The sequence below is a fragment of the Rattus norvegicus genome, chromosome 4 (assembly GCF_036323735.1).
Source record: "Rattus norvegicus strain BN/NHsdMcwi chromosome 4, GRCr8, whole genome shotgun sequence".
Taxonomy (NCBI): domain Eukaryota; kingdom Metazoa; phylum Chordata; class Mammalia; order Rodentia; family Muridae; genus Rattus; species Rattus norvegicus.
The window spans coordinates 37604693-37893050 of NC_086022.1; the positions used below are offsets into that span (position 1 = coordinate 37604693).

The following is a 288358-nucleotide window of genomic DNA, read 5'->3' on the forward strand; positions in this document are numbered from 1 at the left end:
AAATGATATGTGCTTATTGTTTTAAGGTGTTAGGCTTCATGGAAACATGTTTTATAGACCGAATAAGCAGGTGCTACCCCTCTATGTACATGCACCCTTTATTACGCTATTTTGCAGCATGTAGTTAGATCCAGATCTGGGAAATGAGGCCTACTTTTTCAGAATGGACACTTGAAAGTAGCTGCACTTGAAAGTTACTTTCCCTATCACCGTAGCCAAATACCAGACAAAAAGAAGCATACAAGGTACAGGTTTTGTTTGCGCTCCCAGTTCAGAGGAATACAGTCCACCATGGTCGGCAAGTCATAGTGGTGTTCAGGGTGACACAAGTGTATGGCTGGGACCTCTCATGTTTGAGTGAACAGGATGCAGAGGAAGGAGAATGATGGTGCTCTGCTGACATTCCCTATGCCCCGCCCCCTTCTCTTTATCTCCTCCCTCTCCACTTTTAGTCTGGGACCCCAGCCTACAAGATGGTTTTGTTCACAATTCAGAGTGAGTCTTCCCTCCTCAGTTAACCTCTGAAAACATCCACACAGATATGCCTAGAGGTGTGTTTTATAGTTAGTTCTCAATCCAATCAAGTTGACCACATGGTTCACCATTAAGTCAACTTTGCCACCATGCACTTCATTCCATAATATTCCATTCAGTATGTAGGACATAGCATTTAGTTCATCTCCAAATGTTCTAACATTTCCAATATTGTTTGAAAGGCCAAGATCAAACTTCACTCTGAGACATGTATTTTCTTTAAACCATGAGCCCCAGTAAAATCAAAGCACAGAGTGGGGGGAAGCCAAAAACAAAAACAAAAAAACAAAACAACATTCATTTTCTAAAGGGGAGAATGTAGCAAGCAAAGATATGACCAAGACTGAAATCCAGCTGGTCAAACATAATTCACAGCTGCATGTCCAGCATACGGGTTTCTGATAGCATTTCCGAGATCCAATGGAGTGGGGTAGCCCTTCCTCTCCAGATCTACTCTCTTGGACCAGCTTCACCCCATGGCTTTTACCCTTCCTTGGTAGATATCCCATAGTACTGGAATCTCCAACACGGGGCTCTCCACTGCAAGATAGGCTTCATCTTCAAAGCTTCATGCAATGGATCCTCAGACCAGCCCTTCAGGGAATCTAACTCTGCACCACATTGCCTGACTTGAGTGACTTTCCAGAACCTTGGTTCAAGCCTCTATGCAAACTGCACGGTTTTATGGCTTCAAAACCAGCACTAAGTGGACTGCACTGCCAGCATCTGTCTCCCACTTATTACAGAGTCTGTTCCTCTTCTACCACAGCCATATTGGCATAACTGGGAAAATGCTCCCCTGGGTGGTTATTTTTTGGACAGTGGATCCTTGCATTCTCAACTCAAACTCTCTCCAAATGCATTTGGGACATAGAATAGCTAGTGTCTTTCCTTCCCAGAACCTTTCCTCCTGTCCCCACACAGAGAATAGGATGCTTCTCTTTAATGACACTAACTTATCTAACAAAGATTGCTTTCACCTCACCTACTCTGCATCTTTAAACTTGTGGTACTTTCCTCACCAAACCGCACATTGTGTGTGTATCCTCTTACTTTAGATCTAAGCAGTCAGTACACAGCAACTGTACCACATCCTCAGTGATACCCAGACAACTTAGTTCATCACTGTTTAATTCCTTCTCACTAAATGTTCAGGACATTGGCAGAATGTAGACTGATTCTTTGCTATGTACAATGTAGCATGAATGTTCAGCAGTCCAGTTTCCACTGGAGTCCTTCTTTGCTTCTGAAACCTCCTGGGCTGGCCTCCATGATCTGTCTTTCTCCTAGGCATTATGGTCTTCCACATCCCCATCAGAATGACTTACTAAGCTGTGCCTATCATACTCTAGGTTTTTCTCACCCACGGCTTCAAATTATTCCTTATTCCTTCTGCAGACCAGTTCCAAAGGTCAAGTGATTTCCATTAATGACCACACTTCTAAGGACCCATTTTCTGTTAGTCGATTTTCTCATCACTATGACCAGACACCTACAAAATGTAACTTAAGCTGGGAATTACTTGAGCTCAGAGGTGGGGAAGGTGTTCACTGCAATGGAAACATTGTGAGGTCGAGCTTCCTCACGGCTTCACAGGCGCATTTCCTTCTTTTATTCAGTCTAAGGCCAGCTGCATGGTGCTGCCATGTTCAAGGCGGATCTGGAAACACACTTTCCACAGGAAACAGACATGCCCAGGGCTGTAGTAGAAGAATCTAAATCCTGTCAAGTTAACAATGGAAATTTGCCATAACAAAACAGTCTCAGAGAAAATGTCATCATTTGAAAATCAAATGATAGTTCACCTCTATTGTGTGGGTCTAAAGGTAACCTAACATTAGACCAGTGAAATACAGAGATGTATAAGACTCCTGGAAACAGGGATCTCCTTGGGAAATGATGCTGAAAGAGCTGAATAATTGATCATGTTTTAAAGACCAGTGATACAAAGAAGAAGATAAAAGAAAAAGAGATTTTTCTACCCTTGAACTCTCCATTTCCTTCTTGTTTGTTTTGTTTTTGACACAGAATTGCGTTATGTAGCCCAGGTTGGCCTGAAACTCACAATTGTACAGCTCCATCCTCCTGCACTGCTATACCCAGCTTGAACATCCCATGGTGTTTTGTTTTGTTTTTTCCTTGCTTACCAAGAGGCTGGTAACCCACTGCCTCTGAAGTGGGCTATCCCATTCCGTAGGCATTTGGATCTCTCAAAAAGAGAAATATATATTCCCCCACCTGTAGGTTCCAGATTAGTTTGATGAGGATTTCTCTGCTGTAGAGTAGACAGTTTCTGAGCACCAAGAATTTAAACAATTAGATCATTTTTCTCCAAAAGATTCTATGATAGCCCGAGTAGGTTCCCTTTCACACTATAAGCTCTACTGAAGCCTTGGCATCTGATTGAAGCATAACTTTGATGGCAATCCCTTAGTCAGGATTGGTTATAGCCCTGCCGGCAATGGATGTTATTTCAAACCACTGTCTGGAAGCAAGATGGATAAAAGGTGGGTGCAGGGCTCCACACGGACCTGCCAAAAGGGGAGAAGGGTTCATTCTGGAAAGCCAACCCTCTTCTTAGGGTTTCTATTCCACTCTGTGAAGGAAAAGAACTGCACTCAAGGGACGGAAGTTAACAAAGGACACCACTCATATGCTGCGAGGAGCAGCCTGTCATTTTTCATATGGTCTGGAGTCAAGGGAGACGGGTAATCTTAGCTGACGTCCCTTTACCTGCTCCTCTGATTACAAACAACTGGTGTGGTCTCTCCTGCTTCCTTCCCAGGCCACCGCCCTGGAGGGAGACTGGGAAGCTTTGTAGGAAGAAGCTGTTCCTATTCCTATCCCTGACCTTGTCTCCTAATTGCTCCCTGGAAGCCAAGGCTAGAGTAGCTGGTCCCACAGGAACATAAAAAGGAGGTGAGCAGAGAGCCTTTATAAATGGTTACTGCTGCTGATTCACACTGGCAGGTGGTAGAATGTTAGATGCGCACTGTGTGCTCATCTGCTCTTTGGAAGTATTGGATTTGTTTTTCTCACAACAAGCATGTATTCCTTTCTCGATGGTTAGTGAAAAGACAAAGAAGCAATGTGACCTTTTGTAGGATAACTGACAGTCCTCCTACTTCTGCCTGCCCGGCTCCTTCCTATCCATCTGTCTAGCTTTTTTTTTTTTTTGGTTCTTTTTTTCAGAGCTGGGGACCGAACCCAGGGCCTTGCACTTCCTAGGTAAGCGCTCTACCACTGAGCTAAATCCCCAGCCCCCTGTCTAGCTTTTGACAGAGGGTTGATATGACTTAGACTTACATAGTTCCATCACAAGGGCAAGGAGAAATTGAGCAAATGACTAATGTGAAAATAAATGTTAACCACACTAGTAATCAGCATGATGTACGTTAAAACAGTCTGCTGCCTTCAGTGGGCGAAGAATAAAAGGATAAAAGTTCAGTGCCAAGGGAGGTGGCTTGCCTTGTGTGGTTTGTACCTTAAGCGTGTGTTGAAGGTTCATTCTCTGTCCCGTGGGAAGTAGCAGAAACTTTAGGATCTGGGTTCTTATAGGAGGGTGGTGGCCACTTGAACTCTGTTCTTGATGGGGAGGTCTAGTTCCCTGTCCCTCTCTGTTTCTGCTTTGGTTTGCCATAAGATGAATAGCTCTTCTATGTCCAGCCACCAAGATGTACTGCACTGCCACCAGCCCAGAGTGACAGGTCAAGAAACTCTGTTTCATCCAAAGTCAGTCTCTCTTCCTTTCCTTACAAGGTGTTTCTCTCAGGCCTTTTGTCACCATGTAAGCAGACTCACAGAGATGCCGTTATCTTCTGGGAGAAGAACAGACTTGTTTTGAACAACAGTATATGTGCAGCAGTTCATGACAGTAGTCACTAAGAGCACAAACCCACATGGCCACTTTTTCTTGTAAAGATATGCATGTGAGGAAAAAAGGTATGAAACGTTGCAAAAAAAAAAAATCAGTGGTGGATACGAGGGAGTGGATAATTCCTTACCATCTGCTTTTCTGTTGTGGAACTGTTGTTACCTGTTAGCCTTGTCATTTAGAAAACAAAGCATGATGATTTCTAAATACGAAAGGAGAGAGAAATGTAGGAAGAGGAAGAAAAAGACAGCAGCAGCAATGGATTATTTTTTATTAAATAAAAATCTCCAAATCAAAGTGCCTTGAGAGTGGACACATGCCTTTCGTCCAGCCCTTATGAGACAAAGGTAATAGGATCTTCGTGAGTTTGAGGCCAGCTTGAGATGTGTTCTGATATTAATGCTAGGAGTCTCCTGGTGTGTGGCCTGTGCTAACACGCCTTTTCCTCTGGTGAGATGGGTTTATTAAATGGGGTAGTCAGGAACTCCAGAAATCTGCCCCTCTCCTTTGTGCTTGCTTCTTTGACTGTCTCTTCTAGAAACTGTACCCCAATCTAGAAAACAATGAAGTGATCATGTCTGACTACGGCTGTGTTTATAGTAAACTTTCTAGCAGCTGCCCGGTGGGCACCTGTGGACTGGCCAGGGACACTTGATTCACTTGGAAGAGCATTGGCTGCGGTGCGTACAGTCGGTGCAGGGGGTGCAGTGGGTGAGCGTCGGCCATGTGCTGACACGGTGCACTCCTACTCTCAAGTCTATGACTCAGATATGCCCGAGGAACAGCTTACGCTCAGTGCGTTCGTATTCCTCTTGGCGAGTTTCTCCCCCTTATTCACCAAAGGAGACCTTTCCACTGTGTTGCTTGTGGTTTTTGTAAGCTGATAGGTCACGCCCTGTAGAACCATGTCCTTCCCCATCCCGGAACCCAGTAGCTGTGAAGCAGAAGGGAAATGGGGTCGATATTGGTGTCAGATATGGGTGAGGGCGCCATCACAAAATACTTTAGACGCTGTATTGACAGTTCTATAAGCTCGGCATTCGACATCAAGGTACCAGTGAGGGCTCTTTTTGGTTTGCAGAGGCAGAATTGTCCTCACCTGGCCTTTCCTGTGAGCCACTGAGCAAGCTTTCTAATGTTCATCTTGTTTGGACCAACTGTCTTCCATGCCATTTTCCCCTAACTACGTTCTAATGGTCAAATGTCCAAAATCTGTGTCATTAGGGATTAGAGCTTCAATGTAAATTGTTGAGCGGCACACAGATCAGTCCATGACAAATACCTGCTTCTGTCACAGAAATGGAAATTGGGCATGGTGTGGGCACGATTCTAATCTCAGCAGAGCAGAAGGATCGGGAGTTGAAGACCAGACTGGACAACGTAACAGTTGAATGCCAGCCTGTGTTCTGTGTGTCTGTATCAAAACAACAACAACAGCAACAACAACAATCAAAACCCAAAATACAAAACAAAAATTAGGGAAATGCAAATTAGATCTACCTTCCAACCGACAGGAGGGTCATAAAAGAATAAAAAAATGTCTGACACTTCCGAGTACAGGTGAGGACACAGACAAATTAGAGCCTACAATTACTGCTCCGGGCATCCATTTAGAAAATCAGTTTGGAAGCTCCCAAAGAGATTACAATTAACAATTGACCCAGGAATTCCATCCCTTGCTTACACACTGAAGGAAACTAAGTACACGTTTGCACAAATGCATTACCCACAGCAGCTCCTAAGTCAAAACAGTCCAATGACCACATAAATCACACATGTAATGTGCAGACAGCTGAGTGTTACTCAGTCAGATGAAAGGATGAGATGCTGATAAAACTGATGAGACGATACAGATGAGCCTTAAAAGCATGCTAAATGGAACAAGCTAGGTACAAGATAATCCCATTGATATGAAATGTTCTTACAGAGCAATCCTTGGGCAGAGGTAAGACTGATGGTTGCTAGGGTCTGATGAAGGGAGAGTATGGGTGCACAGTTTCTTCTAGAAGTAATAAAAATGTTCTGGGATTAGAGAATGACCTTAGTTGCATGACTATAAATATGTGAAAAAGCCATTGATTCATACACTTCACACGTGACACACTTCAAGAAAATATGTCTTAGTCAGTGTTCTGTTGCGGTAAAGAGACACCATGACCATGGCGACTCTTATAAAGGGAAGCATTTAATTGGGGCCTGGCTTACAGTTTCAGAGGTTTAAAGTCCAATTTCAGCATGGCAAGGAGCATGGAGGCCTATAGGAAGCCATGGTGCTGGAGAAATAACTAAGAGTTCTACACCCAGATTCACAGGCAGCAGGAAGAGAGAGAGGCGCTGGGATTGGTTTGAGCTCTTGAAACCTCACAGCCAGCCCACCTGTAGTGGCATACATTCCCCCAAAGAAGACCATACTGACCCCAATGAGGCCATACCTCCTAATCCAGCCGTTCTCAACCATCAAGGGTCATAATCCATTTGGAGATTGAAATACCCACAGGGGTTGTACATCATATATCCTACATATCAGGTATTTACATTATGACTCATAACAGTACCATTACAGTCATGAAGTACCAATGAAGATAATTTTATGGTTGGAGGTCATCACCACATGAGGAACAGCATAGGAGAGGTTGAGAACCACTGTCCTAATCCTTTCAAATAGCGCCGCTTGTCACTCACTGGTGACCAAGCACATTCACATCTATGAGCCTGTGTGGCCACTCTTATTCAAATGACCACAATATACATATAAAAATCCTGTGCCAAAGTTTAGTTAATATGAAATGGACTTGGTGTCTGGTCTTGAGTAGCCCTTTTGTGAACAATAGATGTAAAGTCAGAAGGAGTTAATGGAGTAAAATACACACACACACAGACACAGACACAGACACACACACACACACACACACACACACACACACACACACACACAACTGTTGATAGTTAATAGGCATTTACTCAACAGATGTGCAGTGAACTTCCTCCTCCGAGGTTGTCTACAATATGTCCTTTGAACCTTTCCTTGGTTTCAGAGGGTGGAGCAGTCAAACGTCCTACTGCCCAGCTGCCCATGACTGCTCAGGAGACACCTCCCTCCCATCTTACCTCTGATCCTGAGTGTCTGGTTCTCCCCAATCCTGCCTAGATCTAGGAAACAATGCCAGAAACGTAGGATGATTGAGGTTTCAACCCAAGTTCACCCTTTGTCTTTTCGAGATGCTTTTTCTTTAGTCACAGAGCTAGTTTCTTAGATCAGAAAAACAATGCTGTTTAAGCTCTGGGCGTCTCATCACAGGTTTACAATTGGAGAAGCTAGGGCTCCACTAGGGCTTGTGAGGGCAGGTAACAGATGGGTGGAAAACTGCAGGTAGCCAGAGCTTAGGCTAGTGTGTGGTGAGGATTTGCTCTCTCCTTTCCAACAAGAGCCAAAGTCACAGCTCACATAGGATAGCAGATCCTACTGGCAGGATAAAAATACACCCCAGTTTGACTATAGAGGCACAATTTGGCTATCTCACTTTAAGGGCAGGGAAAGGGGAAAGATTACAGAAGACTGGGGTTTCCCCGCTGGTAAAGAGGCTATTGGGAAGTCTCCATCCTATTTGCACACAGATAACAGTTGTCAGTTATCATCAGCTCTGGGGGTTCCAGGTACCCTGTGCCTTCTGTACTGGTCTGTTGCTGACTTTTGTTGTCCACCAACTGCTTTGAGAATTTGTAGAAATGCTTGACTGTTTCCTGTGGCAAAAATATACATAAGTGCATTTTTACAAATCCTTACACATGATCTCAGGACTCACCAACTGGTGAAACTAAGAGGTCCATAGATCTCTGAACCAGAATAGGCTTTATAACTCAGCTGGTGGAGGTCGAGACAAATTGCAGAGGACAACGGAACCAAGAGTGTTGACTGCTCAAGTGCCGATAACCTGGAGAACTCCTTCTGTTTGTACTAGGGATGGGAGACTGGCAAGGGTGCTGGGAATATAAAACTGATCTTTTGAGCATCACAGGTCAGGGGCAGATATATCACTAAGGAGACAGATCAAAATCAGTAAAGGAATCCCTTTATAGTGGCCAGAGAAGGGAACTCAAGAGTGTTGATACACAGTCCAGCGTCGTCAGAAGAGGTGTTACTAAAATGATTGTCATCTTCACCGTTTAGTAGAGGGTGAACACGTGAAGACTCCTCGCTTCAGAGGGCTTCTTTGTGAGAGTCCCTGTGAAGGTCACAGCCATATGTGGGGTAAGAAGGAAATCTCGTTGAACATGACTCAGTTGGTAGGTGTTGGTTCAAACTTCCAGAGTCTGACACCGGGAAGTTTATTTGAGGCATATTTAAGTCCAGTACCACTTTGGAAAAAAGTTTCCTTGGTAACTATCGCAATAAAAGCTTAAGGCATACGACGTTGAAACTCTTGTAAAGTACATGTGACCTCTTCCATAAGAATGAGTTCTACTGCTTAAGGGTCTTGGGGAGGGTCTGGTGTGGTCTCCGTCATCATCGAGGTCACCGAGCTACCAAGTACACGTGACAGCTCCCTTAAGGATGGGTTCTATTGACTGAGAAACAGTGCTCAAGATAAAGACCTAGGGAGGAAGAGTCTGGGTGATTCAGGCATCGCTTGGCCCTACAGATGGCACAGATCACCAGGTTATTTACAACACCCTCGCCCAGCTTTATGGGAAGAAAACAGGTTTATATCTCCTTTGTTGAGGAGACAACCCTGTGTGTTTAACATTTCCGGTTGCCCTAGCGCTTATCTGAGCACAGGACTTTGTGCCTTTTGTACACCTGAGCATTTCTGATCAGCTTTCCACTGTGGTGAGTATATTACTTTACTGTCCTAATTGTTGCAACACTTTACCTCACCAAAGCCATTCAATGAAGGGAAGGTTTATTTGGCTTATGGTTCTGGGGGAATACAGTCCAGCATGGTGGGGAAGGCACTGTGGTAAGAGCAGGCAAGAGACCCTGTTGGTCACATCGCATCCACAGTCAGAAAACACAGAGTGAACAGGAAATGGAGCTATGCTACAAAACCACAATCCCTTCTCCTAGTGACTTGTCCTCTCACATGGGACTCCATCTTCTCAATGTTCCACAACCTTCCCAAATAGTGCCAACCACCTGAGGACATAGTATTCAAACATATGAGCCTGTGAGGGATGTTTCACTTTCAAACTACAAGAGTCGGTCGTGAGGAAGATGCTCATCCTATTGCTATAGAGAAAAGGGCATTCTGATGGGCTTGGATGCTCTCTTGAAATCCTCTGTAAAGCATGAAGAAAGTTTAATTGAAAGCATGGGGAACTCCAAAATTTGACTGATTTGACTGTTCTCTCCAGAAGACTGAACAAAGAGTTCCGTGACTATGGTCAAGTGTTTAAGAACTCCAGAGCTAGCCTTTGGGTATGTTGAACATAGCAGGGCCTTGGGTCAGTAGTTTCCTAGCATTGGGTGGTTAGAAGACAAAACATAGGTGTTTATTTTTAATTAAGAGCAGAGACCCTATTTTCAAAGTTGAGTGCAAAGATCAGAGAGGCTTGGATGAGCATCCGGAGTTCAACGACACTCAGTCCTCAAGGTGACTCAGCGTCCTATTTTTTGAAAATTATTTTTATTTTTATTTTTAAAATTTGGTCTTTGAAGATGTTGCATCTGGTTACTCTTCCCCCTGTCCTCCCACACCTGCATGACCCCTTGCAAATCCCTTTTCTCATGTCATATTCATATTCATGTCTCTTTGTTTGTGCTGTGACCCACTTAACTCAGACCATCTGTGTGACCCTTAGTTTGAAGCTATCCATTGAGGCCTGGTGGACTCAACAGTTGAACACTGCTAATGACAATGACTCCCAGAATCTGTTAGTAGTCAATAGTTAAGCAGGGAAGGGTAGGTCCCCATACATTTTATACCCATGACTGAATGTTAACATATACAAGTTCAGATAAGGGCAGCTGCTCCTGGTGAAAGCTGTACGGTGCCCAGAAGAGACACTTTGTAGCCTTTTCTCCATCTTTCGGCTGTTACATTGTTTCTGACATCTTTTCTATGATGCTTCCTTTTTGACTGGGTTTACATACCAGTCATGAATTTCCCCCTGGGAAGATGCCATGAATCTAACTGTAGAGTGGCTGGTTATCCCCATAACAGTAGTGCCATCAGAGCATGAGTAGGTACATCTGGCCTAGCAGGCGGCCAAGGCCAGTGAAGTCTTTTCACTCCTAATAGTTTGGATAGCGCCTTCTAGCACTAAGAAAGCAAGCCAACAGGGAGGGGTTTTGAAGCTCACTTTTATGCTACTTGGTTTCTATCTTGTGATTCAGGCGTGTGGTGTCTTCAGGAATATCTCATTATCAGCTCGTTCTGGTGCCTGACCTTTCTATACCTCTGCTCTGTAAGCTCATGCTCTGTGCTTGCATGAAGCTTCTGTAGCTTTATAGTAACTATACATTGTTTCTGTTGATTTAACAGTGGGCAGATTTAGGATATAACCAGCCCAGAATGAAAAGGTCTGACTCTTCCTCCTGTGAACAGATGTTCCGCCAGGCTACTTTAGCTCATCCAATGAGACCAGGTGTCAGAGCATGACTCAATATCTGAAAATTTGTGTCTAAAAGGGGGGATGTAACTATGGACAATATCTTGAATATTTGTCTATAAAGGTACATTTCAATTTTTTTCCAATCTACCGTAAGAGCTCCATCCTTCAATACTTTTTTGTATTCTAAAACAGCACAAAAATCTCATCCATGCTTATTCTTATTAATGCATGTATATTTCCTTCTTGCCATAGATTTGATGCGCTTCACGGTTACAGTGTTTCCAAAGCCTTGAAGATCACAAGATTAGTGTAGCATTCATGGGATAGTACATCTGCTAGGAACTATTGCAGTTGGTCTGGGCCATGTGGCCATTTCTAGGTAAGGGGGTGGTTGGGGGTTGGCTACTCCTTGGATGAAGCATTCAATGTTTGACTACCAGATCACCCTCCCTTGCTGCGGTCTGAAAGGCTCAAATTTTATGTGCTCATGCTTTCTGAAGTTCAGCTAGCCCTGTCCTCACTGAAAACACACACACACACACACACACACACACACACACACACACACACACACACACACAGATGGACGCTAACCCTTGAGACGTTTGGCTGTGAGTAGCTCTGCTTCCTTGCATCAGGAGGCACATCTGATGTCCTCACCTGCATCATAGACTGGGTCTTCTGGTCCAGATTCTCACGGGATCTCTTGCTTCATGAGGACTAGTATATCGAGAGTTCAGAATCTAGTCTCTTCCCTCTAATCACAGTTACGAACTAACTAAGCACAGTTCACCCATTTTTTTACCTTTTTTATGGATTTTGACAAATTCAGGCAATCATGTAACCATCAACAAAATCCCAACAGAGTTTCATCTCCCTAAATTCTCTGCCTTTTGGAGCCCACCCACCCTCATCTACCTCAGCTTTTGGTAAACATAGACTGAATGTCTGTTCTTACAGGTCTGACTAGTCTGAATTTTATGCAAATGGAAATCATATAGCACCAAATCATATAGCACCAAAACTTTGTGATTAAAAAATACAAATAAACACAACTTTTACTGGGGAATAATTTTAAATTAATAGGAAAGTTGCAACATAACATAAAGTTTCCATATCTCCCTGGCTAGCTTCCCTCTTACTAACATCCCATGTAACTCTTGGATGATTGTTAATATTTTAATAACCTACACTCACACAGATAGACTGTCAACATTGGGAATCACTGGATTTCCTAATAATGCCATTTCTCTGCTCCAAGTTCCTTCGGGGCACTTGATGGCTTTGGCTCTTACAGTTTTCCTCTTTCCAGAGTGACCTTCTTCAAGACTTGGATACTATTGAAAGGTACGGGTCTGGAATTTTATACACTGCCTCTTGGTCTGGCTTTGTTTGGTACTGTTCTAATTTCTAAGCTGTTGTGAGCTTTGCGGGGAGGCATATACTGATATAAGGTGCTCTTCCCATAGCATCGGAGTAGGGGTCCATGCTTTTGGTGTGAGTTGGCCTCATGCACTATATATCAGTAGCTTGTTTGTGTTGATTGATAAATAATACTGCGCTTATGTCGAAGAGTTTTTGTTTTACTCTTTCAGCAGCTGAAAGACATCTGGCCTGTTTCCAGTTCTGGGAGATTATGAATAAAGCTGCTATACATTTACATAGAGGCTTCTGTGTGTGTGTGTGTGTGTGTGTGTGTGTGTGTTTTTTCCTCTCTCTTTCTCCAGGGTAAATTCCTAGTTGTGGGATTGGCAGGTTGCGTGGCATGCATATGCTTAACTTTCCATGAAACTGCCAAACTGTTTCCCCAAATAGCTGTTCCATTTTGCCTCCCCATCGACGATGTTAGAGGAGTCCAACTGCTCTGCATCTTCATTATTTTAATTGCGGTTCTGGTTAGTGAATGATTCATTGTTAAAAAAAAAAAGCAAAAATACAAAAACAAAAAGCAAAATTAAATTGGCAAGTATACATACCCCTTAGGTCTAACAAAGAGCGTCCTTCATGCCGCTTAGCCTCCTCAGAGAATCTTATTCAGTTACCACAAAAGTCAGTAGACACTAACTAGACTTTAAGATTTTATGTATGCATATGTGTGCATGCGTGCGTGCGTGCGTGCGTTCGTGCGTGTGGTGTGTTGTGTGTGGTGTGTGTGTGTGTGTGTGTGTGTGTGTGTGTGTGTGTGTGCGCGTGTGTAAGGGGAAGACAGTCTCATGTAGCCAGCTGGCCTTGAACTTGCTATGTAGCTGGAGATCAGCTTGAACTTATGACCTTCTGTCTCTACCTCCTGGTTTGGGATTAACATCAGGTACACCATTCCACTTTATGAGGTTCTAGAGATCAAACTCAAGGCTTTGTGCAGGCTGCACAAGAAGTGCTTTAGCTTTTCATTAGACCTTCTAGGCTCATCCCCTTTCCACCCCTTTGATATTTGGGAATGAGTTGATAAACAGGGAGGATGGAAAATGGAGCTTGGTGAGCCTACCAGAAGGTCCCTGAGAATCTTTCCCCTACTTTAATAAATGCCATTTCACAAAGTGAGGGGGCCTCAGGGATGTCTCTTTCCATAGTTTTAATGCTGGTAACTAAGAGTCCTAGAGCTGAAATCCTTACTCTGTAGTAACTCCACTGGACAGGGTATGTTATTTTCCTGTTTATGAATGAAAAAAACAAAACAAAAACAAAAACAAAAAAATCCTGAAGCCAGAGAGGGCTAAGACCTATAGCTGACAGAAGCTTGACTTGACTCAAGATGTCTGGCTTTAGAGTAAGTTCTTGCTTACTGTCCTAAACTAGTTTCATAAATCTCTCTTTGAAGGCTATATTTAATAGTGGGTGTCTGAAGAGAAAAATAAGAATGTGAGTGAATGAGGAAATATTAGTTCTTATGGGAACTTTGCCTTTCATTAAATTCTTTCTTAGAGCCTTGCTATCTATAGCAAAGTTGGATGTAGAAGAAGCCCTGGCTTGGAATCAGACCACATGGGTTCAAGACCTGGGATTTTGTCGATGGCTCCTTGGTCCCTAGTTTCCTTATCTGGATAGAAGTATGTCAGATGCAGAGGGCTCTATGATCCTCCCATGATGCCTTACAAGTATTGAAAGGTAAGGAGCCTCAACAAGTCACCATGGGCTTCCCGCTTCTCTTACTGCCCTGCTGCCATTCACTGTCCTCTGGGAAGGTGAATGTCTCCTTAAAGCCATTGCAGTGCAGAGGCCAGGGCAGATCTGTAGTCCATTCTTCCACTCAGCCTCCATTCTGTCTTCTAGTAACAGCACCCAAATTTACCTGGAGGAAGCTCATCAAATAGCCTGTTTTTCATCCATTGATCCTAGTGAAAGAAGACTGGTCATAGGACCAATCAATGCAGGATACATTCCAAAACTTTAACTACAGATTTCTGTGGTCATCTTGTCTCCTGTTAAGAAATGCCTGATGGATTGAAGAAATGGAGGGAAGCAGAACTGGGGGCAGGGGAGGTGGCAAATACGAACATTTAGACTCAACTGTGCCTCAAGTTTGTAGACCTGACAGTCACTTGAGAAGCAAGTCTACTGTCATATATTTAAAATATTAATCAATCGATTAATTAATTAAACAGGACCTCATTTAGTCTAGGCTGGTCTCAAACTGACCACATAGCCAAAGGTGACCTTGAATTCATCGTCCTCCTATCTCTTCCTACTCCTAAATGATAGTTTTACAAGTTTGAGGTTTAGGTCAGTCTAATTTGGATAGATTTTGGTCATGACTAGTCTCCAAACTTTGTTGTTCTTATCACACATGCCCCTTCCTGAAGGTTCTAGAATACTAGTTTCCTTTGATAAGAAAGTTAGCTTTGATAGTTTCATGAAAGGCAAGGTCTGAGGCGGTGTTGCTTGTCCCACGTCTACCAGAAACATTGATCATTTATTAGAAGCCTTTTCCCAGTGCAGGTTTCTTGGCAGCCATGGTCAGTCGTATGGACTAGCCTCCAAGTTGGCAACTATGTTCCAACACAACTGACACCACTACTAACATCACTGGACTGAGAATGCCAGTCCGAGGGCTTGGAAGCTGCCTCTGATGAAAGCAGGAAGCAGAGGATTACCTGGCTTTTGTGGAGGACACTAGTTGATCACAAAGCCAGGTGCGGCACTGATGTATTGGAAAAAAATCAATTAATGTTACCCATGAGCCCTTGCCAGAGACCGGCTCTGGGGTGGGGTCTTCGTGTAGCACCTCCTGAAAGGGGAGCTCAGTGCTGACTCCAGAAGTTGCAGGATGGAACAACAGGCAAGAGGGACCTGGTGGGTGTCACCTGGTAGGTGGGCAGCCTCACAAAGTGTTTTCAGCGCCCTCAGTCCTAGACGCACACCAGTTATAAGAATTGGCTAAAGCACAATGGATTTAATACCCAGGGGTGCTGGCTTCAAGGAGAATACATTTTCTTGGGCAAAAACTTCCAACAACAACAACAAAAACAAAGACGTGCTCGCTCTTTCTAAATCCGTACTTTCTAATTCTGAGAATGACGTATTGTTTTTTGTTTTTTGTTTTTTTTTCTTTTCACTCACCCAGAACTCAAAATCAACTTGACATTTCTAAAATTACATTTCGAGGAGAATGAATCTGTAAAGGGAACCGAGAGCCAGTGCCAGTTGGGGAAAGAAGGCGGGCACAGACAGAATCATGCCTGGTCCCTCCTTACAGTGTGTGTGTCCTTTATCTGTTAGCTGAGGAAAGGGAGGGGACCTCGGGGGTCATGCTGAAGCCATCGGAAACAGCAGGAAACCAAGGAGAGCCTGGGTCTGTCTGTGTGTGAAGGTCTGGTGTAACTGTGGCTCAGGCGGGCTGCCCGAGGGGAGGTGGAGATGAAGCAACCATGTTTGCAGAGGGTAAAGAAACATTGTCTCCTTCGTATCGGAGAGAACACTGATGGGCAGTTGGGGAGGCCCCAAGGTGGGTCCCAGAGGAAGCCTGGGCCAGGCCCGGGAACAGGGTACTTACAAGGGCACCAGGCAGCAGCTGCTGCTTACTTAGGAGAGGTGGTCAAGGGGCTTTGTGGGAGCAGGATCAAAACATGCCTCTCAAAAGGGATCAAGAGGCTGCCCGAGTGGATTGCGGACAGGAACGGAGATGGAGTCTCTTTCTTTTCTTTCCTTTTCACGAGAGATATAAAGAAAGTTCGGGGAGAAAATGCCTCCGTGAGCAACCCTTTCCTTTTCCTGTTGCAAAGCTTATTCAACCACTGTGATCCTCTTTCCCCGACTCGCTGATCAGTTTTAAAATGCAGCCACCCCTCCCCCCCCCACTGCTTACCCTATTCAAAACAGAAGGACTTCACCTCCCTCAACCTCTACCTCCTCCTCATTGCCTAGATGGAGCCAGTCAGGCCTTCCAGATTCAGCTCCTCACTGTGACTTCCGGGGTTCTCATGGCTACAAACAAATATGACCCAGGATGAAACTAGGATCCTTAGTCCTCATTCCTTGATGGGCAACTTGATCTGGCATCATTAATCCATTGCTCCCAAGGTGACTCTCACGTGGCAATGTCTCATGGTAGAGGCATGTGTCTAAAGCACATATCTGACCAGGCTAGGAAGGCATCATCCTGGCATGGCCAGAGAAGAGAGGTAGGGCAGGAGTCACACTCTCAGGGAGACAACTGAAGGTGCTTTTAGAGGCACCATACTGTATTGGTGGAGGAAGGCTCTGAGGAAGCGCTTGAGGACTGAATAGTGTTCTCGTGGTGTCTCATATAGCAAACGGGCCCCTGGGATGGTACATTAAGGTTAAGGGGATGGCAGGCACGCCTGTGTTTAGAGGAGTGTAAGGTTGGGCTCTGACTCTGTATCATGACAACCTCAGAGTGTATTAAGGTGGAGCTGAGAAATCTGCTAGAGACGATTCTAGTAATGACACCGCTGACAGCCCAAGATAGCAAAGCTGGGGAAAATACCAAAGCTAAGCCCCCAGCTGGCTCCCAGACGTTGCCTATATCAAGAAGACATCTGTAACAGCCTGTGTCTCCACCCCTCAGAGTGGCTTTAGAACTGCAGTCAGGTCCTTCCTGAGGTACTCCTGTGTTTCTGAAGCTAGCCCAGGAGGCCTTCTCTGAGATAGGCAACAGGAGCCCGGAAGAGACTACTTGCCTGGCTTACGCACAGAGAACTTTTTCTCTGGACCACTACTGGTTCCTCCCTTATCCAAGGCCCTTATGGTCGTGCATTGCCACGATCTACATGAACGTCAGGGCGTGTGCTTAGTAGCACTTAGTGGGTTACCTGTGACATAGTAGAGGAGATGCCAACTGTGGGGTCTGCGATACTGACGGGGTCTCTGAGCTGTTGATGTGCTCGCATGTGAATCTGTTATTACCACTGTTTCATGGCCCTTCAAAAGTCACAGGCAGCCCTTGTAGCTGGCTGCCTTATTTGGGGATGTATAGGTCTAGCCAATACCTGCAGAACTGCCCCTGGGTCTCTGGCCTCCTCTACTGCACCTTCCACGATGCTTTTCTTAGCACAGCTGGGTCTCCACACAGAATCCACGACTTGGATTTGGATATCAAATGTTGTTGTCTTATTAACGTTTAAATTTTTCTGTTTAAAAAGAAAAATGCTCCGTGAGGCTCCCGGAGTTTTCGCTTTTGAATTCAGCTATGGAGGAGATAAAAGGAGGAACTAGGATGCGCAAGGATGGCTGCCTCCAACGGAAAGGTCCACGCAGCAGAAAGCAGCCCAGCTCATCTGCCAGTGTGGCTTGCGGGGCCGCAGTCACGTGTGGCAGGAGACCGCCCCTTTGGTTGTCTGAATGGTTACCCAGAGCTGGGTGGGAGGTGTCACGGCAGGAGAAGGGCTCTTCCTGAAGCCTCTTCTGAGGGGGATGGGTCTTACAAAGTGCTTACAGAACTTTTAGCCTCCTGGTGTCCCCGAGGACGTGTTACGTAAGCCCGCATTCAGGTGTGTAATTTAGCCTTGGATTTTTACCATGGTTTAAGGACACAGCAGTGGTCCTGAAGGATGTCAGCAAGGGCGAGCCGTGACTTCCTGCTCCTTTGTACTTGCCCTCTACTGTTCAACGCACATGGGCAACACACAAACCAAACAGGAGTAAATAACTATAGCGATAGAAACAGGGCCTTGACCCTCTCGTTTTATTAAAATGGCATGTAAATATTAAAACAGCGTACTGAGCACGTTAGACTTCTGCAAGCCCTGGATGAGGTGTTGCGGAGTGGCCGGAGGGCTCCCCTGTTGAAGGTTGCAGACTCATGCATTGAGCAATTCGTGTTCTTTATCGGTTTTCCCAATAGCATCAGGATTTGATAGGGGGTCGAGGTCAGCAAAGAGGCTGAACCAGGCAGTCAGGTCCGAGGCAGCCTTGGCAGGCTCTGGGGAAAGAAGAAGAAATGTGAACAAACCCACCTTCTCAGAGACCACCTCTGCCATGCTGTGCTCAGCAGGTCCAGCGGCACCTCAGAAGGGACAAATCCCATGACCCTTGGTCTCTAACCGTTAGGGAACTTCATGTCCCTTGAAGGGCTGGTTAACACAAACTGTGGCCTGAGGCTTAGTTAACTAACTTCCATCTGCAGTGTACCTCCAGCCATGGCTACAGCTCACAGAGGCACTCAAAACCCCACACACTGTCTCCCTCAACTAGGAACCAGCATGGCTATTTCACAAATCAGACTGAAGGGCTGAGGAAGCACGGTGCCTTCCGGTGTCTGCTGGAGCGATCCCTTTAAGCCCCCTGGGTCAGGGGCAATCTAGTGTTTCTTTTTTCATCCTTCAAAGGCACAGGCCCACGGGAGGTCATACCCAGGCCCAGTCTCTCCACCCTTGCCTTGCCTTGCCTTCATGGGCTTGAGATGGCTCTGCTTGGCTTCCCTGGAGCTCTTCCTTCTACTTATCCTGCTCTGACTCCCCAGAAACCATGATTAGACAGCTAAAGTATCTTCCAGATGAGGAGAGAATTTTCAAAGGAGTGCCTCATGCCAGTGATTTATAAACAAGCTGGGACTCTTTCCTATAAATCATTCCACGTGAGGATCTACTTCACTGGCTTGATAAGCCGTGCCTTTGCCCCTTTCCAACAGGTGGAGACGTCAGAAGCATGAATAAATGTCTCTGTATTAGGGTACCCCTTCTTGCAAGGAGCAGTTAGGAATGTGCTCGCCATCTGGCTGAAAAGAGTCTCAAAACTGGCTAGATTGAAGGGATAGAATGGGTTGGAGTTACATAAATCGTCTTTGGTCCTTTCTCTAAAGGCCACTGAACTGTTAAGGTAGTGAAGGAAGTACGTCATGCTTTCGGTTCATCTCCATAATTCTCATCATAATGCCCAATGGGCGCATTACTTTATAATGACAGAGGCAATGTATGTATTATGTCATGAAATACGAGATACAACTAGTACACATAGCACATAGAAACAGCTAGTGATGCCAAGAGTAAGTATTCCGAACAGTTCTCTGAAGAGTAATCCAAAGAGGTTATTACTACGGGTAACCTTCACGTGCATAGTTCTTGAAACTCCTGGCTTATTTTGATTTGACATACTGAGACCAGAGAGAAACTCAAGTCATCATGTTGGAGGTCATATGAGGATACTGGATGAGAAAAGACTAATATAGATTAGTTTATCTCAGTTCTTGATAGAGAAGGTAACGGCATCTTAAAGATATCCCCATTGAAAATATGCTACACACTTCCCCTTCCCTCTAACCTCTTACAGAGGTTTGAGAGGGTCTTCAGGGAGTAATCACAGACTTGTAGTTAAGAGCTAAGCCAGCTGACTGCACTTTAAGGGGACCGACCCTCAGATCCTCCAGGTCTCCACTGGGAGTAAAACCAGGTGCGAATTATTTGCTCAGCACTTAAAAGAACATCATAGGAACACTTTCTGACGATAATAGGACAGACGTTTCCTCTCATGTCCTGTGGTCAAAAGGAGAGGGGGTGATGACCAAAGCAACAGAGATAAAGCCGAGAATACACACGAGATCTTCTGCCCAGCAGATGTGCACTTCAGGGGCCTGTTCCAAAACAACCAATCTCACGAGCTTAAAAGGAGCTCTTTAGACAACTAAGGAGCCCAGCTTAGTAGTCAATACCAAAGGATATTAGATCTAACAAGAACTGTTACCCCACCTCACTAGCTGCTGGTCACATACATGGTTTCTGCCCGTGGTAGCCTCCAGCAGAGGATGGTGTGACAAGACCTTTCTAACTTCCCCGGGCTGGGGAAGAAACTGACAGAACAGAAGCATCAGATCATATCTAATGGAAATATATGGGCAATTAAGGAAGACAATGGATTTTGAAAAGCAACCAATAGTTCTGTATCAAAGCATTACTTTTTTCCTTTTATGTTTCATACCTATTTTCTGGTGGAACATGGTGACTTCATGACTACACCCAAAACTGTCAGGAAATCAAGATCTATGGTTTCCTGTCACAAGGGGGGAAGCCTTAAAACTGAATGCCAATAACAGAGCGATAGAACTAGTAACCATGCATCTCTACCTAGAGGGTCCTATGCATCTCTTTTTGTACATTGGAAAGTTGAAATTAATAGCAGTCCACCCCAAAAGAGGAGCGTGAAGAGCCAGTGTTAATGTTAACTTTCTGCCTGACCTTACAATGTCACTTGGGTAAGCCAGCCTCCTGTCATACCGCTGTGCCCTCCCTGATGAGCATGGTTAGAGGCCTTTAGCTCTCTTGTCTTAGAGAAGCAAGCTCCTCCAATCCCCACATTTACTGTTTGTCCTGGCTAGTTTGGCATGGCTGGTCCTTAATCTCCCACATACATCTTTAAACCTCTGCTTTAGTTCTTTCTGTAGGAAGTCCTGTCGTCTGAACACAGGTGTGCAAGTGTTTCTTCAGAGCGCTGAGCAGCTAACCGTTTGCTCACTAAGCCCGTTGCTGGCCGTCGTGTTAAAATGTTGACCATCAGATGGCATCACTATGGGGGTCATTGTGCCTGAGACTGTCCTTTTAGTGTGACATTCTTGCTTACAGTCTGTTGTATGTCTCTGCAGAGAATAATTTAGTCTCCAGTAAAGCGCTAAAGAGAGACCATGTTTGAATTGCTGAGTTCAGATGGGTCTGTGAATAGTTTCTGGAAGAAAATGTCACACTGTATATACCATGAAAATTAAATAATTGAACACCTTTTGTTTAGCCTGCTATTCTAATGTCCGCCATTTTTAATAGTTTGACTTTTTGCTACATTTGGTGTCATGAACCCTTGAAGCTGTGGGTTATGTATCATTTCGTTCTTGTATCATTTAGGACACTGACTGGCACACAGAAAGGTTCAGACCTATGATTCTTGAATTAAGACAAACTATTAAAAATCCCCCTGTAAGGTGCAAGAAGAATACTGTTGGTGTGCCATCTTAAATGGCCACATTGTACTTGGCAGCCCATATGGTTTCTAATACTCACTGGCTAGATGACTTCATTTTAGATGGGCAGTACACAGACTCAATAATGAAGACTAATAAGTAATGAAACAGATGGCCTGCGACCTATTTCCTTAGTATAAAACAATGGAAAACAGAAAAGGATTTTAAATGGCATTGCTATTCACTGAAATGTTTCTTAAACATATACAGGGTAATTCATAACCCACCGGAAGCTCCAGATGTCAAGGGAGCCTTCTGAGACTCTGGAATTCAAACCTCACTGTATGTATTTCTGAGAAATCCTTGACCTGTTCGCTTACAGTGAGTGAATTTTATGGCATGTAAATTATACTTCAATAAAACAATTTTAGATGACCAGTATTTGGTGTGATCCAGGAATAACAAAAACTCCCGAGTTCCTAGAAAATTGGCTCTGAAACATTTTCCTTTTAGACCCAAATCACATAAAAGCGGTAAATGTAGAAAGCGAAGGCTGGGGTGTAAATGTGTGCCCAATGGTGTCAGTTACAGGAAAAGCTGAAATGAGTCCTTCCTTGTCCCATACCTGCCCACCAGCACTGTGTCTCCTTCCCTCCCATCCTGCAGCCTGTCTCCCAGAGCATGTCGGCTCTAAGCCAGTTAGAGATCCTGACTGACTGAAATGGAATCCTAGAGACCAGCGTTGGTTTAGGGAATGGTGTCTTGGATGGCTTGCTGGTTGGCTGGGTGGCCATGTTTGTTAGGCTGATGGGGCTGGAGTGAGGAAAGGGACACTTTCAGAGCCTCCTTCAGGATGCCATCCTCCTAGGCAGCCATGAGAAATTGTGCAGTTTTAGGCTCTTGGGTCTCACTGCTCTCTGACTGAGTTCATGGACATGCTACTTCCAGAGAGAGCCTGAATCAATTCGGGGTGGGGGTGGGGGTGGGGTGGAGGGGGTCTGTGCGAGGAGTGAGTCCAGAAGTTGGTGCTGCTATTGATAATAGGACTCTGTGCGATAGGCATTTCCAAGCAGGGCTCTCGAGAACACTGTATTAGAACATATATTCGGCTCACTGTGTTCTTCTGAGTACAGAGTGGTATGCGTTCCTCAAGGCCATCAGGAAGCACCCTAAAGTGGAGCTTCACCCCCTTTCCCGGAGCATACCACGAATCTGTACACCAAGTCCCATTTCAAAAGTGCCAGAGGTCAAAACTCCATTTCCTCGTTACCTGGAGATCTGTTTTTAATTACGTGTATGGCCGTGTGAAGGACGTGGATATGTGCAGGCCCTGTGTGCAGGATATGTGTAGATGCCACAGAGGTCAGAGGCATCAGGTCTCCCTTGGAACTGGAGTCACAGGTGGTTTTGAGCTAGGAACCAAGCTTGGGCCGTCAGCCAGAGCAATGCCACACTTAAGGGTGAACCCATCTCTTCAGCACCAAGAATTGTATTTTTCAAGCAGACCAAGTCAAGGGACAATGGTGCAAGATTTCTTCATAAAGAAAAAAAGGTATTTTCTTTTGGGGGGGTGCTGGGAATCACACTTGGGGTACTGTACATACTAGGCAAATGCTCTGTCATTGAACCAGAACCCCCAGTCTACGGCTGACATCCAGTTGAATGCTTCTGTAACTAGGGACTATTTGCTCTAGCTTCGCTCCAGTCAGAAGCTCCACAAGAACACTGGGAATCCACAGCGGGAAGCTTTCCCACTGCAGAGGACATATATGAGGGAGGAAGAACTTGACACCATCTCTTCTTTGGAAGCTTAGATGGTTGGATAGAAGTCCTCAGCAATCCCACAGACATAGGGACATCCTGACCCCTCCTCCCCATGCTATGCACAATTAACAGCCAGCATAGAGAGTCTCATTCACGTCTTACCATCCTTCTACCGGCTTGAACGTGGGCACGAGGGGGATAAAATGGCATTGATGTAATAGATACCAGCTATTGGACAAATCCCTAAGGTCAGTGGCAATCCCAGCCTCCTTCATATCTCTCTGGAAATTATTTAGGGGAAGGGTGCTATGAGGATAATTATGGGTGGAATGACAACCAGATTTCGAATGTCTTGCCTTCTGTCAGGAGAAACTGCTATTGAGAAAGGACTTGGTGTTGCTAATATTCCAGTAATTGCCATCAACTGTTCCCTAGCCAGTGGTAGTTGGCAGCAGCATTTTTTAACTCATAGGTGTGGCTAGAAAGACGTCTCCCTAATGTCAAGAGAAATTCTTTCACGAGAGGGGTAGTGAAGGGCGGAGGCAGGAGGGCACTCCAAGCTCAAGAACAAACTGCCAGCTCTGGGCTCCTCTGACATGTCAATGTGCTACCCATTTGCAGAAAACACACATAAAAGTTTGCTAGAGCGGCCCTGCTCCCTTTGTGTACACATGGGGAAATACCAATGAGCCAGAACTAATACTGCCCAGCAAGAGGAGCAAGCAGAGCCAAGGCACATGGGCCAGAGAAGGCTTTGCTGTGATTGTGTCTTACCACTTAAAGCAAAGGGCTCAGGCAGGGTTGCTATCTCAGCCTAGGGGTCTGGGGGCAGGGGCTGGCTATGAAAAACAAAGGAGGAACACCTCAACAATGGTGGCCATGACCCTCCAGGTCTACTGTACATCTGCAAGGTATGTGTACGATTCCTGTTTCACTGGGTTTCAGTACAAGTGAACTGGGACCTTGTGCACAGAACCAAGTGATAGGGAAGCTAGAGAGCAGGCTCTCAGTAAAGTTCTCAGGTTTTCTGTATCCCTCAGCACACCTCAGGAGTAAACCCTGAAGTGTCATCTGAAGGGTTCACATCACAGGCTTGTCACCCTTTAACCTGGTGTCATGTCTTTTGTCAGCTGCTCTCACACTCGCCTACCATGCAGTCATCCAGCTATCCACCCACCCTCCCACCCGCCCATCCTTGAAACAAGTACATTTTAAACACCCACTGAATTCTAGGCATTGAGCTATGGTCTGAAAATATGGCGAGCAACACAATTGTGGATCCTGTTTCTATGACAACCCAAGGGAGAGAGAGAGAGAGAGAGAGAGAGAGAGAGAGAGAGAGAGAGAGAGAGAGAGATGAAATCAGTTCTCCCATAAGGTGAGGTAAGAGGGTGATTTAAGTACAGGGTGTAATGCGCGTGTGGAGCAGAAACAGCTAATGCAGATTGGTGGGGTGTGGATGAACTGACATCAAGACTGAGACTTAGGAGAAGTCAGCCAAGTATGGCGCTACGCATGTGTAGGTGTGGACAGCATGCTCCATGTAGAAGGTGCCAAGGCCTTATTGGTGGAAAGATCTGGGTGCACTAAAGCTTAGTGTGGCTAGAGTCCAGTGCATGGATAGAGACTGTGATTCACCATGTAGTGGTGTGTGTCCCCAGCACTTGAGCAGCTGAGGCAGGAGGATGACTGAAAGCTTGAGTGGCTACCTACTGAGTTCCAGGAGAGCTTGGTTCATATTTCCACACCGCCATCTAAAGAAAAGGATACCGGCCCGTTGGCACAGTTACGTCACTGAGTCATGCAAAGTAAAGGTGTGGGAGTTGTGGGCAGCCATGAAACTAAGGCTAGGTACTAAAGGACCTCGTAAACCAAGCTGAGAATTTAGCCCGCACAGCAGTGGTGGAAAGTGTGAGAACTTGGCAAGGCACATGACCTTTTGAGGTTCCTGGATTTCCTCATCTACAGAGTGGGTAGAGGAGTCGGTTGTGAAGGATCCTTCTGTGTACCAGAGGCATTTGCATCCTGCAGCTCTTGCAAATGTTGCTCAGCAGGGCCCTGCTGCATCCAGGGAGCTAACAGCACAAGCAAAGTGTTCCCTCTGTGCGCATGCCATAAATACTCACGGCTCTCTTTCCCTTGACACTTTGCCATCGAGCACTGGAAATGGGAGCTACCTGGCACCACGCTAACCCAGGGGTGGAAAGAGATGAGGTCAGCCTTAGTTGAGATAACCTAAGCCTAAAACGCACCCAGATGACTAGAGCATCTGAGAACGGGGCAAAATGAAGAACGCCCTGCAGGAACACAAGTGTCTGTGATTCTGTGACTCTGTAACAAGAGTTCCAGCTTTTGTTTGCAGGATCTTGAGCTGAACGATCTCCTGGAGTACTTATTTTGAGCAGCTGGTAACCTTTCCTGTATTTAAATGAAGGGATCTGAAAGTTGGGAAGGACACATACTATGAGGCCTCAAGCCTTCTTTAGTGTCTTCTTGCCCGTGCTCTCTGGCTGGCTCCTCCTACTCGTATTTAGAAGCTCCAGGAAGGCTTAATTTTCTCCTCATTCCCGGGTACAGGAAGTGATAGCCACATATGCCCGTTAGTTTTTGTCAACTTAACACACTAGTCAATAGACTAGAGTCATCTAGGAAGAGGGCCCCTTATAGGTGAGGAATTGCCTCTGTAAGAGTGACTTGTGTGGATGCCTTTGGGGAAATTTTCTTGGTTAATGATTGATGTGGGAGGGACCAGCCCACGGTGGGTGGGCCACTCCAGGGCAGATGGTCCTGGCTTTTCGAAGAAAGCAAGTTGAGCCATAGAAAGCGAGCCTACTTACAGCTTTCCTTCATGGCTCTGCCTCCAGGTTCCTGCTTGAATTCTTGCCATGACTTTCCTCAATAATGGACTGTGAGGTGGACGTGTGAAGTGAAATAAACCCTTCCATCCACAACTTGCTTTTCATTATGGTCTTTATCCTAGCAACAGAAACCGAGCTAGGAGTTCTCAAACTCTGAGAAACCCCATTAATTCTTCTGAGTTTTAAAATGACTTGATCAGACCTGTAATTCTTGTTGTGAACTCCTACAGCTTTTACTAGGAAGGAAGGGAGGGGAGGGAGAGAGGAAGGGGAGGGAGGGAGGGGAGGGAGGTATGGAAGGGGATGGAAGGGGAGGGGAGGGGAGGGGAGGGAGGCAGCCAAATAATGAATGGTGTTTTCTTGTTCAAACATTACCTATAAAGACCCAATTTCAAACATTCTACTCCTTATGATCACTCAATTTTGTTAGACAAGGACCCTGTCTCTCTATACTGCCATTCATCCAGTTGTCTGCACTGATGTCCCCATTCCTGTGTGAAACTAGGAAACCACAGCCAGGCTGATCGCTATAAGCCCTGCTCCCCAAGCAGCAGATGCTCAAAGGGCCTGTGGGATGCTACTTTTGCCGTCAGACATTGTGCTGAAGGGTCACGGAAGTCCTGGTGGCAGGCATCGGCTCCTTAGTCACACTGTTCAGGTTCAAAGCTGCCTTTACCAAGAGTGTGACCTTAAGCCAACAAACTGCTTGCTTCTTTGGTTTTCTCGTCACTAAAGTGTAGATGATAACAGTGTGTGCCTGGGAAGCAGCAGATTAAATGGATTAAGGTGACACAGGAAGAGAGACCACAGTCCTTGGCACCCAGCATGTGCTGCCTTGAGCACTGGCTGATGAAATCGTACAGTCTGTGGCTGGCAGATTCACAGAATTACTAGATTTTACGCCCTAGCCTCTCAGAGATGGGAACCAACCCACAGATAAGATTCTGCTGGGATAATAAGACTAGACCAATACCTCACTTACTAAATATAAAGTAATACCTCAGAGAGCTGCAGAGAGATTCACCACCACCACAGGGTGAGGAAGAAGAGGGCAACTACAAAAGAAATGGGCTCAGCTCCTTCCTACACAGAGCCACTGAACCAATATGCCAACAAGCCTCACCTCCCTGTGTTTAGTTTCTTAATTATTTCAGTCATTGCTGAATTTAGGTTTTGACACGATCTGGTTAACCAGAGGAATCCATTTTAATACAATGTGGCCAAGGTTTAACAGTCATTATTAAACTCTTATCTACATACAGCTACTCATGCATATTAGATGGATTTTCTATTCACCCATGAATGCAGTGGCAAAAAAAATCTTAGGCTGACATTCATGCCTTCTTATTTTGGGGATGAAAGGAATCCTGACAGAAGCCTACAAAGTGCTCAGCCATTACCAACAGCCCCTCCTGTTACCCATCGTGAATCAGGGAAGCACTGAACTGCATGAAAGCTGCTCCCACCGAGATTCTGGAGCGGTAGTGGATGATGAGCGGGATGACTATGTTGCAACCACATAGACATTTTTTTCCCTTGCTATTTCAAACACTCCAGGCATTCTGTTGGTAGCCATTTACATGCAAAGGAAACTCCATAATCACTAAGTAACTTTAGCATTAGTCCTACTGGAAGCCCAAAAGAGAGGAGACTAACAACCAAAAACGGTGTTAAATAGCAAAGCAGATCAGGCTGTTTGGTAGCTCAACATGGCTGCTGGAAGGAGACTGGAGGTTTGCCCTGTGTATACAACGCCCCATGTAGCCTGCTTCTTTTGGCGTAGGTGACCCAGTCAATAACACGATCTGGCTTTGTGGCCTTGGAGCATCTCTCCACTTCTTCATTCTGCTCACTCTTGCTGAGACAGCTCTGAGAAGTGCTCTTCCTGCAGACGTTGTTCATACTGTGTATGTTCTTACCTTATAGGGTCAATACAGGCTGTCTCCCCTGTCCATTGGCTAATTCTCATCCTCAGCAAGGCCTGCTTGTCTCTCACCTTGATTAGTAACCCTGCCATCCCACAATATTGGCTTCCCTAGCTCCGTCCGCACTGCCCAGCACAGACCACTCCCTAGCCAGCCGACCATTGTTTATTTTCTCATTACTTACTGTGTACTATTTCTCATGTTTATTGTTCCCCACTTCCTCCCCATTAGGAAACAAGTTCCAGGAAGGCAGAGAGCTTTTGCTGGCTTTGTTCACAGACACATTTCCAGTGCTTGTCACAAGGGGGGGGGACCCCAGAAGATGCTTGCCAATGAGGGAGTATATTAGCCTTGTGAAAGCATTGGCATGGCGTTATCAAATGACATTGTTTGCCCGAGGAAGGCACAGCCTCGCTTCATGCAAGCTCTTTCCCGTTCCAGGTCACACCTCGAATTTCTTACTGTCAGAACACCTCCCTCTGCTGTCCCACACGTGGTTTGGTGCCGATCTCAGGCCGATCGTACAGAGCCCACAGTCACCGCCTTGTTACAGCTCTTGGGTTCTCTCTGACCAGAGGGCTCTTCACACATTATCTGTCCAGGAAGAGGCTATGGAACCCTGCTTTCTCACTCTGGCAGGAACTGTCAGCCTCTATAGCTCCCCGTAGCAGTAGGGCATGCCCAGTAGGGCTGGGGGCAGGGCTAGTAAGGATCATTCAGCTGGAGGGATGACAGAACCTCACAGAGGTGGGTTGAAGATCTGGCCTCTGGAGGCACCCACACCTATTAGGCCCTATCCTCTAAGAAGGTTGGGGTAAACATGAAGAGAGCTGGCAGGCTACTAGGCTTTACCCAGTGAAGGAGGTGAAGCCAGAGGTAGAACAGTGAACAGAAGCAGACTTCTAGAATTCTCTCTATCCCTCTAACCTCCAATCCCGTGACGGCTAACATGTGAGACGGCTGCAAAACAGGATTTACAAAGAAAGTAAAAGGGAAAGGTAATTCACTAAGTAAAAGGGGGGGGGGTTCATTTTGCCTTCCAGGTCCCATATGAATGATCTCATTTCCAAAGAGCTAAGGCTGTAATAGCTCATAATTACTTAATCATTCCCCCCTCTGCCAGTTGCTCTGCACTTTAAGTGCCAGGTAAACATGGTGTTTATTAAGGAGATAGCTTAAAGTTCTTAGAAAAACCAAAAGAGTTTGGACCTGTCTTAATAGTTGTCATGCCTATCTTGGTTTATATGCAGTGTGAGACGAAAGAAAAAAGAAATATTCACAAAAGGAGAAAATGATTTCCTTCTCCAGTTTAGAAACTCCAGGCTTCACCATTGGAGCTTGCTTTTGTACTCTGAATCACTGGGCAGGGAGCGGGGGTGGGGGGGTGGGGGGGCGAGTTGGGGGGAGGGGTAATGGAGCGGGGCACACAAGCAATGCTCAACCAGCATGTGGCCTGATGCTGAGACCTGGAGCACACTGAACCCTTCTGAGTGAAGAATACTTTGGTCAAGAACTGTTTGTTGTGAGACTGAGACGGGGACTTCCTTTGCATGCTGTAGTCAGAATAGGAACTGCTGAATTGGGGCATACATGAGGTAGGGACGGGTCAAGGTGTGGCTGGAGTGAGAGTGAGTACAATATATGCAGGGGACAAAGTTAAAGGGTCCGACGAAATGCCACTTAGTGCCTACAGCGAGGGCTTGTATGCAGGCATGCAGCCAGTATATCTCATGGATATGTACTGGCTAGTCACGGGTGGCCAGGCCACCGGGTTTTAACTGTTAGGGCATGATCCTCTCGTGCATGTCACAAAACTAACTTAAAGCAAACCGAGGGAGTGTGATCCAGAACCTCCCCTCACTCCCCTAAGAAAGTACTGAGAGAGGGAGAAAATTATTAGAGAGAATTGATCTTGAGTTTGACACTGTCTTAAAGTTGGGGTGTGATTTGGAGATTTTGGCTAAAAAGCACCTGGATGATGTAGTAGTAGTAGAAGTAGTAGTAATAGTAGTAGTAGTAGTAGTAGTGGTGGTGGTGGGAGTGGTAGTAGTAGTAGTAGTAGTAGTAGTAATGATAATAATAAATAACACTAATAATAAAATTAAAAGATACTGGTTATAAAGTAAAAATAGAGAATGTGCACCCAGACAAAAATACTTCTTATTAAGGGGTGGGGATGAATGAATAAGCAAAACAATCAAAGTGTTTCTAGTCCCTGTGGCACCTACCTTGGAGAGAGGCCTGGAGATCTTTCATGTTTTGGTCTAAAAGCTGTGAAGGAAGGAACGCAGAGCCTATCTGGGGCTTGGGGTCTGGCTCTCCCTGGGCCCCCATGGGGGCTGGTTCCTTCAGCCGGTCGTCTCCGAACACCGCAGCCCACTCCCTGCTGAACTCCCCTTCATCCAGGCTGGAAGTGCTGAAGATCTCGTTCAACAGCAGGAGGTCGTCCTTGTCCCCACTTTCAGGTTCTGGGGTCCCTGCCATGGGACCCAGGCAAGCTGGGGGAGGGAACACAGCACAAAGCGTATGACCTTCCCAGAGCTTGAGCCTCAGGAAGAGCTGTCATAGGAGCAGGACTGGGACAATCTGAATGACGGACGGCTAGATTTCAGAAACGGTAACCAGAAGAGTTTGCCCCGTGACACCCTTTATTAACAGATTTCAGAAATACATTCTAAATTCTATGTTCCCTTGTCCCCTTTCTTCCAAAGCAAATACAGCTTCAGAGCATTGCTAAAATTGCACTGAAATATTTTCCACAGAAAGTCTAGGGTTTGGGTTTTTCCTTAACATAAAAGCAGGTCTGACAAAAACATTCCCAGGTCTCAAACAAAGCCAGGATTGGAAGCTGTCGGAGATCTTAGTTTCTTGTTTGTAAGTCTTCCCAAATCTTCCCACACAAGCCCTCAATCCACACTGCCCGGGCTGGAGCAGGAAGCACACCATGTGGCAGCCTGCCTTGCCACCCAAGCTGGGGAGAAAGCTCACCACGCCCTGGCCCAGGGGAGCGTGTCAGGAGGTGCATCAACGCCCAAGACGGATGTTTGCAGTAGCAGCTGCAGGAAGCAAGGGAGAGCTGGATCTGGCTTGCCTATGAGGAGCGGCCAGAGAGTGGCAGGGAAGGAGCTGGTCCAATGAGAAGGGTTCACTTCATGGGCCTCAAACATTAGTAGTAGGAGGGATGGCCAGCTCGGAATGTCAGGATGCTAGGAATACTGTATCAAAGTCATGTGGCCAGCTGACTTTAAGGAGAGAACCATTCTCATATATCAACAGTGACCAGACACTGAATATTATTTATAAGGAGACCAGGGACGTGGCCCTCATAAATCCTGTGTAAGGCTCTTTCATTGACTTTTCCTGCCTGTTTTAAGAATGAAGGGCTGGGGAAAGTATCACATGTTGCTTTGTTTGTGGAATTTAATTGCCACGTGCAAACTGCAAGCCTTACTGTAAACCATGAGGCACGGAAACCATTATGGTTTCTATGTTTTTCTGAGCAACACAGAAATTCTGAAGGCCATGATAAACAAGATTTATTAGGAGTTCCTCAAATATATTCATGCATCTGGTAAGTCCTAGTTAAGGTTATCGCTGCTTAAGTAAAGCTTCTCTGTGTTCTTTTGCCAAGTCTATTTTCACCTACATGTTACATAAAAATCTAGAGATTAAGGGTGTTTTGTTTTGTTTGATTTGTTTGTTTTTTTTTTTTTTAACTCAGCAAACTGGCTATAAATCAGGGAGGGGAAACTTTAGTAGCTCCTATCACTAGATGTTTTAAAATAGTAGCAAAACATCACTTTAATCAGGCAACTGTCTAATTTAAGCACTTTTATTGTTTATATTATCAACGGCATTTTCAGCCAGACATAGCCTGTAGGTGTGCGAGGTGAAAAAGGCAGCAACTTGGTTCTGTGAATAGGGCTTCCCTGCTGGCTACAGGGGCCCCCAGACTGGGCGGGTAGGTGAGGCAGGCAGATGGTGTGATACAGGCTGCTTGCCTGCCTGCCGGCCTGCCTGCCACCATACAGGAAGGAGTGAAAGGATAGTACCTTCATGTATCTATCCCTCAACATGAATTTACATATGAATCCCCCCCTCTTTCCATCTCTCCCAGAAACACCTTCTTAAGCTGTAGTTACTTTTCAAATCTCTGTACTTCCTATTTTCTGGTGACACTGGTGTCCCCAAAACCTTTCTCCTGATTTCTTTCTGGCCTGGAGAAAAAAAATGTATGATTACTAGGCCAAACCCACTTAAGCGACACCTGTTCAGTCGGACCTTAAAGCTCATCTTTTAGTAATGCCTGTAAAAGCCAGGCTTGGGGAGGGGTCACGGTGGTGACTGGGATAGCTGTCCAGCAAAGATCACCATGAACAGCAGAACAACGGATCTCCGATCCCGAGTCCTCTACACATAAGCAGACGATAAAACTTCTCTTCCTTGTTTAGTGCCTAGGCTTCATGCTGCAGGATCTGATTTCCTGAAAGTTGTTTTTCTCTCGAGAAGCACTTTCTCTCTGTGATCCTGGTGACATGCCTGGAGGAGACCTTATCACCCTTCGCTCTGCATGTGGTTGAGCAGATCGAAGTTCATATATTCTCTCTCTCTCTCTCTCTCTCTCTCTCTCTCTCTCTCTCTCTCTCGCTCTCTCTCTCTCTCTCTCTCTCTTGCCATAGTAACTGACTCAGGGGAGGACACATGCTGAAGACTTTCCTGTATTTGCTATATGAAAACTGGATAGAAAAAGACCCGTCCTTTCTTTGGGAGTTTCAGATCCAAAGATATAAATCTGAGGCTGTTAGTGAAAATAAAGTCAATACAGAAAGGAAAACAACCGAAGTAGCCAGAAACGGAATTTAGACAGCACTCCTAGACAGCCCCCAAGTGAGTCTTGCTTGAGCCAGTGTACTGCTGTGTCCTCACTTACTTGGATGGGTGTATTTTAAGCAAAATTTTCAACCTAAAGTGTTTCAAATGGGCTCCATTCTTATGATTAAAGAATTCTAACACCAGATCCTAACCAAGGCAAGCACTTTAGTCAAAGAGAGAGAAAGCACTCTCTGGAGTGAGTGATACACTCAGACTTTGCTTCTACTGAAGTCTGGCCATTGAGTGTGGTCTATTATTTAGCATTCTGCTTATTTATTCATTCATTTGAAAATGTATTATTAAAAAGTTGCAAGTTAAAAACAAGTCATCACACCCTGGCTTTTTAATAGTTAAAGCAGGAGCAAGGAAACTGGTACTGACTTGAACCATAAAACACGGAAACCTCCCAATTATTACACCAATAATTAAGATGCCTGAAATTACTATGCATAACTTGTAAGAGAAACTTAATTACAAGCCGAAATGGACAGGTTCAGGTCCGTAACCAGACAAGTCTTGACTTGCGAAGTAGCGCTTGTCAGTGGGCTCTGGAGGGTGAGCTTTTGTCATTAGCTTTGAAAACAGAGCCACTCCAGTGGGACAAAGGAAACACTGAGAGATGGGAGAGTGCCCTCGGGAGAGCCCCTATCAGAGCCTGCACCCACGCAGACAAATAAAGGCGGCTCCTGAGTTGGGGGCCACAACTTTCTTTGGCTTAGAGTCTCCAAATGCCTGCCTTCGATCCAAGTTCTCCAATGCTTGACTACAAATTCTTATCTTATCCTTTGTGGTGTGCACACGGGTGAGGTACCTGAAGCTTCAGGAGGTGATCTACCCTGCACCTTCGACAAGGCCAACTGTGAGATCATCCCTTATTCAGAACTTTACAAGTGCTCCTCCTGACAGCTACTCGGTAAAGTGTAGAGTAGTGGCTTTCCCAGTGTCAGGCGTACAGGATCTCCACATGGTCTGCCAGAGCTGAGGTGGATGAGGCCGCCTAGCAGTACTGCCTCCTGGGAAGCACAGAATTTAGCTAAGGTGCTATGTTAGATGCTGCTTTCCCGCCTGGGAACGTGCTGTTCTTGTCTCCAGTGAAGAAACAAACAAACAAACAAACCACACACACACACACACACACACACACACACACACACACACACACACACATTGTTTTAAATGAAGAAGATCTTACAAACTATTTCCCTGAACTTCTTTTACAGATGAGGAAATATAGACGCAGGTTAGATAACCTGTCCAAGGTTAGATTTCTTAGTTACAGATAGTACTGAGCCCTTACACACAAACTCCTAGAAGAAGCTTTTGTGAAGGGGTGAGGTTTCCAAGGCCAGAGGGTTCCTCTAAGTACCATGCAGAGACAGGCAGAATGTCCAAGATGGCAAAAAGCACTCCATGTGCCTGCCTTACTCAACACTCAGAAATAAGAAGCCTGGGTCCTGGGAAAACAGTCCCTAGAAGAACTGGTCCTGAACGGGTGAGTTCTAGCTTGTAAATGCTCAAATGTAGAGGGAACTCGAGTTCAGGCAGAGCGTGGAAAACTGATGGGAGCCCATTCAGATAGTGCTTTTGAAATCATATTGCGTTTCATGACTTCAACATAAATTAGGAGCACAGGGGATGAAAATAACTACATAGACAGAAAATGAGAACACAGCACAACAAGCCGATAAATGTCACCTGATTTACCTTCATCTGTGTGAAACAGGAAGGCTCACATCTCTGGGTTTCTCCCTGTTCCCCACACCCCACAGAATGACTAATCTCAAAGGCCACAGGCCTGCAGTGCGGATGAAACCCCAAACACCAGCATTACCCTCTTAGCACCCCAAAGACAGCAGGAGATGACAGTCGGAAACCACCCGACAAAAACTTCTAAGCAGAAAAACATTTGTCAGGTCTGCTAACAAAGTGTTCATTGCTTTGAAAAAACTCCCTTCGGGTTTAAAAATAATAAATAAATAAATAAATAAAAGCCCCAATTGTCAGGGGCCAGGGTAGGCATGGGGTGGTGTAAGGATCTGTATGTGCTCCCTGGGAAAAAACAAAACAACAATTCAAGAATGCTAGACCCAAGTGGGCATACATAAAAATACCTGATTGCTAAAACCCCATTCTAACCGCTCTTGATAAAAATGTGGGGCTAGAAACAACTTTTGAAGAATCTATAGGAATAATCCCATAGCGAGCACTCTACCACATGATTCAGGGCATTTCTTATTTATTTGGTTTCTTTAAGCAGAGTTTCCTGTGGCCTGAGCTGGCTCAAACTGGTTATGCTGGCTTTGAACACCCGAACTTCAACTCTCTACCTCCCAAGTGCTGGGATGACAAGTGTTTGCTGACACACTTCCGCTTTCAGTATTTTCTTGTAAACCTGTATTATTGTTGGGCTAGGGAGGGGCGGGGCTGCTCAGTGGTAGAGCTCTTGTCTAACATGTGCAAAGAAAAAGTGTATCATTACTTCGTAGGGTGATCCAGGTCACCAGCAAATCCTAGTGTACTGAAGGAGGGGTTTACATGAGCAGATGAAGAAGTTAATACTTGGTCACTGGGTGTTCTGAGGTACAGCAAACAGATCTCTTGTTTGACTCTAAGGGTGACTGCAGGGGACAGTTCAGTGACTCAGGAGAAACTAGGTGCCGTATGATAGCACATGATCTCTTTGGGCTAAAGGTTCTCCTTTAGAGCCCTGCTGGCTGCTGGATGAACTGACATCATTATAACTGCCCAGAACACAGAAAGCTGCACAGTACCAGAGAAAGAGGACGAACATGTTTGTGAAATATGGATAATAGTTTTGCTTTGTTTTTTAATTGGCCTAGACCTTGTGGTTTTCATAAAGACTTGTTGATAAGAAGCAGATAAATTGAACTTATCAAAATTTCACTTGCTTTATACTACATTTTCCTGTAGTATACTATTTTGGCGGGGGCTTGAGGGTGTCCAGCTTGAGGAGCACAAAGATTTATATATGCTATAATTGGTGGTTGAAGGCCACATGTCACGTGTGGTCATACGGTAACTTCAGAGCCACTTTCAAGAACCTCTGAATGTCACTAATTTGTTATCAAAATATTTTTATACGGTGTGGCCAAATATTGGTTTTACTTCACTTTATCACTTAGCGGAAGAAAGCGAGCTATAGTTAACTACTCCTAGGTCCTATTAAATCAGCCATTCTTGGATTAAGTGCTTTTTATTTCTTCTTCCTAATGTTTTGGATTTTAAAATCAGCATTTTAATTCAGAATTTAGGCCATGAGGCAGTTTGCAAGGGCAATGCACTTCGCGGTGACGAGATCCGCGGGCAATTCCTTCTTCGGTCACAAGGTCTCCGAGTGCTGAGAGTGGCTTTATACGTGTGGCTATGGTTTTAGGGCTGACACCACCTCCCGGGATGAACACACAGACAGGCACACAGACAGCAGAGAGCATCATACAGGGTCACCACAGGGCTCTGCGGGACAATAGTGATGAAGGAACGGTGGGGGTGTGTGTGTATGTGAGGGCGCACTTGGTCAGGATGATCTGTGACTCCATTTTTCTGCCTGAGAACCAGCACACACACACACACACACACACACACACACACACACACACACACACACACACACACACACATATATATATTAGGGAAGAGCACATCCCAGCTCCCTCTTTAGAAGTAAAAAGCAATGGTGCATGAGAGCTGCTTTCAATAAGATGTGGATCTTCTTCCAATGGACCCTGGCATACAAGAAAGCTTAGCAAAGCAGGCAGGTGACTGCATGCAGTAGCATTTCTGATTTTAATTCTGTAAAGAAATGCGGGCTTTAGGCTAAGGTTGTAGTATTCTATCAAAAACTTAAAAAAAATCTTTGTATAATGCCAATTTATGTTTACCCCCTTATAAAGGGAGAAGGAAACAAGCATATGGACTCCTGTGGGGGTGTGTGGATATTTTGTTCTCAAAATGGGGTATGGGTTAAAGTATAGAAGAAACAGGGGTGAGTTTTTAAAATAAACTATTCTGTTATCTTATGTGCTAATGTAAAAATACTACCTATTCAGAAATCAAGTCCTCTTAAGCAATAAGATTAAGTACAGTTATAAACAAAGAAGATGCCTGGCTTAGGAGGAATATCAATCTATTAAAATCACATGGGTGTGGTTATTAATCCATTTACTAGATGGTAAGGCTGCCTGAAACTGGGTAGTCGATACTTAGGGCATGGTATACTGTTCTCATAACATTTTGGTAAGAATAAAGTATTTCAGTGCTCCAAAAATAATTTGTAAAGGATATTTTTATTCCATTAAAATGTTTTATTTTTAAAGCAGAGGTGAAAGGTCCTTACAAAAATGGGGGCCATGCATGGCCAATGCATTAACTGTTGACTCATTCGTCTCAGTACTTGGTATGGTTTCTGTTTCACTAATCACATGTCATTTTGATAAACTAGTACATAGCATGATGCCTTCTGTAAGACATTAATAAGGCGAGCAGACTTCTGCCTCTGGGTCTATAATCCCCAGCTCTGGGAAGTTCAGGGCAAAGTTGTGGTGACTTTCTATCACTGAGAGACTTCTTTTCTAATCCTCTGTGAATTTAGTCAACGCTTTGATGGTTTATCTGAATTTTTAACTTGACTGGATTGAGAACTACTTAGGAAATGATTAAGCATACCTCTGGGAGTATCTGTGTTTCAGAGAAAACTAGACCATGAGGGCTTTGCCCAAATCAATAGCTGAGCCACTGATGGACTCAAAATTTGAGTAGATAACTGGGATGCAGTGGAACTGTACATCACTGAGCTAGAGGAAGTATCTCGCTGGGAACATGTCTTTGAAGGAGTACCTTGGTGCTGGCTGTTTTTTGTTAATCGGCTTTCTGGCCTCTATGAGATAAAGAGCTTTCTCCCACCATGCCGTTCCTCCATGATGAGTCTGCCTTGCCACAAAGTTAAAAAGCAGCGAAGTCAGGAGACATTGGATTGCAAACATTAGCCAAGATAGACCTTTCGTTAAACTGTCTCTCTCAAGCTCTATCACTACAACAGTCTACCAGGTGAAGCTCAGACTGAGTTGACCCTAGTTAACAGAGGTCCACAGGGTGGCTTGAGTCAGTTTTTAGGCTGTAAGAAACCTGTATGAACAGGGCAGAATGCCAGTCTCCAGGTCAAGGGATACTCTTTTGTATGGCTCAGAATCTCAGGAGCATTTTAACTCTTGGTAAATCATTCAAAGGAAACCTTTGGATAAAAAGCAGAAGCTAGGGTTATGCTGAAACTATCCAGTTTCTTTAGATTACTTAGTATCAGGTGTCTCATCCAAATGCAGGGTCCTGAATTCTCTTTTAGGGGGCTATCTTTAGCTATCAGCTTAAGAGGTCTAGTTGGGTGGATCAAGGAAAATACAGCACAATATAAGATCGCGTGAACACTCCAAATCTTCCTTTCTCAACTCACTATCATTCCAAGAGTATCCTTGCATCATAAACTACAAAACACCCCTCTCAGGATATTCCTGAATGAGTTGCCTTCCTGACAGCTACCTGGCAAGGCTGTTGTGTTTGGTTCCAGTTTACATACAACAACAACTGAACCTTACAGGGTTTGTATATGAATCCAATGGCTTCAGGCCATTGATGGAAGGCTCAGTATTCAAAATCCACAGGTTTCTCATTTGAAAGGTTAGTTTTTCTGTTACAACATAAGACTTTTGTCATAACTGTCAGCCTTAAAGACACTGTCTAACTAAATATAGTAACATGCATACTAAATAATTGTCACAGGTAAGGTCATCTACAATGGCTGTCATCTCAATTTTTTTTTGTTTATGACTGCAAAGCTATTAAAAAAAGATAATTATTGGATTTTCTTTGCATGGAAAAAAGAGAGAAGTTAAAAATTTAATCAAATTATAAACTCCAAAGAACATGTAAATCTTACCTTCCTCAGGTTTCACGTCTAATAGTTCATCTATGGGTCCTTAAGAGAAGAGAAAGAAAATAAATTATGAGTTAATTCCATTACATTTGGTGCTGGAGTAAATTATTAAACTGAAAAGTCTGTCCTTAGCCTACCTGAGCATGCATCATCTGCAGAACTTTTGTCTACAGAAGACGGAACGCTTTTTCCCTCCTCCGCTATAATAGAACACATGCAAGTGGTTATGGCCAGCTCACAATGGTGCATGTTTATGTGCTGTCTGTGAGGTAAATGTACACTGTCAGAAAGAATAAACAATCTAAACTCACTCAGGCAAAGCAGTGGTCCTCAGTTTACCTTCTACTTCAGCTGCTGGCTCTCTATGAATTTAAATGTGGCCATGAATCCCTGTTATGCTCGGTAGATAACCCATACAATTCTGTATGTGAGTACACTGTCACTGTTTTCACACACACCAGAAGAGGGCATCGGACCCCATGACAGATGGTTTGTGAGATGGTTTGCTGGGATTTGAACTCAGGACCTCTGGAAGAGCAGTCAGTGCTCTTAACCGCTGAGCCATCTCTCCAGCCTAACCCATACAATTCTAATATAGGGCTCTATTTCCCATTCATGGAAAAATGAATGACTTAAATAACTGACTGTTACTTGGTATCACTGATACATTTTAACCTTATGGGCCTGGTTAAGATAAAAAGAAAGTCTACTCAATGAAGAATCAATTTGTTTAAGACTTTAATATTTCCAAATTCGGAGAAAAGCTGCCAAGACAGAGAAAAGGCCAGAGGACACTAAGGGGATGCCGGGTGGATGAGGAGATGAATCAACGGTGGACAGAAGACTTGGAAGCAGCAATAATATTTGATATGATGCTTCAATGGGAAATACATTTCATATTTATAATACCCATCAAATACAGAACACTAGAAGTGAACATTATACAAACTGTGAACTTTGAGTAATAAGGATGTATCTATTAAGGCTCATAGATCATATATACATATGTATATGTATATATATAATAGATCAGATATATATTTCACACATATATGTACATATATGTATATTCCATTCTGGTGTAAGATATAGACAGTGAAAAGTTGCATGTGTGGGGACAAGGGAACATGGGAAACCTCTGTGCCTTGAACTCACTGGTGCTGTGATTGAGCTGTGGCTTACAATAAAAAAACAGGCATAGGCATGTATGCATGCATGCACACATGATAAACCAGCCTCAAACTCAGTTTGTTCATAGGCTCACCAGACCCTCTACGGGTCTCAGAATAAAAGACAGATGCCACTTCATGATAATAGATTCACAATCTCAAAATATTACGCAAATATCACATCCAATGAAACTAGACGAGAAAATAAAAATTTGCGCTTTTTTCTGTATACTCACATAGTACACAAACTGTATACAAGGAGGCATGAGCCACACTTCCCTGTTCTTTGTTTGCTATTTTCTATTTTCTGCTGAAAGGCAGATTGAAAATAAATGAGGAAGGAGGAAAGATGGAGACCGTAGGCATGGCCAATGGTTATAGAAAGAGGAAGGGAAAGCCGGACGTGAAGAATGGAGAAGAAATGTGAAAGAAGAAAACGTGAAGAACAGAGCAGAAGAAAAGGTCCAGGACATGCTTCTTCCCTCTCCTTTCCTGAGACGGCATCCCGCAGCCTAGCTCAAGGCAGGGAAGATGGAAGAATGTCCCTACAAGGGCCTTTCTGATAGAGGGCTGGGTGGATTTTGTCATCTATATAATATCTGTAGCTACCCATTTAATGTAAACCACCTCCCCAACTATGAGGATTTTAACAGCTAGTGAAGGGGTCACATCCTTCCCTGATCACTGGTACTGGTTTTACCATAATTTCCCATTCTCTGTACCTTTATGGTAAGGAGTCAACAGAAAACTCTGGCAGCAAGGGAGGAGCCAGAGACAGTAGAGTGGCAGAGGGGCACAGAGTGGCACTTTCCATGTGCAGCCTCCTCCTAAGGTAGGGTTCAGTTTACCTCAGTGGCCTGAGGATTCACATGGTAGGGCAAAATCTGAGCTCTCTGAAAATGAGGAACCCACCAGGAAATCAGCAATGACCACACCCAGTGTGATGTCAAGACTGAACCAAGACTACTCCGGCTAGTTCAGAAGTGTTATCTCCTCGAAAGAAACAGCTATGTGCTTCCGGGTTCCACTTCCTGTGAGGGGGCTGAAGTCACTCACTATGGCATTTTCTGGCCATCTTGAAATATATGATGTACTGCTCAAGGGTTGACATCATCAATATCTTGGACTACAGGAAGCCAATGAATACAATCTTTTCTCAAGACAGAAAGACAGCCAGAAGGGAACGTGTGAAAATGAGCAAACAAGTTGGGTGCTGTCCATTGGGTGAAGCCATTTAAATGGAAATGGAAACTTACTCTGGCAAGTAGAGGATTCTTTGTGCTGGTTCTCTTCCTCCAATGAAATTAACCTTAAAATACAAGGAGAGTTGATTTTATACCATTCTGCAAATTTATGTTTATGGGATAACTATTTCTTCAGTGCAAAAAATCTATTGCTTTGCTTACATCGTCTCTCTCTCTCTCTCTCTCTCTCTCTCTCTCTCACACACACACACACACACACACACACACACACAGAAAGAGAGAGACAGACAGACAGACAGACACTGGGGGTGGGGTGGGAGGGAGGATGGTTGGAAATAGAGCAAGGGAGCAAGCAAGGGAGATGGAGAGAGGGGGGCTCGTTTGTATGCCATATTATTTCCTGAGGAAGAAATAACATTGCTTGTGCTCTGTAATATTCTATATCATTTTCACAAATGAGTATGGCTTTACCATAAAGCACACACTCTGTAGTCATCTTGATGTTAGAGATAACTGCCGAACACTCATATAGTCACCACTGGGAAAACCATAGAAAGGGAAGAGAATGGTTAATCCTGATTCCTGGGGTTAAGAAAACGGACACTGAACTACGCAGAAGACAGAAGGCAGTGTCACTCCCAGAGGTTCATCAGAACAGCTCTTCCTGTGACTTCGCAGGCAGACCTTCCCCACCCTGACACTCACTTGGTTCTTTCTAGTGCTGTGACTCATTTTTATCTGCTACTTCTGAACAGACTCCCTTCTAAAACGTCACTTTTCACTGTCATTTAAAATAGTGAGTGGCATACGTTTTGAACTTTCAAAGAAGCACCAAGACACTTGAGAAATCTGGAATTGGTGAAAGTCAACACATCAAGAAACTATGTAGATCCCTTCTGAGTGAAGGCTAATGCTTTATTTAGACCGCATGGACTGCATTAGCTTATATGGTAAGATTCTTTGGGGATTTACTCTGGGCATGACTTCTAGTGGGGTTCACTATAGTACCTTGTCCTTTCTGAGCCCCATTCTGGCCTCCACACAATGTGGACACGGGTAGATGAATGCTCAGATAGTGTGAGAAGGGGTACCACAGAGAGCCCCTCCATTGTGCTAGCAGAGAGCAGGCAGTGCCCCTTACCAGGTGGCGACTGTGTGGATCCTGAACATCCTACCGTCTGGTCTACAGTGAAAACTTGTCTGTGTTCTGCACCAGACCAAATTTCCAGGGCTTTCTTTAACACTAAAAGGAGGCTACTGCCAGGAGCAAAATATTTCTCTGGGACTAAACACACATCCAACACATCCGAAACGTTCTTACAACTACAATAAAAATGTCAGCCTGTCTAAGCATAAAGCTGTCCAAGTTTTGGAGGTATGCAGAGGAGGAATAGAATGGGGGAACGATGCTTCCCGGGTCAGGCAGTTCGGAGTGACCGCTGTTCATCTCCACAGACGTCGTCACACATCCAAAGCGCCTTCCTGTGTCACATTAGGGATCATGTGCCATCTATGCTGCAAATTCACCTTGGTGTTTCCAAATAAGAGAAACACAGAGGCAGGCGAGCCGCTTTCTTCACTCTGGGCTAATTTTTTTGTTTGTTTGTTTGTTTTTGTTTTGCTTCAGAGAAGAGAGAGAATAAGGGCAGAGCCGTGAAGGAAGAGAGTCACCCCACCACCACCACACACACACACTTTTAGACTACATGCAAGGTTAAGCAGTTTCATAAGTCATAGACTTCTGAAAGAGAAAAGGCGGGGGATTTCCCTGTCTAGGATATCTTGTGAGTGTTGATAACAACAAATGGAGGTCATAACCAGAAACCAGAGAGGACATGGAGCCCACAGCATGAGGGCGCCTGCGCTTTAGTGAGGACATGGGCGACCCCCTCCAGTCAATGGCCTCACCTGGGCTTGGCATGAGGACTGTGCTGCCCTCACCTGTTGGAAGGAAGTGCATATCAAGAGGAAGGAGCCTGGGGACTTACTGCCTCGGCTCCTGTGCCACAGCCTCCCGGTTTTCCCTCCGGGAGCTCTTCTTCTTTTCTTTCTCGACTAGCTTTTTCATAGGGTCTTGTAAGCTCTTGATCATAGGCCAGAGGTAGGAAAAAAGAAAGAAAAAGAAGAGACCGTTAAAGAGAAATCATCAGTAAAAATATATGCCTGCGGCCAGTGCCTACAACCGCCCTCAGAGTCAGAGCTCTGAGGAGGCTATCCCGGTAAGTACACAGGGAAAGGTTTCTGTGGTAAAGCAGCAGTGTTCTCAGGCAGATCCAAGGATTACAGCCCACAGGGGAGGGCTGATTTGCCACTGGATTCAAGGTCCTCCCTTTGTGATAAGCTATGCAGAAAAGGCCTTTTGGTTACGGCTAACTTCACTTTCCAACTTCAGCATGCAGCTAAGGTACACACGCTGTTCTTCCTGAGCCTCACTCCCTGACATTACAAGTGTCCACAGAAGTTGAGACAACTACATTTTATTTTTAATTTTAATTTTGTTTGCTATTTTTTTTTTTTTTTTTTTTGGAGCTGGGGACCGAACCCAGGGCCTTGCGCTTGCTAGGCAAGCGCTCTACCACTGAGCTAAATCCCCAACCCCTGTTTGCTATTTTTAAATTTAAAAACCATCTTTAAAAATAGCAAACAACAACAACACACACACATATATATATATGCATGTATGTATGTATTTATATATATATGCATGCATGTATGTATACAGATTAGCATCTTCACATATTCTGACAGTTTAACTCCTACGGAAGGACAGAGCCGGTGTCTCTAAGTCTGTGTAGATTAAAAATAGGCAAGAGTCTTTTTTTGGCACACCATTTGCTAGAGTTACTGTTTTAAAGGTTTATTAAATATTTAAGGAAAGTTTTTTTTTGTTGTTGTTATAAAGAAGCACCTCCTTACAAACTGCACACCAGTAGCAGAGACCTAGAAAGAGAGAGCAAATGTTTCCTTAACAATGAATAATGACTTATACAAAAAAGATTTCTATTTCGGGCCCCATTAAAATACAAACCTACGAGCACAAAAAGAATATCTCGAGATATTTAGCCTTCTCAGAACTACCAGAGTCCAGGTTCTCATCCTCTGGGCCTCCCTGCCTTTCTATCCTTGGCTCTTGTGTTCTTTTCTCCACAGTGACACACAGAGGGAGGCAGGCAGGCTTCAGGGCCAATGCGGATTGATTAGTGATGGCTGACTGGAGGCCTGGGTGAAGACGCTCGAAGGCTGTGTCCAGGCAAAGCAGAGCTGAGGCCGACTTTGGAGTCTGCAACCAGCACCAGATGGATACTGGTGTTACACCCCCCAACCACCAGCCTCGTTTGGATCCCCGTACTGAGTAATTTTCCGAAAATACCAATGTCATCACACCGCCCTTGTTCTCCAGACTTTATAATCGTTCCTTATTTCTTGCCACTCCCAATCTAAAACCCTCTCTGTTTGATTTTTGCGTCATCCCGAATGCCATGGTCCTCCGGTCTCTCTGCTGCTTCCCACTATCTGCAAAGCTGGACTTTTCTATTCAGCTGTAACCGCCTCCTCGGGGTCTCCCGTGTGCTTATTGTTCCTGTCCTATCTTTGTTCTTTCTAGTTGCTCGCCCTCAGAAATCCTGAGTCCTTTCAAAGCCCACATCAATTACTGCTACTTTCCACACAACTTCACCGGGCACTCCAGATTTAAGAACGTCCTTCTGACGCCGATTCGTGTTAACAGTCTGATCAGCATTTTATAGATACTTTGTACCAACACAATTCTTGTATTAAAAAAAAATAGTTGAAACTATAGAGTATTTTACGCATTGCAAACATTTAGTACTAAAATTAAAATATATGAATGTTCCTGCAACTCACCAATGTTCTAATGCAGGGTCATGGCTTTTAACTCTGTGTTAAACATGTATTTATTTTGTATGTGGGGGTTGCCAGGGCACATGTGTGTAGAGCAGAGGACAAGTTGCAGAAAAGAGTCCTCTCGTTTCACCGCATGGGTCCCAGAGATCAAACTCAGCTTGTGAAGCTTACCAGCGAGTGCCTTTACCTGCGAGCCATGCGGTCTCTTCACTGAGCCTGTGTCTCTTCACCACATAAAGCCTTTCCATGCAGCATTGCTGTGATTTTTAATGATTCCCTGTCTCTGAACGTGAAACTGGTACCTTCGTTCAACAAATATTTCTGGAGAATCTACCATGTGTAAGATGTTGTTTGGGATACTCTGATGTCAGTTAAAAGAAAAATTATCAGCAAGTGAGATGCCCGGGCAGATCATTTAAACAGGGAGACAAAAGGATCAGATCATTGCTTCAGTGAATGGGATGGCCTCTCGTGGAGATGACATTTCAACTGAGAGTAAATGACGAGAAGTAACCAGCCACACACAGCTCGACGAGAAGCTTGAATACAAAGGCCCAAAGGTAAGACTAGGTCAACCTGTGCAAAGAAGTCACTGGGGCTGTGCTATAGCTGGTAAGAATGGAAGTCTTAGGAGACCCCCATACTGTGGCCAGCAGTGTCTCCCAGGGAGAGCATTCGTTGTCGGCACTGGCCATTTTGCCTCCTTTGTGCTTTTTCTCTATGCATGACAACTACACACAGCACAGGATCATTGTGTGCTGCAGCCTGGACTGTGAAGGGGAAATGCTACAATGGACAGGGTTAGAGCAAATGAGACAGCGGATCCGGGTTGTGTTCTAGACAGTTTTGTTGTCTATACAAAACGAAAAAAAAAAGTCCAGGAAAAGTAGTGTGCGAGTGTGTGTATGTCACATGTGAGTGTGTGTGTGTGTGTGTTAGACTTGTGTAACTATAAGTGGGAGTTCATCAGATGTCAAGGACATTCTCTTTTCAATACATTTGCCAATCACAGCATCTCTGTCTCTCTGTCTCTCAGCAGCTGTATTCTCCACAGAATGGTTCAGCTCGGATCAGAGTGAAGGCTGGAGTATTTTCAGCCAATGCTCCCAGGACTCACTTTTAGATCCCGTGACACTTGTCCAGGCCTCCTGGTTCGCTCAATTATCTTCTCATTGTGTTTCCTTTTTTGTCAATCAACCTTGGGCAGGCCATGGACGGACATGTCTGCTTCAGTGGGCTGCGTCTAGCTGCCACAGCCCCTGTCTAAACCCCCAAGATGCCTTGACAGTTCCATGGTTATCATCCCTCCTGTCTCCAGCCAACCTCCCCTCCTGACCACACTGGAGCAGCTCTCAGACAATCCCTTTGTAATGTAAACCACTCATTGCCTCTTTTCAAGCCTTTCCCCTGTTGGGCCATTAGCAGGGACTCAATTGTTGGCTCCCTGTCACCACAGTCACACTTAAGACACTATTGTGCTTTCCCAACAGAATGGCTGCAGTTCCAATTGCGACTTTAATTTACTATTAATAATTCCGGTGACAATGCTCTTCTCCTACATTACTATTGTTCCTATGATAATTTGGCTTCTGAAGCTTGGTGAGTGCTAAAAATTCGTATTTGTTGGTTGAAAAATTAATGTAATGTTCAGCATTAACAATTACGTCGATGTAGCTAAGGAAAGTCTTGGGGGAAAACTATGAAAAGGCATATAACACCATAAGGAAAATTAATGTAAACACACCAGCTTATTTACTCACTTTGAGAATTTTGAATGAAGGGAAACAATGTATTCCCACACATATCAGCTTTACCTGAAATACAGTCCACACGCCACAGAATTCAAACATTCTAAAGTCGGAAGTCAAAGATTTATAATATGTCCCCAGAGTTATACACTCGCTAGAACAACTGATTTTTGAACACTGACAGTGGGCTTGTCTAACATTAAGACTTGTAGATCAAACAAAGCAAAATCGAAAAGGCTTGACAAAAGCAGAACCACACAAGAAGCTTGCTTCTGAGGAACGATGGCACTCACTGAAGAGAGACTCTAGAGGAAAGTTTGAAAGTTCATGTCCCAATCCCACCTAAAATTTAGATCACTGTGCGATGGTCCAAAGCATACCATTCTGTGGGATGGAGAACCATTTCTTGCCTCAACCAAGGTCAGTGGGGAGGGGGTACATGCGTGGGGTTGCTAAGGGTTAGGGACATTGGAAATGAATTTTTCAGATTATTTTGAAGTCCCACAACACAGGTAAAAAAACACTTGACCCTAATAGTCCCTGCAGAAGTGACAGCATTTTCTGAGTGACACGAATTCATGTTCTGGCAAAATGAACAAGTTAGGTCCAGGGGCAGCATGTGAAGAGACAGCCATCAGACAGAACCATTTTCAACTGCTGGCCTATGGAAGCCGCATCCATGTCCAGAAAAGAAACTTCCAAAGCATGTGCTTCTAAATCTCATCCCATCCAGGCCTTCCCTCAAACTGCTCGTGGACATCACTGCCTGTCAGAGTGCACAGCATCACTCCCCCGACTGAAAGCGTCTTTGTGGATGAAAGGGCATCTGCAGACTAAGTAACCTGTCCGCGGTCAGGCTGCAGCAACAGGCTAATAGTTTCCATCAAAGCACAAATGGGTTCAGGAAGCACACGCACAATATAGAAGATCAGCGTGACAAAGGAAATGTGCAGACCGGGCTTGCAAAAAAAAAAAAGTCTTAAAAGGGAAACAGCTTAATATAATAAAGGGAATTACTACTTCCTGTATGAGGAAAATAAAAGCAGCAGCAACATTCATCTGAAAGAAAGCAAAACTACTCAACAAAACAAATTCCTCAGACAAAGGGCCAGCAGCCAGTCCTAAGAACCCAGACTGAGGCCCACCTTACACAACTGGGTAACTTTTCCTGTGGTCCTTAATTAGACACTTCGATTTCTTTGCTACTTTCCATTAATTACACTGTACACAGAGGAAGGTGCCAAATAGTTGTCAGGAAAAGGAAACAAAAGCACTTAAAATAGTTTTTGCATGGCCAAAAGATGCAGCGTTCAGCTGGGTGTGTGTGTGTGTGTGTGTTTGTGTTTATATAATTAGTACCACATGAGAGGTAAAAAGCCGAGGACATGATGCGTACCAGCCATGCAATTCATGGACATTTGGAACATATGTCCTCCTCTTCCCCACCCCACACATCCCCCACCATGTACAAATGACACCATATTAATCTAGTACTAGAGATAATTTTGAACTGAAGTGCGGAACAACAGACCAAAGTAAAACTAGAGGAAAAGAATCACCTTCATAAGACAGATAATCTTATGCCTTAGCACAGGGACTTGCTCATGGGAAGGCCTCACAGTGTGCTGGGAAGGGGGGGGGGTCCTTGGATTTATATCAAGCAGTGCTCTGGCATGAACACGGTTCTTGTCATTCTCAGGCCTCAGTTTACCCACCAGAACATGGAGATAATGCCAGGTATGCACATATAGGGTGCTGCGTAAGGCTAAACTGTGAGGATCTATAGTACTAAACACTACAAACCACGTTCTTGTCAGGACCCTGAAGGGCCTAGAGTAATGTTTCTTAACCTGTGGGTCTCGACCTCTCTGGGGTCAATGGACCCTTTCAATGGGGGTCGTCAAATACCTTTGGAAAACACAAATATTTATAATTCATAATATTTATGAATTGCATAAATTCATGAATTAATTAATTCATAAGTTATGAAGTAGCACTGAAAATAATTTCATGGTTGGGGGTTACCACAGAATGAGAAACTGTACGGAAGGGTCTTAGTATTAGGAAGGTTATGAACCGCTGGTCTAAAGCGGGGCTGATGCCTTCCATTCTGTGTTCTACATTCCCAAGTTTATACTCTTAGGCTTCAAGTAGCCTCGGAAACATTGCTTGTTTCCTGATACGGAAGTAGAGATTGGGAGAAGCGCAGTAACTTGCTTCAGGCCATTCAGCCACAGACAAATAGAAGGTATATATATTTTGCATCTGTCTTTAAAACTGCACAATTTAAGAAAATGCCTTGAACAACCAAGTCAAGGACATTTACTCAACTTCCCCTCTAATGAGAAGTGTTGAGGACATGAAGGGAACTCCATTCGACTCTCTTAGAGGAGCCCCGTGTTCCAAGATATTGGAGGGGCCGTCACATAAATTACTGTTTTTACCTACAAGAGAGAACCTCAAAGTATTATTCTTGATTGGAAGCTAAGGCTGTTCTTTTCAAAGGTGGCATTTCTGCTCTCTCCTGCCCCCCTGCATCACAGCCAGGAGTGCCTGTGGGAAGCAACTCATAGCAGGGTGGTAAAAAGCCTGAACTTTCCTGTTCCCAGATCTAATGCACATGCAGAGCCTTGGGCAAATTACTAGCTGTCTCTGGGCTCGGGTTTCATTTGAAACGGGGGAATAAGATTGAACATACTCAAGTGTTCTGAAGATAATTCGAGGGTTGAATAAAATACAGACATTTTCTATATGTTAACGCTGAACCTGACTGTCATTGATTGTAGTCCTGCCCTTGCTACATTTAAGACTCACACATATAGGACAACTTTCCTAGACATTATTTCATAGCAAGTGTCTGGCACAGAAAAACTATACAGTGGGGGTATTTTTTTCTCTGTCCGGCAAGGAGAAGGTAGGGAAGAAGGAAGGGGGGCGGCAGGAGAGGACCCAGGCTGTTGTGAGGAGAGCTTGAGTGACCAGCTGCCAGGGAGAAATAATGCCAATCACCATAAGGCAGAGACAGCAACAGCAGACAAAACTCTGGCTCGTCTAGCTCAGATTTCAGTGGTGGTCCTGGTCAGCTCATCCATTCCCTCCTCCCCAGTGACTGAGATATACCTACAAATCTGTCCTGTCCAATGATCTGGCCTGGAACAGTTTGGGGAGAGGAGAGAAAGAAAAAGAAAAAAAAAGGAAGAAGAAGAAGGAAAAAAAAAAACAGAGAAAGAAGCTTTGCTAAATACCCAGAGAGCAAAATTTGAAAGTCTAAAAGGATATCCTGGATGCTCGCCATGAGTAATTGCCTTGTTGGGACTGTTAACTAAAATAGCATTGCAGAGATATTTACCCAATTTTCATAAAAACTATTATGGCATTATTTTCAAAGCGAGTAACTACAGAGCCATGTGGACTGTCGGTAAATGCTCAAATGATTAACTGAGAAATGGGAAGGTGGGTGGAAGGAGGCTGCTAGGCACTTGAATTTGAGAAAAACAAGATTCAGAAAAGGATGTTTTGGTCTCTTGAAAGCTAAGAGTATTTTGGTCTGCAGAAGGATGTTCCATGCATCAGTGCTGAGACCCACACCCCAGAGAGTTCCCGTGGCTGTTCCCGTGGTTATTTTTGAACATGCTTGGAGTTGAGTTTTTAAGTCCAGGTTCCTTAGAGGTAAATCTTGGCATGGGTCAAGAGTGAGTTGCAAAGCCAACTTGTATGGCTTAGAGCCAGCCTGGCTAAGGAGATGGCACACCCTCACGACTTTCTGGCTTTTCTGTCCCTGGTGGGAATTACTTGAGAGTGGACCAAGGCCTGTGAGGTTGAAGGACAGGTTTGGAAATGGAACTACCAGATGTCCAGTGGAAACCAGGGAGGGAATGGGCTATGTGAGCCCCAGGTTGAGGCCTGCTAAGATTTGCCATCTTTGCTAAGTCTTACCCTTGCCTGTGAGATAAAACCCAACTGTCTGGGATGAAAATGGTAAGAAAATAACGGACACCAGGCTGCTGGACCTGGCACTGCTCTTCCGATGCCCTGTCGTGGCTGCCTGTCTGTGGCTGCCTGTCCGTGGCTGCCTGTCCGATGCCCTGTCCATGGCTGACTTCTTAACTACACCTCCCCTATGGCCACTAGTGTTGCTGGACGCCTCAGCTGTGACTGCTACTCCCACCTCCCTCACAAGCACTGGACCCTCCCCACCAGCACCGTTATCACCAGGACTTCCTACCCCGTCATCTTTCCTATCAGTGTCAACACCAGCAACCCTGCTACCATTTTAATCACTAACACCCACACCAACCAGTAGCAGCAGCAGCAGCAGCAGCAGCAGCAGCAGCAGCAGCAGCAGCAGCAGCAGCAGCAGCAATTCCTCCCCTACTCTTTTAGTCAACAACACCCACAGCAACACCAACACGGTCTTCACATTCACAGCCTTTTCTTCCACCTCACTTGGACCAGCACCATCACCGGTACCATCAATTCCTCCACTACCACCTTATTTTCGCTGTCCTCGCTGCCACCATCGGCACGGCTGGGCATCAGCACAGCTGGTCTGGCTGCCTGTGCTTTTCTGTACCCTACTCTATCATACCATCCAAGAAGGTGAAGGGCGAAGTGGAAAAATCTGCTGCTCCTTCCAAAACCACCAAAATGAGGTGTGTCACCGGGTTGTCCTCTGCCCGCAACTGACCATCTACCTCTGTTAAACCCAAGCACTTCGATGACTTCCAAAAGAAAAATGCATCCCAGCAGCACTCGGGAGTGTGCAAGTGTGAGGAGAAAGAATTTCAAGTCCATTTGGACAGTCTTGGGAAACAATGGCTCAGAGAAAAGTTCAAAAACAAGTGTGGCATGATCATACACACCTATAACTCAGCACTTGGGAGGCCAATGGAGGTGGACTGTGAGTTTAAAGTCAGCACGGTTTTAAGATTCTGTCTCAAAGAAAATGAACAGCCATTTTGCAGTGATGGGGAGGGGGGCAGGCTGGCCTTCGACCAGTCTTCAGAAGTATGTGTCCCTGTTATAAAGGGCCCAGGCTCCACCCTCAGTTGTAAAGGGCCCAGTCCTTACCCTAATATCCCTATAAAAATGCCCAGCTCCACCCACTGCCAGAACTCTGGATAGAGACAGAGGGCAATTGATGCAAATGGAACTGTAGACGATCCAGGGAAAAGCCACTTGACTCCTCTGTGGCTGTTGCCTGCCCTGGATCCATGGGGGGGATGTATAAGTGATATCCTGGAAGGATGAAGCAAACAACCACATCTAAGGGCTGGCAACTTAAGACAGGCACTTCTCTCCTAAAAAGACGGAATTTCATTGAGTTTCTTTAAAACGCTTTAAGCTCTGAGCCCACATTGCTCCCCACCCCCCGAAAAGGGACAATGCTTTCCAGATCCCGCACGTAACGTTCTCCGCCTGTCCCCAGAACGTGATAATTCCTGCCATGTGAAAGACATTCCCAGGTTTGGAATAACTACACAATTAATACACCGATGATGGGCAATTCATACAAAACATGCAATGAATCAGTAAGGGCTCGTGTTTGAAAACAGAGCTGGGGGAAAACTCGCCTCTTTGCTGGCGACCACTTGGGATGCTTCTGTTTTAAGTTGGAGGCCTTAAAATAGTCCTTTAAACATTTTTGTAAGATTACATTTCAAAGCTAAATATTCCCATCACGTTGAATGCTAAATGTATCCTACCGAACCGATGCTACACCCTTCTTCCCAAGGAAGAATCCACACAATCCCATCAGGTCTGGACAAAAGCATGTCCACTGTCCCAGGAAGCATTCCCATTAAATAGCTAAAACCATCACTGGGATATTTTGAAAGATGTATGAGGGAGAGATTCATTCTTGTAATGAACTTACTTAACAAAAGAACTGTTTTGTATTTCTTAGGTAAAGCTTCATTGGAAGTTCTGGGGCATGAGGTGCAGCCTCATACTTCTGCTGTAAGAGAATCTTCCTATCAAACGGGACACGCCGAGCGCTTAACACATTAATTATCATCCTTCATCAAGCATAAAACTAATAGTCAGGAAATACAGCTGCAACGGCACAATTACCAACGCACTCAGAACACACCCTGAAGCAAAGAGAGCAAATGGCTCGCTTTTCATTAGCAGAGCTCGGCAATCCTCTCCTAAGACAATGTTTTCTTTCCAGTCAGAATCCCAAAAGGCATGTTAAGGGACCATTTGCTTACGTAAACCTGGAGGACAAATTAATCGTGAAAACACTTACTTAAATTTCAAAATAGCCATTATCAATAGAGAATGCCGTTCCAAAATTACAGGTTTGAAAATTTGTTGGATGAAATAAAAATTTGTTTAACTATAGGCCCTGTGCTTTAGTACAAGAGTTCTAGGTACTCAGACAGCATCATCATACTTAAACAGGGCACATCGGGAGCTAATGGGTCTCATCTTCATGTTTTGTGGCATACAATTTGATACACAAGTGCATCTATCTATAAAAACATAATGACCTGTGTATAACAGGATTCTATTATGTCCAATGGGAGTCCACATAATTACCTATCAGCTTGAATTTCTAATATGCCATCCCTGGAAACCGAGATGAGCATCATTCGGGAGGCTAATAAAAAAAAAAAACAGCCTATTTGATGGGTTTGTGGGCGCTTAATTTGACTGTAACACCATCATACTTTAACAGATGTATCTATCCTACAAGATTATATTACAAATAAGCTATGCATTATTATTTAAGCTATAACTTAACAGAGGGTGAAGGGATATAAAAGGTGATAGTGAGCTGTCTGTGTAAAATATATGTAATTATGTCCCAAATCACAATTGTTAAACTTTCACTAAATTCTTGCTTAGTAGTCCTCTAACATAAGCAGCACAACCTTTCCTGTAGGGTGAACAGCATGGCACACCTCTCGGAGTCATAGTTTCCTCAGCCCAGGAGGCCAGGGATACACTCATGTTCTTCCATGCCTGTGGCCCTTTAACGTCATTTATATGTAGTAAACTCAAACGTTGAGTCTTCTTAAATTATATCTGAGGAAGAGGACATTTCATTTGACTCCCCAATTTATGTTTCATAAGACCAGTAACCTCTGGTTAGCAGTAAAGTATTTTTCTAGCATGTACAAGGTCCTAGGTTCAATCCTTAATGAAATGAAAGACCAACCCTAACAACAGAACAGCCCCATAGAAGGGAAGGTTGACCTGCTCAGGCCAGGCTAAGAAGGGTAGGTAGCCTGAGCTGTAACGTTAACTGATCTTCCTTGGTTGAGAGGGATACTTCCTAAGATGCAGAAAACATCAGCAAATCACAGAGAAGAAATGCAGCTGCTTCCCACAGGAACACGGCCCCTGTGACGAGGGCTGCTTGCTAACTGTGCAGACATTTGGCTGACAGACACAGTAAGAACTGAAAAGCCTCTCCTAGTAAGTCTGTAGAGTTGACGAAGCAAAACACCGCACGGTCAGGGTGTGTTCACCGTGCAGTACGTCAGTGAACACCAACTGAGCAGGGTAGCGACTGTGAGGACCAAGCATGGGGCTAGGCCTCCTTCCTGGAGGCAGCATGGGTAAAGCTCAGGGCAAGTGGACACTCCTGGGTCCCCCTTGGACCTTTACTCAGGCAACATCTTTGAAGGTTTCTATCTCAATATTTTTGTAGATCTGTCAGTGACTCATAAACATTTAAAATCAGACATGCATTTTACAGCAGGTAGGGGGTACTGTTTTGATGTTTCACTAGCAATGTGGACTTAAAAATTAGAAGTGAGCAATTTCAAGGTTTACTTTTCCTAGTTCTTGCCTGATAGTTTTCTTTCAAAGACAACTCCCCAACAACAAGGTACCCACTGTTCTCTCCTGTCATTCTTAAAGTCCTTCTGGGATGACAATCACTTTCTTATCTTGATGTGCATTTATCTCTAGTGGCCATCAGGGCAGGCAAGTTCCAAATCAGCTTCAATACTGAGAATCAGATACTGCACACAAACCTCCTTTGAGTCAAGAATCCTTGAGTTTAATGTAGCTCTTTCAATTAGAAATTGTTACGATAGCCCTATGAAAAATTCCAGTCTTACATCGGAGGTACCTTCAGAATAAAGTGTACTTTTTCTTTCAGAAATAGGAAAGAAAAGAAACAAATATCAGATCTGCATATTCAGAATTAATAATTAAAAGTAGGGATGTAACTCAGTGGTGGACTGCCTAGCATATCTAAAGCCCTGAATTCCATCCCAGGTAATGGAAAAACAAAACGAAACTAAACCAAACAAAAAGTAATTAGTTATTTGTTCTTGAGAGATCTTGTCTTCAAGGATGTCAGATAAACATGAATTACCATGATATATAATGAAAGGCCTGGTCATAGACAGTTCTCTCTGACAGGGGTCTGGGAGTAGTGATAGTGCCATGGGTTTGGTTTATAATACAAACAAATCTTTTCACAAGATTTTCACAAGATTTCCTAGTGAGACTCTGGCTTTCATACCTTTAACGTTGTGAATTCATATGGTTGATAGCCTTTGAAGCTCTCATGGATGGCTGCCATGGTGTGAGAAGTTTTCTCCCAAAAGTGGAGCAGAGTGGTCTGTAAAGAAAGATGAAAAAGTCAATAATGTCCTGAATGACCCCGTCTGAACTGGGTCCCCAGAGAAGTGATCTACAGCTTTCCAGGTCATTTTCACTCCGTCTTGCTCTCATCTCTGGACCCCCATTTCTTCCCATATTTCATTAGACCTCAGTTATCCAACTAAACTCCCAATGCTAAGGTTACACCTACCACTTGGGACCCTCCCCTCACCGCCATCTTTGCCCCATTCAGTCCATTCTACAAAACACAGGGTTATTCATTCACCTCATTTTACAATGATTTGACTTCTCCAAAATTTCATTGGCAATAATTTTTTGAGGAGGGTAGTGGTGGTGACTCAGAGTCTCATGGATTTCCTGGGACTTGCTTTGTAGACCAGACTAGTCTTGAACTCAACAGAGATCCACCTCCATCTGATTCCTGAGGACTAGGATTAAAGGCCTGCACCACCATGGTCCCCTCACCGCCACTCTTAAAAGTATCTTTCTGTATAGAATGCCTTTTCTAATGAACCCACACACATATGGTCACTTGATTTTTGACAAAGGAGCCAAAACCATCCAATGGAAAAAAGATAGCATTTTCAGCAAATGGTGCTGGTTCAACTGGAGGGCAACATGTAGAAGAATGCAGATCGATCCATGCTTATCACCCTGTACAAAGCTTAAGTCCAAGTGGATCAAGGACCTCCACATCAAACCAGACACACTCAAACTAATAGAAGAAAAACTAGGGAAGCATCTGGAACACATGGGCACTGGAAATAATTTCCTGAACAAAACACCAATGGCTTATGCTCTAAGATCAAGAATAGACAAATGGGATCTCATAAAACTGCAAATCTTCTGTAAGGCAAAGGACACTGTGGTTAGGACAAAATGGCAACCAACAGATTGGGAAAAGATCTTTACCAATCCTACAGCAGATAGAGGCCTTATATCCAAAATATACAAAGAACTCAAGAAGTTAGACCGCAGGGAAACAAATAACCCTATTAAAAAATGGGGCTCAGAGCTAAACAAAGAATTCACAGCTGAGGAATGCCGAATGGCGGAGAAACACCTAAAGAAATGTTCAACATCTTTAGTCATAAGGGAAATGCAAATCAAAACAACCCTGAGATTTCACCTCACACCAGTGAGAATGGCTAAGATCAAAAACTCATGGGACAACAGATGCTGGCGAGGATGTGGAGAAAGAGGAACACTCCTCCATTGTTGGTGGGATTGCAAACTGGTACAACCATTCTGGAAATCAGTCTGGAGGATCCTCAGAAAATTGGACATTGAACGGCCTGAGGATCCAGCTATACCTCTCTTGGGCATATACCCAAAAGATGCCCCAACATATAAAAAAGACACGTGCTCCATTATGTTCATTGCAGCCTTATTTATAATAGCCAGAAGCTGGAAAGAACCCAGATGCCCTTCAACAGAGGAATGGATACAGAAAATGTGGTACATCTACACAATGGAATATTACTCAGCTATCAAAAACAACGACTTTATGAAATTCGTAGGCAAATGGCTGGAACTGGAAAATATCATCCTGAGTGAGCTGCTAACCCAAACACAGAAAGACATACATGGTATGCACTCACTGATAAGTGGCTATTAGCCCAAATGCTTGAATTACCCTAAATGCCTAGAACAAATGAAACTCAAGACAGATGATCAAAATGTGAATGGTTCACTCCTTCTTTAAAAGGGGAACAAGAATACCCTTGGCAGGGAAGAGAGAGGCAAAGATTAAAACAGAGACTGAAGGAACACCCATTCAGAGTCTGCCCCACATGTGGCCCATGCATATACAGCCATCCAATTAGACAAGATGGATGAAGCAAAGAAGTGCAGACCGACAGGAGCCGGATGTAGAGCGCTCCTGAGAGACACAGCCAGAATACAGCAAATACAGAGGCGAATACCAGCAGCAAACCACTGAACTGAGAATAGGACCCCCGTTGAAGGAATCAGAGAAAGAACTGGAAGAGCTTGAAGGGGCTCGAGACCCCATATGTACAACAATGCCAAGCAACCAGAGCTTCCAGGGACTAAGCCACTACCTAAAGACTATACATGGACTGACCCTGGACTCTGACCTCATAGGTAGCAATGAATATCCTAGTAAGAGCACCAGTGGAAGGGGAAGCCCTGGGTCCTGCTAAGACTGAACCCCCAGTGAACTAGACTGTTGGGGGGAGGGGGACAATGGGGGGAGGGTGGGGAGGGGAACACCGATAAGAAAGGGGAGGGGGGAGGGGGATGTTTGCCCGGAAACTGGGAAAGGGAATAACACTCGAAATGTATATAAGAAATCTCAAGTTAATAATAAAAATAAAAAATAAAAAAAAAGTTTATACCAAAAAAAAAAAAAAGAATGCCTTTTCTAGAGGTTTGGGAAATATAGTAAAAAGTTACTGCCTCTAGTTTTCTTCCTAAACTTTTGAATTCTTTGAGTACAAGGGGCTGGGCTATAGTAATCTGCCCATTCCCAACAACTCCCAGCATCTGGTATTTCACACCCAGTTGGTGTCAACAGCACTGAGGATAGACACAGAACTACCCTGAAGGATGTCAATATTAAGAGAGATAAAAGCCAAGTGTCCTGGATAAACGTCACATCCTGAGACATGTAGGGTATCATGCTAACAGGGTCTAGACCAGGATCTGCAAAGACATAGATGGAGAATAGCATTCAGGGCAGAAAGGAGCCACAAAATGCACACAGGAAAAGAGAAAACTCCACCCAGTATAGAGCACATAGTTGTGACTATAATGCTATTTAAACTATAGGGCCTAAAAGGCAGAACCGAGGATGCATTCAGAATCCAGGAGGCCCAGGTCATACTTTCCATCCAAACACAAACTTTCCCATTGTCTAAGCCTCTGGCAAGAAGTCTTTGTTCATGGAGACAAACATCACTTTGTTACCTGATATGTTGCTAGCATGTGAGATAAGAGGTTACATCTGCTTGCTCCAAGAAGATCCACCTTTTGACACACATCCATCTTCAATTTGTCAAAGTTCTTCTTCGCGAGGCGGACTTGTGTCTGTACCTACAAAAGTGAAGGCGAGTCTCTGACACACTGGAACCTCCATGACGTTAAAATTTGCAGGTGAGGAAAGGCTGGTGAAGGGTTGCTCTGTCTTACATAAGAAAGCATCATTAAGTGTTCCAGATGAATGAACAGATCTGACATCCATTCTTTCCTTCCAACAGACCTAGACAAGAACCACGATGATCATACTTTTCTAATAGAATTGCTATATAAATTATATGTTTTGCAGAATGAGATTAATAACTCTGTCTCCTCGGGGCAATTACAAGCTGGTCATGGTGAAGGTTGAAGACATACACATCCTGAAGAAGATGCTTTGTTCGAGAGTTTTCCAGTCTCTGGGACAGAGTTCCCACACAGTCCTCACTTGACTTTTCCTAACATTAACGTCTGGCGTAACCTTTGCTAAAATGGAGAAACTATCATTGACACAATCCTATTTACTGGTTTCTATATTTTCACTTTTTTTTTCTACTAACATAATTCTACGGTTTCAGGAGCCAATTGAGGCTTTATATCAAAGAATTTTTCCACGGCCTAAAAAACATTCCTACTGATAAATTTTCAATTTTTATGACTGAGTGATGAATACCAGTGAAACTCCATCCACCCGTGAACCACACTGTAATTCAGGGAAGGAGTGATGGCCAGGAAAGTTCTGCACATGTTAACTCTATAGCTTATGTTGCAAGAGAGCAGAGTTTTCAAATTTAGAGGGCTAGGATTATAGCTGAGTCAGCAAAGTGCTTGAGTAGCCTTTGGGAGGCCTGGCATTCTATTCCCAGCACTCCATAAGCTTGCACTCCATAAGTAGCACACTCCTGTAATTCCAGCAATCTGGAGATGAAGGCAAAAGGATAAGAAGGTTCAGATCACCTTTATATAACGATATTGAGGCCAGCCTCAGTTACATGAGATACCGCCTAAATATATATACATATACATATACCATACATATGTACACACATACATACATACATATGTACACACACACACACACACAAACACACACACACACACACACACACACACATCACACATACATTTTTAAAAAGTGAAGTCAAAATTTCCCCTTCTTCTAATCCAAGGTACCACTGTATTATATTTTAGATGGGGAAAGCCAGATGCTTAAAAAAAAAAAGAATAACATTTCATTGAGATTTTTTTATTTGATGTATGAAAATCTATACACAATGTGTTCTACTTGATAATTTCAAATATTACTTTAAAAACCTCCTGAGTCACAGAAACGAGGCAGATGAGTCCTACAAGTGAAGCTGAGCTATGAGGTAGGTGCCTTTTCATCACGACATACCAGGCAGCGTGGATCATGTCTCCTTTGTCCACCACTGTATCACCTGGCAGCCTGGTACAAGGCCGGCGTGTACTAAATACATGCTTGTGGATACAGTGCTTCCCATGCCATTTTAGAATGTCCATAATTAAAGCCTTTAAAATAGCTTTCTAAGTAGTGATTTGGGGGGCTGGTCAGATGTCTCAGTTGGTAAGGACAGATGCTACCAAGCCTGATAATATGAGTTCGATTCCTGGACCCCACACAGTAGAAGAAGAGAACCGACTCCCATAACTTCTCTCTAACCTTCACATATGGGTTGTGACATAGGTATGCAATAGGTCTACTTTAAAAAAAAAAGATAGTGATTTCTTTTCTCACCAAGGTAAATACATTATTTGATATAAATACAATTAATTTACTATTAATAACACTCACAGCTTACAAATTCATATGGAATTATACAATAAGAGAAATGATGAGTATAAATATAACAATTGATTTAATTTAATTACTGCATAGTAATAAGCTACTTTAGCTATTGTAATGACTTTTCTTGGTTGGTGATGACTGAAGCCTTCACCAGGGCATGGGCTGACTCAGGGTAGGGCTGGTTCTCTGACTTAAATCACCATGCTACTGTGATCCTTGAAGCACCTTCCACTACTGCCTGGAAAATCAAGAAGCTCAAAATTGGATTCTACATAGAAATACAAGCTTCACTATGGGATTGTAGATGAGTGGAAAACGATGAGGTTAAACATTTACCACATCGATAGAATTAATACCTATGAGAATAGAGGATGTATGAGTAGTGTGCAGGTTGACGTCATTATGCAGGTAAAGGCAGACTAGATAAAACGAGGCCTGTCATTGGACGAGAAGGGAGAGAGGCGGGAACAGAGGTTTTAGAAGGGAGGGAGAGGCAGAGGGAAGGGGAGTGAGGAGGAAGGAGCTAAGAGAACATGGCGGCAGATGTTAAGATTCTTCTCTGTACAGAGTTACAGGTTGTTATGACTTTTTAAGGCATGGGTGTGTACAGGATTTTGTGTTATCTAGATGGGCAAATTATACCTTATCAATTGGCTCAGAGGATATTGTGTGGTGTGTTCTTTCATGGGCGACTTAATTGAGTTCAAGAGAATGTATGGGGTAGGACACACCGGGCCCACCACAGAATTGGGATGTGCATGCCTGGTGCGCTAACAACACGTCCTGGGAACTAGATGGGTAGAGAGATGGCTACAGAGCTCAGAGTAGCCATCAGCAACGTGAGATGGGATGGAGCTGTGAGTGAGGACAGGGTACCACGCTGGAACGTCTGGAGGACTGCCCAGGTCAGAGGGAGCCAGGGAGGAGGGCATGAGTGATGTGCGCTCAAAGAGGTCCTGACGAGTGCATGCCCTTTTTCGTTTTTTACAGCAACGGTAGCATGTATAGCACACACAAAATTTTCTAAGGATTCTTCTCAATTCCCTATCTACGGGGCTGAGACCAGTGGACAGTAGCTGCTCCTCTCGGCCTGACCACACTGTGAGTACAAACACCCTGGAGACTGATAATATTCATTATTGCAGAATGAAGACTAAAAATTCCACCTCCTGGGAGCTCTGATAAGAAGTTTAAAGTGAGTGAAATATCAATAATGTTCTGCCATCCTCGGAGAAGAGAAAGGAGATGGAAAAGAGACCCTGGCTGCTGTGGGCGGGGAAAGAGGAGGAAACCCAGATGGACAGAATTTTAGCAGCTGAGATTTCTGTTGTAGATCACTAAGGGTGAGCATACTCACCTAGAAGGGTCTTTGCAACTAGGGCCTGAAAATTAACTGCCCTCAGCCACTCCCTTTGAAAGGGGAAGGAACATGTCTGGGGTATGAGCTTTTGTGCATTCACTCATTCAATACAAGTTTATAGAGCACCATGAGTCCAGTCCTATGTAATGTATGACACACATCACCTGCAAATTACCAATAACATACTAACATGTAGTCACTAAACGTTTACGAAAGAGTGCACGCTGTTCTGAGCATGCTAAGCTCTTAAGGAGCTGAGGGAAATTGGCAATTGCAGCGCAACAAGAGGATAGTAAGAGTACTGAGAGAGCACAGACAAGGGATGCCACTGGGGTGGGGGTCACTATAAAGTGATGGCATTATTACCACTGGGCAGTGGGGTCACTGTAGTCCCAAGGATTGTCCTTCCTACATCCTCTTATACTTTGCCCTGTGACTTTGTAGTCTTCCCTATCTCTGGAATCTGGCTTGACCCTGTGACTTGGTGTTGGCCAATGAGAAGCTAACAGATGTAAAAAGACTGGAAACTTTTTCAAAAGGGAATGCCAGCCTGTTTCCACCTCCCCACTGCTTCCTTTGTGATGGCCATGAGAACACACTCAGATTGGCCGGCCAGCCGGAGGGGTGTGAGCCCCGTGGCAGGGGAGACTTGAGGAGGAGAGCTCAGACATTGTTAGCAGAACCTGCCCTGCCCTGTAGCTGGCTGCCAACCATTGTGTAAGGAGCTGCCACACCAGAAACACCCTGTCAACAACAGACTGGTGAGCACTAAAAAGATGCTCATTGTCGGAAGCCTTTGAAGGCTATGATGGTTTTATTTCATGGCTTGATTATAACCACAGATTATTGAGGTAAACAGGAAACGGGCAATGAGGGCTTCTGGGAAGGCCCAATGCAATCGCAAATCTATGTATGTAAAAGGTATGTAAAAGACTGCCTCACTTATATGGAAATTCTAGATTTTTTTTCCTAACAAGATGCAAATCAGATTTTTTTCCCCTTGAGTACAAATTTTGGTTTTTGCCTTACAAGCTCACTGACTGATAGCTTCTCTAGGAAGTGAGAGCTTGTGTCCTTCCCTCATAACGCAAACCTTAGGAAGGCATACAGTTTGAGACACTCCTTAGATGGTTTTGTTAATATTCTGAAGGATAATTTTAGAAACGGAGAAGACGTCGATGGTGACCCAGTGAGTTCCGCGAGGCCATATGCTTGTGTGTCGATGACGGCGATTATTAAAACACTTAATGTGCCGCTGAGCTCCCAGATGCTGTGCCCTTTCTATGCCAAACATGGAGGTTACACTGTTGGGCATTTGCAGTCCAGAAAAGTTTGTTTAATAGTTTGTGTCCCATCTCTTGCTCTCCAAAATGCACTTTTAGCCCAGCCCAGGACAAAACTGGAAGGGACACAGCAGAGGACAGACCACCGTTGCAAGGGCAATTTCACATGCTTCCAGATGCACTTGAGTGAAAATGTTTTGATTATTATTCCTCTCCATCCCATATAAATTAGTTTCAATTACATAAACATCTTGAGGAGCCCCTGCGGTTTTCAAGGCTCTTTAAAACTATTTTACTCAAATAAATGCGCCCTTTGTTTATTTCTTCATTTTGTTTCCATTGCTCTACCTTTCTCTTCTTCTTTCCCAAACTTTAGGAAGTGGCCGTGCATATTAGACCCTCTTTAGTCTGGATCCTGTCTTCCTCAAAGGCCACAGAAATTCAATTTACCCGAGAAAGCAGCCACCTCTCCCCTGCCAAAACTACAAGTCATGGCTCTGTGCTCACTCCCCACATTGTGAAATTCTACCTCTTAGCCCCCAACTTGAACTACCCAGGTCAAAGGCAAAGGGATTCATCCTTAGTGCACTCTGGCCTTGCTAAGGGAAGGTCTTCATATTACTCCATAATCAAGTAATTGGAGAGTACTTTTGTTGTTTTCTAAGTGTTTTATTTCCTTTAAGAACAACAACAACAAAATTCTACTCTGAGTTTTAGATTTTTTTTTCAGGAGGTAACACTCTCTCTCTCTCTCTCTCTCTCTCTGTTTAGGCAGATAGTTATTTATATCAGCTGTTGGTAGTGGTAGGCACAAAGAGAAGTTGAGTGAGGATTTTGTTTTTTATCAGTGAATGTCTAACGACAGATTAGGGGAGGGGTTCAGAAGAAAGTCCAAACCGTCCTACAGCAATGACTTATCTAAGCATTTGACTTGGAGGAAGGCAAGGGTGATCAAGCTACACTAAAGAGACTGAGCAGGGCTATGAAAAGTACTGGAGCTGCCAGAGGAGAGTATGAAAGGCACTAAAAAAGAAGCAATAGGGAAGCTCCTCCAATCCATAGTGAGCTAGCATAGCTGGACTGCTGAGGACCTGTGGAAAGGTGCTGTGAGGTGAAGCAGAAGGTCAGATCCTATCCTGGAGGGCAGATTTTACTTTAGTTTTGACCTAGGCACAGTAGAAAAACCTTGGGTGCATTCAAGCAAGAGGGAGACAGGACTCTTACTTTCAGTTTGGAAAGATCTTTTGCTGCAGTGTGCAGACAGACGGGAGGAGAGAGATGGAGGTGGGTAAGGATAGACTGAAAATCAAAGGAATGGCGGCGGTGGTTTTAGACAAGTGTATTGATGCTGGATACAGGAAACAATGTGCTGACTCCGGAGACATTCAGGAGACAAGAGGCCTTGAGGAGAGGGCGTATGTGTGAAGAAACTGCAGCCTTCCCGTTCCACTCTGGGTCTACAGCTACCTTCTGTAGACGCCCTGTGGGCAAGCATCGGTGATATCCTAGAGTCTTCACTGCAACTTCCGCTACCCTTTCACATCTTCCCACAATGGCGTCCCAGGGCATCCTTGCAGGGATTCTGACCCTGCCAAACATTGCCTGGCCTTCGTGGATCTACAAGAGGCCTGCAGTCTGCCATCTTTTATGCCTTCAAAGCCAGTGCCTTATAAATAATGGTTCTAAGTTCTGCAGTCAACTTGGGATGCACCCCGTATCCCAGCTATTATCAGCATGTATGTGTGCGGGGTACACTCTCCTAGGCTTTACCAGAGATAAGACCCCTCCCCACTACTACTCCATTCTCAGTTCAGTCTTTTTCTTCTCATACAAATTAACACCTTTGCAGGTTCCGTCCTTTAACCAGGGGCTGGGGTAACTTGTCCTCAAAAGTCTTTCCCACCGTCCAGTACAGAAGGCCAGGTTTCTCTTTGGTAGTGCTGATCTCTCCAGCAGTTACAGCTGCCTTGAAGCCAGCAATCACTCTTCTTCCTGAGAAACTTTAAGTCTGACCACACATCTGCCAAACAAATTAATCCATTGTCTTAAATTCAGTTTCACTCAGATTCTCAACACAGGCAGAATGAATGCAAAATTCCTGCCCAAAATGCCATACAAAGGGTCCCCATTCCCTTCCCCTCTAAGGTCTGTGGTTCTGAAACATCCTTGTCTTTTAAGCTATTGAGCTCTGTTTACATAAGTTGCAAATTCTTTTCTATTCTAGTCATAAAACACTTCCGGGTCTAAGAAAGAACCATGTGGTCAGGTTAAACATAGCAAGGCCCCATTCTCAGTTGCAATTTCTGTCTTAGTTTATCTTTCCTGTTGCTGTTATAAAATACTGAAACAAAAGCCATTAAAGGGGGAAAAAGTTTATTTAACTTCTGGTTCAAGATTCAGTCTACGGCAGAGAGGTCGTGGCAACAGGTGCTCGATGCAGCCAGGAACAGCGCATCCCTCCTCAGGAAACGAGAGGAATGAATGCTGGCGCGCGCGCGCGCAGCTTGCTTTCCTCAGTTTACAAAATGGAGGCTCCCATGCTGAGGAAGGGTTCAACCCACACCTAAAGACTGCCTTCCCATGTCAATTAGCATCACTAAGACAACCCCTCTCAGGCACGCCCACTGGCTCAAATCTCTAGTGATTCTATACACTCTCCAGCTGATGGTTAACACTGACCGTCACAACCCAGTTAAATCCATCATAAGATACCATGATGATTGCAGCTGGAGGAACCAGATCCCTGAGGATGTTTGAGCTTAGAAAAAGAGAAAATTAGTCTCAATGAGTCTTTGAATGGCAAGAGTTCCAAAGGCAGGGAGTCTTGACCTTTGAGTTTTTGGTTATGTGTAGAGAATTGGTCTGCAGAGAAAAACAGAAAAGAAAAGGGAGGCAGCGAGGAGATGGCTGAGTAGGTGAGAATGCTTGCTTTGCAATCATGAAGACTTGAGTTTCAGTCCCCAATACCCCAACCATGGCTATATGTGCTTGTAACCCAGTATTAGTGTGTATGACAGGGCCAAAGCTTCAAGTGCAATGGCAGATGCTTAGTCTCCAGGTAACAAGGTATGCAAAATAGAGGAAGAGACTCCTGACTTCTTTGGCTTCTACCTGCATGGGCACGACACCCACACCTGCACACTCATATATGCTACACATAATAAAACACTCAATGCTGCACACACGTACACACACACACACACACACACACACACACACACACACACTATTTTAGAGACCAAAAGAAGATAGGGGAATTAGGGAGAAAATAAGGAAGAGTTTTCTGATCAGCTCCCTCCTTTGCCTTAAGGAATTGAAGATGGCTCTCTGTCCCCTGGACCCAGCCGGCACTAACCTAGGTTGATCATAGTTGCTTTCTGGAAATTCTTGTGAGAGGCTCCAACAAGCTTCATGATAAAGATACCATTCTATTTTTGATTATCACAATCTCTGAACTCTTTTGTAATGAGGAGGTAGTCACCGTTACTGTGACTTTAATTTGTGTTTCTCTGATGACTAATGATGCTGAACTTTTCATTTTTACTTGTCTTCTATAATTTTACTAATAAGTCTACTCAGAGTTTTTGCCCAATTTGAAAAATCAGGCTTGTCTGATTAGTAAGTAATAAGAGTTCCTCATATGTTCTGAATACGAATTATTATCAGATACAACTTTGGACATATTTTCAAGTCTGAAATTGCCTTCCATTTTCTTAACAGTGCCTTTTGAAAAGAGAAGGTTTCACTTTTGATAAAGTCCAATTTACTAAGTTTTCTTTGGTAGTTTGTGTTCTTCGTGCCTTAACAATTCCTTTCCCAACACAAGGCAAAAGAAATTTTTACTATTCTTTGTCTTCTGGAAATTCAATGTTTCTTTAAAAATAATATTATAATCACAGCCATTTCAAATTCATCTGTTATACATGGTATGAGACCAGTGTGCAGGTCTATTTTGTATGTGGACATAATAACTGCTACAGCATCTTTTGTTCTGGAAAAGAGGGCCAATCATCCACTGTACCTGGAATCTACATCAAAATCAGTAGGTTACACACATGCAAGCTCATGTCTGGGGTCGCTACTCCATTTGTTCTATATGTGGGTGTGAACACCCTATACCACACCGTGGTGATTACTATCGATTCTATCAGGTCTTACAGTTAAGATGTCTAAGACCTACTGTTTGTTCTTCTGGGCTGTGTGTGATGGGGACTGAACTGATGGCTTGATAGGCTAGCCAGATGCTCTACTGTTGAGGTATATGCCAGACCTGACTTTAGTCTTCTCACAATTCTTTTGGCTATCCCTGGGCCTTCTGTACAAACTTTGCGAATTTCTACAGTAAATCTTTTGAGCAGATCACAGCTTTGTGATCTCGGGTCAATCCTTGGAACCCACATTGTGGTAGAAGGAAAGAACAGACTTGATGAGGTTGACCTTGACATCATGAGGTTGACCATGACCTCCACACATGTGCTATGACATGCAGGCCCACACAAACATCATTCACCTATACACAATTACTCTTTAAGAAACTGTTGAAACCAGGGGTGGCAGCATATTCCTGCAATCTCAGGGGAGGCAGATGGATCTCTGTAAGTTTGAGGACAGCCTGGTCTACCCAATTAATTCCAGGCCAGCCAGGGTTCCATGATGAGGCCAGAAGATGGTACCGGATAACACAGAACTGGGGGTATAGATGGATGTTAGTCACTGTGTGAGTGCTAGGTACTGTACCCATGTCTTTAGGAACAGCAAGTCCCATTAACCACTAAACCATCTTTCCAGATATTTAATTCTCTTTTTTTTTGTTTAAATTGTTTACTTTATATTTTATTTATTTATTTATTTATTTTTTTATTAACTTGAGTATTTCTTATATACATTTCAAGTGTTATTCCCTTTCCCGGTTTCCGGGCAAAATTCCCCTCCCCCCTCCCCTTCCTTATGGGTGTTCCCCTCCCAACCCTCCCCCCATTGCCGCCCTCCCCCCATAGTCTAGTTCACTGGGGGTTCAGTCTTAGCAGGACCCAGGGCTTCCCCTTGCACTGGTGCTCTTACTAGGATATTCATTGCTACCTATGGGGTCAGAGTCCAGGGTCAGTCCATATATAGTCTTTAGGTAGTGGCTTAGTCCCTGGAAGCTCTGGTTGCTTGACATTGTTGTACTTTTGGGGTCTCGAGCCCCTTCAAGCTCTTCCAGTTCTTTCTCTGATTCCTTCAACGGGGGACCTATTCTCAGCTCAGTGGTTTGCTGCTGGCATTCGCCTCTGTATTTGCTGTATTCTGGCTGTGTCTCTCAGGAGCGATCTACATCCGGCTCCTGTCGGTCTGCACTTCTTTGCTTCATCCATCTTGTCCAATTGGGTGGCTGTATATGTATGGGCCACCTGTGGGGCAGGCTCTGAATGGGTGTTCCTTCAGTCTCTGTTTTAATCTTTGCCTCTCCCTTCCCAGCCAAGGGTATTCTTTTTCCTCATTTAAAGAAGGAGTGAAGCATTCACATTTTGAACATCCGTCTTGAGTTTCGTTTGTTCTAGGGATCTAGGGTAATTCAAGCATTTGGGCTAATAGCCACTTATCAATGAGTGCATACCATGTATGTCTTTCTGTGATTGGGTTAGCTCACTCAGGATGATATTTTCCAGTTCCAACCATTTGCCTACGAATTTCATAAACTCGTTGTTTTTGATAGCTGAGTAATATTCCATTGTGTAGATGTACCACATTTTCTGTATCCATTCCTCTGTTGAAGGGCATCTGGGTTCTTTCCATTTTCTGGCTATTATAAATAAGGCTGCGATGAACATAGTGGAGCACGTGTCTCTTTTATATGTTGAGGCATCTTTTGGGTATATGCCCAAGAGAGGTATAGCTGGATCCTCAGGCAGTTCAATGTCCAATTTTCTGAGGAACCTCCAGACTGATTTCCAGAATGGTTTTACCAGTCTGCAATCCCACCAACAATGGAGGAGTGTTCCTCTTTCTCCACATCCTCGCCAGCATCTGCTGTCACCTGAGTTTTTGATCTTAGCCAATCGCACTGGTGTGAGGTGAAATCTCAGGGTTGTTTTGATTTGCATTTCCCTTATGACTAAAGATGTTGAACATTTCTTTAGGTGTTTCTCAGCCATTCGGCATTCCTCAGCTGTGAATTCTTTGTTTAGCTCTGAACCCCATTTTTTAATAGGGTTATTTGTTTCCCTGCGGTCTAACTTCTTGAGTTCTTTGTATATTTTGGATATAAGGCCTCTATCTGTTGTAGGATTGGTAAAGATCTTTTCCCAATCTGTTGGTTGCCGTTTTGTCCTAACCACAGTGTCCTTTGCCTTACAGAAGCTTTGCAGTTTTATGAGATCCCATTTGTCGATTCTTGATCTTAGAGCATAAGCCATTGGTGTTTTGTTCAGGAAATTTTTTCCAGTGCCCATGTGTTCCAGATGCTTCCCTAGTTTTTCTTCTATTAGTTTGAGTGTGTCTGGTTTGATGTGGAGGTCCTTGATCCACTTGGACTTAAGCTTTGTACAGGGTGATAAGCATGGATCGATCTGCATTCTTCTACATGTTGCCCTCCAGTTGAACCAGCACCATTTGCTGAAAATGCTATCTTTTTTCCATTGGATGGTTTTGGCTCCTTTGTCAAAAATCAAGTGACCATAGGTGTGTGGGTTCATTTCTGGGTCTTCAATTCTATTCCATTGGTCTATCTGTCTGTCTCTGTACCAATACCATGCAGTTTTTATCACTATTGCTCTGTAATACTGCTTGAGTTCAGGGATAGTGATTCCCCCTGAAGTCCTTTTATTGTTGAGGATAGCTTTAGCTATCCTGTGTTTTTTGTTATTCCAGATGAATTTGCAAATTGTTCTGTCTAACTCTTTGAAGAATTGGATTGGTATTTTGATGGGGATTGCATTGAATCTGTAGATTGCTTTTGGTAAAATGGCCATTTTTACTATATTAATCCTGCCAATCCATGAGCATGGGAGATCTTTCCATCTTCTGAGGTCTTCTTCAATTTCTTTCCTCAGTGTCTTGAAGTTCTTATTGTACAGATCTTTTACTTGCTTGGTTAAAGTCACACCGAGGTACTTTATATTATTTGGGTCTATTATGAAGGGTGTCGTTTCCCTAATTTCTTTCTCGGCTTGTTTCTCTTTTGTATAGAGGAAGGCAACTGATTTATTTGAGTTAATTTTATACCCAGCCACTTTGCTGAAGTTGTTTATCAGCTTTAGTAGTTCTCTGGTGGAACTTTTGGGATCACTTAAATATACTATCATGTCATCTGCAAATAGTGATATTTTGACTTCTTCTTTTCCGATCTGTATCCCCTTGATCTCCTTTTGTTGTCTGATTGCTCTGGCTAGAACTTCAAGAACTATATTGAATAAGTAGGGAGAGAGTGGGCAGCCTTGTCTAGTCCCTGATTTTAGTGGGATTGCTTCGAGTTTCTCTCCATTTTTTAATTCTCTTTTTTGATGGTATTGCAACTTCTAAAACTTTCATGGACAATTATAACTAGAAACATAATTAATTTTTATGTTATCTTATTTCTTGTGATACTGTTAAATTCAACTACTAGTTTTAAACGTTTATTACCATTCCTTTCAACTGACTATAAATATCTCCACAGCATCCCCATCTGTATGATGCTGCTTGAAAGACAAAGTTCATCCTTCAAATTTATGACTATTATTTTTTTACTATTTTTGCAGGAGTCAGCATGTTCTGATTAGCGCCTGCAATGGCCCAGGCATGCGCACGAGGCGCTTCCGCATTTACTAACCCGGAAACCAGCCTAACACCGGAAACAGAGGAAAACTGAGCATGTGACCAACAAAATGACTGGTGCCAGCTGCACAGGACAGGCAGATAGGAACCGAGGGGACATGGGCGGAGGATATAAAGGCACTCCTTACTATAATAATAAACAAGTCTGCATCTGCTTTTCACCTGGCTCCTGGAGGCTGAGTCTTTGCTTCTGTGCCTTGTTACCCCAAGGATAGTTCTGGGGGCCAAGGGCTTTGGCAACACATTTTCATATTGATATGGTAATGTTGAGTGGAAGCTGACAAGAGCAAACAGAAATCTCAGTCACGAGATATATGAGGAAGCAGTCTTTGGTAGCTAAGCATGTTAATTTTAACGAACATCATTATCATACTGAGTATACATTTCTCTGTCCTTTCTTTGCTGAGGATTTTTGCCAGGAATGGACCTGGATTGTATCAAGTGCTTTTCCTGTCTCTGTTGTACCAACTATTTGATTTGCTGCTTTTGGACTCCTCTGAGAGCTGATTAAGTTGATTGATTTTTAAACTGACCTCACTCCTTAGAAACCACACTCAGTCAAGCTGTATATACTGCTTTTATTTTAGATGCTGTTGGGATTTGCTCATTGGTAGGGTTTTTTTTTTTTTAAATAGCTTTATTGAGAAATTATCCACATGCCATATATAGGTCACCATTTAAAGTGTAAAATTCAGTGACCTTCACTATATTCCCAGACTTGAAATAATCATCTCACAGTCAATTTCATTAAGCTGCCCCCCAGAAACCCCACACTCATTTCTTTTTCTTTCCTTTTAAAGACAAGATTTCTTTGTGTAGTGCAGGCTGCCCTCAAACTTCTAATCTTCCTGCCTCAGCCTCTTGGGCACTGGGACCTAAATATTTTAATAATTTATTATCCATATCTTTAAGATACATTTCTGTAGGTTGTTCTTCAAATGACCTTTTTCTGTTTTTTTGTTTTGTTTTGTTTTGTTTTGTTTTGTTTTAACGAAGGCAGGAAAATCAGAATTTGTAGGCTAGCCTGTGACACGGTGAGAATCTATCTCTAAAAAACAAAAACAAAAACAAAATAAAACCCAGAAAACAGTGTTTACCCCTTTGGCTTGCCATGTCTCCCATACAACCGGCTGGGGATGTGTTGGTGGTGAGTCTTTTAGCTGCAAATGAGATGTATGAGTAAACAGACACACAGGGCCTGACCCTGCCTATAAGGCTACCCTGCACACGTCTGCATGATCCCACCCTCTTCTTCCTGACAGGCCATGGCTTCCCTCCTGTTCCTAACAAAGCTGAGCAGGGGATCCATTTGACTGACGCTCCCCCCACCCCAAGGCTAGCTTTTGGTTTTCTATATTGTTTTTGGTTTATAATTTCATCTGTCTATGCTTTTTATCATTTCTTTCCTTCCGCTAGATGATTTTTTTATTTATATGTTTATTTTATTTAATTTTTTGAGAAGGAAGTTTAGGTTACAGGTCACGATCATCTGCATTTTCTTAAGTGAATCCTTAATGGTACAAGCTTCCCTCAAACATTACTTTACCTGTATCCCACTCGGCTTGAGACACTGATTTCCCTTCTTTTAACTCAATGCATTCTGGTTTCCCCTGTGATGTGTTCTTTGGAGCAATGGGCTGTTTGGGTGGCTATTGCTCTATTTCTACTCATTTGAGAGACAATACAGTTAAATGCAACTGATTTACAGCTCAGCTCTGTTGTAGTTTTAGATAACGTTCTTAGTGACTTCGATTTTTAGGAATTTATTTGGGAGGTAGATGCAAGGCTGAGTGATGGACTTCTTGTCTGCCGTGCATGGTTTAAAATGGTTCTTATGGATAGCACAGAGCTAAACCTACATCTTTACAAGGTCCAGTCTCCTCCCCAAGACATGACGGGAGAAAATTCACCCATGAATTCTAACAATACAGTTATGCAGAAAAGACGTGCACATAATATATACACACATACAGTCGTATGCATAGGCACTTAAAGAAAAAGTGGCCATGAATTTGGGAGCCGGATACATTGGGAGAAGTAGGAGAAGAGGGCAGGATGGGGGCCAAAGCCAGCAGTACTCATGTATAATGTTCTCCAAAGTTAACATTAAGCAAGAAAAGATGCAGTTTCCAGCACACTCTTCTTCATTTTATCCCATTTTATGGACAAGAGGGGCCTAGAGGCCATACGAAACAGTGAGAAGAACCAGTTAGCTTGATGCAGAGCCTGACTTCCTAAGTCACACACGGTTGCTGCAATACTGTCTCTACTCTATGCAGTCATCAGTTCTAGGCTTGGTTAAACATCACAGGATAACTTACTGTATCAAACTTGAGGTTGTAAAAATAGGACAGTATTTGCTTGTTATGCTATTTCTGGCATCCCTGAGCTCTCAAGGCTCACTGGCAGTGTTTCAGTCCTTGCAGGCACAGCTCACACACATCTGGTGACTAAATGTTCGACTACAGCTTGTGCACATGTGCTCCCTCCCACACTGAGCTTCCGTGTTTCTATAGGGCCCTTTCTTCTCTATGCAATTTAAACACTGTTTTTCCCCCTCAACGGCCATAAAAGTAAAACAGGGGCCTAGTAGTTCTTTCTGGTTTCTTGGCTTTCGTGTGAAAGTGAAATCATCTGACATGTATTTTCTGGCTCTGCGCACCGCAGGTCTAAGAAGAATGGCTAACAGGGAAGCCATGAACTGTTATACTCCTCTCTGCACGAGTAAGCAAGGCTCCTTGCCCCAGTTACCGATTCCACAGCCGTGACAGGAGGAGCATAAGGTGATCAAAAAATACGCTGTACTAGAAAACAGGGATGGCCACGACCAGAGTCAGAAAGATCAGGAGTCAGCTGGAGAGGTTCCCAGGAGCCAAAGAGGAGCTAATCCAAGCAAGCATTGGTGAAGCTAGTGCAGGTAAGGATAGAAGACACCTATATACTTGTCTATGAGATCATAGTGAGATTCATGAACCAATGTGAAGCTAGACAGTTTCACTGGTAATTTGTAGAGAATACCTAAACCGATTCATTACTTTGGATAAAAAGGAGAAAAACAAGAAAAAGAACTGTTGGTTCAGCCTTTGCTGTCAAAATGTCTACTCGGAGATGTGCTGAGATATGAGGGAAAACTAGGCATTCCGGAGTCATCCAAATGCTCACACAGGGCAGGAAGATGAAATGCATTGAGGTGACCGATTTCCAGCAGTGGGACTGACTTCCTAAGGTTCCACTTCACATTCATAACGGCCTTGTTACTTCAGTGCTTTTGAACTTCAGCCTAGATTAATCATTAGCTTTCCTAACTTCACATTTATTTATTTCTCTTCTTTCTTCTCTTCTTCCCAAGAAGTGTTACTGAACACTTACAAGCTCCTGGCGTCTGGATGTGTAAGGGATGAATCCAATCATCTGCAATGTTGAGTACATTCTACTGTGTGGACGGGTACTGTGACGAGAGTGGTGAAGCAAAGGCTGTACAAGAGAGAGGTGGAGGCAAAGTTTTGGGGCATGGTGGGTTTTAGTTTCTATTTTAGGACACGGCTGTAGAAAGGACACCCGGAAAGATAGTGCTGGAGAAGAAATCAAGAAGAAATGAGAATGAACCACATGGCTCTCAAGCGTGGAGATCATTCTAAGCAGAGAGAATCCCTGTGAAGGCTGAGGGGTGGAGTATGCTTGGTCTGTTTAGGAACGGTCATCCCCCGTAGTTCTGTGGATCTGCATCCCCAATCTCTCTATGTCCCATATTTATGTGTAGGTTTGTCTATAAACAGAAAACACCTTCTTCCAAATCAGTGGATGCGGTTTAAAAGGTTTATTATACAAATGATAGATATGGATGGTTGTAATATGTATTTACAGAGAATGTGTGTGTGTGTGTGTGTGTGTGTGTGTGTGTGTGTGTATGTATGTGTGTGCAGGTGCTCGCTCGCTCACAGGAGGCTCACCTGTCCACAGAGTATGTGTGAAAGAAAGAGGATAATGGTGGGTGCTGTTCCTGCTTCCATTTGTGATAAGGTCTTACCATTGTACACTCCAGATTAGCTGCTCTGCCAGCAGCTGGGGACAGTCCTGTCTCCAACTCAAGTCTTCCTACAGGCCCACTGGGATTATAGTCATGTGTTACTATGTCTGGTTTTACACAGGTTATAGGGATTTGAACCCAGGTCTTCACATTTCTCTAGCAGATTCCAGGGAAGTATTTTGAAGCATAAGACATTTTAGAGGCTGGCAATATGGCTCCATGGGTAATGGGGCTTCTCATAAGCCTAATGACCTAAACTCAATCCCCAAACCTGCACAGTGGAAGGAGAGTGCAAACTCCTGCAAGTTATTTGTGCCCTAACCTCTACAGGCACGCACACCCCACTCTGATAAATAGACAAAAAAATAGAGGTTTTCGAACAAGAACATTGAGAGATATATGTTTGATGGATACAGGGATGGGGAAGCTTGGGGGTGGGTAATCTGGTATTAGAGACTAAGTCTGGACACTGCATGGAGATAAATCTTGATGCCTGGGCCTGTTATGTCAAGATCTTAGTTAAAAATCAGACGTTGAAAAGTCAATGGGGAGCAGGCATGGAGGCGCAGGATGTTTTATCGTGAGAAACTGGACAGAGTGTGGTGGCCAAGCTGACTTTTGATTAACTGGGGCAGCTTGGTAAACAGGTAGATCTGAGAGAGAGAGAGAGAGAGAGAGAGAGAGAGCGCTGAAGTCAATAAAGAAGTGAAGAGAAGAGATGAGAACCTGCCCATGTTTTCATGCTGCAGCTGTGACGGTTATCGATACTTCAGACACGAGGAGGATTCGACTGTTACTGATTTCTGCCTAGCCTTGCACGACCTTTAACAACTCAGCAATAATGAATGTGCCACGACAAGGTCAGGGTCAAATTTATAGGACAATTAAGTAGAACCCTCTAGCCAAAATCTCCATACACATGAACAAAATTCCCAGTACACAAATGTTTTGTGTCCACCTGGGCAGATTGAGCTCACTCACATAGCTGTAACATATGTTATGTGACTTACACTCAGGCACATTTTCTAATATACATGGAAAAAAAGAAAAAAACCCACAAATGAAAACAAAAAACAAAAACCCACCCGATTTCTTCTCTACTCTGCTTTTTTTTTCATTTTTTTAAACTGGATATTTTATGTATTTACAATTCAAATGTTATCCTCTTTCCTGGTTCCCCCTTCTCCCATCCCTCCCCCTGCTTCTATGAGGATGCTCCCCCTTCCACCCACCTACTCCCACCTCAATACCCTGGCATTCCTCTACACTGGGGTACAGAGCCTTCATAGAACCAAGGGCTTCTCTTTCCATTGGTGCCCAACAAGGCCATCCTCTGCTACATATGCGGCTGGAGCCATGGGCCACTCATGTGTATTCTTTGGTTGGTAATTTAGTCCCTGGGTGCTCTGGGTGGTCTGATTGGTTGATATTGTTGTTCTTCCTATGGGGTTTCGACTCTGCTTTCTAAAGTACAGGGTTCTGGGGTGTTTTGATTACAAACCAAAGGTCAAATGGATTCCATCTTTACAACCATTTCATACTGTCCTTTCCTGACAGTAGAAAAGAGAATAAAAGGCAGAAAATGATTTGCCTAAAATAAGCCTAGTTGCAGCAGACAGAGGACTAACCCCATCAGAATCTGTCCTGGCACCTGTAAACACAAACTCCATGCTGGACCCAGGCTGAGAGAGACATCATGGTCTCTTTTCCATTTCACCTCAGTGCCATGTTGTGGGCTCTGTGTGTGCTAGGTTACTACTTGCCAGCCATGGTAGGGGCTAGATCTGCCTCTGTTTTCTTTTATTTCCTCTTCCTGGAATGCCCTCCCACTTCCTGTCCATGTGGCTCTGCTCCATTGAGAACCTTTCCCTGAAGTGCTCCTCAGTGAAACCAACAAGAGCCTTTCCTTGTCTACGGACACACAGAACCACCATGAAGGTCCCTCCTGTATGTATCCAGATTATGTCTGCATTATAAGCTTCAAGGGGGTGGAGGCTACACTCTCTCATTTTATAAAGGGAAGGTGATATACCTTGCACTTGGCAGGCATTCAAAACACCGATGAACAAAAGGGATGCCCTTGGAACCAGTGACTGGGTCTCCTCTCTACCCAAGCTTTGCCACTGCAGAGTCCTGCATGCCTGGTTTCCTCTGACACTGCCAGTCTTCACCATTACTGATCCACATATACAGGCTCCCAGCAGAATTGCAGAACACCCCTGTAACATGGCTTTGCTACTATTTCAGTCCGGAAGAAGGAAACTGGGCTCTAAATGGATTAGCCATGTGCCCAAGGGTACTCAACTAACAGAGGTGGGGTGGGGATGGAAAATCCAAATTGGTTTCACTACCTCACCGAAACCTCTTAATTTTGCCAAATGTCAGATCTCAAATGACAGTGGGGCTTTGGGCATGGCTTTCCTTGTCATTTTGTCAACTGACTATGTTAACATTCTAATGCCTTCAAAGTTTATGAATCTGCCTTCTTGTTCGAAACCCCAACGGTCACCCATGGCGCAATTACATCCTCAGATACAGGGTCAGAGCCAGAGGTCCAAGGAGCTGAACCATAAGCCGATGAATTATCCCAGTCCCATATCTCAGAGTGTGCAGCTCCATTTCTGAGTGATGAGGCTAGCCCTCACATCCTAATGCCCTTAATGTTTACTGGGCTGGTGATTCCTCCCCCCACCCCCGCCTTGTTTTCGGTTTTTAACTTAAGAAACCAATTCTGTCATCAGAAAACTTAACTGACAGGATCCACTTCCTCTTTCAAATCACTGGTGAAAGTATGACCTCGGGCCACACGACTGAAGGCGGAGTGCCAGCGTTACCAATTTCTCTCTAATCCAAGAAGAATACCAATCAGAAGATGGCAGAGGCCAATACTTCCTTTTATCTGGTTGTTCTGCTGCAATTTTTAACAGATTGTTTTTAAAATGAGTGTGAGTCACTGGGGTGTGTATGCACATCACATGCACAGGTAGATGTCAGAGGACAGGGCTGTACAGTTGATTCTCCTCTTCCTCCTTTTCGTGGGTTCCAGGAATGGAGCTCACACCTCCAGGCGTACATGGAAAACACTGCTGAGTCATGTCACAGGCCCCTTACTAGAGCTTTTTAAAATTATGTCATTATTTCCTTTTCTTCTAGTTCTATCATTTATTCAAATCTGTGTCCTGTGAAAAGTTAAATAATTTGCTCCTACTCCTTGGCTGCACTAAACGTGTCTGCGCTTTACACCATGATGTACTATGCTTGTTGATGGCCACTTACTGTTCGTAACTGCCACTTCTCACAGACAAGTCATCCAATATATGATGGTGTGCTGCTCTGCAGAACATGCTTCCTCCTGGGGGACCTTTATTTGCTATAGACTGTCTCCTCTTAGGAATAGGGGAGAGGGCTCCTCCATCCTGCTGGAAATTGTTACGGTCTAGTTTGTTGTAGGTCAGCAGCCATGAAACAGTTGGGTTACATCATTTGTACACACTCAATCCATAATGTCTTGATCATCAATCACTCCTCTGACAGCACAGGTCCGACAACACTGGCCTCTCTCTAGGATAAGAAATTTCTTCTGCGGCTGAGGTAGTTAACTGTTCTCTGAAACCCTATCTTTCTTCTGTATCTTCTTAGACTCTCTCAAAAATTAGTGTAGCCCCTAAAGTTTCTCCAACAGAATGGAGAGAGGTGGTAAGTCTATCATCATATCTAGGTGTGGTCTGTAAGAGTTGTGTTCTTTCCCTCACCTGAAAAATGGGTGGTGCATCCAGCCAAAAACGGAAGGTGGAGTGTCCAGGACTACAAAGCGGCTGCTTGCTTGGGTGCCTTGACTTTTTGATGGAAAGATGCTCTTCTAACGTAGACACTGTCCTTAGACTATTTTGGGTATAATAATCAAGTTTAGTCTATCCTAACAATGCACGGTTAGGGCTAAGAGACAAGCAAAAGACTTCAGATTCTAGACATAAGGTTAGACGTGGGTTAGAGTTTGGGTTAGAGTTCAATGAAAGGTAGCATAAAAAAATTGACAACTATCCAAAGATTTATTCTGTTCACCCCTGTGTGATCAACAATAACAATATTATCAAGAATAACAATAATAACGATGTTATCAACACTACTGGGTGATTTACAAAATATCAAAAATCACTGATGTGTTCAAGATCTTGCCTCGCTCATTTTAATGCCACTGAAAGTTAGAAATGTTGTACAACTATTGGAGAGAATGTGACGGGGATGGAACTGAAAACAATGAAGTATTAGAAAGTTCTCCAGTTGGCAGCTGGAGAGATGGCTCAGCGGTTGAGAGCACTGACTGCTCTTCCAGAGGTCCTGAGTTCAATTCCCAGCAACTACATGGTGGCTCATAACCATCTGTAATGAGATCTGATGCCCTCTTCTGGTGTGTCTAAGGACAGCTACAGTGCACTCATATGCATAAGATAAATAAATAATTCTTTAAAAATTATATAAAAAAGAAGGTTCTTTGGTGTATTTTTTGATCACAATCTTCCGACCAAGAAGTCTTAGATGTCTCCCTAGTGAACGTCTGCTGCTGACTGTGTTATTCTGCCTCCACAAACTAGCTTCCCAATGCTACGCAGATTCCTTGGAAAGCTGAGGTGTCTTTTCTACACTGTACAGAGACAAGGTCTTCTAATATTTAGGTCTCAAAGTTATACACACAAAATGGCAGAGAAATAAAAGTGGTGCTTAAGGAAACACCAAAGACACCACCAGACACAGGGTCTTTTTCTGAAAGCTTCCAAATAATCCTGCTCTTAAAACTCAATTTGTTCCACTGTTTCTTTGAAACCTTCAGTTATTTTTAAACTGATCTTACTGAGGTAAAACTTCTAAGTAAGAACCAACTATGATGTTTATAGTTCTATGAATTTTTAAATATCCACGCAGTGCGCACGCACACACACACACACACACACACACACACACACACCACACACACACACACACACACACACACACACACACACACACCGTTCCAGAGGAATCTTTTATGCTACACTCTGTCACTACTGCCTTGAAACTGTAAGAAGTAATCTGCTCTGCAGAGGAGAAGGCTTCTGTGGAATTACATTGATATAATTTAAATATCCAACGAAGAGGTATTAACCCCTGTGGCAATGTGCTGGGCTAGAAAGGGCAACTTGAGGGCTAAAAGGGCTGGGTTCTATGCCCAGATGAGGTTCCCTAGCTTCGCAGCCTTTGTCGAATTAGCTTTTCTGAATCTTCACTATCGACACGAGACAAGAGATAAAGCTATTTGAGAAGCTTCCTTACAAAGGCTTATTTGGTGCTGTTATGTAGGTTTAATCTCAAGGGCTTGTACTTACCACCTTAAAAGGCAGCCACGCCTGCCAGTACAGGTAGTTACGAAGGTCAAAAACATCTAAAAGCTATGCATAAGGCATGGGTCCTTGCTCCCGTGGAAATGTCATACTGATGAGAACATTAGCTACATGAGAGCAAACAGCACAAAGATGCACTGAGAAACCATCCTCAGATGGTAATAACCGTGAGATGTACAAACCTGTTTGTCACTATCGGCTATAGTATCACTAACAAACTCTTCACGAGTATTTATTAAGATATTCTTCTTACTAGTAAAATAAGAAGAGCTAGTTAATTTTCTAGCATTCCCTGCATTCAGAAACCCATAGGCTTTTAACCTCTACAACCAAGGTCAGAATCGCCATACATTCTGTTGGTATAAGTGGGACCTAAATTGGAAGGCGCTCAGGTGCACTTTGAATGTTTACGTTCCTAGAGAAATGCATGCCCCATCCTATTTCGGTAGAGCAATCGTGGGCTTTAGGTTACAGATGTATATATTTTCAGGCTCCAGGAAGACTAGGGAGAAGGCAAACATACGGCCGTCTGCTCCAGCTGAACCCTATATCAGTAAGACAGTGTCCTCAACAGAGAAAGGGCTCTACTATCGATTTCAAAATAACAGCTGAATTCACGCGACTAGTCATTTTGTCAAGAACTACAACAGAAACAGGTGGTGGAAACCGGGCTTGCTTTACCCACACTCCTCAGGGAAATAGATTACAGTTTAAAGTCACAAGACAGCTTTCTCACTTCCCAGGCCACTTATAAATAATCCCCCTAGAATACATTTAGTGCTGCAAGAATAATTTACACTTGGAATAATATCTAATGACCTATTGTTGATTGAAACCTTGTGTGCCTAGGAGTTCAGGCACATAGACGGGAGATGAAAAGAAGCCTGCTTACTTTTAACATGATTTTGGACTCGATATTTTTTTTTTAAGATACAAAAAGAAGAGCAAGAAAAGGGATATTTTAAAAATTCTGTTTCAGTTTCTTAAAAGAATTGAAGACTTGAGCAGATGGGCTCAGCAGCTAAGTGCACTTCTTCCTCTCAGAGAGGATCTGAGTTCGCCAAGCACCAATACCAGGTGGCTCGAAGTTACCAGTAACTCTGGCACCAGGGGCTCCAACATTCTCTTCTGGCCTCTGAGGAGACTGCACTCTTGCACACAAACCCACACACACCATACATTTAATTAAAGCACAGAACAGACTGAAATAGAACATTAAAGCAAACTGTCTGACTAAATCTATCCATCCCCCGTCTCTCTACCCACCCATCCCTTTATCCATCCATCCATCCATCCATCTACCCACCTACTCGTTCCCCAACTCACTGAGGTATTTCCAGTTCTAAGCATCAAACTGCTTGTACTGATGGGCACGTAAGCGAGACCATTCTGTTACAATGACACGTCACTGAGCTCTACATTTTATTATCTCTGCCAGTAACGTGTCTCCTACACACCATCACTCTTCTGCAGTCTTAAAACACCATACCTGGGGCTACCAAAGCAACCGTCCTCCAAACCCCTCCCCTGCAGCCACTTCCTTGCTCAGGAACTTTCATAATGACATAATGTCGATTGTTTGGCATCAAGGCAGAGCACAGAGCTGCTCCACTGTGCTATGTCACTTCCAAATGACACACAGACCTGTGACAATCCCCCATAGGTGTACTAATTTTAGTGGCAAGTGAGGGGTAGGTGTGGGAATAGAATAAAGAGAGATTCATATGGGCAACAGGATATGTGTATGTATCTAGAAACATTTGGGGACACAGAAATTTGTTGTCATTGTCTGAGACAGGGTCTCACTCTGGCTGGCCTGAAATTGTAGCCCCAAGCTAGTTTCTACCTCACTCTAACCCTCTTGCATGACTGCTAAAGTGTTGGGATTACAGATATGAAACACCACACCCAGATCAGTATTTTTTTTTAAGAACAATGAACACCAGAGTTTCTGTCAATCCAAAGACAATCCTGAGTTCCTTAGGCAGAGAAAGGGCCTTGGGAGAGGAAGATGCATGGTGTGCTATGCTTTCCCAGGGCATGGAAGGAGACGGAGTACTAGTAATTTGGTGGGAAGTTCTCCTGTATGTGCTTTCTCAGTGATACAGCCAGGAAGGCCGGAGGCCTAAGCAAAGCAGCCATTAGGACAGATGCAGAAGCCGGGCTTCTCAGTGAATCCGTGTTCATAACTCTGGGGGCAGATGATTAAGATAAAAACCAGAGTGAATGGGCCACAGTAGCTGGTGCTCCTTTCAGTCACAGCACTTGGTTCTTAAGCGTTGGCGTAGACGTGTGTCTCTCCCACTGAACACTGAACCCATTGAGGGCTGCCATCAGCCGTGTTCGACTGTATCCTCCACACTGCCCGGAACCCCGCACAATGGAAGGGCTTTGAGCAAAATGTCTCTGAATGGGTGGACGAAGGAAGGAATGAAAGGAAGCAAGAGATGAGAGCACAGCCTGATCAACTGAAGTCATTATACCAGACAGAGGCTTGTGACTTATTCACACCAACCCTATTTAACACATGATGGGAGATCGATCCACAGGGACTAAAGGGTTTGTTGAGGCCCAACAGCGAGTGTAGTGCTAGAGCTGGACCCAGAACCCGGGACAGTAGGGCCCTTCTCCTTCTCCCGCTGTGAGAAGCCAGAAGACAGACAAGTCCTTCTCACAGTCATCTGTCAGCTGGTTGTTGGGAATGCAAAATACATTTTCCCATGGATGCAATTTTTCCTCCTCCTCCTCCTCTTTCTCTCTTTTTATGATGGTTCCTTTCCCAGGCCAGGCCACAAAAGCTTATTTACCCCAAAGCTGAGCTCAACTATAAAACCAGCGGTAGCTCGGAGGCCTCCCTGAATCCCCCTGCTAGAGATTCAGTCCGAAGGGCAGGTGGGCAGCTGGCTCTGCAGGGGGGTGGGCGGATCTGCCTTGAGCAGACCAGGAGAGCAGGCGGGGCCGGGCAGGGGGGCTGGGCAGGGGGCCCGGGGCAGCAGCTGCAGGAGGCTCCAGCAGCCTCTGAATGCCTTGGTGGTTCTTAAGTGGATTGTTTCTAAGTTGGGAACTGTCTGTACTTAGAAAGCCGGATTTCAAGAGGTACGGGATCCTATTTCACTTGAAGGCCCACAGTAATGAGGGTTCTTTATTCGTAATGAAGTAGCCACTAATTGGAGGGACAGGCTCGGGAAGCCTGCTGGAATTCTGTACTCCTGGACCAGAATTGAGTAATATTATGCAGTAGCCAGGCAACCCTTTACTTTTGCACAAAATTCATAAAAAAAAAAACCTCTCCTGTGAATGCCTGTCTGACTTTACCGTGTTTATTATTAATAATGATAATAACAGGGTAGCTTATGCTCAGTATTAGGCTGAGGATGGGAATGGAATTCTCAGTTTCCTCAACTTTTTCTCCCCAGCAAGATTTGGAACATTTGGAAAATCCTTCCCTCAGAGTGGGCTGAGAGCCTTTGCATCTGCCCAGTGGAGAAATGGCTCCAGTTTCTTAGGGCTCATCCAAGGGATGAACTTTTCCTTCCTCCTCCTCCTCCTCTTCAGAGAGGCAGAAATATTCCATAGACACAAAAATGCTGTTTAAAGCGAACACAGGAGAAGAAATGTCAACAGAACTGACGAAGTTACCATAGGGAACCGATTACAATAGCCTTTCTGGATTTAATGAAATATGGTCAACTACACTGGAATGTTCTGGTGCCCCCTGGAGGATTCTGAAACCTAACAGGACTGGTTATTTAGTACCTTTCTTTGGATGTCTCTGAAAACCCTAAAGAGGCAGGCAATGTGTTTCTTCTCCCTGGTTCAAACAGACGTAAACCAGCTCAGCCATAGGCAAAGGGACAAAGAAGGCATGAACCCTAACATTCAAATGGCTTTAACCACCATACGTTTGTCGTTAGAAATGGAGGCTCTTGGATCAGGAGAAGAGCCTATTTTTTGTTTTGATTTTGGTGTGGTGCAACCCCACCCCCCGAGAAGAGCCTATTTTTGGCTCGTGAAGTTTATACGTCCAACGGTGCAAAGTTCACAGTTGCATGTGTGATCTCTCAATTTCTGGGCTGAGTGTTTAGTGAACAAGGAAGTTTGCTTCTGCGAGTCTTGCTTTGTCTAGTGCAGGAAAGTTAAACATTCTGGAAAGTTAAACATTTAGCTTCTAAATTTTTACTGCTCTGGGAATCCTCAGGGACATGACTCCAGTATGTCGATGACGAAATGGCCGTCAGCGTTGTTTACTCCATAGTCACAGAACAGCCCGCAGATGTGAGGAACCATTGTGTGACTCCAGTGTGCATTCAGGATTATAGCTGCCATCTGCCCTCCACCCTAACTTACCCTGCGAGATCATTACATGGGTGTATAATATGACTGACACCATCCACTCTTAGCACAGTCTGAAAGAGTGCGCCAAGACTCACCAAACTTGCAAAGAGCTATGTCAACACACCAGTAAACTATATCACAATGCTTACAGTATGACTACAGTGTTTATTTTATAATACTGCCGGACTCTGTATTAATGCACTATCTTCTAACAACTTTAATATCAATTGCTTTTATTCTTTTGTGTGTCTAATGCTTATTTCCTGAACTCAAATATTAAAAGGAATATTTTAAAATTCACCCCATGAGGTCATCAAACATGATTTCAGACTTCCAGAGGGGATGGAAGAATTCTTTGTGTCCCTGGATACCTTCCTCCTGGCTTTTAAAATGGGTACATTCAGTACATTGGTCATTTCCTTATCTAAACACAGAGTGAGAAGAGTGGGAATTCTGAATAATTTAAAAGTTGCAAAAACTCAAATAATTTCTTCTGAAGTCAGGGATAAGATAAGTGGAAACATTTTTATTCAGTGTAGTTCTTAAGAATTTAGCAAAATAAGGAAAGATAAATACACAAGATATACAAACAGGAAGTCACATTTTCCCTGTAGATGATATGACTTTATATTTAAATAACCCTAAAAGACTCAGTCAGAAAATTCTTTTAGCAGGATACCAAATTACCATTAAAAACATCAGTAGTTTTTCTACATAACAGTAATCAACACGATGAAAAAGAGAGGTGGTGAAAACGATCTTTTTCACAATGGCTTAAAAAATAAAGTTAAATAAAACATCTAGGAGTAAATCAAAACAAAATAGTTTGAAGCTGTCAAAGAGCAATTGAAGAAGACAGTAGAAGATCAAACGACTTTCATATTTATGCTACAACTAATTATGTAAAGTTAGCTACATTACTAAAAGGGATCTACAGATTTAATGTAATCCCTATCAAAAGTTCAATGACACTCTTTATAGGTATGAAAAGTCAATTATTAAAAAACAAACAAACAAACAAAAGCAGGGGCTGGAGATGGCTCAGTAGGTAAGAGCTCTGACTGCTCTTCCAGAGGTCCTAAGTTCAATTACCAGCAATCCCATGGTGGCTTACAACCATCTATAATAAGATCTGATACCCTATTCTAGTATGTTTGAAGAGAGCTACAGTGCACTTACATACATAAAATAGATAGTTTTTTTTTAAGCAAATTGAAAAAAAATCCTGACATTCATATTAGGACACAATACCCTACAAAAAATAAATCCATCAGTAGGAAACAATGCCAGAGTTTTAGGTTGATGTCTATATGCAGGTGAGGGCTGGCACAAGTTAGGTCAAGGTCATGATTGGACAGTAAAAAAATGAGGTGGGGACAAGGCTTTTGTAAGGTGGGAGAGGAAAAGGAGGGGAATCAAGATGGAGACGGAGAAGGACGACCCAGATCTGGGTGGTCTTGGATTGCTAAGGTAGTTGGGATGGATTTCTGGAGGCAAATTTATCTTATCTAGGTGGGCAGCTTATATCCTTATCAATTAGCTGTGAGTTTATTGTGTGGATGTATTGTGGATTGAGAATTTAACATACAAATCTGATTGTTGGGTTGCAGTTTGTTGAGTCTTGATTTTAACGGGTTGTCGGGAGTTTATACATAACTATTAGGGGGAGGATGTTGGGAATGCAAACAGAGCAGTGGCAGAGAGTTATGAGAGGGATGTGAGCGGAGTCCACCTTAAAGGGGCCATAAGATAGGTGGTCTCTGTATGAAACTGGCGAGCCAGTGACCAGCCTTGGGAACTAGATGGGTAGAGAGATTGCTGCCTGGGTCAGAAAGTACTTAGGGGCAGTGTGGAGCTGCTGAGATAAATTAGCACTAGCCTCAATGGCCTGCTGGAGCCAGAATTAGCAAGGGATGGGAGCCATTCCACCCTTTTTTATTTTTACGGCAACATGCCAGAGTTATTGTAATACCTCCTTTCAAATTATTCCACACAGCCACAGTAACAAAATTAGCAGGACACTGCCTCAAAACCAGACACATAAACTTTTATAGTTTGAACTTTTATAGTTTTATAGAGTCTCATAGGCTCATGTATTTGAACGCTTGGCCCCTAGCTATCTGGACAGTTGTAGAACCTGTCACACTGTGTCCTGGTTAAGAGATAAGAGATGCTGAGGCAAGACTAGAAGGTGGTGACCACTTCCGGCTCCAGGCTAAGTTCTCTGCTTCTTTATCAGACAAGCCCGACAAGCAGCACCTGAGGTCGGGCCACTCAGACTGAGAAACCCCTAGCAGCTTTGCATTCTCTGCCATGATGGAGTATACCCTACCCTATGACCTATGAACCAAAGTAAAACTCTCTTCAGTTTGCTTCCATCAATTATGGTTGCCATAGTGATGAAGAAAGGAAGGAATGCAGAGCATACCAAGACTGGTACTGTTACTGTGACCTTTGGAACCGGTTCAGAATGTGGAAAGTTTTGGAGATGCAGGTTAGGCAAGCTTTTGAGCACTGTGAGCAGAGATTAATGGGCCGTTTTGGTGGTGATGTTTCAAAAATGACTAGAGAAATAGACTCAAGACAGTGAGGTTTCAAACAAGAACAGCCAATGAGTACAACAGAAATAAAATCACCTGGCTACAGTCACCCGAATTTTCAACACGGGCCCTGAACAACAAACAGTGCTGGGGAAATGTGGATATCCCTATACAAAAGAATAAAACTAGGCCCCTGTCTCTAACTCTATACAATAATAAATACAAAAATCAAAGACCTACGGGAAAACCTGAAACTTCGAAACAAGAAACTTTCTGGACAAGAAAATGGAACACATTTCAAGATATAGGAAAAGCAAAGACTACCTAGACGACGCTAATAATTCAGAGAACAAAAAGCAAGAATTACAATGGTCAAGTGAAGAGACAGCCTGCAAGATGGGGAGAATCTCTGCTCACCATACATCTGTAGGGGCTTGATATTTAGAATCTATAACGAATTAATGATTAACTACCAACCCCTCTCAAATCAGTCAATCAACAGTGGGTGAATGAATTGTGGAGGAAAAGGAAGACATACTGGATGTTTCCTCCCAAATGTGGAATCTAGACTTAATAATAGCTATAAGGCATGTGTCATGGTGTGATTGAGAATGGTCCCCATGGGATCATATGTTTAAATGCTTGTTTACCCGTGGGTGGAACTGTTTGGGTAGGATTAGGAGGTGTGGCCTTACTTGATGAGGTGTGTCACCGGAGGTGGGGTTTAAGGATTCAAAAGTTCATGCTGTTCCCAGATGGTCCCCTCCCCTCCCCTCCTGTCTCCTCTCCTCTCTTCTCTGTTCCTTTTCCCCTTCCCTCCACTTCTCTCTCCCCCCTTTCCCTTCTCTCCTATCCTCTGTTCCCCTCCCTAACTCTCTCCTATCCCCTGTTTCTCTGTTCTGCAGTTGTTGTCTCATGTACTCATCTACTGCTCCAGCACCATGCCTGCCTGCCTGCTTGCTGCAATGCAACTGCCATGGTGGTCATGGACTCGAGTTCTCCAGCACCATGAGTCCCCAAATTAAATGTTCTCTTTTACAAGTCGCCTTGGTCATGACGACTCATCACAGCAATAGAAAAGTAACCAAGACAGCATGAAAGCAGAGTAAGGACTATTTGGGAGAGGAGGAAAACAAGGAAGGATAATGGGGGTGGGTATATAAGCAAAGCATGACATGGGCACACCATGGGATCCATTATTTCCTACATTACCTAAAAGTATTTCAGAAATTCAAATTCGTAGGTTCCTTTATTTCTAAATATTTCATTGTATATTTTCTAAAACTAAGAAATCCCTTTATACAAGCAATAATTAAACTGCACATATATTAAATCAGTAAATTAACAATGAGATTTTACCTAATCTGTACATTTTACTGTGACTTAAAAACTGGCTTGATAACATCTTTCATAGCAAAAGAAAAATCTGAGCTCACACACCATTACCATTTTTCAGACTGTAATCTAAAACATCTGGTTCTGTCTTTGCACAGACATTCTCCTTCCTTCGTATACCCTTCCCTTCCCCCCACTCCATGTAGAATGTGTGTGTGTGTGTGTGTGTGTGTGTGTGTGTGTGTGTGTGTGTGTCATACATGCATGTGTTTGCTCTGTCACACATGGAGATCAGAGTATATCCAGCAGGAATTGATTCTCTTCTTCCACTGTGGGGGTCCCAGAAATCAAACTCAGGTTGGCAGGCACTTTATATACGGGGCACACAATCATATACTTTAATCCAATGTACAGCTATAATTTATTAAACATTTATTTATGATTTTTGCCTAAATCAATTACCCTTATAATAGTTTGTAACTCCTGTCCCCCCCCCCCCCCATGGTGCTTTGACCAACAATGTCCCCTGTAGGCTCATAGACTTGAATGCCTGGTCACCCAGGGAGTGGTACTATTTGAAAGGACTAGGAGGTATGCCCTTGTTGGAGCAAGTATGTCATTGGCGGTGGGCTTTAAGGTTTCACAAGCTCAAGACAGGCCCAGTGGCGCTCTCTCTTCCTGCTGCCTGTGGATCTGAATGTAGACCTCTCAGCTCCTTCTCCAGCGCCATGTCTGCCTGAGTGGTGCCATGCCCCCACCATAATAATGGACTAAGTCTCTGAAATTTTAAGCAATGGCTTCTTTTGTAGGAGTTGCTGTGGAAAGGATTGCTTCACATCAGTAGAACATGGAACCAATGTCCCTAACTCCAGCATTCCTCTTAGCATTTTCTACAGACGCATTTTTGTCTTCTCTGTATCAGAGCAGTTTGTGGTTGCTCATGGCTTTACACTTACAATCATTATTTCGCATTATAATTAGTTCTTAAATTATCCTATAATTGGCTAGTAATGTCCTTCAGACTGGCTCTGTGCCACCCTGTTATTCCTTAAATATTTCCTGGGGTTCCCATATAACAAAGTGTTCCAGCCCTGCCCTGTGCTAACCTTAAACATGGCCATTTTGCCGAGATCCCTCATTCTTTTAGTGGAGGATTTGGTATGTAGAGCCAAAGCCCTCGGGTGTAGGTATGCTAGTTATTATCAGAGTCAAAGTATTTCATGGCCATCTCAGAGAACATCTGCGAAGATGCTCACACATACAAATCAACTACATACTCACACATGATATATGTGCATTATATATGTACATCTGTGTCTATTTAAATATATGCATATATGTAGATGGATATACACATATATGTAGAATCTATGTGCATAACTAATGGCTGGTATGTATACTTACCTCTTCCTTTTATTCCTCCCTTCTTTAAAAGTACATTCAAAAAGGTATAGAACAGGATCACTGACCTGTCCTTCTGTAGCAAACAGTTATTAACTAGAGTTAAAGGGGCCGAGGGAGTAGGCATGACATTGGTTTAAGGAGTCAATGCATCCATTGCAAGCCGTTGCCTCAAGGAGATATCTTAGAAACCAGCAAGACCATACTTTTATAAAATTCATCAGTAGATCACACCAAAAAATGCTTATTTCTTCAATTGTTAAAATATATTACTTGATTCAATGTGAAACCTGAGATTACCTGTATATTTAAACAGAAAAAGAAGAGAGAGTAAGCCAATGTGGAGAGAAGGAAAGATAAGTTCATTTGGGAGGTGTAGTTTTACAAAGCATTCGTGAAGGAGCCAAGGGCTCTATGAAGGAGCTATCTGTGTTTGCCTGTCCATAGCTACAGACAAGGTGGCTCAACAGCCTCCACCGTAACCATGATATTCTTTCTCCATGTTTCAGCCCTGTTTACACAGTTACATTTATATATTTTCTTAACACGTTTGCTTCTTAAAATGTTATCAGGTTTGATAACTTAAGAGATGAATGGGAGCATAGCAACGTGATCCAGAGCTAGCCTTGAAGGGACTCTTTTTTTTTTTTTTTTTTTTATAATTTTTTATTAACTTGAGTATTTCTTATATACATTTCGAGTGTTATTCCCTTTCCCGGTTTCCGGGCAAACATCCCCCTCCCCCCTCCCCTTCCTTATGGGTGTTCCCCTCCCAACCCTCCCCCCATTGCCGCCCTCCCCCCATAGACTAGTTCACTGTGGGTTCAGTCTTAGCAGGACCCAGGGCTTCCCCTTCCACTGGTGCTCTTACTAGGATATTCATTGCTACCTATGGGGTCAGAGTCCAGGGTCAGTCCATGTATAGTCTTTAGGTAGTGGCTTAGTCCCTGGAAGCTCTGGTTGCTTGGCATTGTTGTACTTTTGGGGTCTCGAGCCCCTTCAAGCTCTTCCAGTTCTTTCTCTGATTCCTTCAATAGGGGACCTATTCTCAGTTCAGTGGTTTGCTGCTGGCATTCGCCTCTATATTTGCTGTATTCTGGCTGTGTCTCTCAGGAGCGATCTACATCCGGCTCCTGTCGGTCTGCACTTCTTTGCTTCATCCATCTTGTCTAATTGGGTGGCTGTATATGTATGGGCCACATGTGGGGCAGGCTCTGAATGGGTGTTCCTTCAGTCTCTGTTTTAATCTTTGCCTCTCTCTTCCCTGCCAAGGGTATTCTTTTTCCTCATTTAAAGAAGGAGTGAAGCATTCACATTTTGATCATCCGTCTTGAGTTTCGTTTGTTCTAGGGATCTAGGGTAATTCAAGCATTTGGGCTAATAGCCACTTATCAATGAGTGCATACCATGTATGTCTTTCTGTGATTGGGTTAGCTCACTCAGGATGATATTTTCCAGTTCCAACCATTTGCCTACGAATTTCATAAACTCGTTGTTTTTGATAGCTGAGTAATATTCCATTGTGTAGATGTACCACATTTTCTGTATCCATTCCTCTGTTGAAGGGCATCTGGGTTCTTTCCAGCTTCTGGCTATTATAAATAAGGCTGCGATGAACATAGTGGAGCACGTGTCTCTTTTATATGTTGAGGCATCTTTTGGGTATATGCCCAAGAGAGGTATAGCTGGATCATCAGGCAGTTCAATGTCCAATTTTCTGAGGAACCTCCAGACTGATTTCCAGAATGGTTGTACCAGTCTGCAATCCCACCAACAATGGAGGAGTGTTCCTCTTTCTCCACATCCTCGCCAGCATCTGCTGTCACCTGAGTTTTTGATCTTAGCCAATCGCACTGGTGTGAGGTGAAATCTCAGGGTTGTTTTGATTTGCATTTCCCTTATGACTAAAGATGTTGAACATTTCTTTAGGTGTTTCTCAGCCATTCGGCATTCCTCAGCTGTGAATTCTTTGTTTAGCTCTGAACCCCATTTTTTAATAGGGTTATTTGTTTCCCTGCGGTCTAACTTCTTGAGTTCTTTGTATATTTTGGAAATAAGGCCTCTATCTGTTGTAGGATTGGTAAAGATCTTTTCCCAATCTGTTGCTTGCCGTTTTGTCCTAACCACAGTGTCCTTTGCCTTACAGAAGCTTTGCAGTTTTATGAGATCCCATTTGTCGATTCTTGATCTTAGAGCATAAGCCATTGGTGTTTTGTTCAGGAAATTTTTTCCAGTGCCCATGTGTTCCAGATGCTTCCCTAGTTTTTCTTCTATTAGTTTGAGTGTGTCTGGTTTGATGTGGAGGTCCTTGATCCACTTGGACTTAAGCTTTGTACAGGGTGATAAGGATGGATCGATCTGCATTCTTCTACATGTTGCCCTCCAGTTGAACCAGCACCATTTGCTGAAAATACTATCTTTTTTCCATTGGATGGTTTTGGCTCCTTTGTCAAAAATCAAGTGACCATAGGTGTGTGGGTTCATTTCTGGGTCTTCAATTCTATTCCATTGGTCTATCTGTCTGTCTCTGTACCAATACCATGCAGTTTTTATCACTATTGCTCTGTAATACTGCTTGAGTTCAGGGATAGTGATTCCCCCTGAAGTCCTTTTATTGTTGAGGATAGCTTTAGCTATCCTGGGTTTTTTGTTATTCCAGATGAATTTGCAAATTGTTCTGTCTAACTCTTTGAAGAATTGGATTGGTATTTTGATGGGGATTGCATTGAATCTGTAGATTGCTTTTGGTAAAATGGCCATTTTTACTATATTAATCCTGCCAATCCATGAGCATGGGAGATCTTTCCATCTTCTGAGGTCTTCTTCAATTTCTTTCCTCAGTGTCTTGAAGTTCTTATTGTACAGATCTTTTACTTGCTTGGTTAAAGTCACACCGAGGTACTTTATATTATTTGGGTCTATTATGAAGGGTGTCGTTTCCCTAATTTCTTTCTCGGCTTGTTTCTCTTTTGTATAGAGGAAGGCAACTGATTTATTTGAGTTAATTTTATACCCAGCCACTTTGCTGAAGTTGTTTATCAGCTTTAGTAGTTCTCTGGTGGAACTTTTGGGATCACTTAAATATACTATCATGTCATCTGCAAATAGTGATATTTTGACTTCTTCTTTTCCGATCTGTATCCCTTTGATCTCCTTTTGTTGTCTGATTGCTCTGGCTAGAACTTCAAGAACTATATTGAATAAGTAGGGAGAGAGTGGGCAGCCTTGTCTAGTCCCTGATTTTAGTGGGATTGCTTCAAGTTTCTCTCCATTTAGTTTAATGTTAGCAACTGGTTTGCTGTATATGGCTTTTACTATGTTTAGGTATGGGCCTTGAATTCCTATTCTTTCCAGGACTTTTATCATGAAGGGGTGTTGAATTTTGTCAAATGCTTTCTCAGCATCTAATGAAATGATCATGTGGTTCTGTTCTTTCAGTTTGTTTATATAATGGATCACGTTGATGGTTTTCCGTATATTAAACCATCCCTGCATGCCTGGGATGAAGCCTACTTGATCATGGTGGATGATTGTTTTGATGTGCTCTTGAATTCGGTTTGCCAGAATTTTATTGAGTATTTTTGCGTCGATATTCATAAGGGAAATTGGTTTGAAGTTCTCTTTCTTTGTTGTGTCTTTGTGTGGTTTAGGTATAAGAGTAATTGTGGCTTCGTAGAAGGAATTCGGTAGGGCTCCATCTGTTTCAATTTTGTGGAATAGTTTGGATAATATTGGTATGAGGTCTTCTATGAAGGTTTGATAGAATTCTGCACTAAACCCGTCTGGACCTGGGCTCTTTTTGGTTGGGAGACCTTTAATGACTGCTTCTATTTCCTTAGGAGTTATGGGGTTGTTTAACTGGTTTATCTGTTCCTGATTTAACTTCGATACCTGGTATCTGTCTAGGAAATTGTCCATTTCCTGAAGATTTTCAAATTTTGTTGAATATAGGTTTTTATAGTAAGATCTGATGATTTTTTGAATTTCCTCCGAATCTGTAGTTATGTCTCCCTTTTCATTTCTGATTTTGTTAATTTGGACACACTCTCTGTGTCCTCTCGTTAGTCTGGCTAAGGGTTTATCTATCTTGTTGATTTTCTCAAAGAACCAACTTTTGGTTCTGTTGATTCTTTCTATGGTCCTTTTTGTTTCTACTTGGTTGATTTCAGCTCTGAGTTTGATTATTTCCTGCCTTCTACTCCTCCTGGGTGTATTTGCTTCTTTTTGTTCTAGAGCTTTTAGGTGTGATGTCAAGCTGCTGACATATGCTCTTTCCTGTTTCTTTCTGCAGGCACTCAGCGCTATGAGTTTTCCTCTTAGCACAGCTTTCATTGTGTCCCATAAGTTTGAGTATGTTGTATCTTCATTTTCATTAAATTCTAAAAAGTTTTTAATTTCTTTCTTTATTTCTTCCTTGACCAGGTTATCATTGAGTAGAGCATTGTTCAATTTCCACGTATATGTGGGCATTCTTCCCTTATTGTTATTGAAGACCAGTTTTAGGCCGTGGTGGTCCGATAGCACGCATGGGATTATTTCTATCTTTCTGTACCTGTTGAGGCCCGTTTTTTGACCAATTATATGGTCAATTTTGGAGAAAGTACCATGAGGAGCTGAGAAGAAGGTATATCCTTTTGCTTTAGGATAGAATGTTCTATAAATATCCGTTAAGTACATTTGGCTCATGACTTCTCTTAGTCTGTCTACATCACTGTTTAATTTCTGTTTCCATGATCTGTCCATTGATGAGAGTGGGGTGTTGAAATCTCCCACTATTATTGTGTGAGGTGCAATGTGTGTTTTGAGCTTTAGTAAGGTTTCTTTTACGTATGTAGGTGCCCTTTTATTTGGGGCATAGATATTTAGGATTGAGAGTTCATCTTGGTTGATTTTTCCTTTGATGAATATGAAGTGTCCTTCCTTATCTTTTTTGATGACTTTTAGTTGGAAATTGATTTTATTTGATATTAGAATGGCTACTCCAGCTTGCTTCTTCTGACCATTTGCTTGGAAAGTTGTTTTCCAGCCTTTCACTCTGAGGTAATGTCTGTCTTTGTCTCTGAGGTGTGTTTCCTGTAGGCAGCAGAATGCAGGGTCCTCGTTGCGTATCCAGTTTGTTAATCTATGTCTTTTTATTGGGGAGTTGAGGCCATTGATATTGAGAGATATTAAGGAATAGTGATTATTGCTTCCCGTTATATTCATATTTGGATGTGAGGTTATGTTTGTGTGCTTTCATTCTCTTTGTTTTATTGCCAAGACGATTAGTTTCTTGCTTCTTCTAGGGTATAGCTTGCCTCCTTATGTTGGGCTTTACCATTTATTATCCTTTGTAGTGCTGGATTTGTAGAAAGATATTGTGTAAATTTGGTTTTGTCATGGAATATCTTGGTTTCTCCATCAATGTTAATTGAGAGTTTTGCTGGATACAGTAATCTGGGCTGGCATTTGTGTTCTCTTAGGGTCTGTATAACATCAGTCCAGGATCTTCTGGCCTTCATAGTTTCTGGCGAGAAGTCTGGTGTGATTCTGATAGGTCTCCCTTTATATGTTACTTGACCTTTTTCCCTTTCTGCTTTTAATATTCTTTCTTTATTTTGTGCGTTTGGTGTTTTGACAATTATGTGACGGGAGGTGTTTCTTTTCTGGTCCAATCTATTTGGAGTTCTGTAGGCTTCTTGTATGTCTATGGGTATCTCTTTTTTTAGGTTAGGGAAGTTTTCTTCTATGATTTTGTTGAAGATATTTACTGGTCCTTTGAGCTGGGAGTCTTCACTCTCTTCTATACCTATTATCCTTAGGTTTGATCTTCTCATTGAGTCCTGGATTTCCTGTATGTTTTGGACCAGTAGCTTTTTCCGCTTTACATTATCTTTGACAGTTGAGTCAATGATTTCTATGGAATCTTCTGCTCCTGAGATTCTCTCTTCCATCTCTTGTATTCTGTTGGTGAAGCTTGTATCTACAGCTCCTTGTCTCTTCTTTTGGTTTTCTATATCCAGGGTTGTTTCCATGTGTTCTTTCTTGATTGCTTCTATTTCCATTTTTAATTCCTTCAACTGTTTGATTGTGTTTTCCTGGAATTCTTTCAGGGATTTTTGCGATTCCTCTCTGTAGGCTTTTACTTGTTTATTAATGTTTTCCTGTGCTTCCCTAAGTGTGTTCAAGTCTTTCTTGAAGTCCTCCAGCATCATGATCAAATATGATTTTGAAACTAGATCTTGCTTTTCTGGTGTGTTTGGATATTCCATGTTTGTTTTGGTGGGAGAATTGGGCTCCGATGATGGCATGTAGTCTTGGTTTCTGTTGCTTGGGTTCCTGCGCTTGCCTCTCGCCATCAGATTATCTCTAGTGTTACTTTGTTTTGCTATTTCTGACAGTGGCTAGACTGTCCTATAAGCCTGTGTGTCAGGAGTGCTGTAGACCTCTTTTCCTGTCTTTCAGTCAGTTATGGGGACAGAGTGTTCTGCTTTCGGGCGTGTAGTTTTTCCTCTCTACAGGTCTTCAGCTGTTCCCGTGGGCCTGTGTCTTGAGTTCACCAGGCAGCTTTCTTGCAGCAGAAAATTTGGTCTTACCTGTGGTCCCGAGGCTCAGGTTTGCTCGTGGGGTGCTGTCCAGGGGCTCTCTGCAGCGGCAGCAACCAGGAAGACCTGTGCCGCCCCTTCCGGGAGCTTCAGTGCACCAGGGTTCCAGATGGTCTTTGGCTTTTTCCTCTGGCGTCCGAGATGTGTGTGCAGGGAGCAGTCTCTTCTGGTTTCCCAGGCCTGTCTGCCTCTCTGAAGGTTTAGCTCTCCCTCCCACGGGATTTGGGTGCAGAGAACTGTTTATCCGGTCTGTTTCCTTCAGGGTCCGGCGGTGTCTCAGGCGCAGGGGTCCTGCCGATCCTGGGCCCTCCCCCACGGGAGCCCAGAGGCCTTATACAGTTTCCTCTTGGGCCAGGGATGTGGGCAGGGGTGAGCAGTGTTGGTGGTCTCTTCCGCTCTGCAGCCTCGGGAGTGCCCACCTGACCAGGCGGTTGGGTCTCTCTCTCACCGGGTCTGGGAGCAGAGAGCTGCTGCGGGCCGGGATCCGCGGGTGTGGGACTTCCGGTAAACCCAGAACGTGCCCGGTTCTGGAGAAATTCTGCTTCCGTGTGTCCCAAGCTCACCAGGCAGCTTTCTTGCAGCAGAAAATTTGGTCTTACCTGTGGTCCCGAGGCTCAAGTTCGCTCGTGGGGTGCTGCCCCGGGACTCTTATTGGTGATTTCATACAAAAAGCAGTATTTTTCTAGGCCTTGTCTTGCTCTGGAATCCTGTACATACATACTGACATACATACATATATACATACATACATACATACATACATACTGACATACAGATTTACACACATAGTCACATACACACTTACAAATGTACACACTTAAATGCCTACCTTACATCTTGGTTCCCCAAATATGTATCTCAGGGGTGGGGATTATGATTAAGATTTATAGCTGATTTTAAAATACTTTACAGATTTATAACAGCTTTAAGGTATTTTGACTTTGTTTAGCTCATCTCTCAAGATCAAAAGCACTCAACATCAGTTCAGTAAAGATGGCTTATAAAACTAGCTCTAAACCAGCTTTCACTCTTTTCTACAAAGTTCATTTTACCCATGAAATAAAATTATCTGTGGGAAGAGGCTATCTCCTTTAAATCTTCCCCATCCCTGGCTTAATTTTGGAGTCTGATTTAAGACTTCCTCGAGCTATCAGCAGCTTTTAAAAATTGCTGCTTATTCAACAAGTTATTTTCTTAGAGAAAATATCTTTATAAATTGAGAATTTTTCTGAAATTCTTTGCACAAAAAAGTCCTCAGGCAGTATTATTCACAAATGATTCATGAATATGAGCAACAGAAAGATTTAGTATCACGGAGTTTCATAAAACGGAATGTTGAACAATCACCATTGGTTTGTAGATTAATTTATTTGGAACAGCAAATGTTTAAGACACATGGACACCCTTAATTTTGGGATTTGGTCATATTCTGTGCAGATTTCTCAATACTGGACATAGTCTGGGAGAAAAATGTTCTCAAAAGAGCGATTTTATGAAGGACCATTATTCAGTAATCTTAAAAAGACACAATTTTATTTTAAAAGTAGGAGAACTCAGATCCTTCACCAAAAGATGACCTATAATCACGGTGAGCAAGTGTACAAAAAAGAGGCCAGTGTCAGACATCGCGGGAGATGTATAACAAAACAAGGAGCACCACATACTGACTGGAAATAAAACACCAATTAACATCAAATGTCGGAGAGGATGCACAAGAATGCTTGCCACTGGTAAGAAAACAAAACAGTATGACCACTCTGGAAGACAGCGTCATGGTTTCTCACAGCACTGAAGTTCTAGAGCCCGGAGTGATGGTGGTGTGCCTTAGAGCTCTGTGTAAAGCCAGGGACCCAGGTTCTATCTCCAGCACCCATGTGACAGCACACAACCCTCGGTAACTCCAAATCCTGGGAGATCTGACATCATCATTTGGCCTCTGAGAACAGAGCATGACGTGGTGCACAGACACATGCAGACAGCACACCCAAATGTGCAAAATAATAAGAATTAAGTCCTTACCATATAATCTAGCAACTGTTATTTGATATTTACCCAGATAATTGAAAACATAAATCTGCAATCAATGTTTTATAGCGGTTTTCTTGTAACTGCCAAACCATGCAAGCTACCAAGATTTTCTTCAGTCGGTGAAGAGTTGTGGTGAGACCAGGCAATGGACTATTACTCATTGCTGTGTCAGCTTCTATACCATACAAAATATCTGAGATAATCAGCTTATAAAAAGAAAAGCTTTATTTCGTCTCATGGTTTCAGAGGTTTTAATCCAGATCAGTTGGTCTAATGGTTTGGGGTCTATAAAGGAGATAGAGTATAATGCCAGAGGTGTGCTGTATAGGGAAACTGCTCATGGCCAGAAAGTAAAAAGAGAAAAGAGAATAAAATAATTTTAAAACAATTATTAGTCTTTGAGAATTTCATACACGCACACTACACAGTTTGATCATATCTACCTTCTCCTGCCTTTATACCCCCTAGACTCCTCTCTCTTCCTCACTCAACAGTATGCCCTCTCTCTCATATATTTTTATAACTCACTGAGTCTAATTCAGGCTACCCGTATGAATAGGTGTGGGGCCATTCACTGCATCCAGGAGTATGCCAGGAGCCATAGCCCTGAGGAAAACTGACTGTTCCTCCCCAACAGCTACCAGTGGCCAACAGCTCCTCAGCTGTGGGTGCGGCCTCAGAGGACAGAGGAGTTTTAGGAAAGTGAAACTGCTGGATTCTACCATAATGACTTATTTATATCACCATACATTAGTCAAACCCTAGAGAATGTCAAACACAAATAATACTGTACCCTATTATAAACTGGAGACTTAGCTTGATGAAATGCGCCATTGAATAACTCAGAAACTGAAACACACACTGCCTTGGTCAGGGATGCTCATGCGAGAAGACTATGTGTGCCCAAGTGACAGGAACGCCTTAGGGAGGATGTGCAGAGGGGAATTAACTCTCTTACCTACCCCTCGGTTTTTCTATGAACTTAAAACTGCCTGAAAAAAAATTCTCCTTAATTTAATATGTACAAGATCTATTTACATATAAGAAGTAACTAAAAGGATATAAATCTACAGGGAGTTTAAAAAAACATATGATAAAGAAAAGGACATATTTCAAATTCATAAAAGATAACATGAAAGATACTACTTGCTTAGGCAAAATAAAAATAGAAACGTAAAGCAATGGTGTTTTCCTATTAAAGGGGAAAGCTTGAAGCCATTTAGCTCTATTTATTATGGAAACTCACAAAAATTAAATACATGCAAAAACAAGAGCAAAAGGGAAACACATAATGTATAGTCCCAAGAAGCCAAGTAATAATCTGGCCACGGGAGGTGTGTGTGTGTGTGTGTGTGTGTGTGTGTGTGTGTGTGTGTGTATGTGTGTGTGTGTATGTGTGTGTGTGTGAAACCAGAAACCATCTGGCTAATCTAGACTTGTCAAGTTTTAAGTGTTAATGGTACCTTGGAATTGGAGGGACCGTGGCATTAATAAGAGAAAGACTAGACGAAGGTCTATCGAGGAGGATCCCCAGGATCCTTCACTTCCCTCAAGCTGCAAGGCTGATTTTCTGGGCAGCACAGAGCTGTGAGTGCTATAGTTCAAATGTATTTACCAAAGCTCATCATGTATTGGAAATAATCACAGATGTAAAGGTATCAAGAAACGGAACCCTTGAGAGTTTTCCTGTGTAATATGGACTTAGCCCTGTGCATAATGACTGTTACTGTGGGACCAGGTTCCTTATCACAAGAGCAGACAGAGTGACAAGATCACATTCTCCTGTCCTCTCCTCTCTCCTCCCCTTCCCTCCTCTCCCCTCCCTTCTCCTCCTCTACTTTTCCCCCTCTCCCTCCCCCTTCCTTCCCTCTTCTCTTTCCCTTCCCTCCCCTCCCCTTTCTTCCCTCCCTCCCTCCCTCCCTCCCTCCCTCCCTCCCTCCCTCCTTCCCTCCCTTGCAGTTTGCTTACATCATCATCTCCCTCCATGATGTGCAGCCTTACCATAGGGCACAGCAACACAACTGAGCAGCCAAAGACAAAACCCTTCAAAACTATGAGCTAAACCTACTTTTCATCCTTCTTTTCTTCTTTCCTTTCTTTCTTAAAAGATGGTTCTGGAGATTGAACATGCTAGACAAGAACTCTATCATGGAGCTACAGCCCCAACTCAAACCCTTCTTCTTTTAAAGTTGATTATCTTAGGTATTTTGTTACAGATCTGGAGAAGTAAATAATATATTTTTTTTTATTTCTAGATTTAAAAATTCTGCTTCAAATTTTAAGTCATCTGAAATGATAGTACAACTTTATATTTGATAACTGCTGTATGGTTTTTTGTTTTGTTTTGTTTTGTTTTTTGTTTCTGGGCACAACATGATGCCATGTTGGAGAGCAGGCATGGTCACGAACCAATAAAACAATATAGTGGTAGCAGGGGGTGGGAGGTGTCTATGATAATGGAGCTACTGACACTTCCTAGTAAGTGAAGACAGGAGAATCATAAAATTCTTGCCTTGGGTTCTGGCTATTCCCCTCCTACCCTTCCTCAACTGCCAGTGAACCTGGGACATATGAGGGCTAACTAGAAAGAACATTCATTCTGTTGCTTCCTTGAGGTCATCACCCACTCTTGGGTACGACTACAGTGACATGACAGACTGCTTTGGGGTCACCCTTGCTTCTGTTGGCAATCACACTCATGCTCAAGGAAGCACAATCAACTCATTAGGTCACCAAGATGGACTTCAGTGGAATCATATTTTGGTGATCCTTGGTGCCCTATCAGAGGTAAATAGGCTTTCCCCCCTCATCCTCCTAGAAGAGTTCACACACTGGTCACATAGCCAGGTGACGTTGGATACTCATATGAGCAGATGAAAGGAGAGCCACAGAAAGACGTGACTGAAGTCTACTCTAAGGGCTCTAGCCAACTGACTGGCATCTAGTGAAAAGCCAGAAAACTGTGTCCACTTGGAAGACTGAAACAAATGCTCTGAGCTTGTGTATTATTTTATCAGGCTTTGGGAAAAATTCTTTTTTATAGTCTACTGAAATACCTTATTACTTTCTATTGTGTGAAATGATAGACAATATTAGTAGTTGAATGGAAATATGAAACCATGCTCCCTACTAGGTACTGGGGTGGGGGTGGGAGGGATAAACTTCTAACTCTCTAGTTTGTTGTTTGTTTGTTTGTTTTAGCAGAATAGATACTGAGGATTCTGTCTCAAGTTTAATCTCTCGAATAGAGGCCAATGTGATTTCTTCATTATATAAGAACATTACTTGGCCTTGCTCTTGTAAAAAAGTTTGTTAACTCACTACACGTTATTGAACATTTTATAGAAAAGCCCTTAAAGAGAACAACAGCTTCTGCCCCGACTTGGCAGTTTTCATGCTAGACAATAAACTACCAAGAGTTTCTGTTCAACTCAGGGAGGGTTCCCTTTAAACAACGTTCTACATCAGTTTAAATCCAGCTTGACAAAGTGTCCCACTTTCTAGAATTTTTCCTTACTGTTTACATTAATAAAGTTGCTAATTCTGACTTGATTTACCAACGTTTCTGCCTCAAAAATTTTACACTGCCATGAGTCTTTTTGGAGTCTACTAACCCATATTTCCAAAAGATATACAGGACACACAACAAGGGTAGAAATGGACACATAAACTGCACATCAAAAGGTTAACGGCACAAATGCCTCAAATGGGTCTTTGATAAAGGAGTGTCCGCTAAGACACACAGGCTACTGACTGATGACAGGTGCCCTGTCTGAGACTCACTGGGTAGAGCAGCTCAGTATTTCTGCAAAATAGACTGTGAGGCTGGAAGCGTGTGAGTGAGGGCCTTTGAGATGCGGACAAGGCCAAAACCACAGCAGCCTGAGCTTGAGCTTGCGGCTTCCGCAGGCACTTTGTAGAGATGCTGTGGTTGGACTTGGGTTTCATTTTGATCACGCCGGGCTATGAAGAAGGCCAACTTAGAGTAGGAAATCAAGGTAGAGACTTGTGGTCCAGGCAAGTCATCAGGCCTGCAAGGGCACTTACAGAAGAAGAAAAAAAAAAAAACACTGATCTAGAAAATCTTCAGAAGGTCAAAATCTGCAAATCTAGCGGTTTCTGAGATGAAGGAAGAATGAGAAAGCAAGGAACCAAGGTGCTTCTTAGAGTGTAGTTTAAATGAGAATACAGAGCTACCCTATGTCCACATAACACCCGCTCTCACACTGCAATTACTGGCTATGGGCAAGTCCCTCATATTTAACAATAGTGACACCTCCCAACAGAAGCCTGCTTGAAGGCTTTATAGAGGGCCTTATAGAACGCCCTATCACAAACACTCATAGTATACCATGGTGACACAAGTTACCTCTCCACATCCTCTTGTGAATTTTTTATCATGTGTCTATAACCCTATAGGTCCATGGAGCAGAGAGCATATCTATTTTGTTCAGCTTGGTGTCCCAAAGCTGAGGATACAGCACGGTCTCAAAACACTGAGTAAATGAATGTTAAGTTCTAATAGCGCCAGTGAGCTGAAGCAATGTTCTCTCCCAGACATTATCACAAGGGACCCAAAATCATTGGTAAAGAAGCCTGCTAAGAATGAGATAAGAACAGTGCCATGGAATGAGATGTGAGATATCTGGGGTGGGGAGGTTAAAGGAATGCTTCACTTTGCATTAATCTATGATTTGGCCACGGTAATAGCTAAGTGTATTAAGTGGGGTGCTCCTCAACGTTAGTAACCCATCCCTTGCCTAATATCATATGTGCTCAACCAGAGGTATTTAGCACATTTGGAGAATGAGTTACACAAAGTTCCTTCCAAAGCATTGACGGTTGAGCACAGAGAAAACACAAGGATCTTCTGGAAGAATGGAGATCTAAGAGTCAGACAAAATGCTGTGGAACACAGTATAAGCCTGGGAGCAGAGCCGCTGCACTAAAGAGGTCCTTGGAAGTACAGTGGTGTGAGGGTCCTCACTCCCAGCTGAGGGTCAATACTATAGCCGGGCTTGGAGAGTGAAAGCCCAAGGGAGTGTGTATTGTTGACATGAGCATGGCCGCGTCAGTGACACCAGTGGCCCAGGCTTGTGGCAATGGCAAGGCTTTTTCCTGGTCAGAGTACAGATATGGAGGAATGGTTGACTTTTAGCTAAAAACAGTACACGCAAAAAGTATCAAGCCGAGCTCCCTCATTCTGAATGACTGTGTGATCATGTTCCCAGCCTACTGAGGACCCCACACACTGAGATTAGATAATCTACTTCCTGCTTCACACAGTGTATAATAGGTGCCCCGGGTATCTGGGCTCCTCAGAGTACACACATGATCCCGTCTTTATAGTAATTACTGGGGTCTGTCTTTCTTAATCTCTCTTTGCTAATCTCTCTCAGTTTTCCAGAACCCAGCTGTGGAGACCTTGGCAGACAGGCAGGGAGATGCAGCTAAGCTATTGGTTCTGAACACACAAATATGTGTGTCTGTATGAACATATATACATGTTCTCTCACTCCCTCCCACTGTCTCTGTCTCTCTGTCTCTGTCTCTCTGTCTCTCTCTGTCTCTGCCTCTCTCTGTCTCTCTGTCTGTCTCTCTCTCTCACACACAGACACACACAGACACACACACACAGACACACACACACACACCCTTCCTCCAAGCTTGGCAATACAGCCAGGTTTCCTGCTTAAGCTAGTGAACACACTTGCTTTTCCTGTTATCTTCCCTAAAAATAAAGAGCCTTACTATTTAAGCCTTTTCTCTTCTATTTCCCAGCCTGTCTGGTATGAGCAATGGCACAATCACCTTTGAGTCATTCACAAGTTGAAAGGGGTATGAGACCTGGAGTCAGCCATTGCATCTGGGGCTTTACCAGTGACTCCCAAGCTCCCTAGTGTGAACTTGCATAAGCTAAGCTAACCTCTGAGGGTCTCTGCTTTTTGTCTACCACATTTTTCATGGCACTCAGGATTACACTCTAAAGAACAGAAGAATAACTAGGGACCTTTCATTTATCTCGCTTGAGAATTTTAATTTTTTTTTTTTTGGTTCTTTTTTTCGGAGCTGGGGACCGAACGCAGGGCCTTGCGCTTCCTAGGCAAGCGCTCTGCCACTGAGCTAAATCCCCAGCCCCGAGAATTTTAATTTTAATAGTTTATAACAACGGTTCAAAGTTTCCCAAGTTTTCTTCTCTAAGAATACTCTCTCTCTCTCCCTCTGTCTCTCTCTGTCTCTCCTCCTCCTCCCTCCTCCTCCTCTCTCTGTCTCTCTCTGTGTGTCTCTCCTCCTCCTCCCTCCTCCTCCTTCTCTCTCCGTCTTTCTGTCTATCTCTCTGTCTCTGTCTCTCTCTGTCTCTCTCTGTCTCTCTCTGTCTCTCTCTCTCTCTCTCTCTCTCTCTCTCTCTCTCTCTCTCTCTTGTTTCCCTTTTCCCTTCCTCTCTTATGTCTTTCCCAAACTAAACCAGATAACCAAAGAGGGCACTGTCTTGTATTCCGTTCTATAACTTTATCTCACACATCCATCATGAGAGGTTTATCCAAAAGATGATCCATGCAAGCAACCAGAAAAAGATCAAGGAATAAAAGCCTTGAGCTGCTGATGACACAGTCAATTTATTCTTGAAGTGGACATTCTCTGCAGAATATATAACTTTTTGCTCCAGAATCAAATCAAAATGGTCAAAGTCACAAAGACTGCCATAGATAAGGAAAATACGTATTCCCTTCATATGATGACAAGTCTTAAGATATCTCCTTATAAAATCCTGTTCCTTTCTTAGATCAGCAGTCCCTTCACTACTGCAGTAACATCTCCAGTCACTGCTCAGCAAAAGGTCAGTCTAACCCTCTGGGAATTTCATCTAGGAGAGTAAGGGCAAGTCAATTCTCACCACCACTTCACGGAAAAATTCCACCTTGAGTAGGAATAGTGAAAGATGTGCAGAAGAACAGAGCAGGCCTCGTTGACCTGGCTCAGTAGATACTGATAATGGGGAACATGCTTTTAAAGATGAGCATTCTCTAAAAGACCAGGCTTTCTCAACTACTGTACAAATAAGCCAGGTAAACATACTTGACAGAAGAAATGAAAAAGGACCAGGTTTCTGACTGAAATAGAGAATGGAAAAAAAATCGACACAGTGAAGTCATAAAGCATAATCCATTTAGTTCAAATTCCTCACAGAATGTACTAGACCTGGCCTTGGACCAAACACTCATATTACATTACTGAAGTATGTTCCAGATTAGGTAGATACCTTTGGCTTAATTAATGGCCTTTGAGACCTTTTAGCAGAAAAGCATCCAGAGGAAACACACGACACAGGATCAGGCATCAATGTCTGTATATAAAACTTCCAAACAAACCTATCTCAACTTACTTTAAAGACTATAGATGCAAGAGAATGACAGGATTTTTCTGGCTGCCCCAGGCTCTTTCCACATTGATGGTTAATTTCTTCAAGATTGCTATGGTTAAGCAGTGCTGCAACTATCTGATTACAGAATGGAGCAGTTCCACCGTAGCTGGGAGAGTGTGGGCAGCAGCTGATGGGAAAGGTGTCAAGGCTACAGAGTGGTGACTTTGTGAGGAGGACTTGTAGACTTATCCTTCAGAGGAGACATGATACGGCAAAATTATATTAAAGCGAGGGTTACTATGTGTGAGAAAGGAGGAGGGATTAACGATGGAAGGAGGTAGGGAAGAGTAAGAGAAAGGAGAGAATGGGGAATGGGTATGAAAAGGTGAATGGATCAAGAATAGAAAAAATGCCTGCTATGGGCCTTTCGTTGAATCCCCAGTGAGGGAGTCAATGTACCGTGAAAGAAAGCCAAGTAGGAGAGGACAACTCACTAGATGCCACTTATATAACAAACAACAACAACAAACTGTCTAAGGTTTTCCCTACTGGAGGCTACAATGGAGTTATTATGTATGCAGATGAAGAGGAGATCCTTGAGGAGTCCGAGAAATTCCCAAGCCCCTGTTAGTGAGAATTCTCTGAAAAGGGGGAAGTCCAGGGGTCAGCACCAAAAGTGTGCTTTGAGAGTTCATTAAGTGGTTTGTAGACCATGAGGATGAAGATCAGAGGACCGGACAATTGATCAAGAAGCTTTGGAGGAATTGCTGGCCAGTCAGCTTGAGAAAGAGAAGAGGGAGAAAGGAAATTCAGCCACCTCAGCTGACCAGTGAGATGCTGAAGACTATTTCTTTCTTCTCTAGCTGGGGACTCTGGGTGCACCTTGCTGAGCTGGAAGTAGGTGTGTATGTGTCTGGATGACTCACATCTGTCTGGAGTATCTTCCCAGGGAAAGCCTACATTCCAAGAGACTGAATGCCAAGGGCAAAGGTAAAAAGATGGCTGCCATGGGGAGGGGAACAACCATAAAGAAGGGGAGGGGGAGGGATAGGGGGGATGTTTGCCCGGAAACCGGGAAAGGGAATAACATTCGAAATGTAAATAAGAAATACTCAAGTTAATAAAAAAAAAAAAAAAAAGATGGCTGCCTACGTGGTAATTCAGTTTCCTGGCAATAGTGTACAGTAAGAGATGATTGCTTCAGCTTTACCAGTCTTCCTTTCCAGTCACTCAATTTCCCCTGGCCTCCCTCCCTGATGAGTCTTCACAATCTGCCCTCTGCTATTCAGATGAAAAGATGAACTCTACCGCTTTCCTTCTTGACATGTTTTAAAAGGAGGCACATAAAAACAGGCAGATATACTGTTAAGATGTGTCTTGATCCAAAAGAGTAAAAGAGGGGTGTGAATACTATTTAGTTTACAGGATCACCAGAAAAACAAGGCAAAAAAAAAAAAGCATGTAAAATTTCCTTCATTCAGAGTCTGGCCATAGCAAGCAGTCAAAAGTGTTAATAATGACAATGTTTGTATTGACCATTCACATGCCTTGTGCTCAAGATATCCTTGGTATAGAGCAATTACTCAAAAATAAATAAGCCAGGACTGATGGTCTAGGCCTAGAGCCCCAGATAGCCAGGAAGTATATACAGGAGAGTTACAAGTTCAAGGTGACCATTGTGTAAGTTCAAGGCTAGCTTGGGAAACAGCTGTGTTCTAATGGTGGTGGTGATGGGTTAATAAGATAAAGGAAATGGAAAAGTCTATTCACTTCTGCCTAGGCCTAGGGACATCAGGGAATTGGGCAAGGAAGCACAATGCCCAACTTTGTGCCATGTAAGAAAAGCTCTGAGTGAAAACTAAAAGCCCCAAAATGGTCAGGTCTACCCACCACCTGCTTGGGAATTCATGAGGCTTTACCACATGGGTCTGTTTTTGCTCCAAGAGGATCAACTGCATTTGAAGTCAAAACATTCAGTGGGTGAGGAAAAATAAAGGCCAGCTTTCCATTAGCTCCTTGAATTTTGAGAGGATTGAGATAAATAAATCCAAAGGATCTCAGATGTCCTATGGAGAACACAGAGGAAGCTAAGGGTACTAGCCAGGGAGTCACGGGTGGCCAAACGGAAACCCATGTAAGTTGTTGCTACAGAGATTTATCAAAGAAAGCAGCTGAGGTAGACACAGCAGTTGTTGAAGAAAGAGACTAGCACTACCTTAGCCCATGGGCTTCAGGAAACACCATCCAAGTGCAGACTAGCCATGCCTGAGTGAAATAAGCAAGGGGCCTGGAGGGCAGAGCGGCCACAAGGACACCATATCCCTTTCCAACTTCTAAGACATGTTGATGGTGCTGCCCTCCTAGGAGGACAGCATGCTAGATTTCTGAAAGAACAACCCCAAAGATACCACTGAAACCAGTGTTCCTGACACAAAGGCAAATGTTGAGTAGATTTGACATTTTTACTGAAACAAGAGAGGCTACTTAACCTGAGTGAATCAAGAGGTCTAGAAAGACCCATCATGCTTATAGACAAACTGCTTTTGTTCTAGAAAATCCAATGTGTGACACCATGTGCTCTTTGTGAAGTTAGAGCCATTCCCACCTGGCCCACCCACATCCAAATAGTGTCACATTGAGAAAGTTAATTTGCCTAAGCCTGGGAAACTCCTTTGTGAAGAATTGATAGTTGTCACCACTGTAAAACACACACACACACACACACACACACACACAACTTGGTAAATATTAGTGAACTGTTCATATAAAATGCTTAGAACTGTAGTTGGCATGAAATAAAACATTAATTATGTATGCTAATTTTGCTAGCATTCTTACTGTTATATTCAACAACAAACTTTCCTTTGTCTTAAGAATGTTTGAACAAAGAAAAAAAATCAAAGAACTATATTCCCAATTTCCAACCTTCTTCATTTCTGATTTCATAGGTTCTCATGCAGTCACAGGCATGCAAATGCCACGCCAGGAATAAATGAGGATTTCTATTTTAGACCATCTCGTACTCGTTCTCAGATAAGTAAACATCTTGCTCCTCAAATTGGTACAGACGTTGCCTCAAAGCTAGGATGATATTCCTTATGAATCATGCTGGCTTGCAGCAGACAACAGAAATATCTTCAGACTTGGTGGTAAAGTCTGCTGCGTCTCAGTGGATCTAGTCCTCTGAGGACTAGCCAACTTCAGCCAACACACCTCATTAATGTAGAAGGAAGCTGATAAGAAGTACATACTATGACCCAGTAGGCACTTCTAACATGCACACGAGGACATTTCCACACCACATTGATACTGGGAAATGTCCAGCTTGTCCCTGAATTAATTGCTAGGATTGTCCACCATTGATGATTCTAGATATTAACTGACTCACAGCTTTGTTCTAGGCCTTGTAGATTTCTGAGTCAATGTCCTGAACACTAGATTGGGGGAAAATAGTTCAAAGAAGAAAGATTCATTTAACATGGTTAATACTATTAACATGTAATATTTGAGTGTGTATGGTATGTAACTTTCCAGGTTCTGGAGCTAATTCAGTGGTGAATATTAAACAGAACATGGTGATAGACTTCTATTTTTAGGAAGTCAAGTCATTTAGTTGACATTTTTTGCATGTAAGTCATATTTACTAAAAAAATAAAATAAAATAAATTGTAAGGCAGATACTTTGGGTCTTTTAAGTGGACTACTACCTTTTTTGTTGGATCAGCTATTAGCTGTTTCACCATGTTTTCCTGAGAAATGGGTTTTAAAGTGTAATGGATGAAGCCAACAAGGGAATCCTTGGGTTCCTGCCTAAGCCTTTTGAGTCAGAGTCCTAAGGTAAGGCCCAGGATTCTCTATATCCAGCCTGTTTGTTAGGGGACAGTTAAACTCAGCGGGCCAGAGGAGCTGTAACTAAGCATCAGTTGAAAAGTGAGGTGACCACAGGCAGCTGATCTTTGCATGAAAGTTTGCTGTGGGGCTCCTGTGACTCTAAATAGTAAAGACCTTTTAGAAGAACTTGGCCTTGGGTCTGTCATCACCAGTGTGCGCAGGATCTAAGGGCTAAGCATCATGCCTTGGTGATATCTGCTTTTCTATCTATAAGACTCTGACTTTCTTCCAGATTTTGGTATCAATCTTAAAGCCTACTCTTGAAGGAATGACTCCCAGGAATCCATGCTCTAAAAGAAGTTGGACTTCAAAAAGGCAGTTGTAAGACGAGGCAGAAGAGAGCTGCTAAATGCTCAATAGAGACAAGTGTGGATGTTCAGAAGATATCGAGACTAATAAATGCCTTTATGGGACAAATGCCCAAAGATTCCTTAAGGGTGATAGTAAAATCAGCTATTGGGGTGATACAGAGGCCAGAGAACACAACATCTGGGAGGGCGTGGCTACTCCTCCATTACAAAGAAGGGTGTCCTCTGCCTCAGGGGCATTGTCTTTCACAGTAACTTCTACTATACACAGAGACACATTATATGGATCATGAAAAACTTGAGGGAGGAAGGGTAGAAGGATTATTGGCTTTGGAGCTCATTAGCTGGTGGAAGTCTAGTGTGGCCCTATGGCTCTGCACAAGTCAGACTCCTATGGTCCTAGTGCTCTTAAGTGCCTATGACATAGACACACCACATCCTCACTAAAATTCTATGCAGCCTTGATAAAGTAATGAATATGAAACAGCATGCTAAGCTTGAGAGCATTTTACAAATATTTAACTAGAAATATTCTGTACTGTGTACATATTTAAATGGCTGTTACATCTATCTATAAAGACAGAATGCTAAAGAAAAACCCCAGGCTGGGAAAAAACTCAAATATGTTAATTATCTTACATAAACCTATCATATTATTCATTGTGGAGTTTAAATATCTGCTGTGCTTTTGTGCTACAAAAAAAAATTCATCCTTAGATAAAAAAATGAACAATCTACATTTAACACCGTCGTACCGTGTTATCTTTATTTTCTAGATTGAAGGATGTAAAAAGGTGTATCAAATCTTCACTTTATTTTTAAAACGCTTGTCTCACACGCATTTCTTCATGCCTGCTTTACTTAAATGATTTACTAGCTGAAATTAAACAACAGGGGCAAAGAGGGAGACACAAGGGAGAAGTCCTTAAACAATCCAAGATGTGGAACCTAAAAGCTAATAATACACCAAGGACAAAAAAGGAGGAGTCTGGCCCTGGATGCCTACTTGCTGTCTGGTGTCACGTCACAACTGTTAGCTATTCCTTTAATTTTTGAAGAGAAGGCTTGTTTTTAAAAAGGAAAGAAGAAAAAGACCAAAGAAAGTTCTTTCTACAGAGAATTAAAAGCAGACGGAAGCCTCGATAATAGGCACCAATAAAAGCATCAGCTGACATAGCTTCAATGTACCAACCATTGGCTTTCCCTGGCAGGATTTAGGGAGGAAACTCAGGATGCAGCCATGCGCAGCATGGACGAAGAAGATATGGAAATCTTTAAAATTAGAGATGCTCCCAGCATCTTCCTCTGAAATGACTTGCAGTGGCCAGGATCAAATCCCAGTAAAACCTGTGTTTTCTCAGCAGTCTTAGGAAGCCCGGGTGATGAGAGGCATGTCCTTATGCCTTCTCTTGGACCTTATACTGATATGTATGCATCGTCAGATGGAGTCATCCTAAGACATGCATGCAGAAAGATGCCTGGTTTGGAACCCATAGATATCATATGTCTCAGCTTCTTTTAAACTTGAGCATGAGGAGAAATTGATGAGAAACTTAGTTATTTTTTGTTTTTTGTTTTTTGTTTTTTAATGTAGGAATTCACGAACACCATGAAGTCAAATACAGGTGGCTGGATTCATGGCAGTCGACAGTTTCAAAACAGTGTGAATGACGAAATTAGGATTCACAAGTGTAGAAATACTCTGGGTTTAGAATATAAGATATGGAAGGCTCCAAATGAAAAAGAAGAGAGAGTGGAGGCTGCGGAGATGGTCCAGCGGGAAGACCCTGCAAGCTCAGGGACTGGAGTTCAGATACCCAGAACCCACATAGAAGCTGGGTGGTCATGGCGGCCCACTGCCAATCCCAGGCACAGGAGTTGAGGGAGCGGGCGGAGATGGACTGCCCAGAGCAAGCTGGTCGGCCGGACTTGTCAAAAGGATGAGCTTGACACCCAGAGAAAGACTCTGCTTCAATAGGTAAGGTGGAGAGCAATGGAGAAAGATGATCAACATTAACTATGAGCCTCCCTCCATATGTATGCACAGGTATGTGCACCCAAACATGTGAACACACACACACACACACACACACACACACACCACACGGAGGAGGAGGAGGAGGAGGAGAGAGAGAGAGAGAGAGAGAGAGAGAGAGAGAGAGAGAAACAGACAGACAGACAGACAGATAGACAGACAGACAGACATCCTGTAAGAAAGACTTTCCTATTCCTAAGCTGCTGGGAAGACGGAGGCGCTGAAGTTGCACAGCTGACACCAGTTCTCTCTCGGGTAAGGCTGCCTCTGTGTTTGCACTGGTACGAAACACAGAGCATGTTTATTCTAGGATAAAACTGGGCGATATGGGGAACATCCTCTCTTTACTTTCTCACCTTTCCCCTGTTTCGGTCTAATGATCGAGGTCCTCCTAGAACAGAGAAAGCTTTCAGAAGATGGGTTCCCACCATCTTTGCCAGTTTCACAGAGTTCCCTGTGGGCACTGGCTGGTTTTTTTTTTTTATCCTTTCATTCCCAAGTGACTTAACCTCCTCACATGGCTCTCCCTGCTGATGGCTTTCAAAAATGACCTCATCCCCCACCTCCTTCATCCAGCTGTCCACATGACATCACCATGCGACTCAAGTTCTCTGTCTGCCCCCACAGCCCAACTTCTCCCTTCCCTTATTGTTATTAATGATAAAACAAAATACACAACTCCCAATTTTATGCTACTAAAGACAGATTCTGTTATTTTTTTTTACTAAATCTTATCTGTTCTTTACCCTAATCTCATTAATTCTCATTATTTTTCATATAAATTGCTTTAATGGCTAACACATGGCACAAAAGTTAGAAGGCATATCGTGAACCCTCAGCTTAGCCCTGTTTTTATATCTGCTCCTCTCATATCATCTCTAACCTGATTCCAGCCCTGCAAGCATCTGGCCTAGGAGCTATTCCTGTATGTGTCCCTCTTGCATTTTAATTGGGGAAAATTAAATGGGACAAGATTTCAAACAAAAATACCCCCTATTTAAATATCTGAGTAAATTATATTTTTCTCTACTAGCTTCTCTTTGTGTCCCTGTTTGAGAACTGTCTTCATTATCTCACACTCAGTCTATAGGCCTATCACCTAGGTTTCTTCCTGCTTGTAAAAACCAAGACTTTTGTCCTGGATCTTCTCAAAAAAATAAATAAATACTCAAAAACTACTCTAGTTTTTAAGTATGACAGGGTTCTAGCCTTAGAGTCTAAGACAAAGTTTATTAAATCAAACAAAGTATTGGGTGACTATAGATGTCCAGTTGGGTCTCCTCCATTATTTAGCAATTCCATTTGGTTCACCTTCACATATGCTTATATTTTGGGAAGCTCCTGCTTTTGGTAGAAGCTTCTACTGCCCAGGTATGATCCATATGATCATATGATCCCTCAACATGGCCCTTCCTTTTAGCTATTCTTCCCCATATGCCTTCTTTGACCTTTTCTTCCCCCTCCTTTGATCCTTCCATTCCAGTTCTCCCCTCCATCCATCATAACTATCTCTTCTCTTCCCTTTTCCTAGGGTGATCCATCCAAGTGAAGCCTCCTGTTCTGGGAATGGGTTACTTCTAATCAAGTTGTTGGCTAAAGAACTTCATGGGAACCCCCAAATAACCCAAATTCTTGTCAGGACTATTGGTTGCTCTCCACAAACTGAGGCTAAACCTCCCCTGCAGAAGCTAATACCTACACAACTCAATGAACACAGAAAAGTCTAGCTGGTGCCGATGTGGGATTTTCATTCCTACTGAATAGTGTCCACGGGACTGAAGGTGTTCTGCATTTTATCAGAGGAAAAAGCCAAACACCAACCCAGCTTTGGACTCTCTGATCTACAATGGTGACCTGTATACCAGATGTGCTGGTGCAATGCTTCCGCAGAGCTTGTGGGAGCAACCAAGCAGTATCTGGTTGGATTTAAGGCCTACTGTATGAGATGGAGCCATCTCTAATACTCCTTAGATGACCAAGAACTTGAGACTAAATAAGCCAGGGACCAAGGGGCAAACCAAAACAAACTACTACTGTTCTGCTAAGGAACACAGCAATACAGTGGCTCTTAATGATATTCTGCCATCTCCATAAACCAGTGTCATGCCATCACTGCTTCTTCCTTCAGGAGATGGGAACTAATACAGAGACCTACAACTGGACAGTGTGCAGAGAGTCACAGACCTTGGAATACTCAGTACTCAATGGAATGTCTTCATCAATTCCCTCCCCTCGAGGCTCAGTGAACCTTTCAGAAAAGGAGGCAGAAAGATTTTAAGAGCCAGAGTTTTAAGGACAGACACCAAGGCAACAAGGACACAGCAGGACGGATGCACATATGGACTCACAGAGACTATGGCAGCAGTCACATGGCCTTCACAGGTCTGGCCCCATGGAGTCCCAGCACCGAGAAGCAAAGGGGGCATGGGCCCACATCCCAAACTAAGGGCTATCTCCACTCGATAGCTTCTCACAAATGAATAATTGGTTTTCTCCAAGGAAGTCGACCTGCATAACTAAACCACTCTTCAAGCTAGGCCCCATGCCCAGCATGGCCAACACAAAACAAACTTGAAGGCATTTTTAGAGGTTCTTTGTTTCACAGTGCTTTGTCAGAACTTTCCCAAACACCCTCATAAGTCTTTTGTGGATCTATTATGGTTTCTGGCTTTACATTTTTTAATGGGATTTATTTGTGTGGGAATGTGGTCTCTCCACCATGTAAGTGTTTCTTGGGCTTTTTCTTTGGTTCTGTTCTTTTGTTTGTTTGTTTGGTCCTATTCTGGTTTGTTTCTCATTTATCTAATTGTTATTATTTAGATGTCTGTTTTTACCCTAGTGAGAGAGAAAAAGGGTGTATGTGGATTTGGGTGGGTGGAGAGTTGGGAGAAGAGAATTTGGGAGAAGGTGAGGATGGGGAGTCAATGGTCAGAATATACTGTATTAAGAATATTTTATTTTCAATAAAAAAAGACCAAAGCATAAGAAACCCTTATCCTTAAATCTCTTTATGTAATTCATCTGTCTTGAGAAATATCCCTTATTTCAATGTCAGCAGACACCAGTCAGGAGCCAGTGTCTAAATGACAATGGTTGTCTCACAATCACAGCTGGGGTGAGAATTTGAAAAGATGGATGGAGAGACAGAACGGTGGTTGAATAGACAGAGCCAATCAACTGTGAAGTGTTACCAATTCCTAAAGTCATATTTCACAGGATGGGAACAACATAGCTCAATTAATGAACATGGAAATTTCCGTTCAAAGTTATGATGAAGGGCTCAGAGGGCCTGCTTCTTTTAGGACCATTCAATACCATAAGGCATTTGGCCATTTAGATTTGGAGGTTCTTATTAGTGACTTCTACTCATTGTTTAATGATCAGGTTGAAGGTGAGGCAGAATTTGACAGCTGCGATAATTTTATTATACCTGGAACTTCTAAAAAAATTCATGCTCAAAGGCACTGATCAGGATACAAATCAGTAGTCTGGGCCCCAAGCCTCTCATTTCCCTGTTAGACAGAGATTATATTAATTCCCTAAGAACCAAGCAGTCATCCAGAATGTTTTTAAAGAAATCCAAAGCTTCAGAATGAGAAATATGTTTTCTAGTCAGTCGCTTTTCTGACAGATTAAATGAGAGTATATGGACAGACCTAGGATGTCAGACACACAAGGATTCCGAATGTTACTGTCAGAGAGAACTGCAGAACCTTCATAACTCGATACCAGGGCTGGTGCCTCTTATATAAATCTCACTGGGGAAGCTTTTTGAAGAATTAACAGATAATAATTCAATCATTTTATAAAGTACCATTTACAACTGTTTATCAGTCCTCTATGACAAACTAACAGAGAAAATAGTGGGGTTTTTTCTTTTCTTTTCTTTTTTTGAAACAGCAATTTTGCTGTAATCTTTCTGGAACAGTGACTCTCAGTAGTTGGACGCCGAGTGACAATGTGCATACATTACACTGTTACTTCTACTATCACTGGAAGTTCTCTGAAAAAGAATGGGTTCAGAGAAAATCCTTTCTGACTTGAATAGAAGCAACTTACAGTTCTGTAAAGCCGTTGGGACTGAGGGCACGGTGGATTTACTGTTCCTGTTTGAGATTAAATAAAACCCACATTCTATTTCAAGGATCAAAATAAATCACCATTAAAAAATAAAAGTAAATAGTATGTGATAGATCCCTAAAACATAACAGTTTTAAAAAATAAAAAAAAGCTAGATTAACATATCAGGAGGCAATTGCCTTCATTTATACTGAATTCTAGACGAGGGTAAAGCTTGCAACTAATTCATCATGGAAAATAAAAGCGTTAGCTGTCATCCGAGCTGGTAACCAAGAGGAGGGTGATGTGGTGGGATGTATAGCTATGACAGGCTTGGAGAGAAACTAGGCAGGCTAAAGACAGTAACGAGGAAATCATATTACTGGAACACAGTGGCTTTCCAGTGATCTATAATCTAAGATGACACTTCCTTCAGGAGCTTCCAAGAGAGGCACAGGCCAATGGAACAGCCTGTGGTTGGGGGCTGTGGGTAAGGGTAGTTACCATGAGCTCCAGACACCCCTGGTGCTGAGGCCAAAAGCACAATGGGATGGAAACACAGACAGAGTGAATTCCTCCAAAGCCTTCTAGCTGCTGAAGGACTGACAGATGCTCTTCTCAAAACTGAGCTTCATAAATGACAGCCTTTTTTTTTTTAAACCTAGAATCTGATGGTTCTAACTGGGTCCAGTCTGGGGTTTGTATACTCTCATCTATGAAACTCTAGAACCTGGGCTTGCCTCAGAGGCTACCTCATTCCCAGCAGTCTTAGGAAGAAAAGCCAGAGAGCTTGGCAAAATGAAAACTCTTCACAGAGCAGCACAAGCTGAAATAATTCACTTCTGTTCAGAGTCCTCTCAGAAACTTGAGAGGTAGGCAAACTTTCCCCTCAAACAATTAGACAAATGTCCTATGCATAGATGTGATGCTTCTCCACTGTGAAGTTGGCCTGAAAAATAATCTACTTTAAGCTAATACATCAGCTTTCAGTTTTATGAAATACTAGTTGTTCAACCCTTACCAAATGTTCTTATAGAATTTAGATTAACAGAATTTTTGTGAGTTGCTACATGTAGATTCTTTCCAGGTTGTTGCAATCCATGACTCACTCCTGGGTTGTGTATTGAGAGTTTTGTTTTTACTCAGTAGTGGGAATAAACTTCCCTCCATAAAGCAGATACTTATTATACACACACTGTATTTGTTTATTATACAGCTGGGGTTCCAAGATGTACACTCTCTTGCTTCTGCTTTCAAGGAAACTTAAACCCATGCATTTACCAACTCACTCCTGTGTCAGGCTGTGCATGCCGAGCGCAACAGGAGCACAGCAAAGTCTGCAAGGGCTCCTTAGGGTGTTGTGGCTTTAATGGTGTCTTATAATTATATAGGGATGACAGAAGAATGGGGGGGATCGCTGGTATCGGGCAGGGTATTCAAGGATATGGAAAGGAGCATAACTTCTAGCAAGGCTTTATTTTATAGTCCATGCATACCTATCATGTGAAATTAATAGGCAGGGGTCGGAGTATTGCTCCAGAGGAACAATAAAAAAATGGCGGTAAGTTAGTGCATACTGTAGTCTGGACTTGCAAGGTGGCTGAGAGGGAAGCATAGGAAGTTTTTACCCAGAAACTCAGCCAGAATGGGGCTGTTGTTACTCTGGAAGATAGTAGTTTGTTTCAGAGGTCCATATTGAGGAAGCCTCTACTCAAGAAATTGCACTAAGGGTGCAAGGAAGGAACCAATTCAACAAATACTTTAGCTACAGAATAATTAGAAACTGGAGACCCCCTGCATGTGGCAAGTGACTCATGGCTGCCAGGCGCTAAAAAATGAGTCTCCAGCTTGAGAAACAGAACAGGATGTGACAGGAATGTACTTAAACTTCCTTGTTATTTTGGGGATGTGTGTAAATATGTTTACTCAATTTGTACAAAAATATCCCCAAACTTTTAAAGACGTAAACACACCATGAACATTTGTTTGCTGAAATTTAAATTCTTCTTGCCAAGAAATCTAACTAAAAGCAGAAATAATATAAAAGCTGTGAAGGTATATCAAGGGAACAAAGGCCCAGACACGACTCTTTTAATTTCTCGGGCCATCCATTTATAAAGTCAAATTTATATCCAACTGCCATTTTTTTTCAAAGACTCTACTCTTGAAAGTAGATTATGGCAATGAGGAAAAAAATGGTCCTGAGAAAAGAAAGGTGGCTTGTTGTTCACACGTACAACAAAAGACAACTTTTGCAAGAAATGGACAAAGCACGTGAGTATCTCCTGGCAGTGAGGGGAGGGGCAGGAAGAAAACTTTGGCATAGGCTTTGAAAATCACTTGCACCTTGTGCTGGAAGAAGCTGGGTCACAGAAGAAGGCACAGGGGTGATGTCATCCCTAGAAACTCTTATCTGACAACTTGCCTGACAGTCTGTAACAACAAGCAGTCTCCTGTCAGCTCACTCTGAGGGGACAACCCAAGGCTGTGGCCCCTCCAGCCAGGCCCCTACATAGGACCTTATTTAGCATGTGTCACGCTGGATGTCAAATTTTTCTCTTGGAGGCTCAGTGACTGTCACAAAAGTCCATGTGCACCGAGCACTTGCATTGCAGTGTGCTAAGTGCCTCCCGTAAACCATGCTCTGGAGTCTGTCATCCTGCGTGGGAAGCCACAGTCTGCAAAGTGTGGCTCAGCGTGGCTAGTGAGCTCTCTACCTGGCCCAGCATTTTATGCTGAGAGAATGGGCCTTCTGGTTTGTGGTTAAGGAGACACAGAACCCCTGGATTTCTATTTGTTATTGTGTTCTGTAAATGAAGAGACTGAACACTGTTTGGGACCATAGTCAGGTTCTTAACCCCACAAGGCTGGGCATTTTCATGTCTCTAAAATGGGGTGACATGTGGGCTACATCCAAAGTGAAGGGCTTACCCATAGAAATCTGAGGTACCAGGAGAGGAACTCGGTGCAAGCCGCACAGGGTGCAGCCAGTGTGCAGCCAGTGTGCCTGAGTTCTGAGGCAAGCTGAGTAGCCTTAACTAGGTTCCTTCCTGTGTGTTCCTGTCTCCTCATTTGCAAAATTGATAATAACAATATTCTCTTGGTTTGTGGACTAACAGGATTAAGTAAGTTTATACAAGCAAATAGCTTGGAATAGTGCCAGACACAAAGATTCGCTGTGTGTTTACTAAATAATAATAATGCTACCAAATGCATGGTATTAACTCTATTGTGTATCTAATGATAACAAGGGCTTTGGCATTTTTCAGCCAAAGAACTAAGTCACGTGCATGACCATACTTCCCAGTTTACATTCCCAAACATCCACATCTCTGTGCAGTGCTGCCCAACAAGACACTCATTCTGATTTCTTCCTTGTTGTAGAGGGCCTTTCGGGGCACTATCCATCGGTCCCTTCCATCAAGTCCAGATACGAGGCAGGCAATTCCATGAAGAGTAGGAGAAATGCAAGAGTGGGGCTTGGAATTGCATCTTCACTTCCATAGACAAATATGGGATCACTGCATCTGTCTGTGGAGAAAAGCTTCTTGGTACTGTCAGCAACTGAGGTACAGTTTCTAAGCAGTGGTCTCATTGAGGTAAGCAGCTAGAAAGCATGGGAATGCAAAATTAAAACTTTAATTACATAGCTTTGCCTGTTTTTTCCCTTTGTTCTTGGGCGAGGGACAAATAGGAACTGTTTTTATTTCCCATAGAGTCTCAGCTTTCTCTGCATGCTTTAATGTCCTTAAGGCCCCAGACACAGAAATGAACCTGAATCATCATTTTGGTTATATGTGGAGTATTAAAAAAAAAAAAAGAACCAGACAGCATCAGAGAGGCATGCACTGCGTTTTCTCTCGTTTTAAGATCCTACATTTTCTGCAGCTACATACAATCGTGAATGTGTATGACGTGACACAAAGGTGAAATTGTGCAGGGTTACAAGGGGACAGATGGGAGGGAGAGGGGGAAGAAAGAGGAGGGGTTTGGGGAGGATATGCTGAAAGCACATTATGTATTAAAGTGCCCTTATAAAATTCAGTACCATACACAATGAATATGATAGTTAAAATCCTATTCAAAAAATGAAAGAAAAGGTGTGGAATAGAGTCTGAATTGAGAGAGTTATATACACTTAGCAGCATCTCTCTGGTTCAGTCTAGTCTCTTGTTCTAATGGTTCATCCTGATGCAGAACGGCCATCTGTGGAGTTAGAAGGATTAAAGGCTGCATTGTTCTAAAACATCACATGTAAAAACCAGTTACACCTCTGCCTTTGCATGAACTATTGTCTTAAGGACATTTGAATGTTGCACAACAGAAGACAGAAAGCAAGCCAGCTTCCTAATGTGAAACTTCTTAACCATCAACAGCACAGGAGGCCCTCCCTGAAAAAAGCACTTTCATATGAGCCAGCAATCCCTAGGTATCAGGCCAAAGGAATTACGTTCAAAGGGACCTGGTTTAGTAGGTAAAATACATGAATTCTTACCACAAGTAAAAATTAATCATCAAGTTCTTAATTGAGGTATGCACGTCTATAAGCACCTGCCGGTAAGTGGTAAAGTATCGGAGAGTGAGTGTTACTGGCTTTGCAGGCCTTCAGCCTCCGTTGTGGTCACTCCACTCTGCCGAGGTCTATAGGCAGTAAGGAATACATGGAGAAAGGTATATATCAAAACCCTCCTATCCCCGGTGAATTCAACCTCAACAACAATAATAAAGCAATAATATCTGTATGCAATGGGTATTATCAGCCTGCAAACATCAAAGACTCCTCTGACCAAGAACTATGAACGAAACCGTCCGATTTCTTTCCAGCCATCCAAGGAGGTAAGTGGACTTAGCAGGATGAGAATGTCCTTGAGGTGGAAGGCAGATACACTTTAGAAGTAAGTGCTCTCCCATCCCAGTGGCTGTCTGTCTTCACGGGCGAGCTTACAGATTTTAGAGCTTAATGAGCTAGAGAAGAATAATGTCCCAGAGAGAGGACGCCTGATTGCATTTACTAGATGCAAAATCAGACTCAGGCCTAAGTGTCCCCAGATGGTGTGGGCAGTGCTGGGAACAGAGTCGAGCTTTACCCAGGACGCAGGCTCCATCCTCCTTCCTGTTTTCAGTCAGGAGCAGCAGCCACCAGCTCTGCCAGCATTATCTCTTCTGAGGGTGTTAGCCTAAATGGTCTTAGTGTAGCCCTCAAGCAGAGGTTTGGTATTTACTAAGTTCAGAGGGAGAAAAATCAATAAAGAGACACAAAGGCCCGAAGGCCTCACCCGATGAGAGTCAGAGTTGAAAGCCAGCCCATAATTATTAGTTCCCTTCCAAGTTGTGCCATGTGAAAATTTGGGCTTTTCCTGTGGCATTTTGGCAGTGAGATTCACTGTGCTTCGGGGACCACAAATAACAAGTGCCCCTAGTTAAACATCTAAAGCAAAACAAACGCAGGCACATACCAAAACCAACCAATGAACACCAAAAACTATGAAGCAGATACATTTTAAAAGAGTATTAACTTTATAAAAGGAATTTTCACCTCACTTCATAAAAGGGCTCAACCCATATGCAGAATTCTAGAATGAGCAGAGAGGCAGAAGAGACAATGGAGTCAGCCTTCCCTCCTCTTTAGATACTTAACGTCGGCCCACTGTACAGACCAAACAAAAGATTACCTATTCACTCAGCCCTGGTCACTGGTGGGTCTCAGACTTATTTGGGCTTTGAATTGAAGCACAAACTGGCTTCATCCAGCGATGCAAGGCATTGACTGAAGGCCTCTACCACAGGGCACTGAGAAGCGGAAGTGAAACAATCCGGTAAAACTCAACTCCCCGGGGGACCCGCCCTCAATTGCTAAAAGAGCCTGACCTCTGACAAGAACCAATGATTTCAGTAGTAATTAATAAAACTGTCAAATTAATTAACCCGAGTCTTTGTTCACCGGAGGAAAAAGAGAAACATCTATTATCGATACTGCTGTTTATCAGTTGAAGACCAAACTCTTAGACTCAAACCTTCACCACTGGGACACAGGGTCACTACTGACTGATGGTTCTAAGTAAGGTCCTATCTAGTAATCTGCCAGTTCTTGTTAATAAGCCTTACTGCAATGTATCCTTTGATGACATGACCAGTAGATTAACAGGGCTCTGCAACCTAATGTTACTTCTAACGGAGACAGAGAGGCCTAAGAATCCCACCATATATCACTCCCAGTTCCTAGGATGCTTTTTAGACATCCTTTTGAATTACTGTAATGAAACACTAGGCTAATGCTACAGGATTTCATTTAACTATTTAGTAAATGGCTCAGGTTAAGACAGTGATTCCTGTACCCTTTCTATAAAGGCTGAGTCCTACAAATGCCCATGTATACATTTCCATACTATCTCTTTAGAGGCTTCAGAACTATTTTCTTACACCTAGCATAGCTTTTATTCCATTTAGAATAATTACCTTCCATCCCATTTCTGACTTTCAAGAAAAACAAGACACTTAATTGACCACAGAAGCTCTCAAGGGCACAGGCTTCAGAGGCTCGGCTGGGCTCACAGCTTCAGCTGATGTAATCTGCTACGAGAAGCTGACTCCTATTTTTAAATCATACCCTTTTACTGTCCTTCAAAGGGCACATATATCACACACTAAATTCGCTCATAAAATACCTAGTGGTACTAGGGTGAACCATGATGTCAGGAAGAGCCTCCAACTACACGGGGACAAGCAGCCCCATCTATGCAAATCCACCCATAGGCTCCTATATGGTAGCCTTGGAGAAGCAGCTCCATGTGGCCTCCATTCTCCAGGTATCTCTTTCCTCTGAGTCCTTTGACAAGGAGCAGATGACTAGCAGGATTCTTCCAGAAGGCTAGGATAAAGCTTTCTTCTCTGTGTCTTTAGTCCCCTAGAGGGACACTTAGAAACAACTCCTGATGTTGACGTGCGGAGCCATCCTCAGCCCCTGGGCTTCAGAGAATGCCAGATCATTTGTTTTGTTTAATTTTAAACTTTCATTCACCAGCTCCGTCTTCCTCGCCGTGACTGTGCTGTATGAAGTTTCATGACATTTGGGAAATGCTAGGAAAGAAATAATCTCTTTTGGAGGTGAAAATTCCCTTCCAATTGGACGTTCATTTATGTTTATTCTGTTTATTTCTAAAAATAAGAAAGAGCTTTGTAATCAAAGTGACACTCTCCTGGGTCTGCCAGAGGTCAGAACAGTGTGTTTCTCTCTGGTCTTCATCCTGCCAGGACCCGGGAATGCCGGGTTCCATTTGGTTTCTACTCTTCTACTCCCTGAAATCTAACTGAGTTGTTGGGAACAGAAATTTTATAACACCCATCCTCTTTTCCCACTTTTCCATTCCCTCCTTAAGGAGTGTGTGTGTGTGTGTGTGTGTGTGTGTGTGTGTGTGTGTGTGCGTGCGCGCGCGCATGCGTGTGCGCGCGTGTGTGTCTACATCCCTAGACCTGCTTCTCTCAGGCCCTGTTGCTTAGGCCCCTCTGTCTCACTTCTGTCACTCGGCTGCTGCTCCGAGATGTTATGTTGCTTCCATCTTGAGCCTTTGTCCACACTGATTCCTCAGCTAGACACTGCAGTCTCCCACCCACGCCGTCCAGGCCCCTCCTTTTTGTCTTGGTTTCTTTACTGTTGACAAAAGCAACTGAATGGGGGAAGGGTTCATTTGCGCCTACTGTTCAAGGTACAGCCCCAAGCCCCATCACAGCAGCCAGTCAGGGCGGCAGGAATTTGAAGTAGCTGGTCATAATAGCCTCACAGCCAGCAGAGAACACGGAGCGTATGCTCTCTCAACTCTCCCTCTTTTTCATTCACTCCAGAACTCAAGCCATGAAATGGTACAGCCTACAAACAGGATGGGTCCTCCCACATCAATGAATGTAATTAAGATAACATTATCTTCTCAGGCATGGCTCAGAGACGAGTTCCCAGGTGATTCTAGATGTCAAATTGACAAACATGAACCACCATACTATTATTCATTCTTTCTTTTTGCTAGGGGGAGGGGTGCTGCTTCATCTGGGATCCCCCCCCCCCGTCTAGACTTTTTATTTGTAGTACATTTCATCTCAGAAAACCATTCAACGCACTGTATCGTGTTTGCCTGTCTTATGCACAAATGATCCCACAAGAGGGGACTTGGTGCTAATCCATACCCCACTGTGCTTACTGGTATGTAACTGGGCTTCAATATCATTTGTTGAATGTACAAATGAATGAATGAACACATTTTGAAAATTCCAAATAGGGGGCTGTAACCATGACATAAAAAGTAGAGCCTTGTCTCTTCCAGGATATGTGAAGTCAACAAAACTCAAAGTCCAGGCTTTGTCAGCTCAAATGTGGAGGAGGAGACAGAGCTGAGGTGACTGTACCTTAAAGACACACCTGGAGCACTCTGGGTCACTGTGCCAAATGACTTAGTTAGCATTCTATTCTTGAGAAATAAACAGAGACTCTATTTAAGGTGGAATCTCACCTGGACAGGACTCTAAAGAGTTAATCTGCAAATACACTGTAGCAGAACAGAAAACTGACCCTTACCAGCATCCCCAAAAGACAGCAGCAAACTCCACATCGGTCCTGTTTTTCACCTGAGCAATCATATATGCCAATTTCCAAGGCACCAGGAGGTCACTTCCATACAGTGGGGATGCTGAGTGATCTGAGAAGTGGTGCCCCTGAGTCCTTGCACTCTGCTTGGAATCTTGCCACTTGCCATATTAAATACTAACTCTGGGCTGGGCACTGGAGTGGCTCTGGGGCCAGGCTCTGGAGAGAACCAATGTAGACCCTGTCTTCCTTGAGTCAAGAGTAATCAAATACACTCTTGAAGACAGTCTTCTCTCAAAAACATTCTTTCCCCAAGTCCAAGTCTACCACATCCAGCTATTAAATTGAATCCAGCACACACAGGATTAGGGAGGCAGGCACAGCTTCAGCTACTACTCCTCACTAAAGGTTAGAAAAAAAAAAAACCAAACCACCCATATTTTCCAGGATCAAGAGATTGATGACATTAAACGATGGGAAATGTTTCAACGTTCAAACCAAATGACGAAGAACTTGGTTTTTGTTTCAGTCTTACACAGCTAGCAACCACCTCCCACCAAACAAAACCAAATAAACATAACCCCCACGGAATTCTTCAGCCTTCAGGGGTAACACTGTTTGCTGGTACTATCTGCCGCACTGGAGGCACCCCCAAACTCTTCACTGGACAAAGAGCTTCCGTGCAAGGAGTTACTGTGAAAATGCCTAGGCCACCTCTAGGTATATTGTTTGACTTTCTTTGTGTCTTGGTGGGGAAACTGTATCTGTTATCAAGGATTCTGGCCTCCATTTCCTGTTTCACCTCAGGTTAGCTACCTACCGTGGGTCTCTATTCTCGTCTACAAAAGCAAAAACTGTGCATTGATTATGTCAAACATTAAGGCTGCACTAAATAAAACGTTGCCAGCACTGTGCCCTGGAGACACATTTCTCTCCCATTCTTTCCTTTTTTTCTAATCCCAATTCCACCCCCATTATCCTCAATCCCCAAATAAAATACTAATGACAAAATAAATGACTGGCCTAATTACAAAGTCAGAAAACTTGCAGAACAGCCTGGGTTCACCAGCATCTGGTTACCGAACCATAAACATTTGATTTGTTTACTACCACGACGGCTGATTTTTCCCCCTCTCCTTCAAAGGATGAATGGGTTCCATTACATCCCAATTCCACCTCTGCCTGGGCAAGGCAGCCTGCATTACAGAGAAGGCTGACATGCAAAAAACTGGAGAGAAAATGATGCTGGCTCCCTTTACAGGAAGGGAGTCTGAGCTACAAACCAAGAGAAAACTTAACTTCGAGATAGCTAGGTCAAGAAGCGGCGACCACTGTCTTGAACAAGAGAAGAAGCTCTTTCTGTCCCTCGAGTCTCTCTCAGCCTCCTACTCCAGGTTCATAGTTCCAAAGTGATGTCCATAAAAAGGAATCTAAGCCTTTTAAACAACATTTCTAATTATGAATGGATCAGTTGAAATGACTAAGGGACTTGACACAATATTATGTCAGACCTAACATTTGGCCTTTTTTTCTTTTTTCCTTTCATGCTCTAAAACACACCCAGTTGCCCAAACAAAGAACTACCAAGATTGTACACAACCACTACAAAACCTGGCCACATGTTCACTAAATGCTCAGTGTACGGCTGCCACCCAGTGGTAGGATGTATTCCTGTGGCCAAAGGGCTCCAAATGGTTACATTAGTACAATGTGATTTTTTTAATTTAAAGGAACTTAAGATTATTCGTCAGGAAAATTAAACAAAATATTCATTTCTTTGGCTCTTATGTTCCATGGAGAAATTTCTGAAGAGGTCAAGAGCAGGCACAGTCAATACCATTCTAGCTAACCGCACAACTGTATTCCAGTTCCTCCAACCATTTTGTAAAAGAATTGTTATTATTTTACTGGTTTCAACATGAATTATCAATTACAAAGGCCTGTTAAGCAGTCTAGTCTCGCTTTCTAGATTCGTGTAATCTACCCTGGAGTTTTAGTTACGCATGAAGAGGCATTTACAAGTGACAACCTTATAAAACGTACACTTTATAGGAAAATCTGACTTCCATTAAAACCAGCTACGAAATCCCAGCAATTTCCACCTGTCTCCTCTCTTATCCTTAGAGAATTATATATCACATTAATTGGTATTCTGTCACATTAAAAAAAAATGTCAGCAATGATTAATTGTATCCTTGGTGCTTTTGAGTTATGTCTTCTTTACCAGAGGGATTCAAATCACACTTGGCTGCCCTCTAGCAGGTGGCCCTTTTGACAACCCTCAGAAAACTTCCTACCTTCCTGAACTTCTCCATTTGCTTGTAGAGGTCTGGATCCAGTTCCTGAGACACGTCCTTCATCCACAATAACGCCCCTCTATATTCTGTCCGGCACTGCTCCATGCGGTTCACTGTCAGCCAGGTATCGGAGATGGCCCGATGTCTAAAAGTCTCTACTTCTTGGTGAAATCGACACAAAGGGTTTCTCAAGGCCAACCTGTAGAAGAGGGCACAGCTATAATCATAAAACAAAGGAAAGGAGCAGGTCCAAATCCTGACATTCAACCCATGATGAACTTAGACCACTGTACAGAACACAGACGTCTTGTCAGGAGGCAGATACTCATCAAAATGTGTGTGAATGTGGGAATCATCCGGAGATTGCCCGAATTCTGATCCTTTAGTGTTTAGTGAACTGGACCATTGGGAAGCTCTCCATTTGTGTTGCTGGGTGGCCTCAGGCCTAGGCACTGTGTACTTGAAACTGAAGTCAAGCCTATGTCAGTGAAGGACAGTCAAGGCATTGCCCTTCCTGTTACCATTCCTGGTGACTCCCTGTCTCTTCTATTGCTGAATTTTGGGCCCTGTGTGGAGGGTGGAATGGGATAGGGATTACTCGAGTATCCTTGACCAGGCCATTTTGATTACTCCTCAATCAAAACCTGCAATTTGTTCTAATAGAAACAAGGCTGAGGCATGGACTGGAAGAGCTTAAATGATTTGGGAAAGAAGAAAGGCACAGATCCTGAGGTTCCATGGTGTGTCAATATGATCTGATAACTATATGATTCAATCATCATAAATATAAGAAACCAGGTGGTGGTGCACAGCTTAATCCTGGCAGAGGACAGTGGGGTCAGAAGTTCAGGATTATCCTTCACAGACCTGGGCTACCTGAGGGAGGGGGTGAAGGGGGAGGGGGAGGGGGAGGGAGAGGGGGATGGAAGAGGAGGAGCGGAGGGCCGGCCTGGGTTCCTTCTCAAGCACTGTAGTAAACAAAGAGCATCACACCAGAAATAAATGTATACTGTACAAGTATAAAATTATTATAACAGTAGCCATCGGTCATAACAAATTGTCACTTATTTATATAAAAAGGAAAGCATACAATAACTTTAGGTAAGATATTTATTTGGGTTATAAAATACTGCCTCCTCCATATTTGAAACCACTGAAGCAATGTCAGGTGACTCACACTTTAAAAACACATTCCTCTGGTTTTCAAACACTTGATTTTGAGTTATCTGTGTGTGTGTGTGTGTGTGTGTGTGTGTGTGTGTGTGTGTGTGTGTGTGTGTAGGTAGGTGTTCTTGGAGGCTAAAGATGTCAGACTCCTTGAAGCTGGAGTTGTAGGTGGTTGTGAGCCACCTGGTGGTAAGAATCAAACTTGGGGCCTCAGCAGAAACAATACACACTCTTAGCCACTAAACCCTCATGCCAGTCACATAAAACATATTGTCTATGAAATTTCAGGACATGGGTGAAAACGTTAAACATGAGACGAACATTTAAAATCCCGTTTGCACTCCAAGTTACTCAGCCAAAGGGAACCACCGTACTGGTGAGCTTCTGGTGACTCTATTTGTGCTTACCGTCCCTTATATGCCTGCAGTACTCTGAAATTATAAATGCTGCAACATACCTTAACGAAACTCTCTTTTCCTGTTTTCCCCAGGTTTCCTGTTGCCTGTAATGTGTTGTTTTAAATGAGAACACATCTACGATAGCAGCCTGCCTACCTAGATGTCAGAAGTCTTCTCAAGATGTCATGCCACTGTGCCAGGAAATAAGTTTGTGCTTTATACTGGTGGTTTAAATTTACTATGTGCTTTACATTCAACATAACGTGTAGCAGACGCAGAGGCAGTCTCCAGTGCAAAGCTTTATAGCATGGGGGATGTCTATTTGAAGATAAACAGCCCTCAGATGGCTCCCAGAGGAGGCCGCTCACTTTCTAACTCCTTTTCTCTCCCTTTAGATTTTGTCTATTTCCCAACATTTACTGACGATGAATATTGTGAAGAAACTACTCTCGAGCCCCTGGAATGCAGGACACTATACAGAGAGCTTGAAGTTATAATAACATGCTAGAAAATTTAAAAGGGGCATATACAAAACCACATGTACTCTCATCTCTGTCACCGCCCCATAAGCTGACCCATATAAATCAGAATGGTGGAAATCCATTTTCACTGCAGTATACAAAAGGGGTCTAGACCAAAGAAAGATATTCTTACTCACTGGAAATATTATCCTCCTATGCAGGCCTGACTCACCTTTCCTTTATGAAAATCTACCCAGTGGGAATAGTTAATAAAATAACTAAAGGGCTACACCAAGATATTTATCCTTAGTAGGGGAAGTTATATAATAGAGAACCCGGATTAAATTGGTTAAAAGTGAGTACTATGCTTGCAGAAGACCTGAAGTCTGTTCTTAGCACCCAGAATGGTTCCTGTAACTCCAGGTCATGGGATATTGGATGTCGGCTTCTGACCTCTGTGGGTCCCCCCACATAAAACACACACACACACACACACACACACACACACACACACACACACACACATACACACACACACACACACACACACCATTCTTAAACTGATAAAACAAAACGCAGGGCTCGGGCTAAGTATATTAGAGCATGCCCAGGTAATAGAATCCTGTGGGGTTGCTTTTTTTCTTTTTTCCAAATATTTACACATTGAAAATTTAAAAGATTAATATTATTTAATAAAATATAAATTTGCTAAGTTATTAGCATATATAATAACATACAGAAACTATCTGCTATGGTGCTGTTTATGCTAAAAACATATTCAGTAGGGCTAGAAAGTTGGTTTAACAGTTAAAAGCAAATACAGCTCACAGAAGACCAAGTTCAGTTCTTAGGCCCTATGTCAGTGGCTCACAACTGCCTGTAACTCCAGGCCCGCCTGTCCCGAACCCTCCCTTGGCCTCTGTAGTCACCAGTATGTACACATATGTACATAGGCATACAGACAGACACACATACGGTCAAAATAAATTTTAAAAAAGAACATTCTGGAACCCTCTAAATCATGTTCACTCAACTAAGAATTCACATTCAGAGTGATTTCATGGAGTTCTCCTGCCTCCTTCACGTTTAGGAGAACTAGGTGTGACTTCAGGTGGCTGGAGAGCAGCTGTGAAAGCAAAGCCACTGCAGAAGAGGCCACCTTCCCAAGTAGCTGGTCACACCTCATTAAATTAGTGGAGACTGCTGTCTGCTAGTCTACTTTCCCGTATTTGCATTGTTTGGTTGATTGATTTTACTGGTGTGGGTGTGTGAGTGAGTGGGTGTGTGTGTGTGAGAGAGAAAGAGATTGAGGGGGGCATTAAGATAACATTAACTTAAGGTGATATATGGATACTTTGCGGGATCATTTTGATACATAATCATCCAGACTGTAAATGGATAGTCATTAGAATAATAAGTGTGATTGATAATAGTAACCCTCAATGTGATCTGGGATTCAACAGTTTTTTATAAATAGGTTATTAGTTTTAGTGTACAGGCACACTTAAACTTTTTCTCACTGAAATCAATGATACAATCTTAACATAATTGCATTTATTCTCTGATTTCCCAGGAACCAATTATCCTTGTAATATTGGGAGAGGCTGTGTACACAAAAGAATTATCTAACAAGGGGCTATACCGCATCTGTTTTAGAATCTTTCTCCTTTCGGTTTCTTTGTTTTAAGCACTAAAGGTACAATTCAAGATTATAAGAAAATACTTTAAAAAAATTAAACTGTGGCAGAGAACAGTGGGGAATGGCAATATTCATTTTTGACTGCTGCCACTGCGTACAAGTCAGGGTCCAGATACCATGAGCAAGAACCAGAATATCCAAGAATGGGATCACTGAAGGCCTGTAGATATTGCAGTTCCCCGCCCCTCCAACCCCGTTTTTTGTGCCACCTTTCCTGGGTTTCCATAGTAACACTCATGTGAGTTGCCAATCAATGGCCTGCTCTTGGATTACAAGGAGCGAAAAACAGTAATTTAGGGTAAATAGGGACGCCAGGTGGGACAAGTTGAGTAAGTGAATTTCTGAAGTCTACATAACCTTGGAAACTACCAGCAAAACTTTCTTTAGGTATATAATTCTGCGTGATATTAACGGAGACATTTTCTTGGCCTTATCAGTTAGTAGGGAAGGAGAGACTAAGTCTTTTCTCTCTGGCACAAAAAAAGCAGTTGTGTGACACAAATTCTCAGGACTGTTTAAAAAAAAAAAGGCCAGAAACATTAGTTGAGGTCGTGTTTTGAAATGCAACAGCTCTGTCACAATTTCCTCTGTACTGGAGACTGTCAAACTTTCGTGTACATCAGAATCAATTGTAGACCTGTTTGAAATGTCGAGTTAGAGTTCATAGGTGTGGGGGCGAGGCCCAGATTCTGCTCCTAACAGGTTCCCGGGTGACGCTGCTGGCCATCAGCCTGAGGAGTATATAGTCCTAGGCATCCAGATTTCTACCTCTTTGCCGGGATCAGCCCTCAGAGAGTGGAGAGGGAACCTTTCAAGTTGGTCTCATTAGACTCTCGCTTTAATCAAATGCTGAGAGGGGATCAGACTGATTGTTATGAACAACTTGAAGGTCAAATGTAATCACTCACAATGATTGGCACACATGCTGCCTCCCACAGAGCAGAGGACAAACAAGATTAAATACCAGGGAAAAAAACAAATCCTACATGCTCTCTGAATCAGAGGGAAGTGGAAACCAGCTAAGTACAGAATAGCTCCTCAGGATTAGGCCAACGTGTGTTCTAGACTGTGTAACTCCCCCATAGGAAGAAGTGGGTCCCAGATTCTCTGTGAGTTCCCCCAAAACAGAGTCTCCGAGAAGGCCACACACACCTTTGCTGGGAGGAAAAGCAGAGGGCCTTTCCTGTGGCTTGCATCATTTTTCCTGCTCGGGTTTTGTCCTGGAAGCCTTGGGATCGGAGAAATTTTCCCAGTTCATTTTCTTCTTGAGACAAGACTGACAAAAGAAAAACAGGGAAAGGGGCAGTGAGCGGGGCGCGCATTTTTATGACAAAGAAAGTGAGGGAGACAACTCACAAGGCCCTCTCTCTCTCTCTTCTGGGGCAAAGGTGAGAGGAAATTAAATCCAAGTGGCAGGCGGCAAGGTAAGTCCCTCCACCTCCCCCACCCAGCCATTTAATGTCCATGCTGGTCTTCCATTTACAATAGGAGAGATCAAATTCACTCGAATACATCTGTCAGTGAGTTTGGTGCCCTGTAATCAGAACCAGAGAATGACCTCTGTACTGAAAAGCAAGCCCACAATGTGCTGCTTCCAGCTGAAATGAAGGAGTTGGGTTTTTCAAGGCAGACGGTGGGGACCTTTTGTGGCTGCCTAGAAAGCGGTGCTAGCTGCTTCCTATTACTCTAACCTGCTGACTTTTGATCTCTGCTGCCTGAGCTACATTCTGTCCTTTGTAAATCAGCTCAAACCCCTCAACCACTGGGAAGCAAGTTGGAGTTGGAAGTGGGGACACAAAGTGTGTTGGGCCCTCAGGTAGACCATTTGGTAAATTTTAAAAGTACAGAACTGGAACCAAATCTGGATGGGTTATACTTAAACTTGATTTTACTTTTAGAGCCAAGGACAGATGGGGCAATTTAGTACGACAGTGATTTGGCACACGCCACCTTTTATATATATATTTTCTACCACCAGACTGGTTCTGTAGGGGGGGAAATATATATATATATATATATATATAAAGTCTGTATGATTTTTCTGATACTGCTTTTGTACCATTAGGAGTACTAAGTATATTCCCAGGAGGTAAGAAAGCAGTCACAAAAATGACCAGCACCATTTTTTATAATAGCAACACTCACTCTGTTCTAGAAACTGATTCAAGCATCCACGAAACTACCAAAAAGGACCCAAAGAGCCACCTTCCCCAGAGCCACAAACACAGGACTGTGTGTTTGCAATATGAGAACTCTACCATGGAGCTACGTCACTGGTAACGTGTATGGTATATGCCCACTAGTGCTTGCACTGAGGCCAGAGGAGGATGTTGGGTGTCCGGCTTTATGACTTTGTGCCTTATTCCCTTGAGACAAGTCTCTTACTAAATATGGAGCTAGGCCAGAGGTTAGCAAGCACCAGAAATCCTCCCAAGCCACCTAGCCTTTGCACTCCACCCCAGCTCTAAGGTAATGGGTACACATGGACCATACCCAGCTTTCTGAGTCCTGGGATCAATTGTTTTTATCCACTGAGCCATCTTTTTAGTCCTAACCTTGGTATTTTTGAAACAGAATGTTGCTATGCAGCTCAAGAGGGCCTCAACTTCCCAATCCTTCCACATCTTTCAGCCTCTGCCTCCTGCATGCCAACAACATAGATGTGCACACATATGTCATCTGTCTCTATAAAACACATCTGAAATGTCACTAGAACTCTTCTCTACTTCACACCATGCAACAGATCTGGTATAAGGGGGTTTACTTGGGGGAAGTGACGTAGTCCCTGATCACAACCCTTGTCTCCTGTAGCCAGTTCTTCGCACAGTGTATATGTAGTATATTCAAAACTGTTTTCCACCATGATCTGAGGACTGAGCTATTTCACCAACCCATCAGTCTCCCCACTCTTCACATTGTACCCCATTATTAGTATTAATCTCCCTAACAACTACACAAGGTTGGATGGGAACCACAAGTCCAAAGAACTCACTATTGCTTGCCTACATGTGACTACAGTCCTGTAGCAGGAGGAAGGGTTTTTGGAACCTATTTCTCTTAAAAATGAGATAAATAATGGCTCTCTTCATGCTTCCCTCTCAAGATCCAAGTTCCTAAAGCCTGCTGTGGTGAGGCAGGCACACTTACAAGCCCAGAGCTCAGGAGATAGAGTCTGGGGGCCTGAGAGACAGGTCAGTCAAGGATACAGAGGAGAGATCTGGTTTCATAAAAAGCCAAAACCAAAACTAAACAAACCACCACCACCAACAACAACAAACCAACAAAAATAAACAAATAAATAAAATTCACAGAACCATCACAGATCCAAGCCCAGTTAAAGGCTTCCTTTGGCTGAGGCGTGGTCAGTCCCACTCTTTTCTGGAGAGCAGCACCCTTTGGGCTCATGCATTAGTACTTGGCATGGTGAGGTGGCTGTGAGTGTGCGAGCATGGGCCTGTGTCGTCTGTGCTGTGAGACTCTGCCTTCTTTAGTCTTTTCTTTCTGTCCAAACTAGCAGAGAGCTGTATATTTGTGGCACTGACTGAATGTGAGACTGCGCTAGCTATAATTTTTGCCTTTTTGTCACTGTATTTCATTTTAAATGCTTGTTTTGTACCCATGCCATAGTTTTTTTTTTATGTAGCTTAAAAATGTGTATATGATTTCCTTTTCAATGCCATATGCATTTCTCTTCATTGGCTAATATTAGATTCTACCAAGAACCTTTTGCTTTCTATGGAGAGCAATTTCTCACTTTTTGCTTCTAAAAGCAGTTGGCTACTGTCACTTAAAAAAAGACAACAAAAAACAAATTAAAAAAAACCCTTAAAGATTCCAGTCACATACAAACAAACGCATTTAACTTTAGGCCAAAAGAAACCAATCCAGAATAGCTGAATGTACACTTGTTGACATGTGTCTTTCCTTAATAATCTAAATAGATTGAAGCATTCTGGGATGTTTTCTGGTCATTTCACACACCAGAGGATTAAACTTGGTGAGAAACAGGCCTGGTTTTCTACGCTGCCTCTGATTAATTGGCAGTGCTTTGCAGAGACCTTGAGCTCCATCAGAGTCAAGGCTGACGATGGTCATTCTCATGCAACACGTATATCAGTTATCATTCAAAGCCTCCACTTCTTCAAAAGGTCCAATTAACTAGGTCTTAAGATTTCACATAAAAGCCCACTCACATTTATTTGCTTGCTGATTATATTTTCGGATGTGTCCTTTAAAGATTAAAAATCAACTGAAGAGCCAGGAAACCAATTTCCTCAACAGTCTTAACCAACTCTGTCCAGATTTACAGCTAATCTAGTAATAATGAAGGAGACATAGCTTGTCCCCATCCCTCCAGAGTTCACATTCAAGTGGCAGGTGGTAAAAACAAAGCATACATAATCACAAACACGAGACACAATAGGAGAAATGCCAGAGAGATTGAGCAAGACAGACTGCTCTAGAGTGGGATCAGGGAAGGCTGAGTTCTGAGTGGCAGAGGGAGTCATTCTTAGGATTAGTAGGGCACAGACATACCAAGCAGTAGAAACAGTGCAAAAGACCTCCTACAGCCCGGGAGGCAAAGGGAATGGGCCCAAGGGATACACTTGGGGCTAAGCCTGTTCCTAGTGCACAAACTGTGATAAACTTGTATGTAGTGTTCCAAAGTGAGTGGCAGTATGATCCAATTTACAATTCGTTAATCTCTTTTAAAATTACGGTAGACTTAAGGGTCATGTACAGTATTCAGAACTGTGATATACCCTTCCCTGGTTTCTTCTCTCTCTCTCTCTCTCTTTTTAATATTACGATGGCTCAAGGTTCAAAACTAGAAAATTGACATAGATACAATCCTATTAACTAAAGTACAGTCCTTACTTGAATTTTTACTAGATTTTCCATTATTGTTTTTGTTGTTGTTGTTGTTGTTGCTACTGTTTTGTTTTTCGGTTCCAGAATTTAGCCCTGGGCCACACATAGCAAGGAGATACCCTCTTTTCTTTTCTTCTAGCTCTGACAGTTCCTTAGGCTCTGGCATTTTAAGACTTTGATGCTTTCTAAGAATAGCTGTTAGCTTATAGGGGATTCCACTAGGCTCCTCCAAGGGTCCTAGCAGTGGCTTAGGTCATCACCTCCCACCACCAGGTAGGCAGCATTTAAAAGGACTGCCACCCACGCCAGCTCTCTCTGTTCCCATGTGTCCTCTGCCAGTTTCTCTCTCTTTCTCTCTCTCTCTCTCTCTCTCTCTCTCTCTCTCTCTCTCTCCCTGTTTCTGTCCTCTGTGCTCCATCCTGATCTCTGCCCTCATGGTTCTGCTCCAATCTGCCTGCCTGTCAACGTGTCTGCCTCTACCCCTTCTCTAGGTCCTCACACTGCCTCCCACTTCCCCCAAGTAACCCCCCTTATACCAGATCTGTTGCATGGTGTAATTTCTTGTCGTGGGCCTACCAGATAGACTCCCCCCACCACACACACACACACACACACACACACACACACACACACACACACACACACACACTATAGCCTGGAGTTATAAGAGGGAACCTCAGTTGTCAAGTTACCTCCATCAAATTAGCCTGGGAAGCATTTCTATGATTAATGATTAATGCCCACATTAATATGGGAGTGGTTCCACCCTTGGGCAGGTGGTACTGGGTTCTACAAGAAAGCTGGTGGAGCAGAGGCAGGAGAAAAGAACAATGCAGTAACCAGCATCTCCCCATGATCTCTGCTTCAGCTCCTGTCTCCAGGTCCATGCCCTGACTGACTTCATGACTGACTGTTGGTTTTAAGACGAAACAAACCTTTCTTCTCCAAATTGCTTTTGGTCATACTATTTATCACAGCAACACAAACCAAACCAGGAAGGAAAGGATTTATTTTATCTTTCAGCCTACACCATGGCAGTTACTCATCCATCCATCTACCTGTGCATCTATCTCCAAATGGACACAATCAGAAGTTATTTTTCTTATCATTTATTACTATCATTACTTTGTTGAACATATCGTCCTGGCTTGCTTCTGTGTCCTTTAAGTCCCCATCCTTTCTCAAGAACCTCCTTAGGTTGTGGCCCTGCAAGGCATTCCAGGGCACATCTTTGGTTTCCCCGTACTAGGCCTGAAATCAGTCACTTCTGCAAAGGTATGGAAAAGAGTTTTTAGAAAACAAGAACCGAGCAGTAGGAACCATCTGTGCTATGGGCTCTTGATGCTTCCAGATATTTCAGGACAGGAAAGCTGCAATGCTCCAACCAGGGCACACATGCTCATTTGAGTTCCTTTCTGTGTGTGTTTATCTGCACAGGTTAACAGCAATGACTTCATCAGACCCTGTCGACTTTCGGGCAACCTGTGCAGATCTTGTCTACCAGACCTGGGATCTGAGGACCTGGGGTGGACGATAGTCCAATGCTGTAGACAATCTTGCTTCAGTTTCACTGTACTTTTATACATGAATGTAACAAAGAAAGCGATGATGCAAAGAAGGTTGTTTCAGATCAGAAAAACATAATCAGAGAAACATAATCAGAAAACATGTGTAAATAAACTCCAGCCAGCACACAGTAAATGTTAACAGAACACCCCTTCCCCAGAACTTTCTCAGGACAGACCAACTGAAACAATTAGCTGGCACATGCTATAGATTCTATCTGGGAAAGCCTAAAAGCAAGGCAGAGGGCCATGCCCAGGTTTACGGTACACTGATTGGATGGGTTCTATAGCTGTGTTATCCAACAAGAATAAAGATGCCTTATAAATTGAATGTAAATATTTGTCACAGGGGATACAAAACCATATCCAAGCACAATCCAAGGAACAAAACGCACCTGAGGTAAAAGGCCCTCTGCCTTTTTTCCTGGAGCCTCTCACAGGTCCCCAAGGCACTGTTCATCATGGGTCATTTTTTTGACCATGTTTCAATACAACCCCTGTGTTTGTGCCTTCTTCCCTGATCTGCAGTCGATTTTAAAGCACACTCTCAACTACACCACATTTAGTTGCTTGGTAGCTTGAGAATGTTCACCCATGTACTTAGGATCAATAAACTTATTATCTGCTCCAGTTCTCTCTCTCTCTCTCTCTCTCTCTCTCTCTCTCTCTCTCTCTCTGTGTGTGTGTGTATGTGTGCGTACTTCTTTGTGTTTAGTCTTAAAAACATTGTCCTCTGCATTACTGAGTTAGTTTCCTTCTCTCTCATTTGACCATTTCCATGATGCTATTTGCAATGCAATTCAGCGCATCAGTGACTCCATCCACCCCATCCGCCCCACCCCTGTGTCCTGGTTTAGGTGTTTTGTGAGTGTGGAAAATACATTATGGTTTTAAGTCAGATTTACTATGCACCTTTTGAGGTAAAGCTACAACCCAACCTCCAGCACCCCCTCTTCTCCTCCTCTCTCTTTCTCATGACCTCTCCACCACTGTTCAACTGGCATTTAATTCTTTTCATTTGTGCTTGATCTTTCTTGACTTCCTTCCGCACAATGTATATACTATTTGTATATTTCTGAGTGTCCTTCTTTTTTCATATTTATATTTTATTAATCCCTTTTTTCTGCATGAAAGACAGAATGTTATATGCAGTTTTACCTGTTTTCTTTCATTTAAAATATTACCTTTAAAATTAACCCATAGAAATTTACTACATTTCTTTTTATAGCAGTCTCATAGCAACACCCACACACTGACAATTCTATTTTAGTCCTCCATCAAAGTAGGGGTCTTGATCAGTCTAAGCAGCAAAGAACTCTTCCTCACCTTCCCAACTGTGATGGCATGGCCTATCCACAAACCAACAGCCAGCCCATGCTGCTATAATCAGAAGACCACTGCACGGTTCCCACAGATCAAAGTGCCCAAAAAGGGCACTGTATCTGCTGTAGCTGGAGTTACAAGTGTCTGTGGGCTGCCCAATGTGAGTGCTGAAAACCAAACTCAGGTCAGAGCCTCTGGAAGAACAACACATGCTCTTTACTGCTGAGTCATCCCTCTGGCCCCATGGTTGGGACAGAATTTTAACCCGAATATTATAGATAACATAAGAAATGCTCATGAGGAAGTTCTGGTGACAAAATATATTCAGTGAATTAGCTAATTGTACTTTCCATCCCTACTTGTCATAAAACAAACAAACAACAACAACAAAAAAGTGGGCATAAAATAACCAAGGGAATCAAGTAAAAATAAACCCTAATCAAAAATCCCAAGATATAAAGTTCAAAGAATGTTTATAATTGGGCAAATGAAAAGCATGTTTGCATTCATGGATGATTCAGTAAAAAAAAGAAAAAATCCTCCTAGTCTGATACTTGCTTTGAAAAGAGCTGAAGTTAATCAATGGTAAACCTAGTAGAGACCTTCTTCCCAACTGAAATAACAAAGGCACACCCCCTGTGTAGTTCCTGAACTTATTAAATGATACGCTACAGCTCAATAGCATACTTAAACCATACTTACAACATATTCTCTTTTGATAGAGCACAATTGCTTTAGACAAGTCCAAACAGGTTCTCTGAATCGAATGAAACAGCTGCAAGGAAACACAATACAATGCTGTGAGAGACAACAGTGCAACAAAGATATACTAGTGACTATAAAAGTTCAAGTAAGAAAAAAGGCACAATACTCCATTTTCCTGCTAAAAGACAGGCATGTCTCAGTGTATGTGGTATCACACTGAGTAAAATATACAGTGAGTGGTCAATGCCCTTCCACCTGTAGTCACTGAAGCTGATCATCTCTATGACCTATGCTGAGTTCTACAGAGTAGTTATTTCCCTCAGACTCTTGAAGTAACAAATGAAAAACAAAACTTCAGGGAGGGGCCCAACTAGAGGGCTTGGTACACCAGAGATCCAATATTCATTCTAACCTAATGTGTTATCTTTATCACTTACTGTCTTTTGTTAAAAAAAAATGGCGGCTCTGAAGGCTAAGTGTTGTATTTAAATGATGTCATTATCTTACTTTATGAACCCACTGTCTTTTATCAAATATGTAAGCAAACAAAAATCAACTAGCCAAATGTCTATTTAGAAGACATCTGTTAAAACGGTGTCAGGCTAAGAACAAACATCACCACCTATTTCCCAACAATATCATAAAGTACACAGTGAGACAACCTCATGCTAGACTATGGCCATGATGAAGAAACCGGGGAGAAGGCAGGAGAACTGTATTGGAAAGAATCTAACTAAACTTGAGCTCATGGTAGTTGTGATGGTTAATCTTGGTTTTCAACTGGACTGCATCTGGGATCAACTAAACTCCATGCTGCTGGGCACACCTGTGAGGAATAGTCTTGACTAGCTCATCTGAGTTGAGCACCCTAAACCTGGGACATACTTTCTGGTGGCATAAAAGGACATGGAAGAAGAAAAGTTTTTACTTCCTCCTGTTTGCCCTCACATTCACAAGCAACTTCATCTACACTGTTTTGCTGGTGTCAAACCTATTTCTTCATGATTCTAATGTAGACTGAGACAGCCAGCCCCATAGGCTAAACAACTACTGGACTGTTGATCTTTCCTTTGAGAGACAGCCATTGTTGAACTAATCAGACCACAGCTAGATAAATAATTGCAAACCACTCTAATAAATCACCCCTTTATAAATATGCACTCATTTTGTCAGCTCTGTTCCTTTAGGGAAGCCTGACTGATAGTGTAAGCCTGTTCTTTCCCTCAGAAACGATTATTCTTGAAAATAGAAGAGATGCTTTGGTTTGGTGAGGAAATGTCTCCCCAAAGTCCCATGGTATAGGCTGGTTGTCTGCCTGTAGGAAGTGGCAGGACCTTTAAGGGTCAGAGCCTGGTAGAAGGAAGTGAGCTCACAGAGAACATGGCCTTGAAGAGGTATTTGGAACCCAGCCTTCCCTCTGTTTCTAGGCTATTTTATTCTGCCAGACACTTCTGTCACAATAAGCTACCTCATCATACCACTGAAAGCATTTGGGCTGAGTGACCCTGAACCAAAAATAAACCGGTTTCTCCGGTAATTCTACAGTAGCTGCTGCAGTAACAGAAAGCCGACTAATTTGATAGACTTGATACTTTCTCAAACCTCTGTCCATGAACTCAGAGACCAAGGCAGGTATCAATTACACAAGATGACAGACATCTTGCCTCTGTGGAGCTGCTCAATGAGGCAAGCCAAGGCTTCTCCTCTTCCTATGGTTTACTGCCCATGCTAACATAAAAATATGCCTTGGTTTCATAAAGTGCTTTAATATTTGAGCAGAAACAGATGAACTTTTCATAACACATATGACAAAATTAATGAAGAAACAAACTTATGTAATTATTAAATTACATGCTCAACCTGTTTAGGGGGGAAAAAGTCCTTTTCCATTAGAAAAAATGTAAAAAATCAGAAAACACTAGAGTTTGTCACTTTGCCAACATCGAATAGCAGGGTTCTGGGCCACACACCATCTGGGTAAGAACAGAGAGGTTCTAATTCTAACTTGAACACAGCAGTGATGTTGCATTCCATTGTTACTGCTGACCTCTTAAAACTCAAGGTGTTGGTTAGGTGTGATAAAGTGAGCAGCTTTGGAATGTTTCATCCTGAGTTTGGGCACTTGTACTCACTTGTGAACCATACTCAAAGCAAACCCTGCCATCTTCAAAACAGCCCACGATGCCCTGGCAGCTATGAAAAGACTAAACTTGAACATAATATTTATATATATTAATTTCTCAATGTCTTGCAGTAGAGTAACTATGTGTATTTTGTACTTGCATATGTATATAGGGAGGTTAGAGGTCAATGTTTTGTATCTTTATGGTAAGCTACCCTACTTTTAAATTTTACTTAATTTGTCAATACTCTTGTGTGTGTGTGTGTGTGTGTGTGTGTGTGTGTGTGTATGTGTGTGTGTGTGTCTTATACCATACTATGCAGGTGGAGGTCAGAAGACAACTTTCAGGAGTCAGTTCTCCCCTTGTGCATCACACTTCTCCCTGGGGATCACACTTCATTTGTGAGGCTTGAACAATAAGCGCTTCTACTCACTGAACCATCACAATGGCTTACACCCTTATATGAGACAATGTCTCTTCTCACTGACTAGCTGGCCAGAAAGCCCCCGGGATTTAACTATTGTACATGCACATGCACATACACACATTCATAGTCTCTGTCTCTGTCTGTCTCTGTCTCTGTCTCTGTCTCTGTCTCTCTGTCTCTCTCTCTCTCTGTCTCTCTCTCTCTCTGTCTCTCTCTCTCTCTCTCTCTCTCTGTCTCTCTCTCTCTCTTTTTCATTGCCATGTCTTGATTTACATGAATACGAGTGCTGGTGCTAGAGATCCAAACTCAAGTCTATGTACTTGTGCACCAAACCGTTCCCCAGCCCCTAATCCAAGCATTAATAAAGCCTGGTAAGGGGACTTCCTTTCTGGGTCAACAGAGTAAATTAGCCTTCTGCAGGTCATACAGTGTAAAAACACTCCGTAATAGTTTGCATATAATTCTAATGTTCTACTGGTAGACCCATTCTCTCTGTGAACATCTGTGCCTATATTAACATTTTTGCAACAGAAATTCCTTGCGTGGACAAAACAGTAAATCCAGATACAACAGATGCATAGTCTATGACAGCGGGTACCAAGATGAAAGCATACTTACATCAATAAAAACGCTGCTGCAAGGACCTCCATATAAATATGTTTAAGATAGTAGTGAATTAGATTAAATATAATTACTATATCTTTGAGACAGGTTCTTGCTGTGAAGTCCAAACAGGCAATCCTCCTGCTTCAACCTCCTAGGATTACAAGACTACCACTATGCCAAGCTTAAATTACTTTTTGGATAAATGTTTATATTTATTAGATTGTTTAAAAAAAACAACTCTGAGATATAAAAAGCATTTTCAGCTTAGAATGGCTTAAACTGTATTTACAATACAAATTTCAGAAAAGACGTTTTCTCTTTCTACCCTGGTCCATGGCGAACCTCTTCTGAAGCAGCATCCCATTGGTTCTAGCTCACAATTTCCAGTGGTAGAGGTGAAAGCTGAGAACTGAGGCTGTTTGTACTAATATATAGTGACTATTTACATAGTCATTCAGCTTGAAACTGTGCCTGGGACAGGCTGGGGACACGGTGGTGATTAAGAGCTAACATGGAATTTGACCTCTTAGTGGTGAGGAGGCAAGCAAACAAACTCACACCTGAGGTTTTTTTCCATGGACTGACTGCTCATCAGAAGACTTAGCCTGCCTCAGTGTTTTACCCACCAGAGGGATTTCTGCTGCAGAAATGAGCACTCTAAACAAAAGGAAGCCAAGCCACCTGTCAGTGAGCAGCTAGCTGGTCTGTGAGTAGACAACCAGGAACTTCACTTTTAGGCTTTGAGAACTATGAGATCAAGTCAGTCAAGGAAAGATATAGGACAAAGTATCCAGGCATTATGAGAAAAGACCATAAAAGGGAAGGGAAGGGAAGGGAAGGGAAGGGAAGGGAAGGGAAGGGAAGGGAAGGGAAGGGAAGGGAAGGGAAGGGAAGGGAAGGGAAGGGAAGGGAAGGGAAGGGAAGGGAAGGGAAGGGAAGGGAAGGGAAGGGAAGGGAAGGGAAGGGAAGGGAAGACAAGGCCGTGTATGTCAGGAGCTTTCAGAAGTAGGCTGCCAAGACATGACAAGCACTCAAGCAATACTATCCATCACTTGAATCATATTTAATTTAACCGCCATAGTAGCTGGAACAAGAAAGAATTCTTGTTACAGAGGCAACAGTAGCTCAGATCCCACTGTGCAGGGGCAGGACATCTATGATCTCAAGGCCAGCCCATCTCTCATACCAATCTAAACCTTAGAGAGTTCTGCCTGGATCTGCCTCTGCCCTCAGATTCATAGAACGAGCCATCCCTTTTCCACATCCTGTATAACTGACAGCTACCCTGTCTGTGCCCTTTGCCCTTTGCTAACGTTTCAAGATTCTTGAAAAGGCTTGGAAATCTTGAGCTTTTAACTGCAGCCTCATTAATGTTCAGCTCATTAACTTTAGCTGCCTAGTAAACGTAGAGATCCTATAGACTTAGACTATCCCAGTAAACTTAGGGATCCTATAGACTATCCTATAGCCTTAGACTATCCTAGTAAACTTAGGGATCTTATAAACTGTTATCTATGGAATATACTATTCTTCTCAGTACTCCGTCTCTCCCAGAACTGATGTTTACTTTCAACATGTAATCAAAACTAAAAGCAAAAATGTTCAGCAAGTCAACGATGTAGCAGGCCTTCTATTCATTACACTAATCCAGTAATCAACCTGATATCAATACATTTGCTATATAGGTTAACTAAATATCTGCTTAGTTAATTCAGTCTAGAATTTTCCATGGCTTAGTACTAGTATTTATAGAATCTAGTTTACAGGTCACTTTGTTTGTTGTTAACTAAACATTTGCCTGGCCTTAGTGGTCAACCATGGTTTCTGAGATGTAATGAGTAGATTGTGCTTAGGATTTCAACAAACACTTGAATTTACCATACTGCATGCATTCCAATTTAATGCTTGAAAACACAAACGCATTAAGAGAAGCATGCTGTGGAGAATTTGTAGATTAAAAAATAGGCTAGTATTGAACTGGCCTGACCCAAGGTGTTCCTTATGAAGGTCTTGCCTCTTGCAAGGTGCCTTTGCTGGGCCTAAGAGCTCTGAAGAACTTACCTCTAGCTTGGCATCCAGGTCTGCATCAGAAGCAACGACATGTTCATCTTCCTTCTTCCCTGTGGCTTTGATAAAGGCCTGCTTCGTTTCCCAATATTTCTGTTGCATCTTATTGACAACTGACTTATCTTGAGCAAACCGATCCTGCAACTCCCAGGAATAACTGCCAAGAACCATAGAGAGAACCTTATTCATAGCTTTCAAAGGACTTTCAGGGATTGAGATATTACACTACAAAGTATTTTAGCTAGATATAATGTTCTAATGTAAATTTACATTATTGATAAACATACAGATGCTCTCTTAGGGGGTTATTATGCCTTGAAAAGTCAATGAATTCTAACTTCACAATTTTAAAAGTTAGAGTGAGAGAATTCTGAATCTTTTAAAGAATTTTATTGAATGTTAAATTTGGAGTAGAAACTGAGGTAACAGCCAACCAGTGACTGTCCCAACTTGAGTTCCATTCCATGTGAGAGAGCCAACCCCAGACACTATTAATGATACTCTGCTAAGCTTGTGACAGGAGCCTAACATAGCTGTCTCCTGAGAGGCTTCATTCATCAGCATATGGAGTTAGATTCAGAGACCCACAGTCAAACATCAGGCTTAGCTTGGGTATCTTATGGAAGAGTGGAGAGAGAACTGAGCAAGCCAGGGGGATCAAGGACACCACAAGAAGACCTAGAGAGTCAATTGACCTGAGCCCATGGGGGTTCACCGAGACTGGGCCACCAGCTAGGGTATGCAGGGGCTGGACCTAGGCCCCTACACATTTGTAGCAAATGTTCAGCTTGGTCTTCATGTGGAACCTCTAACCAATGGGGCGGGGGCTGTCTTGGTCTCTGTTCCCTGCCATTAGATCCCCTTCCTCCCACCTAGATTGCCTGCTTGGGCCTCAGTGGGAGAGAATGTGCCTGGGACTAAAAGTCCAAAAGTCCCCAAGAGGGGTTTTTTCCTTCTCTAGGGTAGGGGCAACAGGGGGAGGGATTTATAGGAGTGGAATTGAAAGGAGAGGAGGGAGGGGGCTGTGATCCAGATGTAAAATGAATAAAAAATAAATTATTGGAGAAAAATAATTCTGCAATTAAAAAAATATTCTACAAAAATAAATTTAAAAAAGAATGTGTAAGAAAATCAAGAACACCAAAAGAACGTGTCTTAGTTTGGACATCCTCCTTCTGGGGGTGGAAAAAGTGACGCCTAGGAAGCCAGTTAACTAGCTTAGGCAGCCCAGTGAGTCAGAGATAAGGACAGACAGCAGCACATCTCTTCACACCTCCATTATGCCGCAGTGGGTGACAGCAGACGAGCAGATAAGGGACTGAAAAATAGCATGTCTAAAATCTGCTGCAGAGGCATCTGAAACTGTCAGGCTTGCAGTCAGGGAGAAGAATGGTGGCTGGGTCGGGGGAAGGGAAACGTGGAGAATGGCTAATCAAGTCAGAAGGCTTCAGTGATGCGGAATGAGTAAGTTCTGGAGATCTGCTACCCCTGGACCTGTAGTTAAACAATACCGACTGTGCACTTCAAACTTTCTTAAAAAGTATAGATTTACTACTAATCATTCTTAGAATGATAGTCAAAAAATTAGATTTTACAATCTGTCAACAGATCTCTGGGTGTCAAAAAACTAAATTCTTTGGCATAAATGTTGAAAATACAGATAGGAAGTCGTCCCTTAGGAAGACTGCAATGAAAAGCAAATAAAAATATGCGAAGAATTAGAAACATAATTGAGGATGACATTGGATTCCATTAAAGAGATCAGAGTGTCCCAGATACTGAGAAGGTTTGCTGTTGCTGCTGTATCCCTCCTTCTTGCTGTCCTCATCCTTTCCGGTTCAGTTCCAGCGACAAAGGCCCACACAGGGCCCCTGAAAAATCCTTCCTCCTCCCACTCCAGCCCATCACCACATTAGACGTGCCGAGCTGATGTTCCAAAGAGTAGCTGCTTTAAAATACTGTAGCAAAATGCTCATACCTCAAACTTGATTTATACTCATTATTTGTGAGTTTATTATGTTTACTTTCAATGTCAAGTCACATGTTTGGTCTTAAAACATCAGAAAAACATGTCTGATGATGTCCTTAACGAAACTTATCTTTGGTAAGAGAGGTAGGATTATATGAGCGTGCTAAGGTTTACTTCTTATCTTTCTTCATTAGGGAAGAGATTTATTTTGGTTTCTTATTAGAGAAAATAAGACGAAATATTTATACCATGTATGAAAAGGGTGACATTTCTACATAATGTACACATACTGTACACAATTAAAAGACTGGAAGGTTCTAGCTCAAATAGGGGACAATTTTAAGGGAAATGAGATTCTAAAAAATGAGATTTTGGATGGACTTTATTAGATCTTTTTCTTTCTTTTTTTGTTTTGTTTTGGTTTTTGGTCAACGATTATATATCAACAGAAAAAAAGTTCCACCTGGAGTAGAAAAGATGAGGGTGCTGTAGAAATCTAGTAAATACCATCATCTAACAAATGGGAACCTCAGGTTTCAAAATGTTAAGGATCTTGCTCAAAGTCACACAGGATGAAAAACGAGGTCTTACAATCTTCAGCAAGGCACAAAGCTGAGTACTGAAAGGGCTCACCTACATCTTGGAACATTCCAGGCTCCAAATGGCTAACTACTGAGCATCCCAGGGCATGGCAGTCACTGTGAGAGTGAGGAGACAGAACCCAGCGCATGGACATTATGCGGCAGACTGTAATAAAACTGTCTGGCAACTGCTGGATGAATGGCCAAATGAGAATGCTCAAGGATATAAAACACTACAGCCATTTATCAATTATGTCTTAAAAACTTACTATAGTTATAAGACATAAAAAATTCTTTTGAAGTTCAAAGTGTAATAGGATAGAGGACTTTGACCCTGATATTTTTTCTTGGTAAGAAGGGAAGAATTAAAAAAATATATATTTTTATATAGCTGTTTTAGCATATGAAAATTAAACTATTTTTTTCATGACACAAATTAAAGAGAGTGAAACTTGACAGCTTTCCAGTTGTTTGGTCACAGGTTTACCATGCTAAGACACACCAATTAAAGGACTTCTAAGAGGCCTGCATGCTTCTTCGATGTGTTATAGGCACACACACGACGGAGCTAACATGAATACCATGTCCAAAGGTGACTGACTTCTCAATGCTCACAACTGATGCAGCAATGTCTACAATTTAATGAAACTGAATAGTGCATGATTGTATAACCATTCTTTAAGCACCCTTCATAATAATCTCCAACAGTGGAAAAGAAACAAGATAGTAGCAAGAATGTATCAAGCTACTAGGTTACATAAAGTGGTAGTAAAAACATTATCCCTAGATTCCTAAAAGAAGGTTTACACCCAAGGGAGTTTCTTAGCAAATACAAATGACATGAATATTTATAATATTCTTGTAACTGGAAAATAGATAGCTGGTTATTTACTGCTAACGTTGCATGATTGTTCCATTTCACTCTCATTTATCGAGCACAAACCATGCCGTTTGCCTTTAGCATTGTTCAATGTGAAAAAAAAGGGCAACAAATTCCTTACCATTTGTGTCCTGACATGTTTTCTTCTCTTTTCTACTGCTGATGATTTGAGAAGGGGCAGAGAAAAAGCATGATAGGATATGTTCTATTAAACCTGAAATAAAAAGAAACACATTGAATAGTTAAACTACATTACAGCTGTCCATTAATTTGAGACAATATTTTCGGTGTATCCCAGACCTAGCTGCATGATAGGCAACGAATACTATTCTGCAATACGGTCAAATACTGGTGTCAAAAATGGTTCAGCTGGTTGGGGATTTAGCTCAGTGGTAGAGCGCTTGCCTAGCAAGCGCAAGGCCCTGGGTTTGGTCCCCAGCTCCGAAGAAAAGAAAAAAAAAAGAAAAAAAATAAAAATAAAAATAAACAAAACAAAAACAGGTTTCATAAGACTGTATCAATTGTGTTGTCCTCTATACAAAGCTTAAAATAATAAAATAATACCATATACCATTGATATATGCCAATATTGTATGATTTTTTTGGAGATATGTTTCAAAGTTTTTAGTACTCATCCTTTTTTTTTTTAATAAAACATACAGTTGTTTGAAAAGAAACAAATACCAGCAAATAAATGAGTCCAGCTGTCATGAGGCCAGAATTCGGAATATGGACTTGAACCAACAGTGCATGTTAAAAAAATCACAATTCTTAAAAAGACAAAGACATATATATATATATTACATATAATATACATATAATATACATGTATACACATATATATGTATACACACATGCATACACATGTGTGTATCTGTGTGTCTGTATGAATGCCCTGGTATTCACATATTAAAAACAGAGGACATTGAGGATAACTTTTCTACTTGTACCATCTGGGTTCTGCAGATCTAACTCAGGTTGTTAGGTGGGTAGCAAGAACCATAACCTGCTGAACTTTCTTAGTGGTCAAGTCTTATTGCCCTCTTCTTTTTAATGTTAAGTTAAATTTATTTTAACTGATACATGAAACATAAAAAATTATACATTCTAATGGAGTGCATATGCTGTTTTGTAGGGAGGGTGCAGGATATGGTTTGAGAGGGATGCAGAGTGCTTTCCGTTGTATATGGAACATCCCTGTTGCTTAAGACACACGGTGGGTATTATCATCTTATGCCTCTTCATTACAAAGGAATCATTTCATACTCGAGATCCTTAAAAGGTAAATTAGTGTTGCAGAAACAAAAACGGTCAAAAAATTAAAAGCTACCTCCCCAAAGACCCGATGGGATAGAGGTAGAGGTTGTGTGTGATATATACACCAGGCTAGCAATGTACTTTCATTTCTTTAGAATATGGGAGTCGCCTACGTCTTTGCCTCACTTCATGGAAGAAGTCTAGTCCCAGAGGCAAAGCTCACCAGCTGACCAACAGTGGTTCAACTTCCCTGGGAGTTCCTGAGAAAGAAAGGGCCTCTGGCCCAACGTAAGACCTCTGGCTGCCAGGTATGCATTTCCCATGTGTGCTAACACTTCTGGATGCCCTTCAGATCAACCGATCACTCTAATTAGGCTCATAGGAGTGTTTTTGTTTATTTTGAGTTTTTTTTTTCCTTTAAAAATGTCCTGAGACAATGACATTGAGTATTTAAGTTCTTAGCATCAGGTATTGGAAAAAGAAGGAAGAATGGACTCTTCCTAGTATCTGAAATGACAGTAACCCATTGATACCTCGCTTTGTTTCTCTTCCTCATGGAGGGCATCCAGGTATCGAGACAAGTTGCCTCAGGAAAAACACTTGAGGTAAGTGTACTTTGTGGTCCTTCTGCATATTCACACAATGGGTACACTTTCAAGTTCTCTCACCTACACACACACACACACACACACACACACACACACACACACACACACTCCAAGGGTACAATCACTTAATACCCCCAACAATAATTACCATAAAATGCTCAAAAAAATGAAATTATTATGCCTTCATTGAGTTTGCTTTACCATGAACTGTTAAGGGAATTAGTACTTTTTTGTGTGTTATTAGAGTAAAGCATTTTTAACTCATTTTTGGGATGTGCATTGATGTGTATGCATGTATGTGTGAACATCATGTGTCATGAGCTGATCACCTTGTTTTAGGAGACAGGATTTCTCACTGAGACCTGGGGATCACAAGAGAACCCCTAGTCTCTCCCCAGAGCTAGGATTACAAACACGTGCCACCATTCCTGACTTTTTATGTGGGTCCTGGGATCAAACTCACATCTTTGTGGGCTAGGATACCTCTTTTTCATTTTTTGACATGTACAGGACAGTATACCGCAGGACACTGCTACGCAACAGATCTCCAGAATGTCTTTTATCTTGCGTGACTGAAACCTCATCCCCAGTGAACTGGTAACTCATCAGCAGCCCCTGGCCATTGCCATTCAACTTTCTGATTATGAATTTGATAACTTTTTAAATACCTCATCATAAGTGTAAACATGCAGTATCTGTGTTCTGTGATTGGCTCTTTTCACGTTGCACAATGCCCTGTAGCATGATAGAGTCCAGTCTTCCCTCCCCTTCCAAATTGAGTAGTAGTCCATTGCATAAACTCATGCGCCGCTGACAGGTTACTCCCACACTTAGCTACTGTGAATAATGAAGCAATAAACACATCTATCATATACTCCTCAAGACTCTTCTATTGTATAAGTATGGTTGATAATCAGAAGTGGGATAGCTAACTCATATGGTAATTTTTCTTTTCTTTTCTTTTGAGTCGTCTACAGGAGTTTCTACAGATCCAGTGTCTGCACTGAAAACTACTCCAACAGCACATCTGGCCCCAAGCTCTCTCTCCACAGCCTTGCCCTTCTGCGCCATTTTTCTCCAGGGGCCACACTATTAAGTACACTATTAGCTGACGGCTCCTACGGTTTTAGCTTTCATTCCCCTGATTATCAGTGACGGTGAGCATCTCTCTGGAGTCTTACTGACAATTCATTTATTTTCGTCATAGAAAGTTCTGTTCAAACCTTTCTCCATTAAAAAAAAAGACATTTCTGTTATCGAGTTCTTTGAACATTACAGCTACATGGTTTGTAAATGTTTTTCCCCCATTCTATAGACGGTCTTTGACTCTGCTTCTGTTGACTGCTTTGCTATAACATTTTTGATTAATTTCAATCAGTAAACTATCTATCCACTTTAGTTCTTTATGCAGTAACAAGTATCACTAAGCAAACTGCCTCTCCTATACAGACTCTGGACGTTTCCGCATTGCGCATCCTAGAGCAGTATTCCCCAGTGTTGTTGGGAAGCCACTGCACGGAGCTGTCCTGGGGTGAGCTCTAGACACTAAGGCTCCTCCCCTGCTGAACTAGAATTTCTGAGAAGGACATACTTACAACAAAGCTTACATATTAAAGTGAATTCTAAACATACTAAAGTCTATGAAACATGACTAAAGGCAACGAACACCATTCAGGAAATGGGTCTTTCCTGAGCCAACACAGCATGGAGCAACAAAATCATGGATAACCAAATAGGTAAACCATGCAGGTATTTCTAAATAGCTCGTGCTAAAGCAGCTACAGAGTCTGCATCTCTTTCTACTCATGTTCAGTGCCACACACCACAGACAACTAATACATATCTGAGGATTTCGAGACCTAACCTAGCCCATCTTGCCATATCATTTTCTAAACTGACCGTGCCATTGACACGAGTTAAAAATCATTGTGGGGCTGATGACGTGTCTCAGGAGGAAGAAATGCTTGCCTTGCCAGCCTAACAACCCAAGGTTGATCCCTAGAACTGACACGCAGAATCAACTTTACAAAGTTGTCAACTGACCTCCACACCCATGCCTCTCCCCTTCTCATACACCCACACTGATAATAATAGACCAAATCATCATGAAGTTTCACTTTTTCATTTCTGCTCAATATTTTAGTTAAACAAACATTACTATGAAACAGGCATTACCTCTGACATGAAATGATTTGCCATCTAAATTTGCTCTGCCCAATTTAAAACAAAATCACTATTAGATACAATGTAGCTTAAAATGATCTGATAGCCATAGTAAGAAAACAGGTTATAGTGAAAATTAAATTATATACTTAACCTATCATCTCTAAAAACACTATTCGAAAAGGTAATCAATATAAAAATTCCCAGGATATATTTCACATTCATATTTTTGCACTAAGTCCAAGATATGCTCTATATTTTACCCACACATTAAATTTCAATTGAGGCTGGCCACATTAAATATTCAACAGCCTCTTGGGGTTAGGGATTACAGTATCAGAGGGTATACAATTAGTTAAGATGGGTATAAAAACATACTTCAGAGAACTAGAAGATATATGAATTTGAACAGACTCATATGAGAGGACCAAAAAGCTGTGCATCTGTGAATTCTCTTGCAAACATATTTCACCACAAAAGAGAACAAAGTTGTCAATAGTATGGAGTTGATCACAGACATGAAGACAAGGCACCAGTATCCCAGTCCACACACCTTGCCCAAGAGGATATCTGTGTTTTTTTTTTCTCAAGGAAGGCAAAGCAGTTCACCGAGGACGATGAGGAGGAAGAGGAGGAGGAAGAAGATAGATCTTATTTAAAGACATTGGGCTCTAAGAGTTAATAATGACATATACATTTTTTTAACGTCAGTAAAGCAATCCTGGAAAGTGGGTAATGATTTCGTGGGCAGTGGGTTCTTGCTCTAAGACAGAGGCAAAAGTGAGGAATGTCCTTCTGCTCAGAGGTTAGCACCTGCTACGTGGATGATTCTAAGACAATCAACGTAAGCCCCTTGGATTTTCTGAGCTGCACCTTTATGGGGTTGCAATATGTTTGCTTCACTGCCTGAGGTTAGGCATTAGAAGCCTAGTTTCTTCTAGCTACCCCATAAGGCTGAGAGAACACCATGCACTGTGGGAAAGCCCTGGGAACAGGGAAGAGGAACACTTTATATATTGTATTAGGGTTCTGTGCAATTATACCCATTTTCCTTCTTTATATATGCTTTCTGAAGAGAACTCTCAATTTGATTCCTCGAATATGAATGAATAAAAGACATTAACTACCCCTCCCCCATCTTTTAAACCACTTTCTGGGATAGGCATAAACAAAAGTCTTGGTTTTCTCCCTACAATAGTCTGAAGTTCACAGAATGCTACACACTGAAGGAGTCGGTCTACTCTTGCTGCCCTGGACCACGATACTGGATCCCTCTTGACAACATGATATGAAATGATATGAAAAAGGATATCTTCACTCTAAGCAGGCTGCCTTCAGCTGTGATGAACATTTGTTCTGGCCTACAACATTTTCCTATGAGTCTCCACGGCAGTGATGTTAGCTGGTGGCCCCTCTGATTATATATAAATTACAAAAATATGAATAATCTAAAGTTCTTGAACCCACACTCAAGGAAAAAGACAGACTGACCCCTATTCTACACACTGGTGTTGTCAAACCACAATGATATTCGAAGGCAAGTAGCTTCTTCACGAGGGATATTTTCTAGGTGTGTCATGTTTCCCGCAGAAGCCTTCATGCTTATAATTCACCTTCCAGTTTCAGCAGTAGACTGTCCACTTGCAGTCAATGGGAAGTTTTTCTGCTAGATGAAGGTGGCAGATACAGAGATGGATCCCTTGGCTGTGTACCAAGCTTATGGTACCATGCCTTGAATTGCAGATTCAAAATTTTAATTTTCTAATTTATTCAAAATGCACCCATTCCAGATAAAAATGTTGCTATCTTAGAGCTCTTCAGTTCTATCATGCACGTCACCATTTAGGTCTCTTTGGGAAGTGCACCACCTTTCTTCCCATACCTACACACCATGTAGGAACAAGGTAGCATGCTAGAAGTATCCCCTTGGTAAGACCTCTCCTCTCTAACACCAGCACCTCTAGACCACATAGCATCAAATCTGTGACACAAATCTGTTCACATCTCAACAGTCCTGAAACTAGATGTGTGCTACGCTCATCACTGTCCTTCCAAGTATTTGCCAACCACTTTTCTTTCTTCAAGGAACATAAACAGAAAGCCTCACGGCAATGATTTCCTGCATCTGATGAAATATAGGACCATTATTTGCAATGAGACCTCTGTAAAAATGGCACATCAGTATATATCACATGTGCATATAGCTGCAAGGGAAGCCTGTAGTCAGAGGACAGTCAGTGTGGCCTGCCACAGAAAATGCCTGGCAAGACAAGAGCAAGTATTCAGTGCTAAAGCGACATTAAAGAGAAGGAACAGATCTACATAGCTTCTGAGCCAAGACATGGAGAATTAGTGGTTATGGTCTGGCAAAGGGTATGCATGTGTATGAAGGGAAAGAAATAAATAAAATTCTCTTCAATAGAATTATATAGTGGTGTGTGTAACCAACCATAAGCAGCTGTACAGTTTTTAAAATTCATTTCTTTCATAAGCCCAGACCTACATGTTCAGCCATCACTTTATGAAACTCAACTGTACCTAACTTTTCTTCAGTTACTGAGAACCACTAGTTGCTTTCAATGATCTGAACTAAGTCTACTTAATTCAGAGTCTACTTCTCTAGTGTGTAACTTCAGAATGAATGTTAGTCATAATTACAGACCTTAGGAATGAAGTCCTTTTTTTTCTTGAAGTGGGGACACAAGAGCCAGAGAAAATTAACCAGCAACGCTGCTCCCTGGGCTTGGAAGCATTAGAAAAGCATCAGGTGGTCTAGGCCTCAGAGTAAAACTGAACTGAGTCTGAAATACGTTTGGTAGAGAATGTTTTCAATTCCTTTATCCTAGACGTTTATCTGTCATTCTCCTGGGTGTCAATAGTGAGTTTTTAAATTTCTTGTAACCAAAAGTGTGTTTTAAGTATAAATATTATACTAGTTTAACTGAGAACAGTGAAAAACTGGAACAATGTCTTCAAGCATAATTAATAATTTCTGTTTTTAATATCTTGGCTCATCAGATGGTGTCCTCACATGTTGGGAAGGGGAGCATGCCGTGGAGGATGGATGGGAAACTGACTTAACCTTCCATCTTTTCACAAGCTAAACAAACGAAGATCGTTTTGACCGGATTTAGTGGGTGTTTTCCTCTCTCCGAAAGCACAGGGCTATCCTTCAGATTTCCGTAAGGTTACAGCTACTTGACCATTTCAGTAGCTTCTATTTCTGGGCTTATATCCCCTGAAATGTTGTTTTGACATTTCATAAATTCACAAGTAAATGTGAGTGAGGCAGGATCATGCCTTAATTTTGTGAGTCAGAAAATCTTCCATGAGGAAAACAGACTTCTGACCTTATTCAAAGCAGCTAGGAATGGCTGAGTTTCTATTAACCTTTAGAGATGCAAGTCATTGCTAGAGTTGTATTTCATGTTAATGAGGGTCTAAGTATACTTAAAAACAATCTTATTCACATAATAAATTTACAGGGTCTAATTAACATGAATGATTCCACCAACACTAAAAACAACCTCCCCAAATAAATATATTTTAATGCTTCCCAAAGTGCTTCTGAATATCAGTAAAACCTGGTACATCAATGATGACACCAAAAACATGTGCCTCTCCGAATCGTCACCTACGTGGCTTCACCCACACTGGTAAAAATGACCAGGCGAGCTGACACCAGCATGCCTGAAGTCTAGAGATAAGAAACTGCACATCTTTTGTTTCGAGGTGAAGCAATTGGGCGCCAAAACAACCTGTTCACCCTTCTTCTCCTGCCTCAGCCCTGCTTTCAGTGGACGACCATAGGTGAAGTCTCCATTACTGAAAACATAGCAGCCGTACCAGGGGGCTGACACTTGCAGACAATAACCATGAAGGAAATCTGTAAGCGTGAACCGCAGAAGATGGCGTATCCGTCAATCGTGACACTAGAAACAGGAAAAGAGCCAAGAGTTGGCCTTTGCTGATGGAAAAGGTAATTGCTGAAGCTGGGAGGACTTGCTGTATAAACTGTATCTGCCTTGGACTTTATCAGTTTATATGACTTTCCAATGCTAGTTCAAGCGTGGCATGCAGATTTTAATCTGTACTTGTGGTGGTGTGTTGTCCAAAACATTAACCTGAGAAGGTGAAATGTCAAGGTGACAAATGAAGGACACTCTGGCAAGATACGCACATGTCCGAATAAACTTCCCTACGGAAACGCGCCTTTCAACTGTCAGCATCAGGCATCACTAAATGACCGAGCCAGATGTTACACTTAAGTTGCATTTCAATTGAGACTCAAATATAAAACTTGAAGGATCTTTCACGTTACTTTAAAACATGGAAACCAAGTCTAATTTTTCAATGAAAAGATAATTTATCATGTAAGGTTGTCCAATACAGTAGCCACTGGCAACTAAACACTGGAAATACAGCTAGTTAGAATTCAGAGGTGCTGTCTGTGTGAAACTCAGGTTGTTTCAAAGACTTAAGAAAATACAACAAGATGGGATTACAGACTGGTACAACCATTCGGGAAATCAGTCTGGAGGTTCCTCAGAAAATTGGACATTGAACTACCTGAGGATCCAGCTATACCTCTCTTGGGCATATACCCAAAAGATGCCCCAACATATAAAAAAGACACGTGTTCCACTAGGCTCACAGCAACCTTATTTATAATAGCCAGAGCTGGAAAGAACCCAGATGCCCTTCAATAGAGGAATGGATACAGAAAATGTGGCACATCTACACAATGGAATATTACTCAGCTATCAAAAACAATGACTTTATGAAATTCATGGGCAAATAGATGGAACTGGAAAATACCATCCTGAGTGAGGTAACCCAATCACAGAAAAACACACATGGTATGCACTCACTGTAAGTGGATATTAGCCCAAATGCTTGAATTACCCTAGGTGCACAGAACACATGAAACTCAAGAAGGATGACCAAAACGCAAAGCTTCACTCCTTCTTTAAAAGGGGAACAAGAATGCCCTTGGGAGGGAATAGGGAGGCAAAGTTTAGAACAGAGACTGAAGGAACACCCATTCAGAGCCTGCCCCACATGTGGCCCATACATATACAGCCACCCAATTAGACAAGATGGATGAAGCAAAGAAGTGCAGGCAGACAGGAGCCAGATGTAGATCTCTCCTGAGAGACACAGCCAGAATACAGCAAACACAGAGGTGAATGCCAGCAGCAAACCACTGAACTGAGAACAGGACCCCCGTTGAAGGAATCAGAAAAAGAACTGGAAGAGCTTGAAGGGGCTCGAGACCCCATATGTACAATAATGCCAAGCAACCAGAGCTTCCAGGGACTAAGCCACTACCTAAAGACTATACATGGACTGACCCTGGACTCTGACCTCATAGGTAGCAATGAATATCCTAGTAAGAGCACCAGTGGAAGGGGAAGCCCTGGGTCCTGCCAAGACTGAACACCTAGTGAACAGGATTGTTGGGGGAGGGCGGTAATGGAGGGAGGATGGGGAGGGGAACACCCATATAGGAGGGGTTGGGGGATGTGTGCCTGGAAACTGGGAAAGGGAATAACAATTGAAATGTAAATAAGAAATACCCAATTTAATAAAGATGGAGGAAAAAAAGACAAAAAAGAGAGAAAAAATACAACAAAACAAAAAGAGCCAAACACAGCAAAATGTCTCATTAATAAATCTCTATTTTATGTTTGCCTTTATATGATAGATAAAACAAATATTAAATGGAAGATACCATACATATTTAAATATATGGATAATTTATATTTAATTGTATTCTATGTACGAGATATATTTTTATACTTCATACTGAAATACTTTTATGTACTGAGTAATATAAAAGTTAATTTCATCTGCTCCTTTTAGTGTTTTAAGTTAAGAACACTTTACAACAACTAGACTGCTTCAAATCCTACCTGTATGCCTACCACAGTATTTTTACTGGATAACCTTGATGTAAGGCATTTGGCAAATCAGCAAAGAGCTTAAGCCACCAATATTCCACACTAAATACATGACACCTTTAATCTATTTCCTTCCTAGAATTGGAGATTTTAGTTGGTCACAGATATCATTAAAAACATATACTTATAGATGCTAATCTTAAAGGGATTAAGCTACAAAATTATCATCCACCCCAATTTCCTAATTTTTTCTGAAAAGTCCAGTCTATTTTTCTGATTTATGTAAGATTTGTATGAGTTCTAGAGCAGATAGGGCACTAAAAGATCATCAAAAGTGAAAAGGTATTTGGGAGGCCGAGGTAGTCCAAGATCTGTCTGTGCTATAGCTCGAGACCCTCTCCAAATTAAAACCTGCAAAGTGGGCTGGGAGCTGTAGTGTCGTGGTGAAGGGCCTGCCCAGCATATGAGAATCTTGTAAGGCTCAATCTGTTTTTATACTGTTTTTAAAAGTATAATAAGCACCCCTTTCTATAACCTGACTATCTCTCTTTATATATTTATAAGTACACATATAAAATAGATACATATTTAGAGATGAAATGCATAGATACATCCATGAGGAAAACAGAGTAGTTAACAACGTGGAAAGAACAAGACTGTCGCGGCTGTAGGGACCACAGTGATCTAGAACTAAACATTGGCTTAACACCAGCCGCAATCAAAGGATGGTGACATAAATGATAGATTTTTGTTCTAGTTTAGTTTATTATTTAAAGTCTCCTAAAGAGGTTAAGATGTATCTCTTGACCGTAGGCTCTTGTAGCTGAGGACTACAGAGGATGTACGGATCACTTAGTCTAGCCTCCTGTTTTTACGGGTAAGGGAACTGAGGCTCATGGCTGAAGGAAATTTCCCCAGGCACAGAGTAAGCCTCCTTCATTACACATAGACGGCTGAAGTAAACACACCAGGGCGAGGTTTATAAAATGTCAATGCTGTGCAGAGGCCCAGTAAACAAGCCACCACAGATCCTTTCTCTGGAAACGGCACATATTCCAAGACTTTCCTTGGTTAAATTATGGTAACTAAATCTTGTTTGAGGTTAGGGCAGCTTATGAGCAAGGAATGGAAATCTTCCGAGTCAGCAACAAATTAAGAGAAAACAGTATTTTTGGGGCGTCCCTATTAACTGGGCCCTCTAGTTAATGTCATTTGAGAACCAATGCATGACACCTATCCCGGTTTCTTTCTTTCTCAGCGAATACACTCACAAGATTAAGTAATACGGAAGCCCAAAGCTCATAAGGCAGGCAGGCTGGTTGCTTGGATGGGAATCTGGAAGGACAGGTCAGTGTGTGTACACTTGGTAGGGCTGGCCCAGTTACAATAACAAGGAAGTTACATGAAGCCTTCAGGTCAGCAGGACAGAGGAGAGAAGCAGGAAACAGGAGGGAGGGTCAGTCTGGCACCAACACGTGTTTCACTGTGAGACCGCTCAGGGCGAGGCCGAGAGCAATGGCTAAGACTCCTGGCCTCAGGCAGCAGCAAGTGGGAAAAAGCTCCCAGGGAGATAAGGGATAGTCTCTGCTCCTATACACAGGGAACTACGGCGGAGGACTTGCACTGGACACCTTCTGTTACAGCGCATGCTCTCTGTGCGTACTGCTCACTTCTCTAGAACCTTGCAGCACCATATGGCCACTGTGGTTCTCTATCTTCTTACTAAGAGTCAGAGGGAGCCCCAGCTCTCTCTGACCTTTGACCACCTATTTTTCTTTTTTTAAAAAATTATTTATTTATTATATATAAGCACACTGTAGCTGTCTTCGAACACACCAGAAGAGGACATCAGATCTCATTACAGACGGTTGTGAGCCACCATGTGGTTGCTGGGATTTGAACTCAAGACCTCTGGAAGAGCAGTCAGTGCTCTTAACCACTGAGCCATCTCTCCAGCCCCCTATCATTCTTTCTATTTCAAATTAGTTCACATCCTTTGCTCTCAGCTCTCTGTTCACATTCAATTCCCTCCTACTGCAAGGTACCACCTTCTATCTCTTTCTTGGACAATCACTGAAGGATTCCTCAAGAAAACACTCCCCTTGCTAAACTTTCCTAACAGCTCACTTCCTCCGTGCCCACATCTCAAATACCACTTTGTATACGCAAAGCCCCGCCTTAGCTGTCTTATGACACACTTTACTTGCTCTATTGACGTGATTTCCCATCTTTCCACTTTAATCACCAACTATATGCCAATGACTTCCAAATTTAAGCACCTCGCCAGCATATGAGGTCCACAACATCCTCTCCACCTCTATCTCCCTCTTCCCCCTTAAAGTGAGCGCCTGATTACCGAGATACACCCTTCCTCTCTGAGACGTCATACAGAAGTCCTCTAAGCTGTTCAAATTCAGCAAATCTAAAACCCAACCTTCCTTCCTTCCATTCCCACCCAGTCTCCATGCTGGCTGCCAGTACTACCTCCACCAGGGGCCTAACTGGAGAAGCTGCCATTTCTCTCTCATTTTAGACTCCATGCTCTCTCCATTATTTCTCCTCCAGCACATCTTTCCCCTTTCTGTCTACACAGACAGGCCTGTCTAGAACTTCTGAGGTGGCACTATTCCTGTGTCTGTCCGCTCCATTCTCTCACTCTATTTTGTGCACGGTTTCTGTAAGATGCACATTTGTTTGATCTGCTGCTTGCTCTCCAACTCAAAGTGCAGTCCTCACTGTCTCCTGACACGAGTGAGACTCTGAACCTCTTGGCAAAAACACAAGACTCCTTCTCCCCAACTTGTGCTGCATATCACAAAGACCTGCTCCTCCTGGCCATTTAAGACAGCGAGAGCCTCCCAGAAAATACTCTGTCACCTGGAAAGTCCTACTTTCCGGTCAGTTGGCTAACTTACAACATACAGTCCAAGAACCTCAAATGCCACCTTCTCAAGGAATTTCCATCAACCCAACAACATGCCTTCCACTCCATTTCTTCGGGGACATCCCCATCCTCCCCATTTAGCTGACTTGTGGTAGGAATCCCACTGTACTTATTCTTCTGCATGAGCTGTTCCATTTGTATCTCCTGCTGGTCCCTTGGCAGCTGAAACCCTCAACTTCATCTTTCTTTCTCTATCACCAAGCACAGCGCCAGCCAGTGCCGGACAAAAGGTTATGGTTGTAGGCGGTCACTAACTGCACACTTTACAAATGAGAGGCATCTAATACTATGCTTTCATCTGCAAGACATGATCAAGGAGAGGCCATTCCATTCCCATTTTGCATGCAAAGAAGACAAATTTTAAAAATACTTAGAAAACAATATCCCTCTTGGCCAGAGACTGGTAATCTCAAGTCAGGTTTGGACTTCTGACTTCCTGTTTTTAACTATTCCGCATCAGTGTAGGTTGAAATGAGGTTGGCTCGTGAGGCTAAAATGTAGTCTGAAATAACCACTGGCTCAGGTGCTGTTGGTCTGTGGCCACTACAGTGCAACTATACAGACGATACTTTCAAATGATGATGGACTCACTCACTATTAGGACTTCTACCATAGGGAAAAGGGGCACTGCTTCTCAGGAATGGCAGATTGCCCTCTGGCTAAGTGTGTCACCCAGATAGAGTCCAAAACGATATTACTTTCAAGCACCGTTAAGCAGGCCCTCTTCTTGGAACAGAGAAGTGGAAGGGAGCAACAATGAGACAGAGACAGAGACAGAGGCAGAGACAGAGACAGAGACAGAGAGAGAGAGAGAGAGAGAGAGAGAGAGAGAGAGAGAGAGAGAGAGCACAGTGACTGAATGTTTATCAGGTATGCTCCTGGAATGCTTCTCCCAATACTCCCACCACCCAGAACTCCAGGACCTCTCTGCTCTTCAATTAACACTGTCATAAAAATTAGTATTATTTGTAGGGTCAGTGGTCCATCAAGAAATTTTCACTCCTCCACAGCACTCTACTGCATTTAGTTGTTGGGTTTTTTTTTTTTAAATTTCAATCACTCTGTTTTTAATTTCATGTATTTTGGCTAATTACATTCTAAAATCAATGCCTGTGAGGCTCTCATTCCTAACACCTTTTAATATATCAAGGTTCTATTCTCTTACTGATTCCTCCAATGCTTTTGCCGTGACCCAGCATAGAACTGAAATTGATTCTGAGTTTAGACTGGCGAGCATATTTAATCTTTCCAGCTCATAGCTTATCCCCCTTCCCAGTTCCGTGGCTACTCCAAGTTATAAACTCACAAGAAAAGATTCAGAGCCAGGAGCCACACGTGAGAACAGGCAGCATTTTGCTTTCTGGTCTGAGTTACCTCATTCAGTGTACGATTTTCTAGTGTCATCCACTTCCATAAAACCATCACGACTTCATTTTCCTATACAGCTCAATAAGATCCAACTGTGTATATGGATCATGTTTTCATGATCTATTCATTAGTTGAAGGAAATGTAGGTTGTTTCCATTTTCTAGTTACTGTGAATAGAGCAGCCATGGCCTATCTGAGCACTTGTCTATGCATTAGGATGCTCAGTGCTCTAGGCATGTGCCAAGGATAGTAAATCTGGGCCATACGGTACATCTATTTATAGACTTCTGAGATTCTTCACACTGGTTTTCTGAGTACCTGCGCCAGTTTACATCCAACAGTGAATAAGGATCTTCCTTTCCCCACATCCTAGTCGGCATTTACTGTCAGTGGTTTTCTTGATCTTGGCCATTCTAATGGAGGTAAGATGGACTATCAAAGCAGTTTTAACATATGTGAACCCTAAAATGTACATTATTTTGAGACCTTTCTTAGGCTTTTTTAAAGTTCTTCTGAGAACTCTATATTATTATATTATATTATATTATGTATGGGTTTCTTCTTTGACTCTATTTTGAATTCTTTATATGTTCTGGATATTAATCCTCTATTAAATGAATAGCTGGAAAAGATTCTCTCCCACTTTGTGGTCTCAGAACCTAGGGAAGAGCCCATGACTGACACTTTTCTGAGCTAGTATAAGTCCTAACTGCATGCTAATTACTTATCCTTAGTCCCACAGACACATGTAGCTCTCAGACCTAATCAAGGAAGCTTCTTTTTTGCAGCAGATGGAGATCATTACGGAAATGCACAACTGATCAAAACGCCAAGAACAACTTGCTGTGGGGTGTTCAGCCCCAAATGACAAATCTGTAACACAACACCCTACACCTACGATTCAGGAAACACCATGGGATTGGGGTGGGGTGGAAAGATTTTACAAGCCAGAAGACCAAGATGTCTCCTGCAAGATTATGTCTTTTATGATTTATTACAGGAAAGCCACATCCATGAAATCTCAACAATATGGTGGAAGCCTAAACAAGACCTAAACAATGACAACATCAGTTGACAACCCAGGGTAGATTGGGGACATATCACCAGACCCTGCCTCTAGATGAAGAGTTACAGGCAGCTAAGGACTTCAGAGAGGAGGGGTTTTAGTTTTCTTTAGTCCCCCGGTTGATTGGTTGATTATCCAATATCATGTGGTCATTCCTAAATACATACATACAAGCAACACTAAATGGATTCAGTAGTTACACACACACATCACACACACACACACACACACACACACACACATCATAATTAAAAAAGAAAATCAGAGTATGCAAGGTTGTGGGAGGAGTTGAGATAGCAGTTAGATAGGAAGTATGATCAGAATACATTGTATGAATTTGTCAAAGGATTAATAAAAATATCTCATTAAAGAAGGGAAGTCAACTTAGAGGATGAAGGGCACAGCATAGCAGGACTTTTCACCTCATGGTATCTGGGAAGCAGAGTGAGAGACCAGAAAAGAGGCAAGACCCCATACATGTGCAATTTTGAAAGGTATGCCCCCATTGGATCACTTTTTCCAATCAGATCCTTCCACTACTGCCTTCAGATTATGAGTCCATTAATGAGCTAGTCCCTAAACCCTATCTTTGAAGATTACATTGGTTCCCAAGCCTTCAGCATGGGAGTCTTTGGAAGGGATTTCTTCACAGGCTCCAAACCTGCGGGAACCAAGATTCAAAGCCCATGAGTTCTCTGTGCTCTTCCTTGGTACTAGATGTGGTTGTAGAATGAAACACAATGGACCGAAAACCAAGAAAAGTTAGCAAGAAAAGCTTTCACCTCTGTGGACTGTGGGGTGTGAGGTTACATGAGGCAGATTCTGGATGGGCATGCAGGCTAATAAGGCTCATAAACTTTACAGTTTTCCTTTCTCTTCCTTTGATCACACATCTCTGTACCTGATAACGGTGAGACATCAGTGAGTACTGGCCAGTCCTATTGTTGCTACCTGTGGCTTCCAGATGTCAGGATGACCCAGTACAATGGGGACGTGTTTCCTGATTGGTATGACCTATCAGCTTCCCCACCCTCTCCTGTGGGCTTCTGTAACACAGGGTTCATGCTCAACACAAGTTTACTCTGCTAGATCTTGCCACAGTTGGCACTCACCCTTTCCACTGATAAAGCTGCTTCTACCTGGAGATTACAATGCGCTTGTATCATCGGATACATTGAAAATGGTTACATTGAAGATTTTCTCCTGGGGAACAAGATTCGATGTGCTTTTTACAAGTTTAGATGCAGAAATAAAGATGCTCCGGTACCAGAGCAGTCAGACGGACACTTGGACCCAGCAGATGGAGGGAAGTCTATAAAATCATAGGCAATTACCAGCTGGTGTTTTAGCTCAGTGGAGGATCAAGGGTCAGTGATGTAATCTCAGGCTTCTCCACTTCTTACAAGTAGCAGAACTCCATAGTTTAACTGCTGTGATTCATTTTTCTTCTTAAGATTCATTTTTAATAACATCGAACCATTTTCCTAAGTAATGAGAAATGATATTATAAAATAACATCTCCTGCGATCAAAACGCACGAACTGGGCTAACCCCAAACATGTGTTTGAGAGACTAAAGATCATAAACTTACTTTGACCCTATAGTATTCTCTACAACCATGTCTTAAAAATAAAAGCTGAGACCTAAAGAGGGGAAAAAAATAAAAAAACAATTCGGAGTGGGCAGTGAGATGGTTGGGCGGGCAAAGGCATTTACGGTACGGTCTGGCAACCTGAATTGAACACCAAGAACCTACGCAAAGATGTAAAGAGACAACCAAAGCCACAAAGTTATTCTCTGTCCTTCACATGTGGGGCATGCAAGTGTGTTCACACATCATGCACAGACACGTAAGAGTGTGTGTTGAACGAAACATTTTGGAGCATGAATTTCATAATCATGTCCTACTTTATTCCCTAACTTCAGAGCAGTTGGGATGACAGATTTAAACCAGAGGATCATGGGAGCCCATTAAAGAGACTGCCGAAATAAATACGCATACATGCGGTAAGTTATCGCTTAAAGGACCAAAATGGTCAGTAAATACCCCACGTGTCTTCCTCCATTCACAACCACTTTCAAATCAGCTGGTAATGTCTTCTCCAAGTCTATGGAATGTTTAGTTAGCGGTCATTCAGGTTGATGGATAAACCCTTCCTTGTGCTATTTTCAATGCTATCTAAAAATGGAGAATATAGTCTCCTTTCTAAACCTTAATACCCCCCTCCCCGCCCCAAGAGACCACTGTTATTTGCCAACATTATGGGGCGTTAAAGGCCCCAAAGAGAAGTTGAGCGGTTTTCGGACTCTACAAGTCAAAAGGTAGTGTGAAGGTTAAAAGGGAGCCGCTTGGGAGAAAGACTGGCACAACAGGATATTACTTTCAGAGGAAACAGGAGCTGCATCAACCCTGGGGCAGGAAAGGCGGAGTCAGCAGCACAGCACCCGAAGAAACCCCGCGTGCCAGGGATTGCAAGAACGCGGCGTGCTCAGTGACTCTTCCTAGCCCGCAGGGGCCAACCACAGGCCTCCTGGCACCAGTCATTACAAAAAAAGGTACCCAACGGCTCTTAGCCGTCCCTGCCAAAGACCAGCATAGGAAGAACAGCAAAAGTAAACGTCAGAAACCGCTGCAGGTGAACTTGTCAACAAGTCAGCTATAGACACAAATCCCTATCCACAGGGGACCTAGGAGGGGGCATAGGGTAGGCCAGCACCCGCTCAAAAGGAGGCCGGACGCCAGTTGGGAAGCGGTTTGGGTGTGGGCGCAGGTGCTCTCCCGTTTCCCTCCCGTTCCCTGGGGGCTGACGCACGCTCCTAGGACGCGCGCATCCGCTATACATCCAGGCCCGAGGGAGGATCTGCGGGTGGAAGGGGATGATGCTCCTCCCGCACCCGGATGGGAGTGGGGGGGGGATTGTGGATGAGGTGACCCGCCTGGAACCTGCAGCCCGCAAAGGGCAGTAAAGGCGGCCTTGGCTTGGCGCCCCCGACCGCCCCAGCAGCCGGGCGTCTCCCGCGGCACCATGCAGCCCGCCCGGCTCGCCCCAGCCCGGGCCCCAGAGGGCAGGTACCTCGGAGCCCCGGCCCCCAGGAGCCTCTCAGCGGAGATCGGAGCGTCCCTCCAGCTCCCTGCGCCGACGTCAGCGTCAGCACTGGCGAGGGAAGGGGCGGGGAGCGCAGGAAGCGGTCCTTCCTGCAGCGGCCGCCGCCAGCCGGAATAGCAGCCCGGAGCCTGTGCGCGCCGCAGCGCAGCGCAGCGCGGCGGCCGGAGCAGGCGCCCTCCCCTTCGCCAGAGCCCGCCGCCTCCCTCCCGGCGGGGACAGCGACAAGGGACCGCTCTCTGCAGGACCCAGGGATCCCAGTGGGAGAGGACGGTGGTCTCACCTTGTTTGGGGCGGATCAGGGATGAGAGGCGTGAGTGTCCCTCTCTCTACTCCCTGGGGTCTTCCCGTGACCCCCATCTCTAGGGTACCCGGCTTTTGGACCTGCTGCCAGAGATGACCCCGCCCCTGCTCTCTGGCAGGTGTTCCACGTGTCCATAGCATTCGCGTCACAATGACCCGACTACAGGTGGCTGACGCAGAGAACACCCCAGAGTTCCTTCCTCGGGTTGTGTTAAGGGTGCGTGCTACTTTATAGAGTTTGGTGGCTTGAATGGACAGGAGAGTTCTTGAGGTCAGTGCCAAAGCAGTCAGAGGTTTGTGTCTGGAATCCAAATTTGGGCCTAAAGGCTAAAGGCTGTGTTAAGAAAACAGCTGGGTATGTATTAACACACCTGTTTTTCATATCCATATGACATATCTGTGTCTTATACGTATTTTCGAAACAGCGTTTCATCCCTTCTAATTCTTTGTCACAAAAACCAAACCCCAGTTTCTGGAGTACCTTACATATCACAGGAAAGGAGTATCAAATAATGTTTCCTAATGCTGTCTATACTAATAGAAACACCAGGCACATCTCTTCTTTGGTATCAATAGAGAAGTTCGTTGAATGATCGCTGCTAGGGACAGCTTAGAAGGTGGAATGAAAAATTAATAAGCAATGGTGCAAACCACCTAGAAATCCACAGCTAACCTAAAGGGTTGTTTCCTGGGTGCCAAACCAATACTGTATCCTTCACACTGAATCTTTCTGTGGCCCAATATGGTGGTTAAAATTATCCCTGTTTTAAGGGTGAAGATACTGCTCAGAATTCCCTACAGAAGACTGATGGATCTGATAGCATTGGTGAAGAACCAGGGTTGAACCCAGGGTTGGTTGTCTGAACCAAGAGACCTCACTTAACCTCAGGAGAGAGTGGGGTTTAAAAGATGATTAGGGAATCACTCAGCATGCACAAAGGCCAGGGTTTGATCCCTAGGAAAGTAAATAAAAATGTCCAATCATAGTTGTTGGTTTTTTTTTTTTTAACAGAACAAAATGCTATGTTCTCCTAACATCAGAGATACTCTGAAGCATCCAATTTCCCTTGACTCCACTCTTCATACCGGGAGCAATTTATTAATTACACGAAACTATAAGAGTTCCATTCACTTATCAAAGATTGGTTTTGAGGCAAATACGTTTGTCACAAGAAAGCCAGTAGGTTGTCTGGTGTGTTGGAAGGGTTCCCTAGAAGCATAGTTTACTGGGACCTAAGCACTGAAAAGAACAAAGTGGATTTATATAACCATTTATGGGCTAAGGCAGATACCTTGCCCAGGAGTCAGAGCCTGTCACAGAGGCTGAAGTTTATCCCTTAAAGATACTACGTGCCAGCGAAGAGCCTACAGGGTGAGAGCAGTGTCTAGCCAGTGTGACCAGAACGCCCCTAATTCCCAGAGACTTTCAGAGCACACCTTAAATGACTTGTCAATTTACTTGATTCCTTTTTTTTTTTTTGAGGTGTGTTCTTGCTACATAGCCCAAGCTAGACTGGAACCAGAGATCCCCCTGACTTGGATGGATACTGAGGGGTTGGATGATAGGATGTCCTACCATGCATAGCTTTAAGTGACTTTTCTTCATCTTCAGTCTTGGTCTAGTACTTAGGATAGTATTTGAGGAATGGAACACTTCCTGCTCATTCTACATCATCCCAGTGTGTACTTTTACCTTTCCACTTAAAAATCCTTCTGAACTGGAGAGATGGCTCAGAGGTTAAAATCACTGGCTGCTCTTCCAGGGGACCTGGTTTCAGTTCCCAGCACCCACGTGGCGGCCTATAAGCATCCACAGCTCCAGTTCTAGGGGATCCATCACTCTCTCCTGACATCCACAGGTGCCAGAGCACACAGACATACAAGCAAGCTAAACATCCACACAACAGAAAATAAAATTTAAAAAGTGAAAAGGCCTCTCTTTTTACAACACTTCCGTTAGTTTCCCGGTGTTCCGTTGTTCCGTCTTGCAGGGCATGTTCAAGGCCCCGGTGAAAATCAGGGCCAGAAAAGGATGGTTACTGGATGATGGGATCTGAAATTTGAACTCCGAACTCTTTCACTTTTGTCTGCAAACCAGCTGGTGAGATCCATGACAGAAATGGCCCTAATCCTCTGCACTGATTTCCTGTATTAGTTATTTTCCTTATTATTTTGGGGCATGGTAGTAGCAATATGAGTTGGCTTATCATATTGTCAACTTTCAAAATGGAACGGGACTCTAGTGGGAACAGAAATAGAGACCACTTACACTATAATCTGGTGGTTAAATTGCCAATGAAGACTAATTACCACAACAGTTTAGTTTTGAAGTATTCTTCACTTCAGCTCCAAACCCTTTCACATCTCCCTGCAAACAGCTCCAAAGTCCTACAGTAGCATGGTCAGATCCATGACAGCAGTGGCCCTAATCCTCTGCACCAACTTCCTCTATCCTCCTCTAGTCTGTCATCCTTTGCAAGATGATACCATGCAAAGGTAAATCCTTCCAGCAATGTGAAGTCAGAAACACCCCACCCCTGCCATTGGGAAGGAGAATGCTGCAGCCCTTTGACAAAATAGTCTGACAATTCTCAAACTATTAAATGTAGATCCACTATGTGACCCAGATCTGTCCCTGGACATATGAAAGCATATGTCTGTGTGGAAGCTGACACATGTGCCTGTAACTTCAAAATAATAGATCAAAACAATTCAACTGTCTTGTCAGCAAACAGAAGAATAAGCAGAGTGTACGATATACACACAATAAAAATTTGGCTGCAAGTACAAAAGCATTGGCACACACTACAACTAAGAAGAATTCGAGAGAATTCAAAGTGAACAGAATCAGTCATAATAGGTCACAGATGATACCATTCCATCCATTTTAAAGTTTATAGAGACAAAAGTTTTCATTTAGGGTGAATAGAGAGGAAGAGCCAAAGTCTTTTAAAAATAAAAAGATCTTCTTTTTTATTTTTATTTTTTTATCAATTTTTATTGGTAACAGTTTTCTAACATTGACCAGTGACCATTATTTCATATATTTGTAAGTTTGTGACTATTAAAATTGACATTTCTGAATTATATCTCAGTAAAGTTGTATAAAAAGTAAAAAGATGGTTTGTAGTTTTATTCACAGACACACACAGAGTGAGAGAGCGAGAGAGAGCAAGAGCGAGAGAGAGAGAGAGAGAGAGAGAGAGAGAGTCAGTCATACTTATACACCCGCATATCAAATATCTTTCCCAGCAACAGTTCTAGGCTAAGAACAACCACACCATCTCACTCTTTATCACCCTGTCTGTTGAAAGAGTCAACAAACTGTCCTGTGATGTTTGACACAGAATGTCCCCCATACGTGTCCACAACCTTTTCCACCTGTGCTCAAGTTTCTGAAATTATTTATGAAGAAATTCCTAGGCCAAAAACTTTGACTTATAACTAGCTCCTAACTCAGTCATCCTGTTTATTTTATTCTAAGTCCATCCAGGTGGCTACCTCTCCTCGGTTTCATCTGACGATCTTCTCAGAGTTTGGAGCAAATCCCATGTGCATGACTATTTCCCAGAATCTCCCTCTTCAGGATGTCCCACCTTCTAATTCTGCCTCAGCTCATTGGCTATAGGCTTCTTATTGACAGGTGATGCTTCCACACAGGGCCCAAAAGATTCTGTCTACACCCATAGGCTTGTGTGTTTGCATGCTTAGTCTCCAGCTGATGAACTATTTAGAGAGGATTAGGAAATATGGCCTTTTGGAGTAAGTTTGGCCTGGCGTCATTAGGGGTGGAGTTTGGGCTTTACATGTGAAACTGTAAGCGGGCTCCAAATCCTTTTATAAGAGTCGCATTGGGCTTCTGGACTGCTTCCCTACCCAAGCCAGATCAGCAGCCTGGCTGATACCTGCCTAAACTCTGCAGCCTGCATGCTGCCCAGGAGATCCTCAGGGACCAAGGACACAGGTGAGAATTTTGCCCAAGTAATTATGCCAGCTGGGACACCCATACAGCTCAGCAGACACAGGACCTTCTTCCCACCCCACCCCTTCTCCACCTTCCTTCTGTCCTACTTCCCCACCCTGGCCAGGCCAGTGGCCTGATACTGCTTCCTCCCACCCCCACCCCACCCCACCCACCCCCACCCCCACCCCTATCTTTCCCCCAAGCACTTCAGCATACAATTCTCCCAGGAGGTTCTCAGTAACCAGGGGAACAGGAGGTCCAGAATAACCAGGGGCACAGGAGGTCTGCTCTAACCAGAGACAACACTGCTTGCCTCCAAGGATACCAGTTTTAACTCAGGTCACAGAGATCTAACTGTCTCCAAGGAGGCTGGCTCCAATCAGAGACACCCAGGCCAATGAACACCATAGAAAACCAGATGGCCAGAAGCAAACACAAGATCATAAGAGACAGAACCTAATGCAATCTGGCACCACCAAAATATAGTTCTCTTACCACACCAAGCCCTGGATACCCTAACAGGCATGAAAAGCAAGACAGTGACCTAAAATCCCATCTCATGAAGATGATAGAGGCCTTAAAGAGGATAAAAAGAACTCCCTTAAAGAAATACAGGAAAACAGGCAGACGCCCTTAAAGAAGAAACAAATAAATCCCTTTAAAAAATTCAGGAAAACTCATCAGTCAAGCAAGTGAAGGAGTTGGACAAACTAGTACAAGAACTAAAAATGGAAGTAGAAACAATAAAGAAAACACAAGGGGAGGCAACACTGTAGATGGACAACTTAGGAAAGATATCAGGAGCTACAGATGCAAATATCACCAACAGAATATAAGAAATAGAAGAGAGAATCTCAGGCATAGAAGATACCATAGAAAATATTGACACATCAGTCAAAGAAAATACAAAGTGTAAAAAGCTCCTAACCCAAAATATCCAGAAAATTCAGGGCACAACAAAAAGATCAAACCAGAGAATAATAGGAATAGGAGAGGGTGAAGAGTCCCAGCTAAAGGACCAGAAAACATCTTCAAAAGAAGCACAAAATGAATATTTAAAGCTGTAAGGGGAAAAGGCCAAGTAACAAATAAAAGCAGACCTAACAGAATTATACCAGACTTCTCAACAGAGACTCTAAAAGCTAGAAGATCCTGGACAGATGTCATCCAGAACCTAAGAGAACACAAATGTCATCCCAGGATACTATACCCAGCAAAACATCAATCATCATAGATGGAGAAAACAAGATATTCCACGACAAAGCCAAATTTAAACAACATCTTTCTACTAATCTAGACTTACAGAAGATACTAGGGGGAAAACTTCATTACAAGGTGGGTTACTACACCCAAGAAAACACAAGAAACTAAGAAGTCCATAACAAACCCAAAAGAAGAGAATCATTCGATTATAATACCACCTCCAGCAACAAAAATAACAGGAACTAACAATCATCTGTCTTTAATATCTCTCAACATCAATAGATTTAATGCCCCAACAAAAAGACACAGGCTAACAGACTGGATACATAAACAGGATCCAGCATTTTGCTGCACACAAGAAACACACCTCAGTGACAAAGAGTAAAAGGCTGGAAAAATTTTGTCCAAGAAAATGGTCCCAAGAAACAAGCTTGAGTTGCCATTCTAATATCTAATAAAATAGACTTTCAACCAAAAGTTACCAAACAAGATGGGGAAGAACACTTCATATTCATCATAGGAAAAATCTACCAAGATGAACTTTCAATCCTGAACATCTATGCCCCAAATACAAGGGCACCCACATTCATTAAAGAAACTTTACTAAGGCTCAAAACACGCTTTGGACCTCACACAAAAATAGCAGGAGACTTCAACACCTTATTCTTCAACACCCAATGGACAGGTCATCAAAACAAACTAAACAGAGACACAGTGAAACTGACAGAAGTCATGATCCAAATGGTTTTTACCAGTTATCTATAGAACATTTCACCCCCAAACAAGCACCTCACGGAACTTTCTTCAAAATTGACTATATACTCAGATGTAAAACAAGCCTCAACAGACACAAGAAGATTGGAATAATCCCATGCATTCTATCAGATCACTGTGGAGTAAGGTTAGACTTCAATAACAACAAAAACAGAAAGCCCACATACTCGTGGAAACTGAACGGCTCTCTGCTCAATAACTTTGTCAGAAAAGAAATCAAAGACTTTATAGAATTCAATGAAAATGAAGACACATCGGACGCAAACTTATGGGACACAATGAAAGCAGTGTTAAGAGGAAATTTCATAGTACTAAGTGCCTTCATAAAGAAATTGGAGTGATCCCATATAAGCAACTTAACAGCACCCCTGAAAGCTCTAGAACAGAAATAATCAAACCAAGAGGAGTAAAAGGCAGGAAAGAGTCAAACTCGGGGCTAAAATAACCAGTTAGAAGCAAAGAGAACTATACAAAGAAACAACAAAACCAAGAGCTGGGTCTTTGAGAAAAACAAGATAAATAACCCTTAGCCAAACTAACTAAAGGGCCCAGAGACAGTATCCAAATTAACAAAATTAGAAATGAAAAGAGAGACGTAACAACAGAAGCTGAGGAAATTAAAAAAAATTATCAGAACCTACTACAAAAGCCTATACTCAACAAAACTAGAAAATCTAGATGAAATGATTTTCTAGACAGACACGAGATACCAAAGTTAAGATCAGGTAAACTATATAAAGAGTCCCATAACCCCTAAGGAACTAGAAGCAGTCATTAAAAGTATCCCAACCCAAAAAAAAAGCCCAGGGCCAGATGGTTTTAGTGCAGGATTCTACCAGACTTTCAGAGAAGAGCTAATACCAACACTCCACAACTATTTCAGAAAACAGAAACAGAAGGAACAGTACTTAATTCATTCTATGAAGCCACAGTTACTCTGATATCTAAACCACACACAAACCCAATAAAGAGAGAGAATTTCAAACCAATCTCATTTAGAAATATCGATGCAAAAATTCTCAATAAAGTTCTTGCAAACCAAATCTAAGAACACATCAAAATAATCTTTGACCAAAATCAGCTAGGCTTCAATCCAGATATGCAGGGATGGTTCAATATATGAAATTCATCAACATGGTACACTATATAAACAAACTATATTAAAACACCTCTATATAAAAAACGCATGATCTCTCATTAGATGCTGAAAAAGCCTTTGACAAAATACAACACCCCTTCATGTCAGAAGCCCTGGAGACATCAGGAATTCATGGCACATGCCTAAACATAATAAAAGTAATATATAGAAAACTAACAGCCAACTTTAAAATAAATGGAGAGAAACTAGAAGTAATCCCACTCTCTCCCTATCTATTCAATATAGTACTTGGATTTCTTTTTTTAAATCTATTTATTCTTTTTTTTTTTTTCGGAGCTGGGGACCGAATCCAGGGCCTTGCGCTTGCTAGGCAAGTGCTCTACCACTGAGCTAAATCCCCAACCCCAGTTCTTGGATTTCTAACCAGAGCAATTAGATAACAAAAGGAGATCAAGGAGATATAAATTGGAAAGGAAGAAGTCAAAGTATCACTATTTGCAGATGATATGATAGTATACATGAGTGACCCAAAATATCTAAGAGAGAATTCTTCCAGCTGATAAACAACTTTAGCAAAGTGGCAGGATATGAAATTAACTAAAAAAAAGATTAGTAGCCTTCTTTTATATAAATGATAAACAGGCTGAGAAAGAAATTATGGAAACACAGCACTTCACAATAGCCACAAATAGTATAAAATATCTTGCTGTAATTCTTACAAAGCAAGTGAAAGATCTGTGTGACAAGAACTTCAAATGTCTGAAAAGAGAAATCAAAGAAGACCAGAAGATGGAAAGATTTCCCATGATCATGGATTGGTAGGATTAACAGTGAAAATGGCCACCTTACCAAAAGTTATAGATTCAATGCAATCCCCATGAAAATTCTAACACAACTCTTTGCACACATGGAAAAAATAATTCTCAACTTTATATGGAAAAACAAAAAACCTGGGTTAGCCAAAACAATTCTCAGAAATAAAAGAACTTCTGGGGGTAATTGCTGTCCCTGACCTCAAGCTATACTTCAGAGCAACAGTGATTAAAACTGCATGGTATTGGTACAGACACAGACAGGTTGATCAATGGAATAGAATCAGACACCCAGAAGTAAACCCACATACCTATGGACACTTGATCTTTGACAAAGCCAAAAACATACAGTGGAAGAAAGAAAGCATCTTTAATAAATGATGCTGGCCTAACTGGTGTTCTGTATGTAGGAAAATGAAAACAGATCCATATTTATCACCTTGCACAATGCTCAAGTCCAAATGGATCAAGGACCTAAACATAAAACCAGATACACTGAATCTAATAAAAGAGAAAGTGGGAAAGAGTCTCAAACTCATTGGCCCAGGGCGAAATTTCCTGAACAGAATACCAATGGCTCAGCTTCTAAAATCAACAATTGATAAATGAGACCTCATGGAACTGAAATGATTCTGTATGGCAAAAGACACTGTCACTAGAGCAGTTCGACAACCAATAGATTGGGGGAAAAATCTTCAGTAACCCTACATCCGATAGAGGGCTAATATCCAAAATATATAAGGAATTCAAGAAGTTAACCTCCAAACACACAAATAACCCAATTAAACAATGGGGTACAGAGCTAAACAGGATTCCCAAAAGAAGAATCTGAAATGGCTGAGAAGTACTTAAATGTTCAAAATCCTTAGTCATCAGGAAAATGTAATCAAAATGACCTTGAGATTCCACCTCACACCAATCAGAGTAACTAATAACAAAAACTCAAGTGACAGCAGATGCTGGCCAGGATTCAGAGAAAGAGGAACACTCCTCCACTGTTGGTGGGATTGTAAACTGGTACAATCACTCTGAAAATCAATTTGGAGATTCCTCAGAAAATTTGGAAATAGTTCTACTTGAAGACCCAGCTATATTCTTGGGCATATATCCAAAAGACACCCCACCATATCATAAGGACATGTACTTCACCTTGTTCGGAACAGCCTTATTTGCAATATCCAGAAGCTGGAAACAACCCAGATGTCACTCAATTCAAGAACGGATACAGAAAACGTAGTTCATTTACACAATGGAATACTATTCAGCTATTAAGAAGGAGGACATCATGATTTTTGCAGGCATATGAATGGAACTAGAAAATATCCTGAATGAAGTAACCAGATCACAAGGGACATGCATGGTAGGTACTCACTGATGAGTGGCTATTAGCCCAAAAGTAAGGAATACTTAGGGTAAAGCCTACAGACTGTAAGAAGCATAATGAGCAGACATGTTCAAGTGAGGAGGCTTCAATCCCACTTAGAAGGGAGAAGAAAATAATCATGGGAGGCAGAGGGAGGGAAGAACCTGGGTCGGAGAGGGAAGGAGGAAGGGAAAAGGGGAACAGAATCGGATATGGGAGGGAGAGAGCGAAACCCAAGGGAGAGAGAGGGCCAAGAGAATCAATAGAAATATGCAGCTTCTGGGAATGGGAGGTGGGGGAGACTCCTTAGAAAGTAGCAGAGACCCAGGAGGTAAGACATTCTCAGGACTCATTGGGAAGTGACCATAGCCCAAATGCCTAAGAGTGGGGAGAGGGAACTTTTGGAGTCCATCTCCAGTAGAAAGGGCCTCGAGGGTCAGGACAGGATTACTAGCCCACAGTCAAAATTCTTAACCCAGAATTCTTTCTGACTAAAAGAACTGCAGGAACTAAAATGGAGAAGAGGCTGAAGGAAAGGAAGTTCAATGACCAGACCAACTTGGGATCCATCTCATGGGGTACACTAAGACCTGACACTATTGAGCTATGACGTGTTTACAGATGGGAGCCTGGCATGGCTGTCCTCTGAGAGCCCCTACCAGCAGCTGACTGAGATAGAAGCAGATACTTACACCCAACCAGTGGACTGAAGTCAGGGATCCCTATGGTTGAATTAGGGGAATGATTGAAGGGGCTAAAGGGAGAGCAACCCCGTAGGAAGACCAGCAGTCTCAGCTAACCCAGACCTCAGGGAGCTCCCAGAGAATGACCCACCAACCAGGAGCGTACATGGGCTTGTCTGAGGCCCTGGCACATATGTAACAGAGAACTGCCTGGTCTGTCCTCAGTGGGAGAAGATGTGCTTAATCCTCTATAGAGACCTGAGGCCCTAGGGAAGGGGGAGACCTTGGTGGGAAGGGGAGTGGAGCACACTCTTGGAGGCCAGAGGAAGGAGGAATGGGATGAGGAATTGTGGGAGGAGGAACTGAGAGGAAGCAATGACTGGAAAGTAAATAAATAAACATTTTAAAAAAGAGTGGTATGTCTTCTTAGCAATAGAACAGTAGCTAAGACAAATACTTTCAAATATGTATGTACACATTTATGGTGCTGGCCTAAGTGGCGTGTAATTCTTTTCTGAATGGAGATTAAAAACAAGTAGCCACTTTCCCATCCTGATCCTCATAAAGGAAAACAAAGAATTACAGCACCAAGTCCCCAAATTTCTACTTTAATTCTTAAAGAGAACACTAACATATGAGACATTTTTAGGGAGTGGTTTGCTTATAAAAAATAGTTTGTACATTGACTAAAGACATAGTTCAGTTGGTAACATGATTACTCACTCATAAGGAGCCAAATCTCATCCCCAGTGCCCAAGTGAAAAGGGTGTGGAGGTGAGTGTTTGTAACTCCAATGGTGGGAGAGTGGAGACAGGTGGATTCCCAGAACTCTTGGACCTAGCCTAATTAGCAAGTTCCAGAGCAGTGAGATGTCCTATCTCAAGAAATAAGGTGGACATGACTGGATCAATGACACCTGAGTTTGATCTCTGTCCTCTAGAGGCACACATGTGCACGTCCCCTCCCAGTTCCCTACCCCCCCACCTAGTTTACACAGAAAATCAATTTTTCAGGAGGAAAGCATCATGATCTCTTGTTTTAGTCAATTGCTTGTGTCAACTTCCAATGTGTATGCTACCTTCTGATTACTGCACCCTCACCTCTCTCATTTCCCCCACATCCTTACTACCTCCCCCACATCCCTGCCACCTCCCCCACAAGTCTCTTTCTCACATTCATGTCTCAACTTCAACATAGCTGGACTTTTTACTGACTCATCTCATAAATATCAACACACCTAATATCTATATTATTATAATTTTATACATAATACAATCTGTTTTAAGGAATTGCCATGTTTTTAATAGTTTAATTCCCATTACCTTCAACCATTTTTGAAGAATGCATTTTCTAGTGAAAATTGAACAATGAATGCCCCGCCAGGTAGACAGTTGTAGTTCCATATGTCCAAGGCCCAAATTGCTAAAAACTAAAATCACTTGGTGGATTAAAATTAAGCAGACTATAAGAAGGAAGCTTGGAAAATGAAAATTTAAAAATATCATTAAAACATTTCTTTTTCTGATTCTTACTGGCATTACAAATTTAAATAAGGGTTAAACTTTATTAGAAAAACCATTTGGCCGCCTCCCCAACTCTACTATACTTTTAAAGGAACTGTATACATTCGAGCATATGAATTAAGCATCTTAGCCAATTTTAGTTTAATTTCTGTGGTAATTTGAGTTGTGCATGTAGCAGAACAATGCTTTTGTTATGTCCTCGCAGAGCTGCAGAGATCTTTAAGCAAATTTGCATGTGCCTATGAAAATAGAACACGTGTTTAATGAGCACTAACTTTCGTTAATTAAAATCAACACCCTTTTATTTCGAGATGAAGACTATAGTGAAAAGAAGAGGCTTATTTACATGGAGAGAAAGGTAATCGTTTTCATTACTGTATCCACTTAGATTTCTGCACAATTATGTGGCTTTCTGACTTTCCACCCTAGTTCCCGTTCCTTAGAACTTCTGCAAGGAAAATGCTAGAGGTGCCATTAAAATAGGACCTCTTCCCTGTACGTGGAGACTTTTGACTGGAGACTTTTGACTGCCGTGGTGCCCTACAGGGTATTGCTCTGCTTCTCACTAGGAGCTCTACCAAGCTGGGCAGACCGAGGCCAGAGTTCACAGTAGTATCTTGGCTTGGTAGACAGAGAGCTAATAACCTCCCAAAAGGATCACACTTTCTAGTAAAGCAAAACAAAACAAAACAAACAAAAACAGCACTTAACTGAAAAATTAGGATGGAACTCTCTAGGTCTTTGGGATCTTTTTTTCCATTTATGCAAGATGAGTTGACAAGAGCCACTCAGACCTCCGACACAGATTACACATGCAACACAGCTAAAGTATGGACTGAATACTTTATTTAATCAGGGACTTGAAGCGGCTCTGGGCCTGTGGTCCCTATTTTCTATTAATCTAATATGCTTTCTCCCATCTACTTTTAACTAAGTTACAAGATTGCTTTGGGAGGGACTTTAATAAAGTCACCATTATTTATCCTCTCCTTTATCCAGACTAGTATATGTTTAAGCTGAGCACATTAGTTCCCAGTTAAGAATTGTCATTTTTAGATTCCCTCTGAACATGGTGTGACTACCATGTGACCTCATCTAGTTTGTAGACTATGATTAGAAAACACACTCGGGGTGGGGTGGGGTGGGGTGGGAGGGAGAGGCGAGGAGGGGAGGGAGGCGATCGGAGAGGGAGGGAGGCGATGGGGGAGGAGGGAGGCGAGCGGGGGAGGGAGGGAGAGCGCTAGCGAGCTGTATCTCTCTAACTTCTGGGTCATGCCATTGCATGTAACTATCTCTTTAATCATTTTCCCATCCTTGCTGAATGGATCTTTGCCCTTGCAAGTGAGAACAATTCACTGGGTGAGAAGGAATCTGGTTCTGTCATGGACCTCTGAATCTCTTGCTGCACTGCTTTGGGGAACTGCACTAGCTATAGTTGAGCTCTTACAGGTTTCTCCAAGGCCACTTGTCAGAAAATGACAACCATTTGAGGGTGGGGCCTAGTAGAAGGAAGTTGGATCAGAGAGGGAGTGATCTTCAGAGGAAGAGAGGAATACTGACTGCTTCTGTCTTTGCTTCTCAGTCCCCATAAGGTGAGCAAATTTGCTCCAACATGTACTTTCTCTTATACACTCTGCTTCTCCATAGAATCCATAGACTTGATCATAGACTGAAACCATGAAGCAAAAGAGATTTTTCATCCTTCGACATTTTTTATCTTTTTTTTCTGCCTAGCAGCAGAACGCTAACACACACGTTTGATATAGTTTAAGCCATTTTACTTTTTATATACAAATGAAGCTCAGACTTTATAGTAGTGGTTCTTCATATGAATGAGCTGTTCATTAACTGACTCAGAAGGGAGCTCTGCAGACTCTTCAGCTCTCTCTGTGCGCTACTCTCCCTTTGCTAGTCCCTCGCCTTTTGGAAATCTCACACTGGATCTACACTCCACTCGGAAGATTGCTGGGCCCTTCTCCTGTCATGCCCTGGAAACTTTCTCCATGTAGTGACGTAATCTAAGGCTGTCACCTAATCCTCACCTCATTCATCTCCTAAGGACCTCTGTTCTTCTTTACCCAATGGCCAGTGTTTTGAGTCACATGGAGTCTATTTTAATTATTTCAAACCAGATTTTGAAAAAAAAAATCTGGATCCTCTTATTCCATTTCTATCTCCACGAATGAGTTCTGATCATATTTTCAAAAGTCTGTGCTGTGTGCATCACTCCTGTGCTACTGTTATCTCTGTGGCCAAATACCCTTAAGAAGCAACTTAAGGCAACAAAGCTTCATTTTGGTTCAGGGAATGAGGGAGGAGCCATGGCAGTGCAGACTGGGTTGTGTTGACAGTAGATAAGGCTACTTATTCCCTGATGCTGAGACTTGGATGCAAAGAGAAAGCATAGAGCCAATGTTGGACTGTCTTGCCCCACAACAACCCACCTTTACCAGCTGGGCTCTGAAGACCTCATGAGCTCCACACACAATGCCACCAGCTGAAGGGTTAAGTGTTCCAACACATTCTACATTTGAACCTTAGCAGCACTATCTGGCTCTGGAAAATTATTTTGATATCAAAACCTGTGAAGTAGACAGACATGAAAATTTGGGGGTTTTTTTGTTGTTATTGTTGCTGTTGCTATTTTTGTTTTGTTTTGTTTTGAGACAGGATTTCTCTGTGTATCCCTGACTGTCATGGAACTCACTTTGTAGACCAAGCTGACCTTGAACTCAGACAGCTGCCTGTCTCCACCTCCCAAGTACTGGGGCTAAAGGTGTGTGCCACTGCTGCCCAGCTCAGACATGAAAATTCTGATGCATGAGGTTGGTAAAAGTATGGGAAACTGGCAATTCATATTTTCATAAACTGAGGACTGAAGCAAAGATTTTACATATTTTTATAGAAAGCAATCAGGCATTATTATAAAATATTAATTGTGAACATCTGTTGACTGACACGTCCACTTAAACTATTTTTCCTGAGGAAATAACACATAAATACATAGTATGAATATGTCAGGATAAGCAACCAAAGGCTGAAAGTCCATCTAACAGGAGGTAACTAAATTACTGAATTATGGTATACTTGCATGTTGAGATATTGCAACTATTAATGAGATTAAGACATTTTCCTTTTTAAAAAGTGACATCACCACTTGTACAACACTATTAAAAATATGATTCTGCTTATATAGTTATTTCACAGGTAACACTAAAATCTTATAATCATATCCATTAAAATGTCAATTGAGACTTTTTGGAAGGGAAGGATGTTCCATTTTCATATATACTCCTGAAATCCTTGACCTTTTTATTTTTTTTTTTAGTTATGGGACAAAAATATTTTATAATTGGTAGAAAGAGCATTTTAAAATCTGACACCAGAAAACAAATGTGAAATGCTCACATTTGATTGGGAAATATGAACTCCAATATTCTTTTTTTTTTCTTTTTTCTATTTTTCAGAGCTGGGGACCGAACCCAGGGCCTTGTGCTTGCTAGGCAAGCGCTCTACCACTGAGCTAAATCCCCAGCCCTGAACTCCAATATTCTTAACTGTGTGCTGTTCAGTAGTTCTAGGGACTGGAATAGCACTGCAGTCGGTCTAGTGCTGAGAGTCCAGTGTTAAAAATCCATGATGTCCTCCCTCCCTGCTGCTGCAGGAGGAATGTGAGCTGCTTTATGTGAACCTTGGACACTCCCTGTTGGAGACACCTTTACATTGGCTCAAGTTCTTCCTGCTTTCCTCTCAGTTTCAAGTGACCTTGTTCCTTGGCTGCAGTCTTTTGAAGGTCTGGGAGATTTGGATGGGAAAGCTATAAGCGATCGCAGGAATCTCATCAGCCACTCTTTGGTGGGCTGAAAATTTCCAGAATGGAACACAAAAGGAAGACCCATAAATTGACCCTTTTCCTTTCATATTATTTCATTTTTATTCTTTTATTGTTTTGAGATTACAATACATCACTCCATTTGCCTTCCCCTGCAAAACTCTCCCTTATACCTCTCCTCGCTCTGTTTCTGTTTCATGCCTCTTTTTTCACTATCATTGCTATGTACATATTTTTCATATAAAACTAGAGTTTAAAAACATATTGCCAGAGTTTAAGACATCACTGTGTGTTGTTTTAGTTTTCACTCAATAAGCTTATCTTCTCTCAGACTTATGTAGGACTGAGTAATCTTTTCCTTCCCAAGCTTCTTTGTTATCTTGGCAAGGATGGAAACGTCCAAATTATTTTGAATTCCTTTCTGGTAGTTTACTTCATATGTTTAGTTGGTTGTTGTATCAGTTATTTGTTTCACTGCTGCAAAACAATATCTAACACAGCAATGCAAGCAAGGAGGCATTTATTTTGTTTCATGGTTTAAGGATATAAACCATATGGCAAGGATACAATGGGGACAGGAGCTTGAAGCAGCTCGTCACATTGTATTCAAAACTATTACAATGTTACCCTTGTCAGGATAATACTGAAACACATTACTTTTAAGCCATACCTTTTCAAAACCTAATCCCGTAGGGTCATGGCTAACTCAGAATTCAAGATCTGTTGAGTCTAACGTCCAAAATTCCATAGTGCTTAACAATTGCAACACTATTTAAAAACCTGAAGAACAAGTCTTAACTGAGACTATAGGTAATTTCTTAACTGTGATTACCTATAAAATCAGTGACTAATTACATACTTCCAATATATGATGTTACAGAATAAACATAATCATTCCAAAAGAGAAGAATGAGGCCATAGCAAATAATGACCAGATAAAAGTAAGACAAAACACCGTAGGGCGAAAACCAAATATATGGCCTTTGGGGCTCAGGATGGAATCATCTGGCTTACAAAGGGTATAGGCAGTTCTGCAGCCTGTAGCACACATAGCCTCTCTCTTGATCAGGTACCACTCGAGTGCACAGCTTTCTTCAGCATAGTTCATGATCATATAGCGTCTCTAGCATGCTCACATCTCTACATTTAGAACTTCATTCAGTGGCATCTCGTGGCCTCCTTATAGGGACTCAGACCCTGATACACATTTACTGGCCTCATCAGCTCTTTGGGACTATGGTCCAAAACTCCACAATCCATTGAATTTTTCACTATTTATTCTACAAAATTTGTACTACATAGGCAACACTGCTAACTTCTCTTGCCAACTTCAGATAGCACTTAACCTCTGGGTACTGACCCAAGGGAAACACTTCCCTCATAAGTAGTCTTCAAGAGGCAAATTCAGTTCTCTTCTTTCAAATGAATTTATATTTTCACAAATTGGAGCCTCCCATGGGTGAAGTCTGACCATCAGTGCGCCTTTCCTATTGTCCCAGTGCAGAGTAAGTTTCTCTTTAACACTTATAGTCTCCTTGTGCAGCTATAGAGAGTTTAAGGCTAGCCTGGGAACATGTGATCTCATCTCAAAACAAAACTAAACATTCTCTGGTCCTTGTAATGAGTTCTGTAATGGCTCATTATAAGAAATTATAACTGTGTTTATGCTGCTGTCCTCTTCTGTCAATTTCCCCTCCCTTTTTCATTTTCTTTCCCTCTTGGCTGTTCTTTACCTAGACTTTAAGAACTTCCTTTCATCTAAGATTATGTATTTTGACTCATAGTATGATGAGCTGTGGTGGGAAGGGACGCAGGGTATGTGGAATAATAGAAGACAGAGGCAATGTCTTGGAGTTGTTCAAGAATGGAGTTAATTAGATAGTATTTTGATTGGCTTCCATCCCAATGTTAAAGTTTTCCGAAGCTTACATCAAAACCAACGATCTAATCAAGACATTCCAAGCCTTTATCAGTCCTCTTAGTTGCTTTATGGGCCTTGCAACACTGATTTCTGCTTGTCTCCTCTTGCTCACTGCCCTCCCGCCCCACCCTGCACCCTCCCCCCCCCCACAGTCACCCTCCTCCCTCTTGCCTCATCCCCACAGACTGATGGACATTTTTTATTGCCAAGGCCAGTTTTTCCTACAAATGTCCTCCAACTCCTAGAGACCTCCAGAAATGTCTGCCCCACTCCTTAACATCATGCTTCTGCAGCTTTTACCGTTTTTCCCAGATACTTACTGGAGTTCTCAGAGTGGTTACCAAAGCTATACTAAATGAAAACTTTCAAGAGTAAAAAATAAGAACAAAGAGATGTCGAGCCAGACTTTGCTCCAATACTTGGAAAATTTCAACAAAGAAATTTGTATATGCACTCCAATCATTTAGGCCAAGGACTCTCTATTACCTACCTTGTGCTCGCTAACATCTGCGCAGCGTTCTAGAGTCTGGTGGTTAATAAAGGTTTGATTCGAAAGTCTGTCATCAATTAATGAAGGAAGTTTTACATTTAGCAACACTCTTGGAAGGCAGTTATCAAGTGAATTCCCTTGCCTTCGTTTTTGGTAACATCTGCATTAATTCTTCAGTGTTTCACACCAGATTTTCATGCTCCAGTCTCAATATTTATATGGTCTGATACTGTTTTTAAAACTACTTTTAAAGTGAGCATACAATGTATTAGATGTCATGAGGGCATTTTTGTACAATGAGTGTTTCAATAGATTTGCCTTTCTCCCCATTCCTCTCACAGACCTCCCACTAGCCCTAGTCTCCCCTTGTAACTCCTCCTTCCTCTTTTTTGTCTTGTTCCACACAATCTGATATTCCTTACAAATGCTTCTGTCACAACAAATCAGTTAAACACTTGTTAAATACTTACATTTTGTAGGGCCTTTGTTTATTGGAAACTTCTAGAGAAGTCTCCTAAATTCTAACAATGATCTCAGGTAACTCATGGAGAAGGATTTGAAAACCCTTATTCCTGTAAATTTCAGCATATGTTAACTGGAATAATTGTTATCTAGAGCTTTATACCACATATAATTCCCCAAGCATGGACTTGACAGTAAAATCTTTGAGATAGAATTCTAGGAAGTAACACTTTGGTGACCTGAAACTAATCTAGTATCTCACAAATTTGTTTACATTTGAAGTTCTGCAACATGACTGTGCATGGCCGCTCATATCTGTAATCCTGGCACTCAGGAGCCTGAGACAGGAAGACTAGGAGTCTGAGGTTAGCTTGTACTACATGGTGAGACATTATCTCAAAATAACTACTAACTAACTAAGCAACTTGCTAACTAATTAAGCAACTAACTAACTAATGATTTAGTTTATCTAAAAGACAATTACATCTCAATCTCTATAGAGGGAATAAAGATCTCTCCCTCTATAACACCCCCTTACCCCATCTATCATCTGCCTGCCTATCCATCTATATCCTAAATCAAGTGATTTCGCCATGTAGCCAAGCCTGGGAGCCACTGGCTATTATTTATTGATTCAAAGCCCATGTGTTCAATATAAAATATTGTAGTTCTTATTCTAAAACTTATGGATACTTTGCCCTTTACCAAATGCAGCAAACTGGAGAGCTAGGAGCTGGCCCTTCCTCTCCCATGGGCAGCACAGGAGAGCTGGCCCTATTGACTACGGTGCAGGAGAGGTAGCTAGCAGGCTGACAAGCTCAGCTACCTAGCCCCCAGGCCCAGATCCTGGGCTTTGAGCTGGTCCACCCCAACATCAAGCACACCTATAAGCTGTTGGAGTGAAGAGGCCAGTCTTAACAGAACTCAAGCTTCAGGATCTCCATGACTCAGGGAAACAGCAGGATATCCGAGAGGCATCTTGGTGAGGGTCCAGCATTGATGGTGTTGCAGAAGTTAAGAGACCTCAAACCAGAACGATGACTCATTTCAATGAACACTGGCACGTAGGCTGTTTGGACAAAGGAGTATACTATGGACCATACCGCAACATCCACAGCAAAATCTATTTAATTTAATTTAATTTAATTTTTTATTTTCTTTCACTGGATAGGTTGCCAGGGTGGAGAATAGATTTGTAAGGACCAAGAAATGAATGGGCTTGGGGTGCATGGTGTGAAATCCGTGAAGAATTAATAAATTTTTTAAATGGATGCATAATGTGGCACCTTTACTGAAAATGAATAATTTACATATCTAAAGTGAAAGAATTCTTTGTGTAAAATCACACCTCAAAACTGCCATTAGGAATTTACCTGAGAACACATGTAAATGCTGTAAACTCATAAATGGTACATCTCTATACAAACTAATCCATAGTTTTACCTTTAAAGGCACTAAACATTCTGAGCTTCGGGCAGGAGAAGGATAATTGTGTAAGGAACTCACCTTCTCAATTTGCTTCATTGGCAAGTTTATTATTATTCGGGTTACATCTGCTCCGCTGACATTGAGGACAGTTTCCAGGCACTGGTGGCTAAGTTGGCAGTGGCATGTGCTACCTGTCTCATTAGTTCCAACACTGAACCACAGGAAGCAGTAAGTCTTACTTAGTACAGAGGAAACAGCCTCCTCCTTCCCATCCTCCGGTCCCTTCCTGTTTCCTTTTTGTTTCTGATCCTGGGTTCCTATCATCATCTCCCACCCACCCCCGCCTCCGTGATGGTGGTTTACAGACCACCTTAAAAAAAAGAAAGGAAAGAAAGGAAACACCCACTTGGAACAGATCAGAAGTCAGAAAAAAAAACTTGTGCATCTAAAAATAGTATACCAATAATAATTAAAGCGCTTCCTTTGCCTTTACAGGAGTAGAAAATTTCACAATTCAGTTGGACTAATTAGTCTCAGTGTCATACAGAGTTGCATCTGATCATTCTTTGGTTCCCTGCAATTTTTGGTTCCTGCAGTTCATTTTCATTTGCTGGCTTCTTAATACAGCCTGAGGCTTCATCTGCCTTTGATCTCAGATAGACTATATTCTTTCTGGAAAACATGCAGTAAATGATTTCCCACCACACTCTGTTGTATTGATAGAGACATATTATAAGGGCTGACTACTGACTCTCAGATTTTTGTATTTCATGCCCTAAAGAAACTTGAAAATTATTAATAAGCTTTCTGTTAAATCACTGAGTATTAGCCTTGGCACCACTTGAAGCCTATAGATTCTATAGTCTAGGCTAAAGTGGAAGTTAGACTATGTAAAAGCTAGCAGGTTGATTAATCTCTTTTCAAAGACTTTACTTAAAACTCTAATTATGAATCCCATGCTTTCCTCCTAGGCAGTAGCCGAATAGCCAATGGATGTTTGCAATTTGCAGGCGAGGACTCAGCACCGAGGGTTAGGCTTGGGCTGTTCAATGGGAGCTTTCTTCTTACCTGGACCGCCCCCCACGCTGGAATCAGTAGGCAGGCTTCTTACTCAGTCCCATCAGCTTTCCCTCCTCCTCTTGGACCTGTATTCATTCTCTACCCAAAAGCTACACTGATCTTTCTGAAGTACAAATTTAATTATCTCTCCTTTCTTCTGCTTAAAGCCTTCTGGTGGCTTCTCGTGGGGTGTTCTCTCCTGCTGCAACCACACAGAGCTCATTCTTCTCCATGGAAATGGAATGAGGGCTTTATTTGTTTATTTTTGGAGATGAGGTTTCTCTTTAAAACAAGTTTAGAATTTAATTTTTGATAATTTCATACATGATACAATGTGTTGAGCTCACTCCCCATTTTGTTCCCTCTTATTCTCTCCCCATTCCTGAAGACCGCCTTGTCCTTCCCAGCCATCCCCTTCTTACTGACATACATGTCTTCTTTGTTGTTGTTTAGCTCTTGTGTTTGACTGCATTGCGAAGATGGCTTTTGGCTTTTATGCAGCCGCCCTGTGTACATGACTATGTCAGCAGGTCACACTCAGAACAGTTTCACCGCAATCCTGCCCATCTTCCAGCTCTTAAAATTCTGTCTCGCCTTTTCTGGGATGTTTGCTGGGCCTTTGAAGGGGTGATGCAGATGTCAGAGGAGGCAAAAGGAATGCTTTTATGAGTTCATGAGTACAATATTCAAGTCAGATATGGATATGACATGAATATTGTACTCATGAACTCATAGAAACTGTGGTTACCTACATCTCCATTCTCCAGCTTACATTCCTTTTGCCTCCTCTGACCAAGGATAACAGCCCAAAACCATGAGTATAAACAAGGCTAGAAGGCAGTTCAACAACACGACCATTTAGATAAGTAACAATAGCAGGTTCTACCCTAAGACCCAGGATTGTACCAGCCATGGGCTTTTGACTAGAATTGCAGTACCAGACATGAAATTCCCTCTTGTAGCTTATATTTATTTAGAAAGTGGGTAGTTGCCTGACTACAGTCATTTAAGTATGGTGCTGTCTTGACACAACTTACCTGAAAGGCTGATTTTAGAGCATGCAAAATTCAGTACTGTCTAAAACCATGGAAGTTTTGTCTCCCCCAGTAGTAGAAACCACATTGTTTGTTCTTCTTCAGCAGTAAAGTCTGACCATGTACTTTATGTGGGTAATCGAGGGCAATGACAAGAGCCTGTGTTTATTGGAAAGCTCTGGAGATTCCCTGACCAATAATAACTCATAGGGATATATCCCATGCCTTGTATTGTGATTTTAAGTCATAACCCATGTCTTCTTAGAACACCAACTATTGGTTTTCAACTAGCTTTAGAACCAGGTATGTTCCTTCTCATGAGTAGGCTTTAAATCTAAGCAAAAATGGCTTGGTTACCCACAAATGATCGTTCCTCAGTATATAGGACTACAAGGGATGCACCACTATGCCCAGTTATACTCTTAATTTAATACTGAGGGGGAAAGGGTCAATACATTGTTGGCAAAAAGAAGCTAAAGGAGGAAAAGCTCCAGACCATCGTTGCTATGTTTTCCAGTAGGTACAGGAACTGGACAGCTACATAGCTGAAACCAACCATGAAAGAAAGCAACCATGAGAGGTTGCAATCACCCCATTGGTGGTATCAAAAACCCTATTTTTTGTTGTCTCTGATTCTTGGTTGTAGAGTGTTGCCTGTGCCCTGGACAGCTCTCAGCCTGAACCTACCTGCTCTTGGGGGTTGGGGAGGAATTGGCACCAAGGAATCAACAATACAGACTCTGGGAGCCAGTGAGAAATGTTGCAGCAAGCTCATCTGAGCACTTCGAGGTCCTTTAATACCCTCCACTTGTGCCCTCCTCTCCCATTGGTTCCAAGAAAATATCTATTTTAAACAGCAGTTCCTGATTGGCTGGCATTATGTGCACCAGCAATCCTTTCTCTCTCAGGCAATCCTCAATTAGGTCCTCCTGTAGGAGATGCTTTTGCAGCTATACATCCCCCCAGCATTTACATAGAGGCAGCCCTGTTCTTCCTGCCACAGTAGAGGAGATTCTATGAGCTAATTATTCAGCCCCTCCTGAATTATGTGGAATAACCTAGCACAGTTCTAGAAAGGCCGAGTTTCACCAAAATTAGTTAGGAATATATTTCTATGCTACAGCTATTAAAAACGATGAGTTCATGAAATTTGCAGGCAAATGGACGGATCTAGAAAATATCATCCTGAGTGAAGTAACCCAGACCCAAAAGGACACACATAGTATGTACTCCCTGATAAGTGGACATTAGCTCAAAAGCTTAGAATACCCATGATATGACTCACAGACCATATGAAACTTAGTAAGGAGGAAGACCAAAGTGTGGATGCTTCAGTCCTACTTACAAAGGGTAACAAAATAATCACGGGAGATAGAGGAAGGGGGAGACCTGGAAGGGAGAGAGGAAGGGGAGAGGGGAGGGAAGATCAAGTATGGCAAGAGACAGGAGAGAAGTCCAGAGGGTCAGGAAAATGAATAGAAATATGCAGCAGTGGTGGGTGGGGACCAGGAGGGAGGACCTAGAAAGTCCCAAACACCAGGGAAGTGAAAGGTTCCCAAGACCCAGTGGGGATGACATTAGCTGAAATACGCAGCAGAGAGGAGATAGAACTTGAAGAGACTACCTTGAGTAGATTAGGCATAGCCCCCAATTGAGAAACGAGGCCACCCACCCGTCTCACTTTAACCCAGAATTGTTCCTGTTTAAAAGAAATGCAGGAACAAAAATGGAGCAGAGACTGAAAGGACATTCAGACCCTGCCCCACCTTGGGACCTATCCCATCTGCAGACACCAAACTCTCACACTATTGCTGATGCGAAGAAGTGCTCCCACACAGGAGCCTAGTATGGCTGTCCTTTGAGAGGCTCTGCCAGCATCTGACTAAGACAGATGCAGATCCAGCCAACCATCGGACTGAGCCTAGGCACCCCAATGGAAAAGTTAGGGGAAGGACTGAAGGAGCTGAAGGGGATTGCAACTCCATAGGAAGAACAACAATATCAACTAACCCTCAGAGCTCCCAGGGAATAAACCACTTTCCAAAGAGTATACATGGATGGGTTCATGGCTCCAGCTACATATGTAACAGAGGATGGCCTTATCTGACATTAATGGGAGGAGAGGCCCTTGGTCCTGTGGAGGCTTGATACCCCAGCATAGGGGGATTTTAGAGGGGTAAGGCAGGAGTAGGTGGGTGAGTGGGAGAGCACCATGTTGGGGGTGAAGAGGAGGGGGATGGGTTGAGGGATTACAGAGGGGAGACTGGGACATTTGAAATGTAAATAACTAAAATAATGAATTAAAAAATAAAAGTAGAATTAAGAAAAAGAGTTGAGTTTGAGATTATAGCTGAGAGGGAGAACGTTTGCCTAGCATAGTCAGGTCAAGGACACTGAATGTAATCCCCACTATCAGGAGGAAACAAAGTTTTAAAAAGTATTGATTCAAACAGATTGCAAGTCTCTTTGTAATGTGGGCCTGTTTCATCAATTCAGTCTTCATGAAAACCTTAGAAATTTGTTCAGTTACCAGTATAAAGGTATAAAGGACTGTACAAAAAATGCTTAAATAATAAAGTCATTTTTCTCCAATTCCAAGAACTATAGACAAAGAAAAGAACAATTCCAAGGATGATTTGTCAGCTTAACTAAATGGCAGTGGCTAGATCAGAATTTGCAATTTGTGTGCTTTATTTCTTTTCTCTGCATGTATGCACGTGGGTATATATTCTTGTGTGCATGTACATAGAGGTCAAAAGAGTAAATCAGCTCTTGCTCCTTGTTCTTTCCCCTTCCCCCTCCCCTTGTCCCTTCTCTCCCCATTCCCCTTCTCCCTTCCCTCCACATGGCCTGCCCCTACTCCTCTTCTACTCTTCTTCTCTCATTAAACCTTTCCGCGTGGAAAAAAAAGAGTAAATCAGGTGTCTTTCTTTATCTCTGTCTTAGCTATGGTTCTACTGTTGTGAAAAGACACCATGACCAAGCAACTCTATAAAAGAAAATATTTAATTGGGGGCTTGGTTTCAGTTTCAAAGGGTTAGTCCATCATCATAAGGATGCCAGCATGGAAACAGGCAGCCAGACAAGCATGTTGATGGAGAAAGATCTGAAAGCTATATCATGATCTGCACACACACACACACACACACACACACACACACAGAGAGAGAGAGAGAGAGAGAGAGAGAGAGAGAGAGAGAGAGACAGAGACAGAGACAGAGACAGAGACAGAGACAGAGAGAGAGGAGAGAAAGTGAGATGGAGAGAGATACACAGAGAAGCAGAAACAGACAGAGACAGAGTCAGACAGATAGACAGATGGACAGAGACAGAGACAGGGGCCTGGTGTGGGATTTTGAAACTGCAAAGTCCCCTACTCCAGTGACATTCTTCACTTTGGTTAGCAATGGCCGGGTATTTTATGCAAGTACTAAAGACTTACCTCAGGTCCTCTTGTTTTTTTTTTTTTGTTTGTTTTTTTTTTTGTTTTTTTTTTTATTAACTTGAGTATTTCTTATTTACATTTCGAGTGTTATTCCCTTTCCCGGTTTCCGGGCCAACATCCCCCTAACCCCTCCCCCTCCTCCTCTCTATGGGTGTTCCCCTCCCCATCCGTCCCCCATTACCGCCCTCCCCCCAACAATCATGTTCACTGGGGGTTTAGTCTTAGCAGGACCAAGGGCCTCCCCTTCCACTGGTGCTCTTACTAGGCTATGGTCCTCTTGTTTTTAAAGCAATCATCTTCACCCTCTGAGCCATCTTCTCACACAACCAGCTTAGGAGAGAAGAGTCTCCTCCTTGGTGTCTAGGGTGGCAGGAGCAGCTCCAGTTTTCTGCTGGTCAAGAAGGGATGGTAGCTTTACCTTCTGAGCATTTATTTTAGCTTCAAGAATAGCCCGGGCAGGGGTGGGGGAGGGGTCCTTAGATCTTAAGCTAGACCTGGATCACGTGTCCACTTCTAGACTCATGATTATGAAGAAAAAAATGTTGTTAGTTTTCTTTCTTTTTTCTTAAGTTTCCTTTTTTTCTTTATTTTATGCACTTGATGTTTTTCCTGCATGTAACATGTTTTTCCTTCATGCCACATGGGTGAAGGTGCCCAAGGAGCTAAAGATAGTTGTTAGCTGTAATGTGGGTTCATGGGAACCAAACCTGTGTTTCTGCAAGAGCAAGAAGTGTTATTAATCACAGAGCTATCTCTCTGGTCCCCAACGTGCCTTGTTTTATTTTCTTTCTGTCCTTAAAGGTGCAGACAGACAGAGGGAAGCCAGGCTCTAGTGAAGGCAAGGAACAGTGCTAGCCACATTCCTGTTTCCACCTTACTTTCTTCATCCTTCTACTCTCCACCCACCATGACTACTGTCACCCCCCAAATAAGGGCTGGCAGCATTATTATTATCTCCAAATGCCGCTCTTTCCCTGGTTTCCGTATCCCTGCATGTAACTCAGGCTGCACCTGAACACACTGCCTTCTCTTCTGCTTATGCCGTCTTCGTCTGGATGGCTCCTACCCTACTGCTGCTCTCTGTCTAGATAGCACATGCTTTAGGTACAGCTACACAGCGCCAAGGCTTCCTGCTGTGAGTCCTATCCCAAAGACTCCTCAAAGTACATTCTGACTTTCTGTTTACTTGTTACTATCCTCGACTGGACTGTGAGTTCTTTTATGACTTGTTGTCTGTGTCTTTCCCCCTGGTGTTCCATATAGAGACCGCACATGATCAATAGATACAGACGAGTAATAAATTGTTAAAAGTAAAAGAAGAGGCCTCTACGATACGCTCCTTACTGAAATCCAACACCTTTAATTATACACTAATACATGCTCTTAAACTTGAGCCTTAAACTGATTGACAGTTACCTGGGAGGTGGGAAGGCTTGTTAAAAATACGTATATGTGAGATTGAAGCATCTTCACATGGGCCTTCCTTCTTGTTTAACTTCTTAGGGTCTGTGGGGGTACATCATGGGTATTGTAGACTTTTTGGGTAATATCCACTTACCAGTGAATACATACCACTTTTGGGTCTGGGTTGGATCACTCAGGATGATATTTTCTAATTCCATCCATTTTCCTGCAAAATTTGTGGTGTTCTTGGTTTTTTTTTTTTTTTTTTTTTTTTGCATCTATTCTTCAGTTGAGGGACGTCTGGGTTGCATCCAGTTTTTGGCTATTATGAACAAGGTTGCTACATGTGTCCTTGTGGCATGGTAGAGCGTCTTTTTGGTAGAACATCTATATGCTCAGGAGTAGAATGGCTGGATCTTCAGGTAGAACTATTTCCCATTTTCTAAGCAACCGCCAGATTGATTTCTACAGTGGCCGTGCCAGTTTGCAATCTCACTTAGAAATGGAAGCAAAATAATCACAAGAAGCAGAGGGAGAGAGGGATCTGGGTAGGAGAGGGGAGGAAGAGGGGAAAGAGGGCAGAATCAGGTATGGGGGAAACCCAGAGGGCCAGAAGAATGAATGAAAATACGAGGTTCCAGGGATAGAGTTGGGGAAGTTTGGGGGAACTTTTAGAAAGTCCCAGACATCTGGAACATGAAAGGCTCCCAGGACTCAATGTGGGTGACCTTAGGCGAAATGCCCAACAGTGGTGAGACTGAACGTGAAGAGACCACCTCCGGTAGTCAGACAGCGCCCCCAGTGGAGGGATGGTGACACCAACCCACCTTCACAATTGTTAACCCAGATTTGCTCCTGTTTAAAAGAAATGCGGGGACAAAAATGGAACAAAGACTGAAGAAAAGACCAACCAGTGACTGGTCCAACTTCGGATCTATCCCACGAGTGGGCACCAAACTCTGACACTATTACTGATGCTATGTTGTGCTTACAAACAGGAGCCTAGCATGGCTGTCCTCTGAGAGACTGTAGCAGCAGCTGACTGAGACAGATGCAGATACTTAGAGCAAACCATCGGACTGAGGTGGGGGACCCCTAGGGAAGAGTTAGGGGAAGTATGGAAGGAGCCGAAGGGGATGGAGATTCCATAAGAAGACCAGCAGTCTCAACTAACTCAGACTCCAGGAAGCTCCCAGAGACTAAGCCACCAACCGAAGAGCATACATGGGCTGGTTGGAGGCACAGACATAGCAGAGGACTGCTTTGTCTGGCCTTTGCGGGAGAAGATGCGTCTAATCCTGAAGAGACTTCATGTCCCGGGGAAGGGGCGCAGAGAGTACTCTCTCAGAGGCAAAGGGGAGGGAAGATAGGTGAAGGACTCTGGAGGGGATGCAATAATTGAGATGTAAATAAAAAAATTTAAAAATATGTATTTCTGTACTTGGCATTCAAAAGTTCTCATTTGTTAGTTTCAAGGTAGGATACAGGGAGCCCAGTGGATTTTAATAAGAACCAGTGCTTTGAAATGCACCCACTCTTTTGTCCTAGAAATGATTTTCAACGCTAGGACAATTAGAAGAAAGAGATAGATTAAAACTTACAGTGGCCCGAGAAAACAGTGCAAACCAGCTCTATCAGGTCTGGACCTAGTGACTGTTCAAATTTATCTGCCAAGTTAAAGTTCGGATATAATGAGCTGGACTGCCCACGTTCAAGCTGATACAGTATGAGTTTGTTAAGCAAGAGATTTTAGGTCTTTTTTTTTAAGGTTTATTTATTTATTATATACATTGTAGCTATCTTCAGACACACCAGAAGAGGGCATCAGATCTTATTATAGATGGCTGTAAGCCACCATGTGGTTGCTGGGATTTGAACTTAGGACCTTTGGAAGAGCAGTCGGTGCTCTTAACCACTGAGCCATCTCTCCAGCCCGATTTTAGGTCTTAAGAAAACTGATGTACCTTTCTGTTTGTTTTGCTTTACAGATGAGAAGCTGCCATCTGGGCTCCGGGAGATGCCATCACTTGGTTAGGCTTGTTCTCCCAGATGATTTTTGATGTCCTACAGACACTTACATGTTACAAAACTCCCCTTCTCCTCCTTCCTTTCCCCTCTTCTTGGTTCGCTCTCTTCTTGCATCAATTGATTTATTGTATACACGCTGACTGATTCTGAAGGAACAGAACTAAAGACTGAGAGAGCACACAAGAATCGACCGTTATTTCTCTTAATGGCCGCAAAATTTGGAGACCACCCAGCTCCTGCCTCCTATGATTTGCTTCTGATTGGGTCAGATGCTTGGCTCAATGTCATTAAAAATAGAACAGAACCAAAAATAAGCATGTGTTTTAGTTTAATCCTCCTTTTGCAACTCAACCTTGAACGTCTAAGGGACTAATTGCTTTGAAATACATTTGAAGCAACAGGTAGATGAAAATACAAAGTTACATCTCTTTGGTCTGTCCTGGTTGTCAAAATGCTCAGTTCACATTAGTAAGACTTAGCTTTGTTCATTTCTTTCTTTGCTAATAGGCTTGTACTGTAGAGGACATATGAAATGTGTCCGAAAGCATTTCAGGCCACAGATAAGAAATAGCATTAACATTTCCCGTACATAATAAATTTGAGAATTGCATTTGTAGTGACAACAGAGGAATGAACATTGTTTTGGAAGATCTGATGTTTGAAATTATTTGCCTTAGAGAAAATGATGCTTCTTTCCCGTGTTTTGAAGTTAAGAGTTGTATGAGAAGGGAAGAGCCTTGTGCTGTTTGTTTGGTCTTTCTCTATCATAGGAAAGGAATTTCTTTGAGAAGATGATAACATCTCTCTGAGATCCTCTTTGATGAACTGACATTTTATTCATGTCTCAGAGGAGCTGAACTGACATGAGACACTTTAATGGAGAGAGACATGTTTTCTAAACAAGGTATTCTATTTTTTGTGACCTCTGCTCTCCCGTATGTGACTTAGTATAAGCACAATTTACAAACCGTAAGCTGACCTTCTTCAGGCTTAGCGTTCACTTGGAAACAACATGGTGGAAATGTCAGATCGAAGCAAACAGCTCTTACGTCCAAGTTGTGGTGTGGATGTTGTATGTCCTGGGAAATGTCAGTTCAGCTTCTGTCAGTCCACGTTGTGTCAGAAAACTTCCTAACGATTCGTTCTTCCAATTTCGTTATTCTGTTACTGAAACTGGTTCCTTCTTGTCACGTTGCCATGCTATTCCAATATTTACTCTGTTGTAATTTCCTTCCTAAATTGACTTTTGTCTTGCTCTTCTGAATTTTCCCAATACTCCTGAGTTTCTGGGTTTTGTTTTCCTGCAAACTTCTTATTAGCAATTACTTTCTGAAGAATAATTCTTTTAAAAGTTTAATGAATTGAAATCATGAATTTATTTGATTTATATATGTGCATGTGTGTGCAAGATTGCTTGACCGCGTGGATACTTATGGAGTCCGGAGGCTGGTGTTGGGATGCCTTTCTTAAATGGAAGGAGGATTCTTAGTTAAATGAGATGGATTCTGTTAATAAGATTTCATTAAACCTCATTCCTCAATACATTAAACTTGTAATTATCCTTATATTCTTGTATTTTCTATGACTTCAAACTAATAAAGAGAATGAAAACATTTCCAATGTGATATAATCATTTCCCATAGTCATTTGAGAAGCCGCACATTATCTTATCTTTGGGGTCCTTTGAGTGAAAAACTATATCCTCACTATCTGCATTATAGTTTATGTCTTTTCACACATGTTCCACATTTGTTTTGCTTTTCTGGGTCCACTTATCCATCCATGCAATTACTGAATTCTTGTCAGTTTTGAACATTGTTATATTGATTTGCTTTGTTTCGTGTGTGTGTGTGTGTGTGTGTGTGTGTGTGTGTGTGTGTGTGTGAATACCTAGTTGTGAGGCCAGATCATGACATCTAATGTCTTCTTCAACCACTGCCCACGCTGTTTTTGAGACAAGGCCTCTCTGTGAACCTGGAGCTCTTTGACTTGGCTAGTCTGACAGGCCAGTGAGCTCCAGGGAGCCTCCTATGCTAGGATCATAGTTATGCACTACTGCACCAGCCTTTTTACATGGCTAACGGGGACCTCAACTGTTATAAAAAAATATTAAGAAAAAAATCCTGGTGCAGGATTTTTAACCTGCCTTTGACCATTTATGTTCCCAGATGAAAGACCCATATAGTATTTATATTTGTAAATGTGCCCTAGGTAGCATAATGGTTGGGCAGCTGCCTATTCTCCATGTTGTTCGAATCTATTCTCCCATCAATAACCTCAAATTGTCACTTACTACTTACTATGTTTTACCATGGCAGCTCTTAACCCAATTAGGCAGCCCACATAGCCATGTTTTTATGGCTCACCTATGGGTCTCCTTCTCTCTCCGTTAGGGTCTTCTTCTATTGTGGCTCTTTTCTCCCGTTCTCCTCCTCATGGTATAAAGGCTGGGAAACCTAAATCCTGCGTATGTCTCTTCTCCCCAGCTATTGGCTATTCACATCTCTGTTCACCAATCAAAATTAATTTGGGGGCTGGGTCCCAGAGACTACATACAGATTCCAAATGCTGGAGGCTGACACTTAGACAATAAAAGACAAAGCCTCAATACTGAACCCCTGTTGTCATGTTCATATGACAGGTATTTTATTGACTGAACTATCTCACAGTCTTAATGCTTCTAATTGCAAATTTTGGTTACCTTTTGAATGCTGTACACACACACACACACACACACACACACACACACACACACACACACACTTTAGAATCCTCTTACCCTGATTAGGTAGGGTCTTATTGCAAATATAAACTGCATCTTGCTTATCTCTAAGAGACATAGCTACCAAGCAAATATACTGGTAGTTCTCATCATGCTAAAAGTACGCACTGAAATCATTTATGCGCTTTGTATGGACATATAAAGTTTCACTGATGTTAATGAAAAAAGTGACAGGAAACTTGGCTAGCTCTACTGGCAATACTTGTATTTAAGAGGGCAAAGTAAACATACATGAATGTAGTCTGTAACACGATATTCAGTTAGGCACCAACTTGCTCAAATCCTTGATTTCATTTAGTAGCAAAAATGGACTAAACCATGAGAGCCACTTGGCAGCCATGTTAAAATTTTTCCATTCGCTGAAAAATGGACTGTTTTCAAATCAAGTTCTTGGTTTTAGATCCTTATAGATTACACTATGAGGAAATTGGCAAGAGAAATAGGAAATAAATCAAAAATGGAAAATTTTCACACATGATTTAATCAACTGGAAATCATTACTCTCAGTCAGCTGTGTTTGGGCAAGGAAGATATTGAGCTAATCAGTGCAGCAGGTATCCCAAAGCAGCTGCCGGGCATTCTTGACTTTGACTTCTTGTGCTCACAGCACTTACAGTTTGCCCAACTGATTGGACTCAGCTGCTACCTAGCCAGCCATTTATGACTTGTATTTTGAAAAGGCCCCTCCATTCCTTCTTTAAAACAACTTTGAAAAAGTTAGCATGCACAGTTACTAGGGAAGGGAACTAACCCACATGACCATCGACAGATGATCTACATGGCTGTCAACAGATAAACGGACAAAGAAACATGGTAATCACATCATGCAATTTTACATATCCAGAAAGAGAAATAAGAGTATGACATTTGCAGGAGAAAAATAATTGCAGGATAGTAGTAAAACTCACTATGTTAAATAAAATAAGTCAGGCTCAGAGAAGTGGATCCTGAATGTTTTCTTTCTTGTGTGGAAGGAAAGGCTCATTTATAGGAAGCCTTGAGTAGTTAGGCAAGGCCACTATTTCGAAACTAATAGTCATGGTGGGTAGCGAACTAATGTCACACAAGAAAAGTCAGCAAATGGTTGATGCTGCATTTAAAGGTCAAGTAGACTTGAGATCTGAGTCTCCACTTAGAATATTACACATCTATGTAAGAAGAAAAATGTCTGAGTTAACTGAGGAAGTCAGCTGGAAGCAGACTGGACTGAGGGATGAAGCCAGTTCATATATAAGCAAGAGAAACAAAAAAAATGTATGAGAGATAGAAAGAAAGCACACCTGACTTGTCAGGGTCGACTTAGCTTTTGACCTGCTAGAGAGAACTTGCCATTAACCGTTGTTTCTTCAGAGTCTCCTTTTTCTCTTCTTTAAGTCAACTCTATTCCATGAACTTGAAAGACCAATGATAACTTCTAGGTAGAACATTAATTGCCACCTTTGATGTCACACAAAGGGAACTGTAGTCTCTCTCCATCCTGCAAGGGAGGATTCTAGCAATTTCTTGTGACCTGTTGAGGAGCATGCTCACTTTTAACTATTCCTTTAGTTTCTGTAGAACCTCATACAAATTGGGTGGGTCATGTTTTTATTGATAGGCCAACTGGGTAGACTGTGTGGTGGGCCATAGTTAAGGTTTGATGTACACTCATTCATACTCACTTTTCTGTTTTCTTTTTAATGTTCATGACAGAGTTTACTTAGGTAATGAGAATAATTGTCACAAAAAACCAAATACTACAATATTCTCATTTCATAGGATGCATGACTTCAGCTAAGGTTATCCCAGCACACAGGTTGCTCTCTGTAGCAAGCAAACCTTTTCTATGCAGAAGGACTGAGAAAAAACTCAACTTGAAACAAGGAGAAGCACACTTCCGTGATGTGACCCAAAGACCAATAAATGCTGTGAACACGTACTTGAATGGTGAGTTCAATTCATGGACTTATCTGCCTTTAGAGAAATAGCTGACCATGTAAGACTCTTCTCATTCACGACATATTATTGAGACATCCTGACAAACTTTCTTTCAACTGCTCAACTATGTACAAGAATAAAAATGGGAATTGTATTTCTTTTTTTTTTTTCTTTTTTCCAGAGCTGAGGACCAAACCCAGGGCCTTGCGCTTGCTAGGCGGGCGCTCTACCACTGAGCTAAATCCCCAACCCCTGTATTTCTTTTTTGTTTAAGGGTAATTTTTTTCTTTTTTTTAGCAATAGATTTTTCCTCTCACATAATATATCTAATTATGGCTTCCCCTTTTGCTACTAATTCCAACTCACCACCACTCCCATCCAGATCCACTCCTTTTTTTGTCTCTCATTACAAAACAAGACTTAAAGGGAAGATAATAAGTTAATATAATAGAAAAATAAAACAAGAACTAACACATTGGAATTGGAGAAAACAAATATAAAGAAAAGAGCCCAAGAGAAGGTACAAGAAACAGAGACTTGTTCTCATGCTTCGGAATCTGACAAAAGCACTGAGCTGAAGGCTATAACATATTTACAAAGGATCTATATGACTTAAAGGGAGAGGGAAAATATATCAATAAAAATAAGATGAAATTAATACAAAAAGCTGAAAGAAAGAAAAGAAAGAAATAAGGATGTGTTTACATGGTAAGACAAGAAACATGCAAAGATGCTATTGAACTTGCTTTCTGTTGGCCACTTACTGCTAAGCACACAGCCTGCCCTTAATATAGTGTTTTCCCAGTGAGACTCCCTTGAAGGAAACTGAGATTTCATTTGTAAGTGGTTATTACTTGGAGATTATTTCTGGGTTAGGGATTGGGACGTGTGTCCACTTCTTTCAGCTCTAGGGCCCCACGCGGTCCAGACCATACAGGCCCCATGCACGCTGTCCAGATCTCCGTGAGTGTATATGTTCTTTGATCATAGTTGATTTAGGGAGCCTTGGTTCCTGGTCCTCCATTCCTTCTGGCTTTTACACTCTTTCTGTCTTCTCTTCTGTAGGCTTTCCTGCTTCCTAAATCCCAACTCTTATGGGCTAAGAAAGCTAGAATGTCTTTCCCTGTAAGAAAAGTGGTTCAGCCATCTTCCCCGTTTTCCCAAAGTATAACGAGGCTCGGCTTGGGCTGCTGGCATGTAAGGATAGCAAGGGAAACGGCAACTTTAGGCAAGGAATGTGAGCCTCCCTGTTGTCAGCTTCCTTGCCATAGCTTGGCAATAAGGACCGATTTTATATTGATTCCCTCCTTGCTGTGAGAATAGTGGATCTCCTGGAATAACAAGTGGAACAAAGAGTAGCCCAGAGTGAAAGAAATGAGAGCGATGATACGTTGTGTGTCCCAGCCTAAGTGGTGTTCTCCAATCCAGCTTTCTTAAAAGCTGCCTTGGAGAGCATTGGCTGCTTGTTATACTTTATCAGCATCCATTCTACTTCCTATCTGTATTTGAATGTTTACTCTCTGGGTAGGGAACACTGACTAATGGGAGACATGTGGCGCCTTAGCATTCCAGCTAGGTTTCATTTCATTATTCCAAAGAAAGTTCAAACTTAAACCGTACCTTAGAACTACTTAGTTCTTTGCAGAGCTGATCATCTGTTTCAGTAATGTAGAAAAATATTGCCAACTTAGCATTTTTAATGAAATAAGTCCTGTTCAATAGTTTAATTTCTGTTAGTGGGGATACAATATACATGCATCAAAAGGTTACAACAAATTCTCAAATTCTGGCAAATGGACCCATTTAAAGACATTTCTTGTTCATTTCAGTATCTTTTATTAAGTGAAAATGAACAGAGGAAATGCTGAAGTGGAGCGGTTGCTTATGTGTATCATGAGCACGGAGATGATCTCTTTGCCTGCATTTAGGTGTGGGACACTCTGTGGAAGTAACAGGAAACTTTGTTGCCAGATAATTAGGGTGGAATATATTTCTGCAACGTTATTTAAACACTTGATAGTCTATTTTCCCAAACCCAAAAGGGGCCTAGAACAAAACGACTGTGCCCCACCTTGGGGTGAGCTTTTCGCTTGATATTTTGCAACTCACTCTTCTTTTTTTTTTTTTTTTTTTCTTTTAGGGTCTGGATTCTTTTACTTGAGACAATTTTTTTTCGGTTTTTTTTTTTTATTAACTTGAGTATTTCTTATATACATTTCTTTTTTTTCTTCTTTCTTTTTTTTATTAACTTGAGTATTTCTTTTTTTTTCTTTTTTTTTTTTTATTAACTTGAGTATTTCTTATATACATTTCGAGTGTTATTCCCTTTCCCGGTTTCCGGGCAAACATCCCCCTCCCCCCTCCCCTTCCTTATGGGTGTTCCCCTCCCAACCCTCCCCCCATTGCCCCCCTCCCCCCATAGACTAGTTCACTGGGGGTTCAATCTTAGCAGGACCCAGGGCTTCCCCTTCCACGGGTGCTCTTACTAGGATATTCATTGCTACCTATGAGGTCAGAGTCCAGGGTCAGTCCATGTATAGTCTTTAGGTAGTGGCTTAGTCCCTGGAAGCTCTGGTTGCTTGGCATTGTTGTACTTTTGGGGTCTCGAGCCCCTTCAAGCTCTTCCAGTTCTTTCTCTGATTCCTTCAATAGGGGACCTATTCTCAGTTCAGTGGTTTGCTGCTGGCATTCGCCTCTATATTTGCTTTATTCTGGCTGTGTCTCTCAGGAGCGATCTACATCCGGCTCCTGTCGGTCTGCACTTCTTTGCTTCATCCATCTTGTCTAATTGGGTGGCTGTATATGTATGGGCCACATGTGGGGCAGGCTCTTTCTTTGTTGTGTCTTTGTGTGGTTTAGGTATAAGAGTAATTGTGGCTTCGTAGAAGGAATTCAGTAGGGCTCCATCTGTTTCAATTTTGTGGAATAGTTTGGATAATATTGGTATGAGGTCTTCTATGAAGGTTTGATAGAATTCTGCAGTAAACCCGTCTGGACCTGGGCTCTTTTTGGTTGGGAGACCTTTAATGACTGCTTCTATTTCCTTAGGAGTTATGGGGTTGTTTAACTGGTTTATCTGTTCCTGATTTAACCTCGATACCTGGTATCTGTCTAGGAAATTGTCCATTTCCTGAAGATTTTCAAATTTTGTTGAATATAGGTTTTTATAGTAAGATCTGATGATTTTTTGAATTTCCTCCGAATCTGTAGTTATGTCTCCCTTTTCATTTCTGATTTTGTTAATTTGGACGCACTCTCTGTGTCCTCTCGTTAGTCTGGCTAAGGGTTTATCTATCTTGTTGATTTTCTCAAAGAACCAACTTTTGGTTCTGTTGATTCTTTCTATGGTCCTTTTTGTTTCTACTTGGTTGATTTCAGCTCTGAGTTTGATTATTTCCTGCCTTCTACTCCTCCTGGGTGTATTTGCTTCTTTTTGTTCTAGAGCTTTTAGGTGTGCTGTCAAGCTGCTGACATATGCTCTTTCCTGTTTCTTTCTGCAGGCACTCGGCGCTATGAGTTTTCCTCTTAGCACAGCTTTCATTGTGTCCCATAAGTTTGAGTATGTTGTATCTTCATTTTCATTAAATTCTAAAAAGTTTTTAATTTCTTTCTTTATTTCTTCCTTGACCAGGTTATCATTGAGTAGAGCATTGTTCAATTTCCACGTATATGTGGGCATTCTTCCCTTATTGTTATTGAAGACCAGTTTTAGGCCGTGGTGGTCCGATAGCACGCATGGGATTATTTCTATCTTTCTGTACCTGTTGAGGCCCGTTTTTTGACCAATTATATGGTCAATTTTGGAGAAAGTACCATGAGGAGCTGAGAAGAAGGTATATCCTTTTGCTTTAGGATAGAATGTTCTATAAATATCCGTTAAGTCCATTTGGCTCATGACTTCTCTTAGTCTGTCTACATCACTGTTTAATTTCTGTTTCCATGATCTGTCCATTGATGAGAGTGGGGTGTTGAAATCTCCCACTATTATTGTGTGAGGTGCAATGTGTGTTTTGAGCTTTAGTAAGGTTTCTTTTACGTATGTAGGTGCCCTTGTATTTGGGGCATAGATATTTAGGATTGAGAGTTCATCTTGGTTGATTTTTCCTTTGAAGAATATGAAGTGTCCTTCCTTATCTTTTTTGATGACTTTTAGTTGGAAATTGATTTTATTTGTTATTAGAATGGCTACTCCAGCTTGCTTCTTCTGACCATTTGCTTGGAAAGTTGTTTTCCAGCCTTTCACTCTGAGGTAGTGTCTGTCTTTGTCTCTGAGGTGTGTTTCCTGTAGGCAGCAGAATGCAGGGTCCTCGTTGCGTATCCAGTTTGTTAATCTATGTCTTTTTATTGGGGAGTTGAGGCCATTGATATTGAGAGATATTAAGGAATAGTGATTATTGCTTCCCGTTATATTCATATTTGGATGTGAGGTTATGTTTGTGTGCTTTCATTCTCTTTGTTTTGTTGCCAAGACGATTAGTTTCTTGCTTCTTCTAGGGTATAGCTTGCCTCCTTATGTTGGGCTTTACCATTTATTATCCTTTGTAGTGCTGGATTTGTAGAAAGATATTGTGTAAATTTGGTTTTGTCATGGAATATCTTGGTTTCTCCATCTATGTTAGTTGAGAGTTTTGCTGGATACAGTAACCTGGGCTGGCATTTGTGTTCTCTTAGGGTCTGTATAACATCAGTCCAGGATCTTCTGGCCTTCATAGTTTCTGGCGAGAAGTCTGGTGTGATTCTGATAGGTCTCCCTTTATATGTTACTTGACCTTTGTCCCTTACTGCTTTTAATATTCTTTCTTTATTTTGTGCGTTTGGTGTTTTGACAATTATGTGACGGGAGGTGTTTCTTTTCTGGTCCAATCTGTTTGGAGTTCTGTAGGCTTCTTGTATGTCTATGGGTATCTCTTTTTTTAGGTTAGGGAAGTTTTCTTCTATGATTTTGTTGAAGATATTTACTGGTCCTTTGAGCTGGGAGTCTTCACTCTCTTCTATACCTATTATCCTTAGGTTTGATCTTCTCATTGAGTCCTGGATTTCCTGTATGTTTTGGACCAGTAGCTTTTTCCGCTTTACATTATCTTTGACAGTTGAGTCAATGATTTCTATGGAATCTTCTGCTCCTGAGATTCTCTCTTCCATCTCTTGTATTCTGTTGGTGAAGCTTGTATCTACAGCTCCTTGTCTCTTCTTTTGGTTTTCTATATCCAGGGTTGTTTCCATGTGTTCTTTCTTGATTGCTTCTATTTCCATTTTTAATTCCTTCAACTGTTTGATTGTGTTTTCCTGGAATTCTTTCAGGGATTTTTGCGATTCCTCTCTGTAGGCTTTTACTTGTTTATTAATGTTTTCCTGTGCTTCCCTAAGTGTGTTCATGTCTTTCTTGAAGTCCTCCAGCATCATGATCAAATATGATTTTGAAACTAGATCTTGCTTTTCTGGTGTGTTTGGATATTCCATGTTTGTTTTGGTGGGAGAATTGGGCTCCGATGATGGCATGTAGTCTTGGTTTCAGTTGCTTGGGTTCCTGCGATTGCCTCTCGCCATCAGATTATCTCTAGTGTTACTTTGTTCTGCTATTTCTGACAGTGGCTAGACTGTCCTATAAGCCTGTGTGTCAGGAGTGCTGTAGACCTGTTTTCCTCTCTTTCAGTCAGTTATGGGGACAGAGTGTTCTGCTTTCGGGCGTGTAGTTTTTCCTCTCTACAGGTCTTCAGCTGTTCCTGTGGGCCTGTGTCTTGAGTTCACCAGGCAGCTTTCTTGCAGCAGAAAATTTGGTCTTACCTGTGGTCCCGAGGCTCAGGTTTGCTCGTGGTGTGCTGCCCAGGGGCTCTCTGCAGCGGCAGCAACCAGGAAGACCTGTGCCGCCCCTTCCGGGAGCTTCAGTGCACCAGGGTTCCAGATGGTCTTTGGCTTTTTCCTCTGGTGTCCGAGATGTGTGTGCAGGGAGCAGTCTCTTCTGGTTTCCCAGGCCTGTCTGCCTCTCTGAAGGTTTAGCTCTCCCTCCCACGGGATTTGGGTGCAGAGAACTGTTTATCCGGTCTGTTTCCTTCAGGGTCCGGCGGTGTCTCCGGCAGGTGTCCTGCCGCTCCTGGGCCCTCCCCCACGGGAGCCCAGAGGCCTTATACAGTTTCCTCTTGGGCCAGGGATGTGGGCAGGGGTGAGCAGTGTTGGTGGTCTCTTCCGCTCTGCAGCCTCAGGAGTGCCCACCTGACCAGGCGGTTGGGTCTCTCTCTCACTGGGTCTGGGAGCAGAGAGCTGCTGCGGGCCGGGATCCGCGGGTGTGGGACTTCCGGTAAACACAGAACGTGCCCGGTCCTAGAGAAATTCTGCTTCCGTGTGTCCCAAGCTCACCAGGAAGCTTTCTTGCAGCAGAAAATTTGGTCTTACCTGTGGTCCCGAGGCTCAGGTTCGCTCGTGGGGTGCTGCCCAGGGGCTCTCTGCAGCGGCAGCAACCAGGATGTCTTATATACATTTCGAGTGTTATTCCCTTTCCCGGTTTCCGGGCAAACATCCCCCTCCCCTCTCCCCTTCCTTATGGGTGTTCCCCTCCTAACCCTCCCCCCATTGCCGCCCTCCCCCCATAGACTAGTTCACTGGGGGTTCAGTCTTAGCAGGACCCAGGGCTTCCCCTTCCACTGGTGCTCTTACTAGGATATTCATTGCTACCTATGGGGTCAGGGTCCAGGGTCAGTCCATGTATAGTCTTTAGGTAGTGGCTTAGTCCCTGGAAGCTCTGGTTGCTTGGCATTGCAACTCACTCTTCTAATCAGAAGTTCCATTTTTTTCTTCTCTGTCTACCAGAACTGTTTTTGTTTTATTCTTGTGATTACAGGTGTTCTCAGAACTTAACATTTTATTTCTGAAAGTATATTTTTTTCTCTCATATTTTTTCGGTTACATTTCCTAGTTTCATCTTTGAATATACTTATACTTTAAAAATTTAGTCTTTCATAGTTTTATACATATATGTAATGTCAAAATTATACTTTACATTTTAAAGGTTTATTCACGCCCTTTGAAGTAAAGGTTATAAAATCACATGAAAGAAATCTATATCTAATACATAGAACAGTATAGTAATTTCCTATAGAATCTTTTTTTTTTTTATTAACTTGAGTATTTCTTATATACATTTCGAGTGTTATTCCCTTTCCCGGTTTCCGGGCAAACATCCCCCTCCCCCCTCCCCTTCTTTATGGGTGTTCCCCTCCCCATCCTCCCCCCCTTGCCGCCCTCCCCCCAACAATCTAGTTCACTGGGGGTTCAGTCTTAGCAGGACCCAGGGCTTCCCCTTCCACTGGTGCTCTTACTAGGATATTCACTGCTACCTATGAGATCAGAGTCCAGGGTCAGTCCATGTATAGTCTTTAGGTAGTGGCTTAGTCCCTGGAAGCTCTGGTTGCTTGGCATTGTTGTACCTATGGGGTCTTGAGCCCCTTCAAGCTCTTCCAGTTCTTTCTCTGATTCCTTCAACGGGGGTCCTATTCTTAATTCAGTGGTTTGCTGCTGGCATTTGCCTCTGTGTTTGCTGTATTCTGGCTGTCTCTTGGGAGAGATCTACATCCATTTCCTGTCGGCCTGCACTTCTTTGCTTCATCCATCTTCTCTAATTGGATGGCTGTATATGCATGGGCCACATGTGGGGCAGGCTCTGAATGGGTGTTCCTTCTGTGTCTGTTTTAATCTTTGCCTCTCTATTCCCTGCCAAGGGTATTCTTGTTCCCCTTTTAAAGAAGGAGTGAAGCATTCACATTTTGATCATCCGTCTTGAGTTTCATTTGTTCTAGGCATCTAGGGTAATTCAAGCATTTGGGCTAATATCCACTTATCAATGAGTGCATACCATGTGTGTTTTTCTGTGATTGGGTTACCTCACTCAGGATGATATTTTCCAGTTCCAACCATTTGCCTACGAATTTCATAAAGTCATTGTTTTTGATAGCTGAGTAATATTCCATTGTGTAGATGTACCACATTTTCTGTATCCATTGCTCTGTTGAAGGGCATCTGGGTTCTTTCCAGCTTCTGGCTATTATAAATAAGGCTGTGATGAACATAGTGGAGCATGTGTCTTTTTTATATGTTGGGGCATCTTTTGGGTATATGCCCAAGAGAGGTATAGCTGGATCCTCAGGCAGTTCAATGTCCAATTTTCTGAGGATCCTCCAGACTGATTTCCAGAATGGTTGTACCAGTCTGCAATTCCACCAACAATGGAGGAGTGTTCCTCTTTCTCCGCATCCTCGCCAGCATCTGCTGTCACCTGAGTTTTTGATCTTAGCCAATCGCACTGGTGTGAGGTGAAATCTCAGGGTTGTTTTGATTTGCATTTCCCTTATGACTAAAGATGTTGAACCTTTCTTTAGGTGTTTCTCAGCCATTCGGCATTCCTCAGCTGTGAATTCTTTGTTTAGCTCTGAGCCCCATTTTTTAAAAGTGTTATTTGTCTCCCTGTGGTCTAACTTCTTGAGTTCTTTGTATATTTTGGATATAAGGCCTCTATCTGTTGTAGGATTGGTAAAGATCTTTTCCCAATCTGTTGGTTGCCGTTTTGTCCTAACCACAGTGTCCTTTGCCTTACCGAAGCTTTGCAGTTTTATGAGATCCCATTTGTCGATTCTTGATCTTAGAGCATAAGCCATTGGTGTTTTGTTCAGGAAATTTTTTCCAGTGCCCATGTGTTCCAGATGCTTCCCTAGTTTTCTTCTATTAGTTTGAGTGTATCTGGTTTGATGTGGAGGTCCTTGATCCACTTGGACTTAAGCTTTGTACAGGGTGATAAGCATGGATCGATCTGCATTCTTCTACATGTTGACCTCCAGTTGAACCAGCACCATTTGCTGAAAATGCTATCTTTTTTCCATTGGATGGTTTTGGCTCCTTTGTCAAAAAATTAATAGCCCATAGGTGTGTGGGTTCATTTCTGGGTCTTCAATTAAATTCCATTGGTCTATCTGTCTGTCTCTGTACCAATACCATGCAGTTTTTATCACTATTGCTCTGTAATACTGCTTGAGTTCAGGGATAGTGATTCCCCCTGAAGTCCTTTTATTGTTGAGGATAGTTTCATGCATGCAGGGATGGTTTAATATACGGAAAACCATCAACGTGATCCATTATATAAACAAACTGAAAGAACAAAACCACATGATCATTTCATTAGATGCTTAGAAAGCATTTGACAAAATTCAACACCCCTTCATGATAAAAGTCCTGGAAAGAATAGGAATTCAAGGCCCATACCTAAACTTAGTAAAAGCCATATACAGCAAACCAATTGCTAACATTAAACTAAATGGAGAGAAACTTGAAGCAATCCCACTAAAATCAGGGACTAGACAAGGCTGCCCACTCTCTCCCTACTTATTCAATATAGTTCTTGAAGTTCTAGCCAGAGCAATCAGACAACAAAAGGAGGTCAAGGGGATACAGATCGGAAAAGAAGAAGTCAAAATATCACTATTTGCAGATGATATGATAGTATATTTAAGTGATCCCAAAAGTTCCACCAGAGAACTACTAAAGCTGATAAACAACTTCAGCAAAGTGGCTGGGTATAAAATTAACTCAAATAAATCAGTAGCCTTCCTCTACACAAAAGAGAAACAAGCCGAGAAAGAAATTAGGGAAACGATATCCTTCATAATAGACCCAAATAATATAAAGTACCTCGGTGTGACTTTAACCAAGCAAGTAAAAGATCTGTACAATAAGAACTTCAAGACTATGAAGAAAGAAATTGAAGAAGACCTCAGAAGATGGAAAGATCTCCCATGCTCATGGATTGGCAGGATTAATATAGTAAAAATGGCCATTTTACCAAAAGCGATCTACAGATTCAATGCAATCCCCATCAAAATACCAATCCAATTCTTCAAAGAGTTAGACAGAACAATTTGCAAATTCATCTGGAATAGAATCTTTTTAGTCTGAGTCATACAGCTTGATTTAATAGATTTCGAAGTATCTGAAGACATATCAATACTTAATTGTCCCGGTTAGCTTTAACTACCAATTTATCTCAGAATCATCTGAGAGGAGAAACTTTAACTGAGGAATTGCCTAGATCAGATTGGCTTGTGGGAATATTTGTGTGAGATTATCTTGATTGATAAGTGATGCAGGAGGGTTCAGCATCTGTGGATGGCATCATCCCCTTGGCAGGGAGAAGCCAGTTGAGCAGAGAGCTGCCAGTGAGGGGACCAGCTAACAAGCAGCACCTTTCCATGGTTTCTGCTTCAAGTTCCTGCTTGAGTTCTTGTCCTTATTCCCCCCAATGATGGACTGTAACCTGTGTGATGAAATAAACACGTTGTTCCCTTGAATTGCCCATAGTCAGAGTGATTCAAATCATGGCAACAGGAAATGAAACAAGAACACTGATGCAAACAACCCATTAATGAGCACGGTTAAATAGACTGTGCTTTGCCATACTTCATGGCTAGTTCCAGGAAGAATCATGGCGGCTACAGCTTAATGTTCTGGAGACTTCACACTCTAACAACGACTTTCCCCATCAAATGGAGATGAAGAACACTGGCAGCTGTTCCATTATGACGCAGATTGTTCAATATTTGAGCTTTTCCTCCCTAGGTGAAAAAATGATAAAATATTGCTTGCAAATAATTCCTGACATTTTATATAATTTTTAATAGCATAGCTTTAATATGGCTTTATGTAAAAGACCTCTACATAAGCATTTATATGTAATAATCACTGTAGAGATATTTGTCATTGACATTTCCGCTGGCACATATGCACATGAACTTCTTTGCAGATGGATCTTGATATAGAACAGAGAAATTTGCAAGCAACTTTATAGTAGCACGCTTTTTATAAATCTGTCTCTAGCTTTGTCTGTTTCTGTCCTTACTTCTGTCTCTCTTGCTCTGTGTGTGTGTGTGTGTGTGTGTGTGTGTCCCTGCTTTTAGAAGATTCGCATGTTCCCCAGGCTGGGTTCCAGCTCAGTGCATAGTCAAGGATGACCATGAACTATGGATCCTCTTGTTTCTCCCTCCTTAGTGCTAGATTATAGGTATCCTTCACTCTGCCTGGTTTATGCTGTGTTGGGATTTGAACCTTGAGCTTTGTTCACATAAGGTAAGCTTTGTACCAAGGAAACCTCTGGAATTTTCTTTTAATGAGGCTTATTTTTAGTTGGATGTATTTGAATTATACTTGATGCCTAGAAATCAATACATATTTTTAAATGAGAATAAACGAATTAATAAATGATTTTGGAATTAGAGAGAGGGAATCTCACCAAATATTCTGCTTGTCATAATAACTTATAGGATTAGACAATTTCAGTTGCTGCATCATAGCGTGATAAAAGCCATATGAAACCAGCCCACAGCTCACATCACGAGGAAGAGGAACCAGATCTGGGGCAAGCAAAGAGCTAACCTTTCCCTGTTCATTCCACATAGTGTTAGAGATCTTAGCCACAGCAATCAGGCAAGAGAAATAAAGAGTATCCTAATGAGAAAGGGTAAAGCCAGACTGTTGCTTTTACAGATGACAGGGTCCTAACCACAGAAAAGTCCAGATTCCACTACAAAACTACAAATACTATCAAATGAACTTAGCAAAGTTTAAATACACATTGATCCTAAAACATAAACAACAATTCTATATACCCATTGGGAATTATCTGAAAAATACCCCACTTATATAATAGCTGCAAAATGAAAACTTAATAAAAAATCAAGACAATAAAATAAAAATTGTAAAATATTTTCAAAACATACTGAAAGTGACATTAACAATGCAAATATATTCCTTACTCGTGAGTTGACAAATTAGTATTGTTAGGTTGTCCACATATCACAAAGTGATCCACAGATTCTAGGCATTCTCTATCAAAATAAAAATGGTATTCTTCATGGAGGTTGGAAAAATATCATTTTTTTCCCCTAAGAAACAACCTCGACTAGTCAGGGCCATCTTGAACAACTACAGCAACAACAACAATAAAGTTGAAGCAGTGCCCAATTAGATCACCTGACTTCGAAATACACTACTAAGCTATTGGTCACCACAGCACAGTATTGGTATGAAAGTGTAGGAATGAACCAATAGAACACATTTCAGAGTTCATTCATCAGGGGCACATGGGAATTTAGAGAAAAAAAGAGGGGCGGGAATACAGCCATCACATGATCCTGCAATCCTAGCACTGAGTGCGAAGTTAAAGGAAGTGAGAGTATGTGGAAAGACTAAGGAATGTCTGTGCTCCCAATTAAATTGCAGCCCCACGCAAAATAACCAGAACACCTGAGAAATGAAGAAGAGTCCTCTATTAACTGTGAGGCATAAACACACAGGAACACTCCAGTCATGGAAAGATGAAACCGTTACTTGAAGTAATGCTTGGTTGTGGAGGACATTTTGCTAAATGATAAGTCAGGCATGGAGTTAAACTGTGGGAACTTACTCAAACATGCAATCTAAAGTCACTAATCTTAAGGAGGCTAGGAAGTTAAATGGGGGTTACCAGAGGCTTAGGATTACAAAGGGAAAGGGATAAAGCTGGCAGTTATGTACTAAATTAGATGGGAGAAAGCTCGAGTCTGCCATTGCACCTAGTAAGACTGCAGATGATCCAGTCTGTATGTCTTAGAAAAACTAGGAGAAAAACATTGTGAATATACTGTCATAGCACAACGAAGGAGAGAAATGGGTTTATTCTGATTTGACTATTTTTACAAGGTACACATATAGAGAAATATGATGTGGTACCCCATATGTATCCTTTAATAAGAATATTGAAATACTTTAAAATTATCCTGACAGGCTTCAAGTCATTCTTGAATCTGGTAAGGACAGGGAAGTGGGACCAATGTGTTGAGGTTGGTGAGGAAATGTACAGGGAGCTGGTGAGAACTTAACATGCACTTAATACAGGCCTATGCTCTTCCGTAGATGTTAGTCTAGTTAAATCATTCCCTATAGAGAAGATGCTGTAACTCTGTTTTACTGGGAAGAATATATGGGTTCCAGGAATTAGGCAGTTGCTCAGGTTGGTACAGCACTGATGTGGTAGTGCCTGAATTTGTATTAGTTTATTGGTAGTGATCTTGAGACACTGGACCTGTCTAGATTTCAGTATTGCTTTAGTGAAAATTCAGTATAGAATTTGCAACCTGATAGATGAGATCAAGTTCAAGAAGGTGGGAACAAGCAATATTACATGAAGACTCCAGGGAAACATGGTGTCTTAAAGAAGCGAAGTGATTCAAGGACATGCTTTCCAGGGCAGTTCACTCTGCCGGTGCATTTATGATTTATTTATTCAAAATTGATTTGGCATTTTCTACACACCATGAGCTCAGGATTCTCAGACTTGGTGTGGGCCTTGGGAGACTTTATGGTGCTGTGTTCTGTTTTATTTGGCTCTCCAACATGAAACCTGTTTATATGTTGATGCTGTGTCCACTGACTAAAGTTTAGATGGTAATTTGCCTTTACATCTGGAGCCAGGGGCTTTCCAGTTAGTCAGAGAGGGAAGAGCTCAAGGAGGCGATCTGTCTCCGTGTCTGCAGATGAAACCACCCAAGCACATTTTCCTGAGGCTATGATGATTTGCAAAGCTGCCTTTCATTTGATATCCAGTGACTTGGAAAACCAGTGGCCACAGTGAAAAAAATAAGCCACTGGGTGGCCTGGGAGTACCAGGTGCTGGGGACCAGGTTTTCTGTTTGCTTTCCTTACCAGACACACATGTTTAGCGCAAGAGATAACATATAATAATTAAGCCAGGTTAAAAGTTAACTGGTTGCCTAGGAAGAGAAGAGAGACTAGAGGAAACCGGCTAAGAGCATGGTGACACCAAAGTGCTATAATGTGTCTTTTTGTGTGCCCTTTATGGTGTCAGCTATAATGGACAGGAAAAGTCACAGTTCTCAGTTCTCAGATCCCTCAATTTTTTTTTTTTTTTTTTTTTTTTAGGAAGGTCGAGACTGTTACAGCCCAGGAAAAAACACTTCTTCGAATTTCACATAGAATGGCTCTCTCTGGGACATTGTTAAAAGGCAGGTTCTGGTATCAGCAAGTCTGGAGCTGGCTTGAGAAGACATTGTCTCAAAGCTTTCAGATCAGGTCCATGTCTGTGGGTCAAGAACTAGCCTTCAAGTGACGCAGATGTAATAGTCATGATATTACTCCTTAGTTCTGGGGATTCACAGAACGTTCAGCTATAAATACAAACACGTGCATTCACACATGCACATATTTTGGTGGGTTCACCTCAGGACTCTGGGTGCATGGCCAAATCACCTTTATTTTTATTTTCCAGCACTAAAAACAAACAAAAACCAAAAACATTTACAAGCATCATTTCATGACACTGGGTAAAGATTTCCCCCAGACACTATGCTTTTCTGCTCACAGCTTATGTAATGATAGACCATCCTACTGTTAATTAAGATCATGAGCACAAGAACCCACTCACTAATTAGGTTGCAGGCCCAAGACACTAAGCAAGTTCTGATTATAATTTAATATGGAAGCCTCATGTGGCCCAGCCTGGGCCTCCTTTCCCTGAAAGCTGGCCCTGTAAAGGGACTTCATTAGCTTTCTCTATTTTCCCTTCTTGGATTCTTTTATTTAAAGTAGATCTTCTTCCTGCTTGGGTTGTTTTGGGAGTTTTCATCATTTCCTTCCCTGAGGACCTCCTTCCTGCTGTTTCTCAGTGTTGGCTAAAGGAGCTATTACAGTTCCAAATGGACACTTGCTATTCTTGATTTGAAGTCTAGGAGTCTGGTTTCCCTCTCACAATCTGTCCCCTGTGTTCCACACTAATACTTGTTCTCCCCTCTGCTTCCTCCTCTGGTCCCTAAGAAACACAATGATGTGTTTTCCTTTGGAAAACTCTGAAAGGATAGGTCTATCTTTCCTGAGAGCAGTTATTCAACCATTCTGGCTCCCTGGGTTTTATGGGATCCAGGATCTCAAAAGTGCAGTGCCTGGGTGTCCTAAGAGCCTGTTAGAATCCTCTGTACTATACTATACTATACCCAAAAGACTATTGAAAAACACAGATATTTATATAACAATTCATAAAAGTAGCAAAAATTACAGTTCTGAAGTACCATGAAAATAATTCTATGTTTGGGGGTTACTACAACACGAGGAACTGTATTAAAGGGCTGTAGCATTAGGGAGGCTGAGAACCCTTGTCGACAAAGTGTGATGGTGGGAGGCTATGAACAAGTCAATCGGCATGCCCCAGTGCTTTCTTCAGGGGTAGCCTTTCTCTCTTTCTCAAACTTTTTATATTCTTGAGTCGTGTCAGAGGGTTTGGAAGTTAAACTTTTCTTTGACATTGCTTATGTTGCCGAGTTTTGCCCTCTTTAAATATTACTTGATGTTCTCTTATATATAACATACATTATGATAACCTAAGTGTAGCAAGTCTAATATCATGAAGCATCATACATCTCCTATTTTACAGGTGAAAAAAAAAAAAGAAGTGACAAAGATTAAATAAAAACCTCTAGATACGAGGATGGTTGGATGGTTGGGAGGGGTGATTTTGGTTCTACCCCGAGCTGAGGAAATATTTTCAACTGGTGATTGCTGAGGAGTAAAGGTCCGTATTTTGGGGGATGCAGTTCCTGATCGGCTACCAATGCTACCAAGTAAGTGGTCCTATACTTAAATACATTCTGCTAACAGTGTAAGGGATTCAGTGTAAGGGAAAAGTGTTTTACCAATAAGGAAGAATTTGAATGGGAGGGAAGCGGGCGAGGGTAGCGTTGGTTAAAACATAACATATGCATGTGTAAAATGCATTCTGGACATTTAAAAACTGTATGTTCTAGATAGTTCTATCACTTTTAGGCTTATGTCACGGGAGAGCCATCAAGCGGTAAGGCACCGTAGAGTAAAGCTATTCACCATATGGCAGTCAGGAAGTAGGCGAAGAGAGACACGGGCCAGGCAGGGACCAGTCATGCCTGTAGGGGGTGGTTCTCATGCTGTGATTGGAATCTGGGTGTGAACCCTAAAGGTTCTGTTCCCCAATTTGTTCTTGATCGATCAATAAAGACGCTACCAGCCAATGGATGGGCAGAAGAGGCGGGACTTTCAGTATTCCATAGGCAGACTCTCAGATGTAGAAGAGAAGAAAAGATTCGCCAAGCTTTGGAGGGAGAAAGAGCCACCAGTCATGTGAGACCTAGGGTGAAGTGGCCATTGGCCACTTCCCTGACTGGGTCTGGGGTAGCAGGCAGGAGATTAGAAACGCAACTAAGCTGAGGGCAGATAAAGGGTGCTGAGCAAAGACTAAAGATAACTGAGCGAGTAAAGTTGAAGGCAGATTAGAGATGTTGAGGTGGGAGTGAAAAGAAGGGCATGATGGCTGAGAAAGGCTTAGAAGAGCCCGGCCATTGAGCTAAAGCATATGAAAAGTAAGTTTGTGTGTGTGTGTGTGTGTGTGTGTGTGTGTGTGTGTGTGTGTGTGTGTGTGGTGTGTTTCATCCTCAGATGTGGGATGGATCCAGCAAGGGGCTTGTAGGGCAGTCTGTCTGAACTTACAGGGTAGTAGGAACTATATGCTACACATGCCCTTCAAAGGCAACTAAGGACCCACTTCATCCATATTGGATATATTTCCTAATAGCCCATTCATTAGGATTTGTCAATAATAATTGGTGAAGCTAGTGTCCTTATGATCAACCACCTTTCAATAGTACAACCATCTGGGGAGCAAACATTTGGAGTATTGTTTAGATTCAAAGCATAGTAAGTTCTAACTATCTCAAGATACTTTAGTGATATATGCAGAAGGGAATGCCTAATATCACGTGGTATATTGGAACTGCATAGAGAAGTCTTTGGCTAATACATTCTTCCCAGGTGCTACTGGTTAGTGGCTCAAATGACAGACCTTTGAATTAATATATCTTTTTTTTAATCATTTATTTCCATCTTTATTAAATTGGGTATTTCTTATTTACATTTCAAATGTTCTTTCCTTTCCCAGTTTCCAGGCCAACATCCCCCTAACCCCTTTCCTTCCCCTTATATCTGGGTATTCCCCTCCCCATCCTACCCCCATTACTGCCTTCCCCACAACAATCACGTTCACTGGGGGTTCAGTCTTGGCAGGACCAAGGGCTTCCCCTTCCACTGGTGACTTTACTAGGCTATTCATTGCTACCTACGCAGTTGGATCCCAGGGTTAGTCCATGTATAGTCTTTAGGTAGTGGCTTAGTCCCTGGAAGCTCTGGTTGGTTGGCATTGTTGTTCATATGGGGTCTCAAGTCCCTTCAAGCTCTTTCAGTCCTTTCTCTGATTCCTTAACAGGGGTCCTATTCTCAGTTCAGTGGTTTGCTGCTGGCATTCGCCTCTGTATTTGCCGTATTCTGGCTGTGTCTCTCAGGAGAGATCTACATCCGGTTCCTGTCAGCCTCCACTTCTTTGCTTCATCCATCTTATCTAGTTTGGTGACTGTATATGTATGGGCCACATGTGGGGCAGGCTCTGAATGGGAGTACCTTGAGCTTCTGTTCTAAACTTTGCCTCCCTATCCCCTCCCAAGGGTATTCTTGTCCCCCCCCCTTTTTTTGGTTCTTTTTTTCGGAGCTGGGGACCGAACCCAGGGCCTTGTGCTTCCTAGGCAAGCGCTCTACCACTGAGTTAAATCCCTAACCCCTCTTGTTCCCCTTTTAAAGAAGGAGTGAAGCATTCACATTTTGGTCATCCTTCTTGAGTTTCATGTGTTCTGTACATCTAGGGTAATTCGAGCATTTGGGCTAATATCCACACATACCATGTGTGTTTTTGGGTTACCTCACTCAGGATATTTTCCAGTTCCCTCCATTTGCCTATGAATTTCACAAAGTCATTATTTTTGATAGCTGAGTAATATTCCATTGTGTAGATGTACCACGTTTTCTGTATCCATTCCTCTGTTGAAGGGCATCTGGGTTCTTTCCAGCTTCTGGCTATTATAAATAAGGCTGCTATGAACATAGTGGAGTATGTGTCTTCATTATATGTTGGAGCATCTTTTGGGTATATGCCCAAGAGAGGTATAGCTGGGTCCTCAGGTAGTGCAATGTCCAATTTTCTGAGGAACCTCCAGACTGATTTCCAGAATGGTCGTACCGGTCTGCAATCCCACCAACAATGGAGGAGTGTTCCTCTTTCTCCACATCGTTGCCAGCATCTGCTGTCGCTGGAATTTTTGATCTTAGCCATTCTGACTGGTGTGAGGTGGAATCTCAGGGTTGTTTTGATTTGCATTTCTCTTATGACTACAGATGTTGAACATTTCTTTAGGTGCTTCTCAGGCATTTGATATTCCTCAGCTGTGAATTCTTTGTTTAGCTCTGAATCCCATTTTTAATAGGGTTATCTGTCTCCCTGCAGTCTAACTGCGTGAGTTCTTTGTATATTTTGGATATAAACCCTTGAATTAATATTTCTTAACATGTGTTGTCATGTATGTTTGGTAACTTGTTAGAAACAAACATCTTTGAAGGTCATTGAAGATGGACTCCTCTCTTGTAATGGTCAATCCTGTAAAATCAGGAATGTGTACTGATTTCTACTCAAAGAATGGGCACTTATAAGTTGCATCTCTGCTATTGGGTGGAGGCAGACATTGTGAATTTACAGAAATATTATAAGATTACAATCTAGCAGAACACTTCCTGGTTAAAAAAAAAACAAAGATATATGATTGTCCCTTTCTTAACAGTTAATCCAAATGGTCCTGTAAATCACCTGAGAAGGAAAATGCCCCTCAAGATACCTGTCCCAGAGATCTTTCAAAATCAACACAGTTTACTTACACTTTTGGAATGATGGTCCTCAGGCTGTGCCCACCTTTACTCTCCAGAATGCTTTATTGTTATTCGGCACTAAACTCTCTTCTACACTACACATCTCAAATATATTCCTCATTCATTGGATGGAGATTACACAGTAGGAAACTGAGGGGAGGCTGGAGTCTGAGGTTTTTGCATCAGTCAACATGAATGCTCTCCAGACCTCATGGGAAATCTGTAAAAAGTACAATTTACTAGCATAAAGCAGATTCTAAGAAATCATGCAAAATAAATGAAAGTATATTCAAGAGCAAATTGTTTCTATTGGATTTCCCATCCCCACTCATCCTCAATGGTATTCTTTGGCTGTTTGCTAGAATTCCTAAATGGAGACATGCCATGTAGGACTGAATGTATCAAGATCTCTCATTCTCTACCTTGTCAAGCTGTGTGTCTCTGTATTAGTTCTCATCTACTGCAGGGAAAGACTTTTCTGATGTTGGCTTAGCAAGATATTAATCTATGAATATAGCAGAATATAATTAGGAGACATTGGATCGTTATGTTCCTTTAGCAAAACAGTAGCATTTGGCTTATAGTCAATCTAGTCTCATGTTCTTGACCATCTGTGAAGTGGCAAGCATGGGTTCCATCTCTTGGGTCTTGAACCAAATCAGATTGGTTGGTTACTTGTACCACTTTCATACCACTACTGCACCAGCATATCATGCAGACAGGTCACCACTGTACATCAAAGGTATCAGGGTTGGTGTTTACCTTTGTCCTCTGGTAGTGTGCTGAATATCTTCCAGTTCTGTGAACACCAGTGATCAGGGGTGAAGACTGTAGGTCCAATCCCTCCCCTTGGAGCTCTGGGAACTTTACAGAAGAGGAGGCAGGAAATTAGTGGGGATGGGAAACACCAAGGAAATGAGGCCTTCTAGATACAGAATGATTTACTTAGATTTAATTTTTTTGTCTGGTCATTTTTATACCTTATAAGGTCTTTTGCTTATATATTATGGTTTCTGAGTTTGTGTTTTTATGGGATTTATGTATGTGCGACTGTGACTGTATGTGTTTCTTGTACTTTTCCCCTTCCTTTGCTTCCTTTTTCCCTGTTTGTTTGTCCCATTCTGTTGATTTTTGTTGTTGTCTATTCGTTTTCTAATGAGAGAAAGAGAGAGTAAATAATTTAGATTTGAATGGCTCTGGGAGTAGTTGGGGGAGGGAACATCAAGATCAGAATATACTATATGAAAATAATCTATATTCAATAAAAGGTAAAATTGTAAATAATGAAAAAACACTTTTGGAACTTTAGCCATGAAACTCAAGAATTCTAAGGTAAAATCAGAACTTGTACCGATACAAGTACAGTTATTTGTTGTGATTTTTTTCTTTCGCTTGGTTGTGAGGTGTTTTTAGCTCCCCCCACCCCACAATGTACAAGTTTCACTGAGGAGTAAACCCATTTACAATAACACTGAGACTAGCAAAGCCACAATACACTAACACATGCAAGCCTACAGTGTGAAGTTTAGAGTAGTGTTTCTCATCTCTGCCTGCCCATTAGACTCTCTTGGGATGCTTTTAAATGTCTGATGACTCCAGCATACCCAGGCCAATTAAATCTAAACCTCAGGGGTAGGATTCGAGCATGAAGATCCAAGGCTGTGGTTGAAACCTATCAGGGTTTATATGATCAATGACCCACTTTAAACCACCTCTTTAAAAAGAGATCAAAGGAGCCACCAGGAAAAGATTCAGTCTGGGTAAGATGTGCAAGATTTTCTATTAAAGAAAAAAAAAGAATATTCATGAAATGTACATCACTTACTCTCTGCAGATCATGACGGCGATCTAGGATGTTTCTTATTGAGGCGCTGTGATTGATGACCCCTCCTGAAAACCCCATGTCCTCACCTGGCTCCTGTTTGTCAGTTTTATATTTCTATTCCGCACTCCACTGAAAATATGAAATCAGGTCGATACGGTTATGTTAATGGCTGTAATAGGCACCTCATTTGCAAAGGAATGGCACTACATAATTTCATAAGTTCTGAATTGCTCAACTCATTGACCAGAAATGTGAATGTCTGAGAGGCCCAGTGGCAGCATCTTAATTTAAAAAGCAGCAACACGGGTTGGGGATTTAGCTCAGTGGTAGAGCGCTTGCCTAGTGAGCACGAGGCCCTGGGTTCGGTCCCCAGCTCCGGGGAAAAAAAAAGGGGGGAAAAAAAAGCAACAACACACACAGGAACTTGGACGGCCGACAGCACTGACTTCAGTGATCTTTAATGCCCTGTTTGTAGGTGTCCTTGGTATTCAGACTCTGACCATGACCCCTAGGAGGAAAGCAAACCAGCGATGTGCTTTGCTTCATCTTGACTCACAACTCTTTGATACTTTGAATATCGAGCATCGTTCTCCTGTCAAATAAGACAGAAGCAAAAGAATATTCATGGCACATGACAGTAAAAAAAAGTCATGGTCCTGGAATCCCACAATTTCACCCAAACTAGGCAGCAGCAAATGCCTCCTTGGAGGTCTCTTTCTCTGTGTTCCAGGTACATGTGCTTCTCTGCTTTCTCCTTGTATTTGGTGTTTTGGTCCCAATACCCATCATGCACAGTCGATTTGAGCTTTTCATAATGCAGGACACAATGCTGATGTTTCTATGTGGTGAACAACTTCCACTATGGGGGAATAGAAAGGTATTGGGCATTTTCTCCCAGAGACTGGGAGTAGAAGTCCTGAAGGTGGGAAGGCATACTTAAGTGAGGTCTCTGATGCAAGAGCTCTGTTGGAGATATCATGAATTTGTGTGAATGGAGGGCAACTTTCTGGCCTATAAGGGCAATGAAAGGTAGGGAAGAGAGTACAGCAGCTCATCCTTTCTATATAATAGAGAAAGTAAACACTAATCTCAGGTCTGCTCATCCGATGAGCTATGCATCCGAAATTTCACAAGCATACACTGCATTTAGGGACTGCTGCTTGGATGCCACCTATATGAAAAGAATTAGTTTTAAGTAGACTTTGGTGAGCAAGTGAAGGTCTTCTTGCCAGGGCACCCAGCAGAAGTTTTAAAAAGGCAAATGAGCGAACACTGACGCTTGACATGGGCCATTATTTTGATATGGCTCTTCGAAGCCACCGCACCCTAGCCCAAGGATGTCATTGGGCTGGTTTAATTGAAAAGCATGGAAAAACAAAACAAAAACATGAAACAAGACGAGGGCTAGAAAGTGTTTGCAGCTCTAGACAGAGTTTTGATTTTTTTCAACCAGGAAGTAATTAAGTCCTTGTTTCGTGACATGTCTAGCTTGGGATATGACGCTAGGATTTGAAGATACATTTAAAAAAAAATCACATAAAATAGCCTGGAGCTAGATCAGGCATATTTGTTTAAACCAATAGTGACATCTGGTGGCTGCATATACCAATGTCTATTAGTATCCTTCAGGCTTCCCCAGTAGCACTGACTTCAGTTTTAAAATGGCTGTCTTTCCCCATGTGATACTGTAAAGTGTCAAAGGCCAGTTAGAAATCTTACTGTCTTTGTTGTTTACAGACGAATTAAAAAACGTGGATGGTCCTTTGAACCCCCCCCTCCCCGCCACACACACTATAAATAACACAATAAATACAACTCTGAATTGTTTTGTCTTTGTAGCTACTCCTTGCTAACAGATCGCACCGCCCCACAGTTGCTGGGATTTGTGCCAATTTAAATTTTAAAGTAAGTTAATTGGTTTTATTCTGTCATTCACCCAAGTCCCATTCTCTGCCAGCCTCCTTACCGGGGCAGCTGGATTGAATGCAAGATTGGGGTTCGGACACAAAGGCTTGAGTTGCTGCAGGCCTGGCTTGGAGTTCGCCAGCTGACCACGTACCACCTGCAGCTTGAGCCTTCGTTTTGTAAAGAGAAGTGGGGCGAATTTGGGGTTTTGTTTCTTTCATTTATCCTGATTTTGTAGTTCCTTCTACCATAGCCGGTGCACACCCCTGCTTTGAATCCCAGCTCTGGTTTCCTTAGACCTCGTTTGTAGCTTTTGTTCGTGAGTGTGAGTGAACACAGCTCTATGGAATGCTTAGTGTCTGACCTCACGTTATAATGGCCACAACTTATTCCATGTGGAATGTGAATGCTCCCTTTAGCTCACAGGACTATCTCCCCCATCTTAGCCTTTCTCCAAACTGTTGACTCAGAATTCCATCATTCCTAGTCTTTTTTTATAATGTTCTATTTTTCTCTTTTTTGCACATAGGAATTTTTGAGGTCATTTAAAAATATTGGTTTTTTTTTTGTCATTTTCTGCTTTTCCCTAATATATATTGTATTTCACCCCCCCCACACACACACACACAGAGAGAGAGAGAGAGAGAGAGAGAGAGAGAGAGAGAGAGAGAGACATATAGATGAAAAAAATCAGGTTTTAGTATGTACAAGAATTTTCCTAAGAGTCTAATAAGGACCAAAGTAAGGGACCAAATCCAGTTTCTTGTCTGGGACAGTGGCTCAATCTCGCTCTGAGGGTATGCATCTCACCTGACTGCATGCAAATCCCCAAAACCCATATAGGAACTGGACTCAGCACAGACATCAGTAGTCCCAGTGCTCCTATGAGGAAATGGGATGGGAGACAGGGGAGTCCCCAGAAAGTCACTTCAGCCAACCTGACGTGTACAGCAGAAAAATAAAGCAAGGAGGCCTTGCTTCTAACAAGATAAGGAATTACACCCATGTTTGTCCTTTAACCTCTGCATATACTCTGTGTCATGTGTATGCCCACATGCACACACATGAATGCTGGGACACATGAGGACACACACACACACACACACACACACACACACACACACACACACACACACCCTGAACCCAGCTTATACTCTGTGGCATTAACTTTTCACAGCCCACTCAATGCCTCTGGAAGGTAAGATGCCCACTGTCCCACTCCTTCAGCAACTCTTTGTTGAACGCTGTCTACGGCTCTTGGAATGTCTGTGACAAAAGAGGTTCAGTCAGGGAGAATGTGCAGAAAACCTCTTCTCCTCCATTCTCCGTGGCGTTTGAAGCAGGAAGTGGAGTCACAACCAGCTCTATATTCACTTTAGTTTCCTTAGGAACACAGGCAGACAGGTGGCTCAAACAGAAGTCTCAATTATTTATAAATGACTGTGGGGAAATATTTACTCTGGGAACACTAACCATTTTCTGCATGAATCATTTATAGCCTTTGCTATTTAGAGCAGCAGTTAGCTTTGCTAACATTTATTCATTTCTACACTGAGTCAGAGACACTGAAGTCAGCAGACATGCTGGCATAACCAGTAGGTTCTTTCTTAAATAGTGGGCACAAAGTAAATCCGATTGGTATACCTGCCTTTCTAAAATATTGTTCCTAAATCCCCTTCCTCTATGTAGAAGAGGAAGATGAATTTAGACACACAGGAAGGGCAGAAGGGACAGTAATGGCTGTTGGTCTCCAATCAAGAACATGTGAGTCAACCCTCTGAGCACCTGTCACGTAGTACATGGTTTGTTTAGAAGTTCTGCTTATTGACTGTGGGCTGAAGAGCCTCTAAAAGCCTCCTACAATACAGCGAGGAAGTCTCCTGACTCTGTGACCTTCAACCTTTGCTTGTCTTTCTAACCTCATCCATACAGTTCTATCTACACTAGGATTTTAAAAATGTTATCCTATCCAAGGATTTCGCTCATACTGGTTTCCTCTGTTAGAATTTTATTTTATTTTTGGGTGGGTTTTGTGTTGTTCTGTTCTTCCTCAGGTATCAGCTAAAAATGTCACCTTCTGAGACAGACATTTCCCGGTTTCCTTGTTTATGTAGTTTCTCTTACTACTTGGTTTATTGGCTTTATAGTTTGTTCTAAACTGTATGGTGACTTACCATATTTTAATAAGTCACTATTGGTCCTTGTTCTCTAGGCCTCTAGTCTCGTAGCAGATACTAATGGGCAATATGGAATCAACGGAGTTAGTGAGTGTGGTGGTTTGAATGGGTGTGGCCTCCATCGGCTCATTGAGAGTGACACCGTTGGGAGGTGAGGCCTTGTTGAACTAGGTGTGCTCTAGTAGGGGTGGGTTTTGAGGTTTCAAATGCTCAAATCGGGTCTAGCAGCTCTCTCTTTTCCTGCTGCCTGCTGTTCTAGGTGTAGAACTCCCAGCTCCTTCTGTAGCACCATGTCTGCCTGCACAAGGTCATGCTCATGCTCCCCCACATGACAATAATAAATCTAACCTCTGGACCTGTACAGCAGCCCTGATTAAATGTTTTTCTTTATAAGAGTTGTCATGGTCACGGTGTCTCTTCACAGCAGTAGAAACCCAAACTAAGACAGCCACCATAATGAATTTGCTGTGTGTCTTTTCAGATGCCTAAAGAGAATCTGAATTTGGCCAGTACATTTTCCCCTATCCACTATAAACCCCAGTAGGCTTCTTTACTGAGAGGGTGGAACAACCCGTTTTTTTCATCTGTAGTTCACATGATTTCTGTTACATGTTTAATCATATTTTTTCTTTACTTTGTAGAAGAAAACATACTGACATTATGTTGATATTTTCATTATTTCCTGAGTATCTGCTAGGTACTAGATACAATCATCACTGGGGATTGAATAGCCAGTAGGATAGAATCCTCATGTCTTTTACTCTGAGTCAGCTACACTATTGAGTGAGTGAACCCATTACTTAGGTGGAAGTGTTGAATGCAATAATACCAGATCAATTCACACTACTGCAGGCTACTCTCCAGCTTTGGTGGTCTCCCCGCCCCCAGGGCTATCCCCATGCTGTGGTTCACCTCACTTCTTGCCACTGAACCGCTGTTGCCAGCCATCCATGCCCTTAGGCTAGCTGCTGACAAACCACTCAGTACTCCCAAATTTCAAAGGCTAGCTGGGGGTGCACTTGCCAACACATACTCCGCTGGGGTTACGAAATGGAAGACAATCTTACTTGAGAATCAACAGATAATACAACTGCTGGGTGCTGAATCTATCATCCTAAACTCATCAACTATTTATGCTAGAAATCTTCTGGTGGTGGATTCTGATAGATTCTGCCACCAGACCAAACAGTGCTTTCCAAAAGGAAGTGCCCTACTCCTGCGGTCCCTTTTCCTTTGGGACTGGAAGAGCCTCCTCCTCCTCGCCCACTGATTGGCTTCTTGTCATCCTTATTATCCAATCAATTAGGGGAGAACTCCACTACACGGAAGAATAAGAGAGTTTATTTATTTATTTATTTATTTATTTATTTATTTATTAGATATGGAAGCTTGAAGCATGGGTTATGTCACAGTGAAGGCCACTTTCCGGTTGTACATGTGGTTGGTTTCTTGATTAGTCTTCAGAATCTATGATAAGATAAAGAAGAAGAGTGAGAGGGAGGGTTCCAGATTTCCGAGTGTTCTGCAGGCATGGCAGAGGAAGGAGGTACCAGTCAGAAGTGAGGATCCACCTTGCTTAGAGCCAACAGAGCTCGAGATTTTCACATGATGTCTCATCTACCTTGGTTGATCGTCCTCAGCAGCCTCCCAGGTCTTCAGCATCACTACTTTTGTCTGTATAAGGTTTGGCACCTCTCCCTGTGTGGGTCAGTGACCTCGATATTTGACTTTCTAGACCTTCCAGAGATGTCTCCCTAGACCTTCCAGAGATGTCTCCCGGAACACAGGCCAACATTTCTGAATGCATCCTGAATATGTCCCTAATTCATATATCTTAGGTCCCCAAAGACATCTGAAGTGCACAATGCTTTATGACTACCTCTAAGGTAAGGTTACATGTTCCAACTGCTGTCTCCAGTTCATCTTTTTCTCAAAAGCATTGCTTCTCTGAAGCACATGCATTTATGTCCTTGAAGAACTGCTCCCTGCTCAGTTTTTGCTCGTTTGTTTCAATTTAGGACTTGCAGTGGGTTTCCTCTGTCTGTCATTGTTTCTATTTCTATTCTCATTTACTCCGGTAACAAAGCATGAGTCACACCTCCAGTGCCCTGACCCAGATCCCTTGATCTCTTCATTCTCAACTATTTCTTCTTCTTTTTCTTTTGGTCATATCCTAGACTCTGTCATAACTGCTCTACAACCTCTGAAATCGTGACTGTAAGTTTACATAGCCCCCTAATTGTCCACTCATCAATTCCGACCTATGATGTCCATAATTCAAAAAGCTTGATTGGAACTTTATTTTTATTGATGTCAGCACTCTTCAGAGCACTTCACTGTATTACATCCCCCTTTTTCATGGCTATGAACAAATACTGGAGAAGGAGGAGAACTTTCTCTCAACTTCACATTTTCGAGGTAATAGGATCCATCATGAAAAGAATTGGGGGATGGGTAGTCCTAAGGTAGTGAGGTATGACACATCCCCTTGTTCACATCTCAGCTGACATTCACCAGATTCTCTCTCTCTCTCTCTCTCTCTCTCTCTCTCTCTCTCTCCCTCCCTCCCTCCCTCCCTCTCTCTCTCTCTCTCTCTCTCTCTCTTTCTCTCTCTTTCTCTCTCTCTCACACACACACACACACACTTTTCAGTTTAGTTGTAGCACATAAGATCTTTCTATCTACCTTAGGACGTGTCTTCCTTTCTCAGATAAACCTCTTTGGAAACACCCTCAGAGACATGGCCAAATACATGTCTCCCAGTTAGTTCTGTTATAGCAGCTTTGGAGACCACTGAGGATAGATATTAGGACTCTGTTGAGGCCCAGTAAGGGAAGTTATTTTCTCCTTGGAAATTCCTTAGAAAGAATAAAACATGAAATTCAACTTGATTTCCTTGTTATTTATCCAGTTTCTCACGTTTCTGTATATCTGTACCATACAAGTTGCTCTCAATCTCTAAACTTTCTTTTCTTTTCTTTTTTAAAAGATTTATTTATTTATTATATATAAGTACACTGTAGCTGTCTTCAGACACACCAGAAGAGGGCATCGGATCTCTTTACAGATGGTTGTGAGCCACCATGTGGTTGCTGGGAATTGAACTCAGGACCTCTGGAAGAGCGGTCAGGTGCTCTTAACCTCTGAGCTATCTCTCCAGCCCGATCTCTAAAATTTCAACTCCAGGTTCTTCCTTTCTATGTGCTCTTAGCTGATGACAGAATGTCTTGATTCATTTAGAAAATACTAATAATTTTTTTTTGCCATCAAGTTGAACAACCTTCATGTACAATTCTGATTTGTGATTTCTAATCTCTGATCTTATAAAATTTTGTTTATTTTGCAGACTTTTTGCTTTATTACCCTGAGAACTTATACATACCTTTCTTTGCTTTTTTACAACATAACATTTTTGTTGATTTTCTGTAAATTTCACATCATGAACCCTGATCACATTCACTAACCAGACATTCCATTTCTGTCCCTGCTTTGTGACCTCCCTCTATCCCCCTCAAAAGTTAAAAGTAAAAATAGAAAGAAAGAAAGGAAGGAAGAAAGAAAAAAGGAAGGAAGAAAATACAAGTTCAGTTTGTGTTATCTATGTACTCACTGGAACATGGTTAAACTCTCAGTGGCCTGAACCTTGAATAGAACTGAGCCCTTCCCCACCTGAAACCTCCAGCCAGAAGTCATCAATTGTGGAGAGATACTCTTGAGTATCCCTAACAGACTTTTTAAAGAGTTCTCTTTTGTGGCTTCTTGCCTAGGCTGTTCCTTGTTTGACGGAGGAAAGGGTTGGGGTGAGAGTAGGGGTTGTCAAAGTAGCCTTCCATGTCTCTTCCTCTCTGTGCCACTGCAGTCAGTGATGTCACAGCAAAATTAGCCTCCTCACTCTTCACAGTCAGCAGGAGCAGGGATCATGAGCCTTCACAGGATGTCTGGTGGCTGCTGTAGGACAAGGCCCTCAGTGTCAGCATGAACCACAGATATCAACATGGGTTCAGGTGGCAGTGCAGGTCACACAGAAGAATGTGGCCGTCAACTACACATAAAGCATGGACATCTGTGTGGCCTTTGGTGGTAACGTGGGCCACAGACATCAAACCACAATTCTATCCTGCGTCCTTAACTTTCCTTTTCTCCTGGATCATTTCAGCCAGCATAAAGACATGTTATCTGGATTTCCCTGGCTTCTAAGACCTCATGCTGATTTGCCTATTTCTTTCCTTTCCTTCACACCGAAATTCATGTCAAGATTTTCAGACATTCTGTCACTACTCCCTTAACGCCTAATATTTCTGAATTCTGCCCCCGATCAGGATTTTTGTCTCTACGTTTTATCTAGACTAATCTTGTGAAAGCTGTTGGTTATGTTAATTTTGGCAAATCCAAATGTCAAGTATTGACTACAGTCTAACTCTCCTTTCTGAGGCCCTTGGCAGTGAGTTTCCACATCCTTCTTGAAGTTTCATTTGGACTTGGGGGCCCCAATACTTTATAATTTTTTTACTAGTATTTTCTTTCTTTTAAAAAATTATTTATTTTTATTATATATATGTACATGGTAGCTGTCTTCAGACACACCAGAAGAGGTCATCAGCTCTCATGGTTGTGAGTCACCATGTAGTTGCTGGGATTTGAACTAAGGACCTCTGGAAGAGCAGTCAGTACTACTAATATTTATATAGTAGTCAGTACTCTCCAGCTCTACTACTATTTTCTTAGCATTCTTTTGCTAGCTCCTTTTCCTAGACTTGGCTCTTGCTAGCGTAGGGGTAAATCAGATGCCCGTTGTTTGCTCCTTGGGTGTCTGCCTCTTATCTCTCATTATCATCTCATCATGTTATCAGTCATCTCAGTCAGTGTTGTTTCTTTAAAAACATCTGTAAGCTGATGAATATTAAATATGCACATGTAGATAGACCATTTGTCTAAATTCTGTATCTGCATAGAATGGTCTGCCTGTTGCTCATTTAATAGTCCTGTGCAAACATGTAACATGTGCCTCAGTGTTTATATGACTTCCCAGATCCCGTTTCTTAGTCAGCTCTCACAGTTACTCTGCCCATGTCTGTTTCCAGGTGCTATGCCTCTTCAGTCCATTAACTGTCCTCTTGGCTCTACCTTGTCAATATATGTGGAATCCAGCCCTTCTCTCCTGCCATTGTCACCCCCAGACCTAACTCACCTTCATCTCTGGCATGGAATATTAGTTTATGATTTTACTTCGCAATGGGTCCAAAGTGACTTTCAAAAATCAAATAAATTAGTCTGTCCACATTGCAACTCTGGTTACAGTATATATAAACAAACATTGTCACGATAGACTACTAAATCTCTTTGGACTCAGATTTCTTTTTTTTATAATAGAAAAGAAATGTTACCTCCTTCATAGACTTTGTGGGATAATTCAGTGATGTTGTATGTTCAAATCATTTAAAGCTAGTCATAGTTACATAGGAAGATATACGAGCTGTTTATATATAGTAACTCAAACTTTAATCTCTTCTCATTACACTTAGAACCCAGACTACCCCCTATCATTAATGGTTAAGGTCCTATGCTATGCTGGCCTATGACTACCTCTTAAAATCTAGTATCTGAAGGTCTTCTTTTGGCTTACCATACAGTCATTCTGACCTCACTTTGGTTGTCAGAACTTAAAACATGCTCTTTTTGCATTTCTTATTGGCTTACTGCTGTATCCTCATGTGCTGAGCACTGCCTGAACTCCAGTGGGCACTCCAGAAATACCTGTTGTGGAAATCACAAGGGTCTTATAAGTGCAGTTCAGTATGGATTACAATTGTCTGCATTTCATTCCTTCTGAAAATGTATCCTATCTATAGTGTAATTCCATCTCTTTAACAGTAAGGGCTTGATTGAAGTAATTTCAGATTTACTTGATTATAGGACAAGCTGTAGTATAATCTCGTGGTGTCAGGTTTCAGAGTGTGGATTGTTTGTGTTTTCAGGTTGCTGAGTTATTTAAAGAACACTGAAGTGTGACATTTTCAGTCATTACCAAATTCATTAAAGTGTTCTATAAAAAGCTGTTCCCAGTAATAGGCGTAATTTAAATTCTTTGGAATAGTCAATAATTTTAAAAAAGGAACAAGGAAAGTCTGCAGAGGTGGCCCAGTGGTTAAGAGCACAGGCTGTTCTTCCAGGGCACCTGGGTTCAATTCCCAGCACACACATGGCAACTTTAGAACTGTCTGTAACTCCAGGCTGAAGACCCTGTACAGTCTTCTGAACTTCATGGGCACTAGGTATGCACATGATGTGAAGACATGTATGCAGTCAAAACACTCTTCTACAATAAACAGACGAACACATTTAAAAAAGAACAGGGGGAATAAGTTGGGGAGTGTTCTCAAGAATTGCATCCTTTCAGGGATGTATGCTCTGATTCATAACACATTTGGTCAGTTTTTCAAGAATGAAGACATTTGTAATTAAATGGTATATTAGAAGCCGCTTCCATTTATCACAGTGAAAGAGAGGAGTTAAAATAGCAAAGGATGGGTTATGGTTCAAGGAAAGGAAGAACTAGAAGAGCGTCAGATCACAAATAGGTAGTAAGATTGCTAGATAGATAGAGATAGATAAGTAGATAGATAGATAGATGATAGATAGATAGATAGATAGATAGATAGATAGAGACAGAAACAGACAGAGGACAGAGACAAAGCTATGCTCAAAAATGAGGAAACAGTCTGCATCCTCAGGTCTAGCTGGGGCTAGACCTCAAAAGACTAGTAGAAGCAAGAACTCTTCCACAAGAGTTCTCTTCTCCTTTCCTAATGTTACTGGGAATTGAGCCCCCAAGAAAAGGCTGCTCACTACAAAGACCCTCAGATCAAACTGGAAGAGAGATTTATCCCAACAGATCGCAGATCACAATATAGAGACACAAGAAATATGAGAAAGCAACATGGCTCCCCCAAAAGATACAACCGTCAATAATCAAATTCAAAGATAGTGAAGTGGCTGAATGCTCATATAACTTAAATGTTTGTCAAAATGATAAACAACTTCAAAGGGAATAGAGACAAGCACAGGGAAGTCAATTCAGGATCTGGATAAAAAATAGCAACATGGATTAGAATAGCAAGGAAATTGAGATTTTTTAAAAATAAAACCAAATGGAAATGCTAGAAATAAAAACTCAAGAAATCAAATAAAAACCAAATTGGAGGAATCATTAACAGGTTAGATCAAGCAAAGAAAGAATCAGGGATAGGAAACAAAATGAAGGAATTACTATCATCAATCAAACAGATTGATTTGAATCAGAAGAAACAAAAAAAATCAACTAACATGATTACGACTTTTAAGAAGCCTGGGAAATGATTAAGAAATCAAATCTCTGAAAACAAGGGCTAGAAAAAGGATCCAAGATACACATTAAAGGAATAGGAAACATGTTTGACAAAATTATAGGAGGAAAAAAAAATCCAAATCTAGGTAAAGAAGTAGGAATTCACACACAAGCTGAATTATAGCCCAAAGAAGTCATGACCAGAAAAGCCCTCTTCACAGTACTTTATGGTTAAAATACCAGATTACAGACCACCAGAGAAAATTTAAAGACTGTGCCATGGGTTAGTTCTGTAAATGCACTCTGCTGGCCTGTGTAGCCAGGTGTTTATTAGAGGTGTCTCCTTGGAAAATATGCCAAAAGTTGCATGCCAACTTTTTTTGATATGCAAGAAGGGTTTTGACATTTTATGTTATCAACGGACTAATGTAAACATCTTCTATCATATGTCTCTCCCACACTAAATACACTTCGGTTTTACATTGAAACGAGTCTCTAATTCTTCCAAGCTGAGTTTGGACAAGTTCTTTTTTTTTTGTCAGTATTTTTTCTTTGAATAACGTGACATGCTGAGCTGAGACGTTCTCTGTTGAGTGGCGGAACTGGTCTTTGTTAGTGCTTTACCTAGAACAATGTATAATACAAAATAGGATATTTTGACAAGCCTGTCGAATACAAAATCTGTTCCCTATTTCTGATCCTTAGTCAATTACTGGAAAGTTTGAGTTTCCATTTTTTTCATTGTTATAATGGCTGGATTTTATTTTAAACAAAGACAGTTTATACTTGTGACAAAGCATGCAGTTAATTTAAGCAAATCTTAAGTGGTTCTGTATTTAGTCTGAAGTAACTTCCAGTGCATTTCTTCTTCTTTTTGTCCAGTGTGTTTTGGTAATAGCTCTTCCTTCAGTGTAGGTCAAACATGTGCCTTATTCGCCATATGTGATAGGATGACATTCTTATGGCAATGCTGTACAATAATATTACATGACATCGATCAGGTAAAAGCTGGTAAATGTGTGCTTGGATCCTTTTCAGAGATGAGGCATTTTCTACACTTTCTTTTTGTTTGTTTGCATTGTTCCTTTCTTCCTTTTTCCCTCCCTCCCTTCCTCCCTCCCTCCCTTCCTTACTTCCCTTTTTATTTCAAGACACTGTTACTCTGTGTGGTCCTGGCTATCCTAGAACTTGCTAAGTAGACCAGGCTGGCCTCAAACTCACAGAGAACCACCTGCCTCTGCCTCTTGAGTGCTGCTATTAAAGGCACGTGTCACCATCTCCCAGCTCTGCTTGTCTTAAGATGGCAAACTCCCAAAGTATGCTTTGGAGAGGGTCGCATGGCCCTAAATGCTACCCACCAAGTGAATTTGGCAGAGGATTTTGAGCTCCAGAAAGGAACAGAGCCACCACGTATCACCTTGATTGCACTCTTTTTAACAGAGGACCAGCTGAGTGACCCACTGGCAAGTGTTTGTAGACTGCTGTATTTTATTATATAGCAATAGACTACAAATACAAGGATTCTTTTTTCACATGTATATACAAACTGCATTATATATGAGTCTTGTGATGTCAAATATAATATAGTCAGCTTATCTGTGAGCTGTCTGAGAAGTCAGGGAAAGGAAGGTAAAGAAGGAAAAGGGGGGGAGGGGAAAGGAATAGAGAGCATAGATGAATCCCCAAGCAGACAAACTATAGCCAGTGTAAGGAACTCCTCTCTTGAGGAGAGCAACATGAAGTAGCCTAATTCTAGATAATTTCCAGTCCGTTTGTCAGGGTTTCTGTTGTCTTCAGCCCTTTTATAACTAACTAGAGACTCCAGTCCTCTCCAGCCCAGAGAAGAACTGCTTCGAAGAACCAGAGTTGCTGCTGCTCTAGTTCATAAATTGCAAATAAATAAAAGTCGATGGTTTAATAAACTGAAGAGTAAATTTGTGTTACGTATTTTTACAGATTTCAGGGTCCCAAGCCACCTGGCCATTTCCAGCTTTCTTGGGAATAGAGAATCAAAAGGGTGGCCGCAGGAGAGAGGCCATCAGGGATCTCCCCTCCCCTGCCTGGAACCCATGAGAACACTGGGTGTACACATGAATGGCCACTGCAGTCTGTTCTCCAACTGCAGGGCTACTGTACAGATGGGTTCCCAGTCACTTCTGTAGGGAGATGTCGTTCCAGCCCATTTCTGACCCATCTCATCCTCTATCTCCGTCATGTGACTTTCAGAGAAAACTAATAAATCTCATTAAGTGACAGAAGACCAAAGATAGAACTGGGCAGTTTTGTGCCAGTGTTGCTGTTTTAAGGTCACTTGCCTGAAATGGCCTCATTATCTTGTTCTTGGCACCAGAATGGCTCTGTCAGAGCAGCTTCATCCATGGCTCATACACTCAAAACCAAACCCAGATACAACATTACATCAGCACAAGACTGATGTTATATGGTTGGCCCTTGTAAATGTGCATCCCTGTTACCCACGCTAATTAAATCAAGTCAATTAGGACTCAGCTATGACCTAATGCCATGTCTTACACATCAGAAGCTGTTTGTTTATACTAGTTAGCAGAACAGGGGAGCCAAGCTGTGTAGATAATTTATCTGGAACTTTCTAAACAGGGTAGATCAATTTAAAGTGAGTTTGCTGAAGTGACTCACGGTAGAGTGATGAGATCAAACCTGTAATAAATAGTGCCTACCGATGGAAGAGGGTGCGACAAGGTTAAAAAAAACATAATTTAAATACTTCAGATAAATTAACCCAGCTGACAACCACTTATTGAATGCCTGCAAGGTATTGGGCTCAAAAATCTCTACTTTTATGAGGCTTTTTAGTTATGAGAGTGGCAATTAAAATATTGAAAAATATACAACAGAAAGCAGTAAGTGCTATGAAAAAGCAATAGAAGAAACAGGGACATTTCATATGGAACCAGTCTGTTGGTCTCGATAGTTTTACTTTCAAAATATGCTCATAATCCATACTTCTGAACCGGCCAAGACACCAATAGATCTAGGAAAAGTAAAGCTTCCTCTTGACCATTCCCCTGCCTCAGTGTCTGGCTTTTGATTTATTTCTACTAAATCATTCGGAGAGATCCGACTAAAGGGAAGCTAGATAACATTTTTCATCACTGAAGCCTACAGCAGTTTATAGCAACATCCAGGGTAAACAAGCCTCAGGCCTCCAACGTCCTCTGTCCTATCCTTCTAGTCCAGTTTTGATTCTTCCAGTGTCCCAGCCTGAGTAACCTGTGGATGGTCCTCACACACTTGGTATCTTCTGCAGGACCTTGGTTCTTCCTGTTGCTGTGTTTAGGAATCAGCTCATTTTTGTTTGTTGTGTTAATTATCAGGTCCCAGATCTCTTCTGGAGTGTGCAAAGGGTTGAGGTGACAGTCCTGTCAGAGAGTAGGGCAAGCAGAATATTGGACCCACCTTATCGTATTTTACCCATGATTCCTGCCGTTCCATCAAGCTTCATGTGGGTCATTAAAAGGCAACCCAGTGATCCTCTCATTTCACACTCATCTCATGCACCCTGCCCGTGCTGGAATTGCCTTGGTTATGCTTTGGTTCCTGTGCATAGGACTTTGAGTCTTGATGAATACCCAGAATGCTTTGGAAGTGCAAGCCACTCCTGATTCTGATTCTGGAGGCATTTCTAGCAGAAGACCATTTAAATTAATGCTAAGAGCAAACAGCAAAATGTCAGATATACTATATCTCTATCTATATATTTATCTATAATCTATCTATGTAGATATCTATATCTATCTATCTATCTATCATCTATCTATCTATCTATCTATCTATCTATCTATCTATCTATCTATCTATCTATCTATCTATCTAACTATATGGTTTTACCTTAGAGTTAGTAATGATGCTTAGCGTGAAGGGGAGGTTCTTCACTCAGCTCCTTATTCTAAGAATGAATGACTTAGTCTGGCATTCATTCCCTCCCCTCTTTCAAAGGTTACTGTCCTTCTGTTTTGCACTTTTTTGTTTCCCATCTTGGGGACTATTGAGATCAACTATTTGAGTTTAGGTTGGGTGAGGTAGAGGGGCATGGTTCAACTTAGCTTTCTAGTGTCCTTTCTAATGGGTAACCTGGATAACCTCATTTACCACCCCCCTCAATAATGTATATGTGTATAATACACACACACACACACACACACACACACACACACACACAGAGCTAGACATACATAAATTGATAGATTTAGATCTTTGCTCTAGGATGTCGAGGATGCCAGTTATGAAGAATTAAGTGGCTAGGACTGAGTGAATGGCTAAGAGCTGGAATTGTCTAGAGGCTCCTGCTGCCATACGTGGGATAACTTGATGATAGGTTCAGTTGGAACAGTGACAACTGGAGAGTCTATGTGATCTTCATTACGTGGTTTGCAGGGAGGTACAATATTGTTTATCAAAATGTAGTGCCATGCTGTTATGGTTTTAGTGTGAAATGTCACCTACACATGCATGCGTTTGTTCCCAGGTGATAAGAGCTATTTTTCATAAATTAGGGAACCTTTAGGAGGTGGAGCTTTGCTGGTGGAAGTGGATCACTGAGGACTGGGTTCCAGTTCTCTGTGCTTGTTGACTCTACCGTACCTATCTTGCCATAGTGGACTATATTCCCTCAAACTGTGAGTTAGAATAAATTCATATGTCTGAAGACATCGTTCAGTCAGTCTGCCACAGGAATGATATGAGTCACTAAGACAACTATTATCTAAAATATGGCTGCTGATTGAGGAAACAGCTCTATGTTCCAAAGCTTGTCAGCCTTCAGTTAGGAAACTGTAAGTCTTATTTTCACATGCAATTCTGTTGTGGACATATTTCATATGAACTTGACCGATAGTAGATTACAAGCAAGGCTGGATGCTATAGGCATGTGGACATAGAGGGCAGTAGCTGTCTGGATTTGCATTAGGGAAATCAATTAGAGGAGATACATTGATCATCACTGTGAAGCTAGAAGAACTGACTGTAGTAATCAATATATCTACAGCCCAGCTCACCAATCCTCCAAGACAGTGAGGTGGCGAGGAGCACGATTTCATTTCATCTAGTGGGTAGACCTTTCATCTAGGACACACTTTTGATAGTGAGATACTCTTGGTTTCATGTTCTCTTTCTTGTGTGTGAATGTGTTAACATGTGTGGTATATGTATGTGTGTGCTTGTGTATGCACACATGTACTTGCAAATATATGAATATGCAGAGGCCAGAGATTTATGTTGTATGTCTCCCTCTATTCTTTTCAGTTTTTCAGACAGGGTTTCTCATCCAACATTGGTATACTGTCTAGACTGACTGGCCAATTAACCCTGAAATTTTCCTGTCTCTGCCCTCATATACTCAGTGCACGTGCACGTGCAAGCATGCACACACATGAACAGTGGAGATCTGAACTCAGGTTCTCACACTTGTGTTACAAGCACATTGTCTATGGAGCAATCTCCCTAGACCATAGAAATAGAATTATTTCTATTTATTACTCGACAGCTTTGCTTCCTTGATTTTATACAATGGACTACTGCCCAGTTTTAGTTGTTAACCCACTCCCCATCCCCACCCCCGCCCTACTGCCCCAGTGTGTGTGTGTGTGTGTGTGTGTGTGTGTGTGTGTATCAAGTGTAAAAGGAAAGATTAGATGAAGCAATGTCTATAAAGCACAAAAGGACAATAGATGGAATAAGCGGGTAAACAATTATGTTATCTCTGAGAGTCCTTCTGATGACCCTGAATCATTACAAGAACACGTTATCATATGACACTCATTTGCTTAAGGAAACAAGAAAGCACACCATCAATATCATAAATATTAAAATTATAAGATCATAAATAAAACATTTGCATCACCCAGAGGGCTGGCAGGAAACAGCCGGTTCATATTGAGCAATTTGAAGAATGTTGTTGCTATGTGGGCATTGTAGAGGGAACTAACCGGACACAGGTGGTAGAAAGTAGATGATAAAATGCGGTTAGTACTCCAAAGTCTTAGCTGAGGCCAGGAAATTACCAGGACTTGAGCACAATGGAGCTGTGTACTAAGTGTTGCTGAGACCTTTGATAGGCTGTTAGAACCTATCCCTCAGAGGAGGCGGTGGCATGAATACACTGACCTTGCTCAACTCTGCTGACTCCAAATATATTGGAACATTCTAAAACTTAGTGGGCAAAAAAGCCTGTTGATGAGGAAGGACCATGTGGACTGCCCTCCTAGAGCTTGGAACAGGGTAGGTAAGAGTATTCTTTTCATCTCTCAGATAAGAAAAGATGAAAAGACCAACAGTATGCAGTAATGTAAGGTGTAGGTCCCCGCAGGCAAGACTAAAACATCTCTGTCTGGGTTAGGTGTGCTCTCTTGCCTCTCCCTGGGCATGTTTTGAGTTTCTATAGATGAGTCATGTGAAAGTGATTTGCCTGTAGCCTACAGTAGGCTTTGTGTGGACTGGTGAGCTGTTTAAGGTCAAAATTTGTGTCCCTAGGTAGACATTTTCACTCAATATGCAGGGGCAAAACTGAGTCAAAACTATTAAGGAAACTGACTGAGGAAGGACTCTAGCTTATTTATAAGAATTTACACAATAGAAAGATAGGATGGTTTCTTAATATGAGTACTTCAAGGGAGTGTATAGTTTGAAAAGTGGTTGGGCCATCTAAAGAGGGCCGTCAGTAGAAGGTATGGTAAAGGGAGCGGAGTTCTCCTGGTGTGGAGACAGTACAATTGAGGTGTGCTTTGAAGATGGGGTAGTCATCTGGTGATCAGACTCTATAAGCAAGAAGAGTAGTTTGGGGGTCTCCAGTGGTACCGGTCAACACCAGTAACCTAGTAAGCAAGGTAGAACGAGACTAGAGTGGGAGGTTTAAGAAAAAATAATATAATATAATATAATATAACATAAAATACAGATGGCTAGCTCATTCTTTTGGTACCAGGATAGATCTGGGGCATCATATAAGGAGATCAGAAACTTGTACATGTTGACTTTTAATCAATGCAGAATTTTCAGATGTGATCAGGTGAATTTAACAGTTTTTTCTTTTCGTTTTTTTAATTGAATTTGTGAAAAAGATACTGACTTGAAACAAAATAACGAGGTTGGTGGATTTACATTAATAAACATAATTGCAGGAATTTACCTAATGCAAGCATCTCCCTGAAACTGTACATTTAATTACTGGACGATGCAAATAAAGATAGAAATGTACACCATTGTATTTAGAAACATGAAAACAATTGTGATGTGCTTCAGATGGGTACTTTTAAATGAGCCTTTACATACATCTGAAAACATCAATATATTTTATTTATATAAAATAAACTGTTGCTGGGCATGGTGACATATCCCTTTAAACTCAGCACTCGTAAGGTAGAGGCAGGTGGATATCTGTGAGTTCAAGGCTCACCTGGTCTGTAAAGTGAGTTCCAAGATAGCCAGGGCTGCTACATGCTACACAGGAAAACCATGTGTTGAATCAATACATATGTCCATACATACATACATAATACATACATACACACACATACATGCATAATCTCCTTGCTTTTGTGTTCTTAGGATTGCTATTAGCTAGTATCTTTTAAAATTTTTCCTTGGGAAAATTCAATACTTATAAGGTTTGCTTCACTTTACAAGTCTCTGGTCTAGTCTGGGAAGAAGAAATGAAAGTTATTAGCTGAGGGCAGAGCCCACCACAGTCTGTAATAAATGCAGAGGATCGAAAGAACATTCTGCAGGGCTAGGGATGTGACTCTGTCAATAGAGTGCTTGCTTAGCACACACTAGGCCCCGAGTTTATTCCACAGCACTTCATCAAATTGACATGTGGATCATGTCTATAATCATAGCACATAGAAGGTTCAAGACCAGCACGGCCTCCATGTATCTCTCTCAATTGAAAAGAATCTTCTACCCACCAAATCCTTTCATAGATTTGATTCTACTACTATGTATGATAACCTAGTAGATGGTTAATATGATTTCTGTTCTTTATCTTAGGGAACTGGGGCTTAAAGAAGCTGAATAGACTGAGGTCAGACAGTTATAAGCAGATAGAGGCAGGATTTGAATCAGGCATCATCTAACTCTATGTCAAATCTTCTGATGTTTGCTGTAATTCGTTGAGCTAATTCTTAGATATTCGATTATTATGTTGATAATCAATCTTAGATAATCAATAATTATTATTTCCTTATATTAATGCACTTTTTATTAGAATTTCAGAAATAAATATTTCACAGACATTGGTGACTTTTACCTTGGGAAAAATCAATTCCCGCAAAAATATGAATGACACATATTTCCTACTCTTTCATATCTCAAGTTGAGGCTTTAGGTTTTCCTGAATGACACATGCCATTTTATGTATATGTCTGACTATTGATATCCCAGATAGATTTTACATTTTTTAAAAATTTTATATGAGTGGAAGTCTACAGTGTATATTTAAAAACTGGCATTTTCTCAGTAAAATATCTTTTAAGATTCATCTGTGTTGTTCATTGTGGTAATATTTTGTCTATTTTTCAGACTGTTCCATTAGAAATTCTGTGTTACTAATATTCTTGAAGTTTTATATCCAATCGTCAAAAATATTGCATAATAATAATAGAGTGGCTTTTTCTACTGTAAATAGAACAAGAAATATTCTGTGTAAAGGGGTATTTTGATACAATGTTAGTGTTCTATTGCTGTGAAGAGACACCATGACCATGGCAACTCTTATAAAAGAAAGCATTTTATTAGGGCTTGCTTATAGTTTCAGAAGTTTAATCCATTATCATCATGAAACAAGGCAGTGTACCAGCAGGCATAGTGCTGGAGAAGTAGTTGGGAATTCTACATCTGGATTCACTGTCAGAAGACAGTGAGAACACTGAGCTTGGTTTGAGCTTTGAAACCTCAAAGTCCACCTCCAATGGTATATTTCCACCAAGAAAGCCACACCTACTCCAACAAGGCCACACTTCCTAATCCCTGTCAAGTAGTATTACTCCCTAGTGACAAGCATTGAAATGTATGAGCCTACCAGAGCCCTTTTTATTCACACCACCACAGATGGTTAAACAGATTCATTCATCAACATTCTCGACTCAATTGTTCTTGGTCAAAGAATGTTACAGGAGGCAAATTCTAATGGTGGGCCATATTTGTCGGAATACAAATTGTTTTGTAAGTACACATGCGAGAAGGGGACGAAGTGGTATTTCTGTGGCTCTTTAGTTTGTTACATCATCACCTCCTCTTTCAAACAGACCTCAGGTTTAGCTTACTCTTCTGCTCTGTGTTCCATGCACTCCTTTGGTTGTAAGGAGTGCATCTGTGTTCAAGAAACAATGTTGAAAAGTTGTCATAGATAAGGATGCTGAGAGTTGAAAAAGATGAATGCAATAAAGTTTAGTTACATTCTATACACATTATTATCATTTAGATTCTTGCTTATTATTTATATAAACAGCTTCCAGTATTCCACTAATATACTTTTTCTTGTGGATCTTGTGACAGATATAAATATTGGAGTAAGACAAACTATCCCTTTTCACTAATACTGATAAAATACTTTTTGTTACAGCTTTTAATTAGCTTTGGTCTACTTTCCAGGCCACATTTGTATTGATTCACAAACATTCTTAATACGATCCAGTTTCTGGATCCTTGTCTGCTATTGGTGTTGCAAGCATGTTCTCTTACCATGTGATTTGTCCTTTCATGTTGTTATGTGGTGACTTTTGATATACAGAGAGCTTTAAACTTATTGAAGTTCAGTGTGTCTGTCTTTCCTTAAAGATTAGTAGTTTTGTGCTGTTGAATGAATCTTTGCCAACCAAGGTCACCAAGTTGTTTCCTGATGTTATCTCTGGGATTTGTTATTTTCCACCTCTGACTTTTAGAACTGTTATCCATCTGCAGTTGATTTTTTTTTTTTTGTATACTGTGAAGTAAGATCAAGTTTCATTGCTTTCCAAATGAATAGTCAAGTGACTTGGCACCATTTAAAAATGCAGCTCACCTTTCCTTTACCATATTTGTTATAAATCAAATTACCATACATGTATGCACAGGTTCATGTGTTCTGAATTCTATTCTTCTTTCCGTCTATCTGCCAAGTGTTATATCAGTAACACTTTGGCTTAACTTTTAAAACTTTATAATAAGTCTTGATAATCGATAGGGGAAATTGTCTAACTTTGTTTTGAGAGGGTGAGAGAACAAGAGTAAGATTGAGAGGAGAGTGTAGGCATAAATATTTTGTAACCTACTTTTAATAAGGGTTCAACCACTCCTCTAACCCACCATCCAGCATAGATAGTAGAGGAGAAAAAATATTAGGATATAGGAGAAGTAGACCTGTTCAGCAATAGTTCTTTGTGTGTGTATGTGGGGGGGGGAGGCGAGTTTGATCTTCTTTCTCAGCAGTTCAGTCCCATAGCAAACATAAAATATGACTCAGTAGCTGCAGACCAGTCCTAGGCAGGCAGACACCAGGCACAAACCAGTAGCTATAGTACAATCCTGAAGAAACTTCAAGGCTCACTAACCAGCCTGAGGTGAAGCCAGAGGCAAGGTGCTAGAGGAACTGCAGGACTGGTTCTTGGTCAATTTTTCTCAATGGCGGTGTTACCACAAGTTGAGTTCAACAGCACTATATAAGGTGAACCAATACATGCATATTAGTGAAGAATAACGAGGAAGAGCAAACCAAAACAATGTTCAGTGCTCCTCTACCACTGTCTGTGGGGTCACATTTTACTCCTTCATCATGGGTCCTTTCAGGTGTTTGCTATATCAAAACATCCTTTCACCTGTGTACCCCATCAAACCATCATTTGACATAACTGACTTTCTAAAGAAACTAGAAGTTTCCACTTCAAGAGATGGAGGGAGGGAGGGAGGGAGGAAGGGAAGAAGGAAGGGCGGGAGGGAGGAAGGGAGAGAGAGGGAAGGGGTAGGAGAGAGAGAGAGAGAGAGAGAGAGAGAGAGAGAGAGAGAGAGAGAGAAAGAGAGGAGAGAGAGAGAGAGAGAGAGAGAGAGAGAGAAGAAAAAGAAGACTGCTAGAAATTTGAGATTACATTGAAAACAAAATTTAACTGAGTTTAGGAATAATTGTTATGGTAAATGCTTTGGTGTATTTAAGTCTTTATTTCAGCAATGTTATTTTTATCACTTTTTGAAAGAAGTATTTTTTGAAAAGGGACAGTTTATTATAAGAAAGAAAGCATCCCCAAGAATAGGATTGCACTGGTGAGTAGAGAGCAAAGCTTTGCTTCTTCAAAGTATCTCCATATTTTAAGGGCGGAGACGTCTATGGTCACAGCCAAGTTATCAACCTTGGCAAGCCGAGACTCTGCTTTTGTTTCCCTTGCTCTCCAGTGTTCCTATTTTTGCAGTGTAGCTCTTCAGCCAACCCTTCCAATAAAAACCGGTTAGCACATGTCTGAAATTGCAGTACTTGAGAAGTAGAGGCAGGAGGATCAGGCATTCAAGGCTATCTTTGGCTTTATAAGCTGGAGTCCAACTTCTGATACTAAGTCCTCATCTCAAAGACCAAAAGAAACGACCAACTTAAAACAAAACAGGTCAGCAGGGAAAACCAGCCCACTTTCTCCAGAGATCTTTCTGTATCAGCTTTTGGCCTGGCTCTCCCTCATGCTCTAGTTAGCTTTTGATACTTTTAAAAAGGCATTTGGAATACCTAAAATGATATTTCATCCTACATTTTTCAATTTGTGTTCAGTAGAAAGATGCCTGTCAACTGTGTCTTCTGCTAGTGCAGAATCAGAGCTCCCTGATCTATTCCCAAGGCAGCTTTGGGAGAAAAAAAAGATGGGAGGCCTCAGGATTAAACTCTTCCTTCTGTTTGATCGGGAGAAGAGACTTGACTTGTGGTTCAGAGTATCTGGCAAGCCTTGTCAGAATGATAATTGTTTTTAATTGCGTTCTGGCTTTGTGATGCTTCTGGAAAGAGTCTAAATTCTAGAACTGTTTGTACTGACAATGAGAACAAAAAAATACTCCTGCGTGTGCAGGAAAACTCTTATTTACACTAAATGAGATTTATTGCATTTTGTAATAAACACAATTTATTTATTATTACCATCTCTTCCCTCAAGCACTGTGATTTTCAAAACATAAAACTACAGTAGTACATAGAAGTCAGTTATGGATCACGGTCTGAGTGGATACTGCTGTGGAGCTTAGATATCATTTATGGATAAGAGTCTAAGTTGATACTGCAGTAGTACATAGGCATCAGTGATGGGTTAGAGCCGAAGTTGATGGTTCAGACAAATAGATACTGTCACAGTCTGGAAGATATTTTATGTTCTGGACTAGGAATTCATTTCTTTGTTTTATAAGACCTGCTAAGTCAAATCTATGGTTCAGCCAACATAAATACCTCTATTCTGTACCCTGTTTAGATCAGGGTGTTGTTTAGTATAATTTTGGGATGTGATTTTCATCTGTAATTCTGGTGGCATTACATTCAAAAACACTGTAAAACCTGTGGTAAGAAACTTCCCTTAGATTTGCTGAGCTGTCCTTGAATGTTTCCTCTTCTCCCTGCTCGCTGCTTTCTCACCATTAAAAACCAAATCAAACCAAACCAAATCTAAACCAAAACAGCAACAAAAGCATCCAAACTTTGATTCTATTGGGGAGCGTTATGTTACTCCTTCAAACAGTTACGACAGAAAAAAAGATGAAATATAAAATCCATTTTTCACTGCTTGCAGAGCTGAAGGATGGGCAATCAATTTAAACTTTCATAGGGTGATGGTTGGGTCTCTTGGGAGTCCCTAGTTCCAGACATGGTTTCTTTTCATTTATGCAGGGACACTTGGGTGCTGCAGAGCAGATCTTATTTGCTTTCCAATAGTGTAGGGCTTTGACCATTCAGCATTTATTAGAGAAACATCGAAAAGGAACTAAGGATGCATTTTTTATGAAGTGGTGCTTTGCTCTGCTATTGTGGGCTCTAGTTTGGACGGCAATTTCAATGAACAACTGTTATCAAATTATAAACAGTTGGTTTTAGGTCAGTCCTAATCCCACATAACAAAACTATCTGGATAATACATTTAGTTAGTTTTTAAGTGAAGTCTAAGCTAAGAATGGTCCTCCTGCTAGGATTCATTTGAGAAGAATCTGTTCTTGATTTAAAATATCAGAAATGCATATCTAATAAGCAGTTATCAATATGTTATACCTCATATTTAGAGTAAAAACCTTGATTTTGGTTATAAGAACAATTTTAGTAAAAGTTATTATGGAAAAAAGTCAAATAATGGCAAGGAGCACTCAAGTCTGAGGTAAACAGAAAGCCTGTGCTTGTGAGAAGGCCCCCCTCTCCCACACCCACTCACAAGTTAATTTAATTAAATGGGCAAAACCTTAAGTGAAATTGATTTTGTATACTACACTCTATTGCTCAAGACAGTTCCTCTGTTTTATGTGGCGGTGAATACCTATAAGACAGGCGGGAGAAACAATGCATTTATATTCCTGCCTCGTGTAAAAGAGATACAATCTCTTTTAGCTTAAAAAATAACATATTTTCTCATCCCATGCTATAAAATATGCTATTTTATGCTGTTGGTTTGCAATTTCAATAAACATTGGCTACATCCTGCATGTGCTTTTTGTTTGCTATTATTCCTTGCAAAATATTTCCAAATAAAAGTTGTCAGCGCAGAAGGCTGAACAAATGCCAGAGAAGGAAGAGAGACAAGGTTTTCAATTGAAGGGCCTTAGATGTGAGAATATCAGAAGTCCTAACATATAACCTTGAGATCAAAGCACCAAAGAAATGTGAATACGGCACAAAATAGTAGTGAAAATATCAAATTATAGATTCTTTGGAATAACACAGCATGCAATTGTCAAAACATGACAGGTATTACTGTTGTGCTATATTGGGATAGCTTGAGGCAGTTGGCATAGTATTCATTTTAATTGAAGTCAGATGTTCCAGGTTTCCAGCCATTGCATTATATTGAAAAAGGTTGTTTTCTTAACACATGATTAAATTGGTTGTTTGAGAAGGAAGGTGAAAGAAGACAAGGGTTGGATTTTTAAGTGCCGAGAACAGCCATGGAAGGAACATATGGAACTGAACAACCACCCCAAGATATGTGCGAGTCTCGATACTACTTAGGATTATAAATCTTAATTTTAGACACACACCAACTAACTAGTATTTCCCCCTTACCACACTGCCTTCCAACAATCTCTTGCTTCTTTAAGTAGAGCTGGACAAAATGAAATTAGGGAATCATAACAGAATTTCTCTCACCACCAAACTTCCTGAGTTTGCCTAAAGGATGCATTGGTGTGTGTTGTCATAGGGGGGAAGGAGGGTGCAAGAGGGTCTACCATGGTGGATAGCAGTGATGTTCCACAGCTCTGTGGATGCAAAGCCAAGGCATTATGCTTGTCTTCACGGTGCCATGGCAAGTTAGGAGGTAAAGTGTGTTCGTAGACGATTGTGTGCACACTATTGTTTTGGACACTACAGAAGAGATTTGTAGAAACAGGTACATGTGGGACAGAAAAGGGGTGGGCAGAGATGGGAGATGGGAAGAAATAAGGAAGGCCCCAACCGAGGTGTTTCTTCAGGTAAATTCTTAAATTTCTGCAAGTGTTCACCAGGCAGGGAGTACATGTGGTGTGTATTGTGAGCACATGCAGATACCTGGAAGAGGTTTACCACTCTGGGAAAAATGGATGAAAGGCAGCCTGTGTTTCTGCCTCACTGCTGGGCTGTCAGAACGCTGTTGGCGTTGGGGACACAGAGGTGCTAGGTCATGTTCCTTTCTCCCAGTTGAGGTGCTGGGTTCATGGGACTCTGTCACGCTGCTCGGGGAAGACTAAGCACGGCCTAAGAGAGAGGTCCCAGCCTGTGTTTTTCTGAGTGAGAAACGGCAGGGCCTGGGATGGAGTGATGGTTCTCAAACTCCTGGGTACCCAGATAACTCTGGGAACCTTGAAGAGTTGAGAGCTGGAGTGCAGAGGGCTTGTGCTGAGTCTGGAGTGAGGGTGAGGGATTCCAGCTTAGGTCAGGGTGAGTGTCAGGATTGTGGAGGGACCTTCTGCAGAAGACTGAGGCCTGGCTCTGTATGAAGAAGCTCTTCTAACCCCCACCTCAGGTGGTACTTGGTGAAGGAGACAGTCCTTGCTTGCATGTCCAAACTGTTTATTCATGGCGTAAAGAATGCATATAAGTTAACCAAGGTGAATCAGAGGTTAAATACCTCTTGCGGGAGGGGTTGCCCAGGAAGGAAAGCTTATTGGCTAAACCCTTGGGGCCTATCTAGATACCTCATTAAATAGAGAAATCTAGACTCTATGGTCAATGACCAGTTGGTATGGTGTCATGGTTACAAGCTCCAGGACAGGAACCTGGTCGGGAGTAGATTTAAATCCTAACTTTCTCAACTATGAGAATTGCCAGGGCTCCTTAAATTGTTTAACCTTACCAGGTTTTCTGTCTGGCAGCACGGTCACCAGACAGGTATATAAAATAGCTAAGGTGGAAGGAAGCTTTGCTTAAAATTCACAATACTCCTTTTACTCTCTTACTGAGTTCCTAGGGAGGAGAGGAAAGAACAGATAGGCCCAGGATGAACACGGGTGCTAAAGAGAAAGGAACGGGTCATGATATCGAGGCATGTTCGATGGACATAAAGCCCAGGTCTCGAAGGACAGGGTATCCATGCTCCAGTTCTTCCCAGATCTCACCAGTCCTGGAAGCAGCATTTGAAACAACCCTAAAATGTGAAGGTAATAGCTGTCCTTCCTGAGGATACCAAGTGATTACTGGTTACACATTTGCCACCAGTGGCTTTGCGTTCCCAGCTTGTCTACCATGGAGCACCCAGTGGAAGGGCAAGCCTAGCGACTACATAGAGGCTTATCATTTTCAGGAAACTTAAATTCCACAGCCCCATCTATGGCTCACATCCATTTCATAAGATGACAGCTTTCTGAGTGAAGGAAATGAGGGATCGGGGTGTTTCAGATAGCACTGCAAATGCAAATTTGAGTTATTAGCAATATTTTTTTTCCCAAGATACCACATAGACATTGGTTAAGGATGGGGAGGTGGGGGGAGATAGGTGAGCAATATAATAGAAAGAAAGAAGGCAGAATAAATTCAGTAAAAATACAGGAAAAAATGAAGCTAACAGCTCACGTGCTTTCAAAGGCATTGAATCTGTCTTCCTGCGGTTGCCCTTTTGCTTTGTCCTGTGGTTTCAAAGATTCTTACGGTCTTCTGACTTCAGTGGGCAGCTACTGGATGCAGCCTTGAAAGCTATCAGAAAGGTCCTGGTGACTGGAGAATTAATGGAGCCCTAACTGTTCTGTAGCTGCAGCCAAGCACAGTGTCAGAGCTACACGTTCCCTGCTAGAAATGATCAGAGTGTGCCCCAGGGGCTCAGACAGACCCACAGTACGATGCTTCCTGATGGGACCGGAAATCACGTAGGGTGCAGATGGCTCGAGTCTCGGATCTCCTTCCACGCAGCTTCAATGATCAGACTAAAATGCTTCTCCTTGAGGACCAGCACGGGTGGGCACAGGATGTGAGGAGAGCTGTTAGCATCTCCTGGGCCACGGTAACTTCCTCTTTACAGATTTAGCGAGTGACTTAGTTTTCAATGGGAAGCCCGGAATCTTTGCTAGATATTGTAGCTGTGGGCCCTTCTAAGGATCTCTCTTTTTAGTTCTCCACTTCTCAGAAAATACCTTTTCTTTTTTTTTTTTTTTTTTTTTTTTGAGTTTTTAACCGTGGTGAGGTAAGGAGACATGGTTTCCTGTTCTTTTTTCCTTTCTTGCTCTGAGTTGCCACTTTTGAGAGGGAGCAGAGACAGAGCTCAGGATACCTGCAAAGCCTAATTGCTCCTTTCCTCTGGGTGTCTCACCTGCCACTGTTCTTGGAGCCAGGCTAATTAGTTAGCTCATTCCAGAAATATCCATTCAGATCTTTTCTAGCTAAATCAAAATGTCTTCCATAATATACTTTTCAGGGTACTGAGAGAATGTTGATCCTAATGTCTCTCTTTCTCCTCGCCCGGTGTGATTTGAAAAGATGCTATTTTAATTGAATGTACAAAATTACAAAAAAAAGGGGGAGTCTGTCAAACTATTAAATGCATCAGTGAGAGCAAAATAGTTGAAATCCTGTAGCTGCTCAGTCTCAGGGTCATTACGTTTGATGAATATTTTCCAGTTTTAAGGAGCATAGCTAATATAGGCGAATAGAGCCGAGAGGATGGTTAAAATATATCCATAGATTGTCTCTTGCTAAGAGCTTTAACCCTGAAAAAAATCATGTCCATAATCATAGCTCGTTATCTTAATTAGATCTGCCCTACATTATCTCACAATTTATTCTCATTACTTCATAGGTGATCAGCCTTTTGAAAGGCATTTGAACAGAAGTTGCTGATTTTGATTGTGATAGTGTCTGTCTTCTCTTTCAAACTCTATTTAGATCTTTTGGGTATAATAATGGTGATGCTATATTTAATTAAAAATTACATTAGAAAGATATTAATATTCACTCTGCCGAATGAACACCAGATTAACTCAAGAATTAAAGTCTCTATAATGGTTAATGAGGTGAACTGTGCTGGGATGTTCATAAAAACAGCAATGAATTGTGAAAGCAGTCTAAGATCTAAAGCTTTGGGTTCCATTCTTAAGCCTATTGTGTGGGAAGTGGAGATCTCAAGTAACAAGTCACCTCAACATATGCTTCTTCTTCTAAAGATGGCTCCTGATGTTCAAGGTATGGCTTCTCAGGATGAAGATTATGCTGCAAAAAAATGTTTTATCTTCTCTCTCTTTTCTCTCTCTTTCCCAGGTAGACACAAACATAGCTCTTTCTCCAAGGCCTTGTCAGTTAAAATGGTTTTGTGCCTTCAATGGTTTTGTGTCTTCGAAATAGAAAAATACATACTGCAACAGTGTATTTTTGGTATGTAATGTAGATTCTAAGGTGGACAATTCATTGCAAAACAGAAGAGGTGAGTAGAAGGTTGAAGTTACTAACGGCTGTTTGTAGTAAAACTTTCTCCACAAACAGGGTGAATGCTGGGAATTGGTTCTATAGGGAATGACAGCCATGTGGAGGGGAAATAATTGGACCATGAAAGTTCAGTGCCAGAAAGGCTTTTATATTCATAAACAGAATACATAAGGTAGAAGCAGAGTAGAGCGGGCCTCAGTGAAGGACCCATACCCAAGAAACAATGGTCTTTGTTGGCTACTTTTGGTGATGTATATGATAATGGCTTCCAGGCAAATATAGTAAATGAAAGTATATAAAGCAAAAGTAAATTGGCTCAGACATGCAAGTGTTCTTGGAAGGAAGGACGGTACATGGTATGGAAATAGCTCTAAGCCAAATCAGAAATAATTTATACTACTTTGTGTATGAGCCATTAATCAAATTACTTAACTTCTTTGGACTTCAGATTATTATTACTTTTTTCTTAAGTTGGCATGGTATAGTAGACAACGAGTAGCGAGATCTCTCAACCCCAAATTTCTGAGAAATTAGGAGAGTGTAACCAATGCTCAATTATTTAAAACAAAAAGTAAAACAATACAAAGAAAATATCCCTGAATATGACAGAAAGCAACAACACCACAATCTGGTCCACTCAAAAATCTCTCTGTTTCCCCACTGAAGGTCACAGCCGTCATTGAAGAGCTAGAGGAATTTCAGTTCAATACATTCTGTTTTACTGACACCCTTGTCTTTCCAGGGTGTATATAATCAGTCAGGACAAAAAGTGAAGTAAGTCGTACCACCTCTGGGTGCTCTTTAGTTCTACGGTTAGTTTCCCATGGGCTGAACTTTTGGCATGCACACACCTTTCCCTCCTAAGGATAAATTCTTTGCAAGAGATTCCTTTGTGTGAACAGGAAATATACTTATGTAAGTTTGCTACATTGTTACATGAGGTAAAGACAAAAGTATTCAAGCCTTAGCCTAGGATGAGGATGGGATATCCCAGTTTAATGTGTACATTGATGAGATCTTCCCAAACCCATTGTTTTCTATTCATGAATACTAGAATCTGTGAGTTCATCATAGACCTTACTAAAGCACTTTGTGGGAAGAACGTAAATGAAATTTACATTTAAAAATATATGAAGTTAACCTTTACTCAGCTGTGCTGTGATTTTGGAATCTCGGTGAAATTTTCATAATTAAAAGGTTTTCGTCTTCCATGTAGAATCTGGCCTTTTAGGTCACGAAAGCAGGACATGTGGAGACCATCTATCATGTCCATCTTTTACTGGCTCGATTCTGTTGAGTGATTCTTCTCCCATAGGTACAAAGGGATTTGGATTTATAGAGAAAGGTGCACATATTAGCTTAGTACTTCTAATATCTGCCATCCTCGACTTATCTAATCACCAGATTTCAACCGATTCCTTCTTAATCCATATGATCTCTCAGCCCAATCTCAAGGAAGAAACTCATGTGTACTGCAGCCCCTGCTTCAAGAAGTCAAGTCTGGGGGAAGTCTTTCTGCGGAAAAATTAAGAACGGGAGCTGTACTATTGTCACAGTTCACTTGATAGGAAGGTGACACACGCTGTACTCTGGAAGCCGTGTTGCACATTACTGTTTGCAAAGAAGATGATTGGAGACACTCAGCATCGAAGTATCATACGGCAGACATGATAAAGATTCAAGGTCAATGCTTATTGATTAATGCTTAGTTTTGAGGCCTAACAAGTTTTTTTGTTTGTTTTTTTGTTTTTTGTTTTTGTTTTGAACCAACTGTACTTTCCTGGAGCAAACTATGCCTGCTAAGATGTCCTTTTCTTTCCTATTATGTTCTTCAGCCATATTAATGTGGATGGTGGAAAATATGTCCTCTGCTCTGTATGGTACATAGAATCCCCTATGACAGTTCTCCTTTTAGTTTTGAATGAGTGACTTTATTAAGTGTATGTCAGGAAAAAGTAAAAGAATAAATAGCAACTAGCAGACAGGCAAAGCAGCAGATCGAAAAACATGATCGAGTCAGGAGTTTAAAGCTTTCAGTTGAGAGAGAGAGAGAGAGAGAGAGAGAGAGAGAGAGAGAGAGAGAGAGAGAGAAAGAGAGAAAACATGGTAACCTAATTAGATTTTGTACTTACAGATACCCATCAATCAGCTGGAGAAGTTGAGGATGTCAGCCTGGGTTCCTGATTGAATTTTCTTTCCATACTCGAACTTTTGATGGCTGAATTTCTGTCTCTCCATCCTCACCTCAGGCATTTCCATATCATTGGATAACCAATTGTGACTCTATTGTAAATGGTTTGTCTTCTAGTTGTTCTCAGGGACACATTATTGTTACTCTTGGTCTCCTTTGCTGTTCTCTTCCCTTCCTGTCATAGCGTAGGTAGGAGCAGCCCTTAACTTGGATTTAGGACACTTGGGAACAATTTTATTTGGCTCTGGAACCCAGGGAAAGTGGCAAGCTTGCTTTCAGAGCCACATTCTCAAGGAACTCAAATGACACATGGCAATAATGTGTATTGTGTTCTCTTTTGATGCTGCAGTTTTCTCAGCAATATCCTGCTTTAGTAATATAGTTATTGCAGAGTGTAGTTTCTACTACTCCTGATTTGCTTTTTAGCTCAAGGGACAGGCATTTCTTCGTGCCCTTCTCTTTATTCCTTGCTCAGCCATAATCTGCCCTCAGCTTAGTTGTGTTTCTAATCTCCTGCCTCTCCCCCAGGCCCACTAGGGGAAGCAACCAATGACCACTCCACCCTATGTCTCACGTGGCTGGTGGCTTTCTCTCCCTTCAAAGCATGGTGAATCTCTTACCTCTTCCTGTGTCTCCAAGCCCGCCTGTGGGAATCTAGATGTCCTGTCTCTTCCACCCAGCCATTGGCACCTAGCATCTTTATTGATCAATCAAGAACCAATTGGAGAACACCACCTTCCGTGTTCACATGCAGATTCTTGATCAAAGTATCATAACCACCCCCAACAAGTTATATTGTAAGTCTTCAAATGTCAGTGACCATCATATTAAAACCCAGGCTTATAGCTTCTTTAACAAGAAGTTCCCATGAAAATGGTAGTCTTCTGATCTACCTACTCTTAATACATTTCCTGGGCCGCCAAGCACACCCAGAACTTCCCTCTAATCGTAGTTCTAAAGTGAGCTTTGATGGCTTGCTCTCTTCCACGTATTTCTTTCTAAACTTTAATGTGGCTCTCTTGTAGGCTTGGAAAGTTCACATACTCAATCTCATCTTTGTCCTAAATTCCCCACTCCCATGGGCATGTGATTGGTGACAAAGCTCTCTGATACATCAAGTCTCAGTGCTTGGAGTCTTCAGCGTTAGTCACTGTTATAACTGGGAAGTTTCTCAGTAGCAGAACTAGTCATATCTCTTTTATTTCAGTTTGCAAATTACTTGAGGTTTTTTTTTTGAGTTTATGTATTTTTTATAATCTTTTCCAAACACAGACAGCATAACTTTTAAATATTTCTCTTCTAAGCCACATGGATTCTAAGCATTCTAGATTATCAGGATTTTTAATTTTTCCCAATATTTTTAAAATAAACTGTCGTTTTATTTCTAATCTCTAACATTGGATTTAGATGTTTGTATTTAATTGCTAAGTTATCATATATTTTAGACTTTCTTTATGACAATATTCTCTCTTTCACACACACACACACACACACACACACACACACACACACACACACACCCCTCTCACCTAGACAGGATTTCTCTATGTAGTCCTTGGAACCCACTCTATTGACTAGGCTGGCCTCAAACTCTGAGATCAATCTGCCTCTGCTCCCTAGTGCAGGAACTAAAGGTATCTGCCACCGCCACCTGACTCCTTTATATATATGTATGTTATGAAATTTTTAGGAGTGGCTGGAATTCTCTATGTAAACAAATATCCCCACCCAACACTCTTGCTAGCCTTAACTCAGTTTTCTTCTTTGTTTATACAAAATTAATTTCCATGATTCTGTCATCTCACTGTGCATTATGGTTACATGGTTGTTAGATCAGAGTGGGGAAAATGGAATAGAAGTTCAAGAAGACATTGGGTTCTTAGCAAATTTTAAATTTCTTTTGACCTTTATTTTTAATTTTATATGTATAGGTGTTTTGCCTGCATGTTACCTATGCATGTATATACATGCAGTACTGCTGGAGGCCAAAGAGGGCATCTGGATCCCCTGGAACTGGAGTTATAGAAGTTTGTGTGGGGAAGAAGAATTTTTTTTTATCAGATTTATCAGTTAAAACTAGCAAAAAGATACACAAATTCTTCCCTAAGTCACAATCATATTTAGATTTTTTTTGCATAAGATAGGGAATGAATATGTGCTTTTCTCTAGTTGCTCATTGGTAGACACAAAGCACAGACATTTAAATTAGTTATAGACTTTATGGTAGTACTTCAAGAGCCTAACTAGACTGGCAAAGAAAGAGACGATAGAATCATTTTTTTCTTTGATTATGTGGAAATAGGAATACCTTACTACTATTTGTGGCCCACAGGGCCTTGAATAAATTTTTTTGAGAGAACGAGTGAACGAAGGTTTGAAAAATCGAATGAGCACAATGCCCAGCTCCAGATTAGTTACTAATTAACAAAACCTAACCAGGTTTTCTAATGCTCCACTAATCCTGCTTCCAAGCAGCTTCAGAATGCAGGCTTATATTTGCGCTATAAATATTTTCTTTAGAGTTTTGCTGATGATTTAGAGTTTCATAACAGGAAGAAAGCAGATGGCCTTTGGAAGGGGCTTATACTGCTCTTTTTAACTGTGTTTCTGTTTCGCTCGTTGATGCAGGCATGAAGGTTGCCAGAGCCTTAATTTCAAACTGCATCATTTAATAAAATACAATGAGGAGAATTAAGAAACAAGGATGGGCGCGCATTCTGCTTATTATCTCTGCAATGAGAGGACTATTTTTTCCCTCATCAGTTGCCAATGATGGAATTTTTTTTTCTTTTTGTCTGGGCACAATCACGATACTCAATGAGGGGAGTGTGAAGTGCCACTTTAAAGCTAAATGTTCAATTCCTCCTAATTCACAAGGGAGAGAAGGGTCAAGTTGTGCAGCTGGGAAGTGATGTTTCTTCTCAGCAGCTGTCATTGAAGAGACACGTGCAAACCATAGAAGTCATTTGTCACGAGAACCCCGTGCTGAATTTGCTATGTGTGTCTCACTTGCTAACGTGACATGAAATAGTGAAGCTTTCAAAAATCAACTGCAGAAACTTCCTTGTGTTGACATGAGCAAAATAAAATGAAAAGCGTTGGCAATTACATGGATAAATCAGCCCCAAAATAACCAACCACTGAGAGAAAAAGTTCCTCTGCCTCGATTATTCACAGTGACTGCTCATGCTCATTACAAGGTAATGAATTTTATCCTATACTTTACTTTGTCAGTATAGATATATCTTTAGTCTATGAAATTGAATGACTTTTTGATATGTTCTTTCACTAGAAATTATAATAGGAGCGGAATGGGCAAGAACTACATTGAAAGATGGCTACAGAAGCTATGATAAGAGTCTAAAAGAATTTAAGCTTCATTATTCAAGGGCTCTCAGATAGGACGACTGGATTGGAGCTTGAGAGGGATATGTGAAATCATTAGAATCAAAAATTTTCAAAGTACTCTGTCTTCCTTGTTCAGTGGCCTATTACCCAAGAGTATCTTGGTCTGCAGCTCCCAGGTGGTTTTCTGGTCATTTGAGAATTTGCTAAACGATCCTGCAAGCTTCATCAGAATTTATATAGAGACCTGTATATTTTTACATGTGGACCTGATGCCCTTCTGTGTTGTAGAAAATATTTAATCTCAATCAGGCTTCTATCCTACCTTTGCTCATTCAGTTCCTGGATAAACATATCACTTTTATTATTTACAAGAAGTCTAAATTAGTACTAGAGCTGGGCATTGTAATATGCTATGACAATATACGTTTTTATCATAACCCAGAGATATTACTTACCATATTTCATCTGGGATACTCTTAACTACAATTGGCCAGCTCACATTGACATGCTTTCTTGACTCCTAACCCATGGTCTTTCTCTTCTCTTCACCTTCTTCTCTTGCTCCTCTTTTTCTCCTCTGACCCCAAGTCTTGGAACACCAAGCCCTGCCTATTTCAATACTTCCCAGCTGTAGGCTGTAGGCATCTTTATTATCCAATCAGAAATAACTTAAGGCCAAGATCACATAGCATCACTTGTGTTTATGTGTGGAGTCTCTTGTCTCTGCAGCAACCAAAACTTGGGGATCAGCACTTAGCATTACAAAACATAGCAACAAACCAAACCTCAACATTTCTGTATTTTTTATTGGATATTTTAAATTTATATTTGTTTTGTATTTATAGAGATATTTATTTACATTTCAAATGTTATACCCTTTCCCGGTTTCTAGTCCATAACCTCCTTATCAAATCCCCCCTTCCTCTTCTTCTGTGAGGGTGTTCCTCTACCCATCCACCCACCCATTTCTGCCTCCCCACCCTGACATTCCCTTACACTGTGGGGTCAAGAATTGGCAGGACCAAGGGCTTCTCCTCTGATTGGTGCCCAACAAGGCCATCCTCTGCTACATATGCAGCTGGAGCCATGGATCTGTCTGTGTGTACTCTTCGGACGATAGTTTAGTCTCTAGGAGCTCTGGTTGGTTGATACTGTTTTTTTTTTTTTTTTTTTATTAACTTGAGTGTTTCTTAGTTACATTTCGAGTGTTATTCCCTTTCCCAGTTTCCGGGCAAACATTCCCCCTAATCCCTCCCCCTCCCCTTCTCTATGGGTGTTCCCCTCCCCATCCTCCCCCCATTGCCACCCTCCCCCCAACAATCACGTTCACTGGGGGTTTAGTCTTAGCAGGACAGAGGGCTTCCCCTTCCACTGGTGATCTTACTAGAATATTTACTGCTACCTATGAGGTCAGAGTCCAGGGTCAGTCCATGTATAGTCCTTAGGTAGTGGCTTAGTCCCTGGAAGCTCTGGTTGCTTGGCATTGTTGTTCATAAGGGGTCTCAAGCTCCTTCAAGCTCTTCGAGTTCTTTCTCTGATTCCTTCAACGGGGGTCCCATTCTCAGTTCAGTGGTTTGCTACTGGCATTTGCCTCTGTATTTGCTGTATTCTGGCTGTGTCTCTCAGGAGCGATCTACATCCAGCTCCTGTTGGCTTGCACTTCTTTGCTTCATCCATGTTATCTAGTTTGGTGACTGTATAAGTATGGGCTACATGTGGGGCAGGTTCTGAATGGGTGTTCCTTCAGCTTCTGTTCTAAACTTTGCCTCCCTATTCCCTCCCAAGGGTATTATTGTTCCCCTTTTAAAGAAGGAGTGAAGCATTCACATTTTGATCATCCGTCTTGAGTTTCATTTGTTCTAGGCATCTAGAGTAATTCAAACATTTGGGCTAATAGCCACTTATCAATGAGTGCATACCATGTGTGTTTTTCTGTGATTGGGTTAGCTCACTCAGGATGATATTTTCCAGTTCCAACCATTTGCCTACGAATTTCATAAAGTCATTGTTTTTGATAGCTGAGTAATATTCCATTGTGTAGATGTACCACATTTTCTGTATCCATTCCTCTGTTGAAGGGCATCTGGGTTCTTTCCAGCTTCTGGGTATTATAAATAAGGCTGCTATGAACATAGTGGAGCACGTGTCATTTTTATATGTTGGAGCATCTTTTGGGTATATGCCCAAGAGAGGTATAGCTGGATCCTCAGGCACTTCAATGTCCAATTTTCTGAGGAACCTCCAGACTGATTTCCAGAATGGTTGTACCAGTTTGCAATCCCACCAACAATGGAGGAGTGTTCCTCTTTCTCCACATCCTCGCCAGCATCTGCTGTCACCTGAGTTTTTGATCTTAGCCATTCTCACTGGTATGAGGTGAAATCTCAGGGTTGTTTTGATTTGCATTTCCCTTATGACTAAAGATGTTGAACATTTCTTTAGGTGTTTCTCAGCCATTCGGCATTCCTCAGCTGTGAATTCTTTGTTTAGCTCATTTTTTAATAGGGTTATTTGTCTCCCTGCGGTCTAACTTCCTGAGTTCTTTGTATATTTTGGATATAAGGCCTCTATCTGTTGTAGGATTGGTAAAGATCTTTTTCCCAATCTGTTGTTTGCCATTTTATCGTAACCACAGTGTCCTTTGCCTTACAGAAGCTTTGCAGTTTTATGAGATCCCATTTGTCCATTGTTGATCTTAGAGCATAAGCCATTGGTTTTTTGTTCAGGAAATGTTTTCCAGTGCCCATGTGTTCCAGATGCTTCCCTAGTTTTTCTTCTATTAGTTTGAGTGTATGTGGTTTGATGTGGAGGTCCTTTATCCACTTGGACTTAAGCTTTGTGCAGGGTGATAAGAATAGATCAATCTGCATTCTTCTACCTGCTGACCTCCAGTTGAACCAGCACCATTTGCTGAAAATGCTATCTTTTTTCCATTGGATGGTTTTGGCTCCTTGGTCAAAAATCAAGTGACCATAGGTGTGTGGGTTCATTTCTGGGTCTTCAATTCTATTCCATTGGTCTATCTGTCTGTCTCTGTACCAATACCATGCAGTTTTTATCACTATTGCTCTGTAATACTGCTTGAGTTCAGGGATAGTGATTCCCCCTAAAGTCCTTTTATTGTTGAGGATAGCTTTAGCTATCCTGGGTTTTTTGTTATTCCAGATGAATTTGCAAATTGTTTTGTCTAACTCTTTGAAGAATTGGATTGGTATTTTGATGGGGATTGCATTGAATCTGTAGATCGCTTTTGGTAAAATGGCCATTTTTACTATATTAATCCTGCCAACCCATGAGCATGGGAGATCTTTCCATCTTCTGAGGTCTTCTTCAATTTCCTTCTTCAGTGTCTTGAAGTTCTTATTGTACAGATCTTTTACTTGCTTGGTTAAAGTCACACTGAGGTACTTTATATTATTTGGATCTATAATGAAGGGTGTCGTTTCCCTAATTTCTTTCTCGACTTGTTTCTCTTTTGTGTAGAGGAAGGCTACTGATTTATTTGAGTTAATTTTATACCCAGCCACTTTGCTGAAGTTGTTTATCAGCTTTAGTAGTTCTCTGGTGGAACTTTTGGGATCACTTAAATATACTATCATATCATCTGCAAATAGTGATATTTTGACCTCTTCTTTTCCGATCTGTATCCCCTTGACCTCCTTTTGTTGTATGATTGCTCTGGCTAGAACATCAAGAACTATATTGAGTAAGTAGGGAGAGGGTGGGCAGCCTTGTCTAGTCCCTGCTTTTAGTGGGATTACTTCAAGTTTCTCTCCATTTAGTTTAATGTTAGCAACTGGTTTGCTGTATATGGCTTTTACTATGTTTAGGTATGGGCCTTGAATTCCTATTCTTTCCAGGACTTTTATCATGAAGGGGTGTTGAATTTTGTCAAATGCTTTCTCAGCATCTAATGATCATGTGGTTTTGTTCTTTCAGTTTGTTTATATAATGGATCACGTTGATGGTTTTCCGTATATTAAACCATCCCTGGATGCCTGGGATGAAAATCATATTTGATCATGATGCTGGAGGACTTCAAGAAAGACGTGAAGAACTCCCTTAGAGAACAAGTAGAAGCCGACAGAGAGAAATCGCAAAAATCCCTGAAAGAATTCCAGGAAAACATAAATAAACAAGTAGAAGCCCATAGAGAGGAGTCACAAAATCCCTGAAAGAATTCCAGGAAAACACAATCAAACAGTTGAAGGAATTAAAAATGGAAATAGAAGCAATCAAGAAAGAACACATGGAAACAACCCTGGATATAGAAAACCAAAAGAAGAGACAAGGAGCGGTGGATACGAGCTTTACCAACAGAATACAAGAGATGGAAGAGAGAATCTCAGGAGCAGAAGATTCCATAGAAATCATCGACTCAACTGTCAAAGATAATGTAAAGCGGAAAAAGCTACTGGTCCAAAACATACAGGAAATCCAGGACTCAATGAGAAGATCAAACCTAAGGATAATAGGTATAGAAGAGAGTGAAGACTCCCAGCTCAAAGGACCAGTAAATATCTTCAACAAAATCATAGAAGAAAACTTCCCTAACCTAAAAAAAGAGATACCCATAGGCATACAAGAAGCCTACAGAACTCCAAATAGATTGGACCAGAAAAGAAACTCCTCCCGTCACATAATAGTCAAAACACCAAACGCACAAAATAAAGAAAGAATATTAAAAGCAGTAAGGGAAAAAGGTCAAGTAACATATAAAGGCAGACCTATCAGAATCACACCAGACTTTTCACCAGAGTCTATGAAAGCCAGAAGATCCTGGACAGATGTCATACAGACCCTAAGGGAACACAAATGCCAGCCCAGGTTACTGTATCCTGCAAAACTCTCAATTAATGTAGATGGAGAAACCAAGATATTCCATGACAAAACCAAATTTACACAATATCTTTCTACAAATCCAGCACTACAAAGGATAATAAATGATAAAGCCCAACATAAGGAGGCAAGCTATACCCTAGAAGAAGCAAGAAACTAATCGTCTTGGCAACAAAACAAAGAGAAGAAAAGCACACAAACATGACCTCATATCCAAATATGAATATAACAGGAAGCAATAATCACTATTCCTTAATATCTCTCAACATCAATGGCCTCAACTCCACAATAAAAAGACATAGATACACGGCCCGCAGCAGCTCTCTGCTCCCAGACCCCGTGGGAAAGAGACCTCACCGCCTGGTCAGGTGGGCACTCCTAAGGCTGCAGAGCAGAAGAGACCACCAACACTGCTCACCCCTGCCCACATCCCTGGCCCAAGAGGAAACTGTATAAGGCCTCTGGGCTCCCATGGGGGAGGGCCCAGGAGCGGCAGGACCCCTGCCTGAGACACCGCCGGAACCTGAAGGAAACAGACCGGATAAACAGTTCTCTGCACCCAAATCCCATGGGAGGGAGAGCTAAACCCTCAGAGAGGCAGACACACCTGGGAAACCAGAAGAGACTGCACTCTGCATACACATCTCGGACGCCAGAGGAAAACACCAAAGGCCATCTGGAACCCTGGTGCACTGAAGCTCCCGGAAGGGGCAGCGCATATCTTCCTGGTTGCTGCCGCTGCAGAGAGCCCGTGGGCAGCACCCCGCGAGCGAGCTTGGGCCTCGGGACCACAGGTAGGACCAACTTTTCTGCTGCAAGAAAGCTGCCTGGTGAACTCAAGACACAGGCCCACAGGAACAGCTGAAGACCTGTAGAGAGGAAAAACTACACGCCCGAAAGCAGAACACTCTGTCCCCAGAACTGACTGAAATAGAGGAAAACAGGTCTACAGCACTCCTGACACACAGGCTTATAGGACAGTCTAGCCACTGTCAGAAATAGCAGAACAAAGTAACACTAGAGATAATCTGATGGCGAGAGGCAAGCGCAGGAACCCAAGCAACAGAAACCAAGACTACATGCCATCATCGGAGCCCAATTCTCCCACCAAAACAAACATGGAATATCCAAACACACCAGAAAAGCAAGATCTAGTTTCAAAATCATATTTGATCATGATGCTGGAGGACTTCAAGAAAGACATGAACACACTTAGGGAAGCACAGGAAAACATTAATAAACAAGTAAAAGCCTACAGAGAGGAATCGCAAAAATCCCTGAAAGAATTCCAGGAAAACACAATCAAACAGTTGAAGGAATTAAAAATGGAAATAGAAGCAATCAAGAAAGAACACATGGAAACAACCCTGGATATAGAAAACCAAAAGAAGAGACAAGGAGCTGTAGATACAAGCTTCACCAACAGAATACAAGAAATGGAATAGAGAATCTCAGGAGCAGAAGATTCCATAGAAATCATTGACTCAACTGTCAAAGATAATGTAAAGCGGAAAAAGCTACTGGTCCAAAACATACAGGAAATCCAGGACTCAATGAGAAGATCAAACCTAAGGATAATAGGTATAGAAGAGAGTGAAGACTCCCAGCTCAAAGGACCAGTAAATATCTTCAACAAAATCATAGGAGAAAACTTCCCTAACCTAAAAAAAGAGATACCCATAGACATACAAGAAGCCTACAGAACTCCAAACAGATTGGACCAGAGAAGAAACACCTCCCGTCACATAATTGTCAAAACACCAAACGCACAAAATAAAGAAAGAATATTAAAAGCAGTAAGGGACAAAGGTCAAGTAACATATAAAGGGAGACCTATCAGAATCACACCAGACTTCTCGCCAGAAACTATGAAGGCCAGAAGATCCTGGACTGATGTTATACAGACCCTAAGAGAACACAAATGCCAGCCCAGGTTACTGTATCCAGCAAAACTCTCAACTAACATAGATGGAGAAACCAAGATATTCCATGACAAAACCAAATTTACACAATATCTTTCTACAAATCCAGCACTACAAAGGATAATAAATGGTAAAGCCCAGCATAAGGAGGCAAGCTATACCCTAGAAGAAGCAAGAAACTAATCGTCTTGGCAACAAAACAAAGAGAATGAAAGCACACAACATAACCTCACATCCAAATATGGATATAACGGGAAGCAATAATCACTATTCCTTAATATCTCTCAATATCAATGGCCTCAACTCCCCAATAAAAAGACATAGATTAACAAACTGGATACGCAACGAGGACCCTGCATTCTGCTGCCTACAGGAAACACACCTCAGAGACAAAGACAGACACTACCTCAGAGTGAAAGGCTGGAAAACAACTTTCCAAGCAAATGGTCAGAAGAAGCAAGCTGGAGTAGCCATTCTAATATCAAATAAAATCAATTTCCAACTAAAAGTCATCAAAAAAGATAAGGAAGGACACTTCATATTCATCAAAGGAAAAATCAACCAAGATGAACTCTCAATCCTAAATATCTATGCCCCAAATACAAGGGCACCTACATACGTAAAAGAAACCTTACTAAAGCTCAAAACACACATTGCACCTCACACAATAATAGTGGGAGATTTCAACACCCCACTCTCATCAATGGACAGATCATGGAAACAGAAATTAAACAGTGATGTAGACAGACTAAGAGAAGTCATGAGCCAAATGGACTTAACGGATATTTATAGAACATTCTATCCTAAAGCAAAAGGATATACCTTCTTCTCAGATCCTCATGGTACTTTCTCCAAAATTGACCTTATAATTGGTCAAAAAACGGGCCTCAACAGGTACAGAAAGATAGAAATAATCCCATGCGTGCTATCGGACCACCACGGCCTAAAACTGGTCTTCAATAACAATAAGGGAAGAATGCCCACATATACGTGGAAATTGAACAATGCTCTACTCAATGATAACCTGGTCAAGGAAGAAATAAAGAAAGAAATTAAAAACTTTTTAGAATTTAATGAAAATGAAGATACAACATACTCAAACTTATGGGACACAATGAAAGCTGTGCTAAGAGGAAAACTCATAGCGCTGAGTGCCTGCAGAAAGAAACAGGAAAGAGCATATGTCAGCAGCTTGACAGCACACCTAAAAGCTCTAGAACAAAAAGAAGCAAATACACCCAGGAGGAGTAGAAGGCAGGAAATAATCAAACTCAGAGCTGAAATCAACCAAGTAGAAACAAAAAGGACCATAGAAAGAATCAACAGAACCAAAAGTTGGTTCTTTGAGAAAATCAACAAGATAGATAAACCCTTAGCCAGACTAACGAGAGGACACAGAGAGTGCGTCCAAATTAACAAAATCAGAAATGAAAAGGGAGACATAACTACAGATTCGGAGGAAATTAAAAAAAATCATCAGATCTTACTATAAAAACCTATATTCAACAAAATTTGAAAATCTTCAGGAAATGGACAATTTCCTAGACAGATACCAGGTATCGAGGTTAAATCAGGAACAGATAAACCAGTTAAACAACCCCATAACTCCTAAGGAAATAGAAGCAGTCATTAAAGGTCTCCCAACCAAAAAGAGCCCAGGTCCAGACGGGTTTAGTGCAGAATTCTATCAAACCTTCATAGAAGACCTCATACCAATATTATCCAAACTATTCCACAAAATTGAAACAGATGGAGCCCTACCGAATTCCTTCTACGAAGCCACAATTACTCTTATACCTAAACCACACAAAGACACAACAAAGAAAGAGAACTTCAGACCAATTTCCCTTATGAATATCGACGCAAAAATACTCAACAATATTCTGGCAAACCGAATTCAAGAGCACATCAAAACAATCATCCACCATGATCAAGTAGGCTTCATCCCGGGCATGCAGGGATGGTTTAATATACGGAAAACCATCAACGTGATCCATCATATAAACAAACTGAAAGAACAGAACCACATGATCATTTCATTAGATGCTGAGAAAGCATTTGACAGAATTCAACACCCCTTCATGATAAAAGTCCTGGAAAGAATAGGAATTCAAGGCCCATACCTAAACATAGTAAAAGCCATATACAGCAAACCAGTTGCTAACATTAAACTAAATGGAGAGAAACTTGAAGCAATCCCACTAAAATCAGGTACTAGACAAGGCTGCCCACTCTCTCCCTACTTATTCAATATAGTTCTTGAAGTTCTAGCCAGAGCAATCAGACAACAAAAGGAGATCAAAGGGATACAGATCGGAAAAGAAGAGGTCAAAATATCACTATTTGCAGATGACATGATAGTATATTTAAGTGATCCCAAAAGTTCCACCAGAGAACTACTAAAGCTGATAAACAACTTCAGCAAAGTGGCTGGGTATAAAATTAACTCAAATAAATCAGTTGCCTTCCTCTATACAAAAGAGAAACAAGCCGAGAAAGAAATTAGGGAAACAACACCCTTCATAATAGACCCAAATAATATAAAGTACCTCGGTGTGACTTTAACCAAGCAAGTAAAAGATCTGTACAATAAGAACTTCAAGACACTGAGGAAAGAAATTGAAGAAGACCTCAGAAGATGGAAAGATCTCCCATGCTCATGGATTGGCAGGATTAATATAGTAAAAATGGCCATTTTACCAAAAGCGATCTACAGATTCAATGCAATCCCCATCAAAATACCAATCCAATTCTTCAAAGAGTTAGACAGAACAATTTGCAAATTCATCTGGAATAACAAAAAACCCAGGATAGCTAAAGCTATCCTCAACAATAAAAGAACTTCAGGGGGAATCACTATCCCTGAACTCAAGCAGTATTACAGAGCAATAGTGATAAAAACTGCATGGTATTGGTACAGAGACAGACAGATAGACCAATGGAATAGAATTGAAGACCCAGAAATGAACCCACACACCTATGGTCACTTGATTTTTGACCAAGGAGCCAAAACCATCCAATGGAAAAAAGATAGCATTTTCAGCAAATGGTGCTGGTTCAACTGGAGGGCAACATGTAGAAGAATGCAGATCGATCCATCCTTATCACCCTGTACAAAGCTTAAGTCCAAGTGGATCAAGGACCTCCACATCAAAGCAGACACACTCAAACTAATAGAAGAAAAACTAGGGAAGCATCTGGAACACATGGTCACTGGAAAAAATTTCCTGAACAAAACACCAATGGCTTATGCTCTAAGATCAAGAATCGACAAATGGGATCTCATAAAACTGCAAAGCTTCTGTAAGGCAAAGGACACTGTGGTTAGGACAAAACGGCAACCAACAGATTGGGAAAAGATCTTTACCAATCCTACAACAGATAGAGGCCTTATATCCAAAATATACAAAGAACTCAAGAAGTTAGACCGCAGGGAAACAAATAACCCTATTAAAAAATGGGGTTCAGAGCTAAACAAAGAATTCACAGCTGAGGAATGCTGAATGGCTGAGAAACACCTAAAGAAATGTGCAACATCTTTAGTCATACGGGAAATGCAAATCAAAACAACCCTGAGATTTCACCTCACACCAGTGAGAATGGCTAAGATCAAAAACTCAGGTGACAGCAGATGCTGGCGAGGATGTGGAGAAAGAGGAACACTCCTCCATTGTTGGTGGGATTGCAGACTGGTAAAACCATTCTGGAAATCAGTCTGGAGGTTCCTCAGAAAATTGGACATTGAACTGCCTGAGGATCCAGCTATACCTCTCTTGGGCATATACCCAAAAGATGCCTCAACATATAAAAGAGACACGTGCTCCACTATGTTCATCGCAGCCTTATTTATAATAGCCAGAAAATGGAAAGAACCCAGATGCCCTTCAACAGAGGAATGGATACAGAAAATGTGGTACATCTACACAATGGAATATTACTCAGCTATCAAAAACAACGACTTTATGAAATTCGTAGGCAAATGGTTGGAACTGGAAAATATCATCCTGAGTGAGCTAACCCAATCACAGAAAGACATACATGGTATGCACTCATTGATAAGTGGCTATTAGCCCAAATGCTTGAATTACCCTAGATCCCTAGAACAAACGAAACTCAAGACGGATGATCAAAATGTGAATGCTTCACTCCTTCTTTAAATGAGGAAAAAGAATACCCTTGGCAGGGAAGGGAGAGGCAAAGATTAAAACAGAGACTGAAGGAACACCCATTCAGAGCCTGCCCCACATGTGGCCCATACATATACAGCCACCCAATTAGACAAGATGGATGAAGCAAAGAAGTGCAGACCGACAGGAGCCGGATGTAGATCGCTCCTGAGAGACACAGCCAGAATACAGCAAATATAGAGGCGAATGCCAGCAGCAAACCACTGAACTGAGAATAGTTCCCCTATTGAAGGAATCAGAGAACGAACTGGAAGAGCTTGAAGGGGCTCGAGACCCCAAAAGTACAACAATGCCAAGCAACCAGAGCTTGCAGGGACTAAGCCACTACCTAAAGACTATACATGGACTGACCCTGGACTCTGACCCCATAGGTAGCAATGAATATCCTAGTAAGAGCACCAGTGGAAGGGGAAGCCCTGGGTCCTGCTAAGACTGAACCCCCAGTGAACTAATCTATGGGGGGAGGACGGCAATGGGGGGAGGGTTGCAGGGGAACACCCATAAGGAAGGGGAGGGGGGAGGGGGATGTTTGCCCGGAAACCGGGAAAGGGAATAACACTCGAAATGTATATAAGAAATACTCAAGTTAATAAAAAAAAAAAAAAACAACCTATATTCAACAAAACTTGAAAATCTTCAGGAAATGGACAATTTCCTAGACAGATACCAGGTACCGAAGTTAAATCAGGAACAGATAAACCAGTTAAACAACCCCATAACTCCTAAGGAAATAGAAGCAGTCATTAAAGGTCTCCCAACCAAAAAGAGCCCAGGTCCAGACGGGTTTACTGCAGAATTCTATCAAACCTTCATAGAAGACCTAATACCAATATTATCCAAACTATTCCACAAAATTGAAACAGATGGATCACTACCGAATACCTTCTACGAAGCCACAATTACTCTTATACCTAAACCACACAAAGACACAACAAAGAAAGAGAACTTCAGACCAATTTCCCTTATGAGTATCGACGCAAAAATACTCAACAATATTCTGGCAAACCGAATCCAAGAGCACATCAAAACAATCATCCACCATGACCAAGTAGGCTTCATCCCAGGCATGCAGGGATGGTTTAATATACGGAAAACAATCAACGTGATCCATTATATAAACAAACTGAAAGAACAAAACCACATGATCATTTCATTAGACGCTGAGAAAGCATTTGACAAAATTCAACACCCCTTCATGATAAAAGTCCTGGAAAGAATAGGAATTCAAGGCCCATACCTGAACATAGTAAAAGCCATATACAGCAAACCAGTTGCTAATATTAAACTAAATGGAGAGAAACTTGAAGCAATCCCACTAAAATCAGTGACTAGACAAGGCTGCCCACTCTCTCCCTACTTATTCAATATAGTTCTTGAAGTTCTAGCCAGAGCAATCAGACAACAAAAGGAGGTCAAGGGGATACAGATCGGAAAAGAAGAGGTCAAAATATCACTATTTGCAGATGATATGATAATATATTTAAGTGATCCCAAAAGTTCCACCAGAGAACTACTAAAGCTGATAAACAACTTCAGCAAAGTGGCTGGGTATAAAATTAACTCAAATAAATCAGTTGCCTTCCTCTATACAAAAGAGAAACAAGCCAAGAAAGAAATTAGGGAAACGACACCCTTCATAATAGACCCAAATAATATAAAGTACCTCGGTGTGACTTTAACAAAGCATGTAAAAGATCTGTACAATAAGAACTTCAAGACACTGAAGAAGGAAATTGAAGAAGACCTCAGAAGATGGAAAGATCTCCCATGCTCATGGATTGGCAGGATTAATATAGTAAAAATGGCCATTTTACCAAAAGCGATCTACAGATTCAATGCAATCCCCATCAAAATACCAATCCAATTCTTCAAAGAGTTAGACAAAACAATTTGCAAATTCATCTGGAATAACAAAAAACCCAGGATAGCTAAAGCTATCCTCAACAATAAAAGGACTTCAGGGGGAATCACTATCCCTGAACTCAAGCAGTATTACAGAGCAATAGTGATAAAAACTGCATGGTATTGGTACAGAGACAGACAGATAGACCAATGGAATAGAATTGAAGACCCAGAAATGAACCCACACACCTATGGTCACTTGATTTTTGACCAAGGAGCCAAAACCATCCAATGGAAAAAAGATAGCATTTTCAGCAAATGGTGCTGGTTCAACTGGAGGTCCACATGTAGAAGAATGCAGATCGATCCATGCTTATCACCCTCTACAAAGCTTAAGTCCAAGTGGATCAAGGACCTCCACATCAAAGCAGACACACTCAAACTAATAGAAGAAAAACTAGGGAAGCATCTGGAACACATGGGCACTGGAAAAAATTTCCTGAACAAAACACCAATGGCTTATGCTCTAAGATCAAGAATCGACAAATGGGATCTCATAAAACTGCAAAGCTTCTGTAAGGCAAAGGACACTGTGGTTAGGACAAAACGGCAACCAACAGATTGAGAAAAGATCTTTACCAATCCTACAACAGATAGAGGCCTTATATCCAAAATATACAAAGAACTCAAGAAGTTAGACCGCAGGGAAACAAATAACCCTATTAAACAATGGGGCTCAGAGCTAAACAAAGAATTCACAGCTGAGGAATGCTGAATGGCTGAGAAACACCTAAAGAAATGTTCAACATCTTTAGTCATAAGGGAAATGCAAATCAAAACAACCCTGAGATTTCACCTCACACCAGTGAGAATGGCTAAGATCAAAAACTCAGGTGACAGCAGATGCTGGCGAGGATGTGGAGAAAGAGGAACACTCCTCCATTGTTGGTGGGATTGCAAACTGGTACAACCATTCTGGATATCAGTCTGGAGGTTCCTCAGAAAATTGGACATTGAAGTGTCTGAGGATCCAGCTATACCTCTCTTGGGCATATACCCAAAAGATGCCCCAACATATAAGAAAGGCACGTGCTCCACTATGTTCATTGCAGCCTTATTTATAATAGCCAGAAGCTGGAAAGGACCCAGATGCCCTTCAACAGAGGAATGGATACAGAAAATGTGGTACATCTACACAATGGAATATTACTCAGCTATCAAAAACAACGACTTTATGAAATTCGTAGGCAAATGGTTGGAACTGGAAAATATCATCCTGAGTGAGCTAACCCAATCACAGAAAGACATACATGGTATGCACTCATTGATAAGTGGCTATTAGCCCAAATGCTTGAATTACCCTAGATCCCTAGAACAAACGAAACTCAAGACGGATGATCAAAATGTGAATGCTTCACTCCTTCTTTAAATGAGGAAAAAGAATACCCTTGGCAGGGAAGGGAGAGGCAAAGATTAAAACAGAGACTGAAGGAACACCCATTCAGAGCCTGCCCCACATGTGGCCCATACATATACAGCCACCCAATTAGACAAGATGGATGAAGCAAAGAAGTGCAGACCGACAGGAGCCGGATGTAGATCGCTCCTGAGAGACACAGCCAGAATACAGCAAATATAGAGGCGAATGCCAGCAGCAAACCACTGAACTGAGAATAGTTCCCCTATTGAAGGAATCAGAGAACGAACTGGAAGAGCTTGAAGGGGCTCGAGACCCCAAAAGTACAACAATGCCAAGCAACCAGAGCTTGCAGGGACTAAGCCACTACCTAAAGACTATACATGGACTGACCCTGGACTCTGACCCCATAGGTAGCAATGAATATCCTAGTAAGAGCACCAGTGGAAGGGGAAGCCCTGGGTCCTGCTAAGACTGAACCCCCAGTGAACTAATCTATGGGGGGAGGACGGCAATGGGGGGAGGGTTGCAGGGGAACACCCATAAGGAAGGGGAGGGGGGAGGGGGATGTTTGCCCGGAAACCGGGAAAGGGAATAACACTCGAAATGTATATAAGAAATACTCAAGTTAATAAAAAAAAAAAAAAACAACCTATATTCAACAAAACTTGAAAATCTTCAGGAAATGGACAATTTCCTAGACAGATACCAGGTACCGAAGTTAAATCAGGAACAGATAAACCAGTTAAACAACCCCATAACTCCTAAGGAAATAGAAGCAGTCATTAAAGGTCTCCCAACCAAAAAGAGCCCAGGTCCAGACGGGTTTACTGCAGAATTCTATCAAACCTTCATAGAAGACCTAATACCAATATTATCCAAACTATTCCACAAAATTGAAACAGATGGATCACTACCGAATACCTTCTACGAAGCCACAATTACTCTTATACCTAAACCACACAAAGACACAACAAAGAAAGAGAACTTCAGACCAATTTCCCTTATGAGTATCGACGCAAAAATACTCAACAATATTCTGGCAAACCGAATCCAAGAGCACATCAAAACAATCATCCACCATGACCAAGTAGGCTTCATCCCAGGCATGCAGGGATGGTTTAATATACGGAAAACAATCAACGTGATCCATTATATAAACAAACTGAAAGAACAAAACCACATGATCATTTCATTAGACGCTGAGAAAGCATTTGACAAAATTCAACACCCCTTCATGATAAAAGTCCTGGAAAGAATAGGAATTCAAGGCCCATACCTGAACATAGTAAAAGCCATATACAGCAAACCAGTTGCTAATATTAAACTAAATGGAGAGAAACTTGAAGCAATCCCACTAAAATCAGTGACTAGACAAGGCTGCCCACTCTCTCCCTACTTATTCAATATAGTTCTTGAAGTTCTAGCCAGAGCAATCAGACAACAAAAGGAGGTCAAGGGGATACAGATCGGAAAAGAAGAGGTCAAAATATCACTATTTGCAGATGATATGATAATATATTTAAGTGATCCCAAAAGTTCCACCAGAGAACTACTAAAGCTGATAAACAACTTCAGCAAAGTGGCTGGGTATAAAATTAACTCAAATAAATCAGTTGCCTTCCTCTATACAAAAGAGAAACAAGCCAAGAAAGAAATTAGGGAAACGACACCCTTCATAATAGACCCAAATAATATAAAGTACCTCGGTGTGACTTTAACAAAGCATGTAAAAGATCTGTACAATAAGAACTTCAAGACACTGAAGAAGGAAATTGAAGAAGACCTCAGAAGATGGAAAGATCTCCCATGCTCATGGATTGGCAGGATTAATATAGTAAAAATGGCCATTTTACCAAAAGCGATCTACAGATTCAATGCAATCCCCATCAAAATACCAATCCAATTCTTCAAAGAGTTAGACAAAACAATTTGCAAATTCATCTGGAATAACAAAAAACCCAGGATAGCTAAAGCTATCCTCAACAATAAAAGGACTTCAGGGGGAATCACTATCCCTGAACTCAAGCAGTATTACAGAGCAATAGTGATAAAAACTGCATGGTATTGGTACAGAGACAGACAGATAGACCAATGGAATAGAATTGAAGACCCAGAAATGAACCCACACACCTATGGTCACTTGATTTTTGACCAAGGAGCCAAAACCATCCAATGGAAAAAAGATAGCATTTTCAGCAAATGGTGCTGGTTCAACTGGAGGTCCACATGTAGAAGAATGCAGATCGATCCATGCTTATCACCCTCTACAAAGCTTAAGTCCAAGTGGATCAAGGACCTCCACATCAAAGCAGACACACTCAAACTAATAGAAGAAAAACTAGGGAAGCATCTGGAACACATGGGCACTGGAAAAAATTTCCTGAACAAAACACCAATGGCTTATGCTCTAAGATCAAGAATCGACAAATGGGATCTCATAAAACTGCAAAGCTTCTGTAAGGCAAAGGACACTGTGGTTAGGACAAAACGGCAACCAACAGATTGAGAAAAGATCTTTACCAATCCTACAACAGATAGAGGCCTTATATCCAAAATATACAAAGAACTCAAGAAGTTAGACCGCAGGGAAACAAATAACCCTATTAAACAATGGGGCTCAGAGCTAAACAAAGAATTCACAGCTGAGGAATGCTGAATGGCTGAGAAACACCTAAAGAAATGTTCAACATCTTTAGTCATAAGGGAAATGCAAATCAAAACAACCCTGAGATTTCACCTCACACCAGTGAGAATGGCTAAGATCAAAAACTCAGGTGACAGCAGATGCTGGCGAGGATGTGGAGAAAGAGGAACACTCCTCCATTGTTGGTGGGATTGCAAACTGGTACAACCATTCTGGATATCAGTCTGGAGGTTCCTCAGAAAATTGGACATTGAAGTGTCTGAGGATCCAGCTATACCTCTCTTGGGCATATACCCAAAAGATGCCCCAACATATAAGAAAGGCACGTGCTCCACTATGTTCATTGCAGCCTTATTTATAATAGCCAGAAGCTGGAAAGGACCCAGATGCCCTTCAACAGAGGAATGGATACAGAAAATGTGGTACATCTACACAATGGAATATTACTCAGCTATCAAAAACAACGACTTTATGAAATTCGTAGGCAAATGGTTGGAACTGGAAAATATCATCCTGAGTGAGCTAACCCAATCACAGAAAGACATACATGGTATGCACTCATTGATAAGTGGCTATTAGCCCAAATGCTTGAATTACCCTAGATCCCTAGAACAAACGAAACTCAAGACGGATGATCAAAATGTGAATGCTTCACTCCTTCTTTAAATGAGGAAAAAGAATACCCTTGGCAGGGAAGGGAGAGGCAAAGATTAAAACAGAGACTGAAGGAACACCCATTCAGAGCCTGCCCCACATGTGGCCCATACATATACAGCCACCCAATTAGACAAGATGGATGAAGCAAAGAAGTGCAGACCGACAGGAGCCGGATGTAGATCGCTCCTGAGAGACACAGCCAGAATACAGCAAATATAGAGGCGAATGCCAGCAGCAAACCACTGAACTGAGAATAGTTCCCCTATTGAAGGAATCAGAGAAAGAACTGGAAGAGCTTGAAGGGGCTCGAGACCCCAAAAGTACAACAATGCCAAGCAACCAGAGCTTGCAGGGACTAAGCCACTACCTAAAGACTATACATGGACTGACCCTGGACTCTGACCCCATAGGTAGCAATGAATATCCTAGTAAGAGCACCAGTGGAAGGGGAAGCCCTGGGTCCTGCTAAGACTGAACCCCCAGTGAACTAATCTATGGGGGGAGGACGGCAATGGGGGGAGGGTTGGGAGGGGAACACCCATAAGGAAGGGGAGGGGGGAGGGGGATGTTTGCCCGGAAACCGGGAAAGGGAATAACACTCGAAATGTATATAAGAAATACTCAAGTTAATAAAAAAAAAAAAACAACCTATATTCAACAAAACTTGAAAATCTTCAGGAAATGGACAATTTCCTAGACAGATACCAGGTACCGAAGTTAAATCAGGAACAGATAAACCAGTTAAACAACCCCATAACTCCTAAGGAAATAGAAGCAGTCATTAAAGGTCTCCCAACCAAAAAGAGCCCAGGTCCAGACGGGTTTACTGCAGAATTCTATCAAACCTTCATAGAAGACCTAATACCAATATTATCCAAACTATTCCACAAAATTGAAACAGATGGATCACTACCGAATACCTTCTACGAAGCCACAATTACTCTTATACCTAAACCACACAAAGACACAACAAAGAAAGAGAACTTCAGACCAATTTCCCTTATGAGTATCGACGCAAAAATACTCAACAATATTCTGGCAAACCGAATCCAAGAGCACATCAAAACAATCATCCACCATGACCAAGTAGGCTTCATCCCAGGCATGCAGGGATGGTTTAATATACGGAAAACAATCAACGTGATCCATTATATAAACAAACTGAAAGAACAAAACCACATGATCATTTCATTAGACGCTGAGAAAGCATTTGACAAAATTCAACACCCCTTCATGATAAAAGTCCTGGAAAGAATAGGAATTCAAGGCCCATACCTGAACATAGTAAAAGCCATATACAGCAAACCAGTTGCTAATATTAAACTAAATGGAGAGAAACTTGAAGCAATCCCACTAAAATCAGTGACTAGACAAGGCTGCCCACTCTCTCCCTACTTATTCAATATAGTTCTTGAAGTTCTAGCCAGAGCAATCAGACAACAAAAGGAGGTCAAGGGGATACAGATCGGAAAAGAAGAGGTCAAAATATCACTATTTGCAGATGATATGATAATATATTTAAGTGATCCCAAAAGTTCCACCAGAGAACTACTAAAGCTGATAAACAACTTCAGCAAAGTGGCTGGGTATAAAATTAACTCAAATAAATCAGTTGCCTTCCTCTATACAAAAGAGAAACAAGCCAAGAAAGAAATTAGGGAAACGACACCCTTCATAATAGACCCAAATAATATAAAGTACCTCGGTGTGACTTTAACAAAGCATGTAAAAGATCTGTACAATAAGAACTTCAAGACACTGAAGAAGGAAATTGAAGAAGACCTCAGAAGATGGAAAGATCTCCCATGCTCATGGATTGGCAGGATTAATATAGTAAAAATGGCCATTTTACCAAAAGCGATCTACAGATTCAATGCAATCCCCATCAAAATACCAATCCAATTCTTCAAAGAGTTAGACAAAACAATTTGCAAATTCATCTGGAATAACAAAAAACCCAGGATAGCTAAAGCTATCCTCAACAATAAAAGGATTTCAGGGGGAATCACTATCCCTGAACTCAAGCAGTATTACAGAGCAATAGTGATAAAAACTGCATGGTATTGGTACAGAGACAGACAGATAGACCAATGGAATAGAATTGAAGACCCAGAAATGAACCCACACACCTATGGTCACTTGATTTTTGACCAAGGAGCCAAAACCATCCAATGGAAAAAAGATAGCATTTTCAGCAAATGGTGCTGGTTCAACTGGAGGTCCACATGTAGAAGAATGCAGATCGATCCATGCTTATCACCCTGTACAAAGCTTAAGTCCAAGTGGATCAAGGACCTCCACATCAATGCAGACACACTCAAACTAATAGAAGAAAAACTAGGGAAGCATCTGGAACACATGGGCACTGGAAAAAATTTCCTGAACAAAACACCAATGGCTTATGCTCTAAGATCAAGAATCGACAAATGGGATCTCATAAAACTGCAAAGCTTCTGTAAGGCAAAGGACACTGTGGTTAGGACAAAACGGCAACCAACAGATTGAGAAAAGATCTTTACCAATCCTACAACAGATAGAGGCCTTATATCCAAAATATACAAAGAACTCAAGAAGTTAGACCGCAGGGAAACAAATAACCCTATTAAACAATGGGGCTCAGAGCTAAACAAAGAATTCACAGCTGAGGAATGCTGAATGGCTGAGAAACACCTAAAGAAATGTTCAACATCTTTAGTCATAAGGGAAATGCAAATCAAAACAACCCTGAGATTTCACCTCACACCAGTGAGAATGGCTAAGATCAAAAACTCAGGTGACAGCAGATGCTGGCGAGGATGTGGAGAAAGAGGAACACTCCTCCATTGTTGGTGGGATTGCAAACTGGTACAACCATTCTGGAAATCAGTCTGGAGGATCCTCAGAAAATTGGACATTGAAGTGCCTGAGGATCCAGCTATACCTCTCTTGGGCATATACCCAAAAGATGCCCCAACATATAAGAAAGACACGTGCTCCACTATGTTCATTGCAGCCTTATTTATAATAGCCAGAAGCTGGAAAGGACCCAGATGCCCTTCAACAGAGGAATGGATACAGAAAATGTGGTACATCTACACAATGGAATATTACTCAGCTATCAAAAACAACGACTTTATGAAATTCGTAGGCAAATGGTTGGAACTGGAAAATATCATCCTGAGTGAGCTAACCCAATCACAGAAAGACATACATGGTATGCACTCATTGATAAGTGGCTATTAGCCCAAATGCTTGAATTACCCTAGATCCCTAGAACAAACGAAACTCAAGACGGATGATCAAAATGTGAATGCTTCACTCCTTCTTTAAATGAAGAAAAAGAATACCCTTGGCAGGGAAGGGAGAGGCAAAGATTAAAACAGAGACTGAAGGAACACCCATTCAGAGCCTGCCCCACATGTGGCCCATACATATACAGCCATCCAATTAGACAAGATGGATGAGGCAAAGAAGGGCAGGCTGACAGGAACCAGATGTAGATCTCTCCTGAGAAACACAGCCAGAATACAGCAAGTACAGAGGCGAATGCCAGCAACAAATCACTGAACTGAGAATAGGACCCATTGAAGGAATCAGAGAAAGAACTGGAAGAGCTTGCAGGGGCTCGAGACCCCATATGTACAACAATGCCAAGCAACCAGAGCTTCCAGGGACTAAGCCACTAACTAAAGACTGTACATGGACTGATCCTGGACTCTGACCTCATAGGTAGCAATGAATATCCTAGTAAGAGCACCAGTGGAAGGGGAAGCCCTGGGTCCTGCTAAGACTGAACCCCCAGTGAACTAGACTGGTGGGGGGAGGGCGGCAATGGGGGGAGGGTTGGGAGGGGAACACCCATAAGGAAGGGGAGGGGGGGAGGGGGATGTTTGCCCGGATACCGGGAAAGGGAATAACACTTGAAATGTATATAAGAAATACTCAAGTTAATAAAAAAAAAAAGAAAAAAAATACAAGTCAGACATATTAGTGAAAGGGAGTATTTGAAAGGAGAAATCAGCTACCTATGAATATATCTCATACCATATACAAATTACCTCTGAGACACAATGAAATCAATTCTATGAGGGAAATCTAGATTCAGCAGATCACTAAAGGTAAACTAAGAAGAGACCAATGACTTCAAGAGACTTGTAAGCAATTAGGGTATTTTAAATTGTAATAAAAAGTCTTACAGCTGAAAGAAAGCCAGGCCCAGATGGATTCACAGCAGAATTCTACCAGAAAATCAAAGATCTACAGCCAGTCTTCAGTTGATTTTAAATAAAGGAAGGAAAGAAAGGAAGAAGGAACCAAGGAAGGAATGGAAAAGGAAGGAAAAAAAGGAAGAAAGATCACTTCAAAACTCTTTCTACCAATCTATTTTTTAATCATGAAAATATTTTAGAATATAAATTTATTTTTCTAAGAGAGAATTTTAATAAACAAGTGGAAAACTAAAACCTCATTCTCTCTTACTAAATCAATACAGCTTTCTTTAAAATATAGTTATGCTCTTAGCAACATTTACAGAAAAAATGGGTTAGAAAACAAGATGTTATGTTTTTAGATAATTGCTTACAGTTTCTGTTGCGTTTCTCAGGATTCTTACTAAGAATCTGAGTATTCTGTTTTGTTTTGCTAATTTTTTTTGGTTGAGACAGTGTTCCTCTGTGTAACCCTGGCTATCCTGGAACTCCCTCTGTAGACCAGGCTGGCCTCAAACATGGAGACCTGCCTGCCTCTGCTTCCAGAGTGCTGGGAAGAAAGACATGAGTCACCACTGCCCAGCAGGAATGTAAGTCTTAAAGAAGTCAAGATTCCTGTAACTATGCTTGCATTAAAATGTATTTTTAAAGAAAAAACAAACAAACAAACAAAAAGACATAGATTAACAAACTGGATAAGCAACGAGGACCCTGCATTCTGCTGCCTACAGGAAACACACCTCAGAGACAAAGACAGACACTACCTCAGAGTGAAAGGCTGGAAAACAACTTTCCAAGCAAATGGTCAGAAGAGGCAAGCTGGAGTAGCCATTCTAATATCAAATAAAATCAATTTCCAACTAAAAGTCATCAAAAAAGATAAGGAAGGACACTTCATATTCATCAAAGGAAAAATCCACCAAGATGAACTCTCAATCCTAAATATCTATGCCCCAAATACAAGGGCACCTACTTATGTAAAAGAAACCTTACTAAAGCTCAAAACACACATTGCACTTCACACAATAATAGTAGGAGATTTCAACACCCCACTCTCATCAATGGACAGATCATGGAACAGAAATTAAACAGAGACGTAGACAGACTAAGAGAAGTCATGAGCCAAATGGACTTAACGGATATTTATAGAACATTCTATCCTAAAGCAAAAGGATATACCTTCTTCTCAGATCCTCATGGTACTTTCTCCAAAATTGACCATATAATTGGTCAAAAAACGGGCCTCAACAGGTACAAAAAGATAGAAATAATCCCATGCGTGCTATCAGATCACCACAGCCTAAACCTGGTCTTCAATAACAATAAGGGAAGAAGAATGCCCACATACACGTGGAAATTGAACAATGCTCTACTCAATGATAACCTGGTCAAGGAAGAAATAAAGAAAGAAATTAAAGACTTTTTAGAATTTAATGAAAATGAAGGTACAACATACCCAAACTTATGGGACACAATGAAAGCTGTGCTAAGAGGAAAACTCATAGTGCTGAGTGCCTGAAGAAAGAAACAGGAAAGAACATATGTCAGCAGCTTGACAGCACACCTAAAAGCTCTAGAACAAAAAGAAGCAAATACACCCAGGAGGAGTAGAAGGCAGGAAATAATCAAACTCAGAGCTGAAATCTACCAAGTAGAAACAAAAAGGACCATAGAAAGAATCAACAGAACCAAAAGTTGGTTCTTTGAGAAAATCAACAAGATAGATAAACCCTTAGCCAGACTAACGAGAGGACACAGAGAGTGTGTCCAAATTAACAAAATCAGAAATGAAAAGGGAGACATAACTACAGATTCAGAGGAAATTCAAAGAATCATCAGATCTTCCTATAAAAGCCTATATTCAACAAAACTTGAAAATCTGCAGGAAATGGACAATTTCCTAGACAGATACCAGGTACCGAAGTTAAATCAGGAACAGATAAACCAGTTAAACAACCCCATAACTCCTAAGGAAATAGAAGCAGTCATTAAAGGTCTCCCAACCAAAAGAGCCCAGGTCCAGACGGGTTTAATGCAGAATTCTATCAGACCTTCATAGAAGACCTCATACCAATATTATCCAAACTATTCCACAGAATTGAAACAGATGGAGCACTACAGAATTCCTTCTACGAAGCCACAATTACTCTTATACCTAAACCACACAAAGACCCAACAAAGAAAGAGAACTTCAGACCAATTTCCCTTATGAATATCGACGCAAAAATACTCAACAATATTCTGGCAAACCGAATCCAAGAGCACATCAAAACAATCATCTACCATGATCAAGTAGGATACTGTTGTTCTTATGGGGTTGCAAACCCCTTCAGCTCCTTCAATCCTTTCTTTAACTCTTCCAATGGGGACCCCATTGTCAGTTCAATGGTTGGCTGTGAGTGTCCGCCTGTGAGTGTCCGCCTCTATATTTGTTATGCTCTGGCAGATCCTCTGAGGAGACAGCTGTATCAGGCTCCTGTCAGCATGCACTTCTTGGCATCAGCAATATTGTCTGGGTTTGGTGGCTGTTTGTATGTGGACTTGATCCCTCGGTGGAGCAGTCTCAGGATTCCTTCAGTCTCTGCTCCAAACTTTGTCTCTGTATTTCCTCCTATGTATATTCTTGTTCCCCCTTCTAAGAAGTATCTGCACTTTGGTCATCCTTCTTTGTGAGCTTTATGTGGTCTGTGGATTTTATCTTTGCTAACTCAAGCTTTTGGGTTAATAGCCACTTATCAGTGAGTGCATACCATATGTGTCTTTTTTGTGATTGGCTTACCTCACTCAGGATATTTTCTTTTTCTTTTTTTCTTTTTTTTTTCAGAGCTGGGGACCGAACCCAGGGCCTTGTGCTTGCTAGGCAAGCGCTCTACCACTGAGCTAAATCCCCAACCCCCCAGGATATTTTCTAGTTCCATTCATTTGCCTATGAATTTCATGAAGTCATGGTTTTTAATATCTGAGTAGTACTCAATTGTGTAAATGTACCACATTTTCTGATCTGTTGAGGGACATCTGGGTTCTTTTCAGCATCTGGCTATTATAAATAAAGCTTCTATGAACATAGTGGAGCACGTGTCCTTGTTTTATGTTGGAGCATCATTTAGGTATATGCCAAGGAGTGGTATAGCTAAGTCCTCAGGTAGTACTATGTACAATTTTCTGAGTAACCTCCAGACTAATTTCTAGAGTGGTTGTACCAGCTTGCAATCCCACCAACAATGGAGGAGTGTTCCTCTTTGTGTACATCTTCGCCAGCATCTGTTGTCACCAGAGTTTTTGATCTTAGTCATTCTGACTGGTGTGAGGTGGAATTTCAGGGTTGTTTTGATTTGCATTTCCCTGATGACTAAGAATGTTGAACATTTCATTAGGTGCTTCTCAGTCATTCGATATTCCTCAGTTGACAATTCTTTGTTTAGCTCAGTACCCCATTTTTTAATAGGGTTATTTGATTCTCTGGAGTCTAACTTCTTGAGTTCTTTGTATATATTGGGTATTAGTCCTTTATCAGATGTAGGACAGGTAAATATCTTTTCCCAATCTGTTGGTTGCCATGTTGTACTAATGACAGTGTCCTTTGCCTTACAGAAGCTGTGCAACTTTATGAAGTCCCATTTGTCGATTCTTGGTCTTAGAGCATAATCATTGGTGTTCTGTTCTGGAAATTTTCTCCAGTGCCCATGTATTTGAGTCTCTTCTGTACTTTTTTCTATTAGTTTTGGTGTATCTGGTTGATGTGGAAGTCCTTGATGCACTTGGACTTGAGTTTTGTACAGGGTGCATTCTTCTACATGCTGACCTCCAGATGAACCAGCAGTTTTTGTTGAAAATGCTATCTTTTTTTCACTGGATGGTTTTAGCTCCTTTGTCAAAGATCAAATGATCATAGATGTGTGGGTTCATTTCTGCGTCTTCATTTCTATTCCACTGATCAACCTGCTTGTCTCTGTACCAGTACTATACAGTTTTTGTCGCTATTGCTCTGTAATACAGCTTGAGGTCACGGATGGTGATTCCTTCAGAAGTTCTTTTATTTTTGAGGATAGTTTTCACTATTTGTTATTTCAAATGAACTTGCAAATTGCTCTTTCTAACTCTATGAAGAATTGAGTTGGCCTTTTCATGGGGATTGCATTGAATCTATACATTGCTTTTGGCAAGATGGCCATTTTTACAATATTAATCCTGCAAATTTATAAGCGTGCGTGGGAGATCTTTCCATCTTCTGAGATCTTCAATTTCTTTCTTCAGAGACTTGAAGTTCTTGTCATACAGATCTTTCTTTCACTTGCTTGGTTAGATCATACTAAGGTATTTCTTAGATTATTTGTGACTATTGTGAAGGGTGTCATTTCCCTAATTTCTTTCTCAGCCTGTTTATCCTTTGAGTAGAAGAAGGCTACTGATTTATTTGAGTTAATTTTATATCCAGCCACTTTGCTGAAGTTGTTTATCAGGTTTAGGAGTTAGTTCTTTGGTGGGTTTTTTGGGGTCACTTAAGTATACTATCATATCATCTGCAAATATTGATATTTTGACTTCTTCCTTTCCAATTCGTATCTTGTTCATCTTCTTTTGTTATCTAACTGCTCTGGCTAGGACTTTGAGTATTCTATTGAATAGGTAGGTAGAGAGTGGACAGCCTTGTCTAGTCTCTGATTTTAGTGGGATTGCTTCCAGTTTCTCTACATTTAGTTTGATGTTGGCTACTGGTTTGCTGTATATTGCTTTTACTATGTTTAGGTATGGGCCTTGAATTCCTGATCTTTCTAAGACTTTTAACATGAAGGGTTGTTGAATTTTATCAAATGGTTTCTTAGCATCTAATGAGATGATCATGGTTTTTTTTTAATTTGTTTATATAGTGGACTACATTGATGGATTTCTGTATATTGAACCATCCCTGCATCCCTGGGATGAAGCCTACTTGATCTTGATGGATGATCCTTTTGATGTGTTCTTGGATTCTGTTTGCGAGAATTTTATTCAGTACTTTTGCATCCATATTCAAATGGGAAATTGGTCTGAAGTTCTCTTTCTTTGTTGGATATTTGTGTGGTTTAGGTATAAGGATAATTGTGGCTTCATAGATGGAATTGGGTAGTGCTCCTTCTGTTCTATTTTCTGGAATAGTTTGGACAGTACTGGTCTTCTATGAAGGTCTGATAGAATTCTGCACTAAACCCATCTGGTCTTGGGCTATTTTTTGGTTGAGAGATTTTTAATGACTGCTCCTATTTCTTTAGGAGTTATGGGACTATTTTGATGCTTTAGTGATCCCAATTTAAGTTTGGTACCTGGTATCAGAAAATTGTCCATTTCATCCAGATTTTCCAGTTTTGTTGAGTATAGGCTTTTGTAGTAAGATCTGATGATTTTTTAAAATATCAGTTTCTGTTATTATATCTCCTTTTTCATTTCTGATTTTGTTAATTTGAATATTCTCTCTGTGCCCTCAGGTTAGTATGGCAAAATCTATCTTGCTGATTTTCTCAAAGAACCAGCTTCTGGTTTTGTTGGTTCTTTGTATAGTTCTTGTTAATGCTTGATTGATTTCAGCCATATATTTAATTATTTCCTACATTTGCTCCTCTTGTGTGTATTTTCTTTTTGTTGTTCTAGTGCTTTTAGATGTGCTGTCAAGCTGCTAGTGTGTTTTCTCTCCAGTGTCTTTTTGGAGGCACTCAGAGCTATGAGTTTTCCTCTTAGCACTGCTTTGATTGTGTCCCATAAGTTTGGGTATGTTGTGCCTTCATTGTCATTAAATTCTAAAAAGTCTTTAATTTCTTTATTTCTTCCTTGACCAAGTTATCATTGAGTAGAGTGTTGTTCAGCTTTCATGTGTATGTGGGCTTTTGCCATTTTTTGTTTTTAGCAAAGACCAACCTTATTCCGTGGTGATCCGATAGGATGCATGGGATTATTTCAATCTTCTTGTATCTATTGAGCCCTGTTTTGTAACCAGTCATATGGTCAGTTTTGAAGAACATACCATGAAGTGCTGAAAAGAAAGTATATTCTTTTGTTTTAGGATGAAATATTCTATAGATATCTGTTAAGTTCATTTGTCTCATAACTTCTGTTAGTTTCTCTGTGTCTCTGTTTAGTTTCTGTTTCCATGATCTGTCCATTGATGAGGTGGAGTGTTAATGTCTCCCCCTATTATTGTATGAGATGCAATGTGTGCTTTGAACTTTAGTAAGGTTTCTTTTATGAATGTAGGCACCCTTGCATTTGGAGCACAAATATTCAGGATTGGGAGTTCATCTGGGTGGATTTTCCTTTGATGACTATGAAATGTCCTTCCTTATCTTTTTTTTTGATAAGTTTTGGTTGAAAGTTAATTTTATTTGATATTAAAATGACTCCTCCAGCTTGTTTCTTGGGACCATTTGCTTGCAAAGCTGTTTTCCAGCCTATTACTTTGAGGTAGTGTCTGTCTTTGTCTCTGAGGTGTGTTTCCTGTATACAGCAAAATGTTGTGTCCCCTTTAATTACCCAGTCTGTTTGTCTATGTCTTTTTATTAGGGAATTGAGTCCATTGATGTTGAGAGCTATTAGGGAGCAATGATTGTTGTTCCCTGTTATTTTTGTTGTTAGTAGTGGAATTATCTTTGTGTGTCTCTCTTCTTTTGGTTTCATTGCAAGGAGATTATGTTCTTGATTTTTCTAGGGTGCAGTTTCCTTCCTTGTGTGGGATTTTTCCCTCTCTTCTATACCCCTCTTCTAGGTTTGATCTTCTCATTGTGTCCTGGATTTCCTGGATGTTTTGATTTAGGAGATTTTTTGCATTTTACATTATCTTTTATGGTTGTGTTGATGTTTTCTATGGTATCTTTTGCCCCTGAGTTTCTATCTTCTATCTCTTGTATTCTGTTGATGATGATTGTGTCTATGACTCCTTATCTTCTGTTTCCTATGCTTTTACCTCTAGGGTTGTCTCCCTTTGTGCTTTTTTATTGTTTCTATTTCCATTTTTAGATTTTTGATGGTTTTGTTCAATTCCTTCACCTGTTTGGCTGTTTTCCTCTAATTATTCAAGAGATTTTTGTGTTTCCTCTTTAAGGACTTCTATCTGTTTACCTTTGTTGTCCTGTATTTCTTTAAGGGAATTATTTAGGTCCTTCTTAAAGTTTTCTAACATCATTATAAGTTGTGATTTTTAAATCAAAATCTTGCTTTTCCACTGTGTTGGGGTATCCAGAACTTGCTATTGTGGGGGAACTGGGTTCTAATGATGCCAAGTGGCCTTGGTTTCTGTTGCTTAGGTTCTTGCCCTTGCCTCTCACCATCTGCTTATCTCTGGTGTTAACTGGTCTTGCTGTCTCTGACAGTGCTTTGACCTTCCTGTAAGCCTTCATGTTAGCACTCCTGGAGACTGGCTTTCTTCTAGCAGGATCTAGGTTCTGAAAGCTGTGTCATAGAGTCAATTCCAGGAACAGACAGAAACCAGAAGGATCATGTTCCAGACTTCTCCTTGGTTTCTGTGTCCAGAGGGCTCCAGGAAGGTTTCTCTTGGGCCAGGAATGTGAGCAGAAGTATTGGTCTCACCCGTGCTCTCAGGATTGTCTGCACTTCTGAGAATCCAGGTCTCTCCCAACGGGATCTCACATTTTTGTATTCTTACATTCCTTATTTGTGTCCAAAGAGGTGGAGGTGAAACATTGAAATACAAAAATGATACACACTCAAGAGCCAGAGGTGGGTAGAGCTCTGTTAGTTCAAGGACACATTTGTCTGCACAGTGAGTTCCAGTCCATCCAGTTGGTAAAGTGCTTAATCATACAAGCATGAAGACTGGAATTCAATCCCCAGCATCCACATAAAAATGCTAGTAAAGGATCATGGGCCTGTAATCTCAGTACTGAGGAGAAGAAACAGGAGGATGCTTGGTTGAGCTTTGCTGGTCTAGCCTTGGTGAGATCCAAGTTCAGTGAGAGAGTCTCAAAAACAAATAATAAGGTGGTAAGCCACTTAGAAAAATATCTAATATTGACATTTGAGCATCACATGTATGTGCCTACATGTGTACATGTATGTGCGTGCACAGACACACGGGGAGAGAGAGAGAGAGAGAGAGAGAGAGAGAGAGAGAGAGAGAGAGAGAGAGAGAGAGGCGCTATGTCCGTATATGCAACTCCTTGCATTATTATTGAGCATGGAAGTTTGGCATGCTCTTTGCTTTAGCTATTTTTCCTATTTCTTCCAGAACCATTAGAATCCTGGTCAGTATGTCAGAAGCTTATCAGAGGTCAAGAGAAGAATATACTGCACCTAGCTGATTACCTCTCAGAGGTTACTAAATGTGTGTATACCCATTATAGTGATATAATAGTATGTGGGGAATAAATATAACATGAGGTCATTTTTATCTTTGTTACAGCATTGGGTCATAAAAATGGGGCTTTAAAAAATGATGGCATATTTTTGTCAAATATATATATATATATATATATATTTGCAAAATGGAAATATATTATGTTTTTTATTGGGAAGAGGTATTGGTAGATGGATAAAACAATGAATAGAAAAATGATCTTGGGCAATTATATATGAGTTAATTATGTATATAGTTAACCTTTTAAGTTAGATTTCTTGGTTTCAAATGAAAATAATAGAATTATCTACTCAAAAGCTTGTCATGGCTCTTCAGTGATATGTGATATATAAACATGAATGCATCATGGTGTATAACACTCAATAAATGCAACATGATATCTGTGTTTTTTGATAGCTGGCAATTTATATATATATGAAGCAACTTTTCACTTAAGAACTGCTGTGTAGCAATTTCATCTGAGCAAACTGTCCATTTTGGAGGCAAGCTTGTTAAGACACATGATACTAGAAAGGAGGTGAAATAACAGGATGTTCTGAAGGTAGATGAGATATTCTATCCTACAGGGAAACTCTTTAAGCACAGGAAGTCCCTAAAACTGACCAGATATACTACATCCTGCCTCCCTAAGTACAGATAAGCTGTAAAAGCTGCTCAAAGATGCTGAGCTTAAGAAGAGTTTCAGATGAGCCAAGTTGTCTGGAAGAAGCAGAGCCACCTAAAGCACAGACTACTAGCTACCCCAAAGAGCTGCCAGAAAGATTGTCTCCAACCCATAGATTGAGAAATTGTTTAGTGTATTGTCCAGGTTTCTAACTTTCATGACCTGTTACCCATGGTGGAATAGGGTTCTGGTGATGCAGGTGTCTTTGAGTCTTCTATGCTTCTCTGAAAATAACCCCACCAAGCCTGCCTGACTTAATTGAGTTTGGCTTTAGTGGTATCCATACTTTAGTCATCTTCTCAGGTCCCCATCTAGAGTGAAGAGAGGGTTCTTCACTCTCCTGTCACACTACAGTAATATTTTCCTACAAAGTCTAAATTCATAAACACATGCCAGAAAATAAAATGTATTACCTTCAATATTGTCACCTTACCCCAAGGCAGTGTATGTGTATGGATATATATGTATGTGTGTATATATATGTGCATATCTGTGTGTCAGTATATATCTATGTGTCTCTGTGTGTTTATAGGTATGTGTCTATATGTGTATGTATGTATTTGTGTATATGTATATATGTATGTATATCTATTTATCTCTGTGTATATGTGTGTATGTATCTGAGTGTGCTTATGTGTTTGTGTGTATGTGTATGCATGTCTATGTATGTATGTATATGTATACATGTGTATATATGTGCATGTATTATACGTGTGAGTATATATGTATGTATGTGTGAGTGTATATATATTTATGTATGTGTGTATGAGTGTGTGTACAGTTAGATCAGTCTTTGGAAGGAGAAGTATACATATGAGAATATTCTAACATGCTATCACAAAAATCTACCAGAGATAGCATAAAGCTTTACCGAACAATTACAGAACTCCAGAGCATGATGGGCTGTGTTAAGCTGAGAGTTTAGGGCACAGTGGGTTGTATTAAGTTGTGCTGAGGCAAGCATTTGAAATATTGGTGAACAATGAAACATCTTTCACTTTCTTAGTTGACATGCATCCTATTACTCCAACCGTTGCTGGATTTAACAGTCATTTCATTTATTGACAGTCTCAGCAAAAAGTCTAGGAAAATCAATTCTGCACATGAATTATGGCATTTCTTTGAATACCAACCACATCTGTTATTTTTAAAATCTGCACCATTGGTAGTATCTTTTATTTCTGAGTTGTAGGTTATTAAAAAAAATTCTACTTGTACCATTTTCTACGCTTGTTATAATTTTGTCAGAAAGATAATAGCAGTTCCTGGCACAATGACCTTTCCACTGCTTTGTTATTTGATTTGCTGCATTTCCTGCTCTCTCTTCTGCAACTGAGGAAAAGGTGAGTGGTAGGGTCACTCAAAGGACAGAAATTATCACAGTGTTTAGAAACTAAATTATCAAAAAGCTGATCTCTTCCCATATGGCAACGATACTAACAACAAGAAGAAATGATATGAAAGCATTTTTTCATGAATCAAACATAATGGAAAACAGGCGTTATTCAGGGTAACCTGTTTCTAAGATAGTTACATAATGGCCTTTGGGGCTCATCTTTAAGGATCCTAGTTTTTTTCCCTCTAGTTTCTGTGAAGAATAGCAAATCCACATGACATTTAGGATGACTCGAGGATAGATTGCTTTTTGGGGAGAAATAATGGGTGAATGGAGGAATCCAGCCCTCACCTGTTCCTCACAAAGAGCAGATGTAATGCTGCGCCCACATCGAGGTTACAGGAGGCCACTGGATTCAACAGTAGGGAAAAAAAGGAAATTTTAACATCCAGAGACCTGGGACACCAGCAAAGCAGAGGAAAGAAAATATTCTAGTGCTCACTGTTCTGTCTCTCCTACTAGGGGAGGGTGAGTCTCTCCTCCACAGACGTAAAGGTAAAGAAGAGAAGTATGTTGGAAAAGTGTGAAAATGTAAAATCCAGATTTTTAGGATGAATGTATAGTTAAGGTTTTTTCTTTTTTCTTTTTCTTTTTTTGTTAAGTGTTTTATATACCTTGGTGTCTTTGGAAAATCTTCAGCTAGACAAGAAGGAGTAAGGAGTGAGGGAAGGAGAAAGAGAAGGATGGAAGGAGGGAAGGAGGGAAAGAGAGAGAGAGTGAGATGGAGAGAGGACAAAGGAGGAAGAGAGAAGAGAGAGGGAGAGAGAATAAAAAAAGGAGCTATTAGGACTAGTATCAGAGAAATGTGAAAACATTCCAGTTTATTTGGGAAACTGTATGTTAACAAATTGGAGAACCTCAAAGAAGAGAAGACATTTCTGAACATATATGATCTAACCAAACTGAACCAGGAGAATCTAAAAAATGTAGAATAGACAAGAGCAAATAATGCAATCAAATAAGTAGTAAAAAGTCTCTAACAAAGAATAGCCCAGGAACAGAAAGACTCATTGGGGGAATTTCACCAAACCAGGAGAAAGAAAAACAAACTAAACCAAAACAAACAAACACACAAAAAATAATTAGTGCTAATGTCTCTCAAAATATCCATAGAATTCATAAAGTTCAGAGACAACAATTCTTCTAGGTTAATTTTATAAGGCCAGCATTGCCATGTTACTAAAACAGGACAGGGATATACAAAGAAAACAAAACACAAAAAAAGATATAGACCAATATTTCTGATA

The 288358-nt window shown here is 41.9% G+C and overlaps 1 protein-coding gene and 1 long non-coding RNA gene across 13 annotated transcripts; one reads left to right on the forward strand and one right to left on the reverse strand.

The window, feature by feature from the left end:
- Positions 1-18066: 18066 nt before the first annotated feature.
- Positions 18067-166363, reverse strand: Ica1 (islet cell autoantigen 1). 12 transcript variants are annotated; one of them, XM_063286738.1, is made up of 15 exons: positions 166147-166302; positions 163872-164243; positions 147572-147664; positions 144015-144177; positions 138795-138867; positions 131485-131608; positions 126608-126806; positions 58166-58291; positions 55134-55232; positions 43025-43119; positions 41088-41140; positions 38800-38862; positions 38666-38704; positions 30075-30344; positions 18067-18338 (listed from the first exon to the last, which is right to left on the reverse strand). In XM_063286738.1, exons 3-15 carry the CDS (start codon positions 147586-147588, stop codon positions 18217-18219), a joined length of 1443 nt encoding a protein of 480 aa, XP_063142808.1. In that variant the 5' UTR covers positions 147589-147664; positions 163872-164243; positions 166147-166302; the 3' UTR covers positions 18067-18216. The 12 variants fall into 12 exon arrangements, with proteins under 12 accessions (XP_063142808.1, NP_110471.2, XP_006236154.1 ...); NM_030844.2 differs by having other exon boundaries at positions 164094-164243; positions 166147-166213; XM_006236092.5 differs by lacking the exon at positions 166147-166302 and adding an exon at positions 165834-166024 and having other exon boundaries at positions 164094-164243.
- Positions 142466-149487, forward strand: LOC102550643 (uncharacterized). Its single transcript, XR_005503453.2, has 3 exons — positions 142466-142659; positions 148863-149015; positions 149268-149487. It is a non-coding gene; the product is annotated as an uncharacterized LOC102550643 (long non-coding RNA).
- Positions 166364-288358: the final 121995 nt, after the last annotated feature.

What these genes read in the sequence shown, in the direction of transcription:
- Ica1 (XM_006236095.5), bottom strand. An exon ending in ATGAATTCACAACGTTAAAG is followed by an intron (nt 43,120 to 55,133) that starts GTATGAAAGCCA and finishes CCTATGATCAAG; the next exon opens with AGCTTACAAGACCCTATGAA. An exon ending in GTGGCACAGGAGCCGAGGCA is followed by an intron (nt 41,141 to 43,024) that starts GTAAGTCCCCAG and finishes TTGTATTTTAAG; the next exon opens with GTTAATTTCATTGGAGGAAG.